Here is a 237,690-nt window from a genome sequence, read left to right as displayed (position 1 = left end):
GGGATCTAGCTTCAAATTGCCCTGGGATATATGCAGCCAGGGGCAGTGCTGGTATAAATGCTTCGTGTTACTAACGAGGCTGATTTCTAGGCCAGAGAATGTGAGATTAACACAGTAAAGGTATGCAGCTGTCTCAGCACCAGTGTCTCGCCTTCCTCATAAGCTATGAAGGCTTCTGGCAGTGACCAGAAGCAAAAGCTGACACATCTTTCCCTGCGGAGCTGAACCTGAAGCCCATTGGGGCAAGCAGGAACACAGTCCTGGGAGCCACAGGTCAGCCTCTCCATGTCACTGTAGGGCTGGATTACAGGTACTCAAAATCTAAGACTTCATCTTAGATGTATGTATGTTTTTGAGCTTCTACTTTAAAACCTTCTTTGTTGCTTAGTCTCAGTAGTGTTGTTCAAAGCTGTTCAGTGTATCACTGTAAGATTTGTTTATCTGCTTTAACATTAATTGCTTTGTTATCCTCAAGCAGTTGGGTTGTTTTTTCTCTTTTGCTCATCATCAGATGATCCAAGTTGCCTCTGCAACTGTTCCTGCCAGTCTTTTGACTTTGGCATGTTAATATGCAAAAATCTCCGCTCCACAGATGGTACAACATCCTTATCTCATATTTATTCTCACCACTTCATATATTTTAAAAATAAGGCTAATATTGTTTCAACTAAGTGCCTGTAACCTTTAAAGTAAAACTGTCACACAACTGTTGAGAAAGGGAAATGTATTTTCTTCTCTTTAGGTTCTGTCCCCTGAAGATCTAGACAACTGTTCCAAGTTAAAAATCAATCAAATATAAAATTAACAATATAAAAGCTTGCCACTTTTATTTGCATACAAAACAGAAATGAAAGAGGTTCACAATAAATTATCAGTGTACGCCCACAGAACATTCTTGTGTATTTATATAATGTGGGTTAAAAAAAAATTGCATAAACATAAAACTTTGCGAAAGGGTAATAGCTGGCTTTAAGGAAACCTGATTATGCATTGTTCTTCAGTGAATTTAGTAGGGTTAATCCGCTAGTAAAAGCAACTCATCCAAAACTAAGAGAACAGTGTCAGCTGGAAAATCGTGGATAACAAACATGGACCTTCCCAAATGGTTCTGTACAGCAACTTTACCAGATGCAGTTTTTTAGATACAGTTTGAATACTGTATCGAACAGCACTCTGGAGAAAGATCTACAAGTGATCCTTCACCATCATCTAGCACCAACCCACTAACATACTAAGTTTCTGGCATGCAAGATAATCACCTTTATTTTTTGTGTCAGCTGGTCATGTACATTTATTTTCCTTTAATATAAGAGCTTGTAAACATCTTCCGTGACAGGTCAGGTACCTGAACAAAGGGCCAAATATAGATGCACATAAAATGTTTCCCTTTCTGAACAGTTCATTGAGAGGGCTTTTTTCCATTTGCCTTTTTGTGTACTGGAGTCTTGACACTTCTCTTGGCTATCTTCCTTGTGAAGCGAGTAATTCCCGGGGATCTCAGTTCAACGGCTTCCATCTCTTCTCGAACGGGAGTAAACTCTGGTTGAGCAAGATGAGGTGATGGATAGGAGGACTGGGAGTATGGGGACGGTAAGGGGTAGGACCCGTGAACTACATACGGCTGTTGCTCACCATCATAAAGGTCCTCGGGGTCATAGATTTGGTAGGAGTTATGTGGCAACTGCACTACTGGGATGTCTTGATCGGTTGGCTCACCGTATCCACCTTAACCCACCACCACCAAGAGTATTCATATGGTTAACACAGGAGAAGGGGAGTAGAAAATTAAAGCATTCATTAGGAAATTGACAGATATATATATATACTTTTTTATATATAGCGCGTGTGCATATATATCATCTTTAAATACACATTTTTATTCACATAAAGGAACAGTGAAAACATTTAACAAAATTAATAAGCTGGAGCAATTGGAAACCCACCAACAGACAGCCAAGTTAGTTGGAAACCACCACCAAAATTTGTCTCATGTCCAGTTGTAATACGGTGCTTATTATACACTGCACAATCTGCCTGCTTTAGCTTATTCCAATTACGGGCTAGAATATATGATTAATGGGCAAAATGGGTCAGGCAATAACTTTTAGCAGTGCAAGGAAGCTAGGTGCGTGTACAGCTGCCAGTAAGTTCATTAGTGGTAGTCAACATCGTTGATGGAAAGCACAGAGAAGTTCAGCATCCATATCTGACCTTCAGCCAAATGAGAACTGAACCAGAATGAGTCTTTCACCTTCTGGATTGGTAGCCATTGTAAGGGATTGGGCCTTCGAACAGGAAATGAACAACAGGGAAGGGAAACGAGGAGGAGAGGAGAGGAAGAGACGACAACAAAAACATTCACGTGAGTAAAACGTACGAATCAGTTCACGGGCAGATTAAAATGTAAACGTCAAACAAATACGCCCTATGCATAACATTTGTAGTAACTAGTAATTTACTAAAATAAATTTCAATTTTAGGTTGGACAACACCACTTTTGGTAATTGTGTTAACTTCCTCCCATGGCCTTTCCGTGCTCTAAGAAAAAGGAAAGTAAGATATACAGAAGACTTAGAAAGAACCATTTTCTCCAGATTGTTTCACTTGTTAATCACGGACACGTGCACCCCTGTTTCAGGTTACACTATTACAGGTTTAGTAACGTTCATGCTGTCATGCCATGAAGAGGAAGTGGAGCAACACGTTTTAAAAACTACAAATGTTCAGCTCCGCTGTCACGAACATAAGGAGAGGGGGATTCAACACACAGAGCGTTCAGTTGAGGTGGAGCAGGCTCATGGACTAACACAAAGAGGTACAAGACAAAAACCCAGTATGCTTCATCCGTTTCACAGGCCTGAATCAGATGGTGGACTCTGCTCACTGCTGCGGGCACCCCTGCTCACTGCATGGCCCCACAAAAAGCAGCAGCGTTGGACATGCGTGTTTGTACGGAGCCAACCGCATTGTGGCGCAAGGTTTGCCAGTAGCCTCCATCTTACTTTGGCTGTTAGAAAGACACGGTCCTTTTCCTCGCCACCCCACCTCTGAAACCAGGGGCGGCTCCGACCGCAGCCTACTCACCTCCCATGCCGTACCCCGCGCAGGAGGAAGGGTCGCAGTACCCCGGGGGGCCGGAGGGGCCCTGTGAGCCGGGGGGCCCCGTGTGGCCGGCTGGGCCCCGTGGGCCCGGGGAGCCAGGGGGACCCGGGCTGCCAGTTCGGCTTTCTCCTGGAGGCCCTGCGTGAAAGGGGGAGATAAACACGTGACTGGCATCTTGTAACGGCAGCGAGTCCAGGCCGCCTTAGCAGCGCTGCAGGCCTGGTGCTAGGAAGAAGCAGCACGGAGAGCACTGCGACTACGTCCAGGAGACAGCTTGAGCACGGGGGCTGCACCTCCCTGCTCCAGCTCCCCCAGGCACGCCGAGGGAAAGGCTCCAGCCTTTTCCCTGCTCCTGACAAGCCTCCGCGCTGGCTGGTGCTTTGTCTTCCGTGCCAGAGACTGCTTTTAGCCAGAAATTTATACTAGCGTTTCTAGAGAGCAAATATTTCACCAAGTGCCAGACATTTGGGAAAGTGGCTTCATGCTGGACAGTCCTGGATGCCAGCATGGCTCTCCTGTCCACCCACTGTTCCAGTGCACCCTCTGGGCAGCACTGTGCCTTGATAGCAATCCTCTAACGAACGAATAGCCTAACAAAGTCAGTGCAAGTTTATGCATCTTTCAACAGGATTCGAATATCACTCTATTTTTTTTCAGGAACTAAATATAAATCCCTTTGATTAATGTGCTGAATTCACATACATTTCCGTCTCAAGTTACAGTTAGGTATGGCCTTGGGTCAATGAGGAAACAAATGCAATCAATCCAGATTAATTTTTACCTACCAGACACTATTTCAAAAAAAAAATAAAAATAAAAATACTTAGAACATTAAAAAGGAGGGTTTTGGAGAAGCAATTTATCACGGGGAAAAGGAAAATTCTTGTGTGACTGATGACACCACCGCGCATCACATCACAATGTCATATCACATAGTAAAAACTTTACTACAGTGAGGGGCCTAAATGACAGCTTCTTCTGCTGCATGAGCCTTAAAAGTGGAGGACACAGCCCTGAAATTCTTAGGTGCCTTGCAAAGGGGTGAAAGCGGTGTAACCCAGCTGCCCCAGATGTAACGACTTTACCTGTAGATCCTGGTGGGCCTCGGGGTCCTTGAGTTCCAACACCCGGATTGCCTTTTTCTCCCTTCTCGCCCGGTAAACCTAAGGAAACGGTACTCATCAGAGCCACATCCTCCACAGAGCTGTGCAATGGTTATTATTTAACCAGGGCTGTGGTTCCATACATTACTTTTCACTTAAATACAGATGGGAGAGGAGGAAGGAGGTAAAATAGAGAACTATTTGGTTCCTTTCTCCTCTCTTCTCCAATAGCCTCTCAAGGGAATCAGTGTTCCTGGGGTCTTAAGCGTGGATTCATCTGGGTGGTTTACATGGGCACAGACCAGTTTCCAACTGCGCTTCCTGCTGGAAGGCTGCTTCTGGACTATGCCAAGGTACAACGATGGTAAGTCAGAAGAATAGTCAGAGCCTCACAAAGCTGTCTGTAAACTACTGTGCAGCCCAGAAAAAAAATCAGATTTTTTTTTTTTTTTAAATGCTACAGCCAAATTTCCTTCAAGCGTTCACCCACCAAACAGTGGTTCATCACAAGATGGTTCCACAAGAAAACTGAAAGTTATCATCAGAAGGCCTTAAGCTGCTGAAATGCAAAAAAAGTCTCAGCACAGCCAGAATCTGTCCCCCAGTTGAAGCCCAGTCTAAGAGCTTCGCAGTCACAAAACTTGACTTTCCAACACACGGTGCCATATAGTTGTGTTCATGCACTTGCTCATGGCCCTGAATTTCTATCATTGGGGCTGATCTGTGAAGACCACAGATCTAGGAATCCAGGAACGGCACAACATTCTTCCAGCCTTCCATCTCCTGCTCCTCTACCACTATGGCATCCTATAAAAACACTTCAACATGCAGCAATCACAATGAGCGGTGTCGAACTGAAGTAGGTGTCAAAACTACAAATTCCAGACCCTGAGTTTCCACCGGCAACTTGGAAACTCTCATAAAGTCTGTGTTTGATTTGGATGGTTCAGAGACACAAAACCCGGGCTGGTTGTGGGACTGTCCCATTTTCCAGACCTTCCAATGCTGGTAATTGCTCTCACTGCTTCACAGCTTCCGCGCTTTCAGAATGAAAGCCAGCATAGAGCACCTTCATGAAAACAAAGTGGACAGAAAAAAGTGCTGCTAGCCTCGATGAGGCACGCTCTCCGATTTCAGCTGACTGGCCTGCTGCCTTCCCTTCTGCTCAGGTAACTGCAACATCTACAGAAAAATATCTACAAGGCACCTCCTGGGTGACTGTGTCCAGACTCTCCTTTTTACAAGGAGCCGTGTAAGATTTTTTTCCTTCCTAAGCCAATTTCTGATGGATGCAAACAGGAACAAGCTTTAACAGTGAAAGATTTTGCAATTAAAACCCATCACTGACAATGCATTGCTCTCCTCGAGTTTGTAAAATAAGGGTCTGTGGGAAAGCAATCTAGTGGTTCTGAGTTTGTCTTAGGTTGTTTGTTGGGCTTTCGATGGAGATATAAGAAAAGAGGGAGTGGGTCCCCATCTGGCCCCAAGAAAAGGAGCTCTCCTGGTTCCTTGGCAGTTGATACCAAGACCTGAAATAGGAATGGAGGCAGGGAAATCCCTGTTTCCTGCAATCCTGCAAACCCCAGCTGAAGACTTGAGAAGCACCAAGGCCTCCCACGCAGCACCCTCTGGGACTGGACAATCGGAATTCACACCAGGGAGGGGATTCAGGATCCCCCAGTGAGTTCTGGGTCTGCTGCTGAACGTGTGGCCTCGGGGGCACTGTATCACATAGCGCAGTCACCTGGAAAACACAGGCCTACCTCTGCAAGTAGTAACTCTGCTGAGCTCCTCATTTTTAACCAAAGCAGGACAAGCTTGTTCTTACCCTACAAGGTTTTTTTGCCACTGTTCCAGCACAGTTCAAATATTTTTTGTTTCCATTTTGTACCTTCTGTTTCCTTTGATTACATTTTTTTTTTAATGTTCTTGGTGACCTGTTAGTTTTAGGCCAGAAAGATGAGGAATAGCTCTCTAGCCTGATTGCTCAAAAATTCACCATGGAGAGGGAGACCTTGTTTCAGACTTTATTCAGACCTGGGCCTGTGAGAACCTCATGAAGTTCAACTAGGGCCTGCATCTGGGGCAGGGCAATCCCAAGCACAGATATTGGCCGGGTGGAGAATGGATTGGGAGCAGCCCTGAGGAGAAGGACCTGTTGGTTGATGAGAAGTTCAACAGGAGCCGGTAATGTGTGCTTGCAGCCCAGAAAACCAACCATATCCTGGGCTGCATCAAAAGCAGCATGGTCAGCAGTGTGAGGGAGGGGATTCCCCCCCTCTGCTCTGCTCTCTTGAGACCCCACCAGGAGCACTGGGGCCCCCGGCACAAAAAAGACATGGACCTATTAGAACGAGTCCAGAAGAAGGTCGTGAGGATGATCAAAGAACTGGAGCACCTCTCCTATGAAGGAAGGTTGAGACAGTTGGGGTTGTTCAGCCTGGCAAAGAGAAGGCTCCGGGGAGACCTTACAGCGGCCTTCCAGTACCTAAAGGGGGCTACAGGAAAACTGGGGAGGGACTCTTTGTCAGGGAGTGTAGGGATAGGATAAGGGTAATGGCTTTAAACTAAAGGAGGGTAGGTTTAGGTTAGATATAAGGAAGAAATTCTTCACTCAGAGGGTGGTGAGGCCCTGGCACAGGTTGCTCAGAGAAGCTGTGGATGCCCCATCCCCGGAGGTGTTCAATGCCAGGCTGGATGGGGCTTTGGGCAACCTGGGCTGGCGGGAGGTGTCCCTGCCCATGCAGGGGGTTGGAACTGGGTGGTCTTTAAGGGCCCTTCCAACCCGAACCATTCTGTGATTCCAGGACCTAACGTCCAGAACACAGAGGAATATATTCATCAAGCAGAGCAACCACACGTCTCCCAGTGGTGGCAGTAAGTGAGAAAGGAATACAGCTTCATATTTCCTGAAATGATGCTCTAACCATCCAGTCACTGGAGCAGAGGTGGAGAGGAACTAGCACCAAGCTCTCTTCTCTCAAGCATTCTTCACATCTGATCTTCCAATTTTCTATCTTGTTCGTACACAACTGCTTTCTTTTACAACTAAATCAGTTCCCACCTGGCCTTTTTCAGGCAGATAATGATAAACCTCTGGCCAAACTGCAAGATTACTAAAACCTAACTGAAGGTGAAAGGGTCTTAAGTGTTTAAATTACTCAAGCATCTTGAAATTTGCCAGCATCTTTTCTTCTGGGATTCTTAGCGATGTAACACTTGGGATTCCTGTTCTCTAAGAGTGTCCTCCCAGTTCAGGACAAGCCTCCTGTTTGTAATCTAGCATTTAGTTAGAGCACAGACTGCAGTTTCAAGCTGCAGTGCTATTCATCACCTTTGACGAATGACTGCACTGCACAGCCTGTGGCAGGAAGCAGTCTTAGGTGGCAGAGATGCTCTAATCCACTTTTATAGCACTGAGGGAACCTGCCAAAAAAACACATCGTCTGTGATCAGCAACTGAATTCCACACATTTTAAAAATGACTTTCTCATGCAAACCTCTTGTCCTGCATTCCAAATGCAGTTTCCAGACATTTAAAATTTGCTTAGCCCCTTTAAGCACATGGAGAGTGTCCTCTGTTGCAATTCTCTACCTTTGCTGCAGGCTTTTAACAAAGGCAATTCATCTAGATTGTCACTTTCCCTACGTGCCCTGTAAGGAAACGCTGGCCGTTTGCAAAAGGCACTGTGTGTGTGTGGATTGCTTTGATCATAACAAGACTGGCCCACGATAACCATCTGGAATCTACACAGATATTTAGTGCGATTGTTTATCCAACTTTATGATAACATTAAATGGTGACCTCAAAAACAATTGCCACAATATTTTCAAATCACAGCCCTCCATGCACTCGGTTATTCTTTACACACACAAGTACACGCATCCATACACGATGTTCCCAGGAGAAATTCCAGTAAGCAGCGATAAAAACAGAACAAATCCACTCGGGCTAATAATAAAAAGCTTGTCCTGGAACATGTTATGAAGCTCTTGCACGGGGCAAACTTTCTTTGAAATCACATGGATATCCAGTTCCTAGAGCAAACATACTGGAGGCCAAAACACAAGTTTGCTTCAGGTTTCTTTCAGTCTGCTTTCCAGAAAAGTTTACCCAAGCAGAAGAGAACATAAACACTGAAGCAAGAATAGCCTGCTCCTAAGGCAAACCTCACATGAGCTAAAATCAAGCACTCTGAGAGCTCCACTAACAGGCTTCCCACCAAAGGTCTTCACTAAGAGTAAACAGATTCACAGCCCTCTTGGCCATAGTTAACAGCTCCCTCCTATCAACGATATTCAGACTTCACCCATTTCTTTTTACGTTGCCCAGAAACGACATCACTCTCCATGTTGGTTACTCCAGTGGTTAATCACTGGTAGGGATAAAAGTATGCATCAAAAATTGACATTTGGTTTAGGGTGGCTTCAAATCCTAGTAACTGTTTACAGGTTCATGCTCTGGACATACTTCAACAATACCGGCCGTCTCCCCCCCTTCAAGTTAACTGGTTCTTTATGTCTCTTTCCTCGCCAAAATAAGCAATGGCTTGGGTTCAACCCCAAGGAGATCACAAGCAACTGAAATCAATTATTTCCAACTCTCTGCTAAAGATCTCTCTGATAGCATCAGTTATTAAAAACAAAAACCAAGATCATGAACACATTCCCTAGCAAAGAAAATTAAATGTCCATGGTTTCTCCACAAAGACAAACCTTAGGTATTGCTCTTTAAGAGAATATTGTCATTTGGGAAGAATTGCATATACAGCAATTGAGAAAAATTAAACTGGGACCTAAAATTCTCCTCTTTTAAAGATGCTCAGTTGTAACCATAATATATTATAACACTATGTGATTTTTTTTTTTAATCTAGATGAAACTAAAATTGGAAATAAAAATATTTGACTCAGCTGACAAAAGTTTCATTTAATTCCATTAGAACATCACCATCTGAACCACAAACATGGGGTGTTTAATAACACGTTTAACTAAACTCCTCCATATAAAGCCAGGAAGCGAGTACAGATGAAGCTGTACTTGAGCATACTGACTTTCCACTTGAGAGCTTGGGTATTGGTTGTATTTTAGTAACAGTGAGATGGAGTGAGTAGCCCTAGGTTTTGTGAATCACTTCAGGACACATGATAAGGGCAGAATCCCACCCAGTGGCAGGACAATAACTGCATTTTCACAGCATTTGGAAGCTAGAAGTGAATCAGTGTAACCTTTACTATGGATTTTACATTATTCCTCAAGGTTCAGAAAACCAATGAAGTATTATAAAAATACCTGAAAAAAAAAATAGAAAGAAATTGTACTGAATCTTTGCCTTTTTATATTATTTTGCAGAAGTTGAACTACTTCCTGAGCACTCAGAAGCCAGACACTAGCTATTTAAGTCCCAGTTCATACACACAAAATCAAAACAAAAGCTGTTGGAACTAGCTGAAATGAAAATAGAAACCAGTGCTGCGAACTAGTTAAAATAACAGAGAGGAGTGCAGTGAATAATCGTTTTGGATGTATTTTCTCCTGAACTCCTATATTTATGCAAATATGTAAAACAGCAAAATTCTAGTAGTTTATCTGGGATTGTGTATCATAACACATAAAATAGCGGGGCTTCCTTAACCTTTAAATCACTCGTTCAATGGTCTGTTGGGCCACCACTAAGATGTTAATACTGCTAACAAATATATATAGGGGTTTCCAGAGATGTTTCTGCTCACGTTATTAGAAAACTGAGTAACAAATGCGTTACTGTGATCCCGATCCATTCACTGACATCGACACAAAAGACACTGCAAACTGAATCTGTCAAGAGAATGACTTATCCTCCTCGCCGAGGTGGTCTTTCTTGGAATGACTAGCTCAGTGTAGTCCTAGTGAGAGAACGCATTCAGGAATGGGACACCCTGGACCTAGAAGTTCAAGGGGAGGTTTCTAACAGAACTCAAAGACACTCTCTCGATCCAAGTCTCCGTCCAAAAAATCTGATTAACGCCTGGCAGGCTGACAAGGTAAACAAGGGGAAAGAAGCTATTGGCCAGGCAAATTAGCAGGGAAGTTTACTGGTTTCAAGATCTTCCATTGCTGACATTTTCCAGTAAAGCTCTCTTTGGTGCCTAATTTTGAAGCAGTTCCACACTGCTTTCCGAAGTCCCCACTTGTCACGGACCTGAACTGGATGGGTGGTGGGCAGGAGAGGGAACAGTGAGCATCCCCCCACTTTCTCTTCCTGCTATAACACCTTTCTGTTCAGTTCAGGGCCAGTAACAGGTTCTTGCAGCAATTCCAACAGCCCAAACTCTCAGAAAATACAAACACCCTACTAGATAAACAAGTGGGTCTTTTTTCCATTCCAATGCCTATTACTCTTTAGCATGCTCTGCTGACACTGCTGTCACTGTTCCAGTGCATTTTCTGTATTAAGGATGGAGGCTGACTTCTCGGAGCTGCTAATCTGGCACTGCTCTTGAACATTAAGTTAACCTCATATAGAGCCAAAAGCTGGTGACATTAGTGAAAAGAAACACATTGTTCACAAAGACTCCAAGTGGCTGGCTGGAGATCTTCACAACAGGACTATAAATCAGGACTTGCAGAACGAGTTAAATGCAAACAGTGCTTCAGAACACAGCTGGGGGTGATGGGTTTCAAGTCCATTTACCCTCCTCTCTGTAGTCACTGGGAACTAAAAAAACTTCCGTCCAGAAGCAGAGCAATTTTTATTTGTTAATTCACTGTATATGTAACTAAGAATGAAGTGAGAATTGGGAATGCACAAGAAACGTCCAATCAATCTCCTCAAACATGAAGGTGGTAAAAATAATTTCTACTTTTTACTGCTTTGGTTTGGCGTTAGCTTAGAGCAATCCCTTAGAAAAAGACTATGAAAATGTCAAATTAAAATGTTTCTTTCTGTTAAATAAACTGCTATTATATCCATCATACATCAATCTACAATTTCAGTTGCTTCTGAAGAAATTAAATCCTCAAGACTAATAGTTAATCCTTATTTTTTCCTAGGTTCTGAACAGGCTCCTTCCCCTTCCTTCCAGGTTCTGTTCAAGGTTGTAGTTATGTGAATGCCCTAAAAACCATCCTCACTCCAAATAAACTAGCTAATTACTTTGTATTTAAGTTTACACGTAGATTCATCATTCTTAAAACAATCTTCTTCTAAGCTATAAATATAGCAAAACACTAAATTTTTGGCATCACATTTCAGGAAAATCTGCAGAGTTCTGGCTGACTGATTATATTTCTCGAAGTATGCTCGATAAGAGCTTGCTCTCTACCAAGTATGAAACTCCCAAGCACGACCTGCCAAAATCAGTCCCTTCTAACATCAATTATCTATAGAGACAGGAAAGTGAACACAAAAGCCACACTGAAGTGCATTATTTTGTTATAACGACCTAATATTCTTTTTTAACATGCTTTTACTCTTTCTGTACTCATTCTACTGCCAATGTTGTTTCCTCAAGATGAATATTACCTACAGCAGGTTAGCCCCCACCATGTTCCATTTACGTGACTGTATCTATCACTCTGTGACTTCACGGCACTACAACACGCAGGTCTGGGCCTCAGCACAACAAACACAATGGGCAATGCGTGCTAAATGCTGGATGGGTTTCCCTTTTTATACCCTGTGCTTTTGGTTCCTCCATTCCCCAGTAAAATATTTTGTGTGCTTAAATGGTTCCTGCCTGAGAAGCGATTTAAAATACATGAGTATGACTATGAAAGTAGCTACCCTGAGATCTGCATTCATTCTTTGGGTCATCACTTTTGAAAACAGTTCCTAACTTGCTGCCTCTTCCAATTTTCTTTCATCCTGTCCCCTGCCCTCTCCTTCATAATTCTTTCTGGACAGTGTCTTCTCTCAGCTGGAGCAGACAGCACCACGACTGAGAGGCCAATACCCAAAATCTTGCCTCTTTTTTACAGAAGGTAATTAGAATTATGGTCTTGAGGAGAAGAAAGGACCAAAAAACTCAAAAGGGTCTACACAAAGACTGTATCTTCAAAACAATGCTTTAACACTGGCCGTCAGGGCTACTGTGAACTAGAACTACTGAGTTCCTGAACTGAAATGCCTTCAAGACAATTTGCTTTTAAATGTCCAGTTGGCAGATTTTGTAACAGCAACTCCAATTCATTGCTCCTGAACATCACATTTGTCTCCTGGGTTTTTGGTCACTTCCTTGTGTGAGGGTCTTCAAAGCACTTTCACAAACAAAGACTCAGTGCTACCTCTGTGAGGTTTGTGCCATGAAGAGCGCCAGGGTTGCACTGAGAGAGTAAATCAAAACATTGAATTGTTTCTTTATTACACAGTGCTGGAGGAGGAAAGGAGAAAGGGATATAGCCTACAAGTAAGAATATAGAGAATTCTTGTACATGAACAGTTAATTGTATTATTTCTCTGTGATCTCACCATTTCCTGTCCTTGATCCCCCTAATCCCTCATAAACTATGAATTTTTCCCTCTTCTGACAAACTTGCTCCTTTCAAGCTACCATAACTCAGAAATCTTCTGATGGACATGTCCCAAGTTTAGCAGAAAAGCTCAATCTTCCTGCAACACAAACCTATCAGTTTTGCAGCTGATCTTCACCAATAGCTCCTTTGCGTACACTTACAAAGCTCCAGCTTACTGCAGAGTCCTACTATGATGCAAATGTGGCGTGCATAATTAGATACCACCAATATTCAACGGTAAAGGCATTAAACCTGTCTGATCCTGTCAAATCACACATTACCTTCATGACTAGAAGCTTTCATTATGGTCTGTATTGAGCTCAACAATCAGCTAGAGAGAAAACTTTGTCCTCAGAAATCATTTATCCGGGAGACAAAAGCCACCACAATGTATCAGAAAAGAGAGAAAAAATATTTTTGTATATGTGAAGCACAAAGCCTACCTCTTTCTCCTGGTCTTCCTGGTTGCCCAGGAGTTCCTGGAAACCCTTGCATGCCTGGTGATCCTTGCTCACCCTGGGGCCCTGGAGCCCCTGGCCGACCTGGCTCCCCAGGAGGTCCTGCAATGGTTCGTGTTGAGACAGACTGGCTTGGAATCTGGTTCAGAATTGAGTTATATCTAGCCATATGACCTGTCAAGAGAAAAATGTCATCATTTTCAATTTGCAGTGGAGAATCTGGTTCAGTGAAATTTGAAAAGAGCACTGGCAGGCCCTCAAGGCTGTGGTCTGTCATGCTGGGGAACTTCAATAATGCGAAGTTGTGTGCTTGTTGATGGAGAAACAGTGGTTTAGGGAATATATAGAAAAGGCGAAGAACTATTGTGTAGAATCTCATTTTCTTGCATTGATGTGGGTTTTTTTTGGTATTTTGTCTGTAAAATTTTAAAATTGTTACTGCAAAAGCTTCTGTATAATCTAATAACTTGGAGACAATTTGAGGTCTTTTTTAGGTATCTGATGGTAATGAGCTCTAGTTGGACACAAATTCAGCTGAACATAAATCTAGTTGGACCATAAATACTGACAGTCTAGCCTAAAATGGACAGATTCCATGGATGCTCTGAAAAGCGTCATATTTATAAGCAATTGTGGCAGGAAGAGATGTATCCTAGAGATAGGAGCATATGAACTATCAGTATACTTACCCTGGATGAGTTGTTCACACACTTGACGAGCAACAGCACGCACCATTGCTTGGGACTGGAGATCACCCTGGATAACAAAAGCAGCAGTGTAATACTGTTTTATATCATTTCTGTCTTGAAAATGTTCAGTGCAATGAAAAACATTTATTATCCCTGTGAGATTATATCCTTGCAGATGAGAAAAAAGCCTAAGAAGTTTTGGGATTTCCCTGGTTGCCATTGGTGTTTTTAGCCAGCAAACAGAGGTCTGAGAAGATAACCCTAGTGAGAGATTTGCGAACATGCTTAATGCCACATATTTCTCACCTTCAAAATATTAACATAGCTATATATAAGGCAATGACTGGAACAGAAGAAAGTTTGCCTGATTGCACAGGAGAAAACTATTGTGCCTGTAAACACAGAGAACAATAAATCATTGCACAAAGCATTTTACAAAATACAAGGCCAGATCGGAAAAAATATGGCAGCTAACAAGTGAACATACTTACCCGCTCACCCCTTTCTCCCTTAGGTCCAGGAGCACCCTATGGAAAGATTCAATACAAAATTAATTCTTGTTTTGATCCATCTTAAAACTTTTAACCCCTAAATATTGTCTCCCTTGCATCATGAACAAAAACAAAGGTTTCAGGAAGCTATGTTAACAATAACGAATATACTTTTTCCATTTCAGTACTCATAAAAATGTTCACCTTTGTCAATTACATGGAGAATATATGACTTTCTCAGGGGTTTGTCACATACTGAATTCTCTTGTTTAAAATGGCAGCAAGGGTAGGCCACCAGGAGATATACTTCCATGGCTCAAATGGGTCTAACATTAGCATTGAATGTAAAGAAGAGAAGGCTGATGGGAGACAAAAATTGGTAGCATTTGCAGAAAATTTAGTATGACAGTCAAGGTAATACTGTAATGTTGGTAAGGACCATTATGCATTGGGACAAGATATATGGGGCAGTTATGACCTCACCAATGGAGGTTTTGGGGATAGGCTAAATATCTCTCAGGAGCTCCCGAAGCAAGGAAAGGTCTGCATGAAGAGTTAACCAGCTGACTGATACGTGCTTAAAACATAGTTTATCCTACTCGGGGCCGGGGGGCGGGGGGGAGGGAGATACGGACCTACAAAGACTGCAAGATTATTGTTAGGCCTATTTTATATTGCTCTATTTTGGGGAAAGATAGTGATTGAAATTCAATTAGTTTTCACCTACCTAGCTGTTTTTGTGGAACTACTAGAGTTTAAACATTTGCAGTAAAGGTCTTACATGGCTCACAGGAATATCTACACTCTAGGAGATTTAGTTGAATTATCTGGAACATGTGTTTGGATATGAATTGAACAGGCAACATGTTATACATTGATAGTAATAAGTTCCATAGCTCATCAAATCTTACTAGATTTCATGATTGCACTTAGAAACTATGCAGAATTGGGCATGAGGTTATTACCTTTTCTTACACATTATTAGTCATTTCACTCCCACTTAACCAAATAAATATGCTTGCATTGGACTAGGTCTCCAAAGCAAACCAGATTTTGAAAAAATAAAATAAAATCTGTTTTACAAATCAAGTCAAAAGTATACACTGTCACATTCAGGCACCTTTAAAACTTAAAGAGAATATTCACTTTAATTTGTGGGGGGAAAAAAGAGCACAATTCATAATTAATCAAGTGATCAAATGCTAAAATGTAACTACAAAATATATCTGAACCGTTACAGAGAAAAAGAGGTCCACTGTAAATCTTCTAGCTTTGTCTTTTATGTAATTTATACACTCATTTTATAATTGGATTCCTTTCTTCTAGTTAAACTGTTTTACTTGATAATAAATGAAATACTATTTGAAAGAAAAACTTAGGTTCTTAATACAGATTTTAGGTGTAGAGGGTGTAATTCTGAATGAAATTGCTGGTCGAACTTCCTGCAGCTGAAATTTATAGTGCTATTATAGAAAAAGCCATGAACATTAGTCAATTGCCCTGAGATAAACACAAAGTAATCACTAAAGACAGTTTTTTATTCATACAATATTTTCACAGTTTGAAAGTCAGAATAAACTTATGGAAATACTCAGGTTAATTAAAGGGCATACTTTAACTTGTAAAGCAAAGGAATAAAATGAGAAAGCAATGACACAGTGACCTCAAATTCATATACCGTTATGTTTTTACTTCTGTGTTTTAACCTTTTCTTTTGACTTTCTCATACTTGTATTCCAAACATTGTATGTAAGATCAACAAATAAATTACGTATGAAAAATGAACAAAGGCCGATATGACATTCTGATTAACTAGCTGCAAAAAGATCATAAGATATAAATCCTGAGAAGTTCTGAAAACAGTGAAGCCAGGATCAGAAACCAATCAATGCACAAGAGCAAATATATTCATATTAATTTATTTTACTCACAGGAGCTCCAACATCACCTTGTGGCCCCTGGCTTCCTGTAACACCTGGAACACCTGGAGCACCAGGTATGCCCTACAAGGAAGGGAGAAAGAAAATACTTAATGGTGGTGGCAATTGACATCCATGAGGCCCGTTAAGAGAAATAACTGTGATGGAGAGAATGTCCACAGAGCAATATTCTTTCACTTAGAATTTAGGGACCATTTAGAGTTGCACTGTTAAGCACAGGTACGTATTGAAAGAAGAAGGTCACACATTTTGTGGCAAAGTGTGATCCTTTACAAAATCCTAATGGCCAGTGACTCAAATAAGAGGAAACTGAAGCAGACCATTTTTCTTTTTTTATACATTACTGAAATTGAAATAAATAAAAATTATCCTCACCAAAAAAAAAAAAAGGTTAAAAGTTCCATTTCTGAATTTCAGAAAAATTATTAAAGCTGCTTGCTGACCTCTACCTCCTTGGCTCCTGAGGAGCCAAATATTAGGAACCAAATGTTAGGCATACAGTTCTATTTATTCTATGCAATTAGCAACACGTGTCATTAATGGAATGACACAGAAAAGATTTGGAAAGTATGTTAAAGCTGTAAAACATTTTTAAAAAGCACTAAGTATTAATTTAATTTATGTAATGCCAGAAATTAGTATAATTTAACTGCAGCAGAAAAAAACTTTATCGACTGCTCCTTACCAAAATCATGGACATGGAAAATTTTTTAGTCCTGTCCTGATAGCAATCAAGGTAATTGCTGAGGAGAAGCAGCAGTGATCTAATCCAGCCTGTTGTTCAGACAGAGGTCTAGTGTGGAAGTGAAGACAACAAAAGCAGGGAAGACAGGGAGTATGCAACTCTACAACAGTGCCGAATTTGATCTTGAGCAGGTTCTTTTATACCTTCTCCACACAAAAGGAGAAATGCTACAAATGGTCTTTCTGTGGTCACAGAATCATAAATGAGTCCTGAATTGCTAGTGTTTTTGATTAATTTATATATGTGCCACAGAAATTTCACGGGCTGTCAAGCTGCTCAGTACCACATAACCTGTTCTTATCATCTGTTTCTAGACAAACAGGGAGAAATCTTATACAATAGAATTTTCTCATTTCTAATACTTCTTAATATTTAATAAAACATTTCAATAAATTCCATCAGGTACTGTGAAGTACTACTAAACAATGGTTTCCATTCAGAGCTCAAAAAATAAGTGAGTCTTTTACAATTATTGAACTGATTTCTTCTGTTATTTTTTAATTTGGGAGCTTATTACTACTTCTGTTTATTAGTTCAGTATTCAGAAGAAAGAGAGCAAAAATCAGGAGACTGTCCATGGGATTTTACTTTTTTAATATCTATTTATTGTAATCAGTACAAACTGTTATGTTTCCTGATCTGGCCAACTGTAGCAAAACAACTTAATACTTCCAAGTTGTAGTGTATACTGTTTGTATGATAAAATCCTTTAAAATGGTAAAACACAAACACAGGTGATTTTTCCACATTAACAACAAAATTCCAGGTCTGGATTTTGACACCCTTATCCAGATGATCTTGGACTTCATTTGATCTCCTTGAAAAGAAGGGGACTGTACTCAGAGTCAGCACAAATCTGGGTGTTGGTTTTTCATATGCCATACCACAAATAAAATAGGTTATGCTTCAATATATCTGTACTACTCCACATCTTCCTGGTATATTTGAATTGTTCCTGACCAACAGGTTACCATGGACTGGGCAACCCAACAATTGTTGGGTTGACAGATAATTTCCCTTCAGATTACAGGAGAATAATACAGAAACCTTCTCCCTTGACTCAGTTGAATATGAGCTAAGTAAACAGCATGAGGATGGAGTGAGAAAGGTATTTCCAGGGAGCCAACATGGCAGGTACATCTCCTAGACACAGAAAGTTCTGCCAATTGAAGACCGAAGATGGTGGGAGAGAGCACTAAGGAGTACATGTTACAGGAAAAAGAGCACCAAGAGCACAGCCCTGAGAAAAGTACTTGCAAAAAACTGACTTGTGTTGCATGCTTTCTTAAACAGGAATGGATTGCTGAAACATGTCTAGTCCTGTGACACTACTGCTGTGTTCAGGGGGATGCACAGCTAGCCAGTGAGGGAAGTGACTGTCCCGCTTTACCCTGCACTGGTGCAGCCTCACCTCAAGTGCTGTGTGCAGTTTGGGGTTCCACAATGTAAGAAAGACATAAAACTAGTAGATAGTCCAAACAATTAAGAGCGTGGTTGGGCACTGGAACAGGCTCCACAGGGAAGTGGTCATGGCAGCAAGCTTGCCAGAGGTCAAGAAGCATTTGGCCAATGTTTTCAGAAATAGGGTTTGATTTGTAGGTAGTCCTGTGTGGAGCCAGGAGTTGGATTCCATGATCCTTGTGGGAACCTTCCAACTTGGGGTGTTCTATGATTCTTTACGATTTTATGCATGGAGAATACTCAACACCATCAGCAGTTTTACCTAAGTTAAATCTGTCAAAAAGATATTAACCTTACCTAACCAGCCCAGCTGAGAAGGATGAGACTGATTCTGGAGACAACATATATCTTGCTTGGAAGGCAGAATGTGACTTCTGCTGTCTTTCTCGACTACTCTGTGAGAGCATTTGAATACCTGCACACACCTCCAGCCACAGCAAATCTGAGCAATTCACTTCAACTAGCAATCCTAACTGGAATTTCTTACAAAAAGAATTCTTGCCCTAAATGTTAACAGCACTAATTTCCCTTATATAGTGCCATTATTTAGCTCAAGAACAAACTACCAATCTATTGGTGGAACAACTCTCCCTCCTTCCCATGGGAGACATTTTTTCTTGAGCTGAGTGAGAATGGAAAGCAATGACACTGGACAAGAAGCTCTCTGCCAGCCCTGTGAGTCATGAGAATTTTAGCTTCCAAGGAGAACCCTTGGCCTTGGCCTATCCACTGATGCCCAGATAACAGAGTGACCTATAATCCCCCAAAGTCCTGCTTACTTTTACAGTAACAAATTCCATGGGCAATACTCACCACTGGGCCAGGAGGTCCTTGTGGGCCTGTGGGTCCATCTTTGCCAGGAAGGCCCTAGGAAAGAAAAAATGTATATAATATTATCAGCTTTTTATAAATAATTTGTTAATCTGTTCCATTTCATCTAGAAGGATATCTCTTTTTCTCTTCTTCTTCTTAAATTAAGAACTGGTGGTAGTGTTTTTTCAGAAGAAAATTCTCTTACTTGCCCTGGGGAGGGTTTGTTTCTGGAAAGGAGCTATAATGTAGCCAATACTTTAAAAAATCCAGCTATAGTCTCACTGTATTTTTAAAGCAAGAAGTAGTAATACAAAACCCTTTGTAATGTCACTTTTCAGCTCAGGGTGAATTTCTCTTATAATGCTGCCGTAATGTGGTAGATGAGAGGGTACACTGGCAAACTTCTCTCCAACAAGATGGATCCTGTTCTCACTGGTTGCAACTGTTCATAGTCCCATGGATTAAGTGCTGAAAGATGATAACTGCGAGTATATCTCTCTCCCCAGCAATACTGTACACATGTACTAGCTATCACAGAGGTCCTGACTCAGGAAGCAGCATAATGAGAATTCGACAGGAACACTCATGTGGTTTACATTACGAACATGCTTCAGAGCTTCCAGAAATGAGAGCCAGAAACTAAAGATAACTTGGAGACTGGAAAGCAAGCAAATCAGAGAAGAAAGACTGACCAGATGTAGAAGAAAATACACTATCAGTAAAGTATTCTTGCAAATTAACCAAAGTACACGCTTTGTGTCCACATGCTATAAAGCGTAGGTTTCTGAGCAGCCTACTGATAAGTTAATTACTTAATTACTATACAAACTAAAAAGGAGAAATATGACCTTATTACTGGCTCAAGACCAGAATCTGGACGTATGAGTAGAAGGAAAATGAGGCTTTGAAAGTGTTTGTGCTCACACACAGAGTAAAGAACATTCTAGTTCTCAGTATCCTGTAGAGCTTCAGGGGAAAAAAAAATAGTTCCTTTTTTGTTTTATACTTTTCTTCTGAAATTATTCTTCTTACACTTTTTTAGTAATTAATATAGAATTAATATAGCATGGACTAGTATTAGCATGCTTCATGTAATTTGGAAACTGTGAATCAAAACTGCTTTCATGTGGCATAAAAAAATGGTTTGAGAATATTATCTCTCATGTACCTCAAAAGGATTGTTTTAAATTCCACCAGAATGGTGTTTCAATGGTAAAATAAGCCATGTAATCAATTCATGTTATGTCACCTATGCATCCTTTGGCTTGATAAGGAAATACTTTCCTATTTCACAGCATGGCCAGATGATTCCTGAAGCTTCAAGGTACAAAGCAGGTCCCCCATAATAATAAGAACAAAAGAAAACGTAATACCACAGTGGCACTGAAATAAAGATACTGTATCACAGCAGTTTTAAGACATATACAGAGAAAAGATGCAAGCCCAGCTCAATTCAAATAAATTTCCACAGTAAGAAAAGTATGTTCAGACTTCAAAAGTGGTATTTCTAGAGGAAACCAAGAATGGCATAAGGAACTTTGAAGTGCATTACAAACGATGAAATAGGTTTTCAGACACTCTCAGGAAGAAGCATTTTGTTGAAAAAATTCAATGACAGCTGTCAGCAATTTTATAGTAACATTGAAGCCCCTATATGATAATACAAAATAGACTATCAACGCATTTTCGTAATCTGTATGACCTTCAAGAAAATTGATACCTTCACATTTACATGTATTATTCCATTTTCAGGGCAAAGCTTTTAAATCTCCATTTATTTTTGATCAGTTCTAATGCAGGATGAAAATTGGTTGGACCCCCTTTAAGTGCTTAATTTTCCTAGTGGAGAAGGAAATGGAAAGCCTTCCATTGACTACTAAGATCTAGCATAAAAATAACACTGTACGTCCACCCCTTCTCCCATCCAAGTTAAAGAGTAGAGCTAACAGTATAACCACAAATATAACATTTTCTTTTAATATAATTCACTATTTCTTTCTTCTAAGCATTGTTCTTACTTTTGGCTGCTCAGGAATCATCTCCCATCTACTCCCCTAGGACTCATTTCTCTTGGCACTGTGTCTGTATTTCTTGGCCACATAAAATCACCTCCTACTGTACTTGTTAATCGTGAAATTGGCTATTTATAAATTACGTCAAAGAGAGGTTTGATTCACAGGAGAGGATGGCGATATCTATTTAGTCAGGTTAAAGACTAAACATCTTTCTTTGTGCTGCTCTGATGTTACTCAGATCACCTGATGGCCAGAAAGGATCTGATACTCATTCTCAACTTGTGAGCAGTGAGCAGAGGAGATTAGAAGGTAACAGGAAACTGGCAGAAAGACTGTGAATGTATTTCTTCTGGCTCTTTCTCCCATTAGTTTTGGTCTGTGTAATGCAGAGGAAAATACAGTACTCTGAGAATTCGCAAGCTGTACTCAGAGCGCTGAAGCCTTAAAGATGTTATTCGCTCTTCCATTTGCTGAAATTTCTTCTTTGCTTAACTATCTCCAGAATGCCTGGAGGGATTGCACAGCATGACAGCACTTTATCTCTGATGGGGTCATAGCCAGGGTAGGAATGACTGTGTACAAAGACACCAATGGGCCACTGCATGACCAAGAGCAGGATGGGACAGATTTAGATGTGTGACCTCAAATGTAGGGCAGTTTAGACTCAAGATGAGTATTATTTTGCAAGGTCAACTTAAACTGGAGCATATTTTGCTAAGAGCATGAAAAACAGTTATGGAGAAACAATGTAGCTACAATGATTTATTTTATTTTATTTTATTTTATTAGGGATGTTATTATTTGCTGGAATACAAATGGCATCAAAAAATATAGGCACCACTGAAATCCGTATAAAATCGCAACCCTGCTGAAGACAGTGAAGACTGCCACTGACTTCACTAGAAACTCTTCAGCTTTTGGTAGCTCAAACTTTGTGGAGAAGTGATTGTTCAAGTAGGACTAGACACTGGCAAAACCTCAACTGAAGCTACTGAGTTCAGGCTTGAAGGACTTCCACATACATCTTTTGAACATGTCTAAAAAAAACAACTGCAAGCTGGGACCCATGACAGCCTCACCTTTCTTTTCATCTTTTTCTGATGAAAAATTCTAAAAGTAATGCTCCTCCTCTCAAAACAAACCCCCGTGACCATCAGAGAAATATTACTAAACACTTTCAGTGTATTAATCTGAGGTGTAGCTCCCAAAAGATTTTGAAGCAATATGAGCTATTTTTAATTAAAGCTAACTCAGAAAAAGAGCAGAAATGTGGCTTTTTGGAAGCTTTGCTTAGAACATACACCTTTTATTTAATCACAAAAGACTAGTTCTGTCTCAGCACACAATAATAATGTTGACTGAGCATTTCCTCTCTTCCCTGTGAAACTACCAGTGCCATCTGTGAGCTGATAGTCTGAAATCAATTCCTTATTAATTCTTCATAATTTAAAACATATTTCTTGAATATTTTTGTTAATTACTCATGTTTTAACTCCAGTGTTTTCTGTGTGCTACTAAAATTAAAATCGTGAAGACAAGATTCCTTTCCTTCTGTATCTGCATCCCTCTGACTCTGCTTTTGCTTATAAATTAAACAGATCCCTAGAGCAAAAGACGTGGCACAGCTCCTATTGACATGCACAGCTGCACTTCTGCGCCTTCCTGGAAAAGAATCTGTGGTTCCTAGGGGACAACGGCTTGAATGTGAGTCACCAGCATGCCCCTGTGACAAAGACGACCAACCACATTTTGGCTGCAGGAGCGCAGCCAGCAGCAGGTTCAGCAGCAGGTTCAGCAGAGCTATCCTTCCCCTCTCTTCAGCACATTTAAGACTACCTCTGGAGTGCTGTGTACAGTTTTGGTCTTTCCAGTACAAGAAAGATCAACGTACTGGAGAATGTCCAACAGAGGGCCACCAAACTGGCCTGGGGCTGGAGCACAGGGCATATGAAGATAGGCTGAAAGAATGGAGTTTGCTCAGGTTGGAGGAGATAGAACTAAGGGGCAACCTTATTGCTGTTTAAACTACCTGATCAAAGGAAAAAGAGATGTGACCAGCCTCTTCTTAGAGGTGCACAATGACAGGACAAGAGACAGCAGGCACAAGCTGAAACGGGAAGTTATGATTAGATGTTAAGAAAATAATGCCACTACGAAGGTGATCAAATACTGACACAGGTTGCCCATGGAGGTTATGGAATCTTCATCCTTAGAGGTATTCAAGATAAAACTTAACATGGGCGTGAACAGCCTGATCTGAGCAGACCTGTGTGAGTGCAGTGTCGAACTAGATGATTTCTGAAGGTCCCTTCCAACCTTAATTCGGTGATTCTCTAAATCCTGCTTAATCCATGTTGATACAAACTGTTGACTGGAAATGGGTTTTGATCTCTGTATTGGGTTCAGTGCTGTTTAACTTCTTCATTAACAATGTGAACGATGGGGCAGAGTGCACTCCCAGGAAATTCACGGATGTAACAAAACTGGGGTAAGTGGCTGACTCACCAGAGTGCCATGCAGCCATCCAGAGGGACCCTGACAGACTGGAGAGGTGGGCTGACAAAAATCTTACCAAGTTCAACAAGGAGGAGTGCAGAGCCCTGCACCTGGGGAGGAACAACTCCAGGTACCAGTACATGCTGGGGGCCACCCAGCTGGAAGGAAGCTTTGCAGAAAAGGGCCTAGGAGTCCTGGTGGACACCAAGCTGAACATGAGCCAGTAGTGTGCCCTTGCCACTAAGAATGCTAGCAGTATCCTTGGGTATATCAGGCAAAGTATTGCCAGCAGGTCAAGAGGGATGATCCTTCCCCTCTAGTCAGCATTGGTGAGGCTGCACCTGGAGTGCTGTGTCCAGTTCTGGGGGTCCCAGTCCAAGAGAGACAGGGACACACTGGAAAGAGTCCAACGGAGGGCTACCAAGATGGTCAAAGGACTGGGGCATCTCTCCCATGAGGAGAGGCTGAGAGAGCTGGGACTGTTCAGCTTGGAGGAGAGGAGGCTCAGGGGGCATCTCATCAATGTGTATAAAGACCTAAAGGCAGTGTGCAAAGAAGACAGAGCCAGGCTTGTTTTGGTGGTGCCCAGTGCCAGAACAAGAAGCCCTGTGTACAAACCTGAAAATGAGAGGTCCCATTTGAACATCAGGATGCACTTCTTTACTGTTTAGGTGACTGAGCACTAGCACAGGTTGCCCAGAGAGGTGGTGGAGTCACCCTCCTTGGAGACCTCAAAAGCTGCCTGGACATGCTTCTGGGCACCCTGCTCTGGGTGTCCCTGCTGGAGCAGGGGTTGGACCAGATGGCCTCCAGAGGGCCCTTCCAACCTCAACCATTCTCTGATTCTATCATTAGGTTTCTCTTGCTGCAGCTGTGTAGATCTGTCCTCTCTAGTGGCCTGCATTTTACAAGAAAGAACAGGGATTGCAGTTGTGACCTAACTTTGGATAGTAGCCATGGAGATATGGGAAAGGGAAGACTTTTCCCCTCTCTACCTACACATATAAACAAAGGTCAGTCTCAGTCTGCTTCCAAACTTTCTACTCTTGGCTGAAAAAGATGAACCAAATGCACAAGAGAGTCTAATTACAGCCTACATACTCACCAGGAGCATGACATCAGTTTGGATTCTCTAGCATGTGCAATTCAAGCTGTATCTTTCAACAGGATATCCTTGAGAGAGTTGGTAGAGAAACACAATCTGTTCTCTGTAGTAAAACCGCTCTATATCGCCTGCTACAAATACGGTACAGTAAGAGAGGACACCAAACAACCACACCCCAGCTATAAAATGAAAAGAAAACATTTTCTACTTTATAAAATCTTTTATGACACTCTTTTATAACTGGGATCTGATGAGAGGGTAGGAGAATGTTCCTAGTACAGATTCTGAAATGTAGATTGAAACCAGTGGCCAGACAGGTTTAAAAATATTATCAGGGATAGTCAGAAAGTTTGCTTTGTTATCAGAAAATACATTTCTTCCTCTGATTCGACTTTCACACTGTATTATTGTTACATAACCCTTTTTTTCATAGGGAGGGTGTTTCATTATGAAAACAATCTTTGTATGAATTCACACAACTGACAGGGGAGATGCTGTAGTTTTTCAATGAGCTATTAAAATCCATGAAAAGCAAAATAAAATGGGGATTAAAAAGCAGAAAGAAGTTTTCTAGATTAATGGCTGAATTAAATTGCTAAGAGGAAGAAAAAAGATCTTTTCTCAACTGATTTCAACAGTAAAATTGAATTGATGAATGCTAGAAATCAAAACAAAAAGAAGGAAAAAGAATTGTAAAAGTGAACTGATCCCAAGTACCAGCAAGTGGAGGAAAAAATGCTCGATTCCAGGACTTCTTGAGTCTAATATCACATTATCCCATTTAGTGAAGCTCTCAGAGATCTCCCAATAAATATCAGTCCCATGCTTATCTCCCATTAAAACTGGTGTGTTTTAGCCATCTGTTTAAGTGCTTTACGGCACTGGCTCCATACTATAAGTAAAATATTTCAGCGAATAACAAATACTAACAAGGAAATGATGGCTAAGCTTAGAATAAGAAGAAAATCTCAGTTCTGGTAGTAAAATAGCTGCAAAACAGTTTGGCACCTTGGCAAACAGGTGGAAGCCCAACAAAGGAAACATAAAAAAGGCAATTTACTTCTAAGGAATTTTCCAGTTCCCCTTTGCTGCTGCTGCAGTTACGTCTTTCATAATTATGCCTTTCTCCAGTGCTTGGCCTTCAAAGAGACTGCGGTGAAATCATTGGTTTGAATCTTCACCCATTAAAAGCAATTTTATGTTGTCATAACTTCATGGGAATTAAATGAGTTAAAACACCATAAAATTAGTTTATCATTGTTTGTTGCCATAGAAATAATTGCTGCTGGACAATATTGCATAAGGGTCACACAGAGACATTAACAGGCTAACAGACCTCATTCTATGAGATCTAGGCTGTTTATCCAGTTCCTTTGATTAATACCAGAAGAAAGTGAACACATGAACCAAGCACTATTACATTATGTGTAAAAACTGGCAATTTCTTTAATTGCTCTGCCTCATTATAGACTACACTGGGGTCTTCTATAAAATAAGCTCCACATGCCCTTTCCAGGTTGTATCAAAAGCCTTTGCTGCACTAGTCTTCCCCCCAGCTTTTCTGAGAAATATCATCTCTCTGCGTCAACCTGTTGAGTTCCACGTGTAGGAGAACCAGATCGTTTCTGAGCTGCTGGCTAACACAAAGACATGGAGGCTGAGTGCCTCCACTGCTAAAGACAATAAATAAAATAAAAATTCTGGGTACTCTTCGCCCTGAATTGCAGAATGCTTTGTTTCACTAGTGATCAGAAATGCAGAAAGAGGAAGCACATATAACTCACATATACAGTTTCTACAACCAAACCACTTCAGCATGGCTACAGTCAAGATTAGACAAGCATGGTGGCAAAAAATCCAAATGTCCATCAGGCTCTGGGTCTTTATTAAACTGAGGATGAACAGGTGACACCAAGCTTGGGGAATTTAGGGGGAAAAATACAATACAGTCAAAGAGAAGAGACTGAAAACATGCAAAAAATGAGCTTCTATATAGAAAGCGTTACAGTTTTATAAAGTAGAAAAAATAATATATTTACCTTCATATTTCACTACAAGTTAATTGAAAATTAGAAGGCAATTCGTTTGATTAAAATGCTCATCTGATGATAATGCTATGTAAATCTTTATCATAAAAATCACTTTCTTTTCTTTATTTTAGAAAAAAAGCATTCATTCATTGCCTAAATTCTATGGTAACTTCAGTGGAGTAACTTGCATGCTTAAAGCATGTGCTTAAATTCACAATAGTGGAAGTATTTAAGCATACGTTTAAACTTATAGTAGTGAGCTCAAATCATATCACTACAGAGATATTTTTTTTAGAACAAGTCCACAGGATAATGCCAGAAATCTAAGGAAGGTCCAGTTTTCTCAGAAATTAAAGTTACATCAAAATATCCCCAAAAAAGAATCATACACATGCAAATCTTGTTGAAGGGAAGCTGAAAAGTCATATTTAATAGAGAACTTCTGCTGTATACAGTAACAATGCTATCGTACTGTGACACCAATCACCTGCTAGCACCTGGCTAACAGTGAAATGAAAGGCCTTCCAAGGAGAAAGGTTTAACTGCACACTTGAATATGAAGATCTATTTTTTTTGCTCATTTCTACACAGGCTATATGTATCTTCATCTACCAGAAGCAGAATTAGGTTGACAATTTCCATATTGTCATTCAAATTTTCTTTACTTCGGTAGTTTCTACAGGTGTTGCTTTACATTCAGTATTAAATTCCCTTGCAATCGTCTTTATTATTCATTAATTAGCTAGAAAGCAAATTTAGATCATTGCACTACATTGCATGCTAATTATGCAACATTTTCCCACCACCTAATTTTAAACATGTAAGCAAATGAACGAATTGGCAGCACTGGGCACAAGTGACATCTATTCCTATGAAGTGTGTTAAATACAAATACAGTGCATGGTTCCCCATTACTCATCTAGTATTTCTCAACCTTGATTTAGTAGAAAGAAAGAGTCTCCACCCTATCTCTGCCTTTTCTGATGACTGGCACAGAGTTACAGGTCTCCAGATACAACAGAATTTATGTGACATAACCGTAATAAATCAGCCCCACTGGGAAACATATTCATTATGGAATGGAAACTCTTAAAACAAATGCAAAATTGTTCATTTTACCTTACCCTTTGACCTTGAGCTCCATCTCTTCCAGGTGAACCTGAGGCTCCTGGGACACCCTAAGCATTATAAAGGGAGGGCAAATGATGAGATCAACTTAGCAGAATACAACAAAATCACTTTCCAATGAAACTGTATGGCATGTTCTTGGATAAATGGGAGGAACTAGGGAGTCTGATAATGGGTGGGGCCATAGAGGAGATTTAGTAAAGAAGGTATTTCTGTGAAATGAGAGATGGTTAAACACACATTATTAAAAAACACAGGCTTCACATTCCCTAGTACAATCCTCTGTTAATAACATTGACAATTTAGTCACATCAGGCTTCCTGTGCCACTAAGTTGTAAAGAAATCTACATCATTGCAGTGCTTTGTCAATATAACTTCACTGCAGGAATCAGTGTCTTAACCCAAAAATGGAACTGCTATTTTTCTCTCTTTTTTTCCTAAAATGGAGTCTGCTACCATATTGTTTGAAATCAGTGCAGCAATATCAAAGGGGAAATATCTGCTTGAATATGATTTCAAATTACATCTAGCAGAGCTCCACATTGCTCAGATGAAATCTCACTCTGGCTCATGAAGGCTGCAGAGCAGCAGTCTGGGACCATTACTGTAGTGGTCTAGAAGACTGACAAAACTGATTTATGAGGAAGGACTGTATGAGTTTACTATCCCTAGCACATATGAACAAGAGGGGGGAACCTGGTAACAACCGACAAATACTGGATGGATATAATCAGAAGGAAAGTATTTGAAAAGGGAAGAACAAATGACCCCAGGAAGTAGCACTAAGTTGGAACGCAAACTCCAGACCAAATACCAGACACCAAATTGAATAAGATTAACTGAAATTTACAGCTTTCTAAGATGTTGATCTTGTGAAAGATATCGTAAAGAACAATTAAGTGACTGATCCGTCCTCCTACATAATTCTAGGAGGAATTTGCTGAGTTTAAAGGCAAAACAAGCAGATGCTACCAATTATTCACAATGTAAGCAGAAATCTAAGAGTCCATAGTTTCTGAGTCCATAAAGACCCAGTCTCTGTTTTTAACAAGGTCAAACAAACAACCGGTTCTTCTGGTCCTGAATGATTTGGTCACTGCATACCAGGACACCCTAGATTCCTGCTTCTAAACCTCCACTCAAATTCCACACCACAGCAACACACTTCTCAGCAGTTTTGGATATGTGCTTTAAATTCAAAATTATGCCAATTCAACATTCAAACATAGTAAGCGACAGGTTAAAGAATAATTTAGGGAATACCTGCAGGCCAGGAAAACCAAGATCTCCCTTCTCTCCCTTTTCACCTGGTGGCCCCTGCCAATTAAGAATCACATATTGTAAAACAAATATATGCTTATTTTCCTATTTGTAATAGTTCTTTTCAGCATCTTTAGGAAAAAAAAGCCAACCAACAACCATACAAACAAACAAACAAGACTTTTTCATTTTGAAATCAAACCTGCAGACTCAATTTACAAACCTGTAAATGAAGATTAACAAATCCAGAAAATAAATAAAACTCATTTTAAAAGACTTCAGAATTAACCTGACAAAACTATACCCATTATTTTATAAAAAAGGTAGTTGTTTTCTCTTCTGCTCAAAGGAATCCACTTCAGCCCTCAGGAATTTTTCCTATAATGATGAAACCACTGGATTTCTATAGAATATATGTATGATAAAGATAAACTTTTCTAGATAACAAACTAATTCTAATTAACGTCTATGCAGCAACACAATCTTCTATGAAAGAACTATTCTTATAATTAATGTATTCTATACTATTTTCTGATGAGAGCTTCAAGAACATGCTGTTTTGATAAATCATCTCATTATATTCTTACAGCAGTATTGTAAAAAGAAGAAAGAGCATTTACCATAGTGAATTTGGGAAAAAAGTCTAGCAGAAAAATATATGTATCTGGTACAAGATTTGCGTGTACCCATCTACTGGAAAGGTATATAAAACAAATTAGTCCTGCTGGTATATTATTCTACCAGTGGGTCTTTATGACAATATTCTGAAACTTATTTCACAACAGCATTGCAAACTCTAATCATCTCCTGTGATGACAGACTCCTTAAGTGCACTGAATACTATTGCTTAATTTTGGCAGCAGATATGGTGTTCTTGCTTGGATATACCTTTCAAGTCAGAACTCATCTGCAATGAGCAATACCAGAACTAGAAAAAAGATAAAATATTAGTATTTTGGTTTGGGGCCATGTTACAACCCTCACCATGACTCTTTTTCCATGTCTCAAGGCCTGGATGCTCATATCTGGGTCATATTCTAAGGTTGATCAAATCCCTCCAGCTACCTAGAAGTTCCTATCGAAATACAAACAGGAATGTTGGCACTGAATGCATTCACTGTAGGCTAAACCCAGATCTGTGATTGTAACTCAAATATTAATATTCAGATCCTGGTCAGGACACCAAAAGATATTTCTGTCCAATCTAAGATAAAGTACTGTTCCAAACATTACAGAAAAGAACCCTATTGCTTTAGTAAGTCTCACTGGAAGTCCTTGAATAGAAAGTCCACTGGGTCCTTGTGGTCCCGGAGGTCCCTGAGGTCCAGGAACACCAATTTCACCTCGGGGTCCATCTGGTCCCTAAAGTTGTACAGAATATAAGTTAAACTCCCATCATATGGACAAAGGCAGCTTTTGTTTGAAGAATTAAGTGCCAATAGACTCAAAAACATGTGAAATATGAGTTAACACTTGAGTGAACAGTTAGGGTTCCATTTGAAAAAGGACTGGTTCCTTTATAAATGCAAAATAATAATAATAATAATAATAATAATAATAATAATAATAATGGATTTATGCTGTGATAGCAGCATTCTGAAATTTATTTATTTCATCAAGGAACAAGCATGACAAGCAATTGTTATGAAAAGAAATGCACCAAATGCCAATGGCATTTCTCTGTGCATTTTCCCCAGCAACAGCAGAGGCAATCTGGGATTCATTTCACAGTTTACGTGCAGCAGGGAAAAAATGAGAACCTGTGCATCTGACAACAGTAAAGTGCTGTGCAAAGTACCTTTGGACCTGGATCTCCACGATGACCTTTGGCACCTCTGACACCTGGGCCCCCCTGTAAAGCACAAGCACAGGATTTGCTGAAAACCAAAACCCTCAAATAAACAGAAATGAAATCCAGAACAGCCCAAAGAGTTCATTCTTGTTCTTGAATCATAGTGAATATCCTGTCCAGATTCCTCCAGTGGAGTAATTAAACTGAGAACATGTTTAAGTGTGGTCATACACAGGAGTGGATTTAAACACGTATGTAACTACTTTCCAGAGCCAAGAATGCACACCATGTAAGCATCACAATAACACTGAAAGCTGCCATAGCGATGGAAGTGCATACATGTTGTCATGGGTTCCCCTCCAGATGCTGAAACCTCCTGCACATCTGTCTGCCCTCCTCAGGATCACCACGTTGTTAAAGGCCGAGTTTCCAATTACTTAGGAATACTTTTCACCAAGGACAACTCCATGATCTAGTAGATCTTCCATGACTAAATTTAGAGCTACACTTAGGTAAAATAATCGTTGCCCATTTTTCTCTTTTTTTACTTTTTTTTTTTTCAGTGATGCCTACATCTGTTAATCATTTATTAACCAACTGTTGACTTTTTTATTAGTATCATCTGAGACACTGGAGTTGTATATACCTATGGATGGCTGCCATGAATGTGTTTTGCATATACATGTTGGATGTGCTTTGTCCTCTAGGACAGTATAAATAAAGATTGTTTTTCACTTTTTTCAGATCAATTTCCATCTTCCCCTACTTGAGTATATTGCTCAGTCTCTTGGGATATAAGCATTGCAGGGACTTTGCCCTTCTTTGTACTCAAACAGGACCACGTACAGCACCATAACTGAATGGTGTTATTTTAAATAGGAATGTTAACTACAAAAGCGTTTGGTAGTACCATAGTACTCCTGCTCTTCAATGCAGGTATCATGATATGGTCTTCATTTGTGTGATCTCAGATGAGTTTTCTACTCATTGTCCCTGTTCCTTCAGTCTTCTCACTTACATTCCACAGCTCTATAACCACAACCGATTCTGTTGCTGTCAAGCCTCAGCTCCAACACAAAATCTTATCCCATGCTTTTGACAGAATCATGTTCCAGTTGCTAGTTCCCAAATTCCAGGTCCTCACATTTCTGCATTCCAGTCCAGTAGCTTCCCTCTGCCCTTTCTTCTCCCTCTGCCTTTCTCCTATCTCTCTATCAGATTAAAAATTCCTACACAAATGCTCATCAGAATAATGACAAGTATTTAACATAACCACACAGTTTTCTCCCATTTTGTTCTCTGAAACATTAACTTCTCTCTCTTTTTTTTTTTTTTTTTTACTCAGTAAGGATATATATTTAAAAATAGCCTGATGATGACCCATTAAATCATATGTTTTAAGATTCACAAGTTTCACTTAGCCATGTTTTGAACCCGGTAACCTTTGCATCGTAAAAACCCAAGTTCCAGAAGAGCCTTGATTTAAGTTGAAAACATCACAAAAGCCTCCCTTATTTTTCTCATAAACTTATTTTGGTAGTTAAGCCCCAGCACTACTAAACTTGTGTGACTAATTTCTCGTTTTTCATTACTTTGACTTCTAGTTTTAGCCAAGAATTCCTGTTATGTCTTTTTCTGTTATTTTTAAATAACTCTGTATAGACAGTACTTTCCCCCAGAAACAGTTCTTAATCAACTGTAATCAATTCACCTCCTTCTCTTCTTTTATTTAGTGGTTAAAACCTATGAAGTACTGAAAGTTTTCATTGCAGTTAAACTTCTCCAGTACTCCAATATTGTTTTTTGTCTCCTTCCTCACCTTCTCCAGTTCTGTAGCACTCCTCTCACAATGCAAGCATCAGGTTTGTGTGCTATCTTAGTTTTACATGGGGGAATTCAAACAGCACGATCAAATTCTGGCAGATTAAGCCATAAAAACAGTAACCCATAATGAAAACTGCCAGATAATCTTAACTCTAAACAATACTTTGTCTTACCCAAAATGACCCACTTTCTAAAAGATCTTAAATAATATATTCCAGAGATACAGTCCCATACAAATGGAAGCCTTTTATTGTGAGTCTTTTTAGTATAATGTTTAAAACTGGCTACATGGAAGAATCCTGATCCCTAAAACAGAAAAATCCTTGGCTTAGAGAAAAGTCACATGATATTTTAACAGCTTGGAGCAGTATTGACCAGACATAGCACATGTGACTTTCTGACTCTTGGTTGGCTCAGAGACATACACTTAGTTATTTATTTTTTTTTGCTCTGCTTTTTCCTAGACCTCTTACTTTTTTCCTGTGCTATGCCATCTAAGTCTCTGGCAAAAAAAATATCACTCATAAGAGGCTGAGTTCCAGAATTACATGCTCCCCTGACCAGGCAATGATTTTTCTACTTGATTTTAAATCTACTCTTGCATAGAACTATCCTACTCAAAATACTGTTAATCCTAAATATAATAAATAAAAGTACATTATTTTATTCCCAGATTGAGCTTTGGCATTTCTTGATCTGCATGCATTTTGAACTGTAGGTACACACATCCTTCCAATCAAATAATTTTTAAACATTTTTTTTTACTGTGAGATGTGGTTAAAGGACTTGTGAATTATCCCACTGTCTTTTTCACAGAAACAATCTGGACACCTATATACGGGAATTAAAACCTTAATCCATACTTGATTCATAACCTACATTAAAATAAGAGAACAGAACAGAGTATTTTTTTTTCCTTGTTCAAGATACTCTTCTTCAATGAAATTTCTCCTGAGTTGCTTTTCAAGATTTTGTACCCAGAGCTTGAAGAACAGTTCTTGCAAAAAGACTAACCTCTGAGTTGTTGCTAGGATAAGCATCTGCTGGGATCTAATACGTGAATGTCTTATGTGCAAGTTCATTTTGTTGTTGAACATGTATCTCATGTAATTTGAGTACTTTCAGAAACTTGTTTTCCTTCACATTCTTCACTGTCTCTTTCCCTTCACAACATGCTCTTGTAGCATCCACAACACAGTATGAGCAGAGAAACATAAAGTTTAAACTTGTTCACAAAATGGCCTTATGTCAACCTTACCTAGCCAGCAGCCCTAAGATGCCAATCAGAGTTCTCAATCTATTTGTAAAAGAAAAAAACACACTACCGTTCTACAAACATACTAGTTAGGATTGTCTTAAAGCAAATCAGTAATACACCACTGTAAACAGAGCCTACAACTTTTCTAAACTGCCAGAAATCAGCCTTGTGATGTGAGATTGAGTTACCTGACCTCTATCACCCATATCTCAGTTGTCTGGTTCGATCCATTATCTGACGTCTTCCAAAAGCCAGCAAAGATAAAGGGAATTTATCCCCTAAGATACTACACTGAGATGGAAGGAAAAGTTAAATTGCCTTCTAGAGGAGACTATCTAGTTCCACTTACTGGGTGATTGAAGTTTTTTTACAGCATAATACTTGACATCTTTGCTATAAATGGAATGTCATTTTTATCTCTTTGCCAATAATTGAAACCCTAACTTAACCTTATTAGTTATACAATGGCAGTATGTTCACATGTCTTGGAATAAAGGTGGCCACTGGACAGTTTGGTACAGTTGAGTAAAACCAGAAGAAAACCTTACCGGTGGTCCAGGAGGCCCAAGAGGACCCTTATTAGCTTCTGAACAGGAACAAGCATGAGGAAGGGCAGGGCAATTTTCCTCATCTCTCTAAGGAAAGATCAAGATAGGATGAAATTGATGTCCTTGATTTATAAGTTAAGAATTTTACAAATCTAAGGCATAATACTGCATGGGTGCCTTAAAAGCACCCACTTGATTTAGAAACATACATCACATTAACTTTCAGTAGGACAAGTAATTCAAGTACACTTGGGCTTTTTTGGAAAACTCTTAACCATCCATTTCATGAAAAATAAATGTCTCAATAAAAGAAAAAAGAGAAAAAAAGTAAATTCTACAGTTACTGAAAAAGGTTTCTTACCAAGCCAGGAAGCTCACAGCATTTGTCTCGATTGGCCCACGAGGTAGCACAAACAATGTCAAACATCTGTAACTGCAACTGTTTCAAAACAAGGATGATTTAAAAGATGACTGTTAGTTTCAAGATCAGTGCAAAACAGAGCCATCAGAAAGAAAAGTAACCTTCATTCAAGCACTCAGTCTAGACAGAGGAAAGGCTATCAAACTTGTTCAGAAGTTAGAGCAGCTAGCCACAAATACGCTAACTTAAATGGTAAAAGGTTTGCGTTCTAACCAGCTTGTCCAAACTATCAGAGATGATGACAACCAAACTACTCTAGGTTAAATGTTATAGACATTTGTTTGATTAACTCTACCTCTTGGACTCAATTCCTGATTTCATCCAATGGTGCTTCTCAATATTTTTTTCCAGCAAAAGAGGCACCAAGAAACAGGCTTAAGAGAATTTAGCTTCTCAAAATTTAGTAATTTATCTTATCCCATTGGTCTGGTGCTCAGATTTTATCTGGGACAAGGTCTCCCGTAGCCTATTGCATACACTGGAGCTGAGCCACAAATAATATTTATCATCTTCTCCAGTTCTATTTTATTTTAGAATGTGCCCTCTCTTATCCATATTATCCCCAGGCAATGAATGTTTAAGCATGGTGAAAAGCTTTCTCAACACGACAACTTTGGTTAGAAAAATTCCTACCTCACGTCTGGGAACATGGTTTGGACAAGAATTTAATCTAGAGAACACACATTTGGTAAAAACAACAGCTATTAGGTACTCAGAAACAATATACTAAATAGAAATCAATGGCAAAACCAATTGTCTCCATTACAGCACTGAACTGAACAAAGGGGTCTAGAGAGATGAAGCTTTATGCAGTTTCTATTTCTATTCTTTTTCCATGCCTCATTTATGTGCATACTGAGTAGAGAAGGGAGTGGAACAGAACACCCCCATTAAATTAACCCCACATGTTAAAAATATTGAGGAATGGCTAGAGATAGAAGAATGATCTTTAGTTTTGCTCCTATATTCATTTAAGGAATTGCAAATTACTGTTTTAAGTGGTATTATTTTAATGCTAGAACAGGGGGAGGAAATTAAAGATTTTCTTAAATCTTTATTGCTTCTAGAGCTATTAAAATGAAATACAAATGTGCACCTTTGGTTTTGCTTCATTTTTTCTTACATAAGTCAACCGTTATGTTTTAAACAAAGGGATACTTTCAAAAACACAGAATTTCTCCTTATCTGACAGCAGATTAACTGTTTTGGAGATATACTTTACTACAGATACAGACACATCTGAGCTGGCTCTATGTTCAAGCTGACGTGCAGCATGAAGGCAGCTTTTGGACATTTGGGTTGGCTACACAAAGTCCTATCCCAAGTCAAATAAACCTGTGTCCCTGGTTATGTCAAATCCAAGTTGGCTCCATGTGGGGCTACTTAGATGCCTCTCCACTACACAGCTCTGGGCTAATTCCAGGAGCACTCATTACTTGAGCAGGGTGTCACATTAACATACTGCCCTGGGACTCAAAATGGGGCTGGGCATTTGCATGGTACCACACTTGAGCAAGTAAGACATCCCTGATAAGGAGTTCAGAAACACCTCAGCTGGTTGTGCAGAAATCAGTTCAGGGGCACAGGTAAGTAGTACTGCCATTTTTTCCATAACCGAGTCCATCCCAAGCTGTTTTCTTATCCTGAATAATGGAAGGCTGACATTATTGGCCAAATTTATACAGCCTTACATAGGCGTGTATATGCATTCATATACCGGATCAGACAGTCCAGATAGAGATCCATAGTAACAAAACATGTTGGTGTAAAATAAAGACCAAATAGACTTTCTCTGAATTGCTGTATTCACCATCCAAATGTTGAATGAGTCAGTATTCTTATTTTAAAATATTATGTGGGTTGCTCTGACTCAAGCTAAATAGCTAAACAAAGCTTTCTTTGCTACCATTAGGCATTTATTCATAATTCTGTGTATTCATAATGATTTTGCTTTCTAGATATCCAATACTGCAAGCAGAGCCAGTAATACAGAAAAGTCTGCCCATTCTTATCTAATCAGGCATGGTTTTGCAAAACTTTTCCAACAGCCAACTACATCACATCTTCTTTTAACTGTACACACATGGAGGTAAAAAAAAAAAAAAAGAAAAAAAAAGTTAAATTTCAATGAAAATTAAATATTAATAAGGACAAAGCTTGTGAATTTACATAAACAATGTTTTAAACCTTGACTTTTCATTCCGTCTCACTGAAGGAATAAAGATCATTACTTGCTGCTTGTCAGGGTCAAGTTTCTCTGCTCTAGTGTCTGGACTTTCTAACCTGGAGATGCCCTCTTAATAAGGATTGTTAAAAGTGTTATGAACTTTTAGCTTAATCCTCTTTTTATCCTATCTATCTCAGATAAATTTCTGTCCATTCATTAAACTGTAGTACACTATATGCATCGGTGGGAAAAAACATTGATTTGGGAGATACTCCTTCAAAATTGTTTTGTAAATCATAGAATCATAAAATATCCTGACTTGGAAGGGATCCACAAGGATCATTGAGTCCAACTCCTGGATCCACACAGGACCACCCAAAAATTCAGACCATGTGTCTGAGAGCATTGTCCTAATGCTTCTTGAACTCTGGCAGGCTCACTGCCATGACCACTGCCCTGGGGAGCCTGTCCCAGTGCCCGACCACCCTCTGGGTGCAGAACCTTTCCCTAACCCCCAACCTGAGCCACCCCTGTCCCAGCTCCATGCCATTCCCTCGGGTCCTGTCGCTGTCCCCAGAGAGCAGAGCTCAGCGCCGGCCCCTCCGCTCCCCTCGTGAGGGAGCTGCAGGCCGCCTCAGCCTGCTCTGCTCTGGGCTGAACAAACCAAGGGACTTCAGTGCTCCTCACACATCTTGCCCTCTAGATCATTCACCATCTTTGCCTTCCTTTGGACATTCTCTAACAGTTTTATGTCCTTTTTATATTGTGGAACCCAAAACTGCACAGAGTACTTTTTCTGAGGCCACCACAACACAGCAGAGTGGAACAATCACCTCCATTGACCAGCTAGGAATGCCATGCTTGATACAACCAGGCAGTGCTGGCCCTTTTGGCTGCCAGAGCATACTGGTGACTCATATTCAACCTAACATCAACCAGAACCCCCAATTGCTTTTCCATGGGGCTGCTCTCTAGCCTCTCATCCCCTAGTCTGGACATATAACCAGGGTTGTCCCTTCCCAGGTGCAGAATCCAGCACTTGTTCTTGTTAAACTTCATGCAGTTGGTGATTGCCCAGCCCTCTAATTTGTCAGGATCTCTCTGCAAGGCTGCCCTACCCTTGAGAGAGTCAACAGCTCCTCCCAATTTAGTGTTGTCTGCAAACTGAGTTAGTATACATTTGAGTCCTGCGTCCAGGTCATTTATGAAAACATTAAAGAGTACTGACCCTAAAATGGAGTCCAGGGGAACCCCACTAGTGACGGGACACCAGCCTGATGTAACCCCATTTACTATTACCCTTCGAGCCCAACTCATAAGTCACTTGTTCACTTACCACATTATGGTTTTATCTAGCTGTATGCTGGACATTTTGTCCAGAAGGATACTGTGAGAGACAGTATCAACAACTTTGAAATGCAGGTGATTTAACTGGTTTCATTTATTTAAAAATACACTGAAAACCTTCTGACAATGTTAGACTTTTCCACGTAAGTACGGTCAGAAGCAAATGTCCACAATATTATTCCAATGTAATAGGTTGCCTGTATTTTAATTAACAAACATCCCTAAAACTAAAATAAAAGCATTTCATTAAAACATAGCTGATGAAAACAGAAAATTTCTGAACAATCCAAAAATTCCAATGTTCAAATTCAAAATTATTTTTAAAATTTTTACAAAAATGTATTTTTCTTATATTCGTGGCTTCATGAGCCCCTTAAAACTGTGAATATACTGGGACAGACTAAGTCCCAGTACCCCATTTTCAACAATGGCATGAGTGAATCTAAGGAAGCACAAAGATGTTAAGTCATACTTCTCCCTTATAGTCTACTAGCTTCCCATGACATTCAGATCAGGGATTTTCTGCCCCAGATTTGTTTCTTCACAGTTAGTAACACCAACTATTTCCCTTCCTTTAATTTGTCAAGACATCCCTAGAATCATAAATACTTGTCTTCCACAAAATTCTTCAGCAAGGAGCTGCACTGATTACTACCTGTTGTGTGAAGAACCACTATCCTGCCTCCCACCAGCTTCCTTTGATGCCCTTTAACTTTTGTAAAATGTAAGAAACCATCTCCTTTCATTCAAAACTTATATGTGACTATTCACACAAATTCTTCTCATTATGAATAAAATGTGCAAAATGGAGACATTAAGGCATGGTATTTGCATGCTTTCTTGACCTGCTTGTAATTTGGTATATGTGGTAAAATTTGATGGCAACTAAACATTTGTATGGATTAAATAAGTTATTTTTTCAGCTACACATTTGTAGTCTTATATAAGCTTTACAGTTCATTTGAACAAAACCAAATTTTTCAATGAGTGGGTAATTTGACTTATCTCTTATAGATTCCTCGGTTCTAACAAAAGACACCATTTCTTTCCACTTCTCTTTACAAAGCCTCCTTTAATTCCAAGTTCTTCTACATTTGCCTTTTTCTGTTTCTATTGGAAAGTGACTACAAAGGTTTCTCTGTGTAATTGTCTTTACAGGCTTGATATAATTATTATTCGTAAGTTTAAGCCCTAAAGGCTCATTTTTGTACACAGAGATATATTCTGAGGGCTCATTTTTGACTAAACAGAGTATCTCCATATAATAACAAGTAAATACATTTTTGAAACCTCATTCCTATTCAAATCAAGCCTTGAGTTCAAGGTTCACATTCTATGCTAACCTCTTTCTAGGCTCAAAAAAGTTCAGAGAAAATCAGCAAACAATGCTGCAAAGCAAAGCCTTCCCAAGATCCTCACCAGACTGGCAAGTCTCCCACAGCAACTAAATGTACCTTGAAAAACTGAAACAAATCTTCTTAAAGACATCTGAGGCAAAATGACCTACAGGTTGCCATGCAAATTGAATGACCAGTTACTGCTGCTAGGAGAATAATTTCAGAGGAATGAAAGAGTACCTAACTTTCTCATTTTCAAATATCTTAATATTTAGATATTGAACTAATTAATGATTCAATAAAAAAGAGATATACTAAGGCAGGTTTTTTTGAGGGCAATCTGCATTAAACCAGTTAAATTATTTAATGAACAGTGTGCATAGGGGCAAAGTGTAAGAGGGAATAGGAGACACGAGGAACAATTATCACTACAAAGTTTAAATAATTCCAGGCAAGTGAATTATATATTGTATCACTACTCTGTGTAATGCAGTTTGGAACACAAGCCATATCTGAGTGTAGGCTGTGTTTGTGTATGTGTTTGAGAATAACATCTGAACAATGACTTGGTTTATTAAAATATTAAAAATAGATATTGCTTAAGTTGAGAACTGTTGCAGGTTTTTGCAGAATTTCTGAAATGATGGAGCTTTTCTGTTTCAAATACAAGTTATTTTTAAAATAAAATGCAAAGATCCCAAATTCTTTTTTTTTTAGGATTTTCAGATGATTTAAAGTATTCTTGTTCTACTCACTGGCACAGAGTTGTCTCTTGGTCCTCTTGATCTGACCATTCTTCCCAGCACTTCTATGCCATCAGAACTAATATTCCCTGCTGCATTAATGGTCTTCTCACTCACTTCCTTGCAGTCAATAACTATTTTGGCTGTAGTCTTGCTGATAACAACATGCAACTAAGTAAAAAAAAAGATGCTTTAACATACAAAAGAACACACAGGATATATTAATTTGCTGGGCATTTTTTGAAATCAGTTCCTAATTTCATGTTTGCTATCGAAATTGAGGCTGATCCATAGCAAATAATGTTGATGGCCTCTAGAGGTCCTTTCCAACCTGAATTGCTCCATGATTCTAACCTGTTTAATCAATATGGCTTATTTCTCTGCTTATGAAACATCTGCGTAAGAAGTGGCAACTTCTGTAATTGACTCAGGGAGAAAATAATTTATTCTTGAAAAAAAGGTCCACATAAAGTTCATATACCACACAGATCTCACAGAACCTTTGATTTATGTGGTCAGTGATATTTCCTAGGCCTTGTACAATCCTGCTACATAGCACTGGATTTCACCTTTATAGCTACTTGTAAAGCCAAAGCTAAGCAGTAAAAGTTATTCTGTAAATTATATATTACCACACAGAAAAACCTTTCACAGTGAAGTTTTTACACTGAAAAAATATCAAATCACATCAAATGCAGCATAGAAGAGCAGAGCATAGCAACAAAGATTTTTCTTTCTCCCTTGAAATCACTCTGTTGTCCATTGCTGATGCAATGGAGCCGTTCCCAGCAGAAAGGCTAATCCTAGCCACAACTATCCTGCCGCTAGTAAACCTCAGTTAAGCAAAGGAAATAGCATGTTTTTTTAATATTACTTTTATTTTGCCAGGGACAGGCCAGATGAAGAACTGGTAGAAATGCATCATCTGCTCTATATCAGTATCCTGTGTGGAGATCAGAGCCCAAGGTGTGTATAAGAGAAGGCCACGAAGAACTCCTGTAGCTGCTTTGTTCTGGGCTCAGCTGGAGCTTTGAATTTGATCTCTTGTAGCTAGGATCATAATTCAAAATGCAGAAAAATATTTAAAAGGAGAATTTGCCATGGCCTCACATGTTCTCCCAAAGCACAACTTAAAAGAGGCAGTATTAGACTCCTGTTCTGACCTGCCTTCCCTTTCTTGCTCCTTCAACTAAAAAGGAAGTCTAGAGAAGTTAAGCTCTGTGAATAGTATCCCTCAATTCACGGTCTCCTTTCTTCTTTCTTTCTTTTTTTTTTCTTTCTTTTTTTTTTTTGTTTGTTAAGAAGGACATAAATATCAGGAATAAAAGTGAATCAACATGCCTTCCACAACAAATATGTGCTACAGTCTCAGCATTACCTCATCTGCTTTTGGAAAGAATGTTGAAAGATCTCTTACAGCCAAGTTCAACATGTTATATTCCTGTCATACTCCCTTAAAATATGTTTAAAAATAACAACTCTGAAGGATAACTTTTTTGCAGGAGTTTTTCTTTACATTTTAGGTAACGTTTCCAATGCAAACTTGAAAAGGAAAAGCCAATTTCGTTCTAAATTACTTTTCAAGGCAGTATTTTTAATCAACTCTAAAATAGAGGCACAAAGCATGAGATGAAAATTGGTCACATCAGCTTCATCATGAAAACAATTATTAGTTTAATGTTAATTCAATATTGCAAAGAGACTTAAGAAGTTTAGTAGATGATTCTGAATAAACAAAATATATTTATTTTTGCAATGGATGATCATATGAAAGAAGAATTCAAAGCACGAAAAGCTCTCATTTAGAGTGCTTTTTTTTCCTATTATCGTTACTAACCTTATGAAAACTCCCATAAAATATCTTCCTTATTTCAGGACCTTCAAAAGTCACAGTTTGAAAGTCTCCTTTGTAGTCATAGTTAAAGAAAGTCAGTGTTTTACCACCATCTGTGAGAAAATAAAAATAAGGGCTCTGCGTTAGAGGAAGAAAAGGCCTGATATATTATTTGAAAAGGTCAATTTTATGTTTAACAAAGAAAACCAGAGTTGTCAGTTGTCTTTTCTAAGACATCAAAAAAAATATATTTTGTAGAACTGTTTAAGAAAAGGAATTCCATTTTGCTCAACGTTTTGAAATTTGCTTATCTTACGAATGAGTATGAAAATCAAAATTTTGTGTGGAAAAGTAACGAGTTGTCAAAATGCTCTTTCCTGGTTTGACAGGAAGGACAGGCCAATATTTGGGAGTCCACTTCATACATCTACCTGATCCTACTCTCCCACTAGTTCTCTGTGGGACTTGAGCAAGAAACTGAGGCACAGATCCTCAGCCTAGATAAATGCCTAATTCCCACCTATGTCAACATGACATAACCAAAAAATTCTAGGAAAGATGGAATGATCAGTACTAATAGATCACACTTTAAAGGAAGATTAGCAGCTATAAAGAACATCTATCATAGTACCTGCATCTTTTCAACAGTAAATATTGAATCATTCTAAATTATAAATTACATATAGTTGTTTATAGCTGTGGAATTCCAATCAAGAAGAAATGAAGAGTCATCAGGAGTTCATTTCTCTAGCTCTAAGCCTGTTATCCACCAGATTACATCGCCTCTACATACACCTTGCCGTCAGTACCACTGTTATATATCAAGATAGATTCTGTTAGAACCAGATACAGAGCAATGGAAACTTTAAAGCAAATGAGTAGGAATCAGATCTCATTTACATCAATTTTCATCAGGTGCAACTCTATGGTTTTCAGTATCATTACTCACAATTTACAGCAGTGTACTCAAAATTTGACTTCAACTCCAAATTAAGCTCAGTTACATTCAACATATAAAACATCCACCATGACTGTGACCTTCAAAATTCAGGTAGTTGTTCTAACAGAAGATTAAAACATTGGCAATAATCATTCCAGACACAGAATGAACCATTCATATAGTTAAAGAAAAAAATCACAGATAAGATACTGTCTAAAATACATACTATCTAAAATAACTCCAACCAGTGGTTCATATTGTTCATTTAAAATCTCCCAAAGAGCAAATGGTTCTTGAGGTGTATCAGGAAGTATGCGAAATAGAAACGTAATGGTGTAATCAGAAGGGAGACCTTCAGGATGCAAATACCTGTAAAAGAAGTAATGTTTTTTAAACTGAAACAAGCATTAAATCTGCTGATTTAACTCATCAGATGTTCACTTAGTGCATTTTGTATCACTCTATATTTGTCTTTGGAAATCAAGAATGAGAAGCAATATGAGTAAGTGTTTGTAAAATCTAATCAACTAGATAGCTATCAAGAGAATACTCAGGGAAAATGGGGAATTTATCTTTTCTCGTGAAATTTAAAAAGTTGCCCTAAACCTTTTAAAATAAATTTGGAGATCAAATCAGAGGTCAGTTTGAAATAAAGTTGAAATTTATTATGTTAAAGGCTTTTAAAACATAGTAGCCATGTGCAAGACCTTCACTATTTTTGGAATTAACAGACAATGAAAACAGAAGTTGCTTGGAAGACCTATATCAATAGAAGTGTCCTTTGTCATTAAATAATGGATAGAAATTTGGAACAACATACAATGTTTCAGGATGCTTTATAAATTATAGGGAGTGCAGTTTATACGTTTCAAAACCAACATATAACAATGTGCAGTCAAAACAGACCATAAATACAGATATACAACCTGGTCTCCTAGAATTCTTGTGGAAGATATAGGAAGTTTATGATATAAAAGAAGCATGTTACTTTATTTCATTTCCTGAAGCTTGTTATTTAGTACTTCCAATTTAATTTTACCTTTCATTGTCAAATCCCAAGGTGGGACAAAGAAATGTCTGAAATGACTGTCTGTATATTGAAAATGTTAATTAGCCTAATTCCTTAAATCATGGTAAAGGGATTTGAAAGAAGCCTGAAAAGTTTATATAATCCATTTCTTTTCCCAAAATATGATCTTTTCCACCTAAAGGTCTTCTGGCACTTTTAATATGTAGAGATATGTGTCATGCTAGGAAAAGAGTTAAATGTGATATACAATCAATACCACACAATGGTGTGTAGATGACCAAAGGCAATATTGCATTCACTTCCCAGAGAGAAAAGAGAGAATTAAACAGGTGTAAGAACAAAGCCTTAAAGTACGCCCATTCTAAAAAGAGATAACAAAACAAAATTCAATAAGTAGGGTGGGGAAAGCACAATGTTTGGGAATACAGAATAGGAGAATTAATGAATTAATAAGGAGCATTAATGGCATTACATGCACAGATGAGATGAGAAAAAAAAAAGGTGGTATTATTCAGACATACCTGTAGATTGTCAAGAGAAAAGTATTCTGAACCACGAAAGAGACTGAATGCCTAACGAAGCAGTAATATTGGGCTGGGGTGGCAGCTAGGTAATAGTATATAAATGCAGCAGATCCAATCAGGAAGAAGCAGAAAAGGAAAAAGAGGTGAGAAATGCTAATCCCTGGAAATTCTACTCCATCTAGACTCAGAAGGAAACTAAACAGGGAGAATACGACAGAGCTCCAAAAACCATGGCTCTAACTGTGACAATAGGATAATCACACAAAAAGACTAAAGATGACTTCAAATACAAAATTTAAAAAACTTTTCCCACTGTTGTTCTTTGTTATTTACCTCAGCTAAGAAATCCTTAATCCTGTTAACACTTCCCATGGGAAGTGTTAGGGCCACTACTTTTCTCTGGTGCCACTTAACACAAACTGGGGAGACTGGACAAGGTGGAATCAAACATAATGTGCACACTGCTCAGAGAAGAAGTGGAGATTTTTCCATCACTTCCTCTCTGAGGAACAAATGTAGAAGTTCTGTGGGAGGTTCCCTCACTGTCTTCTCCACATCTCTGCCAGGACATAGTCCTTGATACTGAACTACATCCTGGCTCTCAGGAAGGTACTGGGAAGTGTTCACACACACTCATTTTAGCATTAGGAGGATAACCTTCTGAATTCATGGATGGACATAGATTGATTAGTTAGGGACCTAAAGCAGCTTCCTACCCCAACTCAGACTACAATTCTTTCTCTTTCTCTCCCCCTTTCCACTCACTTTGGGCAAAGGTAAACCTTAATAGACTACCAACAGCTTCCAGGATAATTTCTAGTGATACCCTTCCTAACAATAGGCCATTCCGCACTCTGAGACCTCAACCCACTTTCCAAAGATATCTTTCACAAATTACTACTGACATATGCCTGTGTGGAATTGCGAGGTGCCAAATTCTTGCACATGCCTGAAATTGGCTCATAGAGGAAACTCCAAATAGCCACTGAGTTTGCCTACTTTTACCCACTACTGTTGTTTTTGAAGAAAACTGGTTGAGGACTTGGGATACCAAATGCTCTTTCTATTTATTAGTACAAGGTAGATGTGAACTAGCCTCTCTGCTCTTCTGATGTGAAAATACCAACCCTTAAAATGAATAATTGCCTGCACTGGACAATCATCTTTGTGTATTTTACAAATATTTACATATAAAGACATACTTGGTAGGTTGGGACACCAGGGCATCCTTGTGCAGTCTGTAGCATGGGTAAACGTTAAATGTACCAGGTTCCATCGAAACCCCTTCAACAGCTGAAAACTCCTTTTCAACCAAGCCAAACATTTCCATCATTTTAAATCCTGCAAGGCACCAAAACATACATTCTATTAATTTAAATTAAATTAATACCGCATTACAGGAAAGAAAAAAAGGACAAAGTTGATTGCATCAGTTTCATACCACCATCTGTATAGCAGCTGTTAACATAAAGGGAATTTTATTGCCTAATACTGAGAAAATAACATAATAAAAAAATCCATAAAACCAGAACAAAAACAAACACAAAAATAGTGTACCTGCGAAATTGTTGCCATCTTTAGTTACCAGTGGACAGGCTGAAAAAAAAATAAGGAAAGAAACGTTTAAGGATATAAGAGATGTTCTACTAGGTCAAAAAAATGGTCTACTCAGCTCAGTACTCTATCCCCAACAGTGGCAAAAGGAGATGCTGTTAAAGAAATGCATGCAAGTCTTGCCTCTTTCCACTCCATCACTCCATTCAGTTTTGCTCCTCAGGATCCACAATGGTTGTATCAAAGTTGTCAAAGGGTATATCCCTGCATGCTCCATATAACATCCCTTTACTGATCTGTTGTCCATGAATGTTTAATCTTTCTACAAACCTGTCTTCAAAACCTCTCTTGTGGCAACAAATTCACTGCCCACTGAGTAAAAAAGTATTTCTTATATTAGGTTTTAACCAAATGCCCCCTGTTCTTTATCTGTGCATTTCAACCTAAGTTCAGCTCCAGCTCAATTCCTTTAGCTGGAATTCTCTGTACCTTTTTAAACTCCTTCATGAGAGACAGAGACCAGTAATGCACACAGTCCTTAAGATGTGTGCACACATTTAGCTGTAAGTCTGGTTTTTATCTCTCTTCTGGCAGGTAAGAAAGCACACTAATCTCTTCCAGGAAAGGCGGCTTGGGAAATCAGTAAGCCTAGATGCAGAGTGTCAAATACAGCACCCTAGGGCACTTATATTTGGAGATCACTTTTGGAATACAAGCTCAAAAGACAAATAAATGCTACCATTGAGTATTCTCAACATTCAAAGTTATCTCTACCATTGAAAGTAGAGACTATGGTCATAAACAAAGAATTGCTGGGATACAAGCAACAATCTTGTTTACCATCTCTGACAACTCACCGTCCCGTGCACAAGGACTCTTTAAAATCACAAGTGATTAACATCAGCTATACACTGCCTACTTCCTGGCTTATACATTTTGGGGGCATACAGCTAAAACCACGTGAATTATTGACCTGTAACCATTAGGTGTTTTTCCAGAATGTCTTCCCCGTCCTTTTCATAAAGAGTCTGAAGTGTGGCATTTTCATAGATGTCAGAGTTTGGGCCTGTTCTACTCTTTTCCATAGGCCACAACTCTTCTAGTTTCTATGATAATATAAACATTAACATTTGGGTCTCTGGTAATAAATTAATCTTGTGATTGGAATAAAGATGAATGTAGCTAACTCTGCTCCTTCAGATGGTTAAAGCACACAAAATACAAATGCAATTAACTTTTTATGACTAAATTCTGAACCATTAACGATGTTTTGAATCTGAAGAAACTTTCTTACAACCAGTGGATCTATTCTAGATTTATGGCAAACAACCATTAATTATTTTGAAGTCATAACAACTTCATCTCGTTAATCTTCTATGGAAATAACATTAGAGTTACAATATCTGTATTAAATTATGCTTAAAAGATCTATTTTCAAGAATACCTCTTAATAAGAAATAGTTACAAAACCCCCCATAGTATTTAGCATTTATTTTAGAAGCAAGTATAAATCAAATGGCTAACTTGCTGATGCAGTTTCACAAACAAAAGTGATCAGCTCATCTTCGATCTTTGTAAAGGCATCAAAGTCATCCACAAAGAAGACATGTCTTTCACTGGGCTTGCTGCCAATATTAACTAACTCTGAATAGTCAGCATCAGCTACTCCAATAGCAAAAAAGGTGAAACCTGTAAAACAAAAAAGAACACTCTTGTGAGTCGTTCATTTGAGGAGTGGAAATAAAATATGAACACAACTGTATTTGCATTGGCTCTTTTCCTGATTAAATACAATGATGGAAATTTTATTATTATCCTATCACACAAGAAAATGCATGCATGTAATCAAAAAGAAAGGTAATACATTATCTGTGAGGTATTTCTTTTGGCCATTTGTGCTTAATCAGTTAATTAAATTAGTGCTCAATTGTTTTTTTGAAGACATATAAGATTACTCAGTTTTTTAAAGTTTCAGCATATGTTTAAATGCTTTTCTAATTTAATGCTGTGCTGTATTACACATAAAAATCTCCATGCATTGAGTATATCATAAATACAAAGCACAGAAAATAATTTCCTGTAGGTTTTTCACAGATTTTGTTCTGTGCCATATATTAATCAGAATATTGAAGCTACTGCTGTCTCATGAGTGAACACTGAAATGCATTCTCATTTCATCAACAATTTAACTGCACTGGTCAAATCTGTTCTACGTATTAAACGTGAATGTATTTTGAAATTTGAGCCTGACTTCAAAGACTTAAATGAATGAAATGAAAGGAAATGGGAATTATATCCTATATGTTTGATGAGCAGCAAACTAACCAAAAGGTTTTCTACATTTTCCTTCCCATAAAACATAAAGAAAAACCCTGTCTGCATCAGCCTGAATATTATTAATGGACATGTATGGCCCAGGCCCAAATTTACTCTAGTCAAACAGTATTTTCTTTAAGTTTGAATGAGGCCCAGGGGCCTTTGTTACCTTCTGCAGAGCTTTTTGCATAACAAAACTTTGGTTTAATATATTATAACAACAACTTCATGTCTCATCCAACATCAGCATCTCTTCATGCTGGTCTCTATCACAGATACAAGTCAGTACCTGCTCCAACCTAGCTGCAGCCTGAGCAGGCAACATGCACAAAAGGAAATGGGAAGCAGGAAGTTATTGTCTAGGGTAACTAGGATGACATGTCCCAGTCAGCAACTGAATCCCCATGATATGCCTTCTCCTCTCAAGGCCATTCCAAGTCTAATAGATGATAAGGCAACCGCAAAACTTACCTGACAGTTAAACATGTTTTCGTTTTTATTTGTTTAGGGACAGATTCCAATTTAATGACAAATACAGAGGTTGTTTTCTTGATTGCTGTTTAAAAGAAGTTATCCATGCTCTACTATTTTGCAATATGCTATTTGCCAAGGCACTGAACTCAACATCTAACAATGATACAAGCAGGCAATGAAGCTCAATGACTACATTGGATTTCAGTAATCAATAATATACCCTGGTACCTTCAGAGCTGCCGAAGCCTAAAGGCAACTTAAAAAGCACAAATCTAATTTCTTCTTAGATCTCCTCCAATCAGAATGATTATGGCTTTTTTTTCCTGTCCCTTAAGTTTCATTCTGTGTGGCACACTGTGTCCTTAGGGTTTTGATACAACCCTTAGTATCAGTCATTTCTACATAACCAACTCTACATAACCAACCAAATTTGTGTTAAAAATAAAAAAAATCCTAAAGGCAATTATTGTCAGATGAGAGCAGATCAGAACCAGCAAAAGAACAAAGAGAAGAACTTCAAAGGACCTTTTGTACAGAAAAAAAACACAGTTTAATTTGCTGGTTACCATAAGACTACATTTCATAGACAACAGCACAGTTTCTTAGGATCGTGCCCTCTAAATTCTCCATTATGGGAACAATTCCATTAACTGCTACATGATTTTAGAACTGCTTCCAAAATGAAAAACAGTAATATTAATCACAAAAATATATCCGGAATCTAACCATATCCTAGTGATATTCTGAGGTTCTCAACATTTGCTGTTTTATTTAAACTTGGAAATTGTTTTGGAGCAAAAATTACCCTTATCTTTTGTCTAAACTTATGTAGTTATGTGTAATGAAAAAAAAAAAAAAAAGAAAATGTGAATAATTCTTAAATCTACACATTTTACCATCTAGTTGCATTTCTCTGGAGACTTTGTTCACATCGTCCTGTGATCGCCCATCAGTAATGACAACCAAAACCTTTGGAATGCCCCTTCTCATGCCTGCCTCTCCAGTGAACAAGATTTCTCTCGCATGCTTAATGGCTTTGCCTGAAAAAGAAAAAAATGACAGTGTGCTTTCACTGTGACATATATTCGATTTCTATTGACTTTTCATATGATGTCAGCTATCAATAAAAGGAGAAATCTCCACAAACTCTGTCTCAAAAATGTCTACACAGAAGTATGATTTAAGACCTGAATAATTATCATGAGACTGAAGAAAGCTGAGGACCTAGCTATAAATGGATTTCAGGAGGACCTGTTGTGTCCTCAGCAGTCTTTAAGTTAGTGCATTCAGTGGGTGTTAGAGATTTGGAAGTTTAATTTTGACCCCAACCTTTGAAAATATGGTGGCTTCAGCCATCAGTTTCTTCAATACAGAAGGTGAAGTTCAAGAACATGACATGGTTAGAAAAGGGTACTCTGTGCAGGTTAGAGACAACAAAGTATTCTCTTTCTGCATTGTAGGGCATGTCCAGGTAGCAACTGAAAGTGCCATCATAGCATTTTCTTGAGAAAATCGAAAACGTGCCATTTTGACACTACTGAGATTTGATGCAATGCAACAGCTGCTTGAAATTTCTGTGCAGTCTCAGAATAATAAAACATATGGTTTCCAACTCAGACTTTAAACCTTTCAGTTCTCATCTTTAATTTCTTCACATCAGAGAGCTATCCTAAGGGACTAATTAAAATGTAACTGCATTCAGTTTACAGACCTCTTCACCCAGCCCAGTCTTAAACATACCACTGAGGTTCAACTGTCCTGGCATTTAACCAGACAGACCCTCCACTCTGTCCACTATTTTCCTACACGCTCTGCAAGCTCCCTCCCACCTTCTCTCTCCTCTCACTTTTGCTCTTGCCAAGTTGATTTCAGATTACTCCCCATTTCAACTTCCACAATCCCCAAAGTCACTCACTTCTGCCTAACTCGCTCTCCTGTCCTCCCTCCCTCCCTGATCCTTGAACTCACTGTTGGTCAAAGGGGTGAGTGCCCAGCAGTAGATGGGGAGGGATGTAAACCACAGATTCCAAAGATTTTCTAACGCCAAAGCACTACCTTTCATCTCCAGGCTGGAGATACTACGTTCTCACTGTTTTTGCACTGATACCTTAAACTGCTTAACAAATGGAATCGAAATGCTGTACAGAGAGCAGCAGGAAGAAAATCTGCGTCATAACCATGACCTTTCTCACCTGTTTTTGTATTTCCTCCTTTGTAGGCTATTTTCTGAATAGCCTCAAGAAGAGTCTCTTTTGTTTTGTATGCATTCAATTTAAATTCTGTCCTGGGATCATCACTGAATTGAATTATTGCCACCTGTGCATACAGAAGATGTGTTCATTATTAGAGCACCACCCAGTGCATCAGCAAAAAGTAAGCGATCAGAGCATTTAAAACAAGGATTTATCTCGTAACTTTGCTTTATCCTTAAATTGAATGCAGAACTTTTTTCTTTTTAAAAAGCTTTCACTAAATAAAATTTAGTTTTACTCTCTGCAGCTTTGGCAGCCACCTGGTACTTTCTGGTTTCATTTTGCAGCAAGCAGGATGAGAAAAGTAATACCCACTTTGGCAAAAATACTCCCAGTCCAGCCCAAAAGCAAAATCCTAGTTACAGTACACGTGTACAGTTACTCACACAGAACTGCAGGGACTTTTTATTCAGTCTCCATGAATGAATAGCAACTTACAGTTAGGGAGCAATACTGAAGCAAGTAATAGAAATACGCAAGAACATATTCTTAAATATTGCCTCTCCCAAGTATGGTGCCATTCGAGTCCACTTCATGAGAGTGCACTTCAATACTATATACTGAATCTCTACAATGCACAAAATATATTAAACTTCATAGTCTGTAAGTGGTGTTCCCGAGTTGAAAGGAGATACTCACATGCTTAAACTAAGCATGAATGATGCACATAATCGTCTGAAGCACCGTGGGTGATAAATGAACTAAATTAACCTTTAATTTTTATTATCAATGGAATTTTTAGCTTATTTAGGCATAGACATGACCAATTCAGAGGTGACTAAGGTGATACTTAGCCTTCATGCTAGCAAAATTCATGTCATGAATTTTACCATATGGGATGTATAAAATAAGATATTAAACAAATACCGTCATAAGGCAGTTTATGTTTTCAAAAGAATTGTGAAATGATGTCAATAACTCTTTTCTGGTGCTAATGTAAACTGCCCTGTATAGTGCACATGCCCTCCCTGTCCCTCTACATTGATTACCTGAGTTCCATCAGGGCCAATCTTATCCAAAGCTCCAACAGTGCTATAGAGAAAGCTAATTATTTTATTGAAATTGTCATCTCCAATACTCCAGGACCCATCCACCAGGAACGCTAGGTCAGCTTTGGCTGCTTTGCACACTGGGAAAGAAAAGCAAGTGTTCTAGAATTAGAGCAACACCTCAACTCCTTGGGAAATCTCATAAATTACTTAAGAAAATATTACTGTTACGAAAAGCCCTTTTTAAATGTTAGTTAATAATGCTTTAGCACACAGACCTGCTGGCACTGATTTCAGTGCAGGTGTAGAACCAGCTGACCTCCACAGGGGGTGAATGATGGGCACTGACAGATCCTATCACAGAATACACATTGAGGCCCTAACAGTTATTTAAAATCTGGGTGACCATTTTTATTTAGGTTGTTAAATAAAGTCACACATGCATTTACACAATCCCAGACTCTTTCCATGACACAGTAAGCAATAGGAGAGAATCTGTACTCCACTGTAGAGGCTTCCTGTGGAAACAAGTCCATTCAAAACTGTTCACTGAGCTCTGTAGTGCCTAGTGCTCACTCCTCTATAACTGCAATATTAAGGAGCAGTGCAGGTATCCCCCATATCATCTTATTTCAGCATGCTCTTGTGCAAAATATTCTGCAGAGCTGTACACATGCCCACACAAGTTGCTCACTCTTTCCTGGAAACTGGGAAACTCCAGCACACAACACTACAGAATCCAAGTCTATTGCTCAGGGTCAGAATCAAACAGTCTCAAAGTAAGGTTAGTTTTCAAACATATTTCATCTTGAAGAAAAACATTCATCTACATCCAGAGACTGGGACAGAAAGATACATACCTGTATTTCTAGTTTTCTGCTGATTACTACTTGGATTAAAAAAAAAAGAAAAATGATGCTATGCAGTTCTAAAACACACACACACACAAGGTCTTTTTTTCCTGTACTCAGGGATTAAATTCTGAAGTGCTGCAAGCCACTTCAAGCTGACGGATTTGGCCCTCAGTCTCCAACAATAATGCTCCCATCACAGAAATATTTATGAGACTGTACAAAACACTACATGTTCAGTTGATAAATAAAAGGAAGTCTACATTTAAAGAGGAGAGCCTGAACACAGCCAACAATTTTGTCATTAACTAAAGTAGACATATTTTTTAAAATCAAGCTGTTTTAGAAGTTTAATTACCCCTAGGATATCTGCTTCAGTTGCAAAACATGTATGGTTTAGGAGCTGTGTAAAAAGAAAATCCCACAGACATTAACCCTCTTTTCTGCAAATTTCAACAATACAATAACAATTGCAGACTTTTGGCTCATTTAGTTTAAGCCAGCTGCCTTAACAGTGTAGTCATAGCAAATGCATTCTGAAAACTGACCCCCAAAGGTCTAAAAATAGTGTCAGAAGCAGAAAACATTGCATTGACACCTTAAAATTATTATAAACCCCCACATGCAGCACTTACCCTCTTTTGCAGGAGGGATTGTAGGTGGTGGAGATGTTGTTGAAGGAGAAGTTGGTGGCTGAGTTGGAAATGGTACTTGAGAATAAAAGGAAGAAATATAAAAATGCTTGAAAGAAAATCCCAATATATTTTATCTATATTAAACACAGTATTTTCTACTCATCCCCATATTTTAAATTAATTATCTCTAACTAACTAGTTATGCAACTGGAAAAAAAAAAAGGTAGGTGAGTGTATGCATGTAATGTCTTCCTCTAATGAGCACCTGAAAAAGGATGGAACTATTATAAAGCAATTAGTGGGTGCATTTCATTCTGAATGACACGATGTGTTGCTGAACTACTACAGGAACTGTCCCTCTCTGGGTGTCCCAGTGTAGCAGACCATGTGGTGGCACAATTCTTGACACAGTATTCTTAATTCATTTTGTAAAAGGTCAGTATCCTTTTCCTTTCCGACCACAACCAATCCTTCATTACAGAAAGTAAGTCTCTACCCACACTGGGAGGAAGAAGAGATTAGTCCTGCAATCCAAAACTTGGAGAGATAGGGCAAGAGCAAGCCAGTGCCTGCATCCACAGCCTGTCCTGATTAAAATTTTCCTGAATTCTGTGAAAGTCATGTTATGTTATGCTTAGACATGTCTAGCTATGCTTCCAGCTAGAAATGCAGTTCCTAGCACAGCTCCGCAGGACTGTAGCTTCCTTGTTTGCAGCAACTTTTACGAAGATTGCCATAGAGAGTTTCTGAAGACTGGTTAATCTGTCTCTTCCTTCTCCTAAAAATAAGCTTTGGAATGACAACCTCCCAGGAAACCTAGTTGACTACACGACCACTAACTGACAGCATTTTGCTGCATGCAAGATGTCTGTTCAGTCTATTTTAATACAGCCTTGGCTGAATTCTCAGAGATAACATGCACACGTGTTGACTTCCACATCTATAGCTGAGGAAAAGTTTCCACTTTGGTTCAACAACATTTTTTTTCAAGTTTTGTCAATGCAATTGTCATAAGAAGCAACAAGTGACATAACAACATCTTTCCTTCAACTACTTGGTGTTTGCTATATTTGTAATGTTTATAGACAATGGATAGAGTTAAACAACTTCAAAAAAGACAGCTGTCTTTGGGAAAGATCAGCACAAACAGGATTCATTACACACCCCATGTCTACATCCAGTTTCACTCCAACTGAAACTGATGTGATCCTTTCCATTGGCTTCAGCATGAGAGAGGGCCAAGCCTCTGAAACGTACAAAGAAACTAAAGTCCAGCACCTCCACGGACACAGAAGGCCAGGAGCTTCCATTTAGAAAGTCACAAGTTGCAGTACTGTGACTCAAAACCTGCCCTCTGAGCAACAGAGAGGTGGAGGCTGCTCTGAAACCATGTCCCTTTCTGATGTGATACAATAATCCGTTTACATGACAAACCATCTTTCTCAAATGGACATGTAGCACAAAGTGTGCTCTTCCTGATTTCTCCTCCTAACTCCCTGAAACATAGAGCACACAAAATGCATTCCTCCAAAATATCCGGAGAATCTTTGCTTATTTCTCCCTGCTCTGAGCCTCTGATGAGAATGAAGCCTGGAGAACCGAGAAGTGGAGAATCAGAATCATGCACTGTGGAAGTTCTTCCTATATATTAACCTTTAGTATGGACAGGTGAACTTGGAGGGTAAAATGATAAATATTATCTGCCCTGAGAGAAGGGTAACAGCACTGTGGTGTACAGTAATGTAGTATGAGAAGTGGATCACCTAGACTGAAAGCAGGCTTGAAGAAAGATAACATTTGAGTATGTTTATTTCATTCTGTTCATCCTGTATTTTCTTTCACAGTATTTTGAACTCATGAGAGTAGGGTCCTGCCTTCATAAACAGCTACAAGGGTTGTTTTGCTTTTTTTTTTTTTTTTTTTTTTTGCCTGTCTCATGTTGCTGAGAATAATACAAACAAAGGTTGTTTTCTCTTCTTTTAAGATATATAAGTAGATTGGATATCAAAGTCCCATTTAACTGCATGTTATTCAGACACAACACATGGTGAAAATTTTTCTAAATGACAAAAGCTGCAGCATATAAAACAATCTCTATTTCTGTTTCTGTTTGCTTCGTTTTTCTGTATTTTTTCTTTTTCTTTTTACAAAGTCACAGACTTTCTGAGTATCCCCCAGCAGGACATGTTGTGAAAGGATCTAATCCACTGTCCCTGTTTCATTCTCATTAAGAAGTCCAGTACAGTTGCTGAATGTGAATTCACAAATAATACAAAGCTGTGGAGTAAGAATCCACTGGAGAAAGCAGCCTTTTGTGCACTTCTGCAGAGGAGTCACATTGTAGCCAAAAAATTAAAATCTCAGCTAAACGAAACTGTGTAGGAACAGCACATTTGTAGGCAAGAAGCGAAAAAAAAAGCAGAAGCAATCAATCATTATTGCTGCTAGCTGAACTTGGATCTGCTTTACTCACATGTTGTCTCCATGATGCTTACAGCAGGGCCCTCTATCTCCTGAAGCTGTGTGTGGACACTGATTTTATATTCAGTCCCAGGCATTAGCTCAAAGAAACAATGTCTAGGCGTCCCTCCACCAAGATTTACCTCTTGCTTTTTCCCATCTGGAATCAAAAAAGAAATCATTAAAACATAGTTTCCTTTGCTGTTTTATTGAATAGTGCAATGTAAGTCTGAAATTAGAAGGGAACATGACAGCAGATGAAGGACAAGTGGTTGACATAAATCTATAAACCAGATGCTGCCTTATTTCTTAAAATTCACCTCTGTGCAGAGGTCTCTGTGACATTCCATCCTTCATATTAAGTAGGAGCTGAGGGATGTGTCAGATATCTGCAGGAAAAGAGATGAATTTCACCCCTTGCACTGAAGCTAATAAAAACACTGACACTGTCATCAATGGGCTTTGGATCTGGTCCTAAATTATCAGAGTCTAATGAGGAATTGTTGCATTATGCAATTCCACAGCATCTTTTGTCTGTGCCTCTGGTTCTCAGAGTCTGTAATCTGCTTAGTAATTGCAAAAGAGACTGAACTACATATTGTACTCAAGCTTCCACTAGTAACCATTAAATATGTTGGTTAAGGAATAGGGTTTTATAGGGTTTTCAGATAAATTCCATTAAATTCTGAACTGGAAAAAATGTTGACAATGGAAAAAGCCTAGATGCTGGAAATAGCTTCAGGCATATTTTAATAATAAAAAGAAAACCTTCAGCACAATTCATATTCTGTAGCAGCAAGAAGTATTACAGTGAAATATACAAGCAACTGCTCTCACGTTCTACGGAGTATAAACACAAAATGCCAGTCATTCACTGCCAAGGGAAAAAAACATCTGATGCTTATCAGGATGCATTAGGTTAGTATAAAAATAAATGATCACTGCCTGGATGAGACACATACCCTATCTGACAATCAAAATTCTTCACGATAGATGTTATTAAGAGGCAATTGTTCACACTTCAGCTCATTTTGCTCATATTTAGGCTCTCTTGGCTCAGTTAAACAATTCTGGCTCAGTTAAAACAGTTCTGGCAGTTATATAGATGAGGAATGAGGTACCAAGAAAACAGAATACTGTCTAGCTCCCAGCTGAGAAGAAAAGAGAACATGAGAGCTCTGTGCTCTCATGAGTCAGCAAAGACCTCTGCTTTCAGAACAGCTTGTCTGTATTTCAGGCCTTCAAATAAACCATATCACCACCTATTTGCCATAGCACAGAAATGTCATTATTCTTTTGTAATCAAATTAGTATTACTTTTCATGATAACTTTGATAGATGCCATTAAATGTTATTAACTACACTTCTCTCAAGTTATCCAAGCTATCTAATTTGTCACCATTCAAAAGTTCTTTCATGTCTACTGGGGATAAGAAAATTACTCTGCACAAACAGTGACGTCTTCCGGCTACACGTAACCTATAACGTAACGTATAACCTCTTCCGGCTACACGTGAGAATCACAGTGAAACAGAAGAAAGTATATTTCACTTTCTATATAGCCTTTGCTAAAAGCATCAAGATACCATGTGTTGCCACATAAAAACACCTCATGCTTATCCAGATGAGTAACATTACTGCAATCTACAGTTAACAATCAGCTGCATGAGAACAGACAAAACTGGACCCTGTTCCGACTGTGAACATGGTCTGGATTCAATCAGAGCTTTCCCTTCCCTTCTTCCCTCCCATAATCCTACAGAGCGATCCCTGATGGGCTTATTTACAATCTTAAATGCATTCACTTCATTTTTGTCTGTCTCTTACACCACTGAAGAGCTCACGTAATCACATATCTTCTACTGACAGATAAAACTCCCACCAATAAAAAGGATGAGTTAACATCTATTTGATATAAAAGGACAGAGATGTCCTGAAACTTTCAATGTGTAGATAACTCTTCCTTCTGTCCATCATTTCCAGTCTTCCCAGAGCCAGTCTACAGGTCTGACCACATACAATTTCTTAACTCATGCAATTCAGTTCTCTGGGTTGGGCTGCAAATGTATATCAAACGATTTAGTAACTTACCCACAAGCGATTCTAAAACTACTCTGTATGCAGTAGCATGTCTGTGAAGCTGCCACTGAGCACAGAGACTAGTCATGCGGACTTGATATGCATCCAGATCTGTCACACCCAGGTACACTGAAAATTAAATATTTAAAAAACTAGATTTATTCCTCAAATATGACACACGAGAAAAAGCAACAACAGAATTATAAAAGTCATTTAAAAAAATAATTTTAAAGGCTGCTTATAAAAATGTCATCAATAAAACCAAAAAAGGGAGGAAAAAATGTGAATTTTCAGATCAGAATTTAGAAACTTCAGTCAATGTAGTTAAGACTAAATAATGAATGCTGCTAAAAAGTCAGTCACTAAAAATCAGTATAAAAGTATTATAAAAGCACTACTTCTGCCAAAAATCCACTTTAAAATAAATTGAGATTTAGAGATATAAACATTAATTATACTTTTGTATACTTTTATATATGGAGCTAGAGACAAAAAAAAGAAAAAAAGAGTAAACAGATTTTCCATTAAAGAGGTTTGTATCTATTTTTAGGCAAATGTCCTTCTTTACTCAGAGGGTGGTGAGGCACAGGCACAGGCTGCCCAGAGAAGCTGTGGATGCCCCATCCCTGGAGGTGCTCAAGGCCAGGCTGGATGGGGCCTTGGGCAACCTGGTCTGGTGGGTGGCATCCCTACCTACGGCAGGGGGGTTGGAACTGGGTGATCTTTAAGGTGCCTTCCAACCCGAGCCATTCTATGATTTTATGAAATGTTTGACTGGTAAATAGTATCATCTGGTTTATGATCCCTGTTTGCTAATGTCCAGTAGATTGTAAAGCATGACATACTTTGATTAAAAAGAGATTTCCATTTCAGGAAAACAATTTGTGCATAACTGAAAAACAATTCCATGTGAAAATTTATTCAGGGAGCTGCACAAAGCTAATGTTACAGTGAAAAGCAGCCTGTAGAGATCTGAACAGCATGAAATCATTCTTACAGGTTTTGGCTACGCCTGTTAGGGCATCACTGAAGCCTGTTGAGTATGAAGCAAATACTTTCACACTGTACTCTGTTCCACTGAAGAGATTTAGAATAAGAATGGTATTTATATCATCCCCTACAAAGGTCTCCAACGCAGGACCAGGGACTGCAAAAAAAAGATGAAATAAAAAATTAGAAAAGGATTTGCCCATCCACCAAATTAGCAGGTAGTAAAAACAAATCTTAAGATTTGTTATCCAACATTTCATGCAATCCTAAAGTTACTGCTTTTTCTTCCTTTTTTTTTTTTTTTCTTCTTAACATGCACAAAGACAGACACTCTGCTCAGAACAGTGTGCAGTCCTTGTATGGACAGAAGACCCAAAACACTTGGGAAATTCAGCACTGGGATTCATTAGGGCAGGGCTAGACACTGGCATCTGTTAAAACTCTTTTGTTCTGCTTCAGTGACTTACTACTGCCCTAAATAGGATGCCAAAGATCTCCTCAGTTTGATGGTGTGCCAGGACCAACAGGGGACAGCAGATGCCAGCCAGCAGAACAGTCCCTAAGGGGTTCTTATACAAAAGCATCTTTTAACACTGTGTAAAAATGATATTGAAAACAGAAAAGCATAAAACCGTACCAAAACAGAAGTACAAACAGTTCCCTTCTCACCTCTCCTAGCTGTTCTGGATAGACTTAAGAAACAATAGCATTGTCTTTGGATAATATTTTGTCTAGCTGCAAGGTGCAGGTGAGCAGATGCAGCATAGACAAAATGGTCCATGAATAAAAATGCAATTGCCTGTTAGGCAGGAGTAGGGCAGAAGTAAAAGTCAAGAAACCAAAGTTTTGTATTGTAAGGAGAAGGAAGTCGAAGGACAGGAGGACCACAGAAGAGAGAGAGAGGAAAAGGAAAGGTGGCCTCTGAAATAAATAGGAGTCAGGGTAAAATGACATACAAGGACAGACTGAGAGAGTTGTGTTTGATCAGCCTTAGGAAGGGAAGTCTTAGGGGGAATTTTACTGCTGTCTACAACTACATAATGAGAGGGAGAAGAGAAAACAGAGCCAGACTCTGAGGCAAACAGGAAGATGACGAGAAGAAATAGGCAAAATTTGTAATGTGGGAAATTTTGATTAGATATTAGGAAAAATAATTTCACAGTGAGGGCAGTCAAAAATGGAACAGATGCCTAGGGAGGTTTTGAAATCTCCATTTTTGGAGATGTTACAAACTTGATTGGCCAAGGTCCAGTGAAACCTGTTCCAAGCTAGCCCTGTTTTGATCTGGGAGCTGGAAAGGATGATCCCCAGAGATCCCTCCCAACCTGTATCATTCCATAACTCTAGAAAACTCTCATATTCAAAAACTGAGACATCTAAGTTAATAAGCACTTTTAAAGTTGTAAATTTTAAAGCTGCAACTATTAGATTTAAGTACAAAACTCAGCAAAAGATGATATTAAAATATAAAACGTATAGTCAAAAACAAACTGACAAAAAAAGTCAGTTTAAAAACTCACTGTTTATAGGTTTGTAGACAATTCTGTAACCCATTGTTGGTGATGGTGGGGCATCCCAACTAATACGTAATCTGTTGTACCATTCATCTGAGACACGTAAATTTCTAGGAGCAGACAAGGGTACTAAAAAGAAACCACATTGAGCCTTTACAAGTGTAACTCATACAAGCACATGCGCAGAACTCAGACATGCACATGAAAATCATGAGATATCCAGTACTCTCAAATTTATGGGCAAAGTTACCAGAATGAAAGCTTTGAAACAAATTCATCCTTGGAATTATGCCAGTGGATTACTGTTGATGTATTTAAGAAAGTTATATGAAGTTACACAAAGGGCTAATTTCAAATTTTGTTCAACAATGAATTTCCAGATTAGTTCCCAACTTTGTCCCTTGTTTTTTTTTGTTGTTGTTTTTTGTTTGTTTGTTTGTTTTTAAATATCAGGCTACTCAGAGATCTTTCATTTATATAGCTGCTTTAAATCCAAGTGTATGAAGTTTTTAAAGTATAAATCATGAGCTTGTGAACACTTACACTTTCAAACTGAATGATTTAAAAGTGATTTAAGTGTCTGCACAAACATCATTTCAATTTAGGCATAAACTATGTAAATTAGGAGAATAATTCCATTAAATTATACTACCATGACTAGCAGTACACAATGAGATGTTTTTCTATCAATATACTGTAGAGAGGCAACTTAAGTTAGAGCTGAGTAATCTTCTGGTACTTGTTCAGAACTCTAGAGATAATGCAACTACTTTTATAAAAAGCTCAGCAGTATTTCTAATGACCCTCTGGATGCAATGATCTCACACAAAAGAACATCTAACAATACAATGGCTGGCTTGATACTATCCCAGCAGGCACAATTTACATTATTTTCTGTATTAGCTGGGTTATCCTTGGTGGGTTATCTATAAAAGACTTACCGGCTTTATTACTCAATAAGTTTCTGCATATTCACTGTATTTGAATATAAAATACAATCTGTCAATTAGAAGCAACTCACTGCTTATAAACCGATGAACTGAGATTAATATAAAGCTCTTGCATCACATATATCACGCAAAATAAGCCCACATTTATATTAAAATATATCGCTGCAGTCAAGAATGAAAGGCCAAAAGAATAAGCCTTTCTTCATACACATCCTGGCCAAAGATCAGCAGAAAAATTGTACTTACATGTTTTGCCAGGAGCTGAGACACTGACTCCTTCTCCATCAGCATAGATGGGAGTAATTGTGACTTTGTATTCTGTATCAGACAGCAGAGGCTGAAGTAGAAGAGATGTTTTGTCTCCCAGGCACCATTACCTGCAGAGTCAGAATACCAGAAACAAACCAAGGTTAATGATTAGGGCCAAAACCTTTTAATATTATACATGTGACACCATTTTTCACTGCCACAGCTGTAGAGCTTGCATTTTCAAATATTTCTGGCACTGTATGGTAAAATAAAACAATGAAATTACCACATCTTTTAGTAGATCTGCTGATTATACCTGAGCAGAATAAAAAAGAGAATGTGCCTATGAAACACCACAGCTTTGTATTAAATCTATGAGCTCCATAAAACAATGGTGTCATATTCATGATTAGTACTTAAACAACTGTACAGACAAAATAAAGCCTCTTATTTTATTTCTTCTTGACATGAAAACGATTGTCCAAAGCTGAAGCCATTAACAAAGGCTGATTGTTACTTTCTTTCTTTGGGGACAGAAAATCTTCCTTCCTTGGGATGAGGGAAAATGAATTCAGGAGATCAGGCAGCACAAACTGTGCAAACCAGAATACAACAGGTTTGTCCCATCCCCAATAAAACCCAAAGAAAATAAAGAAGCTGCAAATATCCTTCTGGACTGTTTTGCCAGTTCTAGAGGAAATTAAGCATTGTTTCTTTTAACACAGCGCAAGGTTTCCTCATAGCAGCTATTCCTGAAAACCTTCAATGAATGACTATGTATTCATTGGAGCCACAACATCCAGTGTAGTAGAAGTACCCAAGAAAAGCCTCACAATCTTTTAATTTGTCAGTAAAATTTTAATTTCAGTGAGCCTCAGAAGCCTGAATGGGAGCTACCTGGCACAGGAAGAGGACACAGTAAAAAGAATACCAGTCTCTATTTCCTGCACCAAACCTGTTCTCTGAAGTGGTGTTACTGGAAGCAACAGTTTCAAGGTTCAAACTCTTATTTCAGACCCTCGCTGTCCCCTGCCCACTGTGTGAACCTATCACCTGAGCCAGCAACCTCACACATATGGAAAGAAATTGAAAGACCTCTAATAAACCATTTTAACTCAAGGGGAAAAAGCAAACAGTGAGCCTCAAGGGGTTTTGGTGGTTAAAAGAGGATGCATGTGATGATGGCACAACAAAACTTTCTAGAAAAGAAGAAAGCTCTCACTGGATCTAATGCTCCAGGATACACTCAAACTACTTCTAAGTTTGTCATGTGATACACAGAAAGACATTAATCTAGTACACCCAGGTGTTGAGACTTGTCAAAGAAATATTTCATTTGTTTTTCAAAAATGGAAATGATATTAGGACAGGATGATTAGCGCATGACAGATTCCTGTGCTAAACTCTTGTATACACATACTCAAAACACATAAATTTCTGAAAACCACCAAGTGTTTAGGTTTTTAAAAGAGGGGATGCAACCATTAAGAAGTCTCTCTTTTCCACATCTGCACATCAGTGATCTTCCACAGCACAATACAGTTTTCAACAATGAGAAACATTCTTGGCTTTAAGGAAGAAAAAAAAAATGTGATCCTTCCAGCATGTACAGCACACCCAAGAAGGAACATGTAATTAAGGGCTTAACCCTTCTGCAGTGAAAAGTATTCTATTACATTTTTTACTCCTTGATTTTCAGCAAATTGCATAAAGAATTAAAAAGCTTATTAATATTTTTATGGAAAGGGAGGAGTAACTGAAATTTAAATGACAGAAATCTGAGCCAGAAAGCCTACACATCTACTACAGAATTGTCACGCTATAGTATATTTAAGCTCAAATTCCAAAAAACTTTTGGGTTCTGTTTGAGAAATGTAGTTCAACTTACAAACACTACTTTTTTTTAACATCCATGTTGCACCTCTCAGGTGCTTGAAACCAAATGACAAACTACCTTCCTTCAGTTTAAAATGTGCTTACTTTTAAGTATGATCTTAAGTAGTTCCTTATTCAGTAAAGTATTTGTGCACACCATAGATCTCAAAGATGAAACATATGGTTAATCTGTTTGCTTCTGACCAAAGCTATCACTTGAGTGTGTACTTAAATAATTTGCGGAATTAGAGCTAAGATACCTACCTCATCTTAAGATTTTATAATTTTCTTCAATGACGTTTTGAGTCAATTCAGTTTCAATAACCAGAATTTAAACACCATTCTTACAGTTTTAATTTCCTTTTAAAATTGTAGTAAGTGAATATTATGATTCTATGATTAAAACAGAACTATTCATATAATGAATTTGATTAGGCTTTCCAGAGCTGAAATGGTAAATCTAGGATCTAAATTTCAGAAATTTTAGATGAACAGTGCAACTTTGCCACTGTATTGCATACTATACTATCATATAGTCAAGATGAATTCATAAAGCATGTTTTCCAGTCCAAAAGGAAACCACTGCATTAAGAGTTCATTTTCAGATTATAGATGAAAGATGGTTAGAAGTATTTTTCTACCAAGTTCTCATAAAAGGTAAATGAAAGCAAATTGAAAAAGGACTGACACATTTTTCTAGAAAAAAAAAAAAGATATTCAATTAACTCATTCTTGTAATATTTTTAATTGACATAGTCTGATAGACTTCAAAAAGAATATCACATATTTTCATTACAACTGTCCTACAAACAAGTGAGTCACATGACAGACACTAATGGAACGCTAATGAAGGAGGCTGATATAGGGAATATTTTTGCATTCTGAGCTATTAACTTAGAAAATAACCCTGAACTTCACAATTTAATCTGTTTAATATATCTACACGCAGCTATTTCAAAATTCTATAACCTAGTGTTTGTGGAAGCCAAGAACTGCAATATTAAGATTTCCCCAAGGGAAAAAAAAGAGAAAAAAAAAAGCACGTGACCTCCCAGCATTCTGAGATTATCTCAACAAGTCTAAAGGGCATAGGGCTTCATTTTTTATTATTTGATATACTGCACAAAAGAGTAGATGTAGTATTCTTCAATCTTTCAGATATTTTCCAAAATCTTGATCACCAGAAACATTTTTTTCGGTAAGACTATGTTAATTTTGATCATCACATAGTATTAGAAAAGTAACAAATATTCTTAGATTAAAAACTGCTGTTGCTGTTGTGGCATATTCAGATTATGTAAGCAGTATGGAAGGTCTGTATTTGAACTTAAATTTCACTTATTTAGAATAAAATAAGACTGTTAAGAAAGGAAAAAAAAATTGCTGAAGGCAAAAAAATAACTCAAGATTGCCCTGAGCAAACCTTTAAGGATTGTTAAAACACAATCTCAGGATAGCAAAAAGGCCTAGGAGTTAAAAATATAAACAAAACACTCAAAAATCTTATACAAATTTAAAAAATACAGGAAGAAGAGGGCAGGAAGCAAGTCTTTTGGCTTTTGACTTCTTTATACGTGTGTGACTGGGCCTTGATCCTGCTTTGGACTGCCTATGGCTGCCATGCATCAGGTGCTGTTAGGACTAAAACTTTGAAGCTCTATCTCACAGTAATACCAAGCATGAATCATTTACTAATTGCACCAGGAACGCCAAGTAAGGAGAGACCATGCCTTAGCAATTATTAAGCAATCATTAAGCAAACTTTTCAAGTTTATGAAGCCAATTCATAAAAAGCCATACAGACCGTTCTTACCGCTTCCTCGGCAAGGTCACCATTCGCAGTGAGATAGGTCACTCTGAACTGCTGAACATTGTAATCTGAAATGTCCCACATCACTCTCAGACTTGAGGTTGTTTCATCATCTATAACAAGGTTTCTGACTCCTGTTCGAAAAACTGTTTGAAAAAAAATAATTTAATATTTTATCAATTCTAATTTTAGATTTAAAATTGTGCTAGTTATCACCAAGTCCATCCTAGGGCAGGCCTACTCAGTTCAGTCGTACTTGGGCTTAACCACATAAAAAGTTGAACAATTTAATAAAATAATAGTTATCCTATACTGCCATTAATATATATGATCCCATTTGCTTTATTTATATTACTCTGCTTGTGAAGCTTTCTAAGAATCAAAAGCTCACTGCAGACAGAATGTTACAGAAGAGAAATAATGTAGAACTTGTGAACCATAAAATTCAGTTTTCTGAACTCCCAAGAAGATAAATATAATCTTCAAAACTAAGCAAAATTCTAAAGAGCATTCTTGCTCATATTTATGAGGGAAAAGTGAAAAGAGAACTGGATTTTCCAAATTAGTCATGGCCTCTGCATTGCTATGTAATATTTCTGGTAGCATTCAGAGTCCCTACACCGTGCTGGCTCCTCACCCACATGTGGCAGATGCTGGAAACTGGCTACACACAGCAGGGTGGCGGAGGAATGCGACAGGGCGTACCTTTCAATGGTGATTTTCCTCACCTGGGGTCTACACCTCAACAAGATCTTCCATAGTAGTGTGCCAAGCACACAAACCATGAGGTACTGGGGTTATCAGCCTCCCAGTACTATCTGCCCCTATATCTGGGTGTGCTAGGCTGCGGGAAGCCTCAGCTCTTTGCCTTCAGCATTTAAACTGTTGATATTTATTCCATTTACCTGCTATGGTGGGCTTAGGAGTTGTGGTACTGGGAGTAGTCACAGTAGTAGGTATTGTGGTAGTCCCTGCAACTGAAAAACAGTACTCAGCTCACAAACAATTCAACAAGATATGGAAGGCACAGTATTTATCTTGGATTTCTATCCATAACAACGAAAACTATGTGCTCACACCTACGAGCATCCCACACACTTCAGGCATTTCAGAGACTACAAGGGAACTATTCTTTTAGCTTACTTTAGGCACATGTATTTGCAGGATTAGCACTTAGATGTGCAGATAAGGCATAATTATAAACTGTACCATTACATAAGAATGGATATAGTCTTCTACATTTCTGGTCGAGCTTCCATGACTTCCGCTTTGTTCGTTTGTCAAGGTTGTTAGATTAACTGAAGCAAGGATTTTGTGAGGATGCTTCTCTACTGCCCAAGGAAAAACTGAAAGTACACTTGGCACTACGCCAGCATCACTTGGATGGACCGTAAGTTCTCATCTTAAGAGAATATTGAAAATTAAGCCTGTGATTTATAAGAATCAAACATATTTTTGAATTTACACATGAAAAATAGATGTTTACTTAACTATCCACCAAAAGAGAATGTGCACATGAAATTTTGAAGAAACATTTCTTCCTCATTGAATTGAAAAACAGAAATGATCCACATGAGTTTACATCATGCCAACAAGTATCCTAACCTGCACTTCTACAGCAAGTTATTGGTACTTTAATAGACTAGGTAAGAAAAACAAACATCTTTCCCCATTAAAGCTCCCTTTGTATGCCAGAAATAAACTGTTGAACAGGTGCTTTTCCCATAATCTAACAAAGAGCATTCTTTTACACACACACACAGAAAAAAAAACAAAACAAAACAAAACAACAAAAAAAACATATCCTTCCAGTAAACCCCAAAAGTTTCATTTCTTAGAGAAAAATAATGGCAGCAGTCAAAGGCAAGTTATCTTTCATGTCTGACAGTGCCTAATGTAAAGAGAAAGGACACTAGTTAGTTAGTTAGTTAGTTGAAAACATTTATGCATGTGCTTGGTTAATGCTAATTTCCACAAACGGTACATTACTCCAGAAAGAGACTTGAAATAATAATACACTTCTAGATTCAAACAGTTTTAGAGATGGGCATGGGGAACACGAGTTACTTGACAGAGAATGAGAGGAAAATCTTCAGTGTGATTTTATCACTTAGCAGATTTATCAAGTACAGAAGATACATCTATATGCCCATGTCATCCAGCTGTCTGGCTTAAATAAGAATTCTACTTTTACTAGCTCAAAGTTAAGAATACATTTGTTTACTAAATAGCAATGGATTTACATACAGGACTAAGTGTGTCATAAATATATGACTAAGTGTGTCTTTGAATCAAAGACTTTAGCAATCAAACTGAAATTGCTCGCCACTGTTTCAGTTATGATTATACATTACACTGTATATGATTTATCTATTTATATTTATTTATTTATATGATTTATTTTATTTTATTTATAAGTTTTATCTTTGTTATTTCTATATTAATTTCACAGGATACCTGTGTAAACTTTCTGGACCAATATTTCAGCCAAGAGTAAACACAACTCCTGTGAGTGAGTATAAATTACACAAATAAGAAAGAAAAAGGCATACTATAAATTGCAAACATCTTCAATGAAATTCCTGTAAAATAATTACTTTAAAACAGTTATTGCCCCCCCACCCCCCAGTCTAATATATCTTCTAATGGGGAACACTATTCTGAGACTAAATAATGAAATGAAGAATGTCTTTCCAGATCAATTGGTTATTAATACCACTGCTCAGAGAGGAAGCCAAACCATCATTTTGATTCAATGCCATCTACAACATAATATTAAATAAGAATAGCAAAAAATACAGTCAGCAAAGCCCTGCTGCTAAACCACCACATTCTTCAGTATTAGAGCTACCCAAAGATGGACAATATTTTAAATATTAGATTTATACATTAAATTTAAACCACTTAAACATCCCTAAAAATTATAATCAAGAGTTTGTCTTACATGTAGCTCCAAGAACAGCAACAACTTCACTCTCACTTTCATCATCAAAAACTGCCAGCAAAGAAACTTCATATTCCGTGTTGGGCAACAAACCCTCAATAACATAACTGTCTGTGTCTCCATTTAAGACAACCTAAATAGCAAAGCAAGATTAAAGAAAATCAGTTCTACATTTGATTAATCTATACGAAGTGACTGCAGTCAAGGAAGGAAAATAGGTTCTCCTTTAAAATAAAAGAAATCTACACTCAAATATGCCCAAATTATTTATTAGGTATGTGGAAATAAAAACACTGTTAAGAAAATTAAAATTTTATTTTTTATTTTGTGGCAGGTTTGATTATTCTAATGTGCAAGCTTATACTTTCACCCACAATTAATAAATTGCTAAAGCTGAACATAAGCATTATATTTGAAAATCACTAAAATTCAAAACATCAGTGAAAGCTATGTAACAATGTAGATTAACTTCCATTCATATTTCTACCATCCAATAACACATAGTATGATGAGCGTATTCAGTATCTCCACAGAGCTCTGCAAAACACTCTTTCTGTACCATATTTATAATCTGAGTTATGAGTCCACCCTTTTGAATGTGACTTGAGGAATACAGATAAATGCACTCTGCAAACAATTGCAATAAAAGTTAGGTTACTACTAACTCCAGCAAGCCCTAGTTGCCATAAGTTACTACACTCCTTCTGCCCCTGACTGCTAGGACATCAGCTCATCTGGGGTAACCACTCATGAGAACGAACATGGTTACCTCTGAGAGTTCAAACAGAGGCTCTTTACCATTTTTACAAGGTCTGCTTCATTGTGATAGAATGTGGTGAGGGAGCATTCATACAGATTTGATGACTGTACACATGAAATTTGAAATCCTGATCTGTGCAGGAAACTGGGGGCAAACTGCTGGAAGGCATAATTTATCCTACTAACAAAGCTGGATCCAGAAAGGATGTCCACAGTTAAAGAAATCAAATAGATTGTAGGCTGTAACAGAAAAAACATTTGCAGCAGACCTGGGGGTGGTAGGAGATGCCTCATTGAGAAGTTGGCTATATGTCACGGTGTTTTAAATAGTAAATTTCTTTATTTTTCTTTATTCTGTCTATGATAGTAGCAGAAGATTCACATGTGCAATGTTAACTGTAAGCAGAAGGTATTACTTTGGATTTTTTTGTGTTTTATTGATTTTTATTGGAAGGGGTCAACAGATGGGCAGGAGCCCGAGCAGTAATTGCAGTGAAATGGGATGACTGGTTTGGGGAACAGTTATTAGCTTATGCAGATAAATATTCTCATAAAACCACCTGTCTTTGGAGTAATACTGGCAAGTTTTTAAAGGTGGCCACTGTATAAATGGAATCAAAATAAGACTTTAAATGGAAGTCAAATAATATACATTTGCAGCATAAAGTCTACTACAATAGCTAGCATAAATAGTGAACCAGCACTTTATTCTTTTCATGACCACAGATTTCCTGAGTTGACAGATAGGCACAGTCCTGGAAAAAAAAAAGAATACCTTGGGGAAGAGGGACCCATCAAACAACCACAGATTTTTGAACTCAGACAAAGAAAACAAAAGGAGAAAAATTAGTTGGGCCCATGTCCTCTACAATTATCAAATAATGAAATAGGCAGCCCACACCTGTGTACTCTGGCACAGATTTTCTTGGGAAAAAAATCAGAAATGAGCTCGAGTGATTCTAGCTGTGTTCTAAGTAGGTACAATTAATATCTTCCTTTCCAATTCCCCAGAGTCTCCAGTCATGTGTGTCATCATGAAATTTCTATAGTTAGTTACCATCTTACACGTAACTTTGGCAAATTTTCTGAAGCATAACTTCTATCACCCGCCACCCCCTGCTAATTTAGCCCACAGAGAACAACACACACACAAAAAGAACACAAAACCCTGAACTTTCAAATGGAGAGGACAAATAACAGAAGCAAAAATAGCAACAAACACAGGAGTATAACAAGCATGCATTTCCTACTTCAACCTACAAATAAAAGGTCATTCTTAAAAAATTTATTCTGGCTCTTCAGTACTAACGCCCCTCTGAATTCTCCTCTCACATTAGTAGTGTGAGTGAAGTGAGCTGAGAGGTGTGTAATTCTCAACACCACTCTGTGACCCCACTCAGCTAATTGGCAAGTTGGGTCTTGGGAGAAAGAGAGGGAGCGCATGTTGTTTCTCTGCATGACTGATCACTTAGCTGGGAAAGAAGCTTAAAGAGGCAACAGCCTGGAGGTATTGTGCCATCCTAGGCCTGACCCCATTAGAGAGGTCATGCAAGGCGAACGAGAAAGCAGCTTGGGTATTTTTAATATTTCAACATACAGAAAATATTAGGGCCTCCAGCAGTTCTTAATGAATGCAACAAACAAGAAGAACCTTAGAAGTTCAAATATTTCTTGATCACTAATTCTCACGCTCTAAGGACACCACAGATACCATCTCACAAAAAAATTCGTATTGCTTAAAGGGGTTCAGTGACAGCTACTCATTGGAACTTAAAAGACCTGTGCCCACTCACTCACCTGTCAATTCTTTTTTTCCTTGCTCATTCCTGTAATTTCTTTCAACAGTTTGCAGGACTACCTCTTGTCAGGTGAAAGAATCAATTAAATTTACAGAAAATGCCATACAACCTAATCTGGAAAGACTGCATTCTGCCTTAATGGATGAAAAAATTATGCATGAAATCTAGGCACAGGTAGGAAAGGTCATTTTTCCCCATCATATTCTCCCTGAGCAACAGTTTGCAGACATGGCCTCTCTTCACAATGCTGATGCCAACAGTGCAATATGTATGAGAAAGTATAAAAGACTGAGGAATACAAAAGAAGCAAAAACTATGAGCGAATAAATAATGGAGGAGAGGAAATGAGAGACTATGAACAAGAAAGATTTGGGAAAGGAAGAGACAGTGTCTGTTGAGAAATACTTGGAAAAATTGAATAAAACAGAAAAAGCCCAACAGCAGGAAAAATAATTTGAAAATTTGAACTGATGAAAATGGCATTATGGAGAAGATGCACAAGGGCTTAGAGCAAAAAAAAATAGAGCATGGGGAGGAAAAAGAGAAAGAGCCATTATGAGGGGAAAAAAAGGGACAGTCTAATAAATTAACTATGTGTAAACTTTTATCTTTCAAACATTTCATAACTAAGGATTCATGGGCAATTTTAATGAGGCCAGCTTATTAGACAAATGTGGAGCCTTATATGAGGATATGACAGCTCTGGCTCAGTTACCAGCTTCTTCAAAGCAAAATGAAGAACATAAACATTTGAAAACTGAAGTACCATCAAACAGCAAAGCTAGTTCTATGCAATTGGCACATTACAGACGAGACTGATTTTTCACAAAAGATGTCTTCTGTTTTCATCTCCTCTTCAAAAAGAAACAGGAATATTGGTTTGATTATGGTTTAGAGAGCTTTGCAGCAGGACAGATCTTTCTCAAAGTCAACGGGCCCTAATTAATTGGCAAAAGTTGAAGCAAAGGTGACCTCAGAATAGAATTCCCTCTTCTGTTTCACACCCTCAGAGAATCAAGGCAACTCACCTCTTCAGATTCTCCCCCATCCAAAGGAATCCATGCCAATCTGTAAAACGCAATATCTGAGGATGTGGGTTTCCAGCTGACCCTAAAACTATCTGTTGATGCTTCATCAACTTCCAAATGCTGGGGAGATGGAACTTTTTCTGCAAAATATTATGCAAAAGAAAAGTGAAATTAAATTATTCTCTAAAACTTACATAGATGGCAACAGAAAGGAGACACCATTTTACCTGCAGGTTGTCATAAGGAGTATAACATGGAAGGTGGATAACAAGAGCACATCAGATTCTTTGCACACTTACTTGGGAAAGTGTTTTTGTAATTGAGGAGGGACATACACACAGTACATACTCTAACTGTACAAGCCTTGTAATCCTCTTTCCACTGAAGGAGCTCCATGCATATCTGTATATCTGAATCCACCGTCAGAGACAGTTTCTATTAATGGTCTTACTTTCCAGTGAAGTAAGAAAGTTTGGAAATTCTTTCTTGGAAAGCCTTCAAAAGTTCAGGCATACATACTTGTGGTAAAGCTGCCAGTAAGTGGTTCAGATTGTCCTTCATCATACAGGGAGAAAATAGCAACAGTATATTCCGTAAGGGATGTCAGACTTGTTAAGGTGTGTGTTGAAACACGATCGACTTCCACCTAGAGAAAGCATAATTTGCAGGCAATATTGATCATACACTAGAAATAAAGAGGCAAAGTTGCTTTATATTTTCATGAAATTCTGAAATTTCACTGGGTAATAATGACACAGAAAGAGAATATCATATAATTAGTAAATAAATTCTGTGGAACTATGAAGAATGATAATTTCAAGGCACCAAAGCTGAAAAAAATTAATTAAATATTGTAGCTTATGACAAACTAGAGGAAAGTAGAATTCAGCCATAGTAAACCCAACTCATTAGCTAACATACCAGCACTGTGTGTACAGGAACACAGAACTATAAGGAAATTTTGGGCTATTGAATCCAGTCTTTTACTATTTTGGATAATTTTTGCATAAACCATTATGTTCAACTTTTGTCATGAGAAAAAAAGACAGTTTTATATGGTCTCTATCCAGGCAGCAGTTAACGTGACTTTGCAGTGAACAGATCACTCAAAGCTGTATAAGCTGACAGTTTATCAGTCCAACTATTCAGTGTCATGTTAGCTCAGCACCACGGGGGAAATGTTACCGATGCAAAGCTAACAGAAAAAATGCCGCCTCAAATGCTCTTTGAACAGACACAAAGGAATAGTTAAGAGGTAGGTAAAAACCTACTGATCATTCACTCACATTATAAATTACATTACCACAAGCCTGAGATGTTCATAACCATTGTTCATAACCATTCTCACAGAATCATGGAATATCCTGACTTGGAATGGACCCACAAGGATCCTCAAGTCCAGCTTCTGGCTCCACACAGGACCACCCACAAAATCAAACCATATTTCTGAGGGACAGCATTGTCCAAACGCTTCTTGAACTCCAGCAGACTCACTGCTGTGACCACTGCCCTGGGGAGCCTGTCCCAGTGCCCAACCACCCTCTGGGTGCAGAACCTTTCCCTAACCCCCAGCCTGACCCTCCCCTGTCCCAGCTCCATGCCGTTCCCTTGGGTCCTGTCGCTGTCCCCAGAGAGCAGCAGAGCTCAGCGCCTGCCCCTCCGCTCCCCTCGTGAGGGAGCTGCAGGCCGCCATGAGGCCTTCCCTCAGTCTCCTCTTCTCCAATGAACAATCCAACTGACTTCAGCTCCTCCTCATACATCTTGCCCTCTAGACCCTTCACCAACTTCGTAGCCCATGTTTGGACACACTAATAGTTTTACATCCTTCTTATATTGTGGCACCCAAGACTGCACACAGTACTCTAGGTGAGGCCACATCAGCACACAGTGGAACAATCACTTCTTGCAATGGGCAAGCTCCTATGCTGACATACATGTACTGTCTAACAGACAGCCACGTTATCTATATTAAAAGAAATCAATAGGAAGAGGTCAAGTAATTTCTGACTTAAATCTTAAGGAACCTAGCAGAAAGAAAAGACATAACGCATTGCATAGGTATGCTATCTTCTAAACTCAGGAATATAAATATTTCATCTAATATGTAAAAAGGACAGATATGCCCCAGAAAATAAAAAAAATAATAATACCAAAAACCAAAACAAAACAAACAAAATAACATGATTACATCTAATTATGTATAAACATTTTTTTGAGGTTAAAGTTGCATATGACAACTTACTTTGTATGGGATCTGGCCTATTTTAATCAGCCCACTTACCGTGATTTTATAAAAAATATGTGTTTGGATTTCTGTATGTAAGCAAAGCTTTTGTTGCTGCTCGCAAGGTAACTTTTATTTACAGATGTTACCTTTGATAATTACAAAGGTAGTCTGCGGAGGTGTGAGACTGGTTAAGGGAAAGAAGGAGCAAATAATTTACCTCATTGGTTTCCGTTCCATCTGTTTTAACATACATGATGCGATAGCCTTTTACATTTTTGGAAGCAGGATCCCATGTTAGTTTAGCACTATTGTGTCCAACGTCTGAAAATTTCAAGTTCGCTGGGGGACTCAGAGGCACTTGAAAAGGAAAGAGATAAAACCATGGGTTTAGCTGTGAAACTTTTCATGTATTGAAAATAAACAGCACATTTCCATTTAAAAACTCAAATGACCAATATTTATATTTAAAAAGCCCTTCATCAATGGGGCTACACAAGTACTTAAGGACAGGTAACAAGGTTTAGCTCCTTGCTGAAGCAGAACTTTCAGTCTTGGTAAGTGTGTCTCACCTAATACTGAAAAAGAAAGAATTCTCCTGCTCATACTAGATATTATATCAGGAGCTAACTTACACAATAGTTATAATAAATTACAAATTTGTGTTTGTATTTATAAATTAACGTAGTTCAACTAGATCTGTACCTCATATTTGTTTTTGTTTTGCTTTTCCATAAGTATTCTATCAACAAGATTTCCTGACAGGAGTATTTTGGCAAAACATTTTCTGAATATAAAGGTCCCTGACGTAGGGGAAAGTTTGTCCAAAAGCATAACTAGTTCAAAAGATCTGTGAAGTTGAAATTTTTATTTTTACTTTTTTAATCTCTGCTTAATCTTTCCCCTGTTTTACAGAAAGGAATTATTCTCTGTGTAAAGGCCACATCTGACTGAAGCTGCTTCCTAACAGCAACCCCTGTTGAAGACATATTTGTATACTATACAATACTTGAATGTCAAGAGCTGGAGGAAAGTTAGGTCATGCAAAAGTCACAGATTGCTTCCATTTTTCTATCGCCCAAGAGGAAGTAATTTGTGCTATCTCTGTTACTCTCAGCAGTAGGTTCTGTGTTACCCCAACATCTGCTTATTTTCTCCAAGTTGTGAAACTTATCTCTATCCATCCTGCCTTCACGCACACACTCCTCACCAATCCACATGGACAGAAAAATATCAACACTTCAGAAGTCGTTTCCCTCACTCAAGAGCATATGGGAAAAAGCAAAAGATAAAAACGATATATGGGTTCTTTATTCAGGCCATATAGTGACTCAGAATCTGCAAGCAAATGCCTAAACAGCTTAGGAACAGTCAACTCAACTTCGCTATGAGGAAAGAGAAGATGAGAACAGATTGGAATTATAGTAGATGGCTTTGCCACACTTTCTGGCATACGATATATTCCTCTGAGTCAAGTGAAGGGAGTATCACGTGCTGGCTTTCCTTTCTACTTTCTGTCAGTTGTGGAATTCACTTCATTTCACCAGCCTGGCCATACCACAAAATGCTTCAGTCTCAGCTCTTTCCTTTTGGAGCATAATCTCCTGACAACATTGCTCACAACCAGACAGGCAGTCCTGCTGCCAAAGTTAGATGATATTTACAGTGAGACTTGGGTAAATCCTGCCCTCCCCGCCCCCGAAAATGCTAACTCAGAATAAGCTTATTGATCATGTCACCTCGTGGCACAAGACAGGTTTCACTACAGTGATTAAGATGACTGTTTGTGTAGAATAATTTTTAATAAATACAGACAATCAGATACTACACGTAATGCTACTGCAAATTAGGCAGATCCCTCTCCAGGCAGATACATGGTACAGGAAGAAAATACCAGGCAGCCTGTTCTTTAGTTGAAAGATAGAAATAATCACACTGAAAGAAAAAAATAATAGCTTAAATCTGAATCCAGACAGGGAAGACATTACCACTGAACACTGACCGTGTGTGACAGGTGTGCTCACCAAGAGCTTTCTCTCCTCCCAGACTTCCCCAATGCCTGATCAGTCAAAGCCTGTTAGAAGGTGCTTATTTGAATAGCTACATACAGAAGTTTAGAATTAATCCTCTTTCTTATTACAGTGCTAAAGACCAGTCAGAGTTGGCTGCACTGAGTCACCTTAAAAATAAACGAAGGTTGCAGGGTTAGTTTTTTTTTATTCTGGTCTGGTAATAGCAATGATGCTGGTCTGACTAACATATGTTACTAGCTTCTGCGATCAAACACTGAGGTCATGATTCCTCAGCTTGTGCCAATGTATCTGGAATTTGCATGTGATCTTCCATCCAATGTGTTAGCAAGGTTTAGAGCTGTGCAACCTCCAAGATCATATGACATGAAGAGAATTCAGGCTGGCACAGTCATAAAGTACACAACCTACTAGGAAAAATGAAAAACAGATATTGACCAAAAGGAGGAAAAAAAAAAAAAAGAAGGAATGAGAGATACACAATAGGAGAGAATGACAGAGAGAGAAAAATCAAAGACTTGATTCTCCAAGTGTTAAGAATCTTTCACACTTTTAAAGTCCACAAACATTCCCAAGCTGCATTAGTTCCCTGTCTGTGCTTGTCTGTCTTGAACTGTTCAATAGCACTTGTAGAACTTCTTCTACCATTACTCACTTTACAGGTCATTGCTCTGGCCCTTCTTTTTCTTAGCACTCACATGCCCGAACTTTTCTCACCTATTAAATGTAAGCCACTTTCACACTGGCCCACTCAAGCCAGGAGCACAAAACAAGGGGAAGCATTCACTCCACTGCTGGAAGCAGTAGAGGTATCACTGAACGCAGTGCCAGAAATATCCCTGCCGCACAATTGCTTATTTTCAATCCCTTTGTCTTCCAAATTGCTGAGGCTATTTAGAGAGCCGACATACAGTGCTGTGTACAGCTAGCAAAGGACAGAATTTAGCTGGCCAAACTCTTGCTGCTTATTAAAAACACATCATCTATCATGAATGCACAGACGCCTTCCAACCCCTCGTTTACCAGATGTTAAGCAGTGGGGGTTGGACAGAAATCTTCCCTTGCTTCTTTTCCATCTGTACTGACTACTACTGAGCCAGAGGAACGAACATCTCCATCCGAGCCGACTTTCCCCCACACACACCTGGTACTCTGGATATAGGAGACTAAACAGCAGTCTCAGCTTAGTTCTACATTGTGACCTTCATTCACCTTCAGCACGTTTGAAAAACTATCACTAGTTCCACTGAAATCAACAGGGATACCCATAGTACTGCTACCGACAAGAGAAAAGAGTTCAAATCAGATTTTAAAATCAGATGTCCATTCCAATATGTGCAAAGACTGTTGTGAAGTTCTGTTAACACCGAGGTGAATATAGGTACGTGCTACCCACATGTAGTTTCTTGTCCTGTAAGGGGATCACTAGCTTCTTCTCCAAACATGGCATAAACTGTGACTGTATATTCTGTATTTGGCAATAGTCCATCCAGTTCAAGTTCTGTGGAAGCCTCCCCAATTTTGATCTAGAAACACCATGAATAAAAAAGACACATTATTTCTGAATTAGCTCATGATGGGGAAGAATGCTAATTACACACTTGTAATTAAACTTGTGATCAAATACTTTGTTGAGCATTTTTCTGATATTGTGCCTGCAGTACTTGGCCCAAGATTTTGGGATTTTGCACAATAATCAAAAGAACAAAATAGTCAAAAAGCCAAAAGCCAACTTGCAGGTAAGAAAACTTTGAAGGTAACTAGTCACATTAGCAATGACATAAGCGACCTCTCTAGAATGTGCAGCTCCTATGCCCTTTTCATTCCCAGCTACATCTTGTTTCATCTGCAGTCTTTTACAGGAGAAATTCATTTCTATGCACAGCAAGGCTCAGTTTTTCTGCTTGCTAATTCAGGCGTGTATCACTTTTCGTTTCCACCTCTTCAATGAGAGCCACGGCAACAGGAACTGACTTATTTACTGGAAAAAAGTCTTTCTTCAGGGTTCAGCTCAGATCTCCTGATTCAGCTAGGTTTCAGGGAGAGACTTGTTTAGCAGAGAACACAAGTCTATGCGAGCTTTTGGTAGCTTCCTATACTCTTTCACACACAAGTGTGCATGCCCTAGCATGCTTTTTAATGTTCTTGCTTGAACAGAGATGCTATACATAATCTAAATTATACATACAGAAGCTTGAGCTTAAAGCTTTTTAAATCCTGCCCCAAAAGTTTCACTGGAACCATGCTAGAAACTATTTTTAGTCTACTGCTTTTAGTATGTTACTTACAGTAGAAGACTGTAGTTTACCTAGTCCCAGTTTTGTTTTTTTTTTTTATTTCTAAAGATACCTACTAAAAATCAACTTGGATGGAAGGCATTATTTTTAAATTTAAAAAATAAAAGTTGAACAGAATTAGAATATTTGCTAATTTGATTTACTTTCAAAGGTCCCGGTGAGTACAAAGGCTTAACTTCAAATTCTTGTGATAGCACACTTAGGAAGTAACTTAGGTGTTTTGGGCATTTTATAAGTGTTTGCTTTATATGATGACACAGTATCACCTCTTACCATTTCAAAAGAGTCACTTTAATTCAGCTGAAATTGTTGCATTTTTTGACAATGACATATAAAAATAATCAGCTGGTACTTGCCCTCTGTTCATAAAGTCTAACATGAAGTACTTAAGACAGTCATGGAAAAAAAAAAGAAGTATTTGTTGATAAAGTTGAATGTTAAAGGCCAACTACTATTTTATTCTTTAAATATTTATTTCTTGAGTACTTATTATTCAAATGAAGGCTCAGTACATCACCTCCTTTTCATCTGCAGCCAATCCTTCTGTCAGAGGAGCATAGAGGATCATGTAACCTGTGGCACCCGCTACTCCATTCCACTTAGCTCTCATGCTGCTGTGTGACACGTCATACAACTGCAGATCTGATGCCATTGGCAAGGCAACTACAGTAGAAAAAAGAGACGGACATTTCAGTTGTCTCACTTGAATAACCAGGTATTTTACAAGCAGTTTATTTTACTGCAGGAAACCCAAAGGAAAATACCTATCTCCAGGCGTGGAAGTGCTGTCTATATGACACAACTATGAAGAGCAGGTTAATGCATAAAAGACCACAGAATTACAGAAATGAGGAAATTACGATCTAACCATGCCAGGTTATGCCAGGGCAAAGTTTGTCCCTACAAAGCATTGCAGCTCTTTGTCTTAATAGCTTTGAACTTTTTAAGTGGGAGGATTTCAGTTCTTTAAGCAGCAAATCGCTCTGTTCAATCTCACCCTCCCTTCTCCGCGATCTGTACGAAGATAACCACTTGCTATTGAAGAATGGGCAAGGTTGCTACAAGGAACGAGTCCCTAGAGGTAGCTTTTTTACAGCAATAATTCCCAAGCCAGTGTGTTGGAAAGACAGCCTTGATGTACGACATCATGGAGGAAACCCTGAATAAATAAATTACACTTAGCAAAATATTTTGACTACAAGCTGTTGTGTTTAGAGCACGGGGTGTCCAAACTGACTCCTGGGCCTGTGTCAGTGGGATTACGCAAATATGAGCAAGATCGCCCATCACAAGTCATGGTGGATGCTAATGTGACTATATAAGCAAATGTGCCATTCTTCATAGTGGTGGCTAATTTTAATCTGTCAGTATCTCACACAAAGGCAAGAATGTAAACTACAATTTTCCATAGTTCTCCATTGGGATGGTAGAACAAACAAACAAAAAAAACCTTTTAAACTGCATGTATTTTATCATCTGGAGTGATTAATACTTGCACATGTCAGACTGTCACTTCTAACACACTATCAGATCAGTACTCGATGCTGCATGACCTTGGGGTGTGAGCTGAGCAGATCTCAGAAAGTCATCAGGGCTGGGCTCAGTCAGAACTTGACTAGGTGACTTCAAAGGAATACCAGGTGCAACAGGAAATGATCCTGTTGGCTCAGCATGCGTCTCTCTTCTCTCTGCCTCAATAAATTAAACCGTTCCTAGCACTGTGTCATGGGCTAAAACACAGCTGGAGATGACATTTTGGGAGACTAAGACAAAAATACAGGCTCAAATAATTTTATATGATCCTATTTTCTTTTATTTTCAGAAGATTAGCTTGACACAGAATCAAAGAATTGTTCCAGATGGAAGGCACCTCGAGATCACCTAGTTTCCCTGTTCAGTCAGGATCAGCTACAGCAAGTTGATGAGGATCATGTCTAGTAGGGTTTTGGATAGCTCTACAGATGCTGACTCCAGTCTCTCAGGACAACTCACTCCAGTGTTTGACCATGACAGTAAAAAGTGCTTTCTTTTGTTTAGATTTAATTTCATGTTTTTTAATTTATGCCCCTTGACTTTTGTGTTGTCAATGGGCATTACTGAAAAGAGTCTGCCTTCCTCTTCTTCATTCCTTCCCATCAGGGATTTTAGCACGTTTATAAGATCCACCTGAGCCTTCTATTCTCCAAGCTGAACAGCCATAGCTGTCTCTCCTCCTATGAAAGATGCTCCTATCACTAATTATCTTTGTGGTACTTCACTGGACTCCAGTAAATCCGTGTCTCTCATGTACTGGGGAGTCCAGCAGTGGATGTGGCATTTCACATGTGGCCTCACCAGTGCTGAGCTGAGGGGAAGGATCACCTGGCTGGCAATGCTCTGCCTACTGTAGCTCCAGAGGTGGCTGACCTTCTTTGCTGTGAGGGTGTGTTGCAGTTTCATGTTCAGCTTGTTGTTTACCAAGATCCTCAGGTCCTTCTCTGCAGAGCTGTTTTCCAGGCAGCTGGCCACTAGCATGTACTAGTGGCTGGGTTTATGCTTCCCCAGGGACAGAACTTTGCACTTCCCTTTCTTGAACTTTCTGAGGTCAAAAATGATTCCCCTTTCATAAATCCATGCTGACTACTACCTTCCTGTCCTTCATGCATTTGAACAGGGTTTCAAGGATTAGTTACTCCATCATCTTCCCAGGGATTGAGATGAGGATGACCAGCCTGTAGTTCCATGGATCCCCTTCACAAAGAAATGACATTTGCTTTCTTCCAGTCTTCAGGAACCTCTCCCAGTCACCATGACCTTTCAAAGATAATCAAGAGAGTTCTCGCAATAACAGAAACCAGCTCCCTTAGCACTTATGGGTGCAACCCATCAGGTCTTGCGTCCAGTTTGCTTAAGTGCTACCTAATACTGGTCCTCCTCCAGTGAGGGTAAATATTCTTTGTTCCAGACCTTCTCACTGATCTCAAGAGCCTGGGACTCATGAAGGCCATTTTTACTGATAAAGACTGCATCAAAGAAGGCATCGAGTACCTCTGCTTTACCATGTCATTTGTCACCAGGTTCCCTGCCCCCTTCAGGAGTGGGCCCATGTTTTCCTCAGTGTTCCTTTTGCTGTTCATGCACCTGTAGAGTCCTTTGCTTTTGCTCTTCACATCCTTTGCCAGATTAAGCTCCAGGTTGGCCTTCACTTTCCTACACCTATCCTGCAAGATCAGACAGCAACTCTATACTTCTCCTGGGTCACCTGCCCCTGCTTCCACCGCTTATACAGTTCCTTTTTATGTCAGAGTTCAGTGAGGAGCTCCTTGCTTACCCATGCAGGTATCCTACCGCCTTTGCTTGATTTTCTACTTGTCAGGATGGACTGTTCTTGAGCTTGAAGGAGGTGAACCTTGAGTATCAAGCAGCTTTTCTAGACCCCTCTTCTCACCAGGGCCATATACATTTGGATTCTTCCCAGCAGATCTCTGAAGAAGTTGAACACTGCACTCCTGAAATCCAGAGCAGTGGCCCTGCTTTTCGCTCTCCTCACTCCTCTCAGAATCCTGAACTCCACCATTTCACAGTCACTGCAGCCAAGGCTGCCTGTGACTTTAATATCCCCTAGTTTGCAACTATCAGCTTCAGCAGAACACCCTCTGTTGGCTCCTCAATCATCTGTGTCAGAAGGTCAATGCACTCTACAAATCTTTTAGATTGCTTGAGCCCTGCTGTTTTTCTGCCAACAGATGTCAGCTAATGATATATTTCATATTGACTTTCTGTCTCCTAATTTTAACATCAGAGTTATTCTTTGTTTCCCTTCCTAATATGTGTAATGTTTACTACAGAAAATAACTGTATTTTGTATACAAATATATAATTTCTACTCCTATGATCTATAACAGCACTTAGTTTGAGGTACTAACATGGTGTTCCTTACAGAACCCCAAACTGCAAATGCATTCATTCTAAAAATATCCCAAGTCATCATCTGAATCATTGAAAAAGCAACTTACAGAAGTTACTTTGAAATACTTGGCACTGGTGGGAATCACATGCAGGTAATTTCTGGTCCCACCTAATACTCCACTTATTAGATCATCTTCAGCCACAAACCTTATTTATAAAGCTTGGCTCCACAGCCAAAATTTAGGAGTGTTCTAATTTAGCATTCAATAGAACTGACTTCAAAGTTCAGCTCAGAGATAAATAAAACTTCTCTCGACGTTAAAGATCTGCAGAGCATTTGGACTTAGGAATTTGGCCCAGAATTAATTCAAACAAATTAATTTAAGACAAATGCATTAAAAGAAGCTAATGTTTAAACAGTGTGATTAAATGCAGAAAATAAAATCCCTAACAAACATGATTAGGATACTCACGTGTAGTTTCAGTTCCACGAAGGCCCTCGCTAGCAACATTTGAGTATATAGCAAATACAGCTATCTGGTATTCAGTTAAAGACATCAGGTTTTTCAGAACTGTTGTTGATACGCTTCCATCTACCACAACCTGTTAAGAAGAAAGTTCAACTAAATATGCATATGGCAAACTAACAATATTGTTAACCAATCAATAAATCTCTCTTTCAAGTGGTTTTTAAACTAGCATCTAAGAATCAGTGTGCTAGATTTCAATTCTAGCACATTTGGATTTGCTTCTGCTACCTTTATGTACAGTAAGGCATCTGAAAAAAAAGAAAGCAAGTATGTACGTAATTCAAATATTTAGCTGATATATAAGTAGCTATTCAGAATAAAGGAACTGTTTAGATAAAGTGCTTGCAATGCAGTTAACTCTGTGTATTGGCCACTTTTTAATATTATTACTACACCCTCATAAATATTCTTTTAGGATTATATATGTAAACACTGTACTACAAATTGACATTAAAGCATATTCATGCTAAATGCAATGTTTCTAGTGCAAAAAGAAATAAAATATATTCTTAGTAAAATCCTTTTGCTCTTTTGTATTTCCGTACACTTTTGTGAGTTGCCAGCCAAAGCCAAAGCTTGTTCTACTGCATTTTTTGCACATCTCCAAAATGCCTCTAAGTCCTATGCAAATAAATACCTTGACATTTTCAGCGATCACTTGTAGACATCCCAAAATATACATCCATATTTTCTTCCTTTTATGAATCCTCTCTTCTTAGAACTGAAAATCTGTCTTACCATCAGTTCCTACCTCTTCTGTTCTTGTAAACAGAATGGCACAGGGGAAGTTGATAGATTTGTTTCAAGTAACCATATGTGTAAGCAAAAATGCAGGCACTTACCTGAAGGTACAACTCACACCATTCCCCAAAAGTACTTCCATGTTTATAGCACATTTACTTTAAATTACATGACAGAAATACAGCCTGGCCACTACAACTCCATCTTATGTGACCGTATCTCTTTTTTTACAGTGTGCTTCAAGTCCACACAGGCTATTTTGGGGTAGATTTAAGTAAGACCAGGGATTTTCTGTCTGGTTAGTTCTTCCTGTTATATTATAAACTTCTGGGAAGCTTGTACTCATATTACCTCTTCCGGTTGCCCTCCTCGAGTGGGATAGTACACAACTCTGTATTTTTCCACTTTGCCTGGTGCATGGGTCCAGCTTACACGGAATCCTCTAGCTGTTACCTCAGATGTGACCAAATCCGTAGGAGCCCCAAGCGAAGCAACAATTGTTCCTAGGTTAGAAACAACATAATTTTATTTTTTTATTCCTCTCTGCAAAATAATTTTTGTTTTGTTGTACTTACTGAAGCTCCAAATATCTCTCCTCATCAGAAAATCTACTGTCCATTCATATTATTAATTCTCAATGGAAACAAGGAACTAATAGTATGCATGAACACTGAACATAAAGTTTTCACTGGGATTAAGCCTCCCTGGTCTTGCATAAACCTTATATCAAAGAAACAAAAATACAAAACTAAACCTTCCTGTCCTTCCTCCCATCATTCTTTCAGGCCCCTTCTCTTCCCTTTTTTATTTTTTCAGGATGCCTTCTTCCCAGTCATGAAAAACATGCAAGTACATACACAGCATTAATCTCTTGTGTTCCTTTGCACCTTTGCAGGTCAGAAACTGATATGCTGCCTGTCAGCAGATTGAAGAGATATAGTGAATAGCCGTCTTCTCTGGCAATCATTCCTTTCCACAAAGATGCCTCATCTCTGTATGTTTTTCCAACCTTTCCCTCTCAATTTCCCAGTTTACTGCTCATTCACCCCGCAAGACACCGTTAATATTTTGTATTTCTTCCAGTTTCCAGGTGAATTAAAGAGTGAAAAATGGAGTGAAACCTTACTAATACACATTTTTCACAGCACAGGTAGGAATATGTGTGAAAGACAACTTTCCTTATATATTATAAGCATATTGAAAAATCACTCAGCATTCTGTGGTATTACAGAATCACAAACAAAGCAATATAAACAAACTTCAGTGAAGCCATTCAGAAAGAATTTCCTCAGGTATGACTCTTTCTCTGACAAACTGCAGTATTTTATCATAGATATTTCTTTTGTTCAGAACAGCAAAAAATTATTGTAGTCAGAGAAGGCTTTTTTATGTATAAGAAGAGTGTTCTCCACCAGCACCTTTTCTTATGCTCTGAAATATATTTTAGAAATGTATTAAAGAATAAAGAGGAAAAAAAATATATCATCAGGAAGGGACAAAGCAATCTTAAAAGCTGAAAATTTTGAAAACTTATGAGACAATAAAAACAGTGAGTTAGGAGATGGAAAGCACAGCACAGACATAACAATTCCATGTGCAGCTGTTAAAGTAATTCATCCCCAAGCCTGTGTATTATGATTTTTTTCCCCTTACCCACTACTTGGAAATAGATATAGCAGAATGAACGTGTGTATATATATATATATGTATATATATATTTGTATTACAAAAAATCATAATATTTACCACTATCAAAGACAAAGAGCAAAAGATCAAAGCTATCAAAGCAAGAACAAAGCATAACTTCCCTAACAATGTACCTTCTTGTGAGCAAAAGAATATGCAGCTTGACTTAAATGCTAGAAGCCAGCTTGGAACTGCAGGTATTCAGAGTTGGATTTCTAGCTATAAATTCACACTAAATTACATTAGATTTCGTTTCTTATTCACCTTTGATTTCCTTTTCCTGTTCCTCTACTCGTGAGCACACCGTTCTGGTAAGACCTTCAACAATAGTATGCATGAAGTTGAAATCAGCAACGTTGTAGACATGTGTGCTGTCAGGTTCAGAGGCAATCTCTTTGAGTTCATTTATGTCTGCATTCTTCACACCTTTCATTGGAAAGAAAAATAAAATATTTGCAACAATAACAACAAAAAACTTGCATGCACAGACACTCCTAAAAAGTGATTTTCTTCCATTTGCTTTAATGACCAACTACAGATACTGCTCTGTTGTTAAGATGTTACTTCAAAAAGTTAATTTCTGCCAGTGTACACTCTATTTTTTTTCAGCTGTCTTTTGATAATGTAGCATGCATGGATCATGCTAAATTCACGTTATAGTTTAATGTATTGGTAAACATATTAAAGAAGATTTAAAATAATGATTATACTTACAGCATACGGATACAAAAGAACACTTAATGCACAGGGTAACAGATACAAATACACCAGAGTTTAATGGGACACTGTATGTGGATATGGCAGAATACCCACCAATAGCAAACAGCTCAATGCCAGCATCTCGTAGGTTTTTAGCAGGAGGGATAACATCATCCTGGGATTTCCCATCGGTGATCAATATGCCAATTTTAGATACCCCAGGCCTCGCACCTGCTTCAGGCTTAAAGCTATTTTCCAAAATGTAAGTTAACGCAAGACCTAAAAATGGAAACATTTTAAAAGGGAAAAACATCCATTATTTTTTTGGATATCGCAGTGTTTATATTTCCACTCAATTTAAAAACCCTGAGAAACCTTTTAATAAAGAATGATTATGGAAAAAGAGCTTATTTAATAAAGAATATATTCCAACAAGCAAACTAAACGGCAGTGGCGACATTTCATTTTTAGAGCCTTTTGACGAATCAGTGTGTTTTAAACTGGCAATGGAAGCCTAAATTGACCTTCCAATGAATTCGTCGTTTTTATTTTTTGCATTCCTACAATCATACTAGAATCTCTCTGTCCTTTGTCCCATTGCAGTCCCTTCTACCAAAATAAGGGTTGTTGAAGAAGAGAAGGATAATCTTTCAGATCCTTTCTCCCCTTTTCTTCCCTACCAAATAAAAAAGGCAAAAATTTACTTAAAGGCATGCTTGGGTATTTGAATATGTCATTCTCCTGGCAAGACAGCAAATATTACTACTAGCTACTTTGATGATAGCGGAGTTACACTGAGGCTGTATTTTTCCCAGGGTGACAGGCATCCTTCATTTATCTATCACTGAGTATCTTCTTGTGTTTTAGTGCTCTAACTATCAAAAGGTCAATGGAAATCTACAAGCCCCAGGTGATCATTTGAACAGTTACTATTGCCAGTTGTCAGATATTAGAACAGCATTCTTTCCTTCCCCAGAATAAAGCTTTGTGCAAGAACATTATGAATGGATTTTGCATGTTTTCCTAGCAGGTTAAAGATTTTACTTCAAGCACACAGAGTCCACATACACTTTGCTTTATGAGACCCTGTCCTGACTAGAAAGATTCCCAGTGAAGCCAATGGGACAAACACTTCAGAAAGACTTCACAGACGTCAGACAAAGCCTTTAGCAAACTGCAAAATAAACATGCCTTTTACCCTTCACAATAAGATATAAAACTTCTTAGCTTGTGCAGCAGGATGTGTTTTTTAATAGAAGACTAAAATTTAAACATATACTGTGCTATACTGTACCTGTTAACGTATTCCCTCCTTTATATGGTAAATTGCGGACTGCATCCAACACCGCATCTTTTGTGCCGTAGGCATTCAAATGCCATTCAATGCGAGGATCACCACTGTACTGTGCAAGACCTAATGTACCAGAAAATAAAGTACTACATTAGACAACAAAGCATTTTTTTTCTGAGTATCTGTGCTTTACATACTTGGTTACTAACAGCTTGCTCCTGTAACAGGAAAACTGTACTTCTTGATGCCAAAAAAATTGTATAATTTTGTTCTTAGTGGCAGCTCCTCCATTTATTTTCAAAGCCTTCCTTTCAAGTGCTAAAGTAAGCAAATGAGAAGGATCACGCAACTTTTTCAGAGGTTAGTAAGATTCCAAAAAAAATTGCTTTTTTGAAAAAGAACATTTTTATTTAATATGCTTTAGAACAGACTAAAATGTAAGTAGCAGAACAGAAATGTAACATTTGAGCCAGTTAAAACCACCAGAAGTCATCCACTGGCACGTTCTTCCTTTCAAAATTAAACTGTAAAGATTTGATCTAATGTTGATTGAAGTCATTATGGCTTTTTCCACTTTTTTTTTTTCCACTGACATCGCATTAGAGTTTGCTTAAGCAGTAAACTGTGAAGAATACCTTCATTAATGTTAGAAACATTCTAGCAGTATTACTCCTATTGATACAAGTGGGAGTTCTAGTTGTTTGCTATTAGTGAGAAAAATTAGGATGAATCTTGCACAAACAAGCAGCATTAAGCTGTTAACGATCTTGAAACCATAACATTTTTACATTGCTGCGGAAGTACTAAGAAAAAACATGATACCTTACCTACTCTTGTTTTCTCAGATCCCACATTGAAAGCAGAAACCAGATTTTCCAGGAATAGTCGAACAAGTCTGAAATTGAATCGGCCGATACTCCAGGAACCATCTACTAGAATCACAATATCTGCAATAGCTGGAGTTTTACAGGTAAACAGGCTTCCTGTAAATCATTAAAATGAAAACAATCTTTAATTTAACAATAAAATTGCAACTCAATACATTTATACCTTCTTCCTCCCAGTAAGCCTAATACCTAAAGCTTTCTTCCAAGGGCAAGGAGAAAAATAATTAAAAAAAATCCCTAAATATATTTGTCCTAAATCTAGTAATAGAACACTTTGGCTATTATCTACTTTCATTATTTTGCTAAGCTATTCAAAATTACCACAAAAAAAAATCTAAAAATATGATACTTCAGAAAGAATAAGTTAACCATCATATAATGCAACCAAACCAGTAGTTCATTTTCATTATCAAGATGAATATTATAACTCTATACATGGTATAGAATTCATGACACTTAACTTTAGGTGTAGACAACACAAAGAGTAAAACTGAAAGTCAATTAAATATGCTGTATCAAACCTAAGTAGGATGCATTCAATACAGCAAAGGTAAAATATAGAGATTCAAATTCACAATCTCTATCTTAACTAGCACCATATAAAGATTGAGTCAAGTGCCTCTCTTCCAAATGTATGAAAAAGAAGTAAACAAAAATAAAAGCACAATAAGAAATTAACAGAAAAGACCTGATGAAAATCACCAGAGATGCTTTAGGGCCTAGCTTACCAATGAGGAAATCAGAGGAAACAGGAGTAGAGTTCAGTTACAAATTGCAAGATAAGCCAACAAGAAGGCTTTTAGGGAAACAAATTCTTAACAAATTGATAAGGCTAAGAAAACGTACCACGTTCAGTTAGGAAAAACAACTGGAAGGCAAGGAAGAGGAGGATAGACCATGGAAGAATGTGAGGAAAGGTTTCCATAACCTCAAATAGAATAGCCACAACCCACAGAAGTGGCTGTGTGACTGTAACAGTGAGGTTGCTGTAATAGTGGATTCATAGCGTATGGAGGGAAAATGAATGTTATGCAGGTACACCAAACAAGAGCCTGTGTTTGAACCATAAAAATAGCAAACCACCTGCAAGACTGACTACGGAATAAGGATGGAAGCAGGAAAGTCAAAGCAAAGCATGTTAGTGGAAAAGGTATCATGCATGACAAACCATTTAGGCAGGAAAAACATGTCCCTGAACACAGAAAAAGAAACCAAGGCTGATTGGTGAGGTAAGCTGCATACCAACTTCCATCGTCAGTCTCCTCAGGGTCCACTACATAAATTAGCTGACTAAAGCTACTAACTTTGAGGATGGTACTGACAGCAATGACCAACAGAGTAAAGAATTCTTAGAAACAAACTGGTCTTGAGCACAGATGCTCAGCAAATAAATTCGTTGAGAATTACCAATAAGTTATTTGCTCCTTGTGAGGGAATAAACCACATGGTTAGCAACTCAAAACTTTAACATCATATTATAGTGACAACCTTATAATTAAAAATGAAATGATAATCTCACAGGCAAAAACAATCTGATGTGCAGAAGGACTTAAAAATTATTAGATTCTTACTGTAGTGTAAATCCACTGACCAGGAAACCCAATCCATAAATTTACAGTTAATATCTTACACATGTACTAAAAATGTCTTGAAAAGAGACAGGAACATTTCCTACGTGCAGTTAGCAGTGTAGAATAAGTTCTAAACACATGACAAAAATTCCACTTACAAAAATGCCAAAACAAATATTTTATTTTAGTTTTTACAGTACAAGACAACGCTATTTGAATTGGCAACACATTTTAAAATGTAAACACTGGGGAACATTTAGTAAGCATCACAAAAATCTTAAATTGGAAGATAAATTCAAAGGAGGTCCAAATCTTTCTATCATTGAACTTAATAGGAAAAATTCCATTGATTTCAGTGGGAATGAGATCTGCCTTTTTGTGATTTAATAGGAACTTACTGGTCATGGCAAAATCCATGTTTTAATTATCTTTGCCAAATAAACTTCCTGTTAATCAGCCCGCATTACTTGCAGCATTTGTCTTCATTAGGCATAAAGTTCAATCATGCCATTCTCACACTGGCCACAACTAGCTTCCTAAGCTTCAAAATAGCTATTGGCAAAGTTAAGTGCTACTCAACACCAGCAAGTATGACAGAACTAGACCCCTGATTCACATCCAAGCAGCTGCACTGTAGCACAGATGTACCTTTTCAGTATGATCCCGGTAGTTTAATCATATAGCCCAATGAGGAAAACAGGATTTGCGTGGCTGTATTTCCCTTCAAAACTAATAAAATCTTAGGCTTACTACGAAACCCAGCTAGTACCCTAGGTCATACTCTTTTCATATCAACAGATTTTGCCTATAAGACTTCTTTAATTCTGTAGGTGTATCTTTATGAATAAAAGTTTTTATTGGTTTTAGTAAACCCATTCAGTGCAGCAAAGGCCGAAGAATAAAGAAAACAGTAACCACATTCCTTTCAATACTTTATTTCCACATCATCAGATCAGTGCAAATAGCATCATTCAATTATTTTTGTTAAAATAGTGTGTGTGGTTTAATCCAAGATTGTACTGCAATGCCACAGAATGAGAAAATACGATTCTTTCTTCGTAGATAGGAGATACTTGTTGAATCTTTTCTGCATAAAACATTTAGGTTTTGTTACTTCTGTACACCCACTATTTGCTTATGTTTTCTCCTTGTTGTACTTAAAAGAATTGAAGAAAGATCCCTAAAATGGAATAAACAACAGTGAGATATTAAATAGAATAACATGCTGCATAGAAAGCTTTAAAACCTGCTAGGAATACAAACACCATATATCATCCTAGTCTATAAAGTTATTCTAAAAGACACAGTGTGTAGCAGCTAATTTACGCACCCCACTGAGAATAGCTGGTTTCCATTAACAACTCCAGCAAAAGTCTTTTTCAATAATCTCTTCAGACAACCATACGGAGCCATGGATTCCTATGGTGCTTGAGGATAATTATGAACTTTTCAAATATCTAAACAAAACTTTAATGGTTAGTTTCCTCAAAGACATTTCTTGAATGAGGATGACAGCATATAGTTTCATACTGAAAAAGCTTCTAGAACTCAGAGTTTTAGCCCACTACAAACTTCAACACTGTGATCAGGTTGTGCACATTTTCCTTTCACTCAGTTATCAAGAAAATAGTGGTGAGAGAGAAGGCACCGCTTTCCTCTGATGCACAGAATACTCACCAGCTCCAAGAGCAGGACAGTAGGGAGGTAACCTGTTGCCTGATTTTGTATAATGTTTCCTAATCTTACACAGACAGCATCATTCTACTTCTAATTCAAGTGCTGCATTCCACAACAAACAGTAACAGAGGCTGCGATTTTGGATTAGAGAAAATGACAGAAACGCAAACATGCTAAAGTCAGAAGGCAAGCTCCATATTTTACAACAGCAACTGTCTTCACTGTATCTGCCTGCCATGGGTGGAGGAGTTTCTTGGGGAGAAAATAATAAATTCATGATCCTTACATAACAAATTTACAATCTTCCTAGTGTCATTTGGCAAAAAGAATTTGCCATTCTGTCAGGCAGTTCACTGAGGAGGAAGGAGCTCAGTCTGCTCATTTCCTCATAAATGAAGGGAAGACATTTAATGTACTTAGAATTTCTCCTCTGAAGACACCAACTATGAGGCTACCAGCAATGTATTAGGAGAAGGTATTCACACAAAACCTCCTTCAGTAACACCAACAGTCATATCTTCATCAGAAAACATGAATTTAGCTGCCTTTGTTTCAAGGAAATCTTTCAAAGAATAATCAGCAATGAAGGAATTTTGCATCTACCAAATGAAGTTTCCTGCCTTTGATCTCTCAAGGCTCCAGACGCTGAAGATGATTCACTTGCCTGCAATTCCAACATGCAAGTGCTATTGAACTACCAAGACCCATGTCAGAATTTGGCTGCCAGCGAGGCCAATGATGGCAATGCTGAGAAAATGATCCAGCTTGATCCTTCTGAGATAGAGGGAGAGTTACTAGAGCATGCAAAATGGGACCCCTGAGACACCCTGTTGAAGGAAATGGAGAACAGAGTCAGGACTGGGAGGGACTCTGGCAGCACTGAGGATGCACGGAACAAAGCAGGGTCTGCAAGCTTCTGAAAACACTGACACTGCCTCTCTGAGGCCGCATTTTCATCCTACTATTCTTCTCTTCTTCACACATGCACTCAGTGAGACGGCAATGTCAAAAAAAGAAGTCTGACTAAAAAAAAATGCAAGCCTTACTAAGAAACAGATAGAAAAAGTATGATTTTTAGACTAGAGTAGTGGCTCTTTGACTCTTGGAATTAATAGTACTAATCCTCAAAAGTTCTTTGAAAGGCAAAGGAAGAAGCAGAAAATGCAGGCACTGCTACATGGGAGGACTCCATGCCTTAGAAGAACCTGTTCAGTTTGCATCCAGCTATGATACGTTTTGCAGAAATGCATTTGATATTTTTTCTCCCTTTAGTACAAAACTCCGTTCGCATTTTCAAGAGCCAAAACATACACTTCTTCGGCTAGGACAAGTGAAGACTATAATTCTTACTGAGTCTGCAATATGTCGTTTCCTTTCTCGCTCCCTGTCACAGTGGAAAAGGCAAATAATGTAAAGGAAGATGGTTCAAGTGGAGGTCAGTAATAGTACAGTATGAATGGGAGACTCCTTCATGGAGTAACAAAGCACAAAAGGCAGGACACTTGAAAGAAGTGAATGCAAAATAGCTCAGTAGTGACCGACAGCACCACAGCTGAGCAGTAGCACCACTGAGGACAAGGACAATATAATTCTACAGCAGAAAAAATGTTACTTCTATTTTTAAGAGGGTTAAAAAATAGAGGGACGTGGAGCAGTGTTCAGCTCCAAAATGCAGCAACTCACTAGTTCACGCTTCTGACACTGATATTATTGCACTGTGCTGGTGATATCATCATTGCACTTAGACCTCAGTTTAACACATCCCATATGTCAGGCTAAGGACCAGACAAATGCATACAACATAAATGCTTCTCTTTGAACTAGGTCCAAACATAGCTTGAATCTGAAGAGCTCAAGTGCTGGAACATCGTTAGGTTGAAAGAGCAGCCCAATGAGGTCAGAAGCTCATCCCCGCTCCCTTAAAAAAAAAATAAAATCAACACACAAAATAAAATAAAGCAGCCAGCCCTTTCCCATGCACCTTGCTCTGTTCCAGAAAATGACTCTTGCCCAATTGGCAGGCCTACAAATTTCTTATTTTGGAGAGTTTGAATATTAAGGTCTGTTGTGTCTAATCACGTTTGGAATCACATTTTCATTTGACTGTTAATGCTGTAGTTCAATACCTGCTTAACAGCAATTTGCTTCTTTCAAGAAGTATACAGCCATAAATACATATTATTATTTAAAGTATACCTTTTGAAAATAAAGTGACAAAACTAATTAGCAGTAGCTGATAAAAAAATAAATTAATTAATTTGTCTACATTCAATAGCAAAAAATCCCAACTGTGAGAAAAGGAAGCATAAAGCCCTTTTCTATGCACCTTTCCATGCCCACTGCATGACAGCTGGACTTCTGCAGCAGCAAGCCCTAGCTTGCAGAAATTTCCAGAGCTTTCTTCCTACACAGCATTGTAGAACTTTCTTTCTATACCCCAACTTTTTAATTTACTTGAGAGACAAAATAAATGTAAAAGATAACTGTGAAACAAAGTGCTAATGTTTTCTGATAGACTGCTGCTGACTGATAGCACTGACGTACCTGACGTCTGCAGCAGCTTCCCAAATAGCAGCACCAAACTTATTTGTGTATCTTGATAGAAAAAGATGTTAAGAAATTGCACCGAATTTCAACTGAGAGTTCAATACATTTATATTTCTCTTCCAACAGGCAACATGACAACACAGAACAAAACCTAGTGCTGAAATCTTTCCTGAAACTGAAGGTAAACGTGGCAAGACATTATGACCATTAAGCCATAATGATTTACAATGGAGATGTTCCACAGGCCCTCCTATGAAGCACATGAAGCTAAAGACACTCGTCTGCAGATTACACTGATAATTCTCCACTTCTCCTTGCTCTCAGTCCTGCATCTGTGTGCATTAATGGTTTAAATGAAACAGCTGTCTCAAAGTCTAAACGACTTTTCAAGGCAGAGAACTATACATTTTTATTATTGTGGTCATATTTATCCACCACTCCTGTGTCACAAATACTCCATCATTAAAGAGAGTTATTTTTCCCTTTGGTTTAGTAAAGTATGAAATCCTTGAGACCATTTTCTCTGGCTATCTAGAAGGCAGTTAATCAGGGGACTGTGGACAAAACTGGCACTCAGAAATCCTGAAGGTTAATTAAGCTGTAAGTACAAATCCCTCTAAACCATGAAAAAGAGCTGGTCTGCATCTGAGCTTGTAGCTGAGATACAGCTTTAACATATCAGGTAAAATGACAGAAAAGAGCCTGCTTGAGAGAACAAACCGCAGCTCTACTAAGGTCATTAACCCAGAACTCACATTACAGCCCAGCTCTATAAAGCCAGGTGCACAGTATGTTGTGGCCAGCTTGTTCCAGGAAAAAAAAAAAAAAAAGGATGGTGAAGTAGAGTTACAGTACAGAAGACTTTCAAATTCACGTCCCTGTATTACCCTCAAGCACCTCAAGCATTTCTTGAAATGGTATTAATGTAACCAATGGCTATGCTTGTATAAATAAATATGTGGGATCTTGAGAAGCATCACTAATTTTGGATATGCCAACCTACAAAAGCTTTGGATGAAATTCCTGCCCTGTCAAACTTAACAATTCATCCTTTGACTGTTTCACAGAGGTGTCTGAGTGAACACCCTATGCACAGAAACCACAGGCACCCAGAACCACAGTGCAGGCAGGTGGGAAGGGACCTCCTGTGATCAGCTAGACCAAACACCAGGGCAACTACAACTCAGGGCCATGCCCAGTCAGGTTTAAGTGTCTCCAAAGATGGAGACCCCACAATCCCTCTGAGCAACCAGTGTTTGACCACCATCACAGTATAGAAGTACTTTCTTAGATTTAAATTTAGAGATATTTCAGTTTCTGTCCGCTGTTTCTTGTTCTTTGATTGGACACTACTGAGAAGAATTTGGCTCTGCCCTCTTTAGTCCTTCCAGTGTGTATTTTTACACAAGGTAAAGATCCCCCTGAGCCTTCTCCTCTCCAGCCTGAACAGTCCCAGCTCTCTCAGTCTCTTCTCACAAGAAACATGCTCCAAGCACTTTTTTATTTAACTTTTTAAATTAAAAAGTTACCTTTGGTGCCCTTTGCAGGATTCCCACCCATAAATCCATGCCCTTCTTGTCCATCCCAGCACTGGACCGAGCACTTCCCGTGTGTCTCGCCAGGGCTGAGGACAGGGGAAGGATCGATCACCTCCCTCCACCAGCTTGCAGTGCTGTGCCTAATGCAGCCCAGGCCTCTGTTGGCCGTCTTTGCTGCAAGGGCACACTGCTGGCTTGGTGTCCACTCAGCCTCTTCTGTAAAGCTGCTTTCCAGAGAGTCGGCCACCAGCATGGACTGGTGCCTGGGTTCATTCCTGCCTAGGGCAGGACTTTGCAGTGCCCTTTACTGAGCTGCGTGAGGCTCCTGCTGGCTTATTTCTATGGCCTGCTGAGGGCACTGAGGATGGAGCACAGTCATGCTGGTGGATCAGGTACTTCTCCCAGTTTTCATCATCTACAAACTTGTGGAGGTACCCTGGGGTACATCAGTAGTGACTGGCCTCCACCTGGCCATCATGCAGTCGGAGATCACAACTCGCAGGCCGTTCAGCCAGTTTTCCATCCACCCCATTATCCACACACCTCCCTCACACTTCATCAGTCTGTCTGAGAAGATGTTATGGAAGACAGAGCTTGCTAAAGTCAAAGTAAACAACATCTACTCCTCCCGTTCATTCACCAAATTAGTCACCTCATTGAAGAAGGCTATCAGCTTGGTAAGGCATGATTTCACCTTCATAAATCCACGCTGACTACTCTCAATCTCCTTCTTGTCCTTTATACATTGAAAATGGTGGCCAGGAGAATTTGCATCATCACTTTTCCAGGGATCAGGGTGATGTTGACTGGCCAGTAGTTCCCTTGCCTGACAGGAGTGACATTTACGCTCTTACAGGTGTCAGAAACCTTCCCCCAGTTGCCACAATCCTTCAGAGATAACTGAGAGTGGCCTTGCAATGAGACCGGCCAGCTCCTTCACTCCTGGGCGCATCTCATCATACCCCATGAACTTCTGTCTGTCAGGGTTGTTTAAATGTTCCCGAACTTGATCCTCCTCCACCAAAGTCTTTCTCACTCCAGACTCTAATGATTACATTGCATATGGTATTTTTTGAAAATGTTGTCCAGAAACAATCTAAACGATTGAAATCTGTAAGAGTGAATTTAAAATTTACGCTGAAGAAGAGACAATTATTTTAATTCATCCAGTCAAATCAGTGCTTGATACCCAAAGTATGCAACTGCTATGGGAGCTATCAAAAACAGAGTGTCTGAACTATCACAAGGCATAGACTATGCTTAGACATCTGGGTTTATTTTCAGTTTGGCCATTAGCTTGTTAGTAACTTAGCCATAATCAAAATGAAACTGCTGACCCTAACTTAAAACCATGTATGTCAGTATGCATACACATACTTTCATCACCCTGGTGCCTAAAGAGCAGGCTGAGGGCAACCATATAAAATTCATATTATTTATTAAAATAGTTCTGCGGAACTCAATAGAGGATCTTTTCCAATTTTTCCAAACAATAATTGTTCAATATTCAATAAATAATTGTTCAGTCGTTCTTGCTCATTGTTTTTTTCCCAATAAATAATAATCATTGCATCACAGAGAGATAATTACAATCTATTAAGGTCAGCTTTAGGGTTTCCCTCCCCCCATCTGTTTTACATTTACAGATTAATAAAACAGTAACAGTTGCAAGGCTGGCAAAGGACCTGTGATTTAATTGAGACAAAACATGAGCTTCTGAGTGTCATTTTCCTTTTTTTAAGATATAGCCAAGCATAACTGCCCCACCAAAGTCATAAAAATATCTCAACCAACCTCTAACAGATACATCATTATTGCTTCCAACTGATGTGTTATTACTACTTCTTAAGGGAACAAAGAAACACTAAACATTAGGAAACTCTCAAGGCAGAAACATCTGCCACAGTTTGACACCACCTGCCTGCCCCCAAGGTATCGAGCTAAATTTCCATGCCGAGTGCGAAAGGTGTTGGGGGTAGGGAGAGAAGAGATGAGATACGGGTGATATTTCACAGGCCGCAGCCAGTCTTTCTGAAGGAGTTACCATCTCTGTGCTCACAACTTCCAGCTCTCCTCCCTTCGTCAATCTTTTTAGATCAGTGCAAAAGACAAGCACGTTTAATGCACATTTTGAGTGCTACATAAACAAGCAAAAACCCTCCTGAGGCTAACACTTATTCCTAACACAGCTGTTTGCGCCACTGTGTAGACCTCCTTCTGCTAACTTCTTGCATTCAAGGAAACTGAATATGCTCAAGCACTGGTCCCTCGAGGACTCTGGGAGAGCAAGGTATGGGAATACCTCGGCTCCATTCACTGGGGAATAATGAGCCAAACATATACACAAAGCCCAGCAGCTGGAAGAGGAAAAAGGACTCCCTCCTTTTAGCAGACAGACGAGTACAATCAGCACAGATAACCAGACAGGCGAGATGAGTGAGAACATCTTTGAGGGGGAAAACAAGGACCGCTCTGCCACGTGAATAAATTCTGTTTCAGCTCCTAACCAGCACCTTTTAAACGAAGGGGCACGGCTCTGTTGTAACACCAAGGCTCACTAAGCACAGGGCACCAGGCAAAGGGTGCTGACAAGCAGACAGGCCAGAATCAGAGTCCTGCATCAACGGGTCGAGAAGGAACATGGAGACCCTCCGATTATGCAGTGAGGGTGGCAATGACCCTGAACTCCTCTCTCCTTACTACAAGCTCCTGCTTCATGTTGATCACCAGTGTTATTATCAGATGAATGAGACAGGCTGCGAAACAAGACTCCCCTCTCAAAGTGGTAAGGAACAACCTTGAAAGGGAACTTGTACAGCAAACAGCTCAAAAGACTTGGCACCTCCTGGTTGTATTCAAGACAAGGCCATTTCAAGGATCACAGTCCCTGAAAACAGATACCGAAATGTTATCCTTAATCTCCTGTGTTGTTGTCCAGAGCACGGAGCAATGCAGCTTGTTCGTCAGGGTACTCAATGCAACTGGAACGTAAATCCATGATGCGTGAATCTATTGGTGAATGCATCAGTCCCTTAGGATTGTAGCTTTCTTACAAGTCTTCATCTTGCACGTCAGTGTTTATTAAAGTAGCAGAGGGTGCTGATGCAGTCTGCTACTGCCTCTCCAAACCTTTATTTTTATTTTTATTTTTATTTTTGGCTCTTCCTTCCAAGATTGCCACACAACTTTAAAAAAACTTTAACTTTAAAAAAAAAAAAACGTCCGGAGTTTCAACATGTTACTACGTAGCTTCAGTTTCAAAGACCAGGTAGTGTCTTTCGTCAAAGACAATAATCACTCATGATATACAGAGATATTTACCTAGTATATACAGAGTCATGAGCAAGCCTACAGACTTCAAATTGTGGCATTATGAGAATTCATGCTGCCACATGATGAACTGTTAAGGAGTGTCTCAGCTTAGTAGTAACAAAAGTATTTTGGTAATGAAACACGTCAATACAGCCCCGAACCTGGCTGAAGGTAACAGTCTCTTGCTGCCAGCAGAATCCAGCCGTGCCAGCAAACTCTGTGGATTGGAGGGATGCTCAACAGCTAATGACCTGAAGAGATGAAAAGCAGTCTGAGAAGAGAAGGAAAGCCAAAGCTTCAATTATCAGTCACTCAACTATGGGAATAGCAGTCTCCCGCTTCAGGTAAGAATTGATTGCACAAAGAAGCCAATGCCCTAAGGAAAGCTACCAAAGAAAGAGCCCAGACAGGAGGGTGTTCAGTTGGTAATGATTCAGACTTACCTAGAAATATGTGATTTCCTGTGCTGAGATATGAGGAAACACATCTTGTAATTCAAGGGTTATGAACCTGAACACCCTGATATTATGAACTAGACCATTTTAAGACAAAAACAAAACTTTAGGTCCAAGCTAGGACGTGTCTCTTTTTCTACTCCGATAGAATGGAAAGAGAGCTATAAGGTGTGCTGTTTTTTTGTTTATGGCTGTGTATACAAGCTTAATGCACTGATAGAAGAAGAGTGGCAGAGCTAGGATGAGGAGCCAGGAGGTAAGTGGAATCCCTGTGTACAAATGGAGACTGACCTTACCTGCTAACACCAAGCTTTTCCTTTCCTGAACAATGCAAGAGTTTGCCTGGCATATACAAATTGAGGAATATATCCAGCAGCTTCTGTATAAATACACAATTTCAAAGCAGGCTAAGGTAAATAAATGAAATTATTCACAATTTTACAGATGTTGTGTAAATAGACAAGGCAGTTACAAAATATGAGAGACCCTGTTAAATCAACCCCCCCAAATCTCTTTCTCACTGATCCTCTCCCAATCTCACTTCAATCAGGGATTCCTTCTGTCACAAAGTGCATTTCTCAGAGTGAACCCTTTCCCAGTTCCAGCTTTTACAGCTACTTTTGGGTCTTCACTTCCCACCTTGCTTTCCCTCAAGAACATAATTCTCTTATGCAGATGATTGCAACATGTTTACAAAGTAAACTAATGGCCATTTACCTCTCACAGAAATAAATGCTGCAAGGTGTCATCTCTAAGACTCACTTGCATATTTTTCCTCCTTAACACAAAGGACAACAAAAACTGCCCTCTTCCATAACCTTGCTTCTCAAGTGGCCAGCAGAAGCCTGCACTATTAGAAACATAATTCATGCAGACATCTAAGATGCAGAAATAGCAGAGTTCACCTAGCTTGATTGATTTACCATTACAACAGACTATGGGCGACACAACTCTCCATCCTTCTTCTCCTAAGCCTATTTTTAAAGGTTCTTGTGGCCATAAAGATGATGACAGTGTTACAGAACCTAATGCCTCATGCACAGCCACAATCATGTGCTCAGTGGAGCTTGGAGTCGGTTCTGTCAGGACAGTAAGGCAAAATCATCCAAGTTTTTGTATTCAAAGTGAGTGAAGGGGTCTGGTAATTGTCCTGAATACATTTAGCTGCTACTGGAGAGCAGTCTCCTGTCCCAGTTACTGAGAACATTTGATCACAATCTCTAAATGTAGCTTAAATATAGCATGCTTGTTTTTCTCCAAAGCAGTAACTAAAACAATAGCAAAGGAAAAGCATTTAAGAACTCTGTCATAGAATCACAGAATGGTTTGGATTGAAAGGGACCTTAAAGACCATCCAGTTCCAACCCCCCTGCCACGGGCAGGGACATCTCCCACCAGCCCAGGTTGCCCAAAGCCCCATCCAGCCTGGCATTGAACACCTCCAGGCATGGGGCATCAACAGCTTCTCTGGGCAACCTGTGCCAGTGCCTCGCCACCCTCTGAGTGAGGAATTTATACCTAATATCTAATCTAAACCTACCCCTTTTTAGTTTAAAGCCATTACCCTTGTCCTATCCCTAGGACTCTTGACAAAATGTCCCTCCCCAGCTTTCCTGTAGGCCCCCTTTAGGTACTGGAAGGCTGCTGTAAGGTCTCCCTGGAGCCTTCTCTTCTCCAGGCTGAATAACCCCAACTCCCTCAGCCTGTCTTCACAGGAGAGGTGCTCCAACTCCTTGATCATCCTTGTGGCCCCCCTCTGGACTCACTCCAACAGGTCCACGTCCTTCTTGTGCTGGGGGCCCTAGAGCTGAGGGCGGTGCTCCAGGTGGGGTCTCACGAGAGCAGAGCAGAGGGGGAGAATTCCCTCCCTTGACCTGCTGGCCACACTTCTTTTGATGCAGCCCAGGATATGGTTGGCTTTCTGGGCTGCAATCGCACATTGCTGGCTCATGTTGAGCTTCTCATCAGCCAACACCCCCAGGTCCTTCTCCTCAGGGCTGCTCTCAATGTCCATCTCAGTACAGATATTTCCTATCAGGTTTCCAGTTGTGGGAGGCAGGAAGCAAGAGTCCGCTGAAGGATTGTGGCCAGGTCTATAAAATCATTGCTATTGAAAAAGGAAATCCAAGTTGCAAGTAGTCAAAGGATAAAAAGGCTTAGCTATGTCCTCCAGAGATATTCATAGGACAAACTCTTGGAATAAACATTGATCATCCAAAGCACAGTGAGCTAAACTTTCCAGAAGGTAAAAGGGAGTTTATTCAAGAGTTTCCCTGCAGCAGAGTCCTTCTGGATGTCCTCCAGTGACTTAGAAGGAGTTCCAAATGTACAAAGCTCTGCATGGTGGCTCATAGGTTTACAGGCTATCATGGAAACTGAAAGGATGCCTCTCATCAGATTCCACCTGGCTTGGATGGGATATCCTAAATTCAAAGGTCAAAGAAAGCAGCGTTATGTTCTGGCAAGTCTTCAACTCCTGTTTTTAACCAGGCATTCGCATCCGCTGAAGTTGAGGAAGAAGCCATCTCTTGCATAGTACGAGTAGAAAACAATCACCGTCTAAAACAGCCATGCCTTGCCCACCTAGCAAGGACGGGGACTGCAGATAGAGCTGCTGGGCAGGTTCTAAGTGGAGTCTGGAGCAGAAATCTTTTAGCATTACAACAGGATGGTGATTGGACCAGAAGTGAAGTCACTGACACACCAAGGTTCAAGGGAGAGTCTTATTGGCAAAGACCAGATGGGCACGTGCTGTTTCCATTAGCAGGAGCTGAGATTGATCCATCATGGAACTTCCACTTGAGCTAAGGTTTGGTAGAAAAAAGCCTTAGATAGTATCTAAATGCAAAACTGAGAAAGATCAAAATGGAGCTATAATATTGTTCCTGTGGCTGAGCAGTCTCAGAGTACTAAGAGTGTGGTGAGGGAAGCACAATTAAAAATGCCTGTCAACATTTTGTGGTGCTCCAAAATGTTCTAAGAATAGGGCAACATGATCCAAGCACTTCCAAGTCTTCTCAAGGGATGCATGGGGATCTGAGGTCATCCCCCTAAAGACACATGGATAATAGATTCATTTTTATGTTGACATTACCTTTAATTGAGCAGCAAATGTTACAAGCAGGTGTATACCACACACACAAAACCTATTCACAATCAGGTCAGCCAAAGGACTTCATCTTACTGCATTCAGGACGGTGCTGAAAAGTGATTTTTCTACCAAACTACTAAAATATTCCACTAGTCAGTAACCACAAAACTCAAAAGTAAACTGAAAAAAAAAGGCAGTCCTGAAGTAACTATAACAGCCTACACAAAGTATGTGTACCCAGTTTTAAGGCAGTTAAATGGCAGCAGACATGCACCCTGCTTCATACTCAACAAGGTGATGCATCCACATTCTTCTTACAGATGCTGCAAGGGTGAAATGTTCAAGTCTCAGTATGATGTATACACATCTTTTAGGGAAATGCAGGCTGTAGCCTAATATTTAGACAAACACAATCAATAATTCCAAACTTTACTTTATTCTTCAATGCAAACTTTAATTTACACATGGCCAAAAATGAACCCTCTATCATGCTGAAGTACTACACAATATTTAAAGAACTTACCACATCTCCCACGTAGGGAATGCATCTGTCTACATGCTGCAGTATCTAAGAAACTGATGCTAAAGACTAATAGCCAAGGTTATGGATACACTTTGTGATAGGGGATATAGCAGAAGGCGTTGAGCTAGCTAGTTCTGAGCAGGCTAGCACGTTTACCAGACAGTGTTGTTGGATGATACAGCTGCACCGCTGTCAGCTTTGTTGTAAATTTAGTTGCATCTAGTTCAAGCAACCCTTCAATATTATACTGCACTCCACTGGAACAACAAAAACAATAATTAAGTACAAACTTTGATCAAAAACTCATGGCTCATGAAATACAAATCACAGAATTATCAAAAGTTACGAGATACCTCTCTGGCGACCTACTGTGCAAGCTCAGGCCAAAGTAGTTCAGCGTTTGCCTCTTGTACAAGTCCAGCATAGCCCCAGAAACTAAACATTAATTACAGGGGTATCTTGCTGGTACCTTCCAAGATCAGCAACATATTTTTATAACTCGTACTTACTTCATAGCATGGTCTAGGTATTGGAGCAGGCATTCAAAAACAGAAAAACACTGTCTCCCAGCATAGTTCTGGGTCTGCTAACACCTCTCACATAAAAAGGAGGTCACCATCCACACGGGACATGTTAAAAAAAAGAACAGTGTAAAAAATCCTATTTTTCTCTATTGCTCTGATTGCAGTTGGCCATACACATCTTAAAATTGGGTAAATATCTTTTGGGACCTGGAAATAAAAGCTGAAAATGAACTGATAAATAGGTACTTGCAAAACAGCTTAATCTAGGATGGGAGGTTGTATTTTACGTTTAAAGAAAATTCCATTATAGCATTAATCCTGGAATCACAGAGAAAGACAAAACTCTCACAGGCTGTAAGACTGCAGAAGAAAAGGAAGAAAAAAAAAAAGGAGCAAAGGGGCAGGAAAGAGAAGACAGAAAAGAAGTCATCCACATTAAAAACCACAGACAAGAAACACAGCCCATGAACAATAGTTTTATTGTGCAATGAAGAAATGGAATTCCCTTTCTTCCATCTGCTGTGGTCATTCTGGAGTATTAATTTACACTTATACAATAAATCCATATTTTTTGCCATCTTGGTTCAGGCTTCTAATCCAGTTCCAGGGAGAGAAATATAATGCATTTGCTAAAATACAAGCAAACCTACAGCGTATTAAGTTATGTGATAAAATGCTTGCCTTCATGGACAAAGGAGCACAGAGGTACAATGCCAGTTGGAAGAACCTGAATAACACCCTTACAGGATTATTCCCAAGTCCATCAGAGGACAGTCATCAGCCCATGGTCCTGGGGTGAAACCCATAATGTTGACCAAAGGAAAGGCTTTCCAGAGCACCCTTCAGACTGATGGGGTTACTGCCTAGGAGGTAACGAGAGTTACTATGAGATGCAGGAAATAGTATTTGGGGATTGTCTAAGTCTTAGCGTGATAGCTTTAGGGGAGGAACCAAAGAGAGGGAAAAATAGGGATCAAGGTAATTTGGGAATGAACTACCACTGGAAAATAAAAAGATAGAGTAATAAAAGGGGTCTCTTCCACATATGGAGGTGGCTGGTTAATACACTTGCCCAGGCAAGTCCTGTGCCACAGGCTTTCCCATCTTCTCAAACTCCTTTTGTAACTATTTTTCTAGGCGAGGAGCGCTCTATTCTGCGTGCATAGATCTAAATGCCAGCAACTAAAGTCAGACCACAAGTCACCCAAGCTCATGTGCCTGTGATGCCAACAGCTGGAGCAAGTGAGATCAAGATGCCAACAATTGCAGTGGGCATGGCGGGCCACAAGCTCTCATGCATCCACGGTGCCAGCAACAGGAGAAGCAAGGGTACATATTTCAGTGTGCAATGGCTAATGCATTAAAAAAAAAAAAAAAAAAAAAAAGCAAGCTGTCAGCAGGCAGTAAGTGGCTTGGAAGCCAGGTACCAAAACAGCCGTAAGTCTGGGGCAGATATCTGTGTCTTTGTGAGGCAATTGGAGGAGCTGGCTACCAGAGGAACTAGGAGGTCCAGGCCTGGAGAGATTTTGGCCTGGGGTTCAACTGAGACACAACTGCCTGGGTGTGTGTCTGTCTGTCTGACGCAAACAGAGATCCAGGGGTCAGTTACCAGAGGGATCACATTTCCCACTAACAGGCTTTCATCCTGATCAGCCAGAGAGGTGAAGAGGCCACTGATGTTTTTGTCAGTGTGAACCCTGTCTGCTTCTGCTCATGCTGACCTGTGTGGCCAGATATGTATATGTGCATTTTAGTATACTTATCAGGACTACACGCTCAGCTTTGCTGCTGGTTGGATGTGGGGACATGGAGATATGGCAACCCTGCTTGGCTATATTGGGCTACTGGATCCAGTGAGCCCTAACACGACGCAAAAAAAAAGAACTCACGTTGAAAGTGGGAGAGAGAAGTACTTTCCAGTAAACTTTACTTTTAGCCTCAGATTGCAGAAGCAGATTAACGTGCAAGACTGAGAAGCTGCTAAAGACTATATAAGAAGAACAGAACGGCACTGGGGAAATACGCCCACACAAAACAGTTACGATCTCTTTCTTCTGCCTGGTCATAATGCAAAAGCTGAAGTGCCCTCTGGAAAGCTCAGGGAACACTGTTAATAAGGCCAATTAATTACAGGTTACACAAAGACATAGTTAATGAGTTCTGTAGCCTCAGAGTTCAATAAGTAATAAAAAAATAGAAAAATGTCATAACTAAACCCAACATTTGCAGCAACGCTAGCCTGGATGAAGTGAGTAAAACTTGGAAACAGCCAAGGGAGCAGCGGAAGTTCAGAAGGTATTCATTCCTGTGGCTTAGTCAAACACCTCATGGCACTAATTTCACACTGTCTAGTAATACTTACTGAAGCATCTGACATTAACTAAGACAAGTTAATAAATTAGATGATTAGTCTTTTCTACTGAGTAGTATCTTAATATACTTCTCTGTGGACTTTTTCCAACACTCTTTAACATAGTGCCACTCGATAGCTACAGAGTGGATGTCAAGGCTTACCTGCATCAGAAGTGATAGAGGTACTGGAAGAAGAAAGCAAATCAGAGTATTTTTCAAGTTTACCGCTCCTCTTATTTCTATCACTATCCAAAGACCAACGTGACCTCACTGCAAGAGCTATTATAATACAAACATCAGATATATATGCCATCATATTTTGAGGAATGATATGCCTTTTGCATTATCTGATAATGTGCACAGCAGTGGAAGAAGGAAAAAAATATTATGAAGAAAACAGGGAAAGGATTGGGGCAAGTTGTTGTTTTAATATTTGGGGTTGTGTTTCCCACTACCCAACTATTTTGTTTAATTGGCAATAAATTAAGTAATTTTTTCACAAGTCAAGTGTATTTTTGCCTACAATAGTACTTGGTAAACAATCTCCCTGTCTTTATCTCAACCCAGGAGCTTTTTCATTCCTGTTCTTCCTATTTTCTCCCCATCTTCCTAGAGAGGGGAGTGATCAAGCACGTAGGTGGGAGTTTGGCTGCTAGCCTAGGCTAACCCATGGCAACTCACAAATAACCCCCCCCAAATAAAGTTTGCAAACAAAAAATAAAATTGGCCCTCAATGCTTTGTTGTTTTCATTGAAATGGTTGGCTAAAAACATTTCGGACACACTGAAACATTCTAAAGAGAAAGGATATAGTCACATATTTACCACAGGATACAGTCAGAACTCTGATTCTCCCCTCCCAAAAGGGATTTGATTAGAGAATCACTCGCAGAAGCTCTTTGAGAAACTGTAAAACATCTGAGAAGGCAAAGAATGTATTAACTCCTTTCACTGTACAGAAAGGAGCTTTGTACATGAGAGAATTGAGTACTTGAACCTTGGCACTTCTCCAAATATCAGTGCATGCTGAATGAAGCTGAGTCTGTGAACTTTATCTCAACAGAGAGAAAGAGAAAAGGTTTCTGACATGACTGAGTGTAAAGCAGGGATAAATCACCATGCTGAAAACTGACAGGTTCTGAAAAATATAGAAAGAAGATTCAACACTTGAAAGTGGTTGTTCAGAGGAACTAGAGGAGGTTTCTGGAAATCAAATATGAAGTTAACATTTGATGTATGAGTGCTAGACATTAAAGGTGAATTAATTTGGCACAGTGACATTACTGAATATACGTGGGAGGTTTATTTGAGATAAGAGCATAGTACTCAGAGCAGAAAAGAAAGGAGTCAATCTTTTCAAACCACTTGAATGGGCAGGACACAACAGATGGAAAATTTTAATCTGGATTAGTAAAGCTGCTGGAAAAATTACTAATGAGCCACACAAGACACTGACAATTTCATAAACTGAATACAAGCTAGTTTAGAAACACAAGAAAAAGGTAGATTTGGGAGGTTAGGAGAAGTTGCCCACACCTCCTCCCAGCACTAACTAGAGCCTCAAGCAGTTGCTAATCAAATAGAAGACAGCACTGCAGAACCAGTCCTCCAAACCACAGAGGAAAAGAATGAGAAGCTCTGAAACCAACTGGAATCATTAATATAGATACCCATCTTGCATTTCTGAGTGAAGAACTGGCTTCTGTGAGTAGAAGGCTTACAGTGAAATCTTTGTTCCACTGAAATTGAAAGTGAAATCTGTTTTATATTGTGTGATCATGAAGAGAGTTATTAGCTAAGTATTTCTAAATGACAAATTTCAATGATGATGTGCCTTCTGTGCCTTTCAGGAAAATTAACAGGATATATAGAGATCAGACAGTAAGAGTTATCATAATGCTCACACTGGACCTGCCATTATTGACAGTGTCCACATGCTTTTCCCATATATTTTAACAAGTTTATTACTGCGCCTTAATAGTTGCAGTGTTATTGACAGAGTCCACATGCTTTTTCCATAAATTTTAACAAGTTTATTACTGTGCCTTAATAGCTTTGCCCCAAAACATGGAGTTGGAATTATCTAGCCTACTAAAACACCAAATCAGTCCTAATATTCACACTGGAGAATTTTGCCAGACAGTTCTCCACATGCAGAAGAAAGACAGATGACCTTTGCCTTTGTAAGGCTTGCAAAGACACTCCAGCCTCTTCTTATATAATGATGTTGCTATAAGACGTGGGGCAGATGTTCACAGAAGGCACCTTCTTACTTCAAAATCTGGCACCAATACTTGCAGAAATGGTTAAATAAATTTTTGCCATCCTTTCAGTCAAGAAAAAAATAGAAGCCATAGCCATTTCCTTACAATACAAGTCTGGACAATGATTGTTTTCAATTTGATTTGTGGGTAAAGATTGCTCCATTTTCAGATAATATATTATACTACCCATTTATTTTATTGTGTGTTAACTCTTAAGGTCTCACCAACTTGATCAAGGATATAGCACAGCCATGGAATGTATCAGAGTTACTATTAAATCCATCAAATTTAGCCATAATACTAAATTGTTATGAAACCAATTAACTGCTGGCCTGAATTCATTTGGTCATACCCAGATCATTTCCTGTCAAACATCTGCAGAGGATCAAGTTATTCTTCATGGTTTTACCATAAAATTTTGCTCTTATTTCTTTACTCCATTTCTGTCACAGACTCTTCGTGATTAACTTTTTTTTTTTTTGATTCATTGATCCAATTTCAGTTTGAGGTAAAACAGTCTTTACACATTAAACTAGTAAAGTTTTGATACCATTAGTCTTTACGTATCAATTTTGAATTCACTTCTATTTCAGCTATGCATTTTTTTTTTGCTGATGCTGTTATTTCTGCACAACTCTTTTTTTTTTTTTTGCTTGGACTTTCACCCTACTCCCACTGAAGTCATTCAGTTGGAATCTCCATCACTTTGAATAATCATTATACTGTGCAAAGGGAAGAAATATGCAATTGCTAGACAGTAGGAAAAAAGAAGTCTTATTACTTTACATTTCAGTATAGCTGGATTGGGAATGGGTTTAAACAAAAAAAAAGAGTTCATACAAATTAGCATAGGCTTGGGGTTTTTCTTTGTCAATTTTGCTGATTGAGAAATTTGTAAATGTTGCATTTCTTTCAAATATATACCCCATTTTTCTAGTAAAAGATGTTACAGTAAATGTAATTTTTCACAAGTGCTAGATGAAGTGTGTTTTGCTCTGATACAATTAAAGAGGTTTAGATGAGTAAAAAGTTGGAGGGGGTGGAGGAGAGTTAAAGACTTTGCAAGTAAACAAGAATCCTGAAGAGGAAGAGACTGCAGATCCAGTCTCCTCTCGCCAACTGCATTTTTGCCCCTACTGCATGAAAAAAGCATAAATCCTCTCCCACAGTCTGGCAGACACTTTCCTCTGTCTGCATTTAATCAAAATTTTCCTATTACAGACCCATTTTTCCCTCCTTCAACTTTTATCGCTTGTCCTTCATTAAGAAAACAAATCATATTTTCCTTCTTTGGTTCTCTCATTTCTTCCAACTCGACCTTCTTCTAGACATGAAAAAAAGATTGCTACCCCATCATGCAGTTGCAGGTATAACTTTATTCTTCTATACTAAACACTAATTAACATTTTCTCCAATGTACCCAATGTCATAAAATTAAGGGTACTTTGGCTTGAAAAAATGCTGCATGGAAACAAACTTGTATATTGTAAATAAACACAACAAGGCACAAATACATATGGTAAGAAGACAAATCACTCAAGTAAAAAAAAATTTGCATGGGCTTCATGAAGTTTTGGATGAGGTCTCTGATACTTTGTTATCAGGACACAGAACCAAAAGGGACTGGAGAAATGGGAGCCTCAAAACCATCCAATTTATTCAGAGAGAATAAGGTCATATCAAGCTTTTCTCTGTGCTTGTTCTGTACATCATAAATAACTGCTGAGGGGAATAATTACTGTTGGGATTACTTCATAAAGAAGATGCTATTTGAATTTTAGAGCAACAGGAAACAAACATATATTAAGCTCGAAATAGATGTTACTGCCCATTTCAGATGAGCTTCTCCTGACAAGCAATATTACATTTCACCAAAAGACTGGTTCCTTGCAACTGGACAAAATGGACTCTTTTTTTCCTATCAAAATATTCCAAATGCTTTCATCATATGCAAAACCCACATTAGGACAGAGGTATCAAGTTATCATGTGCATAATTATAAAACAATACCACTTTGACTTTAGGTGAGAGTTAATACTGCAAGTCCGTTTTGCAGGCAAGATGATGTTAATTTTTTCCTGTATACATCTAAATACATATGTATATATAACATGGTTATATGAAATAAGATCTTCATACATTATGATTATTTGACTGTATTTAAATATACACCCCTCCCACACAGATATATATAAATATGCATACACACAGGTTTTTTTACTACTCAAAGTGCATCCAGTGGAGAACTACAGGCAGTATGGTGTTTTTTGCCTTTTTTTTTTTTTTTAAATGCAGGTTCAAAACCTGCTTTTATGCTATTCATAGTGGTATTCAGTGCTTACTGTATAAAGTGATAAAACAGAACACAGAACTAAAAGCAATCCCTCTGTTGTAGCAACTCTCCAATATTCCTGAAAATACTGATTCTTCCCTTCTGTTTAACTTATCCTGGGAAACAGATTTAAAGTTATAATTTAAATAAAATCTATACAGTGGCCAAGTTAAATAAAGAAACCGATCACTATCAGAATATCACACAAGTCCTATGTGGTATGATCTGACCTTCTGGAGCTGGTTTACTCGCGTTTGTTTTTTCTGGATCCTTCACCTTGGATTTACTTGTTTCTTTTCTTCTCTCTATATCTTTAACTAAAAAAGTAAGGGGAAAAATAAATCAGTCAGACCAGAAACAGTGCAGACAGAAGCGTGTAATTTTGCTCTTCCAGATAGAGGAAGTTTCATGCATATCTTGCAATATGCTTAGGTGACAAGTGAGTGTTACTGGGTTTTCTTTCCCTCCCTTTGGGTTTATTATTTTTACGAGTCTGCCCCCATCCCATCATCATTAAAGTTCTGAAAAGTGACTCTCCTCACTCAGGAGACTCCAACTATAGTGACATCAGCATCTAAACCCACAATGACAAGAGCCAGCGCTGGAAATACAGCCCAGAAAGTTGGCAAAGCTAGCTGGGGAAAGTCCAGTTACTGCAGAGTTCCACTGTAAGTCGTCCAGCACAAAAGCACATAAGCCAGCTGTTACATTATCCTCTTTAAAGAACCCGCTTAAATCCTATGCCCAAATCTGCGTTCAGGGCACCAAATATTCCCATGAAAGCAGAGTTGCTCCAAAGCTCAGACTTCAACAGTTTCTTCTACCGCAAGTGGGTGGAATACCTCACTTATTATGTCCCAGATTTCTCATAACAGCCTAGCAGAACCCAGCCTGATTAGCAATTCTTGATATTATATTAGTAGCCAGTGTCTACTCCATCATGGTCTGAAAGATTCTGGCAAAACCACTGCTAAAGTCGTATACTAGAAAAAAAATATCAGAATTTCTTTAGAATGGTAATTGGTTTCAACACCCCAGCTATCTACGATGGCCAAGAACAGCTTGAAAAAATGAAGCAATATATTTCACAGAAGATAGAATCCTACTTCAATTAAAATCTTTAGTTTATGTAGCCCAGAATTGCGACCAACATTCTTTCAAGTAGACACTGAATCCTAGCCCAGACCAGAGTCTCTCTGTGCTACATCCTTCACAAAACATTGTGAGAGGGTGAAAGAAGGTTATTTGTCTCCTGAAACATACAATATCAAATGGACAATACACGTATTCTGTTTTGCAGAAGTGAAACCAAAGCCAAATGGATTTCAGTGATTTACCCAACTGTACATGGAGTATTTGGAACAGCGTTCTCTCACGTCCCAACCCTGAAATATAATCACATGACCATCTTAAGGTCTTATGAAGACAACAAACCATCACCAAACCTCTCAGTGTGGAAAACCTCTGCAGAATTTACGGCCTTTACACTCCAGGTATAGAAATAAGGATACTGGTGAAAAAAAGTAACTGAAGTTTTTACTCCTTTCCAAATTAACATACTATGTGTACCTGTACCTCACCTCTATCTTTTAGGAATGGTTGTGAAACTGATTCAGAAGTAAGTTAGGTTTGCAAGCTTACTGAGGAATCAGCTTTTACCACAGCAGATCTTGGATATCAGTTGTGCTACAGAAAAAGCCATGATGACATCAGGGCTTACTCAGAGGCCTGGGTTTAATCCTCACATAAACAAGTCTCCAACTAAAATAAAAGAGGTAAATTTGGCAGAGTACTACTAGACCAAAAAGGTTGCCATTGCTTAGCAACTAAGAGCATTCCTTTGAATAAAGGCTACGAGCAGCCACCACTAAGGAGGTGCCGGTGTCCTCCTCTAATGCTAGTGCTGGGGAGGGGCAAGTCTCCAGAGAAACGGTTCAAGAGTTTGAAGATGCTCACAGGAGATGAGCCAGTCACATCCTGATGGAGATTTTTGGTTTTGGGAAAGTCCTTTCTAATTGTCAAAATCCTAGCCACATAAGAAAAACAGACAGGAAGTCACCAGTTTTACCCACATATTTACACAATGAACTTAACTACGTCTTTATGGCTGGATCTTAAAGGAAGAAATTCCCCAGTGACCTTTGTTAATTATGTACTACATATAATAGCTTACAAGCAGTGCCAGAATAAAAAAGAACCCCTGACTATATAAAAGGAATACTCTTTTAAAAATAAAATTTTATGGTAGATTTGAGAAGAATACTTTGTGTATTAATTACAACACAACAGCATTAAAAACACTTCCAGTGCACTAGAATGCAGCATTTTCTCAAAGCTTTGGGCTTGTTTGACCTTTTATCATCTCAGCAATCAGTGACTACTTGTCAGGGAAGGGGGAGAGAAAACATGGAATACAGGATCAGAGAAAGGAAGTCTTTGTACACATGTTGTACCTGGTTTTATTCATGCAAGGCATCAGATGGTCAAAGAAACTCCAATCTCATTAAGTGCTACATGTTTTCTTTGGCAGCAAAGGAAGAGTACTGAGTAGAACATAACCCCCACATTGTTAATTCTAGCTGCCAGCTCTGCTTTTCCTTTTTCTAGGAATAGAGCTAGTTTAAAAAGCAACCACACCTAATATTATAGAACTTGGTATGACTTTCCGTGGGCTGCTCTTTAATGCTAAAGTAATCTGTGGTTTTGTGGGTTTCCTAACTGGGATGGTACTTAAAATAGTCAACACACAGTTGCAGTGACAAAAAGCTAGGAATACTTCGACACACACCACATCAAGCAGTCAGCACTATTTTATCTTGTGCTGGTTCTCAGAGAAAGGTGCTTCCGCAATGAGAGCAACCAAGTAGCATCCTGCACAAATGGTTAATAAAATATTCAGTGCCAAGAGAATTCAGTATGCTTTCAACTGTATTTCCAGACTGTCACATTTGTCTTCATTGGCCAAGTTGACACCACACTTAACTGAGCTGTTTAAAATGCAAATCATGAAAACCAAGTGTTTTGCCTGTGAATTTCTTGTAATAATACCTTTTCACTATGATACACATACTAAAAATATGTATAGGTCAGATAAGAGTCTTGGGCGTAATCTGTAAACATATTTGACAGCTGAAGACCAGTAAGAATTTGGCCTTTCACAGTATCATGGAACAAGCAACTAACAGCCACTTGGCACAGCTATAAGAATCTGAATAAAAACAGTTGAATGAAAGGAAGGAAACTTTTTTATGCATCAGATCATAGCACTTCCCTTCTTATTTCTGCTCACTGAAGATTCTCTTCCATGAGATAGTGGCAAATTTCATACAGGAATAGGGAAGACAAGGATCCCAAACCAATAAAAACAAAAATAGCCCAAAGTAAGAATCTCCTGTGCAACTGCAACTGGATTAACCCTAGACCTCCAGCTGCAGCTGCATCAGGTAAAAAATCTGTGACTCTGATCAGCCTTCCACCACAGAAGAAACTGTTTTTCCATTATCTGCCTTTATGTCAGAGTTTGCTATGGTTTCATAAGTTACACTGAACAGCTGATATACTCTGCACGTCAGGTATAAAAGATACCTACTTCTGAATTGGCCTTGGGCTGGTTTACTCTCCTTGTCATCACTGAATGCAATGATCTGAAGGGCATAGCTTTGGTCTGGAATAAGACCTTGAATAATTGCTTTGGTAGCAGTGTTTTGAAGAATTAGTTGATTGGTTCTTCCACCTGTAACAGAAAAGACAAAAAAAGACACATACATAACTTTGTTTTTCGTGCACTAAGGTAAATGTAATGACTTAAAACTACCTCAAGCTCTACAAACACCCAAGTGTCTTCTGTTACCCACTTTTGGAACTATCCAGACAGCCAGGCCAGAGAACATCCCAGAAAAGCAAGAAGTCAGGCAGCCTGACCGAAGACAGAGGCCAGATTTTTGGATATAAACACTCTAAGATGAATAAATCAGGCCTTGTATCTGGGTCCCATGGAATATCCAACATACCCAGCATAACTATTAAGACAGAAATGAGTATTTATCAATAAGAGGAAAGAGTTTATGGAAAGTTCAAAACCACTCACAAAGCAGAGAAGTACTGCTTGTAACAAAAAGTACAGACTAAAGACTAATGATAAAAATCACAGAACCACATAGGTTGAAAGAAACCTTTCAATGTCTTTCAGAATCACTGAATGGTCGAGGTTGGAAGGGACCTCTGGGTGTTTTTTTATTCAACCCACCTGCTCAAGCAGGGCCATCTACAGCCACTTGCCCAGGACCATGTCCAGACAGCTTTTAAATGTCCAAAGAAAAGAGGTTCCACAACCCCTCTGGACAATCTGTGCCAGTGTTTGATCACCCTCACAGTAAGTGTTTCCTAATGGAACACCTCCTGTGCTCCAGTTTGTGCCTCTTGTCTCTTGTCCTGGCACTGGGCACCAGTGAACAGAGCCTTGGCTCTGCCTTTTCCACCCTCCCTGCAGGTATTTATACACATGGATAAGATCCTTCCTGAGCTTTCTATGCTGAAGAGTCCCAGCTCTCTCGACCTGTCCTCAGAGAGATGCTCCAGTCCCTTCATCACCTTGGCAGCCCTTGGCTGACTCTCTCCAGCAGCTCTGTATCTCCAGTCCACCTTCCTGCTCAAAGCAGGTCTAGTTAGAACAGGTCACTCAAGACCATGTCCAAAAGAGTTCTGAATATCCCCAAGGGTGCAGATTCCCCAACTTTCTCATGGTAGCCTGTCGTGATATCTGACAAGCCTCATGGTAGGGGAAAACTTTTCTCAATATCTGACTGGAATTCACATGCTCCAACTTGTGTCTACTGTCTGTCACACTGTCACTACACACCTCTGAGAAGAGTATGTCGTCTTCTTTTCTATGTTGTCCCTTTAGACAGCAGTAAGACCTACCCTGAGATTTCTGTTCTTAAAACCAAACAAACCTAGTTCTCTTCATATAATCGCGTGCTCCAAGCTTCTATCTTGGCAGTCCTCCACTGGCCTACACTGGTACCTGAGTATCTTTCTTGCAACACAGAACCCAAATTTGGACATAGCACTACAAGTACCTGCAAGTCTCACAGGCACCAAACACAGGGAAAGAAAAACTCTGAACCAGGTGGCTATATTTTTGTCGGTACAACCTGATGTAGCTGCATTCATTGCTGCATGGGCATACTGCTTGTCCTTGCCTGATGGGACCCCAGGTCCTTTTTACAAAAGACACCTTAATACTCTGAGCAGAAACATGGTTATGTTTGCTCTGTTCTCCAGCCCATGTTTCCCAGTGTGACAAAAGAACTTTATGACCCTTTTATTTACAAGAGAACATGTGATAGTGTTGATAGCTTTTCCTCCTGGCTTGAGAAATTCACAACATCAAATAGGTCATCAACTACATGGATGAAGGAAAGACAAAACACAGCAACCAAACCGACAGAGCAGTTTAAGAAGCATCAGAAGATATCATTTAAGCAAGAAAGTCAGGAGATGGAGAACTCACTGTACAGTGAAATTATAGGCTTTCTAACATTTTATGTTACAAAAGAGACAGAAAGGCCGATTACTCCTTTAAATGAAAGGCAGAATTAATTCAACAGGCAAAGGGAGCATAACACACAAACCTGAGAGCTTTTGATCTATGAAATATAACACTGAACACGAACTGAAACAGATTAAACATGAAGGCAGTATTTTGTAATACAGAGGAACGGAGTTTGGGGTGGGAAAAAACCTTCAGATACCCAAACCAAAACCCAAAACTTTTCCAGGTAAGTAAACCATAAGTAGTGTCAGTCAACTTCCTTCACAGCATGCAATATACCAAGGACATAAATAGAAAACTAAGTCAATTGCACATTTGCCATACCCCATACATTTAATTATCCATACACGAGGCAAGTGTATGGAAATAAGACTGCATGAGTACAAGGCCTGATGTAACAAGAAGGGTCCAGAGAGCTTCCAGCAGTATAAATGCCATGCAGCATTTCATTGCGTACCCCCTTGCATACCACTGCTACTCTAGGCCCCAGGAAAGTACATAACCAGCTGTGCAAAAGCCCCTTGCTTCAAATGACAAGGATTTAGCAGAGCTCCACATCATGAGTTGCCTGCTCCTGCAGATCTACTTTCAAGCTACCACAACTGCTGAAAATACTTTTCTGTCCTGCCCATCCGTGTTGCCTGCTGCTCAGCACATTAGAAGTTAGTGGCAGCAGTCTGAGTACGAGGTGAGAGGTGCTGTGTCCCAATTCCCTGTGGAAGTCCCCCCACCACGGGCAGACAAGTGCCCCAGAAGTCCCTCTCCTGTTCCCAGTTTCTCAGTCTGTCTCTTTTCACTTCTGAGGGCTGCCTTTTCGTAAAGCATCATCCCTCACGTGCTCCTTGACTGGTTAGGAGGGCAAGCCACCCCTTCTGGTTTGCCCAGAAGTACTTCAGGTACCTCCCACTGAATACACAGGGCCACTGTTTTGTTTTGGCTGGCCTCTTATGGCAGGGAGCTGTCAAGTGTGGTAACATCCTATCCCACAGGCTTGCACACCGCTCTGTTGTTGGCTGCCAGTTCTGGCCTCATCATTCCAACATTTTTGTTTGGTTTTGTTTATTTTATTTTTTTTTTCCTGAAATCTTACTGCTCTTTTCTGGAGAGCTCACTATGAGAGAAGGCACAAGGAGATCCACCTCAAAGCTTTGACAGGAACAGTGTTCCTGTGTTCTGCCTGGAGGACTTCCTAGACCTCCTTACACCCCGCTGGAAGAAAGATCAAGACAGGATGGTCAGTGACAATTCCCAAGGACGACGTTTGAAGCATATCCAATATCCACCTCCTTCTACTTTAAGCCCCATGCCTAGGACAATCCTGTGGCAAGTTCAATTTCTCTCTTCTGTTGACCAGTCAAAATTCTTATCCACAGACTGCTCACAGTTCCTCAGTCCTGAAGGGTGACTTTAGCCTCAGAAGAGCTGCCCGGCCCTAGGTCTAGACGACGACAGTCATTTCACCTTCCAAGAGAACATAGAGACTTTTGGTTTACCTGAACTTGGAGTGACAAGCAGTTTATATCCAGTGAATTGCCCTTTGGGGGCTTTCCAAGAGATCTGTACACTGTCAGGAGTGACTACATTATATCTTAGTCTTGTTGGTGGGGACACTGCAAGTGGGGAGAGAAAACAACATTTTAAACTCAAATAAAAGGCAATCATCAATTTTAAACAAACATTAAAATAAACATATAGGAAGACAACACACAATTTTAATGATAAAGGATGCAAGTTATTCAAAATGTCACATACATCAGTTTATTAGTTTGTACAATGACAACCCCAGGTGCACTACTTCCCTCAGACATACCTTTTATCTCTTTATAAAAACATACTAACAACCTAACAGCAGAGGACAAAGACAAACAGTGTTAGATGTTAAGATTCTAGTTTAGCAGGCAAAGCTGGTAATACAAATGCTCTTTGTTAATACAGGGGAATTAAAATTGCTCTCCTTGCTTATGCTGACAATATGCATTACCTAGCCTCCTTTACTTTGCATTACCGTGGGTGTTTCCCAACATTTAAAGGAACTCGGGGCCAAATTTTCAAAGCCTTGTGAAGACACAGTAACCAAGAGGGAAAACAGGCATGCACAGAGCAGAGGGAACATCAGCTGCCCAATTTGCAAACCTAGCCTCAGGGATGCACGCTTGGCCAGCTGCAAGCACTGCTTTGGTCTCATCAAGACTAGGACGTGCACAGGCTGGGCAAGATTTAGGCAAAGGGCAATCTGGAGATGGTCAGTAAGTCTGACCTCTGCTTATCTTGCGCCATCACCTAGGTTTCAAACAGAAGCAGCTGGTGAGATGAATAAAAGCAAGAAATGATGAAGAAAGATGTGACTTTACAGAAAAGTAACACACAGAGGAAAAAAAGGTAACAACCCTAGGTTGTTAACTGCAAGCTGAGCAATACTGTGCCTGTGTACATTAACTGGCAAGCTCCCCTAGACTATACCCTACAGGGCATTTCTCTTCTTCCCCAGGGAAGAGATCCCCCTTCACAGCAAACAACTGAAGCACTGCTGCTGGTTGTGCAGCCCATGGTATCCAAGGCTGTCAATAAGGGGGCATCTTTATACATTTGAATCGCTTTTGGTCTACACAGACCTAACTGACCTAGAAAGAAAGGCAGCCAGGGAAGCTCTCCAGAGGCTGAGAAATAAAAAGGGTTAAAAAAGCTTAGCACAGTCCTCCGTTGACCTTAAACCCTCCTCTTCCCACTACCTCCACAGCCCTCTGAACTTTCTTCATTTTTAAGTCCCTTGATGCCTCTGCCACTACCAGCCTTAAGGTTTCTCTTGGCACATCCAAGAAAGAAGTGAAATTATCTGAAGGTAGTGGGAGGAGTGGTAATTTCTTGCCCCAGGGCCCAATATAGTTGACTAGGCCAATGCCTAGTCTTTCTTGGTCTACTACATACTATAAGTCAATAGCACTCATGGCATTTCTGAGATTTAAGGATTACAGCATATGGAGCATCTGAGTCTAGAGGCAGAACGTGCTATCCAGAAGTCTCTGGCCTCTCCATTTGCCCTGCTGCAGTCAATGCAGCTCTGGCAACAGTAGCAGCCAAAGACCTGTCCTCGATTGATTACTTTTTCCTACTTGTTTCTTTTTCCAAGAGTTTGCAGAAGAAAGAAGGAAAGAGGCAAGCTGTATTTTTTTTTTTTGACATTTAAAGGTGAGTTTTCAATGCCATCTAATATTAAAAATATTTTGAGTCTTAGAAGTAAAGTTTAATACAAGAGATTTTTTCCCTGTATGCAGCCTATCAATCCCCAAGGGACAGCTTTGCCAGAGCAAAGGCAGGTTCTGCTCCTCTCTGCCTCGAGGGATTTAGCACTAGAACACAAAAAAAGAGAGGATACAAGCACCAAGAAAGCTTAGTAACACCTCTGCACTCTCAAAGATTTGAGAGAACAAGCTCAGGAGAGAGGCAAGGGAACAAACAGAGCAGGTGGCACACCAATTTCACATACTCAGCATTGTTCTGGTTTGCAGCACTGGGCACACATCCAAACAGTGCATCTCCCCATTTGCTGGGCACAATCTTGTCAGACCGAGCCTTCACCCTGCCTGTCACCTCCCTCAAGTTCAGAAGAAGAGAGGCTGCAAGTAAGAGCATGTGCAGGAATCGCTGCAAATCCAAAATAAGTTCTTTGAAAATTTGGCCCCTGTACTGCAAAAATATTTCCCTGGGCAGGCTTCTGCAAGAACATTCAGCATGCTATAATTGTAATAAAATGACAGAGACTATGGCAAAAAGTTTTGAAAGCCAAGCAGACTGTAGTTATGGATTACAGCTTTTAATTCATTCTCAAGATTCAATCCAGTTTTTGAGCTACACATAAATCATCATGACTTGGTGCTGAATGAACAAGAGTGACAAATCATACCTAGAAGTTTGCAAAATATGCACTTCCTTTCATTATTTGTTTTGTCTAAGAAAGAGCAAATAAGCTTTTTACACTTGCACACTGTCATTGTTCAAAATGCTACACGTTTCACTGGGATTAAGTGGTAAATTTGTACGGGGATTAAGAGGCAGAACTGAGAGCTATCATAACCAAAAAAACATGGACTGACAAATAAAATCATGTCTTAGAATCTCAGAGTTTTTCTCTGCCATCTTCCTCCTTCCCCTGTGATTGCATCCAACTTTCAACTAAATGAAAGCATTTTCTAACAAAGAAGCATAGTCCTGGCCTAATCACCATCACCAACTAGGTAAATTTTGGGAGCCCCTAAAAAAACAATCACAGATCTTACAAGCAAAGAAGGACACAGTCACCAGAAGTTGTTCTGCTTACTACAGTTATAATGTGAAAAACTAGAAAAGTTGTGCCAGAATAGTCTTTACATAACTAGTCAGTCTTCACTGGGTACTTTTTGCATCAAAAATGACAGTGCAGGGGAATGGACAGTCCCACACAGCAATTAACTATAAGGAAAAAAAGAATTTTTCACCAGACGGATACTCAACTGTGTCTTAGTTGTGAAAAGACTAACGCTCTGGCATAGAAAGAGTACATATAATAGCTAAGGAAGTTAAAAATCTAACACTTGAACAGACAACAAAATATTGATGGGAGTTACTACACATTCACCAACCTGAAGAGGATATCTTTATTTCTTTGGACCTTTATTGGCTGTGGAACAAAATCTCACTTCTTGCAGAAAGGGAAAAAAATTAATCCAAGCTGAGTCAGTTAACTGATAAAAATCAGTAGCTAAAGCCTGTTAAGTGGTTCTACAGGAATGCAAAAGTGAATGGCCATCAGTAACGTTAGAGCAGTCACCCAAAAGAAAAACCTAAAGACAACTTCAAGGCTTCGGTTTATGGAACCAGATAGATTAGCACTCCAAATACATTATTCTCGTGGACAAGTGGGGAAAGAGTGTTTTGAACTGTTCAGTGTTTTAATGGAAAGGAAAATACCATAAACTGCATATCTGCAGCTGTCTCAAAGGCGTCCAATGCTCTAAAATTGGATACTAACTAAACCTTGTGGCTTCCAATGTACTTTTGTCTTAAGAATTGAACTGAACAAGTTAATATGCATTGCAATTACATTAGTAACACATGGAAATTATTGCTACACAAGGACAAGTTTCCATCTTTAAATATAGAAGGAGAATACTTAAAACAAGTCATTTTGTGAACAAATGGAAATTTCTAAAGTACTTTTCTTGCCCAGCACTTTTTCATGTACTATGTAAGAACTCAAGTAGATGAAAACCGGATATTTTGTTGCTGTTGTTTAAGTGACATTATGTTGGATGAGGAAGTAAACAGCAGTGAGGAAAGAATAACTGTTGTTGAGTAAAAACTGAATGGCATTTTGGTCTACAAGGCATTTGGGCAATAAACAAGGTAAAACCACGTAGCTCAACGCAGATAACTCCTCAGTTGAAAGAAATCAGTTGTAGCTTCAGGCATGTTCACTTCAGTCTCCCAGACATTTTCTCCTTTCCAAGAAGTCACATTGCACACCTTTAACTGAGCATCTTTGCCAAAGGAAGGAAACACAAGCTGGAACTAAAACCAGCTCTTCCTACACCTTGACAGAGCAGTACAACTTCTTAAAACAGACAAACATATGGTTAGTGCTGTATTAAATTGTAAACAGTTAGCCAGCCGCATGAAGAGCTTACTGCAAGGGGTGGCAAACTTAAGAAAGGATTTGAGAAGCATCTTACTAATTCAAGTGTAGCAAGAGATATTTTTATTCTGTGAAAAGAGATTAGACTTCACATCACCTCATTCGGTAACACCACAGTCACTCTAGGCCAGGGCAATAGTCCACTTAGCTTAGTATCTAACTGCTGACAACATGCGGTAGCTGATGTTTGCTGAAAGAGTGTAAGAACAAGGGAAGTATTGTTCTTCATTCAGCAAGTACACCAGCTCTAGCTTGTGCTGGTGTGGTGATTGTGGGAAAACTCTCTCTGACCTTCCTCTCATTGTATTAATAGTTTGAGAGTTTTCTCCCTTACATATGACAGATTAAATCAAAGCTTAAAAAAAGTAGGGGGGGAAGAGTACGCTTTTCCAAGTACACGGACTTACATACAACTGTCGATGAACCTCTCTCCGAAGTCCCGCTTTGCAAATCTTAACCATATGTAGTAGGACTGAAATACACAGACAGGGGACTGACCATATGCTTTGCTTTATCAGCTCATTAAGTCACAAACACTTCTGGCCCTCGTTTCTGACCAGAACTGATGTGTTGAACATTGGGAACATGTATTTCTTCATTCACCTCACATCGCCCACGGTAAGTATTGCTTCTAACATGTGTCCCTAAGTTCTGGGAGAGGCTTGTGAAACACTCGCAGATGCCCAGATGTCCAAGCCAGGATGCTTCCTCAGCGCTTGAGTGCCACGCGGACTAGACAGCGCTGCTGCTTGCTTTTACCACAAGTCAGAAAGCCTCACTGTTGCCACCAGTCTGACTGTGCTCATGAATAATACATTACACAAAAGTCTTTAGAAGAGCCCCAGGGTCACATTCTGCTCCCAGTTACGCCTAGGCAACCTCATATCAAAGGGATTAAATAAACGTAATGTTGAGAGAAATGTCTTTCTTCAGGAATCATAAAAACTTACTGGCATTTTTCCTCCCTCCTTCCCCAAGCAGTATGATAGATTTCCTCTAGTATCAAACCACCGTCCATCTGATCCAACAAGTATTTAAGCCTAACAATCTCAGCAGCATTTTTTAACATCCACAAAGGAGATTAAAAAAAAAAAACTGCAGAAGTAGTCTGTGACATTTACCAGTACTGTGTAATACTGTATGATCTAAGTGTTACATTAGCTACTGTTCCAACAAAGAAAAAAAAAAAAAGTATATTCCATACAAGCTTAATATCAAGGCTGGCGCTTCAAACTTACTTGATTACATAGAGGGCAATCACAGCAATTTCTGATCAATGCTTTCAGGTAAGTAAGAGTAAAAAATGTCCTGTAAAATTCATTTTGAGACACCTGAACTTGCAAAAAGAATGATTTATGCTATTTGAAATAAAAGGTTCAAAAAGCACACATGAACATGTAATTCTTCGCTCCCTGAGATCAACAGCAAGACTCCTGCATCATTTCAGTAATACTGGGTCAGCAACCTACTAAGAGGAAAGTAACACTTGCATTTGGAATAAGTAAGTCTATTTCTGCACATCAGAGTGATCTAGTGAAAAGCTCCATCTTTTTATTTAGCACTTACCTTGGCCCTGGGCATCACTGATGGAGTAAGCTGCGACAGCTAAAAATGCCAAGAGGACGCAGCTCTGTACCTCATACCAACAAGGCATCTTTTTCCCCTTGATGAACACAGTATCAGCAAGTCTGAAAACACACAGAACAGAAATATTTATTAAACCTGTAAACCTAAAGTATACATTTTAATGAAAAGTGTGGGCAAAATCTGGATTCCTATTGAAAAAGTAATGACTAGGAGTTTGCCATGGACATCAGTGGAGCAAAGATTTCATCCTGGAAGCAGCTTATAAACAAACCATATTTTACTTGAGAAGGACAAAGAAGCACATTCAAGGCATTGAACAGTTCTAAAAATTGGTTCCATGTAACCAGAAAAGTGTTAATCTTTGCATAGTATACATTAGCATTGGAAGTAGAGTTTGCTACATGTAACAAGGCAAAATGGGTATCTCTACAGAATCCAGCCTTGCAAACACCTTACCAAGGCACCTGTGGTAGAGAATTCTGAATCTCGAGATAAAGTAGGACTTTAACTGTTATCTACTTTATATCTAGAACATCCCTTTCTGGATGTTTTAAGTCATTTATTTCATCATTTAATATTTTTTAAATTGCAGAGTCATAAGTGCCTTGCAAGCCTACCATAAAACATCAAATACACATACTTCATCTCCCCAGTGAACTGGGGTCAGTTCAACTGAGTGATTTTGCACATCATCTGTCAAAAAAGGCAGAAATTTGTTCTGAGGAAATGCAAGTCTTCCTCTCAATGTCCTCTAGTGCCTACTCCAGTTTTTCCTATTTTTATCCTATTGAGCTTATTCTGAGCTCTCCTGTTGCAGTATCTGGCACAGTGACTGAAGCAGACAACTCAGAAGGCATACAGGGTATCAGCTAAGTACTAATTTTATCTGTAGGGCAATGCCATGGTCAAAAACATCTAACTTAATCCATTAGGAACATCAGCACTTCAGAGCGCAGCACTGTATGAATACTGAAGGTAGTTCTAGGTGAACTAACTGGGTTACAGAAAGCAACTCGGGTGCCAAAGTTCAAGTTCCAGATGGGATAATTTATCTGCCCAAGAAGCTAGGTTAAAAACAGTACAAAATTCATTATCTGAACTTGGCTTTTAATATTGGCCAGTAGAGTTACTCAACGTACATAGAAGCACCTCCCAAGACGCATCATGATCATAACATCATGCTTTTAAATATTTACCTATCACCAAACTTTACTTCACTAGTTTTGGTCAATTTTCTGGGCTAGGAAGAAGAATTTTTGCTGCCCTCTCCTGTTAGTATTTTACTGGAGAATTAAATTAATTTTGTCAAAGACTCAGCATCTGAAGGTTTGCTTTGGTAAACTTTGGTTTATGTATTTCTGCTTTGCAAGTCCCTCCCCTTTACCTTCCATGTAATTTTCTCTAATATCTCTAGGACACCACCATTTAATTTACCTTCCCCAGTTTTCGATGTCTTCTGAGGAAGGCATAATGCAAGTGGTCCAACCACTATCTAAGAATACAAAAGACAGTCTGAAGTACCTCAGCCAGTATTGAACAGATGAGAGGATAATCCTACACCTCCTTCTCTCTTGTAAAAGATATTTACAATTTGCCATAGTTATCCCAGTCCTTGGTAGGTCTAATGTCACAAATCCCAATCATGGATATTTGGTATGCCACCTCAAAATATACAGGTGACTTCATCATTTGAAGTTCTATCTCCACAGGGGGTTACCTAAGTTTTAGTCAAATTATCAACAAGTTCCACACTACTCAGGTACATATTTTGAATCCATCTCTTACAGTATGAATCTCTCAAGACAGAGAGAAATAACTATATCTAATAACAAAACCGCATGCCCAAAACTGAGGTATTGCTATGCCCGGTTCTTAGGACACATCCTCCAGATAGAATTCAAAAACCCAAGCCAAGTGCCCAGGCTTTCTACTACACAAACACAAGGAGTCAAACATCCAAGGACTGGATCCAGATGAGCCAGCATCAGCAGGCAGTTACCTAGTGACAGGCAATAGGGCAAACTAAGACAGCTAAGTCCTAAACAGCACCCCTTGTGCAACTTACATTGCGTATCAAAGCTTCTCCCCACCTCAGGAATATAACCTGAAGTGTGTAAATGTTGACTCTTCAAAGGACAATACACAACTCATTCTTCAATTCAGTCACCACTATGTGTAAGTTTCTTTCCATATAATAACCCAGATATTAAAATAGCCACTCACAGTGGTGGCTCAGCTCCCCATTTGCTAGTTTTGATATAAACCCTCCTCCCAGATAAGGGTTATAAATATTAACTGACATGCAGCGCTGTATAGGAACACTCTCTCCTGCTCATTTCAGAGAACAGCTATCACAGGAAGAAGGTATGATTTATTGAGAGAAACATAACTGATGCTGGATAAAAGACAGCCTGGGCACAAACTGACTTCTGCAAAGACCAGCACCTCAGGGTTCACTCCAGGAGGAAAGGCACACAGAGGCAACCACGAGTCTGCAGCCACCTTGTGGCTGACACCATCACGGAATCAGAAAAGCCATCCCATTCCTCCTGCTTTTTATATATTTCTCCACTACTTGGTAAAACAGTTATCCGAGTGAATAACGTGGAGAGCAGAAACCCAACTCCAGGCTCCCCTTCCACACCAAAAGCCCGGCCGATGAGGTGACCCCTGCTGCTCCACATGCACTTGCTGTTGTGGTGGCCTCAGCTCCTGTCCCAGGAAGGGGAAGGCTTACACACCGCAGGCTGCCCGCAGCATCCACACAAGCCAGGCAGCTCGTCACCTTCTCCTGGGGGATGAACCTGCCTTTGAGACACCCCAAACCTGTTGTACAGCCACCCTGCTCCAGGCAAGACCTGCCAGAGGAGTGCTGTGTTTCTAGGTGCCAGTTAAACTCAGCCAAGGAGCAGGGCCCAGGCAGCTCAGCCAAGGAACAAATCTCAAGGATCAAGCAGCTCAGCCCTGAGGAAACCTGCCCAAAGCTGCAGCGCCTTCACACACCTGGCTGGCTGTAACGTCTTACACTGCGGTGCTTAGAGCCACCCTGCCACACCACAGCCTCGGTGAGGCACCAGGGGGTTTATAACCCATATAGTGGTGGCTTATTAGGGTGCAGAGTGACCCAAGTTTCTCGGGTCGACGTCCCACAAGGAGGAGTGGGACCAGCCCCAGGGCAGCAGAGTGCTCTTGGGGTGCACCCCACTTCTCACAGCCCCCTCAGCAGCGCCACCAAGCCCCCCATTTTAAGGCAACATTCCCCCTTTTCAGTTCAAAAAGGGGGGCAGCAGGGGGTGTCTGTTGTCTCCACCGAGTTGGGGGGGACTCCAGGAGACCCGGGTGAAGTCCCCTCATCGCCCACCTCCCCACACGGCGGGGCCGGCTGGGGCAGCCCCGTTACCGGGGGGCACCGGGACGGGGGAACCGGGGGAAGAGACCGGCCTGGGGCCGCTGAGAGAGTGAAGGAGGGAGGATGTGCCCAGCCGGACCCTCAACTGAAAGTGCGTTTTCTTTAATAAATTCTAATTATCCTTAAAAGTACAGCTTTTGCAGTTTTTAAGGGGCTCCCCCTCAGGCTCGACGCTTCTGTCCCCTGCTCCCAGCAGCTTCGCCCGCTCCCTGCGGCTCCGCTCCGGTCCCCGCCGCCCTCCCCGGGGCTGGCCCCGCAGGTGGCTGCGGGACGCCCCCCACCCCTGTGCCCAGTGAAGCCGCCCCGGGCTCGGAGCCCCCCTGAGACTCGGAGCCTGTCCCTGCCCGCCTCGCCCCAGCCCTCCCGGGGCAGCACCGCGGAGCTCGCACCGACCTGGGCGGGCAGCGGCGGGCGGCCGGGGCTGGGGGTGCTGCTGCGCCGCGCCGCTCCCCTCCGGCTGCTCTTCCCCTCGCAGCGCCGCATCCGACGAGGAGGGAGGGCAGGGAGAGGAGGCGGGCAGTTATAGAGCTGAAGGTGGAAAGAAGGGGGGAAAAGAGGCGAGCACCGGGCCCGCCGGCCAGCCCCCGCCCCCGGGCCCCTGCGCTGCGGCGGGAGGGTGCGGCCAGGTGCGGGAGCGGCCGGGCTGGGCTTCGCCTCACAGCACCCCGCTTCTCCTGTCAGCGCCACGGTCCTCCCCTCAGCACCCCGGTTCTTTGGTGCACCCCGCTTCTCCTGTCAGCACCCGGCTTCTCCTGTCAGCACCACGGCTCTCTGGTGCACCCCGCTTCTCCTGTCAGCACCCGGCTTCTCCTGTCAGCACCACGGCTCTCTGGTGCACCCCGGTTCTCCTGCCAGCATCCTGGTTCTCCTGATGTACCCCACTTCTCCTGTCAGCTCCCCAGTTCTCCTGGTGCACCCTGCTTCTCCGGTGCACTCTGGTTCTCCTGGTGCACCCCGGTTCACCTACCAGCACCCCGCTTCTCTGGGGCACCCCAGTTCTCCTGTCAGCACCCCAGTTCTCCTGTCAGCACCCTGCTTCTCTGCTGCACCCCTGTTCTCCTGCCTAGCACCCCAGTTCACTTGCCAGCACTCTGGTTCTCCTGTCAGCACCCCAGTTCTCCTGTCAGTACCCCAGTTCTCCTGGTGCACCCCGTTTCTCCTGGTCCTGCTCCCTCTTAACTCCCTCTCCTCCTCCTGGAGCTGCTCGTTCACTTCGTTATCAATGATTTAAAAGGTGCCTGCCCCACAGTGTGGCTAGGAATGTTCTTCCCCCAGTGCTGGTTATTGCGCTGATGGATGATTAATCGGGGAAGTATTTATAATAAAGTGTTCCAGTGCTTGTCTGGCTTAGTATAAACCTTGATTAAAAGCGCTGTAGTACATGTTCGCATTTTTGCCATCTATGTAGACACAGCAATGGGGAAGTGGAACTGCAGAATCTGTATTCATACACAAATTTGATTTACCTCACAGTATACCCTACTGAATTTACAGTTAAAGCTACTACTCATGAAGCTTGTAAGTCCCTAGAATTTAAGAGGTGAGTGAAAATACTCATTTCAATGTGCCTGGTCATCTGTATAAAATTACAAATGAAATCACTGAAGGACTGCAGTTAAGAAACAAGAGGCAGAAGTGAAAAGAGAGACGCGCATCACCTTGTCCACATAAGTAGGACTCCCTTTGAGGGAAGGGGAACACAGTAAGTCTCGGGGAGATGACTATGTCTAAACTCCATAAAGCAGGACCTTCTGTGGCTGGGTAGGATTCCCAGTCTTGCAGATTTCTTGTCCAAAGTCACCATACACAGATATTTTTCTATGGAAACTACAGAAGTGTGTAAGCTTTAAAGACACTTTAAGTCCTGTTGTTTCATATAGCAAATGTTAAAAAGCATTCCTAGATGTTGTTATTCTGTGGTACTGCCAGGTGTGTGTAACGGCTAACACTTTGTACCAGCCAAGAAGAGAGTAGCTTGCAGGGTAATGATTCCTCTGAAACCATAAAATGTTCAGCTCATTGATGCTAAATGTGACACACTTTATACCTTTTCAGTCCCTAATTTATGTACTTAGCTAAATAATAGTCACCAGAAGACAAGGACGTAGATGGATAAGTCTGTTTGCAATACCCTTGAAGACTTAGTAAATGCAGAGAGATAAATCAGCCTAATCCATGACTGCTTGCTGGCTCGTGTATTTCAAGGCATGACAAGGAACAGCATGCCAAAGGGAGAGTCTGGCTCCTTCTCTCTCTCTCTCTCTCTCTCTCTTTTTTTTTTTTTCCTTTCATGAATTTGTAGTGCAGTATGCAAAGTGCATGAGCACCATCCTGTGGCTCCATCTAGTCAGGGAGCCACACTGAAAAGTCCTGATGGATTCCACCGACCAGCGAGTAGATTCTGAAACACACTGCAGCCTTCACATAAATTAATAATCTAATTTTGAGTCACCAATCTGCATCAGGAACTAAATTAATATTTTACATTTATGCAAGGCATGTGCTTTCAAGGGTAACTCTGCTGCTTTTTCTTGTATCAGTTTAATTTTCCTGATTCACAATATTATTTTTTACACCACTTGTCCACCTTGTAGAGTATATCCTGCTTGTTACCATTGAGCTTTACTCAGCTTGCTCTGGAAGGCACCACAGAACTCCTTGCACAATTACAAGGAAGAATTCATGTTGTTCAAATAGTTAGAGCTAAACGTTAAAATATAATGCTTCTTTGAAAGAGATCAAATATGCTGCACATCTGGAAATATATTAAGAAATACAGTAAGATCACAGTGGTGACATTTGCACAATATTAATGTGCAAATGATTTACCAATGTTTCCTTCTTGTCTTTCTGAAAAAAAAAAAAAAAGGGGGAAAAAAAAACAGTTTTCAAAAGAAATTTACTGCATGTGGCTCGGTGCCATGGATTTACCTTCTACTATTTTGACTTGGCCAAGCCTCTGTGATTTCCAAAAAGCAACAAGGATTTATAGCTGCTGTGTTTTAAAAGTATCCAAACCAACAAGAGGACCATCCTTTGCTAGGCTAGTATAGATTCCAGAAAATTTATATCAATAGGATTACATGGGAATTATATTGAAAACACAGCTGGAAACAATTCCACTAATCCAACTCAAGTGCAAAAAAGATCAGAATTAACACAGACTGGTGAGCTCAAAGTGAACTGGACTGAGTAATTTTGCAAGTGAACCAAGTAATGAATCACTGTCAGCAGTATTTGTGGGATCTAAACAGGAAGCAAGGTAATGGATATCTTTGGTGGCTGTGGGGAAGAATTATTTTAATTAGTGATTCTCTGCTTTTGACATTATCTTCTTCTTTTTAGGATTTACTCAGAATATTTCTGTGGCTTTTTCCAGGATAGCAATGAATGCAATATTAATTGCAGTGCCTTTTTTCACAAGACTTTCAGAAAATGAGAATGTCAGGTTTCAAGGACATTTTTAAATTGCAAATAATGGAAGCCTAAATATGTCTTGTATTCTTTTATTACAATGACATTTTTTAAAGGTGACTAGTGTTTTTACCTCCTAAACTAATATATCTTACAAAGAGATGTACATTCTTAAATGCCCTCCCTCCTCCAGTAACCAAAAACTCATCACATTCAATGTTGACTATAGAACATGTATTTGTGTGACTAGAGCCATTCCCTAGGTCTGACAACAATTCCTAGATTTTCATTTTTCTATTAAAAGAACTAAAGAACATAAAGGCAGAGGTAGTACTGGATGTAAAGCACAGCTGAATTTTGCTTTAATTTTTTTGTAGTTCTTACTAAATACAGGTAGTACATACGATGCTCTTTGGAAGGTGCTTTGCCAAGATCAGTCTGTCAACACTTGAAATAATTAAGTGATTTATGGAATCATATGCTGAGAGATCTGAGAAGGACTCAGGACTGTATTCTTCCCAAATTAAAAAAAAAAAAAAAAAAGTAATGAAAAATGTAATTGTGATACAGTATCTTAACATATTAGCCATGCTTGCTTCCTCAAGTTTCTTGTCTTTAGCAGCTGAGACAATTTCATCACTATTTTGTGATATAAATATGCAGTGAAATGACTTCTGAAAAGGCTAGTTATATTTTGTGAAATATTTTTTCTATTGACTTTTTTTATGTAACAGCTGTTTCTCTGCTATCAACCTCACAAATGTGGCTTTTTCATAGCTCTGTTTTCAGGCAGAAACTGTCACAGAAGTCCAGCTTTCCTTCATTATTAGTTGGCATGTCTGATGAGTCATTTTCATTTCCTTGATACTTTTAAGAAGATTTCAGTGCTGTCAGCACTTTGGTGAGCTTCTAGGTTTATTCATCTGAAGTTTATTACACATAATGAGGTAAGTGAAAGGGATATGTAGGAAGTCTGATTGATGACATGGCCATTGAAGTGTAACTTTTCAAGTGTACAGTTGGTCCTGCTCCTTCAAACGTGCAAGAAAGGGAGAAAAGCTGGGAAAAGATGAGCACAGAGGTGCGGAAAAATACAAATATTTTTCAGTCATACATTTTTCTGTTTGTCTCTTAGCATGAGGATTCCAGAAAGTAATGGGAAGCATGAAGAGTTTAGTGTTTGGTTATGTTAGTTTTTCATTTTGCAGTCAAATCAGATCCTTTTTGTTTTATACAGTGAGATTCATCTATCCTGGGTTTACACTTCAACATCTGAGCCAGGTTGCCTGGCCAGTGCTGAGGAACAGACACATTGCATGTATGAGCCTGGAGACATGGCCAGGAGCTAAGCTCCCTGAAAAATGCAGCTTATCCAGATCCATTTTGGGAAGGAGCTCAGCCACATGTTACAGTCTCTGAGTAACAGAGGGGCTGAGTTCTGCCTGCTGAGAAACTGGAGTCCCACCTGCTAATTCCTGCACCCACGGCTTCCTCACAGCAACAGAGAACAGGAGATGTGACATTATCCTCTCTGATGTACGTATGTGCTCACACAACAGCAGTCCGCTGTACCTCACCGGAGAGGGAGGGTTCATGTGTGTTCATTCTCCTTCAGAGTACAAGGAGCAGAATGTTTGAAGGAAGAGTTTCCTAGTGTCCTGCTGCGCGATGCTCTGGACCCGTGAGCATTACATAGGATCGCAGAATCCTTGCAGCTGGAAGATCTTGAGATCATCTAGTCCAATCCCCTGGTCAACTGGGGTCAGCTAGAGCAGGTTGACCAGGGCTATGTCAAGTTGAGTTTTGAGTACCTCTAAGAATGGAGACTTTACAGCATCTCTGAGCAACCTATTTCAGTGTTTAATCACTGACATAGGTTGTTTTTTGTTTTGTTTTGTTTCTTAAAAAAGTGTTTGCTTGTGCTGAGATGGAATTTGCTGGTTCATGGTCTGCTTGGTGCCTACCAGGACCCTCAGGGCCTTTTCTGCAAAGCTGCTTTCCACACACTTGACCACCAGCATGGGCTGGTGCCTGGGTTTATTCCTCCCCAGAGGCGGGACTTTGTGCCTCCCTTTGCTGAATTTCATGAAGTTCCTGTTTGGCCATTTCTCCAGCCCGTCAAGGTCCCTCTGAATGGCAACACAGCCCTCTGGTGTTTCAACCATTTCTCTCTGTTGTGTATCTTCTGCAAACTTGTTCGAGATGCGCTTTCCACCATCAACCAGTTCATTAATAAAGATTTTAAATAGATTAGCTCCAATATCAACCCCTGGGGTACATCACTACTGGCTGGCCTCCACCTGGACTTCACGCTGCTGTTCACAACCCTCTGAGCCCAGCAGTCCAGCCAGTTTCAATTCACATCACAGTCCACATATCTAGCCCATACTTCATCAATGTGTCTACAAGGACATTACAGGAGATGTGTCAGAAGCACTACTAAAGTGAAGGTAAACATCACAGCAGGCACAATGCAAGATCCCAAATCACTGCTCCCATCTGCTCCCAGGCTGCGTGCTGAGACTTTATCATCAGCCAGCCTGAGATGGGCAGATCCTGGGATGCTGCCAGCACCAAGGCAGGGGCATGCAGAGGGAAGAAGAAAGAGCAGACCTTATGGTCTTTGGATCTACCACCAGCTGGAAATAGGTAGGCACAAGTATGGCTTTAGGCTGGCGAAGGCAAGTACAGATTTCTTTCCACTGGGCAATGCTGCGGTGCAGATTAAGTTGCAGCCCACCAATCTGGCACAGCAAGCGAGGGGTTCACCATGTCTTAATGAATAAGCAGAAGACCTACAGATTCTGGCTGTCTGTGCCAAAAGTAATTTTCTTTGGAATGAAATCCAAGCTGGAATGGATATTTAAACGCAGTAGGAGCTGGAAGCAATACCATTGTGGTCTCGGTAATATATACCTTGAGTTATGAATACAAGAAATGTCTGTAACAAGAATTCCTTTCCAAATGACATGTATCATAAGCTATTACCTGAAAGGAGCAGAGCTTCTCATCTATGTCCTGCTGAGCTCTTGCCTGAGCTCCTACCCGGTGTACTCCCAAATGCTACAATTACACCTCTGCAGGCTGGTTTAGTCTGCGTTAAGCACTTTTTTTAGTACATGTGTCCATCAGAGTAAAATTCTTAACAAGAAGAGCCAGATTTGCTAAATGTTGCTGATCTTGGTTTTCCATCTTGTTTATTAATTAATTTAGTAATGATAATTAGTTGATATATTTGTATAATTGGTCTTTGTTAATATTAATAATTTTAATTAATTTAAAACTTAGTTTTCTCTTTCTTAATTTGCAATTTCTAGAAAAACAAGTCTGTTCATAAGACTCTGAAAAATAATTACTGAGTTGTCTCCTAGAATAATATTGCATGACAACACCCTGTTATGTTTTGCAGCTAAACAAACATTTGAACAAAACTCTCCTTTAAGATAGAAGTTTATGTTGCTCACAGATTTTATTCACCAAAAATGTTGTTCCATTTTAAACCGTTGTCTCTGTTTGCTGCTTTTGTTTTAAGGGATTTAAAGTGGATGAAAAAAAAGTCAGAATTGAGTGCTTTGTTCCTCTACACATCCTTAAGAATTACAACTGGAATTTTCAAGAACAGACTTAGTTTTCCCATATTTATTTAAGCATATGTTAAACATACAAAGTTAGCCTTTCCACAAATCAAATATTGAATTGACCTTACCAAAAATTTTATGGAAGCAAAATGCTACTATTTTGTAGTTGTTGAAGAAAAAGCCATTAGTCTTAAAAAAAAAAAAAAAAAAAAAAGTAGCCTGTGTTTCAGAGTAATTTTATAGAAAATGGAGGAAACCAAGAGAAATATTAATAGTTTAACTTGTTGAAAACAGCTCAGTAAAATTGCCCAGTAAAACAGCTCAGTAAAATACTGAAGAGATTCAGTATGCCTTCCACTTTTATATGTCAGGGGCATTTAAGCAGCCGAAATAACTGTCAGTTAATTATTCCAATAAATGTCAACACTCAATATTAGTATACTGGAAATCTCACTTTATCAGGTATGAAGAGGAAAATTTACAATTTTAACCTTTTTTTTTTTTTTTTTTTTTCAGTTATGAAGAAGTAACAGATGGGGGCAGTCTTGGACAAAAATCTCCTTCGTGTATTTATAACCCTCGGTATTGCTAGCTTCTGAGCATCCAAATTCAGGCACTGTGTCTGTTAAAAGAGACCACTTCAATAGTCTCCGTTTTTGATCTGTATTGTAAGCGTCAAGGAATGAACAGTGGTGAAGACCTGTATCACTCAGCTTCTGAGCAAAAGGGCTCCGCTCAGCCCAAGGCAATTCGTAGAATGCTTCCTCTCACAGGAAAAGGTTTCTATTTAAAAAAATTAAAAATCATTGCACAACTTTTCAGGCCTAAGCATCGTTTGATCACTGGAGGTTTAGTCTTGTGTATGAAGAGCCCTGTTTAACAGCAGCTTCTGAACCCAACCCTCAGCTACCTCTGGAAGCAGCAGAGATTTCTGAACTCTTGACAAGATCTAAGAAGGAAGATGCAGAACAGCTTTCCTCCCTGTCTGGAAGGTGGCACCATGGGACAGGCTCGGGGTTACTGCCAGCATTGCTGAGAGGTACCTGCACCCCAAAGATATGTGCAGCTGCTGTCAGTGAGCTCTCCTAAGGCTGCCATAACCATTTGCTGTCTTGAGATTTGCCAAGAATTGCTTGGATAAAGATAAGAAGTAGGCACAGTTTTGGTTCTGTCCTGCACGTGCTAGCAGAACTAGCTCTCTGTGTTGTGTGTGCACCCAGGAAGTCTTTGGACACTTCCCATTGAACATGATCTAAGGGCCTTAAATATGAAACCAAAAATAACAGGAAACTACACAGGGAGGAAAGCAAGCTTCTATTACTTGCCTTAAACAAAAAGCCGGGAGTAATTGTGTTCCAAAGCAATTGATCTGATGGCTTAAGGAACTACAGGGTATTGTGACAAAGATTGTGAAAGCTGAAAAAAAGGAGAGGCAGTAGTTTCCTACCGCAAAAAGCAGATAACATCTTGAAAGATTTGGGGTTAACCTTTTTTTTTTTTTTTTTTTTTTACCCCACTTTGAATGCTCAGAGGATATATTTTGTGCACTTGTGCAAGTTTTGCAGCATCTGGATGTTTCACTAGATAAGCTCAACATCACCTCAGTCCACGTACTACACAAAAAACAAGGTGTAAATAGGACGTTCAGCCGCACTCCACTAGTGTTGCAAATCCATTTTCCACTATTTGCTCATTTGCTCATTTAACTGGAGTGACTGACTTTTCATGTCAGGCTTTTTGATAAAGTACTGTAATCAGCGTGTGATCTTGGTGGTTTATTTTTTCTTTTTTATTTTTTTTCCTGTTTTCTTTAGATTATCCATTGGGGTCTTGTTGCAATCTTTAATTTACTGATGGCATCCTGCATAAATACTAGTTTAAACATTCCTGTAATATTGGCACTGCTCACAGTAATGTTCTTTATCTTACAGTTCACAGAAAAAATGTTGTTCCTGTCCTATTTAAATTAACACAGTGCTTAAGGTAAGTCGGTTTGCAACAGGGCCACTGAGGAAAACAAAGCCTTGAAGAACACAAGGTTTCTTACAGTGTGATTGTCAGAGGCATTTAGAATAGTCAATGTTCTTCACTAGCACAAACAAAACCTCTGTCCCAAGGCTTGCAGTCTTGGAACATTGGCCACTAATCAAGTATTTTCTCTCATTCAGACAAAATTCAGTCCTTTCTACAATAGTCAGGCATTTTATAGGATTTTATCATGTCTCAAGGTTGCAACATATTTCTGTGTATAAATGAAGGGAAACAGAGCTTTAACTTAGAGCAGATTTGTTTTTTAAAAGAATTCTTTGCCTGCAAATCAGCCCAGGCCATCTCCTACAACTCTGGCAGGATCACAGCTTTCTCCTTGCCCTGTTCCCACTGTAACCCCTCATCACCCGCAGGATGCTCCGCAGGACTGGTGCGTGCAGTTTGGCTACTGCTGTTCCAGTGCAACATGGTGCGAGATATAACACGGGGCTACGGTGCTAGAACAAGTCTCCAAGTCATCTCCGCCACCCAACGCAGAAACAGGAGAAGAAGAAAGAATAGGCTATGTTGTTCTGCTGTCTTTGGGGAGGAATTTTGAGGAAAAATGCCTCTTAATGTCCTAGCTGTTGTACCTGGAGCCTAAGCCCTACTTCAGGCCACTGTAAACTTCAGAGTATTGATGATGACAATAATAACAGTTCAGCACACATAAGGAGTTACTGTTGTTTGGAACATCTGCCGTGTTAAATATTTGGAAGGTTTGGCTTGGACAATCAGTTCTTAAATGTGCTCTGAATGTTTTGAGCATACAACGTCTGCAATGACAGCAAGCATTTTAGTCCTTGTAGTAACAAACCATGTGTTTGTATTGCTTCTGCACATGCTGGTTTGTTAGAGCTAATATTAGTGTGGGTAAGAGACTGAGCATACAGACAACTAGTCAGCAGCTTAATTAAATCAAGATTCATCATGATCTTACTCTATCCTGATCAATTCTTTTTCACGATGCCAGGCAGGTGAGTGACTTCCCTCCCTGTCTCCCATCCCAACAGGTAACATTTTAAAATGACCGGTCCCCAGCTCCGCAGGAGAGTCAGCCTGGTCTTTGACTGACATCAGTCTTTTGATAGTTCTCCCTCTCATCCTCACTGCCCTCCTCTACTGCCAGCCTGGAAAGCCTGGATGGGAAGCTCAACAGGAGGACAATGTGTCTTTCACCTGTGAGCCTTCCCCAGTGAAATAATTCTGCAGAGAGATATCCACCTAAGCTACACAAACCATCGGAGTCTACAAAAGGGTATTTGAACCTATGTAATGATAAAAGCAATTTGGTTAGAATTTGACAGTATTCCACCAAATTCAAGAACAAAACTCATTGGTAAGGAAGAGGGAGGATAGGATCAGATCATTTCAAAGGGAGCTATAAGCACCTTTGAAATTCAGTAAGTTTCAGGCTTGGCTCCTACAGGCAGCAGCTCTCTCTGAGCACTTCCCCACTGGTTCATACAGAGCTGTCTGCATGTCTGTCAATTAGCTGTTTCTGTACTGTGTTGGGAAAAGAGAAACAGGCAGTGCTAATGCATTTTGTTACTAAAATCAACCGTGAATCATAAAGGTGCAATTCATAAAATAATGTTCTGCCCTTCCACGTGGTCTAAAGTTCATTTTCTTCATATTTTTTCATTGAATCTAATGATAGTTTAAAACCTTGGGTAGTTATTACCTGCATCCCCCTCCTCAGAAGAGGAAAAAAAAAAAAAAAAGTGAAGAACAGCTTTGTTTCTCCAGTGTCCCACATTTTTCCTATATTTTATCTTTAAAAAAAAAAAATCCACCCATGGCCTTTTGCCATGTGCAGAAAGTATTACAACCATAAGGCAGGGCAGATAAGTTCAGATTACCAAGTACATTCTGTTCCTTCTCAAAAGCTTTCCTCATAAAACTTCTGAAATATTTCATGGTATATAAAATTTTCTGAATTAAGGAGCAAAAAAATGAACACCACAAGTGTGCAGTGCAGTGCTTCATTTTGGGGTTCACAATATTAGGTCGTAGCCTCGTGTGCCACATTTAAGGTAACATTTTAAAATAAGGGTTTGAACGAGGCTGGTGATTTAATGATGCTTTTGTGTACCAGTGGAACAGCAAAATTCTGTCTTGGTAATAGGCATAATGACCACTCTCTTTCTTTTTTATCATCTTTTTTGCTAGAGTGATTTAGAGAATCACCATAGTCAAACCTGTGCTTCAGTGGGCAAGTCCAGTTCAGATGTACAAAATAATTTCCTAAGTATTTGCCTCTTATCTTTCTGCCATTAACTGGTCAGACTGTAATTTTGCTTCTGCTATTATATTTGTGTCGTTTTTGTACCGTTAATGCAATTCTCTCTGATTTTCGACTGGGTAAATAAAGGAGAACCTCACCATAAATATTTATATTTGCTATTGTCATTTGCGTAACTGCATTCTCAGAGAGTTTTCAACAATATTTGTTAAACTGCCACTGATTTTCTGCCAAGCAGGGCTCGACACTGACAGTTGCTCTAGAGGGAGCCTCTGGCTTGAGAAGATGGGAGGAAGGGGAGGGAGAGGAGATCCGAGGGCTGCGAAGCTGAGAGGCTGCAGGTTGATCCCTGTGACAGGTATCTGGCAAACCGGGACGAGAGCCTGCCAAAACTGAACATATTGGCTTGCAAAGAACAGCTTTATGGCTGCAGAGGATTCAAAATACATAAAGAGTAATATTTTTCCACAGCCATGGGTTGCAGCCGATGTGGGGACCTGCTGTCCCTCTGTGTGACAGGAGGCTTGAGGCCTTGTTCCCGCCTGGAGTCTGTGGGGTAAAGGGCGCTCCAGTGGGGGCTGGACGAGGACTTGGCAGAGCAAATTCCAGCTCTTCTCCTCCACAAGCCTCCTGGCTTTCGGTATCCAGGCTGCCCATGTGGAATTTAACCTTCCAGGGGCTTAGGAGCTGGTCTGGAGACACTTGGAGTGCGGCAGATGTGGGAGAGAGGCGCCTGTGGGCCTGCTGCTGGTTGTAAAACCCACTGACCGTGAAGATGTCTGAGTATGCTAGTGGGACATACACAGGGCGTTAGGTAACTACAGATGAAACGTTAGATGCTGGTGGCCCTCTAAACGCCTATGTGGGTTATCAAGTACTTTTAATGGATTTTTATTTTTTTTATGTCAGGATATAAATTGTCCATAAATTTCACTTTGATTTCTTCATTTGTTTTTGATCACTGTCTCTGTCCTCCTTGTGCTACAGAGGGGGAGCAGAAGCCACCCATGTACCAAGGACTGAGGTGTCAAACCCTGAGATGCTTGACTGATGGTGAAACACGGGACATAGCAGAGAGATCCAACACCAGCGCATATGGGACAAGTATAAACGCTTCAGGGCACGTGGGAGCCACAACGCCTGCCATAATTGCAAGCAGTGGAACAAAACTCAGGTTTAACTGCTCGTATTCAGCTGCTGCTTCCTCTGCTCTCATCTGCTGCAGTCGCAGTAGCTGCTGCTTTCTTCGGTGAGCCTCAGTTCCCTGATGGCAGCAGGTTGCTGCCTTGCTGGGACTCTGTGGGTGAAATGAGCACTTTTCAGGACAGATTAAAAACAGTACCACCCAAAAAGCAGGAAGAGTCTGGTGGAATATGCAGAGAGTGATTATGTATGATCGTTTGTATATACAGATTACAGCTCAGCTGACAAATGGCTCTGGTCTCCTTGATAGGCAATTCAGAGAGAAAACTGTTCATGGGTGAGAGGCCACTTTGCAGCTTGACAAAAGGCATGAGGAGAGGAAAAGAAGGCCCATTACACAGGAGATTTAATAATAGTACATCATCACAGTCAGTTCTGTATGATACAGTTATGCAATGATTTCTCAGAGAATTGGCTAGATGGCCAGGAAGTCCTTTCCCATAAGCAGCACTAATTGAATATACAGCTGGATAACTCCAGCAAAATGACCAAGAGTAAGATGGTTGAATTAGCTGATATTATGAGGTGGTTTTTAGGGCTGTGATTCAGTTGTCCACATCTCGTTGTCTTGCACCATTTGAAGTATTTAAGTCATCCTTTTGGCCTTATTCTCCAGATGTGATTTGGAGGGGCATGGCTTTCCCCATAGGTCCTCTCTGCCCCATAAGAGCATCTTATGTACCCGAAAGCATCTTCAGTGTCACTCGACATTTAAATGTATGCAACTGCACTGAACCCCTGGATTCTAATTCCAACGAGAGAAATAGTAGATGCCATCACTCCACTGCAATGCTTTTTCAGATAATCTGCAGATGGAGGGAAAGAGCACTGCATTAAACCACATGCCAAAGGTCATCTTTGCAATTACAAGTCTATGGTTAGGAGTTAATCGTGATAACTGCTGGAAAAGAGGTATCATTAAGTAGCCTTTAAGATGTGGACAATTTGCCCTTAATTATATGATTTTTGTTCCTGTATTATGTGGCTTCCTGAAGCTCCTCACATTAAGACATTGCCTGTTTTTTGGCTTATATGCTTCATCGGTTGGTTTTGTGTAGTTTGTTTTTGGTTTTGTTTTCTAAAGAAATAATAATCAGTGAGAGTTAAGATATTTTCTGTGTCTTCATCTCCCAGATACAATTTTTGACTGAACCAAAAGAGAACAATTTTTTCTTTAACTATGAGCTCAAGAGGATTTTTATCTAAATGGCCTCTGGAAGGGAATATTGATGCTGCTATAGAAAGGCAAATCAATAACCCTTGGAAAATAACCTCTTAGGAGAATGAATAATAATACAATCATTCAGATAAATGCACAGCAGGTAATGAAACATTTTTAGAAAGTGTAAGGCAGATTTTATAATCAAAATCGAATATTTAAGAGGGTAACTCAGTATGCTTTTGTAAAGGCTTCCTTTAAGTGTATTTTGCACTAGGTGATTTGTCTGCTGGACTGTAATGGAAAATGAATTATTGAATTTTTTAAATATTCAAGAGGATCTTGGTTCTGGAAAAAACAAACAAAGCACACACACATCCCAGTCCCCAGTAACAAAATTGTGCGTTAAGTTATCTTCAAAAAGCAGCTGAGCTGACAATGCTTATAAAACGAAACAGGCAACAAGAAAATGTAACATCAAGATCTTAAATACTTTCATGTTTCTTCCTTTCCAAGTTAGCCCACAAAATCCAATAGGTTCCACGTGCAATGTTTAAAAGAGTTTCAAGAAAATCTTATCTTGTTTCCAGAAATACTTTGCCGGTAAAGCAAGGATATTAGGGCATTTTGAGAACACAAGTTAAATGGATTCCTGATCCCGCAAACTGCCAAGCACTTCTTCCAAGCGGAATTACTTAATATTTCCCAGGTTTTGCTTAACATCATGCTTAATTAAACTTTTGCTAATAAACATGAAGGGCTCAGTTTAGCTCCATAGCTAGACTCCATTGACAGAGTCGTTGTTCAGTCAAGCCCACTTATCTGCTTGTGTATTTATTTTCAGTTGATACATGCAGTGTCTGCACATATATAACCATATATGTGTATTTTTAAAAGAAATCCAAGATATAGGGGGGGAAAAAGCTTTACTTACTTCACAATATAAATGAAAATTGCTTTTTAAGGAGATGTTTTGTCTTGGGTAGCTTTCTAAATTTAAAACAAGTATTTCACAAACACACATATATCTTTACTATGTTCTTATCTAATGTATTTTAGGCCTGAATGTCTTTAAATGCAAATACATTAATTACAACTTTGTTTATTGAAAAAAAAAATAGGGTTAAGAATGTAAATTGTAAATTTAGCCATAAAATACCATATTTTTCTGCCCTGTGGTGCTGTTAAGGTACATGACAGAGCAGTGTCACCACAGCTGTCTGATGGCTGCTCGTCTGAGTTAGATGTTCCATTTGCTTTAAATTAAAACCACCACCAACAATTTTAAAACATTCTAACTTGATGCTATGCAAAAGACACGGCTTATATGCACTACATATTTTCCAGCTACAGTCTAGTAATGGGCACCATATTGCAGCTTTTGCTCAGCTGAAATTACCTGAGGGAGACTCAATAAAGGTTTCCCTACAACATGTATGTAAGAACTATTATCCCATGAGTTATGCATGGGTACAAATGGGAAAGTCTCATTTCTGCTAATTGCAAATTCCACTGGAAAAGTAAGGAGGAAAAAGAAGCATTTACTAAATGGAAAAGCATGGAAAATAGGGAGAAATATGTATTTTACTGTTCAATGCAAGACACTGTAAAACCTGAAGAGGAAAAAGGAAGTTCTAAAAATTAAATTCTTCAGTCATTTACTGTTTGCAATTAGGACAGGAGTTTATGTGGCTGGAAGCCCCGCTCTGGCTGTGAGGCCGTTCTCCAGCTGGGATGTGGTAACCACCCATAGCTCAGCTGCAAAGGAGCTTCTCAGAGGAAAGGAGCAAAGGGGCTGTGTTAGCTCGTCCAGGGGACGAGTAAGAGTAACAAAGAAAGCAGGACCACCGGGACCATCAAGAACCAATTTTTAAGCGGGGACAGGAAGCAGCACCATTTTAACCATGTGGCAAAAGGGCTGGAAGAAAAGGAAAGAAAACTAACTATGTGCATCCAGCAGTGGTAGCTGCAAAGCAGCCTGGTGAACACAGACTGTCCTTCACATCACTGGCATGTTTGAATTTGCAGACGTGCAAATTCAGAAAAGAAATGGCAATTACTGTCTGACAAGGCGATGCAAAAGGCAGGCGGCAACTCTGTGAGTTCAGGGAGAGCTACAGTGGCATGGGATGGGAGAGCTCAGTGTGCAGGACATCATTTCTCTGTAGGATACAACAATTTGTTCTACCTCGCATTTGTCTGTTTCAAATGACTGCTCCTGAAGCCCGGAATTTAATTTTTTAAGTCTGTGCTTAGGCAACTTGAGTTCCAGCACTACTGGAAATGCACAGCCCCCATGAACAATGAGTGCACAGGTATCTAACTGCAAAGCAACATTTTTCTAGAGGACATTCAGTTTGATAGCTATAGCTATTCCCTTCTGAATATTTTCAAATTTTACTAGGAATTGCAAGTATAAAGACTAAGTATCTATACATGAAACCACATCTGTGGTAAATTCATTGTATCGAGTGCTATGAACACTGGTGTTCATAGATACTTTCTTGCTTTAATGGCTTAGTTGAAAGACATATATGTAAATGTTTATTTCTGTACAAGTTCCTAGATAAATCCAATGGTTTAAAATCACTCAGCTTCTCTGTAACATCAATTATATTTTTATCTGCTCTGTGTGTACGCAAAATGAATTATTCCATTGACAGTTACTTTTTCACAAGTGACACATACAAAATACCAGCCATGTCACTCACCAGATAAAGACGAAAGAGAGACAGAAAGAGAGAGAGAAAGAAAGAGAGAGAAAGAAAGAGAGAGAGAGAGAGAAAGAGAGAAAGAGAGAAAGAGAGAAAGAGAGAAAAAGAAAGAGAAAGAGAGAAAGAGAGAGAAAGAGAGAGAAAGAGAGAAAGAAAGAAAGAAAAAGAAAAAGAGAGAAAGAAAAAGAAAAAGAAAAAGAAAAAGAAAAAGAAAAAGAAAAAGAAAAAGAAAAAGAAAAAGAAAAAGAAAAAGAAAGAAAAAGAAAAAGAAAAAGAAAAAGAAAAAGAAAAAGAAAAAGAAAAAGAAAAAGAAAAAGAAAAAGAAAAAGAAAGAAAAAAGAAAAAGAAAAAAAAGAAAGAAAAAGAAAGAAAAAGAAAAAGAAAAAGAAAAAGAAAAAGAAAAAGAAAAAGAAAAAGAAAAAGAAAAAGAAAAAGAAAAAGAAAAGAAAAAGAAAGAAAAAAGAAAAAGAAAAAAAAGAAAGAAAAAGAAAGAAAAAGAAAAAGAAAAAGAAAAAGAAAAAGAAAAAGAAAAAGAAAAAGAAAAAGAAAAAAAAAAGAAAGAAAAAGAAAAAAAGAAAAAGAAAAAGAAAAAGAAAAAGAAAAAGAAAAAGAAAAAGAAAAAAAGAGAAAGAAAAAGAAAAAGAAAAAGAAAAAGAAAAAGAAAAAGAAAAAGAAAAAGAAAAAGAAAAAGAAAAAGAAAAAGAAAGAAAAAAGAAAAAGAAAAAAAAAGAAAGAAAAAGAAAGAAAAAGAAAAAGAAAAAGAAAAAGAAAAAGAAAAAGAAAAAGAAAAAGAAAAAGAAAAAGAAAAAAAAAGAAAGAAAAAGAAAAAAAGAAAAAGAAAAAGAAAAAGAAAAAGAAAAAGAAAAAGAAAAAGAAAAAAAGAGAAAGAAAAAGAAAAAGAAAAAGAAAAAGAAAAAGAAAAAGAAAAAGAAAAAGAAAAAGAAAAAGAAAAAGAAAAAGAAAAAGAAAAAGAAAAAGAAAAAGAAAAGAGGTGATTTACGGAAATCTTTAACGGCTGTTTTATAGTAAAATGTTAGAAATTCTCTCACTTTGTTCGAAGAGTGCTGTGGTCTAGCTTTACTTATTCATGTGACATGCACATGCTTTTTCACTTACACAAGTGGTTCAGCTTTAATTATACACTGGGAAGAAAATAATCATAATGGCAACAATTGATTTCTCACTCTGTCTTTGATTAGGCAAACATTTTGGCAAACCATATTGCCTCAGTTTTTCCTATCTCTAAATTTAGAAGAACACTAATTTAGTACAATTATCTTTAAAAATTAGTGTTTAATTCCCATTTTTATCTGAAATTACTAGAGCATTACCCCATAAGCTGATCATCCTGTCTTCATCCACAGGGAAAAGGAACCCTCCATGCGCACGTAGCTGTCAGTGCAGATGAAGAAAGCAGTCAGTCACTTGTTCCTCTTTCCTAATCCTCCATTTAATCTCTCTGGCTACATCTATATCCTTGAATCTTAGAATCATTGAATCATTTAGGTTGGAAAAGACCTTTAAAGTCATCCAGTCCAACTGTTAACCTAGCGCTGCCAAGTGCACCATTAAACCATGGAAGATTGGTACAGGGACCACCATCAGGTCAGTACAGGGACCCTTCTCTGGTCCTAAGGCCAAGGGTTGCAACACAGCCAGCCCCTATGCATGAATCTGGACCTCTGTTATTTGCCTACGCTCTGGTAGTTTTCTCAGAGGTGCTAACCATTAAACCACTAATTGTGGAACTGTCTTTGACACATCCCTAGCACTCTGCAGTAATTAGTGAGGATTTAACCACAAAAGGAAGAAAATACCAAGAGAAACATTCCTACAAGATGACTTCTTCCTCCCAAACCTTCTGAATGTCGTCTCATAGAAGACAGTAGTAGGACGGATCCACTGGTATTGCAGATGCTGCTATGACACCGCTATGTTTTTTTCAGTGCTGACTATATTATTTTCTGCTTCTCTTGAGACCTAAACTGCAGACAATTGCAGTCAGGTACACCTGAAGTGGATTGATGCATTACTTCTGAAGTCCAATGCCTTCAAGGGGACTAGCAGTGGGATGGGTTGTGTTCAACAGTATACACATGGCATTTAATCTAGATAATCAAAATTATGCATCTTGTAGCAAATAAGACAGAAGAAAAATAGGAGAAATATGGTATTGAGTTAATGCTCCAATTAGTTTAAATGCTACTTGAACCTAATTAACTATTATATTGCTTGAAGATGTTCCATAAATGAATTGCAAATGTACATATGCAGAGTGGCACTAATCTATGTTATTAAAAGATTTATGAAAGGATCTCACAAGACTTATAGTACCCATAAATGCGATCACACATAAGAGTAAGTCTTACTAAAATCTTTTTAATGAAGCTATTACTGTTAATGCCAAGGTGGTTTTTTTTTCCTTTTTTTTTTTTTTTGGGGGGGGGGGTGGTCCTTTCTGGTTTCTTGCTTCAGTCCACGCTTGATATTCATGATCATGTCTTGAAATTCCTTAGTTTTGTGAACAGACTTACATTTCCCCTGGTCCTTCGCAGGGAGCCTGCTTCTCTATTATATTCAAAATCCCGTGCCCTCTGAAGTGCATGAGAGTTTGACACTGGCTCCTGGGGGATGTCTCACAGGGCGTGTAATCACTGCGTGCAGACAAATTGCAGCTTAATTGGAAACGATACATTTCACAACTTGTTAAATTCGCATCCTTTTTTTACAAAATACAAAATTTCATTGCACAGATCATTTGAACACCTTTGTCATATTGAAGGGGGAAAGAATTAATTAAATCCTGGATTGCCAATCAAGTTGAGAAGACAAGATGGAAATCCCCATAAAACAGTAGGCAAGTAATGGTGCTCAAATTGTGATAGAGACTAATGTGTCTTGCAAATGAAAATGCCATATCCAATCTGTAATATAATGGTGTGCACAGATTTCTCCCTGCCCCCATTCCCACTCTTTTTACTCAAGTCTAAAGTGCACTCTGTAATGCATTATTAAGCTAAATTTTGACCCAGTTTCTTAATTATCTGTAAGCTACAGGGAACTTGTAGCAGAATATTAACTAAGGCAAGAGATGTAAGACAGAGGAATCCACAATGGTATTAGAGAGAATCATTAACATTTTGCTAAGAAAATCCTTCACATTTTAATATTTAACCTAATCTAACATGTAAAATTTATATTTTAAAGGGGTACAAAGTACATACCGGCCAGGCCACCAAAACAACCCTGGCAAACAAGAAAAGAAAGCAGAAGTAGTTGGGGAAGCCCCCCTGGATCCACAAAACCAAAAACCTGTAGCATACTGACACATTTCTGGGACAGCAGGATTTCCCCCATCTATTCTTAGTGGATACCCTTGACAGTTGTTACCACCTCATGTAATGTTATGTGCTGCACTATTTATTTTAGATGAACTGTATAATATCATCTGATGAGGGTTATATAATGTGTGCAGTTTGGGGGGGTACAACAAGGAAAAACAACTGTTGTACTACATGACAGCTTGAAACAATCTTCCAAACACGTTTGTGCCTACAGGACGTCAGTATCAAGTTAGTGGTTTCAGTCTTATACCTTCCTGCAAGGGTACATATTAGTGGAATAGGAGAAGTATTCTTGGTTAAAAATCAACCGTGGCTATACTATATCAGAATTGAAGAATACATGGACTTCTACCTACAAATCTGCAGGCATATATAATTATGAATGTTTACTGTATCTCTGACAAAATCTGTGTGTTTCAGTGACTGAAAAACATACTGCAAGAGCAATACATTTAGCGAGAACAACTTTTAATATAAAATATATTTCAAAATTATTTGAGGGAAAAATACTTTCCCACCCCAAAGACGAAGGATTTTTGGTATGCTCATAGAGAAGGTCAAGCTTTAATTGTAAAATTTAGACAGCAGAGAAAGACTGCAAGGTATATTTATAATTCTATGGACAAGGATGTATATGTTCAGTTCAAAGATCAACGAATGTCCATGAAGTCCAATCACCATAGGGTTAAGACGTCACCCAGCTCAGCAGAATATAGAATTTGTATATATATATATTATTTTTTTTTAAAGATTTGTTTCATAAATTTATCAACAAACAAATCCTACCATTTGAAAAAGAGTAAGGAGTCAGTTAAATACAATTTTTTATTAGTAATAGTGTCAAATGCAACTTATGTGGCAAGTATGTAGTTTGCAAAACATTTGATGATTTGAAAGTGCTAATGAGCTTAATGCACATTCAAGTACATTGCTTCAATTTGAAGTGTACTTCCTCTACTGGAGCGCTTGGATGTATCATTGCTAATGCTAACACTGCGAATTTCCCACCTCAACCCGCTAAATATTATTCTCCTTCTAGGATTAAAGGTGTCCAGAAATTCTCCAAAGTGACAAACAATGAGACCGAGACACCTTTCCTTTACACATAAGAAAACAAACAAAAAAGAGATCAACACTTTATACTTCAGTACCTACATCTGTGCTTGGGCATTTAAACAAATCGCCTGATTTTCAAAGGGCAGATTGTTTTACTTTGTAAAAGTAGCACACGCTTTTGCACTTGCATGGTCTTGTATTTTTCTTTTAGAATACTCATTGTGCTCTATCAGGCCTGAACATCCACACCACAGTATCCTCTACCAAAAACGAACTTATTTGTTTCACAGAGATGCATTCACAGTTCCTTTGTGTCTGACTGCAATAAAGCCAGCATCTAGTCCCCTTTCCCTGACTGGAGGATGTTTACCCACGTAAATAAGTCACGCAAACTGCCTGTGACATCCTGACCCCACAGTGTGTGTGGTTCTTTCATCTCCTGAAGTGTTTTGATCCAGTGGTGGACTGTGAGGAAATCTGCACAGCCGCTTAGATGGGAAACTGCTCTGACGGATGCAGCCGTGGCTGGAGAGACGACCTAAGGGCCTTTACCTCGTCTTCATCAAGCAAAGCGAAGTCCTCAGTGAAAATATGCTGGTATCTATTGCTCACTTCTCGGCATAATAACCAGTGCTATTATTGTTAAATGAAAGAGAACCCCCCTCCCCTAAAAGCAAAATCATTTATTTTGACACAGAAAGTTTTGTCTCCTCGTGTCATGCTGCTTCTTGGTTGTCACTGTTTCTCTCACAGAAATGTCCAGTAAGAGATCTTTTCTTCTCAGGACTCTATTTCTTCCATCACTTCCATGACAATCGTTCGCGGGCCGGTCAGGATGAGATTGCTCACTGTCCTGTAATCCACGTGAAGAACGTTGAGGCCATTCACAGAAACGACGAACTGGCAAACCTGTGGAGAGAGACAAGCAGCAAAAGTTATGCATTAGACTTTTTGTGTCAGGTTACCTACAAAGACATCAACTCCTGGGCATGCAAAACCTCCAGTACTCTTTGTGCTCTCTCATTCAGTGCTCTTAAGAAAGATACAGTCCTTAGAATTAACTTGGCAAGATAATTTTCCTTTTTTAAAAAATTTTTAAATATCACTACAGCTTTGAAACCTGTGGAATTTTGAAGTTCTACGTCAATATTTTTTCTTACAACGCCATGATATCAATGGTGCTTTGCAAACAATATGGGACAAGACAGCTCTGGCCATTGCAAACAGGTTGTTATTCCATCTGATATGATTTAGACAGCTCTTGATAGTCACAGTAAAAATGTGCGTCATGTTTCCAGGCTCAGGGCAGAATCTGGATGATGATCTCACTAGATTCAGTGCCAGAACCTCCACCAGTGCACAATGAACCCAAAGGATCCAAATTCTAGGAAATAATACCATGGAAAATAAAATGCCACTGTCATTTTCAGGAGATATTCCAACATAAACTTAGCTCTTTGTACTTCTTCTGTGAATGGTTTTTGGTTTAATTTCGAAAGTATGGATCATTAATTAATTTCAAATATGCTAATATTTTGTTTCTAAATGTCATAAAAATTTCTAATGTTGAAAGTTTTGTATCATCAGAGGTTATTTTCTGTCCAAAAAGTCTTGATAGAAATATTCAGACCATCTCCACCGTGCATTTCAGTGGTGCCCAGTGCCAGGACAAGAGGCAATGGGCACAAACTGGCACACAGGAGGCTCCCTCTGAACACCAGAAGCACTTCCGTGCTGTGTGGGTGACGGAGCCCTGGCACAGGTTGCCCAGAGAGGCTGTGGGGTCTCCTTCTTCGAGACCTTCAAAAGCCACCCGGACGTGGTCTTGTGCACCCTGCTCTGGGTGTCCCTGCTTGAGCAGAGGTGGGACCAGATGGCCTCAAGAAGGCCCTTCCTACCTCAGCCATTCTGTGTTTCTGTGATTCTGCATCTTAAAAAAGTTAGGAAAAGTCAGAGCAAAAAGTCACATCAGCATTGTAAAAACCTGACAAGGAAAGGAAAGATATCAATATTTATTCCTCGAAAACATTAAGCCTTCTCTGGCTGTAATCATAATATAATGGTATTTGTTAAAAATGTCAGAAATGTGTAGTGTCTAGATCTGTTTTTAATGATAAAAATGTGGAGCCTAAAGAAACAATAATATCATCCTGATGTTTCAATGAAAACACTGCATTCCCTAGAAGGTTATCTTTCTCATAACTGATCTTGAGTCTGTATAAAATAAGCTCTGAAGAGCATATCACTATAGAAAGTCTCAAACTTCATATTTTTACCTTTTATCTTTAGGCAGAAACACAGCAGCAGAGGTGGGAAACAGTTTTGCTGTCTTACATTGCTACCCCTAAACCACGTTTTCTCACAAGCCCAACCATTCAACTTTTGTGCATCAGCGACCTTCTGTCTCAAGTAGAACAGGGATTCAGCGTGGTGAAGCCCAACTCGTATTTGTGCAAAATGTACAGAATGCAACTATCAATGTTTCATTTAAGGAAAATTATAGAGGAAGCAAAGCCCATCCAAAAATAAAACATTTCATCAGAAATGCTACTGATGTTTTTAATCTCTGCTCCTTCGGGCCTACGCACAGGAACAGCAGCAGCAGCAGCAGCAGCCCCTAAGGGGACAGCAAACTTCTCTTGAACCTTACCCCTTCAAGAATTGCTGCGCAGGGCTTGAGGTCCTGGAAGTCTGCCTTAGTGGTTGGTGGTCTCAACAAGCTCTGAAGTATGGCAATCAGCTCTTGGCCACTTCGTAGCAGTATGGCTCTATCTTTCCTGTGCCTTCATATGCTATTTCAACTGCACGCAGCACCGTACAGCTTTTGCACGCAGACAAAGCTTTCTGAATGTTAAGGCTTTTGATTGAAGAGGTAGCCCATCATCCTCTTCAGCATGCCTCAATTAGCATTTAAGAGATACGTTTAGTTTAAAATGCAAATTTTTGCAGTATCTATAGGTTTCTCAACTCCCAGTGGTATTTCCTAATGCTTTCTAGGGCTTTCCAAGATTGTATCAAGTTTTACTGAATTATAGCTTTGGCTCCAGAAGAATATTTGAGTTGATTTAAAACAGACCTGCAGAAATAGCATTGTCTCTTCTGGCTTAATGCAATTTTTGGAAGTTGAATGGCTGACGTTTGTTTTGCTGCTGCCTGTTCTCAGACTTCTCGAGTTACTGGAATCCCAATGCATGGGACTCGTCTTTGGCCAGGGACAGGCACGCAGGCATGTGATGGATAAATCTGCATGCCGGATCATGTGAAGGGCTCTCGGGGACCCCGAGGAACGTCCCTGGCAAAGGAACAGACCTTCCAGACTGGCCAGCTACTTGCACCAAGGGTACAACCGTGTAAATGTAGACGGGCACCACAGCAGCGAACAGCAAGCCAGATGCCAAAGGGCGAGCGTCTCATGCAAAAGACCAGAGTTGACACATCTGCATTCCCAAGGTGTTTGTTTCAGTGTATGCGCTTGACAGTAGAATAGCAGCTGTGTGTAGGGGCTGAGAACAGTCTTCTTCATACCATCCTTTGCACTGGATCCAAATGGCATTTTAGTTTCACCATTTTCAATCAGTTTATTTTTCAAAAAACTCCACCCAAGCCAGGTGAGAAAAGTAGAGGGGCAGCCAAGGCATAGAAGAAAGAACAACTGCCCTAAAACTACATGAAAAGAGCTGTAAGGAGCAGAAGAGAGATGATAACACAGAGCCAGTCACCCTGGTGGCATAAAAGCTCTCTCCATGACCATCATTTTGCCAGTGCTCCCAAAGGCCGAGCCTGCAAATTCCAGCTCCAGCTCCCTTGGGGATGAAGAAATGTGGAGCCATGTGCTAGGTCCCACAGACCTGGTGAGGGGAGAGAGGTTTTCATGATCCTGAGCCCTGAGCCCTTCATGGTGAGGGGAGCAGCATCCTCAACTCAGCCCATTTTGTTCTCCCACCCCAGTTTTCCATCTACTGCAGTATCCAGGATGGGGAAATGAAACACGGTGCTGCTTTGTGCGCTTTGGCTATCACGAATCCTGCCCCAAAGAAGCCAGCACAGCGAGCTGCTCTCTTGGTGGTGCTACAAAAGGAGTGCAAGAGAGAGAGTACCCACAAACCAGCCGCTGAGTATGTCAACCCTCTTATTATCTTAGGAATTTTCTTAAAGCAGCTGGTTTACAAAATTTCAATGATTTAATGCTGCATTTATAAAAACACATTTCAAAAAGCTCTAAGTGTTCAGTTCATAACTACAGCTGCTAAGGGCTTTGTAACTATAAACATGCACAATTTCTCTGTAGCTTTCCACACGTCAGTAGCTATAATAGATAATAAACCAAAGTTAAAAGAGTCTCAAAGAGCCTTTTATTGTTCATTTCCTCATAGCTCTCCAAGGAGCCTGACAGGAGATAACCATCCATTTTTATCCCTCAAACTTCAAGAAATGACAAAGCCCAGAAGAAATTCCAACCATTTTGTTGGTCAGGATGTAGTGATATAAAAAACACGTAAACAGTAACAGTTAAATTAAGTAACTCTGAAATGAAAATACTTAATTACTTTTAAAAAATTACATTAATAAACATTTATTGTTAACTATTTCTGTTTCCCACCCTGACAGAAAACAGCCCACAGAAGTATGGATAGGAGGAAAGGTATGTGTGCCTCCATCTTTCTGTGCGTTTTCACTGGCAGAAGATTTAACCAAATCCAGGTGTTCCCAGGAAAAGAAAAACTTCAGCTTAGGGCTTCAATTTGACCAGAAAGGATCTGGAAGCCTTCTGCTTAAAGAAGTCAGCAAAGATGTGTCGTGCCATTCCACATCAAACTGAAGGCGGCGAGAAGAGGAATTATAATTATTGTTACCACAATGTTTAATGGCCAGAATGAGGATTCTGCTCTACTGGGAGCTGCACAATCCTTCCCCCCGTGACTGGTTAGTGCTGTCTGCCCTCCATGACAAGCCTGGGCTGCCAGCTCATGCTTGGTCTTGCCAAGGCAAGGTGAGAAGGATTGTGAGATGCTCCAGGTGGATATTGGAGACCTGACAGCACAGCTTGGAGAACAGTAATGGGCACGAGCATGAAATTGCACAAGTTAAGACAAATTATTTAATAAGGAAACTATTAAATTAAAAATATTTAATAAAAAATATTTGATAGAAACATTGCATAGTTGTCAGCAATTCTTACCTAGCTGCCTGCTTTAGAATGGCCTCAATATTTATAAATGCTACTGGAATATTATGTTAGGATAGGCTGTTAGGCTAGGTTCCCAAATATTCAGAGGCTGTGGTATAGGCTTCAGTCACCCATCCTTGTGGAGCCAGGCCTTGATTTCTGGGCCTTTTACAATTTAATATTTTTAAAAATCCTTACAGAAATGATTTATTTTTTGAGGTGCCCTTTTTAGAGGGCACTGTGAAAGATAACCAGGAACTAGAAATTCCACCGCTGTATTTGGCTTAAGTGAAAATTGCAAAGTTCTTGTGAAGAGTCCTAAAAAAAACATTTAAATGTACAGACGCAGCGAGTGTGACTGCAAATCACTGGTGTGGCTGCAAGCAGCAGCCACACGGAGTCCACAGACAGCATATCTCACAACAGTCAGATAAGACTGTGATTACAGAGTCACGTTAACCGGACATCAGTCTAAAAGGAAAGCACAGCACAAAGGGTTTGGCTCAGAGGATCCGCACTCTTGGGTGCCTGCCCCACGAACACCAGACTGTGCAGTGACGCTTTAAAGATGGTGGCAGAGTTGCTGGTTTTCAGCAGCACTGGTATTTACCCCCTCATCCAAGCAGTGAGGGGACCATGCAGGGTCTAAGACTGCAGTTCAGCAAGGCCCTCCAAGCACACCTGTGTTTCCCCCTTCCTTCCAAGTGCAAGCAAGTGGCAATGTTTTGAGGGCCGCCATACACCAGCAGCTGCCCTGGCACCAGGCCCACTTGTTTCCATCACAGGTATGACCGGGCCTGTACGTGTGGCAACCACACAAATGAAAACCTTCACGTGGCCGAAACTCTTCATACGGAGAGAAGAGGGAAACCCGGCTCTGATCTCGGGCTCCAGAGCAGCCAGGATTCCGTCCCTGGGCCCTGCCCAGGCCTGACGCAGACCCCTCGCAGATCTCTTCAGGACCAAGGTGCTCCAGAAGGGATCAGTGCCTCTCACAGAAACATGCAGCTGCTGGGCAAGCTGTGTGCTAGTCAGGTCCAGATTTGGCCCTCTGCTCTGCTCATAAGCACACGGATTTCCATATCGGATAGCTTAGGACATTCTGGCTTGATTATTATTTCTTCTTATGATCTGAGGTGACACCAAAGCCACGCAGATATTTTTTTCTTTGAGATGAACCATTCCCAAAACACATGGAAAATTGTGGGGTTTGGGTTGTGGGGTTTTTGTTGTTGTTGTTTGGCTGTTTGGTGTTGGGTTTTGGTTGTTTTTTTGTTTGTTTGTTTGTGTACTTTTTTTAAAAAAAACTTATCAGCATCAAATAGAAATTATGAATTCAGGCAAAGGTAGGAGTCATTTTCAAGCCTGGAAAATTCTCAAGCAATTTTCCTAAGAACTAAAATAAAAGCTTCTAAATATAGCTTCTTTCAGACCTGCCTAAAGAAAAGTGTATTTTCACAATTTTACAGAATAAAATTTATACCAGAATTTACGATGTAACTATTAAAAAAAAAAAAAGAGTATTCTAATGTAGGTGGGTTTGCTTTTCTTCTTGCTAAAGAAAATTAAAATCATATCCATTAAAGAAACAGCCAGCTTAAATTTCTTTTATAGAGATATCCTCAATAATTACAAATAAATGTTCTTTTTCATGTGCTGCTAATCCTACAGGGGCAAGGATCAGCTGGTTAGTTGGAGTAGCTCAAGCTTCTAATTGTTTCGTGATGGCGTTCTGCAACTCGTTGTAATCTTCCAGAAGAAAAATTCTGTAATTTTTCTTCTTTTCATGTGTAATTTGGAAAACCATGCATTTCCTATATGTAGTCTGCAGGAGAGACCTGCAAGATCCTCGCTTCATTTAAACCTCAGGCCATGCTGTCAGTATGCAGCCCTCATTACAGGCACCTGTGCAAACTCTGGCTGAAGGACAAAGGTTTTGCAATTATCACTGCCCTGAGTGCTGGAGGCCTACCAAGCCAGGCTCTTCACACTTGTCAACCACTTTTAAAAACTCTGGGCCCAGTTCTAAGATAGAAACCTTCCTGGTTTATTCCTGTGGTATGTCCACAGCTACAGCCTGTGAATATTACTAATCTGCTGAAACTAAGAAGGAAAAAGCAAAGCAAAAAAAATATATATATATAAATATATATATAAATATATTCTTTACCATCACTTGCTTAAAAAGGCAATGAGTCTGCTTTGGTTTTTCTTGTTTTGCTGGCAGATTTCAGCGGAAGACGACTTCAGTGCTACGAACATCTGAAATTCAGCTTTCCAGCCTTCAGCAAGGAGGAAGGGGACCTCCAGGCTTCCAACATTTTAAAGGAAGAGCTATGCTTGAAATGCGGTTTCCCTCCCTCACACTGCCCCTGCTCCTCTGGGACTCCAGGAACTTGTGCTCCCATCCCCGCCTCCTGCGCACGCCGGAGCTCCCGAGCAAACAGATGGAAATCGAGACGTGCTTTTCAAAATCAGATTTTAGTATGAAATATGAAGGAGTTGCGAAATGAGGGAAAGTAAACACTCCCATCTAAGGCCATAATTTTGTCACAGAGGAACAAGAACTGTTCCACTAACTGTTCCACTTCTTACTGCAGTTGCCATTAAAAAAGCAGCTACTTACAAGCAGCAACCATGCAGGCTTGCCCTGTCAGTTGTTACACTGCCAAAATAACTCCCCTGAGCTAATTACCACGTTATCACCTCCAAGCTCACATGCAAAGCCAGGGTTTAGTACACAAAACACTTGGTAACACTACCAGAGGAAAAGGTTTCCTTTCCTTAGGGATTACAGAACTAATCTTACTTTTAGTAGAAACATGGGGAAAAAAAAGGTTTATTAGGGGCTGGACAAGTGACTGTCCAAGGACTCCACATCCCGATGCACCAAACCTCCTCCAGCACAGGGGGAGGAGGACAGGATGCGAATCCCGTGCTCCCCAGGGTGCTCCCGTCCCTGCTGCAGCCCGTCCTTCGCGCTGCCTTGGGAGCACTGAGCCAAAGCGAGGCACTGCTATGTTTTAAGCTTGTGCCAGCAAAAATAAATAAGCAAAAGGACTCGTCTCCAGGCAAAATAAGTTCCCTGATACGCCTGACACGGTTCGAGGAAGGAGGCAATACATATGTATCTGGCTGGAGGCAGACGGAAGGAGGGGGGTGACACCAAGATGAAGACGGGATCCTCCGTGGGTGCACGTAGATCCGCACTTAGATCAAACTGCACACTGCACAGTGCCGGTGAAATCAATGGCAAGATGGATGTTAGGTCAGAAGGAACAACCCCGGGGGTGTCTGAGGCAGCAGAACAGTGGTGGAGGAGAGAGGGCGTGGGGATAAACTTTTCTTACAGCCTTACACACACAGCCTTCGTCTGTGCTGCTACACGGGCTCTGCTTTTTGAGTAAGCAACCCACAGCCACAAAGCCCAGGAATCCCCGTGCTCAGCAAACAGCCCAGGCCACAGAGATGCTGAACTTGCTGCCACAGAAGAGCCCGGGACACACGACTAACCCCCTAAATAAAAGCAAACACGGGCGGCACTGAAGTATTTGCTCCCACTCCAGTGATCTTTCCGCTGTCACATTGGAATGAGGAAAAGAGATGGAAATCAGAGGTCCTAAATTTCTATTTTTTTTTCTTTTTCTTTTTAACTGCATGGCACCGGAAGGTTAAAGAATCCAGCAAGGTCCTTTTCAACAGAGCTGAGGTTACAGCACGAAACAGAATAAATTGCAGCTGCGTGTTCAGCTCTGTAAATATCTCTAGCGAATGTGCAATTGGCTGTGGAGTGGGGTGGTGTGGGAGTAGGCAAATATCCAGGTCTTGCATAAACACGGGATTTTCTCTCCAGAGGGATGCATTTCTTGTTCGATCTTTACACCAGTGTTAAGCTGACTTTCTGTACCAGCACAGGGTGAGAAACCGGTTCCTAGCAGAGCGTGGTGCAGTGCACGGTAAAGAAAACCGACCGCATTTATAGCACTGCAAACATAACCATGTAATTCCATGTAATTCTGGCTCTGCGCCTTGATCTGCGGCTGCAGCCTGGTACGGATAGTTTGCCTGAGCAAAGCTTCACTACAGGCTACCTAAGTACGAATTTCTCTAGTGGGATGTTTACAGAAAGCACCATCTTTTTTTTCAAAGGATCTGCATTTTTATAGTATTCCCAACTCTTAACTCTTAACTTAAAAAAATAATAAACAACACTAATATAAAAACTAATTCCGACGTATAAGAATTAGTTTTTCATTGATATCATTAGATGTCAATGAGCCTCATCACTGGTTCAGGTGGCCTTTCCCTCCCTCCATCCCCACCGATGGGAACAAGAGGAATTTTAGTCTTTTTTTCACTGGGGATAGAATGAAACCATTGCTGTACAAATTCCTCAGATACAGCACACAAAATAGAGGGCGAAAAGAGCCCACGAGAACAACTCTTGTTTGGGAGCAGGCAGCTTTCAGTCTCCATGCAAGTCTCAGCCCCTCAGAGTTGAGTTTTGCCAGCTGAGGCACGGCGTGGACAGACACCAACAGGGCAAGGTCTCGCCAAGGGAACTGCCCACGCAGGTAAATTAAAGCTACCTGTAGATACCTGCAGGGTAATAAAAGGAAGTACCCGGCACCCTGAAATGTAAATATTCCACAAATCAGGTACAAGGGAACAGGGAAATACAGGTCTCTACTTCTGGTGGCCCTACCTGGGCAGCAGTGTTACGTGACTGACCCCACCTGAGTCCAAGCAGGAGATGCCCATGCGTGAAGCCGAGCTGGCCTGAGCCACAGCAGCAAAGCAGACCAGTGACTGCACACTTAACTTTACAAGTATTTTTATTTTATGGTGTAAGTTGATACCTACCACAGAACAACCATGGAAATGTGAAATAACTCAGACTGCTGAAGGCGGCTCTGGGTGAAACACTGCACTGGTAGCAGAAGGACAGGAGGTCTTAGCTTAGACATAGCTTCTTTTTATGCTTTGCTTGACCTTTGCGTGTTATTTTTTTTCACAATATATCTACACCTATCCTAGAGGTATAGCATAGGTGAACTATAGAGCTAGAAGACAAACACACATCATGAATTAAGAACTTTAAAACTATCAATTTACTTGCAAGGTCAAATGTAGTTAGGCTAAACTAACTGTGTGTAGTTAGTTTGGGTCGCATATCACTTAAACAAAAATCTTCCCTAATCCAGCCCGGACCAGGGAGAGGCAAGGGCGGCCAGAGCTGTGCAGGGCTTCCTGAGCACCCTGCGCTATCGGGAGCGCAAGGAGCACGAGCGGTCTGCGCCGCTGGAGACAAACAGCTGCTCTGTTTTCACGGACAACAGTGAGATTGTTTCGCCATGTGTTTGACTAGCTAAACAGAGCCCTGGCTTCAATGCAACATGTTTCCCCGATCAGTCGCTTGCAGCAGTAGAGGAAGCCAGCTTACGTCTCGAAGAGCAACAAGAAAGCGTGGCTAGGAGTGCGGGGAAGGCGCCCACGTCCCCCAAAGCTCTCAGGGCCGAAAGCTGCCGTGGCCACGGTGCTGTCATTGAAGCACCGTCTGAGGACCCCTTCAAGGCTTCAAGGGAAACGGGTATTGCCACTAAACCTCATAAAAACTGCTTTTAATTCTCAGTCCAGAGCAAAAGCAGTTCAAAATTTATTAAGCTTTTTTTTTTTTTTTTCATATCTTAGCCACTGCAGAAATCCAGTAGTGGGTTAAGTTGTTCGAATGAGACTACCCTTTGGAGAACCTTGGCTACCTAGGAGTGACCTGCAAGAGCCTAAGAAAGCTCGAGCAAGGGTAAGATCACAGCTGTTCTGGCTGGCACTAAATCTCACCATTAAAGAGGCTATAGACCCTGCTGGAATTTGGAAGCTGTATCAAAACACAAGCCCAGCACTGTTTCACAGCGCAGCTGAAACCAAGACTGCTTTCTCTCCTTCTGAATGGATACAGCTGTAAGACTTCAGAAACAATCAAGAAAGCCCTTTCGTAAGCACAGGGCGTTCAGATATCTGGTTCATCCTGCCATAAAACCCCACTTACTCAAAAAGGGGTTTTAAACCTGCTTTTTATTAAAATAATTTGGCTAATTTTTAAAAATCCACTGACCTCCAATTATGAACATGCAGGCAATTTTTTTTTTTCTGAATCGTTTTTGCTGTTGATGAAAAGGAGTCAATGCACAGACACAAGTACAGTAGGTCACTTGTTGCCCAACAGCATTTTAGGTGACCAACCTACAAACAAGGTCAATTCTTATGGTAATTCCACCCTTAGGAAGGCAGAAGGAAGAGCTCTGAGATATCACAAAACTTTCTACATTTGCATAAGATTTCAGCTGTTGTAAAGAAAAAGAATCATATTTTATTGCCCAGTAAAACTCTCCCACTGCGTTAAAAGAGTCTTTAGAAAAAATCACACAGAGTTACTGGAAATATAATACCATTTCATGACATCTGTAGGCCAAAATTCAGATCTGCGGTAAGCCAGTGCTAAAATTGTATTCTAAAAGTTTAGGGAAAGAAAAGGTAATTCACTGTTAAAGATAAAATTTGTATTCAAAAAGCTAAACCAGCTCCTTCTTTTGTATTTTACACAGGAATTCCCACTACCTTAATTCTTTTAGTAGATAAACAGTTTCTCCATAGTGACTAACATGGTTCCTGTTCTTCAAAAGCAGGACTGAAAATCAAGGGAACTGAGAATCACAAAAAGAATTTACCTCTGTTTTCATTTGTGTGGGCTAGTTTGCTGGAGTACTGCTCTGCCTTTCTGCATGGCAGCAGGTCTTTCTGCTTATATTTCAGGGTATGACCTTACACACACAGCATTTTGATTTCTTTATCATATAACACAGTCCCTGAGAGCCACAGCAAGCATCTATCATCTAATCCAATAAAAAAAAAATCTTAAAACATCTTTTTTTTTTTTTTATAATTTAATTTATGTCCACTGACACAGAAGAACAGAAGCCCATAGTCCATTGCGGTGAATGCAGTCCTGCACCCCATCTACTTGGTAGTGACCATCCATTCAGAGATATCCGTACATAGTGGAATTCACCCAAACATCCAAAACGGCTTCAGCATGAATACTGGAGCCTTGGTTCAAAACAAAATAAACCTTAAACAACTGCGGGGGGAAAGAAGCAAGGCAAACCAAGGAAACAAGCAGAAAAAATGGAGTTCCACCAAGAGAAGTAGGAGTTCAGGTTGCAATTTTGACATGTCTGAAGACTGCAGGAGCTTTATCATGGCTTTAAAAGAACCTGAGTGTCATACTTGAAGTCTAATGATTTATTAGTGGAAAACAGAGTAAAGCAGAGGAGGATTTTGGTAAAGACTAGAAGAGACCAGAATAGGGTAGCAGTGGAAAAGGAAAGCCTTTAGCTAGCCCCAGAACAGTTACAACCCGGGCAGGGATGGCAGGCTCGTATACCACAAAGAAAGTATTAATGCAAACACAAATTCATCACCAAAAGGAGGAGGATGGCTTAGAAAGAGAGCAGTTGGAGAAACTGAATTTTGAAACTCAGTGGAGCTGTGCAGGTTTAACGCTGCTGCACAGGAGTCTCCCTATCTCGTCTGTAAATTTTGGCTCTGGGACTGGGAAACCTAGACCATACGCTCTTAATTACAGCCCCTGGAAACAAAAGGAAACTTTAACAGACCTGGAGGGTTTTTCATTTGTACTGGTACCATAATGGATCTACTCATCAGATTTTTCCATTGTTTCAGATTTGTTGGCATTGTCCATCTGTCTAATCCCATGTACAAGAATATCTCTGTATTCTGGTAGGAAAATGGTTGGTGTAGTTGCACGGAGGGTTTGTGACAGGGTAAAGAAGAGAATCCAAACCCAGTTTGTCTTCCAGGTGGCCACCATGGGGCAGGTTCAACGTGCAGGCCCTTGTCAGGGTGACTCTAAAATAGTCTCCTGCCTCTCTGAGAGGTCCACAAGTTACACAGTTTCCTCCACAGAAGAGGAATAAAACACCAAGTAGCCGGTGGAGTGAAGGGGCAGAAGAGAGACTGATCAGCAGCTCATCAAATCCTGCACTGGGATTCCCAATGACAAGGAAAAAGGGGGATTGCCGAGAAAACTTCTCATGGTTTCAATCAACCTAAAGACACCGTGCTAACGCAAAGGATGATCAAGGCCATAAGGACTCCGTTGTTGCACTTGTAGCATTCTGCAGTGAAAGCAAAGGAAAGATTTGCCAAACCCTGTCTCCTTTTGGCAACCAGACAAAGTTCTGGCAGTGACACACAATGCAGCTCCCCAAATCACATTTTCCTTCATTAAGAGAAGCCCTTAGCTTGGTGAGAGGGCTGAATTCACAAAACTCTCAGACAAAAGGAGATGTGCGAGATATAGCCTGCTGCCCAGTACTCATTTTAAAAAAGAGTTTGCTGCTCCTAAAATGCTCTGTCCAGCATTTAACTGCAATTAATGGTACTCGAAGGCATTTACTTTGTGCAAATGGATTCCAAAATCTGTGATGGCTCAATTAGACCTCTTGAGTCCCACGTCGTTTCCATGACCACACAGTGCAGTGCTCAGATGTACTCCTCAGGAAGAGAACTGTGTTTCGATCATATTTTTGCAAGGCAATAATCCTGGTATAGTTCAATTACCAAGGTTTTAGGGTAGGTCCAACCTATTTAAAAGAGGTCATAAAAAATTCAGGAACTGCTCAGTTAGGTTAATGAAACGCACCCAATGGAGATGGGAACTTTAGGACAATTACAGATGCATCACCTCAGCTAACTCCTTGAGCAAATAAATGATGACCGCAGACCAAAATGAGAAGGAAGGCACAGAGTCGGCAAATCCAAGCACAGATTCATGCTTCAATCAGGAGAGCATGCTGTTAAACAGTTGTCAAGGACAACCAGCCACTAACCCATTTTTCATGTCAATGGCAGAGTTGAGTATTTTCACATTCACAAATATTTGATCTCTTCCAACTTCTGTTGAATCATCACGTTACTAACACAGCTGTCTCACTACATTTTTCTTTAGTCTTTTAGAATAGATATTTGCCAAAGACTAAGTGGAAAGAAAAGCACCCAAAATGTTGACCGTTATGTTGTTACCATGTTCTTAGCATGTCCCAACTAATGGGACAAACCACTCTTCTTGAGCATGACTCACGAGATATTTGAGGCTATTGGGTACCATCCTCAGGTCCCTCTCTCCATCTCTGTGCTCAATATTGGCAAATAAAATCTGAGGATCTGTTTACAATTGCATAAAGTGAACACTGAGCCTACAGCCTGTTCAAATTTTCTTTGGTTTCACAAAACAGGAGTAGATTTTATAGTAAAATATAAATCTGATTCTTTACAATTAGATTTCTCTGGAGTCAAAGTTAGGTGCTTGAATACAGCTACCACATTTCCATGGAGGAGAATGGACCTTTATTTTATAGTTTATAATTAAATATGATCAAAAATTGAGACACTCACTTAGGGAGACATGTTTGAAACTTATATATGCATCTATTTTCAAGCACCACACTAGTGGCATTCATCACATGCACATTTAGCTCTGCTGCTTCTCTATTTATGGACAAGCTATGAAAGCAGTTTGTCAGCAACTTTTTTTGAGTGTTCACATTACTAAATACACTCATTCTGAATTCACTCTAATGTAAGTATCAAATTCAGCAGCTAGCTGATAACATGGCTAAAGGAAAATACCAACCTGCCTCACTGTTTTCATGCTATAATTGAAAACAGATGGCAACTCATGTAATTTATGCTTTTCTACAACCAGTAACATGTTGGGATAAGATAAGAATTCTAAGACTGAATTGCATCTGCTTCAACAACACCATATGCTAGTGCACAGTATAAATATTTATCCAAGCCTACTTCATCTTCTCATTTAAAGCTCAGTCACATGAGATAATAAAAGTACCCTTTGGATACCTTCAATTAGCACTGAAGCATCTCCCCAGTGCTTTAAAGGGTTAGAGCCCCAGCACCAAACACCAAAGTATCTTCCCTTTCCTAGACTTCATCGAGAGGTTTAAATGGCAGCATGTTCATTGTACCTTATTTATATAAGTCCCTATCTTAAAGCTCCCACTAGGCTGCCGTCAGGAATTACAAACAATTTTCTCACTTGTGATGTCCACGATCCTCCACTTTTCCCGCTATTCTGTAGAACATTGGAGATTGGCCACAGCCATAAGTGGGGTATTTTTTTTCCAGGGGGAATAAATGTTCTTTGAGGGTTTTCAGACTGGTTATCTTAAACAGCTAAGCAATCACCAGGTTTGAGGTCAGATTGGCAAGGACCATGGGTTTTGCATTTCTCTGCAGCACTGGGTACATTCAACCTCCCAAGAATTTCACAGTTCAAATTTCTTGCTATTGCGGGAACTGAAAACAGTGGCAATCCCTCTGATATCACATGGTTTTGATTCCCCACTCCCTCCCCAAAGGCTGGCACCTTATAATGTGTAGCTTTTAGTTCTTTATGTTTCAGACCTATAATATTTTGTGATTGTGGCTGTATTTGGACTCTGCGAACTGATCAGATAGTGCCTATCTGAGTGAGTGATGGCCTCCACAGCCCCTGACAACAATTACATACCACGAAACAGTGGCTACTCAATAGTGGTTGAGATTTGGCTCTTAGCCTGCTAGTGAATTCATTTGACAGCCCAGAACTGAAATAATCATTTGTGAATGTAAAAGATGATGACACAGACAGAAATTTATGAGGCTGACCTCCTCGCTCTGCCAGCTTTTAAAGATCAACAGGAGAGTAGAACCAGGCTGAAATGATGCTGGCTGTATCCTGCAATCCCCAAAAAAGGATTGGTTCTGGTGACCAACCACTACACGGTCCCCAAAACCCCCTGCTGCTAACTGAAATGAGGAAGAACTGGAACAGGATAGAAAAGGTTGAGTGGCCATTGACAACGTGTATGACACAAATACCTTACGTGTAACCGCTATATATGTTAATTTGTTCACGATCAGTATAAGGAGTCAGATATTCTTCAGCATTCTGCAAAGGTTAGAGCTGGGCACTGGTTTCTCCAGCCAAAAGGAAGAACAGACAATCAGCAAAATTAGCAATTAATTTATCTCCTCCCTAGGCCTCACACCAAGCTCGGTCTGCGACATTTGTCACGCTCTGCTGCAGTGATGTCACACTAAATAACAACGTGTAACGTCTAACGAGTTTGAAGTCAAGTTGTGTAACTTTGCAAAAACACTTTTACCTTAAAAACAGAAAACAGTTTACAGAATAAAACACTGAAAAAGTGGGACGAGATTTTTCCTGACAACAACTGGCAGTATTTAGTAGTGTCATTTGCAGAGACCTGAATTTTGCAGCCAGTCAATCCGGAATATTAAAGCACCCTTGGAACTTCTAAACCCTGCTGTTCCTGTCTTCTCTTCTCAGTCTGCTGACGACAGCAGACAGCAAAACAGAGCTACAAATAACTTGGACGTACGCATCGCAACACTGACTCCTTTCATAGCCCTGCGTCGCCTCCAGCTTCTGCTTGTTAATGCGCTTACAGCCGTAACGATCCTCCAACGCTGCCACAGGCGACTGCGCTTCAATGAACCAGCTCTAAAAAGACTTTAATAAAGCTAATCGACAACATATTTATTAAATTATTTGTTCAGCTGCAAACCTGGAACCCCAAGCTGTAAAGGGTAATCCCATTTACCTGGCCCAGAAGAGGTATCGAGATTCAAAACCACAAAGACAATACTCTCTTGCACCTCTTAAGCAGACTGAGCTAATAATTTTCTCAGAATTAAATTGTCTTAAAATTACCCCTGAGGAAGATGTCACTGTAACGAGGTGGTGCATGCTGCCATGCCAGAGGTGGGTATGCATAACGGAGACCTGGGCATCCCAGTCACTCCACGCTCAACCATTGCATGTGGTCAAGCGCTCCATGACAAACTCATTGAAATTTCTACTGAGGCTTTCCATTCACAGAGCTTTGAAGAAGGCCGGGAACCCAGCCAAGTTCAAATTGAAAATGAGACACTACAGAATCCTTCAGGTAGACTGATCCTGTAACGTTTAGTGCTTTATGTAATATACAGTGGGGTTTTAAGTGCACAAAGTGAAGTCCTACAATTCAGTAGGAAGCAGTCCTCTTGCAACAATTTGTCCAGCATAATGCAAAGACGGGAATATAATGCTCTCCAAGAGAGATAAGTGCAAAATCACAAGCTTTACAAATACAGACACTTCCAGAACTGATTACACTGGATACATCTCCTTGGGAGGAAAAACCCTGCTGATACTGCCAAGAACTTTTCTACAAACTGCAACGCCAAGCTTTGGCTCTTCTTCAAATTCTTGCCCTTTCATCATAGCCAACTTTCCTTGTTAGCACTTCTTTGGTGTAGCACTCAGCGCAGCACTGGCAGACAAAAGCCTCCTACACCAAGCCACCAGAAGTAACCGCGCCGCGGTCTATTTTCAAAATGCTCCACCTGCAGCTTCTACAGGGGGGAAGGCTTATTTTCAAGGAGCTGTCATGGCAAAGCCTGTCATACGATTCCTTGAAATCTGCCAGATTGAAGAGTGCTGTAAACAGATGGATTAAGTGACATAGATTTAAAAAAAATTCAAATACTGCACTAGAATTTACATACCTATTGCCATGGGAACACCTCAACACATACATAGAAAAACCTTATTTTCAAAGGAAACTGGTATATCTTCACCAGGGGCTAAACGTGTTCAGCATTTCTGAAAGCGGGGCACCATTTTTGGTGTCTAAGCAAGGACTCTTCTAACATATGGCCACCATGTTTCATGCACAATTCTGTTCTGAAAAGGGGTTTTGTGTAAGGACAGGACCTTTTCAAATAATCAACTCTATCCTTTGTGCAAATTCAGGGCAATATATCCCAGTTTTACTGTCTAAAATACCATTTACTCCCACTAGGACAAGGGAGTCTTACATTCTTATGTTGTGAGTGGATCAGATAAACCTGCATAACCCCATCAGAGGACGTGAGTGCACCAAGAGCAGGAACGGAAGACACGAGGACACAGTTTGGTATACAAAACCAGTTTCAGAGGTGCAATACAAAAACAAAACAAACAGGCTTAACTCAAATGTCCTACTGCATAGTTGCAGACCTGTCAACACAAAGGCAAAAGTAAACACAAAACCCAAAGCCCACTATATTCAGCTCTAAGCTTCGAAGTTCAGAAGTGAAAACTTTAAGATTATATATGATGCTACAGTGTTATTTTTACAAGTCAAGTTTCAGAATAGATCTACCCTACTGCTGGCTGCTAAATTCTGAGAGAAGATACTGTAAGGTACTAAACTCCCAATTTCAGAATCTAGAACGTACACATGCATAAATTCACTATTTTTAAATTTCAGTCCTGTATATTTTAGGCAGGATTACTTTTCAAAAACAATACTCTTCCTATAAAAATTATAAATGCATATTATATTGATGTATTGTATAAAATCCAGCTCCCTCCAGAATGGAGCTGGTTGCCAGCAGGATGTGTCAGGTGCTGCCTGTACCAACAGGCTCTGCAGCCTTCTAGGGCTTTGGCTGCCCTTCCTCAAGGGAAGTAAATGTTTCAAAGACAGAATGTTCTTGCTAGTTTCATAAAAAAGCAGCAGCCAGAGGGGAGAAACTCCTATTGTATATTCATTAAAGAAGGAGCCACGGCATATCCACCAGCACCGTGCAATGGGTAGGACAGGTGGCATATGCTGGGTGGGTGGGAATCCATGGGTGAGTATACTGGCAACGGCAGACAGATTCTAGAAAGCAGGATAAAATTAATAAATGAATTAATTAATACGTTAATGGGAAACTGGGCTGCTCGTGGAATACACCTGAAACCTTCACTTGTGTTGTTATGATACAAGAAAACATGACGTAAGCTGCTCATTTGCGCCTGGCCCACTCTGGACACTGGAATAGGTGTAGCAGCTAGTTTCCTTTCTTGCTTTTATGCGTTCTTAGCATAATGCTTTGCTTTTATTTTTCCCACTGTACAAGAGAGTGACTAATTTGCAGACATGATCCAAAACAGCAGGTAAGTCAATGGGCCCTGCATTAGCAGTACAAAAGCCTTCACATGGAAATTTTATTTATTTATTTTTAAATCATGTATGAAAGCATTTCAACTCTTTATGAAACATGAGTGTCACACATTCTTCTTTCTAAAATGTCTTGAATTTTAACTGCTTTACAGTGACCAATGGGTTACATTAACTTCATCGTGAATAGGTATGCCTGGCTTCATCTTCACATGTAGGCAAAGTGTAGAACCTGCATACAATTTTGCAATAAATTACAAATACATTGCAGAGTAAAGGGGAGGAACGCTAGAATGTGTGCAGAGCTGGAAATAGGTGGAAATAGCAAAAACAAACAAACAAAAGAAACAAAAAGAAAAAAAAAGAAAAGATCAAGAAAGTAACTTGGAAAGAAGAGCTGAGTTTCACACGAGAAAGGGACTTGAAGACATCCCATCCCTGGAAGTGTTCAAGGCCAGGCTGGATGGGGCTTTGGGCAACCAGGGCTGGTGGGAGGTGTCCCTGCCCATGGCAGTGGGGTTGGAACTGGATGATCATTAAGGTCCTTTCCAACCCAGCCCATTCTGTGATTCTATTGAGAACCTCTAGGACAGAAGACAAGAAACAGGAGGAGGGCAAAAGGTAACTGAAATCAACAATTAGAAATGCCTGAAACTGAAAGACACTCAGCCCAGGAAAGAAGAGCACCTCTCATTGCCAAGTATAGGCAGCCCAAGACCTCCAATTAGAAGCCCAAACATCCCAGTAAGGCATCCCAGTTTGACCACGCACCTTCATGCCAGCTGCAGCCGCTGGCCCACTGGGGTCCACAGCCTGGATGTGGCAGGGCTTGCTGCCCCGCACCACGAAGCCCCAGCCAACCGCGTCACCAACGATCTTGAAGGAGAAAAGAAGGAGGTGAGCACTGGCCCCACGACACATCTAAATGGCTCAGGAAAAGTATTTTTTAATTCCAACACATAGTAATGAACACTGTGTGATTATATTTTATCAAAGCCTGTGTACAGGCTGCTGTATCACATATGGGAAAGGCACTATGTCTTTTGGTTTCAGTTAATTTTTTGTTAAACTAGGAGGCTGCAAAAGGCAAGGCTTTCAATGACTAGGTTCAAAACTGTCTTTTCAGAAAGGCTTCCTCTAATACTGAATTAAAATTTCTGTCCCATCGTGGTCTAAGAAAAAGTATGCCTGAGCAGAAAACTTCAGTCTGGGTAGATAATCCATGCCTACAGCAAACACAGTACCAGGAGCACAAAGTTTAGATGAGTTTGTATAATAAAAATATTACTGGCTTTATGTAATTTCACACCCTATTTCAGTCAGCAGTACTACGCTGGCAGAAAGACAGGATAAACAAGTGCAGAATCAGACCTGAAATGTGTGGAAGTACTGATAACGGACTTCAGGATTTTAAAGTACAACCCTTAGCAAATGCAAATAAGCTCTAATTATCCCTTCAGAAAATGTCCGTTTGGATTACCTTACGCATACAACACACAGAAATAGAGAAAAATACCAGAGACGTACCGTAAAAGTTTTTCTGACGTATGGGGCTCCAGGCATCAAGAGCTCATCAGCAGTCACTGGTCTCTTTAGTACTGTAGGGGTACATAAATGAGTATTCAATATAAGCATTCCTCTCAAGTTTTTCCTAATAAATAAGACAAAGTGTTGGAATACGGTATCTTTTTGGTCCCAAATCCCATACACTCTTTCAAGTCTTGAGGTCTTGCTTGAAAGTAGCAGAAGAGCCAAAGAAAAGACTGAAGAATAACTCTGAGCACCAACGACGAGATCTTCGGAAAACTGGGGTGTTGAGGTAACAGACGTCGATGTCTGCAATTGGCACCCCCTAAACACTACCACGAACTTCAGAAATGGCTGTTCCTGTGTTCAGTGCAGAAGCAAGTGGCCAACCTGCCTGGCACAAAGTAGCTTTTCTTGCAGGCTCCCTCTGCACGTTGTGTGCTCTCTGCTATTTCATCTGACTCAGTTTGGAATCCCAGAATTCAGTAACAAGAAAATTCTGAAGAAAGGTTATACTACATACAGGAAAGCTTGGTAACCTTTCCTCCATTGGCCAACCCAAGAAGTGAGTCTTTGTCCTTTCTGAATCCCCACCTTTTCCGCCAACTTTTTTTTTTGCTTGGGGATGGGAGGTGATTTTCCCTGGAAGAAGGCAGGGAATGTTGGCATTGTCATGCAACATTGCTGCTGTTTGGTTCAGGTATTATCCCAACAAAGAGGTTTCTGCAACTGTAAGCACAGATATCTAATGCCCTCATATCCCGACATTCCCCACTACTTTTCTATATTATGACTTAATTTTCCCCTGAACAAAGTAAATGCAATGTTCTGTCAAATCAGATTGATACCATACTGTATTTTTCTGTCTGTCAATGCTTTACAACATGGAGGGCAATGGGAAGCTATATGTTCTTCACTGCATTTGCCTGCTTCACCTTTCAAATTATGACTGCTCTTCCTTTAGTGATAAATGATTTTCATGATGTCTGCCTTTTAAGTCACAGGTGGAATATAAAATTTCTCCCAGATGGTATTCTGAAACATTCATGAATTTCTTAATGACACTCCTGGGAGCAGGAAGAATTCTAGCACACAAACCAATAGGTATTTTTTTTCTTTCCCGTGGATTTTGACAAGCAGTCATTTAGCCAGAGTTACACTTCAGAGAATGCCTGTTCAACTTAAAAAACCTGGATCATTATGCTCAGTCAACAAATGAGAATCAGATAAATCATCCACACAGGACTCCCTTGCATGCCACCCTTCATTATACCCTCAGAAATTTTGTTTGATGATTGTTTTCCTACATGACTGGTCAAGTCATGACCTGTTTTTTTTTTAAAGTCCTTGCCTGCAACAGAACTCAGGTGACAAGATGCCTGTCTTCTGTTTATTACTATACAATTCAGCAACATGCTCTTGTTCTGGATAGCAGGAAACTATTGGTGAAAAAAGTCACTTTATAGTCCAGCAGAGGTTTAAGAATTCCTCCATAACATTTACATCCGACAGCCTTATGTTAACCTCTGCAAGATGGTGTGTGGATCTGTAGCTGTGCTACGGGAGAAATTACCCTAAGGGAGGTTGTGTTTAAAAAAACAAAACAATAATTTATGGAAGGGCAACATCAGCCTATCCTTTTTCTTTCAGTGTTGTGTAATCAGCTGCATTAAAATAAACTTGTTCTCACTGCTCATGGGTTGACACTTGGTATATAATCAGAACCATAAATGAATGGAATGGCTGGCATACTTCAGATAATGCACACATTTATGGACAGCACATGAATGCTGCTTTATCTGTCCCAGAAAATTTTCCAGGATGCAATTATGGTGTACTGGGGCCAAGGGCTCACCATACCAAACGTATCAGAGCATTTCTAGGTAGTATACCTGAGAGATATTTTGCCAAGGTACAGTACTGTGGCACTTTTCATAGAGGTGCAAATGTGTGGGAAGGTGGCACTGAGCACCCTGCAGCAGCTTACTCTGAGTGTGCAATGACCAACAGCACTGAGAGCGCTGCCCAGAAATGAACAGCAGGTCTGGTGTATGGGGTTATGGCTTCTGGTCATGCAATCACACTCAGTCCCTCAGCTGATTTTAATTTAGACCCTCGTCCTCAATTCCCAGCAGAGCTTAAAGAGAGGGAAGGAAATGTGCTAACAGCAGAAAGAGTATGTCCCCGTAACTACACCTGTGTTTCTGATGGCCACTCTGCACAACCGGGATGAAATGCACTTACTCATCTCCAGAGTGAATTGTCAGTGTTTTGAACAAGACTCACATAGTGCTTGACGCACTCTCTAGCAGTCACTTTAAATGCCAGCATCCCTTTGAAGGAGAAGCTGACAGTCATCCACTGAAGCCTTCCGCAGATGTACAATGCTGCCCACACCATCAGCAGGGACCCAGCAGCCAGCTCCTTGCAGTGTGCTCATGCCTGTGCAAGACCACTGCTTTCCCACCTCCCTTTAGCAGGTTGTTGCAGGGCAAAGCAACCCCCTCGCATGCCATGCACAATGGCATAGGTGTCCCCTCCTCCAAACGAGCAATAATCCCAAAAATGACCTCCTGCCCATTGGTTGTACACACCCCTCTGCCTAGAGAACTGGGAATTTATACTAAATCCGAAATAATAAGGAGCATAAAGGGCAACATGGACTTTGAACTTCAGGGCTCTTTCTGAGGGAAATAGAGAGGCTGAAACAACATCCATTCCAGTCTGTTTTCCCCTTCACAGATGTACAACAAGAAACAATTTTAACCAAGCTGTGGAAGAATGGGTGTGTTTAACCTTCTGGCATGGGATAGGAAATCCTTTCAAAAGGAAAATAAGCTTCACCACTACTTTTACCTTCCCAAACAAACCAGTGCAAGACCTAAACAAACAAAAACATTGACATGGTCTTTGACAGGCTCAAAAAATGCTTCCTCCGGTTTTCGATGCTGCTGTTTTCTGAGCTGTGCTATTTCATAGTGGCCACTGGACAGTTAAACTCTCCCATGACTTACGCTGAAGGAATGTCTCGAGGAGGAGGCTTGAGTTGGCCCAGGGCTTGGCAGTGCAGAGGCGAAGCTGAGTCTCTGACTGCATGTCCTCCTCAGAGATAAATTGCAGCTCCAACCACAATTATAGGCTTGGTGCAGAGATTATGGGAGGCAGACGTCTGGCTTGCATTCGGCAAGACTTCAGGCTGGGTGATGCTAACAGTCCCCCCCGGCCTTAAAAACCCACGGTGCTGTGAATTTTTAATCTATCCTTGAAAAGATAAACCTAGACGTGACGTTAGGCATTCCTCACATCCCCTTCTCCCCAGACAGATGCCTGCGCCTGTCGCCTGTGCATCAGAAGCGACGCTGGTGCTTACCAGACTTGGGGTTGCAGAGCACGGGGGGGCTGCTGCTGAGCGTCGGGCTGCTGCTGAAGTACCCACTGCTGCCACAGCTGCTCATGCTGCTCCTCCGCACCGCCGACACTATCTTAATCTCCTTGGTGGGACTCACTGCAGAGAAAACACAGGGAGAAAGGGAACCGGCGTCCATTATTAAATGAGTTTCTCCGGGTTCTTTAAGACACTAAGCCACGCTTCCACCTTCCTAAGGGGTAAGCGTGTTGTACACAGAAGGGTCACTGCATGACTATAACACCATAGCTAACATGACAGCTGAACTGCTCCCATTGCAGGATTTTCTAGGAGGCATTTCAGTATAGAGAAATAAGTTTTTCTACTTCCCATTTATTCTTTCATTTCCTGCTTGATAGCATTGTATAGCAAACACTGCAGGATCCCTTCCCCTCATTTTTCTCAAAACCAGCATAGAATATATGGCAAATTGCTCTGGGCTTAGGGGGATTTAAATCCATTCTGTTTGATCACGGACACTAATTTTTGACCAGCAAGAGAGCTGTTATTTATACAGGAGCAAAACCACCACAGAGAGCTAAAGATTTGGTAAACTGAGTGAAAGCACAATCCCTGTGAACAGGGATATGTGATACCCTGTGCTTTTTTCAGATAAACACTGAAATCCCTCGCACAAAAAGGATGCTAAAGGATATTTAGCATCCCATGGAGTCACTCTACAGACAGCAGTAGAGTTGATGAGTCACCTGAGAGAAAACTGGTGTGTTTTCTGTTGTCATGGTTCTGCTTGCGCAGGCAAAAGGGGCTGTCGTGGCTTTCTGGCATCAGGCGAGACTTCTCAGTGAGCAGCTCCATTAACCGCCGCCGCCGGCGGAAATTCATTCTGCACTGGTAGAGCAAGTTGCTGTCCATAAAATGGTGCTTGTTGGACACTGGAAAAAGAAACAGATAGAAGTGATTGCTTGGTGGGACTGAAATCTGAGCGTACCTATCTGCCACGTGTGCCCTCCCATGAGGAACAGACACTCACACCTCTTCCCTCCCCACTGCAGACTCAGAAAAGGGGCAAGGTGGCCAGCTTCACACCGGTGGCTTCAACAAGCACGCTTCTATAGGGTCCGTAACACAGTAGGAACTTCAGCGGCCACAGCTGTAAGGCATCTTTCAGAGCACCTTGATTAATGGCAAGCACTCCTTTTTGTCGAGTGGAAGTGGAAGCACTCCATTGCTCTGTGACAGGCCGCGTGACGCCCCTCTCGGTGCATGCCGTGTGCCAGGCGGAGCTGTGGTCACTGCATACCAGACTTACGTCCCTCCCTCCCCTGAGCTTTGTGCCTCGATCGCAGGCGGCCCTGAGAAGCTGGCCGCCCTGCCTGCCTCCGTGAGAGCCACGGGGCAGCAGAAAAGGGAGACCTGTGTATTTCCTCTGTCTTATCCACCACAGACACGGTGTCCCAGACACTTCCTGCATTCCGCTTCCTCTCCTTTGCACGCATACACAAGGTTTGGGAACAGGCACCTGGCCAAAAATCGTTTCTAACGTAATGAGCAGAAGTCTTAATTACAACCTGTTTTGACACTGAGAGCAGATCCCAGGTTGCTGGTGGACTGAGTGTGCCCACAGACTGCAGCCTGCCTGCAGTGTCTGCGTGGTTGCTGTTGCTGCTTCTCAATAGCGATGTAAAATGCAGCAGTTGGACCGAGCTGTGTGCCAGGTCCCTGAAGAGCTCTGACTCCTGCAGGGCTGGACTGCAGAAAGCTCTCCTGAGCAGCCCCTGTGTTAGCACCCTAACTAATTTAGGACCCTAAATAGCTGCAGGAGATGTTTTGGCTGCATTCTCCCCGTCTTCACTCAGCTCCTCCGATCACGTTCCACGGAAATGACTTCCCGCAGCTGATCTTTCCCGTGAAGGATCTACGTTCTGGATTTACCCCGTTTAGAAATTGCATTTCTTCCAATATTGAATCACGAGGACTGGCGGGCTGTATGTATTTACATGTAACGTCTAAACAACACCACAGATACGCGCTCAGACAGCAGCCAAGCCTGACGCTTGGCGAACATGACTCAGGCATTCGGCCTCAGCCTCTGCTGCAGGCACTGCGCCGGAGCCTTGCTCTCAGCTCTGCCTGGCACCTGCGGTCCAAAAGCAGCAGAACCCAGGGTGCTGCGCCAGATCTGCAGCCCTCAACATGCTCTTTGATCTCATCCCTTCTTTCACACCCCTCAACACGCTCCTTCTTCCTCTCACCCCTTCTGAACACCTTACAGTTTTGTAGCAGGAGCCTTGCATGATAGCCTTGCAAAAAAGGCTGTATTTAAACATGCACTTCCTCTGTCTTTTGTTACCCGTGAGCTGGAGGAATACCTTCAAAGAGCCCAGACATCTTCTGCAGCAGCTTCTGGTCTCAGAGACCATATTCATTCCAGGGAAGTGTAGTAAGTTATCCTTACTTCCTTAGAAGAGGCCAGCCTAGCCGTGATGCTCAGGGCTCAGCCCTCCATACAGGCACAGAAGCTGCCATATGGGGTCAGACTGTGAGTCCCTCTTGCGGAGAAGCCTAGAGAAGCCAGTCTCTTGCTTGCCTGGGCCACTGCCAGAGATGGGACACCGCACAGATGGACCTTCTGCCTTTGGGACACAGGGAATAATCAGGACACAGGAGTTTCATGAACTGCATGTGCCTGTGCCCTGGCTGCCACGCCGAGTTTCTGCCTTGACTCCCACAGCATGGGGTAAGCTGCACGGCATTTCGCGTGGTGCTTTCCTCCTCCTTTGAAACTCTACCTTTATTTTTTCACGAATAAAGCAGAAAAGATGTGCCAGGCAGCCAAAGTGCAATGCTTCAGGCACCATCTACACAACAGAGTGCTGGTATCTGCACTGGGTGATTCCCTTTGAGAGCTTCAGAAGAGCCAGTGCCACTTGGTTTTATTCAGCTTCATTTCAGGGCTGAACCTGTTGTTTCCTCAAATCAGCCATATGCAGCCACATGGCTTTGCTAAGTCCCATTTAGCACCGCAAGCAATTCATTCGTGTGTCCTGACACCTTCATTATTGCAGGCACACACTGCTGCTGCGCTCATCGCTTTGGACATATATAGCATGCGGTACTATTAAGCAGCAGTCGCTAACGATCACTATTTTTGAAGAACTGAAATAGAGGAGGAGAGATCTGGAGCCTTGCCTACATCCACAAAAGGATTTGCTGTCTGAGACAGAATTAATACGTTGGTGTTCCCAGGCACCACTCTCATTTTCAGACCACTGCCACAAGTAAAAGTATTCTAGTAATAGAATACCGCAGGATTAGAATAACCTGATGCAAATACAAAATAAATTAAAAATAAATAAATAAAAACACTTCATTTTTTTGTGATGACATCTTAAAGAGTTCACTGGAACTTAAAAGGAAAAGCACTACTTAGCATGCTACCAGGGTTCATAATCTTACATGTAAGGGGACCCCACAAATACTCACCTGGAAGCAGAATTACCAACTGTTTGCCATATAAGAAATACCATCATGGTTTCTGATTCAATTTAAATATTATGACACCGCAGCTTTTAAGAAACACAATTCTGTTCTGTTTGTGCCGTTAACTGAAGTGCCCTGACAGCCTTCAGAAATTATGATAATCAGAGATCAACACATGCTTGATTTGCAGGCACCATAAAGCACTTAAATTCTGGACTAATTACTGACCATGAAACCACAGAATGTAACCGTTTTATACCATGATACTGGAGCATTTTAGAATAACAATATTTGTTTTGACTAAATACTGCAACATTACATGCTTACAATAGTGAAGCTTAGGTTTTATATTGAAGTAACTATTTTACTCCACGGAAGGGTGAATTTTGATGCAACAAATGAAGACGAGTGTAAAAGATAAGAACAATTACTGTATGTTGTAGAATACTTGTATGTGATTTGCACGATGAATGGCTTGTAGCCCCAGTGCTTAGGACAGGTAGTATCAATGCAGAATTTGGAGTGCTCGCTGATTTTCATAGTTTAATTCTTCATTTCTCCTGATAGTTCACATTTCATGTGAGAACGTTAGAACAACATTCTCAGTTTGAGAAAATAATGTATTTGTAGCACCATGTAACTTTATGCATATTCCTTGACTAAAAGGTAATATTTATGTACATTTAAGGAGAGGCTTAAAAAATAAACAGGCATACGTAGCTCAAACAACCTCATTGTACATACATCACCAAATAAAATAACACACCAAAATTACTGGTGTGACCCATGGGACCTTTTTTTTTTTTTTTTTGAATCATCAACTTCCTGACTTATTCATGATATAGGATGAAATGTCAAAATGTCCATGCTGGGATTCTGGCTGAGTGTATCTGGCATGTTGTGAAAAAAGGGATGTCCAGACTACAGATGAGAAGAGGCTGAGGAGGGGGAGACAGGCACCAGTGCAGGCTGTCTCTGACAGACTCCTCGGATGGAGATGTGCGTGCCCTTGTCCCTGAGGAAAGCTGCTGACACAAGTCACAAGTATGTGACTACTGGGCATCGAGCACACACAGAAGTTGGTTTTGTCACACTGTACATGACAGCCAAGAGGCAGCAGAGCAAGCAGTGTTCATTTACCTGCTTCAACAGCCAGCATTTTGCTGAAATCAGCAGAGAAAAGTGGGAGTGAAAACATTTTCAAAGCTGACAGCAGAAAGCTCAGAGGGCTGCACAGACTTGCTCAGGAGGGATTTCTTTAAAGGTAATTCAGAGGTTGTTACCTCGAGTGTTGACTCAGAGCTGCAGCAGATAAACTTGTCGTGGCTGACAAGGCTCGTGCTCCAAGTCCCTGTGCCTCTCGTGGAAGCTGCTCCCTCCGGATAGGGACTGACTTACCTACTTACTCCTCAGTTAGCTCACTGCCCTTCACAATGCAGCACAGAAAAGCAAACCCGCACCCATTTCGGTTTGTCTTAAAATGTCAGGCTGTGGCTGGCAAGTATCAGGACCTGCTTCTATACATGATGAGGGTGATGTTGTAAAGAGGAAGGTGGGGTGATTTTATGGGTTTTTCATTCCTGTTTAATTCACCAGTGCTCATGTGGCAACATGTTCATGTTATGATGTGCAGTTTATGAAACAGGGAGAAACTGTACCAAAGAGCATACGGTGACTGGCAACCTCCAAAATCATAAAAATGCACAAGGGAAGTTCTGGTCCAAGAGGGAAAGGCATGAACATTAACTCCAGGTCATGGATGTCAGGTTTGCAGGTATAGTCACAACCCACCAGTCTGATCTCCCACATACACAGGACACAAAATTTCTGCCAGAAGCAGAACTAAAAAATTACCTTCTAATCTCACAAAAATACAGTTTACTTTTACTCTAAAGCAGCCTGTAATGTCTGCTTTACTCTTCCCCTCATGAGCTGTCCCAATTGCTTTCCCTGCCAGGCAATAAATGCTAAACTCAAGGTTGAACGTGTTTAGCATCTAATCCGTGGACTTCGTAACACCTTTGTTGGAAAGTTACATAAGGTCTTGTCAGAAACCTTTGTAAAGAAGTCTGTGAAGTTATGGAGCCAACTCTCAAACATCTTTGATCAGCTGAATAAATAATACCCCTTAAATTCAGGTTTATTCTTCACCCTTCCTCCAGTTCTCCTCAGAGCTTCTTTATCCTTCCTAAAATACGGATCTCAGAGCATGCTCATCGTTAAAGCCTCATTCCTCTTCTTTTACTTACAGTTGTCCTTTTGTACATCTCAGCCTACAGTAATAGTTACTACAACCGTACTGTGCTAACAGCATCAGCTGGGAACCATTTGTGTAGGTGCCCTGTGCGTCCTCCTTCCCCTGCTCAGCATTGCATCATACCAACGAACAGGGCTGGTATTCTCACTTCCTAGGTGTACTACTCTCTATTTAGTTATATGAAGACACACCTCTTTTTGGATAATGACCGACAACAACAGGTTAATTTATAGAGTGCAATTATTTGTTTGCTGCCTCATTTATCCACAGAGTTTGCAAACTTTGTCAGCAAAGCTTTTAGATGATCATTCCATATTTGCTTTACTGTTAAGAAAAGAAAACTCAGACTATTTATTTTGGCATTTCTCAGACTGTGAACACCTAATGTTGCAACCTTGGCAGTTCTTGTGCCTGGCTGCTTCACAGTTTCTGTCCAAATATATGAAATATAAACTGCAATGTCCACACAAATCTTCTTTCAGCTTCCGATTCTGCCATAAAATCCTGGGAACTGTGCAGGGCTCAAACAGCCTTTTCTTCTGCAAGGAGACTGATGCACAGCAGAGATAAAAATATTAGCTTTACATTGATTTCATGGAACTGAGGAGGCTTTAGAAAGTACAAAAGCCTATTTTAATAAATGGTGTGACTCATGCCTTAAAAATCAAGCCATTTTCATAACTGGCTCTTTCCCCAAATCCCTCCCACAACCTCAATTCCCCGTGATTTTTAGGGCTGATAATCTGCACATCTCCAGTGTGGTGATTAGTGTTTTCTACCAGCTGAATGCTACAGATCCCAGCAGATACTGGGCAGTGATGTACCCCAGCTGATCTGCATGTTCCCAGAAACAAGAAGCCATCACTCGCTGATAGCTTGGGCATCCATGGCTGCTTTGTGCCAGGGAGTGGTGGGAAGGAGATAGAAGTTCCCCAAGGAGCCGATAAGCAGTTCTCCTCAAGACAGCAGAGGACAAGATCAAGTGTGTGCTTGTTTGTTTGGGTAAGTGTGTGCGTGTGCTGGGGTTAAGAGGCGAGGTTAGAAAAGCATTAGCTAAGTACACAGAATTCTCAGCGCTGCTATGTCAGGTCTTTTCCTACTTGAAGACACAAGCAGCACCGAACCCTTCCCAGCAGTGCGCAGCATACTTCCAAGCCCTTCAGTGTAAGACAGCGATCCCAGTTTATCCTTAAGTAGACTGTATCTTCATACTGAGGTAGTTCGCTCTGTTAAAATAGAGTTAAGCCCAACCCAAAGCTGTGGATCCCTTCTGGACCTTCCCCACTACTGGCTGCAGTGGTTTGCCCCTTCCCACAGCACGTCTCAGAAGACCATACCAGTTTTGACCTCTGAAGGGACAGGAATTTACCCCAAAAGAGTTGACATTGTACTGAAAACAAGTGGAGGGTGATGAGAAACATCATCAATGCGATGTGAAGCCCTCAGACCAGCTGTGGGAGGGAGGGATGGGGGCTGCTGGTTGCCCTGAGGGAGGGCATGGCTGGGCCGGTGGGGCTCTGCCGCTCCTTCTGGCAAGGCCTCGGCTCCAGCCCCACGGCCCTTGCTCCCTCGCTCCCCTCTCCTAAGCAGAACTGGTGTTTGGAAGGGAAGGAAACAAAACAACGCTGCAAAACAACAGATCCTTAAAAAAAAAAAAAAACCTCTCTGCATGGCTAGCACACAGCTTGCTGCACTGATCTCCTCAGCGCCTCAGGCCTTTTGCCAGCTTGGTTTCTGCCTCTTGCCAGAAAAGCAGTGGAAGTGCGCGGCCACTTTGGCTTGCGTGGGGCTTGGACGAGCCTGCAGGCTTGGAGGAGAAGGTGAGCTGCTCGTCCTGCAGAGCTTCTCGCTTTCAGCATTTCCTAACCCACTCAGCACTGCCACCCCGGTCACACAGCACTGCGGCTCCTGCCCCACCGCTCCTGCTCTCCTGCCCTTCACCAGCGCACGTGCAGCCAACAGAGAATAAATGACACTTTAATCTGCACTGGACAATGCTTTTCCCACTCCTCTCAAAGGCTTCCTGTTTTTCTAAAGCTAAACTGGCTTCTGCAAATGCATTTTCATAATGGCACCTATTCAGATTAGTTTCCTTTTACACATTGATGAATTCCACCTGCTTGGAGCTCCCTCCCGTCAAGGCAGAGGGACTACAATGCCCAACGAGCAGACAGCCTTCCATCTCCGACTCCTTGCACCATATAAACATGACACTTGCATTTCCACCTTTTATGAATGCGTATGTGCTGCGTAGACTGTAGATAAGCCCACCTGTGAATGCACTCACTCTGCATGCACTCACTCTTGGCACTGCGGCTGTACTATGTGGGATTGTTTTCACATTTGGATTACGAGGAGTTCACTGGGAGCAGACAATGGATCTAAGTTTGAACTGCTACAGTTTCCACTGAGCCTGTTGTATAAAACTGTAAGGCAGATCCTAAGGCTGAAGTACAAAATGCAGAGAGCTGTTCCACCTCATCCCAGCAAAGAGCGAAGCCAGTAAGCATGTCCTACAAGTGACAAGTGTCCAGAGAAAAACTGTGATATAGAGAACCATGTCTCCTGAGCTATTGCAATGAAATGCAGTATATTCATGTAGCGAAAAAACAGTCTAGACAACTTTTATTCTGCCTTCAAAGCATAAGGATTACAATACACAGGTGTCAAAAGTTCCTTGGGAAATGAAATACACCGAGTCTCCTGCTCCTATTAAAGCGGTGTGTTCTGCTCAGTGCATTAGCATTTCATTTTAGCTGCCTTAAAATAGGTATGCAGAAAAATGTTTCTAAATACACTTTGTCTTTCCAGTAGGTTTGCAATCTATTTGCAGTCTATTTTCAAATACACGCTCCTTATTCTAGAATGAAAAGCCAGTGTTGAATCACACTCATTTCAGCAGCCTTTTCAGTTTGTATACGAGGATTTATCATCTTTAATTTAGCAAGTTTACAGAACACAGCCAACTGCTTTTCTCTGCTTCCAAATAAAGTATGGAAAGTACAGTCTGTGGCAAGGGAAGCAGAAGATGAAAAGGCCCATCTGGGTATCTTTTTTATGTTGCAGCTGTTAAGAACTGAAACCCATTCTCTGACAGAAAAATAGAATTCGGTAGTTAATATGAAAAGGCATGTTCATGTGTTATTTCCCTAATGTATAGACATGTGTGGCTCTTTCAAAAAAAAAATAAAAATAAAATAAAATAAATTCCTGCTTTAGATAAAGACAATTGCAAGGAGAGCACAATGAAGAGCTGACAGAATAGGAAGCTGGAAGATTATACACTCATGTCCAAAGTTCTTATTCTCTTACATTTCTACCGGGGCAAAATCATGAAAAAAATGCAAAGATGTCTGCAGGTTTAGCATAAGCAGCTGAATTACTGTAGGTGAGGTCGCTGTCCATATTCATGGGGACTACCACGGAAGGACTGCCACACAGATTAAAAAAAAAAATCAGTGACACTGCCCGGCATCATCGCAGGAGGAATCAGGCTAATAATAGAAACAAAGTTACGCTGGAGGACTTTAAAGCCTAACTGAAGGCTTGAGTTTTACTGAGACAAATCAAGGCACCACCTGTGAAAGTAAAATCTTTTACAGTTTTTAGTACTATGTAGAATGGACTATAGGACTATATAGACTGAATGCTTTTTGGACTATACAGAATGAATACTTGGATATTTCCAACAGCTGCAGGTGTTAGATCAACCATATAAATGATATAAAAATCCGTGTGTTAACTTTGGAGGAGGAAATCTATGACCACTTAAGACAAGGATTTAGGGGATGGTTCTATGGCACTTGTAAATTGCTCACCGAAGTCGGTATTTCCAAGCATAGGGTTTCCAAAGAGAAATCTCAAATTAAGGAAGAAGTTAGTATTTCACATATATGGCAAATTTTCACTCATGAAATAAGAAATGCCAACTAATCATAAGGAATTGAGTATATAAAGTAAATTTAACAACTCGTTACAATTTACAGAAATTTAGGTGAGAAAGGAACACTTCTCAACAAAAGAAAAAGAAATAAATACATCGTTAGATATCTAATCTAATTCCACAATTTAAAGAACTTTCAACTGCATCATACATCTTGATGTTTAAAACTAAATGCAGTGATCATCTTGTTCAGGGCAATTTTGCCTCATAAAGGTATGCAGTTCTTGCAGAGAAGAGGGAAAGTTAAGTACATGTTTTAAGACTTCTCTGCAGACACAGGGAGATAGCATGTGTCAATATTTACTGTTCTCATTAAGTCACTACAAAATGTTTGTTTTCACCTCTGAAAGTAATTTGCACAGTGGAGTTGTGCTGATAAAGAATTGACGCTTGAGAGGTGGCAAGCACCTGCTTCTGTGCTGAGCAGAACATACGCATGCCTTGCGCTCACCAGGTCTAGCCAAGAGCAATTAGCTCAATTCAACTTTTTTAGGCTGAAAGGTATTGCAACTGCGGGGGAGGAGGAAGGACACAGATCATGTCTGGGACATCTTAACACAGGTTTTCTATCATTATAAAATCCTAGCACTAATCAGATGTTTCAAGCAAGGTATCTGCTAGCCAGTCAGCTCCCGGAGAGATTTTCCCACCCCTCAGTCATTTAGGAAAGCAAAGTCCATGTCATTTTCAACACCCATCACATGCGCTCCTCTGCTGGTCTAGGGCTGGGAAGCTGCATCCGGAGCCGCCGTTGACTCACACAGCAGGTAGGCAGCAGTGGGCAGCGATGCGAACCACCCCTCGCTGAATCGTGCTGCAGTCGCTGCCTAGGGAAGGTGCTGGGCAGACGTCAGATCCAGCGCATCGGAGAGGAAATAACACAAAGCACATGCGCTCAAGAGCAAGAAGCAGCTTGGAAAATAGCAACAGCGAAAGAGACAGAATGTGACTTGGCACGGGAGGACGAGCGCTGCTGCTCCACCACGCACCTCTCGCAGGCACACACCGCGCTGCGTGCCCTGCAGGACAAGCACTCTGTATCTGCACACCACAAAATGCTGAAAAGGATTTCAAAATGTTTGGTGGCTGCCACAGAGGAAATGCAAATACTCATCTTGAGAAGATGCTGAGAATGGATAAGTTACTCTTACTGGTATTAACCAGATTTTTAAAATGGAAAGTGTTTATCCCTTGAGTTTCCAGACCTTAAACTTTTCTGCAAGACGTACAGATGTTTCTTCATCCCCCAGCTTCTGTACCCAGAGAGTCCTGGAAGGAGGACGAGAGGACTTAATCTATGTCAGTGGTTCTCTGCCGCTGGGGCTGTAGGTGCAGGGTAAGTGCTGCAGGAGATGCCATAACCGACTAGCATGAGCCAAAAATGATGGAGAAAGAGCCCTGTGCATACCCTCATTCCTCCTTGGGTATCTCAGTATCCCTGTTTTCCAGACTGAGCAAGGGCTGTGACTGTGTGTGGCTGCTCATGCCGTTCTTTGCCTGCCCCCAGCCCACCCTTGCTTTGGTCTGATCTACCCCAGTGCCGGCAGACAGCTTTCTTCATCTCTTGCTGCATGTGAATTTTGACCACAGTAGTTAATCTGTCCCACTCTTTCCCTAGGAAGAAAAACTAGGAAAGATCCGGTCTCCTTGGAGGAAATTCTTACCTGTTAATTCTACAAAGCTCTGCATACCTTGCTCACCATACTAGAAATGGGCTTTCACACAGCTGAGAAACGTGTTCTGTGCCCCTTTTGTCCTTGCTGTTCTTGAACGCCCATAGCCCTGTTTATAATTCCTCCCACAGTCATCATTCCTATATTCTGGCAAAGACCATCAGCGTTCACAATGCAGAATAATAACTACTGGCAATTACCCTGCCAATGCAAGCCATGAAGAAACGTAGAGTGCACAATACGCTGCTACCTATAATGGTTTTATTTCACAGTACCTGGGGGTACCAGCCCCTAGGAAAGGACATCTGGCTCCTATTTCTGAGAACAGCGGTTTGTGGGTTTTGATTTGTATGCGCCCGTGGAATTTTTGAAGGAAGCAATTCAGAACTTAAGCACATTTCATCATTTTCATTTATGGCAGGGGAAATGTGTATAGTTATACATGCCCGAAGAGATCAGGAGGATTATTTTTAAACTGAAACCTTTGATGTTTTTACAGCATTTACACAATTCCTCTTAAACCAATGTTTTCCTTTTTAAAATTAGCATCAGCGTTTGTTTCCTGTGTGAAACCTGGTTTGTGTCTGACCAATTAAAGTGAAGACAAATGTGACAGGAAACTGTTTTGAATACAGTACCTCAGCTGCAAAGTATAACTTTTCTGAGTAATTGAAATGAAAGTCAGTATCAGTAAAAATAAATTGCACAATTCGGTTGTGGCTGGAAAATTACTACTGAGACAGGCAACTTGATACAACTATTTCTATTACTTTCTATTGCATTAGGTAAGGCAATAAATACTTAATAAGAATAGTAGAGCAAGGTTTATTTTATTCCACATTGTGCATATCAAACAATACTGCTAGCAAAAGGTTGCCCTTAGGGCAGGAAAATGTTTCATTCTCCATGCCTCTGCGGTCGAGAGCCTTTCTGCTGGTTCTGCCAAAAAGGATGCCAATTAGTGTCGAGTAACATTTTGGTACTGCTGATGCAATGCACAACAAAGGGAACATAGTATGGAGAAATGGACTTGCTGTACTAAGAGATCAAAAATACCACTTTTATTCTGGTAATTGGACCTAGAGTTCAGTGAGAGGGAGAACAAGAGAACACTACTCCTGCCATTTCATGGTTTACATCCCCAGTTTGGTACTGGGAAGTCTCATTTCAAGATCGCCTGTTAGAGGAAGGTGACATTGTATAAACCTTCAAAACGCACAGATCGTAGCCAGATGCTCAGGTGAATCCCTCACCAGCTGTGTTAATTCCGCTTGCTCTGTCACCAATATTCCTCATGCCATCTAGACAAATTGCTTCTGTGAAATCCAGAGGAGAATGAAATCTGTTTAGAAGCGTGCATGAAGCATGTTCACTGGCAGAGATAAATGTCAGGGACGTTATTCAGTTTTATTGTACTTCCAGCTTCCCCAGCGGGTCCCACTGATCTGCCTCTGCCCGTATAAAAGCAGAGTGAGGAAGATGACGGTACCTCAGAGAGAAGGCCACTTCGCTCAGCAGTCAGTCAGTTCCCAGAATCCCTTCTTGTGGTCATTTCATGAGTTTCAGATCTAACAGAGTGCGTTGCAGGTGATGCTGACATCCAAAGAGGATGGGCAGGGGATAAAACTGACCAAAGCAATTCCAAGTGGTAAGCAGGGACAGCATTGCTCAGGAACACCGCCCAGAAATCCTGCTTGACAGGGACAAAACGACTTCCCTGACAATGGCACTGCTGATCATTTGCCATAGTTTAATGAGAACAATGTTTGATCTGCGATGATTAAACCTGACTCTCTTAGCTTTGCAGAGATTTCAATAGAAAAGTAAATCCAGCTTCACACAATGTATTGTCGTGACTTTATTTCCTCTGCAAAAATGCCAACATCAGCATAAACCTGTTTTTTTTTTTTTTTTTTTTTTAAGGGAAGTTTATTATGTGTATAGTACACAGAAGATGCTCAGGTAAAAATAGGAATTAGATCACTGCTGCTATAAAGAGGAGGAGTGGAATATCTTCCCTTAGTCAAGCCCCAAGCAGTTGGCACCCTATAAATCATAGGAAGCACAGGGGTAATTATAGAACTGGAAGCTGATTACTGTAAACATTCAGAAGTAGCTCCTAGTAAGTGGAAACTAAACATAATGTGAGCATGATCACAACCATGAAGGAACCATGCAGGTCACTATACCCCCATTTTTTCTCTATTCCTTAAGACTAGGTTACCTCACAAAGCAACAAGCAAGAGAGTCAATCTAGCACCTTGTAGTTTAACAGCCTGTTAATACTGTGAATTTTGTTCTCTGTCAAAATTAGTGTTGATTTGACAACACTCTGATCACAAGGATTTGATTACTTTCCTGCTTGCATTAAGCAACACTGCTAGCAGCTTCTGCCAGTAGGTTCTGCCACCTTCAAGCACCCTGTTTGTCACTCATGAGTGGTGCTGGTGCCTTTGTGGTGGAAAACACCCAGTCAAAGAAGTCCAACCTGCACTGAAATTAGATGATGTCAACACATGAAATGGGTTTTAATGCCAGGGGTGTTCATTTTGTCACTCTTGGGGCCACAGAGAGAGAAAACTGTCTCCTCCACCTTTAATACAGGGACCTTAGTGAAGGTGCAGCCACAGTGAGCTGGACCGTGACAAAGTGTCAGATTCCTGCCTCAGAGGAGTCAGACCTCCAGGACCAACACCACAACACTTGAGCTGAAAGCGATACCCTCTTTCTTACCCAAACATACCAGAATGATTATGCAACATGACCAGGAGGGAAGCTTGTTTTCTGACATCAGATTTTGCTCTGCTCCTGCCCTCAAATACTGTATCTTCTTGAGATACATGTAGGAAGATACACAGAACATGTAGTTTTTACTCTACATAGAGAATGTAGCTTATTTGTGCTTCTAATCCCTATCTGATCCTTACAAAGCTATTTACCTCAATTATAATTACTGCTGATAACAAGTTCTACAAGTTAATTACTCCAAACATAAGAGCGTTCTTTTTCATCCATACACTTACATAGTCATTATACAATCCCAAATTCTAGTTTTCATCTCTATGTGAGGCAGAATTTTTAGAACTAAGACAAGTTTTGAAAAAGCCACCCTTTTGTTAAACAACTCCTACCTAAAGTTATCAAGAACACGGACACACAATGCCTCGAAAGACAACATAACTTTACCTGAAGAAGGCACCACAAAAAGCATAACTTTTGCCACCTGGCAGTAAGTGTCTCACCGTGCTGTATAATCCCATGCTCCAAAAGTCTGCGGCCAAGCTGCTCGGCTTCGGTCCTCGTCGTGGCCTCTCCTTCCTGGATGAGCCAGTCAATGAACTCTGATGCCACAAAGGTCCGCTCATACTTGACTCCTTCCTCTTCCCTGGCTTGCAAAAGAGTATTTTCAGAACTCATCAACCTGGTAGGGAAGGGAAAAAAAAACAATAGGGAAAATGATACTTCAAAAAAACAACTCCAGATCTATTCTGGCAAATCTCACTGATACCAAGCAAACAGATGTGAACCTAACTACTAAATCTTCCCTCAAGCTATCAATCTAAACTTAGTATGGGAATTATAGCAGCTCAGTCGAGAAATTTAGGCTTCATATACCTATATGAAGTTAAAGCTTTCTCCTTTTCCCTAAAAGAAAACAAGGTTCTTCAGCTTTGCATTTCCCATATTTAGTTCTTTAGCTTCCCTGAAAGTTAACGTATAATTGACCTCAAAATAAAATCAGCCTAAAAGCACCAAGTTATAGTTAATGTGTTCAAAAATTCCTAATTAATTTTTACAGTCAGCAGGACTATGCCCCCAAGTCATTTAGATGGTTTTGAAAATTCTCCCTGTAAGCTGTAAAACAGCTGCAGAAAAATTCAAGAGGAAGGAAAAAAGGCAGTTCTGTGGTCTGGATGGTTGGTAAATATTTGGCTCCCACCACTCCGCGATGCAGCTGCAGCCAGTGAAATTGTACACCTGAACACATTTTGACATTGGAGATAATCTCTCAGTTTGCCCTAACACAAGAGTTAAGAACATTATGAGGTGTCTCCAAATCTCCATCCAATTGGCACATATATAACTTAAAAACACTAGGAAAATTCTTCTCCATTCAAGGAACCTAAACAAATGACGCAATATAAAAACAAAAGGAAAAAGAAAAAAAAAAAAGCCTCAGTATTTTGTTAATGCAAAAATGAGGTTGACATTTTGGAGGAGAAGAAATGAGAATCAGTCTCTTTTAATACAGAACCGCACTTTTTTGTTGGGAGACTGAGAAACACAGCCTCTTTATTCGTTAATTTAATTATTATTCATAATTATTTTATTTACTATAGGCTAAAGGCAAGATTTTCAGAACAACAGTTCAAGAATGGCTTGTTTGAGTTTTTTTCCATGTAAGATTGTAAGTCTCCTTCCCTCACCAACTATTTGGAAATTAAAGGCACAACTGGACCACAATGTGAAAATTCCAAAAGCTCTTGATCTTTGCCCTTCTTACCAGAAAATTGAATTTCATATAAACCTATATATGAGTGATCACTTTCTTAAATTGCCAGTATGCCCAGAACTGATGGAAATCATGGAAAGTACAATAAATATATAACTTCACCTCTTTTGGGGGCTTCTGAATTCTGACGTCGGGCATCAGAAATAGAAAACACAGAAGTTTCATTTGAAATTACAGTGAAGACGTTTGATGGGACCTGCCCCTTGTAATTTCACCTGAACGATTTATTCCAGTGACTTTAATGAGAGTTAACCAGAAGCCAGGGCTGGCTGGATGTGACCCCAGGCAGCAGATCATCAAACCAGTCAAAGGCTGCTCTGCCACAGCTGAAGCTGAGTGGCAGATATAATGAACTGCTCCTGTCCATGTCGGTGTGTCGTTACCAACACCTCTGAGCTGAGTAAGGATGAAGAAAGTCAAAATTAGCTGAATTCAGGGATGGGGTCAAAAGCAAGAACGTGTATCATGGGGGACAAGATACTGACTCCAGAACTCTTGCAAAGGTTTTATTCTTTTTCATATTTTTATTTGCCCACGTGTGCATGCAAGGCTTAGCTCTCTGTCCCACGCTAACCACACCTGATTTGGAGAGAGCTCCAAGAGACCATCTTTAAATGTCTCTTGTTCACCAAGCTTTTTTCCCCCTGAGAAATAAAAAGCAAACCCAAAACTTGTGTCTTTTATACCATCTGCTGCATAGTTACCCAGAACTGGTTGCCCAGGCTCTGCGGGCACCAAACAAAAAGTCCTGAGGATTGTGTTAATTGTTCTTTGATGAGCTTATAATTAGTTGACCAGCTCATTGAAGCACCAGATAGAGAGGTCCTTGAAAAAGTGATGCTAATCATTAGATTTTTACAGCCACAAAAGAAATCTGGAAAAATATCAAGTGGAAAAACACTCAGCTTGACATTTCACACCCTTCTGCATGTGCCCAGAATAGCACTGCAAAGGATTTGGACTTGTGAACAGACACGGCAAATTGACAGTTTTACAAACCCAGAAACAGCAATCCACTGCTAACTGAAGTAAATCACTGTAACGCCACTGCTGTCAACAGAAGTGTACCAATTTCCATCAGCCAAAACCTGGCCTGGCATTAGCCAAAATTGGAAACTGCCTCTCCCTCTTCCATTTTCTGTGTGTTTCCAAAAACATGCGACCGTTTATGTCAAAACCTATTATCTGTTACAACTTGTGTTAACCTACATGAAAGGAATGTATTTAGCCAAACACAAAACATTTCAGAAGATTTTTTTTTACTTTGTTTTATCTAAATAACTGCACCAAAGGATAAATGTAAATTAACCGCTGATGAGGTAAAATGAAAGTGATTCAAAGAACACCGTCTCAAAATTATCTGAATGATTTCCTGAAATTAAAACCATAAAATCGCACTTTTCACTGTGAAATCTAATTGAAAGTTGAAGCTGAAGTCAATGTCATGAGATGACTCGTAGCTCCTAAAACTGACTGCACCAGAAACACTACAATCCTGCGCGCCTGACCTAAACCTACGAGAACTGCAAACATAATAAAAATATGGTGCCTGCACAACTTGAATTTAAAAAAAAAAAAGAAACCCAACTAAGAAAGGTCTGTGTTGGATTTATGTAAGACTTGCAGGGAGGGTCTTGTTGAACAGGAAACATGCTTATCTTATCCAATCTCTTTGGTCAGTCCTGCAGAGTATGAAAACTGATACCATCCTTGGGTCTAGTGAACTGTTCCAGAATTTTCAGGAAGACTTAAAGCCGTAGGTAATCCATTAGGTTTCATCTGTAGTTATAAAGCTGAAACTCAAAGCACGTTCACAGAAAGGGTTACCAAAGTTTGCACCGATGTGCAGGCAATCTGAGCTGTTTGATGATTTTCAGTGCAAATGAAGGGAGGATAGGGTCAGAGACTGATTTTAAATCTTCTAATCGGGCACCTACAACCACCAAAGGCATTCATGATAGGTAAGGGAGGTAATGCCATAGAGAGGACAGTACAGGGTAAAAGGAGCTCTGTGGTCACATAGAAGGGGGACAAGGAAAGGTTGATCCTCAGCTTGGGGACAGACCTGATGGCCCATGTTCCAGAGAGAGCACAGGGCATCTACCCCTCACTGCTGTCTGAATGCTGGGAGCTTGCCTAATGCATCCCCTCCTCTGTCTGTGCAGCAGTCTGCTCATCCTCCCAAATCATTTTGCTCATTTTACCCATCGAGGGTAAAAATCTGCGTGAAAGGTGTTGGATAACATCTGCAATGTTTGGCAAGCACAAGCTACTCTGGCTTCTGAATGTAACGGTACTCCAGCCCTGATGTGATGGGTGGGGAAGAGCAGGAAATAGTATTACAATGCGCGTCTTAAACGAGCAAAGCCTAGTGAAGACCAGCAACACCTAAAAAACTTAGATGCATTTCAAAATCATCTTGGCTTCAGATACATTTCCTTTGGCATAGTCACATTTCTCTTGAAATTAGGCCTACAGACATTTTGATAAACAAGTTGAATATACTGGCAACTGATTTCACATCTGTGCATGAAGACTTTCTCCAGTTGTTGCCTTTTAATTGCTAGTTTAATTATGTTGAATTAATATTTTCTTTCTCAATGCTATAAGCAAAGACTTGTATTACCCATGTGCGTAGTTCACTGCAGAACTCCTTCCGCACTAGTCTGACGTTCAGTATTGGATTTTGAGTTTAAAATGCATCCAATGAAACTGTGAAGGTGTTGCTAATAGGGATGTAATGAAATCAGAGTGCTCTGCAGACTGGCTTTGCTACTGAAAACAAGTAAACCCAAACAGCCCAGGTATGCAGTCTTATCTCCCGTGAATACAAAACATTTCCAGTGAGCCATGGAGAATTTTTACCAGCTTTGACTGTCACAGACTGGTTTTGAAATGCCATGTATTTTTAAGCTACACTATATTTAGCACTTGGGGCTGGTTCTAAAAGTTTCTGAACCCTTTAGATACGTTGCCTAGGAGCAACCACCTCATGAGGATGAGTTATATTTAGATATAGGTGCTGGTTTGGGTATTAACTCCTTTCCCTTTATAAACACCATTCTGCTGGTGTAGTGTAGGGCGAACTAGACACTAAAGCTTGGTTTGGAGATGGTTCTCCGTGCAGAGAAATGGGGATGGAAGCAGACACACTCGCAGACAGAGCTTTTCCTACCATGGCTCATTTCATGCAGGGGACTGTTATCAGCCTCACCAAGAAAAAAAATGATTTTGCTCACAGAAGCTAAAAACTGAAAACAAGGTTGCAGTCTAGACACACCAATCAACTTCCCATAGCATGGGCTATGCCTGAGGGCAGTGTGTGTTAGAGACTAAAGGAGCAAATGCTGTGCTTCGTAAAGCGCAGGAGATTTTGGAGATGGGCAGTCCAACCATCTTTCCCAGTGTATCCAGTGAAGGATTTTTGCCAGTGGCGTATTTTGTGTTTTACCCAATTTATTTTTACTTTAATTAGTCACAGTCACAGAAATGACTCTTCGAGCAACCTGATTCAGTGGGAGGTGTCCCTGCCCATGGCAGGGGGGTGGAACTGGATGATCTTTAAGGTCTCTTCCAACCCAAACCATGCTGTGATTCTGTGATCCTAAATTTTACAGGGCAGGTGCAACAAAAGGAGTGGCATTTACAGTTGTTTTTTTATATTTCAGATTAACTGCTATTTCACCAAACTGCCCTTCATAGCCTTCTAACCTTGAAGACAGCATTTACCACCAGCTTTTTAACATGGCTTTGTCCTGACACCTGGTACAGAGTTCAAATGAAGATACCACAACCCTGGTTTGGGGAAAGCTGCAGAGCTGGCGAGTTGTTCCGAAGGCGCTTCCAACAACACGCCCAGTCCCCTGGCAGCAATGAACAGAGCAGTTGGCAGCCTTCCCTTGTTTTGCTGATCTTTCGCATCTGCCCTCTTGTGCAGGGGAAGCAGGAGGGATAGGCAATGGTGCGGCATTTCAGGAAAACCCTGGGACACACTAGCAATAGGGGACTGTCCAACAGGGGGTCATGGCTGTGTTTTTAGCCTTCTGCTTAACACCTTCCTCTGTACAGCTGCTGATTTATTGCAGGAGGGAAACTAAACGACTCCAGCCAGAGGACTCAGTGTCTCTCACCAAGAGGGAGTGTGGGCAGGATTCAGCCCGGAGCAATACTTGAAGCTTTTGGTAAATAACACACCGCAACTTTTGCATTACTTTGTAGCACATGCCAACATGCATTTTATTCACTCTGCTTGAAAGTGCCACCTTACAATCCCTACATCCTGAATTAAAATGTCATTAATTATAGATCGGGAAGTACGGTTAAGCTGCCTAGTTATTTGACGGAAGTAATCCAGTGGGATATTCAGTATCTCAGCACAATCATTAACTTCAAATCTTAATTAGATGTTCTTGGCTGAGGTTTATTTTTGCAACTGCTTTTAGTATAAGCTCTCTGATGCAGAAGCTTTGCAGACTGGAACAGCAAAGATTAATTTCACTCATTATTTAAAATCATAACTCCTGGTGAAGCCGTAGAGATGGAGTTGCAAAGAAATATGTAGCCACTTGTTCAGTATATTTTGATGTACTAAAGTTTTGGGTCTTGTGATTACAATTTTAGATGACCAATCATCCGGTTGTGGCTCTTTTTTTATAAAATAGAGTGAAAGGACTAAAATTTACATTGGGTTCTCACACAGGATGTGTTTACAAACCACAGACAACATAACATAACAAATGCAATTTCATTTTAAACAAAATCATAGAATCATAGAAACATAGAATCATTTAGGTTGGAAAAGACCTCTAAGATCACCTGGTCCAACCTTTAACCTAGCACTGCCAAGTCCACCATTAAACTGTGTCACTAACCACTACATCTACACATTTTTTGAAGACCTCCAGGGATGGTGACTCAACTATTTTCCTGGGCACCCTGTTCCAATACTCCACAACCATTTCAGTGAAAAAAACTTTCCTAATATCCAACCTAAACCTCCCCTGGTGCAACTTAAAGCCATTTCCTCGTCTCATCACTTAGTGCTTGGGAGAAGAGACTTATCCCCACCTCCCTATAGCCTCCTTAAAGGTCATTGCAATACGGTCTCCCCTGAACCTCTCTTTCTGTAGGCTAAACGACCCCAGCTCCCTGAGCTGTTCCTCGTAAAACTTGTTTTTTAGAACCTTCACCATCTTTGTTGCCCTTCTCTGGACATGCCGCAGCACCTCGATGTCCTTCTTGTAGCGAGGGGCCCAAAACTGAACAGAGTAATCAAGGTGCAGCCTCACCAGAGCTGAGTACAGGGAGACAATCACTTCCTAGCCCTGCTGGCCACACTGCTTCTGATATAAGCCAGGATGCTGCTGGCCTCCTTGGCCACCTGAGCACACTGATGGCTCATATTCAGCCTGCTATCGACCAATACCCCCAGGTCCCTTTCTGCTGGATGGCTTTCCATCCTGTAGGGCTGCCTGGGGTTGTTGTACCCCAAGTTCAGAACCAGCACTTACCCTTGTTGAAACTCATACTGTTGGCCTCAGCCCAAAATGCTACAAGTCAACGTGGTAGGAAAGCAAAAGGGAAATGTAAAGAGAGAAGGGTTACAAAATGAAGTCATGCGATTATGCAGGCCAATTACTGCATGATTTGAAAGTCTCTGACTATACAAAAATGGATGAACAAGTACCATTTGCCTCCTGTGGTACTATTATTGACAGATGATGGATACTGAATGCAACGTACTTTTCATAGAGCCTTTGTCCTCTCATGAACACCTTCACCTCATTATCCAGCGGAAACGTCCCATCGTCTTTCCTGAAGCGGTAGAACAGTTTGACATCCTTGAATTCTTTATGCTCATCACAAACTGAAATGTAAAATGAAAAAAAATCTTCACAAGGATGCTAAAGGGTTGAGAATCCGTTTAGCAGGTATCACCGGTTGTTGTGGTTTAGCCCGGCTGTCAGCCAAACACCACACAGCCGTTCGCTCACCCTCCCCCCTCCCTCTCCGGGATGGGGGAGAGAAACGGGAAAGTGAAGCCTGTGAGTTGAGATAAGGACAGTTTATTAAGACAGGAAAAATAATAACAATAATAATAATAATAATAATAATAGTAATAATGTGTACAAAGTAATGCACAATGCAATTGCTCACCACCCGTTGACCGATGCCCAGCCTATCCCCGAGCAGCCGGCCCCCCACCCCGGCTAGCCACCCCTATATATTGTTCAGCATGACGTCAGATGGTATGGAATACCCCTTTGGCCAGTTTGGGTCAGCTGTCCTGGGTCTGTCCACTCCCAGCTCCTGCTGCACCCCCAGCCTGCTCGCTAGCAGGACAGAGCGAGAAGCTGAAAAGTCCTTGGCTTGGTGTAAGCACTGCTCTACAACAATTAAAACATCAGCATGTTATCAGCGCTCTTCTCATCCTAATCCAAAACATAGCACCCTGCCAGCTACTAGGAGGAAAATTAACTCTGTCCTACCTGAAACCAGGACACCGGTGAACTACAAAGCAAGCACGAGTGGAGCCTAGCCTCCTGTATTTCTTAGCATACAGCCACATGCAAGTTTAATAAATGATAAAAGACTGAAGAAAACTTTCAGACAGGTAACAAAATTTCTAGCTGAGAGGGATCGGTGTTTGTCAGTTTCATAACTATAGCTATGAATAGCAAAAAAGCATCCATCTGTTAGATACCTGGAAAACCTTTTGATGTAAACAGTTTGTCTAAAAAGATACCAGTGCAGAGCAGCCAGTGATTTAAGGATTGGCAAACTTCTTAATGTTATTTGTATCATTTAAACAATGCTGTAGGAAAGCTGAGTCTCCCTGCAGAAACAGTCAAAATCAAAGCCGCCTGCTCACTTAAAATTGTCTCAATCTCTCTGCCATGCCAGCTAGCAAATGGGAGGTACAACAGGAGCACACTGAGAAAAACTAAATAAGAATTTGTAAGAGACCAGCTGATGGTGGGTTCCTGCAAATGCCAGAAGAGAGCTGCAGCAAGGGCATAAATTAACGGGAAGGCAATCCCGAGCAAGGGGCTGTAGCAGAGCTGTCAGCCCACCTGCATGGGCTCACGTGCAGCAGGAGCTGGTACTGCTTGCACTTGATGCTGGTATTGAAAGGATGCTCTGGGCTCCCTGCAAAACCTGATTAAACCTACCTGACTTTGCCCTCTCTCACTTCACTAACGATTTCATTAACTTCAAGCATAATGCATGAAAATTTTCAATAGACACCTGCTTTATGTGTAATATACACACACACACGTATATAATTTGTATGAAAGTTACAGTGTGCAATTGGATTCTGAGGTAGGAAACATTTAAAGGTTGTTGCAGTTTTACACAAGCACTCAGAAATAAAATATCTATTGCTCAATTAAATTAAGTCACTCAGGCATCCATGCAACTCTTCACTGACATTTTCTCAATAGAGGATTAAGTAGTCAGATTTGAATACCCTATAATTACTTTATTCTTTAACTATCTACCGTGAGTCCCAGTTTCCATAACAACCCAGAATTTTAATTTAATACCCAAGCAGAAGCTGTAGAAGTGGCACGCATTCAGAATGTGCATTTCTTCCTTTAATTAAGGTGTTGTGAATGCATTGCTGATAGCAGCAGTATCCCTGCACACACAGTCACCCTTGTATAAAGTCAACAGTCATCTGTTAGCAGTTGCTCTATTTCCTATTAAAAAGAAACAAATTGTACATTTTGTGTTTTTGAAATAGGTAATGATACTTGAAATAAAGGGCTTGAATCTTCTTTGTTTTTGTGCTTTCCAGCCTCTTTGTGCACTAAAAGGCAACTAAATGCTACCACTGATTTGGTAGCCTCCTTTTCATAAGTGTGAATTGTTATTCAAGATGCTAAATGGAACAGGTCTCAAACAGACAACAAGTTTAGGAGAAAATTAATCAGGGCACAGTCAGACATCTAACTTTCTTGCAGCTGTAGCAGCACAAATGTTTGTGCAGCTGGTGTGAGGAAAAGAGCTGGAGAACAAATCCCTGCAAGAAAGACAACCTTTTTTTTTTTACTGGCTGATTTTTCAGATGGGTTTTTCAGCTGGCAGGGGAGGACGGGGCTGTGTAGGGGGATCAGGGAGGGGAGGGCAGCAGGCAGAGCCTGGTGGTGGCAGCAGAGGGGGCAGGATCCAGCTGGGGATGCTGGGGAGGCAGGGAAGAAGCAGCACGGTCTGCAGGGACTTCCCTCCTGTGCCAACATGGGGAACACAACTCTACACCCTGACTGCCTCTCCATGTCCCTGGGGAAACGGGGGGACTTGTGGAGCAGAACCCTTCAGGCCAGATACCCTGTTCCTGGCAGGGAAAGGACCCTACCTGTCCTATACCAGAGAGAAGAACAGGAGTGGGATTTCTCTTTGATTCACAACAGCCAATAAAATTTAGCTTAGAAGTGATATTGCGCTTACCATGATGGATAATGCTGTGATCCAATAACTTCTGGACAAGTTTAATTGCTGTCTCTCGGTCTGAGGCCTCCTTATGGTCAATCAGCCAGTCAATCAGCTCTTTGGCAACAAAGCAGTTGGGATACGTCTTGAGGTGGTGCCTCCGGTCCTTAATGACCTTCTCCTCGTGCAGTCGGAGCCTGCGGGTCGAAAATCACCCTATGAGTTTGGTGCTCAAAGAACCTCTGCCACCAGCAAAACTGGGAAAAGAGCTGAGCCAGTGTGCCCAAGCCTGGCTCACCCCGAGGGCTCTGCAGCTGTTGGACACAAGGGGAAAAGAGCCTTCCACCCATGCTGGCAATCCCCACAAACCGATTGGTACCATTTCAAACCCCACCCTTGGGAAAACTGGCTTTCTGTCCGGTGGAAACGACTGAAAAATGAAGAACAGCAGAGCATATGAAGCACATTAAAATGCTTCCTGTCTGTCAATTAAACTGTCAATAATTTGGAATTAATTTTCCCACGTTGCCGCTAATCTGTTCCATGTCACTCTTTCATTTTGCAGTACCACCGCCATAGACTTTTTTAAACCTCATACATTTTTTTAAATGTAGTAACTTGATTGTTTGGGTAACTCCATTTTGCCTCCAGCTGCAAAAGTACAGGATTTATGATTTAAAATTCAGTCACAAAGCTGTTTCAACGCAATGTTATCTAGTACAAAAAAGTTGCCTCCTACTCTAAATAAAGGGAAACCTATTTCTTACTCTGAAAACTATTGGTAAATGCTGTCTATCTGCAACATTCCCTCATCATAATGAAAGCAAGGAGGCTGGCTGATTTTGAGACACTTAGGTCTGAATGCAAAATCCTGGCTATGTTAGTAAAGGCCTTTGGGTCCTGCATCTTTATTTTTAGTCACTTTTTTCCAAATAAATATAATGAGTAACATCTGTATCAATAAATTAATGGATAGAGGTTTTTTTAACTTGTTTAGCTTTCTGCTTTCTTGTTTATTTCTTTTCGTTTTTCATTAATAAATTTATTCATCCCCTTTTTTTTAGTGCCAGGTATGCACACAGCAGTTAAGAAAATATTGAAGCCACAACTCTTGGGCTCCTACCTCAAGCAGAAATATTGCTGTTCATTTCCAAGTGCCCAGGGTGCTACCATGTAAATACTCTCACCAACTTCAATGAAGTTCTGAGTGATGCTGTAATAACTGTAGGGGCAACAACTCTATTTTCTTTACAGCACAGCAGGGTGTTAACCTGGGTCACGGGAAGCACAGAGTAGGAGTCCAGCCATGAGACCAATTGGCCTCTCAACGTGATTCCAGTGTGAAACAATTATTTCTCTTTAGAACCAAAGAAAGGGAAAAGAGTTGGCTGAAATTGGTGAAGACAGTGTTATTAGGGCAGTAGACAAACTTCTACCTAAAAATAGTAGCAAAGCAATGGTTTCGTTTTGCAGCGTTCAGCCTTGAACTACAGCGGAATGTCCAATCCGTGATATGAATTCAAAACCAGCTTTTGGAAGCATTAAAAAATGAAAACTTTTTTATTAAAAACACTAATAAATCAGATTAGTATTCTGGAAAGAAATACTGTAAATATCACAAGCATCATGAAAATCTCTGAGCTAAAATACCTTTGCTTAAAGCATATTTTCCAGATGTGCTCTAACAGCTGTTGCCATACTTAGGAAGAAAAGCCTACACAGCTCTAATTATAGAACGTGTAATTATCAATATTTCTGACTGAGCTTTACTTTCAAAATATATTTCAGGATTTGCTAATGTTCATCAAGTCTTATGCCGCACAATAATCTAAAAAAACAAAGATATGGAAAGAGCATATAATATATATGCAGACAGCTCAACCCACCTTTCAGTCACTGCTCTACGTCTTAATGAATGGTGTTCATCCGATACAAAAGGGAAAACCTGCTTCTACGAAATCCTTTGCACAAACTCCATGCTGGAGTGTGCCAAGAGGGGTACACTATTCTGTAAATAAGCCAGTAGCCAAGAGCACCAAAATCGAGTACTTGTGTCTTAAATTCTGGCTGAAGGCCTTCCTGCACTTGGTAGTCTCAAGTATTTTAAGTTCTCTGTCCTGTCAAAAGATACGGGGTCCTTCTACAGCCTTCTTTCTTACGTAGAGCATTATAAGGTCTCCCTCAATACCCTTTTGCTTATATTCATGTAACTCATAGAAATTTCATTATCTTAACTGTCTCCACCCACCGGCTAAAGTGGATCCAAATTTTCTAAGAGGTTACAAAATCATCAAGTCAAACAGAACATTACCACATAAAGCTTCAACAAACCTGAAAAAAATATTTACGTACAGTTTCCACATACAAGTGGGTACTTATTCTACAGTGTATAGCCATCATGTACATACTGAATTATTTCCTGCTAATTTGTTTGAAATGAAGAACAAAGAGGGAATTTGTTTTTCTCCCTTGTATGCTCTCCTGTCTGTCAGGCTCCCTCACCTCTATGAATCTGCTAAAACTCAAATTTTATGGAGGAGAAGTAGCTCAATAAATTGAAATTGTGCCTAGCACACAGTACAAATGTAACCGCCCCAGATGAAGTTGTTGAGCTTACATTGCAGTACATAAATCAAGTTTAGGCCAGAACTCTAAAAATGTGTCAGTGTTCAGCCATATTTATCAGGAGCCAAATCAAATGGGATAAAAAGGGGGAAAAAATGTAACAGAATGCGATTATACACTGGAACCAAGGATCAAGTGAAGTGGTACATTCTGTATCCCTTGGCATCTGGAAATAGGCTTCTCATCAAAAGACCTCAATGTTTTTCCTGTAAGTAATGTTACTCACTTTTCATCAGCTAGTCCACGTTATGGCTGGAAAAGATATCACTTGACGCTAGGCGCATTTCTCTCGCTAGAAGATGTTTCTCACAAGAGCTGCTCAGGAAAATTAGCTCCCTTACCAAACCTGAGCAGTCTGAGGGGAGAAGAGGCAGAAGGGAAAGGGTGTCATGGGGGAAACCTTCATTCAACAACCCCTTGGACTGGAGCTTATCTCCAGAAAACAATCTTGTGTACACCAGTACATCATCCATATGTAATTCCCTACATTATTCAAGGTAACATACTGGGTTTTGCACTTGGGACCACGGTCTCTGCTACCTGTGGGATATGATGTGAGAACTAAAGCATTTGAGCCATTCCCTGTGAACTGGAACAGGCACATGCAACCCTTTAATATTTACACGTTGATAGCTATGGCTCATATTTGTTCTTACAACAAACAGAGATAGTCTGTATTTGCATGCGTGCATGCCAGAACAGCTTTCTTGGGGCCTTGTCTAAACAGGAGTTGGTGGTAATGAATAATATGCGGGGACTCTTGCTCCAGATAAAAGTGCCTTCCTCCTGTGGAGTGTGGAAAGGGCTAACCCGAAGCACCGTGCTCCTGTTTTGCAGTGAATGTGCTCAGGGCTAGTCAGGAACAACGTTACTTGGTGAGAAGCCATTAGGCATTTTCTTTACCAACTGTCAGAAAAGTCATGAAAATGGAAAAATCAAATTTTTTGCTCAAGAAAAAAAGAATCAGGAACTCGTTTGGGAAGAAACTGCTCTCACAGCTACATGAAATTTGTGTTTTGTTTTCCCTATTTTAAAGACTGTTGCATCTTTCTCTGAACCAATGGGTAAGGATTTCGCAAAGACAGTGACTGCACAAGAGCCTCACTTTGCTTTTAAAACCCACAGAAGGCCAATGTGCTGGCTGAAGACAGCACTGATGTCACCAACTGGACCACAGCTCAAATCTTTCACCCAGCTACTTCCCTCTCTTCAGTCTAGTAGTTTGTGCTTGGCTAACATCTACCTTGCAGAACACCATCCAGTCCTGATTTCTACGCATGAAAAGACAAAAAGCCTACTGCTCTTCGTGGTAGTTTTCTGAATAATTCATCTGCCATTCCCTGGTACATCCTATATTGTCCCTATATTTATTGTACCAAAGATCAGTAAAAATGTGTAGGGAACAGTTTGGATCCTGACACTTAACAGGCAGCACAGTATGAAGAGGAGGCTCAGGGGAGACCTCATTGCTCTCTGCAACTGCCTGAAAGGAAGGTGTGGGGAGCTGAGGGTTGGCCTCTTCTCACAGGTAACAAGTGATAGGACTAGAGGGAATGGCCTCAAGTTGCGCCAGGAGAGGTTCAGGTTGGAAATGAGGAGACATTTCTTCTCAGAAAGAGCAGTCAGGCACTGGGACGGGTTGCCCAGGGAGGTGGTGGAGTCACCGTCCCTGGGGGTGTTCAAGGGAAGGTTGGACGTGGTGCTTAGGGACAGGGTTTAGTGGGTGACATTGGTGGTAGGGGGATGGTTGGACCAGACGGTCTTGGAGGTCTCTTCCAACCCTAATGATTCTGTGATTCTATGATTCTATATGGCTTCGACATTGTGCTCTGCTCATTCAGTTCTTTTAACCAGTAAGAAGCAATGATACACACACATATGCACACACACATGCAATCATACACACACATATGCATACATACATCATATATATGTTTGTACATATTTTTATGTGTATATATATCTCATACGTATCACAGAATGCATAATAATAGAACTACTTCTCTTTTTTTAATGGAAGAATACCAGTGAAGAGACCATTTAAAATGGATATTCTTAGCAGAATTTACTAATTACCAAACAATGTACGCTGATGCTCTAATTAGCCATGGCATGAGGCACGTCCTGCCGCAGCCCTGGCTGATGAGTCCCAGCACTCTCGCACGGTACAGCTGCGCTACTCCCTGCTCCAGCGCAGGCAGTTGGCTGCAGCGACCGTGTCCGTACAGCCCAGCCCCAGCCCTGGCAGCCAGGATGCATTCCAATTCTGCAGCTTTACCACCTCCAGGCGAAATCTGAGCTGAGCCACACCAGATCCCTTGGAAATTAATAGTGATGCACAGAAGGGAAGAGCACTGAAGGTGGTTTCTGCCATCTTCCATCTCATTTACAAGTTTCATACATCTGGAATTTCTGTCAGAGGAGATTTACTTATTTCCAAGCAAAGCAAGTCACAGCATCCTTTGTGACAGGAATAAGTGGATAGAAAAAAACTTCTTGCCAAAGACGAGGATATTGGATGACAGTTAAGATCACGATGTTTCCACACCTCTTCTCAGATGACATCAGAGGTGCTGCACCAGTAAGTCGAATGTCTCCTTTCTATGGCAAACAGAACAGTTTTGTATCCTCCCAGAGGTCACAAAGTATGGCTTTTTTCTAAAGGAGTTTTCTCCACATTTTTGCATGACCTGTCTACAGCACGAGGTAGGTACTTACCAAAAGATGGCATTAGGAGCCTGATTCCCACTGGAAGTTAACACACAGGTCAGCTGCAGGCTCAGCTCATTACAGAATAAGTGAGCATATGGCAATGTTTGCGCACATATACACACACAGGAAAATACTGAACGACATGAAATACTTAAAAATTGTAATTCCCTTCACATTAAACTTCTGCCTTTTCACTGCCAGCATTAAAAAAAAAAAAAAAAAAGTAGGTCAGTGATGATATAAACTTTGTACACAGAGGCAATCACGAAGGTACTGTGCAAATGTGATGTGTGTTGCTGGGACAAGCATTTCCAGATGGGCTTGCCAAGTCTCAGCTGAAGTGTCAGCGGTTCACTGCTGCTTGTTCCTCTTTCTATTTATGCTTCAGCTCTGCAATCGCTTAGTTCTGTTACTTGATATTCACAGGAGCTAAAACACCCTTTACAACACGGGGTCATACTGGAAATAGGATGAAGATATTTCTGATTTGGTATCTGTGGCAGAGAAGAAACTCTACCATCTGAAATAGGGCTCGAGAGGGTGTCTTCACAGAATCTCCGGTTATCAGTTCTCATCACTGTGTCTATCTCTGTTTCTTTTTGCCCACAGCCATGCCGTCAATGTGAGGAGATGCCAGAGCACAGAGCCAGATGGAGAGATCTCAGTCAAACCGCCTCTTGGCGCATGGAGGAAAGCCCAAAGCTTCCAAAGAAATGATGATCCCACAATGCTTCTGTGACTTCCAATAAGATAGCGGGGATGCCTCTTTTCTGAAGTCCGTGTTTATAAATTTGGAAGGTAATAAGGTCACTGAGCATGCCCAGGGATATCCTGAATACTCTCAACGCCCTACTGACTTGGCCAGGGGTCAAAGCAAGCTCTGGGGAGCAGACCCAAGCATGGAGCAGGGTCTAGGATGAAATCAAAATGACATCTCTTGGAGAGACTCTTTCCGCTCACAAATTCAATCCAGAAATATCAGACCCATAGCCTCCGTGGTGGTTACTCTAGACTGTGTGTCTAGAAAATGTGATCCGTGTGTTTGTATTGATCTGTCACAAAAGTACAGACTGCTTACAAAACCAAAGTTGCATTCTTAAAACGCAAAGGTGCAATTATCTAAGCTTGTATCTGGTCTTCATTTAAAACAGCACATCATAATATTGTTGATCTGTTTAAACAGTGAATGCAAATAGGATCTTTAGACAACATTTATGTCAAGTTTTGGAACGTCTGTGTAGGCATTTTTCTAGGGTTTGACTCTGTAAGGGAAAGGAATGTGTACAGTGGACTGCTGATGCCCTCCGCTCTTCTCTTCATGCTGTGATATATCCATACCTGACGGCAGTCCAACAGCATCACCAGATCTGAACAATATTTCTTCTTCTCTCTTTAGGGAAGCAGGGAAACTCAGCAGCTCACAAGGCTACAGTTCTAATGACACTATCCCCTCATGTCCACATGAAGCTGTAAAGCTGCTAATCTCCCCGCCTGCCAAGTCAGCCACTTTCATTTCACTTTTAATTAAAATGTATATACAAATATGACTAATACTTCTAACTGCCCGCACACTTTAACCTCGAGTGCTTCTGCCTCCCTGGAAAGCATAAATCTGGGCTTTACAAATAAGAAAACATGAACTTCAGGCAAGTTCTTATTTCACCTGCCCCAGTCATAAGGAAAGTGGAAGTCTGCCTGCTCCACCCCAGCTGGGGTGGAAGCTCTCAAAACTCAGGAGCTCACAGTTTTTGTCCTCCACAAGCAGGTCAAATACAATTGTGTTTCTCATAGAATCACAAAATCATTCAGGTTGGAAAGGACTTTAAGATCATCAAGTCCAACCACCACCTAATACTACCAAGCCCGTCACTAAACCATGTCCCTAATCCATGTGATAGTGCTATGTGGATCCCCAAAAGAACCAGTCCGCCACAGTTTCAAAGTGCAGACCAGGAACCGCAGGACAGCTGTTGTTACAGACATCCCTTGACTGGATTAATACAGTAACCAAAAGCCCAACAACTCTCATGGACTTTTGCCAAAAATCACTCTCAATAAAGTATTTCACAGACAGAACAGAGGAAGGAATAGTGTAGGACTCCTGGAAGGTCAGTTAAAAAAAAAATAATACTGAAATCTGTCAGAGAATGTGGACTTGTTATCTCGGTAGCATGGCTAGGAGAAGCAAATGTTCCTTTGAAATGCTGACTAGGGCAAACATGGGTTAAAAAGCCTAAGCCCTACAGCTACAGCTATTACTGCTGTCACTGCCACTTAGAAACCTGGAGAGACCGACAGGAGAATGAGGAACAGGATGCAGGACTGCAGGGCTGTGGCACTGGAGTCAGTAGGAGAGGCTGCAGCAGGGACATGAGGGCTCTGGGTGCCAGAAAGCACGGCTGGGCCATAACCTCTCTCTTGGAAGCACGTTGTGCCCTAAGGGCTACGGAATCAAACAAACAACAGGCTGATGTCCCTTAAACACCAAGGCTGAGGTCTCTTTTACATCTACCACAGGGAAAAGCTGAGTGTGATTCTTGCACTGCATGCAGGAGGTTTCAGACCTCCTCAGAAACAAACCAGGCCTTCCCACCACCCATCTCCCACTGCCCTAGGGAACAGCAGATCCGTAACACCCTCAAAGCCCAGCAGCACTGAACAGGCCTGCACTGCAGCCAGAGTTATTGCTATCTGAAGAGATAACCCAAGAAATCCACAGGAGAACTGAAATTAGGCTTATCTCGGGTGCAGCTGTGGTACTTCTCCCTCCCTGTCAATGAGTGACAAATAGTTTTGCCAAGACGTTTTATTGCTTTGGGTACTCGCGATCCCAAAGTCCTTGCAGGCCCGGCTGCTCTCAGCCTGAGCACCACAGACCTGCAGGAGCTCTGCTCCAGTGGCACAGCGATGGCTCCCCTAAATGTTACCCTCCTCAGAGAGGCACCATCTGTTTGCACCCCTTCCAACATTTCCCAGCAACCCCGCTGAAAGCAAGTAAAAGATTTTCCGCCTTCATCATTAATAATGCTGCGGTGATATCTCAATTGCTTTTAGCAATTTTTCTTCCCTCTCTACACAAAACTCTAAATAGCAGCTGGTGAGGTATCCAATTACTGGGCTGTGTAATCACGAACGTCAGTAAGCATAAATAGCCAGTACCTGACAGGTAATAAAATGAGTAATAAAATACTTACTGCTATGTACCACTGATAACAATCAGAATGTTATATTCGGGCTATGATTCAAGACTTTTTATTCACTTCCAAGAAATATGTAGGTTCATCTTAAAATTATTATAGAAGCAATACTCTTTCAGTATGTTGTATTAAAAACTTCCCACTTTGTTTGTCTCTTCATGTTCTAAATGAATAGCCTCCTTTTTCATGTTTGGTATAACAAGGCTTTATTTTTATTTTGATGGAAGCTGTGAAAGCACTAACTGAAAAAATACCGAATAGAAGAGGCACTCCATACTGAAATGCTTTAAATAAAAATAATCTTACCGTATTTTGCTACTGATTCATGCTTTTCTATCTCCTATGTCTGGCAATCCTGCAATATTGCAATATATAGGTTGCAGCTCTGACAGAAGACATGATTTGAGTGATTTTTTTTTCCACTGTCACCCAGAAGTCTGTTGAAATCCAGTGGTTGACCACTAAATTATAAAATAAATCTGCAACTGATGCAAATTTTTAAACACAGGAAAGTAATGATTCATTTGACTGGATCACCCAAAAGTGATTAAAATGCAACTGGATGACCTTCTCAATGCAAGAAATTAAGATGCAGGTACAAGTAAGACTATAAAATGCAAGGACTAAAATGCATGAACTAACAATAAGAAGTTCTGCCGAAAACTGTGAACCTGGAAGCTGAAAGCAAGACAGAATAAGAAAAAGTTGAATATGCAGTGGATGAACTGCCACCGACTACAAGCTATCGATACTCTGAGACCATGCAAAAACCAAAGGCATTCATAGGTTGTAGTAACTGAGATGTTTCCAGGAATAATGGGAAACTTCCTGTCATCGTACGTGATATTGCAAGATATCATCTAAGCATTGTGTATCGTTTGTGCCATTCTCATTCGATAATGATAAGTCCAAAGAGACACAGTGAAGCAGTGCTGTGCTGGCAGGAGAAAAGATGAACAAGTCTTGGGAGCTAGGAAAAAAAAACACACTGGCCTGGGAGTCTAGCCTTACCTAAACAAAAAGTAAGAGGAACATAACTGCGCATATAATCTTTCAGGTGAGTTAAAAGCCAAGGACAAGAAAAAATACTTAACTGATGTTGAGGGATGCTAAGCTTAAAATTAGACAAAGTTTTGGAGCAAAATTTTCAAATTGTTACTTGAAGCAAGAACTCTTCTAACTTTTAGAGAAGTGTGATAAATACATTAAAGGCTTCTGTATTACGGTACTCTGCAGAAGACCTTGCTGCATTTTATAATCGTAGGACTTACAAAGATTTCTGTGAACAACCTTGGGAACACTACAGGTAGAAAGAATATCAGAGGCTGGCTTTTGAACGCACTATATCAGGATTCACTGACTTTTCAAAGCCCTATTTCAGCTGAAAAAAAAATAAAAATAAAAACCAAGTCTTGTGTTGTTTAAATTAAGCAGAAGTGGTTATGCAGACGGAAACCATCTTGAAAAGGCTCGTTAAAATTTTTATTAGTTTCCAGAAGAGACAAAGGTACCATCACAGAGGTTTGGCTTTCACATAAGAAAGGGCATGTGGTTTTGCTTAATGGGCTGATAGATGCAATTAGCCTTGCAGCACATTAATTTCTAAGTGTGTAATGTGAAGTGTGTATGCAGGAGGGTCTAAGAGTATTTGTGTATCAGGGAAGTATCTGTGAAACAGTGGGGGAGGCAGGATCTGTCGACACCAAGCCTTGTAAGGTAACTGCAAAGTCAAATGATAATAAGGCATCACATAGTCTTAATTCCATTCTTGATGATGCACAATGATGTGAATGCAACGGTATTCAATAGACTAAGGAATCCATATATGTGAATGTAAAGCACAGGAGGTTCTGGCTGAATATGAGGGGGCACTTCTTTACTGGGAGGGTGACAGAGCACTGGAACAGGTTACCCAGAGAGGTTGTGGGGTCTCCTTCTCTGGAGATATCCAAAACCCACCTGGATGCCATCCTACGCAACATGCTCTAGGTGATCCTGCTCGGCAGGGGGGTTGGACCAGATGATCTCCAGAGGTCCCTTCCAACCCTGGCCATTCTGTGATTCTGTGAAATGCATATTTTGGGATATGTAACCATGTGTGACTCACAAAAATGTGCTTTATTGTTCTTAAAGAATAAACATTTTATGTTTATTCTTAACCCGGTTTTGCTTGGGAGCGTATTACTTCCCCATAAATCTCTGACACCTGCCGTTCTTCATCCGCTTGCGGATGAAGCACACGAGCTGTCAGTATGACAAGAAACGTCCACATTTGTGAACATGCTTTCTTGTTTTTGGAGCACAGTACTACTTGTTTTCCATTTTTACTGTGCAAATATACACCCGTCCTTATGTGGCTGACTGGAGGGCAGGTATTAAACTGACCTGTCACTAGTTTATAGTTAACACCAAACTCATTGTACGTTTTCCAACAACATCCGAGGGATTGTCACTACAAGCTTAGTGACAAAAGTCAGTGTCAAAAAACGGCTAGGTGTCTGCTGTGAGAAAATCCCATCAGTTGGCCAGCAGCACATATACAGGCCAGGGGTCAGGTCTGCATCCTTGCTCAATCAAAGCATAGAAGCCAGGAGGAACTGCCATGGCAGAGGATCACTCTGCCAGCGCCACAGCCCAAATCTACATTTGGGTAAAGTCTCTGTATGTCTGTACACTGTTGGCTTTCCTGCCTCCACGTACTACACCCACTCATCCCACTGAGGCCCAAATCTTTTCTGGTTTGCAGAAACTTTCCAGCCCTCATCTGAGATCTTGAGAAGCTACCACAAACAGCCCAGCCGTACAGTCATCCTCACCCTGCTCTGTTTAAGTCTGGAATTTGTCTCATTTTATATAGTGGCATATGATTTTTTATTTTATTTTATTTACTGAAATAATATAAAGTATGCAATTATTAAAGTAAATAAATCAAAATGGTATAGAAGCCTAAGTAGACTCATGTTACAGCCTTTTTCAGTTCCCTTAAGTTGTCATGTTTGCTTATGAAAAACATTGCTTTAAGTGTAAAATATAAGCCAGTATGACCTTCACTGCCAGCTGGAGGCAACAAAGCAGTATAATCCTAATTAACATTCTGCTCATTTATATATGCTTTTCTTAAAGAGAAACCTGTAACATCCACTAAGGCTTGATAGGAAGTCACAAATGAAGAAGAAGAAATGAATCTCCTTCTCTAGAGAAAATGAAAAATGTTTCGGAAAACTATCGATTGCTCCAGAGTACATTAAATTAGTTCCAAATGCATCCCTGCCAAATGGCAACAATGATTTTACTCAACAATCCGGCAATATAACATTACTGCATTTATTTTTTAAACACAGAAACGATCACTCTCTGACACAAATGTTTTAATGATAAAAAAAGTCCTATCTGCTTTAAATCTCTTACATTCCCTAGGCCATACAAACATGTAACGTGAACAATTATGTTATATGAATTTAAGGGGATTAGACAATGGTGTGCGGATACTCATCCTTAAATTCTGGCACGCTAATGAAGAACTTCATCGCTAAGGAAAATGTATCAATAAAAATACATTTAAAGACTAATTATATTCAAAGGATTTCACTTTTACAAAAATCCCGGGAATGGTTTCTTTGGTTGAGCTCAGGGTTTTCTACATCCGATATATGATATGAAAAGATACGCAGCTGCTGCATAACCACTCCATGAACAGTTCCTTCTGTCAGTCTGCTATCAAGGAACTTGTCATGTTTGATTAAGCCTTGTTAAACGTTCACAAGTAGATGAGCTTTGAAAAGATAAATATTACAGAAGCGTTTTTTCCCCTGCTCTTAAAATGAAATGGAAATTTTTCCTTAAAATAATAAATAAATAAGGAGCCCAGAGAAGCCCTGCTTGCCCCACTGAATGGCCTGCTCCCGTTGCTGGGCCATGTGTTTGCCACTTCTCATTCTAGGCAAAATTCTCTCTCCACACATGCAGAAACCTCAGTGAACAGGTATTTATGTGCTCTGACAGTAAATTCAAACCATGACTTATTATTGCTTTAATAGCTCAGAATGTGCATCCTGATCCTTATTCAGCACGTAACAGCACTGGCTTTACATACGAGATCAGCCATAGCTGAATGCTGGTACGATTAGATTACAGCAATATGGTCGTGTTTATGGAATCACAGAATCATTAAGGTTGGAAAAGACCTCCAAGATCATCTGGTCCAACCATCCCCCTACCACCAATGTCACCCACTGAACCATGTCCCTAAGCACCACGTCCAACCTTTCCTTGAACACCCCCAGGGACGGTGACTCCACCACCTCCCTGGGCAACCCGTCCCAACGCCTGACTGCTCTTTCTGAGAAGAAATGTCTCCTCATGTCCAAGACTCTGTGTCAGGCCTAAATGTGAATCCAGAAGACATATTGATTGTTTGGGACAGGTTTCACAAGGGCAACAGAACAAGAACATGCAAGAGGCCAAGGCCTGCACTGCGCCTTCAGGCAGACTCATGTATTCACCTCTCGTCTGCATAAACGGCCTAGAGCTGTGTGTTACTCCTAAGACCAATTCGTTTATTCATGAAAAGCGTTGACATCTCCTGTCCTGATGAAAGGCAGGATCTGCAGGCAGCCAGGGTATGGTCCCTCCTCAGATGGTAGGAATGACCACAGCCAGGCAGGTAGGCCATGGGCACCTCTCACCACAGCCACCCCGACACAAGGAGGCGTGCCAAAAAGCCTGCCATGGTTTAGTCCATTCCTCACCCTGGCTATCAAAGCACAACACAAACACTGCCAATTAGGTCTTAATTTGAACGTAATTACAATGGGCTTTCTGAATGCAGAATTATGCAGGATTTTGGTCCACATGTACGTAGACTGTGCATATACGCACTGCTGAAACTGCAGAAGGTTTGTGGGCACTGAAAACATGAAATTACTGACCAGGTTGCCAACACCCATCTGGGGGTGTTTTCCACAGGTCGATTATTTTCTCAGGTGAAATAATGATTTTTTGCCTGAAAAGATGTGCTGTGTACAGCCTTCAGCCTGCAACAAAATGTCACAATACCAGTCCACTGGATGTTTTCCCCAGCCACTGTATGTTTAAGGAAATTTTTCTTTCCATATTTATTGTGTTTCTCCTGAACAGTTTACGCAATCCCTTTTTCTTCCTCCTTTACCCCAGTAATGTGTTTCCCCAGAGTACTGCTGTTGCTGGCCTCGTACAAACTCAGATGTTCCATATTCATCAGAAAAGGAAGCGACATGAAGCACAAACATATTTCATGTGAAATTATGTAGAATACATTGTTTCAGCTGGTGTTGATTTACAGATTTAACAAAAGAGAAAAAAAATCATATGCAGCTCTTAATATATTAGTTTGGAGCAGCTCTAGCCCCTCTGCAGCCAGAGTGAACGCAAGCAATTATCTTGCAAACACCACTGTTTGATTCATTAGAGTAGGCCCAAAGTATAGCATTTGGAAAAACCACTACTTTATAGAAAGCCAAAATGACTGGATTTTCCCCCAGTATGAAATATTTTGAAGGACGTAGGCCTTGCTGAATTGTGATAAAGCAAAACAGTACAAAGAGAAAGCATCAAATCTCATTGCTTTGTGCATGTTTAATGTAATTATTAAAAAAATAAATAAAATCGGGATAATGATGGTGCACTTGACCAATCTATTAATATACCCTTCACCACATATGTAAGGGCAAAGGAAAACATCTCTTCACCTTCCAAACAGATCATCGGATGAGACATGTCTCTCCAAGGGAAGAAAGTGTTAACAGCTCTAATGCTTTCCTTCCCTTAAAGGGAGACTGCAATTCTATTTTCCACATGCAAAGTTGGAGCCACGGGACTATGGAAAGATAGGGATCTATTTATGCACACAAATAAACAGCTGAATTGGGCACTTTGGGCACCACGTCTATGTGAGATGACCTGAGAGCACTCTATCTACTTGTCTCATCACCATGCAGGCAGTGAGAAAGGAGGAGCAGGTGGTTTGCCCTGGGATTACTATTCCACTCGTAATGCCAGCATGACATAGCCAGAGTGATTTCTGGCACTGAAGTGATGGACTAGCCTTCCAGCATCTATTACTCTGTACACAACCCCCATTCTTTTCTCTATTCTCACCCTTTGAGCACTGATATAAAACCTGAGTACAGCCTAAGTACATGCATTTTGTTTCTAATTCTAGTTTCTAACCCCAAGTTCTTCATATATTCTTCGTATTCACTTCAGAAAGCTCTCTTGGCAGTGGCATAAGTTGCAATGTTGGCACCTCATGAATCTCACATGATCTGAGGAAAAAATCCTGGCCTGACTTAAGACAGCATGGTCAATGGAACCACGTTCTCACCTTCACATTCATGATTAAAATCCAGTTTGGGAAATCAATAGATTTCAAAGGTTCTTGGGCATTCATTTGGAAATAGATATATTTCTAGTCCTTAAATTTGCCTGAAAAGCTGAACACAGGGAAAGAAGTGGTACTGTCAACCACTGCATCAGTTGTACAAACCAACCTAGTTGATTTTGCACTGAAGAAGGTTAGGAATTACTCTCACAAGCCTTCCCACCAGTACAACTGAGTGGGTAATAACTGCTGGTTATTAGCCAGTAACAAAATCTTGATAGTATCAGTCACCACAGCTAAAATCATATGACATGACACCACGTCTTCACAAAACAGAGAATAATTAAGGTTGGAAGGGAGGTCTGGAGGTCATCTGGTCCAACCTTCATTCAAAGCAAGTCAGGTTAGTACAAGTTACGTAAGTGTAAATCTTAGGTCAAGTCACAAGTTGAGTCAAGACTTGAATATCTCTAAAAATGGAGAGTCCAGAGCTTCTCCAGGCGCCTATTCCAATTTTTGACTTATCCTCATGGTGATTATTTTTCTCCAGTTGTCTAATTAGACATTCCCACGCAAATTGGGCTCACTGCCTCTTGTCCTATCCCTGTGCACCTTGAGGTGGACTCTCCCTGTCTTTCCTACATTCGCTCATTTACCTAGGTGCAGCCAGCAGTAAGCCCCAAATAATTCTCCCAATTGTATTTGCATAATTTCTTTCGGAATTTGTGCATCATAACTGTACTTTTAGCTTCTTCACACCACAGTCTTGCTCTGTTTCCACTGACCGAGTACCAAAATAGCAATTTAAGCTAGGAATTACACTTTGCAAATCCTACTAAAAATAGATTAATTTCAGCTAGAGGAAAGTATAAGTTAATTACCTCCTGAGCATCAGGAAACAATTAACAGCTTTCTATTATATCACTGTGATTTCTAAGCTATACAATTTTACACTTCTGCAGAAAAGGATGTGTGATTATCAAGAGAAGGATCTTTTCTGCAAGAAACGAAAGGAAATTGTTCTACTGCAGACAATCGGCACTATAAATAATGCTTTGCTAGTATCTTTTCAGAAGTCATTTCCTTTATTTGCGATCCTAACATTGAGTGATGTGTTGGCCACGTGCTGTCAGATTCTCTTCCCAAAGTGGATCTGCGTAAGTGTTGGACTCTCGTTCCTCAGACAAGCTCTCACAACATCAGCTTCCTGCGAATATTCTTGCAGCGTTCATGTGAATTAAATTAAAAATCATTGTTTTTATGAACCATGTTGTAATTATGCCTCGAGTTTGGTTTGCTTGCTACATCAGAGCTGAGAATGGCTTGTGAAAACACAAAGGAATACGCAGGCCTGCTGTAAGCAGCCCCGGTGCTTTGAAGACACGAGTAACAATGTGAAGACCAACGGATACAACAGAGGAACGCTTCTTTTAACTGCTGCCAATAAACGCATTTGGCCCAATATGCTAGAAAGTGGTGCAAACACAGAGCCAACAGATTGTACAACAATTCAGCTGAAAAATAATGGGAACATTATGGCAATATATCAGTTTGGGCAGTAGCTCTTAGCGAGAGAAGCGGTGAAATAAACACACAGAAAACCCAATGACCCAAGGTGAAAGACCTCTGTGCTAGATGGCAGCTGTGCTACCGAAGGATGGGAGAATCTCCCCAAGCCAGGTATATTTTATAAGATCCATAAAAGATAAATATGATAGCGTTAGTCCTGCTTACAAGCAGAAGAACTTTGGTCTCTGCAGATTCCTCCTGCAATGCACCTCTAGGACAGCCGCAATCCTCCCCAGAAAGTTCAAATTCTCTTTCAAGTTCTCCTTCCCTATTATCTTATACCTCAAGGCTTGTTCTGTGCTCTGCCCTTGACAAATATTGTCTTGTCTGGCTCTTATCTAGCTGGAATGTCCTTGGAAAGATAATTTCCTCAGCTCTTCATCTCAATCACATTGCCCATTTCCCTGATTCTTTGCACTGCCTCCTCCTCCTCTTCTGTCACATCAAACATTATATTACCCTTCTTATCTTCACTTTCAAGCTCCCACCTTTGCTATCACCATCTCTCAGGCACTGTTGGCTTTTGCTCTCACTGGCCATCTAGTTCCAGCTTTGCCATTACATTTTAAACCTTCAACCAAGCAGCTTTGTGCCTGTTGCCTCAATACACCCTCACCCAAACATCCACAGAGCTATCTGGATGTAGTCCCACAAATCCTGCCCAGCATTGCTGTCATCTCCACCAAAAACCTTGACAGCTAAGCAGGTGGTGTGCCGAAGCTGCACTTCTATCACAATGACCAGCACTGATTCAAAACAATCATGTTGTCTTCTGGGCCTGTATTCATTTGCTATCTCTTTGGTTTACACTTGGACTATAGAGAATTTGGGAGCAAGGCCATCTTTCCATCTGCTGCATGGTGCCTTGCAATGCTCTGGGATGTGATCTTGGGGATTCCCATTATAAAAGGATTCTTTATTCCTTGTACTACCGAAAACCAGCAGCATGTGACTTTGGGCAGCCCCACTGATGAGACAGGCCAAAAGGTACATTGTCCATCCAACCGGCAGCGTATCATGCCCAGGGGATGTCTGTCAGCTGCAGGCTTATGTCTGAAGTATACGGATCAGGTATGAAATCTCTCATGTCCAACAAAAGTTCTGACAAACCAGCTGGAGAACCTGACACTACACAGTCTTGAAGCATATTAACATTTTAAGTTTCAATTGTAAGAGAGGGCTACTACCAGAGACTGCACACTTGTTGTTTTTTGTCCGTATAAAGATAGGAAAATACAGTCCCATTGTGATTTCACGTACATCTCCAGGTTCTTTTGGAAATGAAAGCTCTGTGCAGCCTCCCAGGCTGGTGGGATGCAAGCTTGCTCTGCCCCATAACCCATGGGAGTGTCCCATGGGCTCCCAGTCCTACCAGAGCAGCATTCCAGCTCTGGGCTCAGAACTGAAGCTATGCTCTAACAGGCAGACGGATCCATCTAACATCTCTGCCACCAGAAGGAGAAGGCCTTATTCCCCTTTATTCTTCCTCTTTGCTCTTTCTTTCTCCTCCATTTATCATCATTGTACAGTCCCGATCTCTCCCTCGTGCTGGCTCTGGCCCTCTCTGTAAATCATTTCAACTCACTAACCAGGCAGGAAACAATCTTCGCTCCTTGTTCTGCAAAGCCATTAAGTTAAATGAACTCAGGGAGAGGTTTGATGAGTTCCGGAGATGGCACAAGGTAAGTAGAAGACGGATAGCCAGGGAACAGAAGACAAAAAGGGTGAAAAGGGTCCCCTGGTCTGGCACAGCTGTATCATGGTTCAACCTCATGAGAAGTCTACTGGACTGTGGGGTCTCTGGAGCTCCTCACCCCTGGCCCCAGGCCAGCTGACCTTTCTCCTTGCACTGTCATTGGCATTAGCACGACACCACTGTAACCTGGCTGAGCTCCCCAGACTGCTCACCATGGGGTGAGATAAGCACTAGAGCAGGTCCACCAGCAAAGCAGGAGCCCAGCTCCCCTGCCCTTTTCTGCAGCAGCAGCCAGACACACCAGCAAACGCTGCTGTAGGATCCACAGCGTGACCGATTGCCCCTGGTGCTCCACGTAACCCAGAAAGCTCTCCTCTGCCTGCAAATCCCTCTGCCATAGCTGTGGTACCCCGTGTAATCGCCCACACTGTTGCAAGGAAATGAAGAATTACGGCCTCACTATGCAAAAGCCAGCTTCTATGTTTGCTCTGAATTAGCAAGCACAATCAGGCATATTTTTTAATTATTTGTAAATGCACCTTTGAGATCTGAGCGCATTTACTGGATTGAGGCACTCATAAGAAACAAACGATGAAGACTGTAAAATTACAGGGCTGGTAATTAAGATGGAGGTCGCACTCTGCAGCAGCGCTCTCACACAGGTAGCACTGCGGTGTGCTGGCCATATAAACTGCACAGCCCAAATTTCAAAACGTCTGAAATGCACACGTCAGTGTTTGCCCCTATTCGTGCACTACACCCTGACAGAAGCACGTAAGGAAAGGTAAAAACCTTGAACAAGAAATAAACCTTGAACAAGAAATAAACAGGTAGTTGCTGGGCCTATCTGGTAACACGTGCATCAAGCGTTTAAACCCAACCTTATTTTTACAGTCTTCTATCAGAGTCGGAAGTTTTGAGGTGGGAATCAAGCAAATATCTGACCCATGTTGTGTGTAGGAAAATTAGGCACTGAGAGGGTGGCCAAGCAAACCAGCAGTGGCTGCTGCCCTGTGCCACGCGTCCCTGACCACGCGTTTCTGTCTGGCTCCCTCACTGGCACAGGCCTGACTGCACGCCGGGCCTGTTAAGAAAGTTAAACTTTTCTCGCTTGGCTTCAGCTGATGCAGTTCCCTGAACTTCTGATCCCGTGAACGTCAGCGAGAAGTGCAAGGGAAGCGATAAGAGTAGGGCAGCAGCGGCCTGCAGTTAGATCTGCTGTATCAGAAAACCACAGCCTTAAACCGTAGCGGAGTGAAATGGTGTAAGCTTGTTCCCCCGCCCGTACTTCTCCAGAAAGGGCTTTTTTGTGGTCATGCGGTAAATCGGTTTGTAAAACTGACCCAAATGAAATATCACCCATCAGAAACCCCTGCTGATCACTGCCTCGGTGCAGGTCACCCTGTGGTGATGGTCCAGAGATGCTTAAGCCAAAGGAAGGGAAGCACCAAGCCTGGAACCAGCAGGCAGAAAGAAATAAGAGAAAAAGCGGACCACTGGTTTCATTGGCAATACCAGCTTGAAATTTTAGCCTTCATTATTTGCCTCTCTCCACATCTGTAGCTGCAGGCACACCTGGCTCCCTGCAGAGCTGTACCATGAAGCAGGGCCTAGCTGAGGAACGGAGAAACAGATGTCACCAGAAGCAGAGCCGCTGCCTGAGGAGGCTCCTCTGACTTCACAGGTTTCGCCAGAGCCCGAGTGAGCCTGTGGGTTATCTTGTCCCTTTCTCTGTGCTCCCACGCAACTTGTTCTCTCTCTACGCATCAGCATTTTCCAAAAACGAAGGAACACGGCTGCACATTGTTATCACAGAATCACAGAATTGTAGGGGTTGGAAGGGACCTCCAGAGATCATCGGGTCCAACCCCCCTGCCAAAGCAGGTTCCCTAGAGCAGGCTGCCCAGGTAGGCGTCCAGACGGGCCTTGAATATCTCCAGAGAAGGAGACCCCACAACCTCCCTGGGCAGCCTGTTCCCGTGCTCTGTCACCCTCACGTCACCCTCACCGTGAAGAAGTTCTTTCGCATGTTGATGCGGAACTTCCTGTGCTCCATTTTGTGGCCATTGCCCCTAAATACACTTCCACTATATATTATATTATGCTTCCACTCCCAGTGTAGAGCACTTTCCTGGCAGTACAGGTTTAAATAATCTAGCTTTCTTTAACCCTAAGATCACTGTTATTCTTCCTGCTGCAAGGAACAAAGGCATGTTCACAATACAGTCATTTCTCCTTAAGGCCACAAGCAAAATGTGAGGTTCAAGGCAAAGGTCAACTCCCCAAACCATTACAAAAAAAAACATGTTGATATTTACAAAATTGATTAAAAATTCCTTCTCATCTGTCCTTCTGCTGGCTGGCTGAGGCAAACTGCCTTCATAAAACTGTCCATCCTATTTGTAGTACTAATAGTCTTAGTGAAACCACTGTAAGTAAGGATCCTTGTGACACTATGCCTAAACAGGTTTAAGTTCTATTTAAATCCAATGGTTTACACATCAAAATTATTTAAAATATGTGGTCTAGATGTTCTGCTCTTGGTTAAGGAAGAAAAGCAATAGGCCATGGCTAACATGAAGTGTGTGCTTCACCCAGCGAGTGCTAGTGGTTCTGCTGAGATCTCCAGCTTTGTAGGTCCTGTCATTATTTTAGCACCTCAATGCAGTTTCTCTTCAGAGATTGTTTGTGTACTTTGTTTTCTGTGGCATTTTTATGGAGTGTATTCTTCTTTCAAACCCAGGTGCACGTACCAAACCTGCTTATTTCTTACTTTTTCTTACCACAACTTTCATTCCCTTTGCCAGTTCTTCATCAGTTTAACCTTTTCCCACAAAAGCTTGAGCAGATCACTGTATTCAAGCCTTGCCTTCAATGAGAAAAAAATATCTTCTAGTCAGCAAAAGTGCTCACACAAACATGTGATGCCAGGAAGAAGGAGGCAAAAAGAGCTAACCACAATACAAGGGTTACAAATATAAAAAACAGAGTAAGTGGCAAGAAAGAGAGAAGGGTCTGGCTTTTTAGAAGGGACTATCAATTTCTGAGAGCAGACCCTACGCCAAAAGGCACCACCCAGGCCAGCACGCAGTGCCTGGGTGCTTGGCTATGGGATACAGAAGCCAACACCAGGATCTCAGCTGGGCTGGGAAGAAGCTAACTTTTGCTGCTGTGACTGCACCCTTCAAGGTCTTAAATTTTACATCAAAGAAAGCACGGAAATTCTAAAATGCTTACAATTCAAAAAGTACTGGCATCTATAGATAAAAGAAATACCTCTCAGTTAACTTGAGATGCACAGGTTGCTGCCTACTCCTTGTCCAGTTATCCATGAGGGAAAGCTGGCTGACCTCCCTCCTGGCTTCAGCCTGGGCTCTCACCCTGCAGTGGGACTTCGGAGAGGGGAAAGAGCTGGTCCTTTCCTGAACACTATTCCCAGAGCTCCCCACCATCCCATCCCGGCACACGCAGTGTAACCTCCGCATCTCCAGAGGTATTTTTCTCTGCACCTTGGGAATGTCACTTTTGGGTTCCATGTCTGCTGCACGAAACTGCCACCAGCTGTGGCCAAGATTTGTGTTGCAAGGGCTTTATCTTTCCTCTGAGCACACAGTGCCTGCCCCTGCAGGGACCTGACAAATAGCCTGAATTCCTAGGCGCGATCACTATACGAATAGTAAATAATAACACCAAGTGATAGGAGCACTTCTCTGTCACGTTGCCAGCCTATGGCCACTGCCCCCACAGGAGCAGGGGTTGTGTAATAAGTGCGGGATACAGCAAAGCCAGGTTGCCTGTGGCATATCAATTCTGCCCTCCCTGCATCAATATCAGAGCAGTTTCCTTCACCTGTTCATAGGCAGCTCCTCTAATCTAAAATAGATAAAACCTACTCTTGCACATGGTTCAAATACAGTTCCCTTGGCTTGCCTGCTAATCTCTGCTAACCTGAGACAAAAGTTAATGATTCACTCCACCTGGAATGGAATACACAGAATATACAGCAGCAGCCACTCTTACAACATCCGCCTTACTGTGGACATAGAGCAAGAGATCGCTGTTTGCACGTGCATTGTTAACTGCTTTAACTCTGAGCTGTGCTCCAGGAGAGCTGCTGACTGGAGTGGCTCAATTATCAAAAGAGCTTAAGGGAAAGACCTGAGCAAATGAAAGCCTTACGCCTGGATTTCCAGAAATGCTGAATAACCAAAAGTTTTACTGGAAAAAAATGAGAAATGGAGATTCCTGGTACTTGAACCGTATGTATATACATATATCATATATGTATATCTATATATATACATGCATATATAAGCATGCACACATGCTTGATTAAAATTCCTTATATTCCCATATATATATGTGTACATAAAATATATATATTATATATCTATAAATATATATATAATATATATATAGGGGGCCTGGTATCATCAAAATTAGTACAAATGGGCAAGACTCAAAGACATAAGAAGGTGCATCATGTATCAAAGATTCTACCAAAAAAATGAACATATCCATTTGAAAAATATCACGCTGTTTAAAAAATTACAATTAATTTGCATTAGGTAAAACATATAATTAAAAGTGTTGTGATAGCACAGAGATAGCAGAAAACTTCCGGGTGTCAAAGCACTTAATTTCACGACCTTCCAAACCTTCACTTTGAAACCTTTTCTTTCAGCGCATTGCTCTGGTGGAATTTCACAGAGAAGACTGCCAATTTTTTGGTTGCTTGATTTTTGGAAAACAAATTAACGAAGGTGAAATTATTTGGGCAGAAAGCTCTGAAGCACTTCATTCCACAAGGATCTGATGATATAACCTCCTGTGTCCTATCTGCCCTCAAGTCAGCAGACATGAGCCTTCTCGAGCGAGACAAATGAAAAATATTTTGTTAGGGTTAGTTTTGAGGCCAATCAGTAAGCTCTTTGCTAATGGAAATACAGCTACCAGGGGAGAACTGAGGTAGCTGCAGGAATATGGCGCAGGTGGGAGAAAAGCACATACAATATTGGATTGGCTTAGGCAGATCACAAAATCTAATCTTAATGAATTCTGTCTCTAAAAATGCCATATAAGTTCGTTTAATATCTGAAGACCGGTCTGGACCTGACTGTAGAGGAAGTGACCTCAAGGCGATTCCGTATCTTAAATCCTCACGTTCCTTTTAGTGCACAAGACCACACAGCTGCAGATGTGCATCACTACAGTGTTGATATAGTTTCAAGCACAGTGACAGCATTAAATAAATTGTGTAGCTATATTATTAATACTGATATGATTAATTTCTGTGTTATTACATTAAAGGCATGGTTCTCTTGATTGCATTTCTCTTACTGCTATGCACCATGGGTGTTTTGCATCTTTGAATGCCAATGAACTTTTGAACCCTTCTGGAGTGAAAAAGGTTGACTATTTATTGCTCAGAATAAGAAAAAAATTTATGGGCCTGTAGGCGCTATCATACTGGAGAAGTTAATGACTGTGAAAGTCATGCACTCCAATTTATTAAGAAGTTTTCTTAAAGTGATAATATTCCTGAAGCGGGACCCTTGGAAGACCAGTGAAAACTGGTTCTGGCTTTTCTCAGCTTCAAAATTTACAGCTCTTTACCATGTAAAACCTCTTCTGTAAAATGAAAGTCCTGTACAAATTCTGATAATAAGGCAAACAAATTTCTGTTAAACCGTTATCTTACATTTTGTCTTTCCAGGAGGAATGTAAGAAAAAAACGATTTAAAAGCATACTAAGCTTACTTCACACTTCCCTCACCAAAAACAAAGGAGATGAGAAACTGAAGTCTTACTTGCAGAAAGTCATTGGCTCATTTTAAAAGTTTCCTAATTATTTACTAAACCATTTAACAGAAGTGTGAATTGGAAAAGGTGTTGCTTCTCATACAGGCTGGTATCCAAAAATCTGCAGAGAAGAAACAATAAATGTCATTAAAGTTACACATACTTCAGAGAGCCGCACCACACACACAATGGCAATTTCTAGTAAAAAATAAATAAGTAAATAAATAAATAGAAATAAAAAATAAGTGCCCTTTTAATATTGCTGTTTGGTCAACCGAAGCCTGAAGACATCCTGAATGACTAGGCACATTTTCTGTGAGAAACGAGGGACTCTTGGAAGACATACCAGATTTCAGTGACAATCTGGCATCGAGAAGCAATTAGCAGATGAGTGAGATATCAGACAACCCTGACTTGTAAGACAGGCAGCCAGCAAGTATATCAAAACATGCCTGTTGAAACCGCTCTTGGTTGCCAGCTGTAACCAAGTTAATGCTCAAACTCCAACAGCGAGACTTCAATCCTTCCGCCGACCAGTGCTGGAGTGGGCACAACGTGTTGCCTTCTGCTGGGAGGGGAATGAACGGCGAATTGCCCTGCTTCAGATAAAATTCCTCCTGACTTCAGTAGTGCCGCTGGACGTCCCAGCTGTTACACGCCTGTGACCAGCCAAAGTACCAGGGCTGTGACGCTTCCCTTCGCGCACACCCATCGAGAATCGCCGGGACATTCACTCCCTGGAGCTGCACTCAGGCAGGTGTCTGAAGGCAGGGACTCAGCGGGGTGGAGGCTTCCAAGGGCTCTCCCAGTCCCGAGGAAGACAAATGCCCCATGGTTCTTCTGAGCACAAGTTTCCACAGGGAAGAGGTCTGTACAGGTCACTTGTAACCTCTGGAGGACATCTTCATGGCAGCCATCCGCTGAAGAACAAGCTCACCACTGAATAGCTGAAGGGTTTTCGAAAACACAGCAGAACAGGGACAAAAACTGCTTTGGGTCTGTTGGAGCTCTCAAACCTGCCCCAGCGGTTTGTCCCCTTGTAGGATCATCATGGCCTGGAGAGCCCTCAGCTGGATCATGCCCATCCCAGCTCTTGCCTTGCTCTCCCTGGTCTTCTGCAGGGCAGCAAGAAGCTCCCAGAGGGTCCCTCCTGAAGTGCCACACTGCTGAGATCGGGGAGTCTTCAGCTTTGTTTCGTAGCCATCCATCTGACAATTATAAGGCCTGCCAAGAGCCAAGCTTCAGAAGTCTTTGCCTTTAAAAATATGTTCCCATTAGCCAAAAGGAAGAGTTGGTTAGGTTTTTGCTTAGCCAGATACTGCCTTTAGAGGCAGAGGATCCTACAGGATATTAAAATTTATTAGATTAGCTAACATGCAGCTCAGGGTCCTGCTTATTTTCCCATAAATCACACCACCAGGATTTACACCACGGCTTCATCTCCCACAAACTGCTAATGACCAAAGCTGGGGCATGAAAGCCCCGTGCCAGCACCAGGCGCTGCTACGATGCCTTCAGCCCACGCTGCACAAAGAGATCCCAGCCAGGGAGGGACGGACACACAGCAAACAGACCACGGCAATGGGGCAGCACGTGAGGCCGGGGCAATAGGAACGTTGTAAGGAATTTTAATCAAGCAGCTACCATAAGCATCTGGGTTTAGACACAAGCTGTTTGGTCTACTACAAGAGCGCTTTAAATACCGACATTTTCTTGGTTTTGTGTAAGCAACACCATGCTCGCAGTTTCATCTTACGCTTTTGCTCCGAAGTTACGCGTTCATCTTGCAGCACTAACACTTGCCCGTGTGCACTTTCACCCAAATACACACATAATCACCTGTCCCACCGCATCACTCCCGCCCAGGGCTTAGCTAGCACTTGCAAGCATCACTAAGAATAGAGTACAGTACGTTTCCTTGAGTGCATGCGCGTGTTGGTTTTCTAGCATCTGTTTGTCTGCCCCACAGGCTTCTGAGATAGCCTGTCTTTGATCCTGAAAACCTCCCATGGTTTCATTTGCCATTAACAATTATACCTTTATTTTGGACAGGAAAAGGGGAACTTTAACATATGGTCAGCTAAGACTTGTCTACCAGCCAGTTTTCTCTTATATTTTGCAGCTTTTATTGTCTGGAAAACTGAAGAAAACCAACCCTTTGTATAGAGCATCCCAACAGAGGAACAGAACCAGAACTAGGGGAAGAGAGATGATTCAGGGTGCATTTTCTCAAGACAGCTCCAGCCGATCCTACAGCTCGGTCCTGCCAGAATGGGAGATCCTGCTTCTTCTCCACCACCTCCTCTCCCTCCTCCTGGCTCCACATTCCCACCACCTATCTTCTGTGGATGTTGGCAGCCATCAGATCAGCAAAGTAGCCTGCCTGCCAGGTGGCCACATTGGATCCGCCCCTGGAAAGGTGCGAGAAGTATGCGAGCTGGTGGTGTGTGGGAGGTGGGACTGCAGAGCCAGGAGTGGGCAGCAGGAAGAGGGAAAGGGGGAGAGCAGATCTCCCCTTTTGGCAGCAGTGCATGGGATGAGCTGCTCACGAAACCGCAGTCCAAGGAGACTTCCTATGTATTTTTGAAGGAATGGCCACAGGTAACTTCATGGGTCGGGGAATAATTGTTTCTGTAGATTATCCTGCCCAAAAATAGCACCATGTTTTATTACTTCAATAAATAAGGTGACAAATGACATCCTTGATTGTGATGCTAATGAGCTGATTGTAGGAGCCAGATTTGTTGCAGTTCCTCAGTCTTCTCCTTAGGGGAAGATTGCAAAGCTTCTGCTTTTATATTTAACTATAAGAAACATAAAAGGACTTAAGCTGACCTTAATAGAAGGTGTTGTGTTTTTTTTTTGTTTGTTTGTTTGTTTGTTTTTTAATTAAAACTGAATAGTCAACATCTAGTGAGATAAATTAGAAACAGTGGGATTCTTACCAGGCACTTTTACAAACAACTCAGCACTAAGTCCACCCTGCAGAGCCTGCATGCCAGTACATCCTTTCACCCAAGGTTTCATTTCTAGCTACTTTGATGAAAAATCTGAAGCTTGGAGCAGGCTCTGGTGTGTACTGGAGCCAGACCACAAACCTGCTTACTGCCTGACCACGGGTATCACTGGTGTGCATCACAAGGTGCCAACGGTGCTTTCCATGTAGATGCCACCAGCAACAACACCAGTGTCTGTACTAGGAGCAAGGATGGCACCTTTCAAATCAAGCAGCGTTTCTATCGTTTTGCAGTGTTTGTCTGGCATCTGAGCAAAACATTCAAAGAAAATTCAAGCAAAAGCTACAGAAAAAATATGTTTACAATCTCCTTCTAGTTATACATATAACACACAATAATAACGGGCTTTTTCCTCCTGAATCACAAGCTGCTGCACCAACGAACCGAAAGGCTCAACATTTCTTTTCTCCCCTGTAGTGCACGGGTACAGATGGCACACTAAACACACCACAGAAATTAAAAATTAACTGAGTCAGGCATTTCTGTTAACAGTTTCCGTGCTGCGCACAGCTCCGGGCACGCAGCACCGAGCGCTGCTGCCGGCGGTGACGGCGGGGATCCCCTTGCACCCGCTGGGGAGCCCGGAGCAAGCTGCTGCGGGGTGCAGGGCAGCGGGGGGAGCAAGGAGCAGCCCTGTGGGGCACGGGTGGTGTGGGACCACTGCAGAGGGGTAGGGACGGTGTGGGACCACCAGAGAAAAGCAGGGGTGGTGTAGGACCACCGCAGAGGGGCAGGGGTGGTGTAGGACCACTGCAGAGGGGCAGGGACGGCACGGGACCACTGCAGAGGTGCAGGGACAGTGGAGGACCACTGCAGAAGCTCAGGGATGGTGCAGGACCACCACAGAGGGACAGGGACAGTGTGGGACCACCGGAGAAATGCAGGGGTGGTGTGGGACCACCGCAGAGGGGCAGGGATGGTGCGGGACCACGGCAGAAGTGCAGCGGCAGCACTTTACTCGTGATTTGGGTTTTCCCCCTCCCCACTTGCCACCCTCTCCCAATTTCTCCCAGGCTGGGCAGGCAACAGAAGGTGACCCTGAGGTGGGGGTGTCCAGCAGCAGCCCCTCGGCCCCCGCTGCAGACAGGACGGACCCCGGGGTGTTGCAGGCAGCAGGGCAGGTGCTGGGCTGCCAGAACTCCCCCGTCGCCCCCCGGGGACGCCCCCCCACCACCAGCAGAGCCCTGCCGGGGCACGGGGAAGGGGACAAGGCGCCTCTTACCGCAGCTGCTCGCCGGTGAGCAGGACCTCGGCCATGTGCTCCAGCTCCGCCGCTTTCTGCTGCATGCTGCTCATGCCCTCCTCCATCGCCGCTGGCCTAAGGGCACAGCACCGCCGGCAGAGGGGGACCGGCCCCCTCCCCGGGCTTCAGCGCCGGGTCCCCGCAGCCCCCAGCCGCCTGTACCCACCTGCAGGGGACAGGCAGGTCGCCGTATCGCCTGGCTCCCCCTATCCCCCCCCCCGGCAGTCCCCACACCCCCCCAGCCCGCCCCGCTTTCCGTGTTATTGTGTCACGGGCGGGGAGAGAAAACGCACGGCGGCGGCCGCCGAGGCAGCAGCGTCCCCCCCCGGCTGTCACACGGCGGGGGAGCCGCGGCTTCGTCCCCACGGGAAGGGGACGGTCCCGGGGGGCTACCAGCACACCCGCAGGGAGCCCCCGGACCGGGCTTGGCCCCTCAGGGGGCGATGTAGCCCCCAGGATTAGCCCCAGCTGGGTTGCTGACAGGACTCTTCCCCCCCCACACCCCCCCCCCCCCGCTCGCCTCACCTCTTTGTCCCTCAGGCGACGGAGGGTGCAGAAGCCCTGAAAGGGCTGAGGAGAATTTCTGTCAGAATTCAGTCTTGGCGGTGGGAAGTCAAGTGCCAGGTCATGAGCACTGCTGGTCAACATTTCTGATAGGAAAATAAATACATAAAACACGCCGGGATGGAACAAAGTCCAGGAAAGTGGTCCGAAAAAGGTTTTCACTTACAACCATGTGGAATTGTGATACACCTGTATCACTCACCTCCTGAACATCTTTCTGCTTTCACACACTGTGTGCATGGAAAAATTGCATGTGTTTGCATTATTGTCACCATTTCAAGACCGTGACCATAGTTTCAGAACCAAGAATTAGGAGGGAACCAAATGGACCTGGTACAAATCAGGCTGAAAACAAAGAGGAGGAGGTGGCTCTACGCACAGCCCGCAGGAGACTGGGAGCATTTATTACCAAAGGAGACTCTGGATACACAAGAACAGACTTGGAGTCAAGGAAAAAATGGACAAGTACTTGGAAAAGAAATGTACAGAGCATTAGTAAGCAGACAGCAGCCACATCCAGCTCAGGAAATTCTCTGTGCTAAAAATAATTGGAAGCTAGGCAAAGTTTCATATATGCTTTCTCTGCTGTTCCCTAACAACTGCTAAAGCCACTTGTGAGATGAGCATTGGACCAGATGGACCTTTGGTTCAACCCCGTGTAGTCATTTTAGTGAATGTCTTACCGCGTCTGAAAGACCCCAGTGATCAGTGGATGGCAAAGGGAGCAAACCTGAATCTGCCTTTGTGTCATCTGCAGAATGGGCCAGGGAGGGAGGACACCTTGGGGGTGTAAACACTGCAGCTTGAACTTGCCTCCTCTGAATTCAGAAGACATCAATTTAATCTGAATACTTGCAAATACCCCGTAATTCCACTCAATCTAAAACATATAAAGTACACATTCACAGAGCTGGAAACAAAAGGGAATTGAAACAACCATCTCATCTGACCTTATCTTTAAGAAAAAGAATTTGCACAATAATTTTTATCAAGCGCTTTATCACATGACTGAAGCAAAGAAATTTCAAAAGAATGCTCTTGTACATTGCAGACCATTTCCATGTAAGCCCTCAGCTCCATCAGCTGGGTTTGGCTGATTGAGCTGTTCCCCACCTCTAAAAGGGGGAAATGCCACCTGCTCTGCTCTGCCTGCTCATCCTTGCATGGTGCCTTTTGCTAATTTTCACACGTTTAGGACCTCTGCTGCAGTTCAATTCACTAAACAGGCAGCAAAGTCACAGAAAGTGGATTGCTCCTTCTGAGCTAGCGAGCAGAGCTGTGCTGTGGGATCCCAAGAGCACTGGAGCTGACACAGAGGCAGGGTAGGCCTGGGCTGCTGGGAGCAGGAACAAAAGAGGAGGAAGAAAGAGAGGAAGAAGGGGAAGGATCTGACCTTAGGCAGTGACGAACTACCAGCTTGATTCAGGGTGCATGTGGAACTGCAGCCTGAAATGCATATCTCTCCTTGCATTTCGGATTATTCTTGCAGGTCAGTGCAATTTCCTGTACTGAATTATTTAATGGTTATATACTACCATGTTTGCCTTTGCGTGCTGATATCCCATTCGTAATTTGTTCCACATGTTCACACTGAAATTTCTTACAGCTACAATGTGCTTAAGAATAAAGGATTAGGCATCAGTCACCCCAAATCTGATGTCACTCCAAAACGGCTGACTAACATAAACCCAAAGGGTCTTGGTTCAGTCAAGGGTCAGTAATAAGCTACATAAAATAACCCATTTGGATGTTTGTAGCTTGTATGTTTTTAGTGTACAGACTGCTACAGAAACATAAGATTAGCAAAAGATTAAACTGTCTTGAGCCTCCCTCCCAGAGCAGAATGGCCACTAAACCACAGCACACACTGAGTCTAACATCCTGGCAGCAAGGGTGCTGAGCAGGGGAAAGACTCTGAGGTAACCTCTGGGAAGCAAGTTGATTTTTATGTTTTATTTTCTTAATAAACATGGAAACAATTTCAGGAGTCGCTGTTTATTTTAGATATGAATGCATACTTGAATTTTACCTCAGCACAGCTGGAGTTAAGTGATGTTAAGGTAGCAAGCTAACACTGGGGCATCCCTCAGCCGGAAGCATGGCAAAGCTTTGAGCTGGAGCCCTGGGACATTTTCAAACTCACCCTCCACAATAACAAGGGTAACAAGAGCTGCATGGGTCTGGTGGAGAGTTGGCACCATAGGCATAAGGGGAAACTCAAGTGTCTTCCAGTGACTTGAGGCTCTCTGGCAGGCAGCACAGCCCTAGGCTGCACAAGGACATGATGGGTCTCTGTGGGACACGATGCAGAACAGGGACATTGTATTCGAGTCCTGATTTTAGAAAGCATCCTAGTCATTTGTATAAACTTTCTTATCTCATTGAGTAAATGTACAAATGGTGAAACATAAATGTTTACAGAGTGAAATAAGAATATTGCATACAGAACACTGTTTAAAGAATATTGCATCTGTGACCTAACTTTTGACTTGATAAATTAATCTGAGATTCGATAAACTAATTCTTTAGTCCCACTAATTAATTTTTCTGCAAGCTTAATTTCAAGTGAGAACTTCACATTAAAAATTTACCAATATACATATGCATACTTCTCATTCCTGTTCTGGCACTGTTCGCATAAGATTGTTTGTCTTTTCCTTGCTGGAATGACTAGAGCTTTTGAAACGGGAAAATAACAGACAAATCATTAAGGCATTGATTATCTCATGCAAAAGATGGTGAAGCACTTCAAGGAGAAAAGGCATTAGCAGGTGAGCTGTTCGATTGGTTTACAGTTTGTTTTTTTCCTGACATCTTTTGTGTAAGAGCCAGCATTATGTAAACCTCAAATTTAAAAATACTTGGTTCCTCTCTTACTGAGGAAGACATGCAAAATTGGGTTTTGGCCTTTAAGTAGACCTTTTATTTAAGTAGCTCTTGCAACACTCCTGGAAAATGAGTGTGTGGGTTTTTTTTCTATATTCCCATGCTTATTTGCAAAGAGAAGTCACTTGTCTTTGTGTTTCAATTGGTTAACTTCCTTAGTACCAGGGGCCTGGCAAGGGAAACCAGAGGAACTACCAGGTATTGTCCAGTCTGCCCTGCTCTTTTCATGGTACGTACAATAGTATTTCCCATTCTTGGCAGTGCATAGATTACATTCATTGCTGTTCATTTGCTGCTCTGAGTTTGAACAATTTAACTTGTCTGCTAGAAACTGGTCAGAAGAATCAGTGCTCGTGTGATTCAAAGGACTGAATGCATCTGGCCAAGCTAATTTTAGTCATGTGATAAACCACAGGAAAAGTTAGTAAGTTTTGAGGAAAAAAAAAGAAAAAAAAAAAAGCGTGTTGTAAACTTCTCTTTTTCTAATATAACATCCAAGTTCCTGCAAAAGCCACCACGGTGAGATAACAGGAGGGTTTTATCACAATCCGTCTAACATTTCCGCACTTGAGTGAGACTTGTATCTGTTCAGATTCTTACATTTCATATGTCACTGACCGTGCAATTGTTATAATAGCAAGCTGAAATGCACAGAAAAAGGCATTTTGATCCTGAGATATGCAGAGATGATCTGTAAGGGCCTTTCTGAGCCCCTCAGTTTTTTCATTTTGTGTTAAATGTTCAAGTACTGACTGGGCCAAAGACAGTGAGACCCCTGTGCAGGCTGATGGCTAAAGCACGACCATGAGATGGGCGCATGTTTTAGTGCTTGCTCGTATGAACAGAGAAATATTTTATGCAAATGAACAGCTTCAAGAAAAAAAAATAGAGAGAGAAATCTATATCAGACCTGTAGACTCAATAACTCTGTTAACAATACACTCTGCTAAACTAGCATTTGTTGTTACCCCATGTGTAATTGTTTTCTGCACTCTCAATGATGACATTTGTTCTGCTACACTAGAGTATCTATAAGACTATGCACCTATTAGACAAGGAATCATTTCTAATTTCTCTTATTTTGCATTTTCAGTAATCTTGTAAAAATTTCTAATTTTGAGCATCGCAAGAATATTTCCCTGTCAAAAGGCACCCATAAAACTGGTGGAAATCTTAATCTTTGAAGATTTCATATGCATTTCCATTAGTTCTTTTATTGTTGTTTTTGTTTCACTTTCTCTTAATTCTGCATTTAACTGACAGTAGTTATGAATTCATTCAGCCTGCACTATGCCTACGTCACATGTTTAGCCCAGGCTGTAGTGCAAGACTTTTTCAGTATCCAGATCATTGCACGGGCTGGGGGTGTGACTCAGCTGGCAAGTGTGCCTAACAGCTGAAAAGAAGCTTGTTTCTAAACCACATCCCAAGCGTGAAGACAACACCTAAGAGCTAAATGGTAAGAGACACCTTTTTAAGCTGTCTCCCAGCTATATCTGTGCTAATGTGCTCTGATATCTGGCTGCAAGATCAATAAGGTTTGCGTAAACCACCGTGGCCTAAACTGACAGTTTGACTCTGCACTGTAACCACCCTTGAACCCAGGCACTTCGTTTTTTTTCTCCCTTGAGAGGCAACACCTAAGAGCTGAGATCCAGTCTACGACATTGTTCCTTACTAGTCCGTTGCTACCTATTTCTACTTCTCAGCCCGAGTTGCTGTTGACTAACCGTTGCTCTCCCCAGGGTGCCCATGATGGAGCACACGCTGCTGTAGGCAGTCTGCCTCTTCCCTGCCCGAGGGAGGGCACCGCAGGGATCAGGAGAGGTGGTGGGTGCAAGCAGGCGGTGTGCACCTATCTGCAGAGTTATTTTTCTGGTGGCTGGAACAGATGCAGACAGGCTGATGGGCTGCCAAACAGCTGCTGCTACGAGATAGACTCCTACCCCCCTTGGAGTGATGAGGCATTTGATAAAGACAAACACTCTTTGTCAAGCAGCACTCCACAAAACAGAGGTTTCAGCTCTGTCTCCATCATTAACCACATCACATCCTGCCGTTAGGTAAGGCTGTGCAGCACACAGACAGCCCGGTGCTAGGGAACGTCCGTGAGTGAGGCTCTTCCTCAGGTTGGTGGACCTCAGGCACAGGCACAGCACACTGCAGTCGTGCCACCACCACCACGAGACGTCCAAACTGCTACAACCCCATGGTGCCACTCGCCTCTTCTGGGACGGTCACCACCAGCAGCTATTGTGGCAGGCCTAACTCTGGTCTCTCGAGGTCTGTGAAATAAACTGTTTCCAGTAGGTATGTGTATAATCACTCTGCCACCCAGTGGTCCTTTCAGGAAATTAAGTGCGAAAATGCCGGTCAAGTAATTGTGAATTGATGCTCAACAAAGGAAAAAGACTGTTACATGAAGCTAATAGCAATTGTATAAGGGAATAATCTTTAGATAAAACAATATTTGCATAGGATTGCAAACACAAACGTCCTTGACTCCGTCATTTATTTCTCTCCGGAGTGAACTGGAGAGAAATAACTACCCAATGTAGTCAAAATGAAAAACTAAAGCCAGTAAAATCCTAGATAAGTTAATATCCTTTTACAAATGTGCCTTGCAAGTAAGTGTTTTTCTTGTGTTCTCAAAGTATTTACAGATCTCTTGGAGTGCTGAAGCAATGAGATAAACTCCCTAGAGCATGCTTCTCAAATAAAGATAGTGCATTGTACTGAGATATTTCAAAATGATCAGATATGACCAGTCCTTTATGGCATTAAAAAGAAGGTACTTAAGGTGCTACAGAGCACCAGAGCTATTTCTTTACAAAAGCTATTTCTTCACAAAGAAATGGCTTTGCTGCAGCTCTGCACAGGGAAACTGGATGCCAAAGGATCTGGTGGAAGGAGCACCAACAGACACAGCTGCGATGAAGCAGAACCATAGCAAGGTTTTCTCATAAGAACGAATTTGGGACTATTGAAATACAGCACCTGTTTACAATGTTTCCAAAGCTGAGCTGTAGTAGGAGCATTGTCCTGCTCTCAACATCTCAGCAGGAGAAAAAGAAAAAAGGCAAAAAGCATCAGAAAATCAGTCTCTAGTGGTTATGTCTGGAAAGAAAACTTCACCAAGCTATGTTAACCCAGGAAAGTGGTGTGAAACAAGAAAAAAGTATAGGAAAGAGATGTGGAAAGGAATGGGGAGGAGGGATAGTAAGAACAGAAATGGGACTTGAAGAAAAGAGGGGGAGAGAATCAGGCAGGGAGGAGAGGAAGATGGAAGAAAGACAGTAGCAACGGATCCAGGCTGAGATGGGAGGTGAGAAATAAATTTATTTCCTTTAATATTTCTCTCATTCAAATCATTAAACCTGGGAGGAAGACTCATCTAGCTCTCCAAGGAGGGTTTGAGGGTCAGTATCTCACCTCAAGCCTCACACAGCATCTCATCTCAAGCAGTTCAAGATGAGAGCAGCCTCATTATCCACTTATCAATTTCCTGAGGAAATGCAGTTCTGTTAGGCAAGGTCCATGCCAAAACTGGTGACCCAGCTTCCAACACCTCGATGTGGGAAGATGAGATGACAAGGATCCCTCCTCACTGTGCAGGCAATGAAATTATTTTCTGAGTCGAAAGTAATTGCAGATCTGGGAAGCCAACACATCTGACGAACAAAAACAGAGTTACTTCTGTTGGCCCGGTTACAGCTTACCCCATGATGTCAAATTGTTCAGTATCTCAAGACACTGATATCCTTTGTGATACATTCAGTACTAATCATTACTCACAGAGTTGTAAGAAAATTCCAGTTACTCATTGGCACCATGATTAAAATGGAAAAAAAAAAAAAAAAAAGAAAAAAAAAAGGTTAGCCCCATGACAATCTCTAGCATTTAGCATCAGGAGAAAAAAAATGCAGATAGCTAGGATTTTCAGAATAAAACGTTTATTGCAGAGATGTCTTCAGGGTTTTTTGCAGTTTCTTGTCAAGCAGATGGTTTGGGACTAAAAAGGACTAGGGACTAGATGGTCTCCTAAGTATATTGGGGAGCAGAATTGGAAGAGAATAGCCTGCTCCAGGAAGAAAGCTGAGAATGACAGAATGGAGCTAACTGGTAGTTTTTGGAAGGCTACACCCTGAGGTTTAATTATTCAACTTATGAGGGTGCTGCTAGAATGGCATTATGGGCCTTGAGGCCACTGAGGATGAGGAGTGCTCCAGCAGGTGCTGCAGCTCACCGCCAACATATTCAATGGACCATCAAAAGTGGATATGCCACATGCATGGATCTGATGTTAGAGAGTTGGGATTATTGTATGAAACAGCCGTATGTTGCATACAACATTGTAAGGTGGATGTGAACCTAGGTTACATTGGATTAAATTCCAAGAATTCTTCAAAGTAATGAAACAAGATGTTAACAAACTTCTCAGCCTTTGATTTTTGAATTTTCATCCTGCTATTTTTCACTGTTATTGTCCCGTGTCAATGTACTTCTCTGTACTTACTCTTCCATGAATGGAATATTGGATGCATCTTCCTCACTTATTTATTTTTTATTATTTTGCATAATACGCTGTATTTTACCTGACTATGATTTTCACATTATTTGATTTTTATTTTTAATTTTATACTCATACAGATGTAATAGACCTGTTGTCTGCAGAAACTTTTGCTGGGATCTACTTGTAATGCTTAGCCCTAGCAGTGTCTCAAAAACTAATAATACATTAACTGCAAAAAGCCACTTTCTGAGATTACTACTATGCAGATAGCAGTTAATCAAGAAGCAAGGCCATATGATAACTTGCCAGATGACAGAGAATTATGTTTATTATGTCCCTATTAGTAAGGTCTCCAGACTGAAATTTAGCCAAAAAACACTCTGCACAGTATTTAAAAAAAAAAACAAAAACATTTAATTCCATTTATCTATTATACTTTCTTAAGTGTTATTGCTTGCAGCAACTTTTCTATTTATGAATGCCAAATAAAGAGATATACTGACCTCCTAGATACTAATGATAACACTGTTCCAACTAATTCTAGAGGTGAGTGCATTATGTGATTAAATTCAGAGGATATGCGATAAAAGTATTGCTCTTAATTTTGCCACAAGCAGTTGACCCTGAACGACAATTTTTGGAGTGGCAGATGTTCTCTGAAGATCTAGCCAGAAAATATAGATGAAGCAAAAGGCTTTTGTGGTGTACCTACATAGTAAATGACATGTATGCTTGATTTAAACTCTGTCCCTATAATTAATATGTTCATGAAAAAATCCATCCTGTTCTTTCATGCCGATGTTAACAGAAATCACAGCACCTTGCCACCCCCTGCACTGGTGTTTACAATGTGAGGACATGCTCTGTAACTACAAATGTCCTTGCTGGCTGGCTGAGACTGAGGAGAAGCTGTGAATGCAGGTTGGGTACCAACCTGCCCAGGTTTACCCTGCCTTACTATGAACAACATCAGTGTGGCATGACTGACCCTCTTTGCTTGCAATTACACAGGGCTATGCTGGCCTGGTGAAGAAATAGGATAGCAAGGAAAGCGGAAGGAAAAGCAAGGAAAGAGCAAAGAAAGCTTTAGCTGTCTTGTAAGCACGGGGCATCTGGGTTTTGTGCTTGTCGCAGCTATGCACTGTGAAACTCTGAAACTGATTTTCTAAATGTATTGATGGTGTTTGCTCCCCAGGTATTTCCGCATGTGCTCTCTGGCTTTATGTTTGGCTGTTTGTTCTCCGGTGTTTCCAGCACAGAATCAATTTTATGCCAGTGAGATACTCCAGGCCACAGTGTAGTTTACACAAATATTTAGGTTTGATTACGTCTGTTTATTCTCTCCTAATTTGAATGTAACTGTTTTGCATCTCCCTGTTGGCCTGTTAAAATGGATGAGAAAGCGCTTATCTGAGTTAGCAATGAGCTACCTGGTTTCTCTACTAATTGGCTGAAGTTTTCCCTGTTTGAGTCTTGGACTCATCTCTTGCTTCATGATGCTTTGCTGGCTGACATCATCAGGTATGACTGTTTTAGTGGGAGATGATAATAGGCATTAATCAATGCCTACAACATAGAACATGCAAGTGACTGCTATTTTAGCTATTTATTAATTAAAAAGAAAAAAAAAAAAAGAAAAAAAAAGGAGTAAAAGTAACTCAATAACCAACTCCAACGGATAGAGAAGAGTGGTTCAAGGGGTCTGAGTTTATAGCTATAGCCATAGCTATAAAGTTATAGCTATAGCCAGCATCTCGTGGTTAGTAGGGACAAGCATCACAAAAATCAGCCTTTGTGAATTTGTCCAACTCTTTTGTGGATCACACTCATTTTGACCTTCACAACATCCCACAAGTTCCAGAGTGTGTTGTATAGAAAGGTCTTTTCTGCTATTATCCTTAACTTGTTCATTTTAGTGGTATTCTCCAGTTCTTATATTTGAGACAGAACAGATAATATTTTTTTTCCTTACATTCTTAATTGCTTATACATCTCTTGTATCTCCTTTCTCTATATTTGTCAAGCTGAAATGATCTAATCAATTTAATTTCTTTTTCTGCAAAAACCTGTCTGTACCTCTGATGAACCAGGAGGCCCTTTTCTTTATCTCCCGTAGTGGCTTACAGATGACATGCTTTATTCAAGATAGGTGTGCACCATGGATTTATACAATGGCACAATTATATTTTGTGTGTTTTTGTTTGTTTGTTTGTTTGTTTTTCTTATTTTCCTAAGAAGGAAATGTAGTGCATTCACTGTAGATTGTTATGCTCCCAGTGTCTCACAGAAGTTTATGACAGATGCTGAAATGGCATTCAGGGGTCTCCAGTCACACCTATAGATCCAGCTCCCATGACCACCTTCTGTGTTGAAACATGATGGACGCATCCACCGACAGATATTTCTAAACAATGAGAAACTGGTGTTTAATGGGTGAAAATGTAACATGAACACTAATTTTAAATATTGCAGATGGCATTTCAACTGAAAAAATAAATCTTGATTTAAAGTTTGTGAGGTTTGAATGAAGCAGCGCCTCATGGAGTAATTTCCAGCAACAGTAACTCTGAATTGTGTAATTATCACCAGGCTCATAACTTGTTACGGTATTCAACTTCAGCACTGTGCCAGTTTTTCCAGTGCTGGCTGTTATCTTATTATCACAGCCACCTATGTCGTACTTTGAAGGTCACTCAAAAGTTTCTACTGTGTGCATCTTTCTTTGACATTTAAACACCCCATTACATGTCGCCCAATTTTCTCACACATTTTATTGTAGTTCCCAAGCACTTGAATTGAAATCACACCTGGGAAGTCATCCTCCCAATGTGGTGCCTGATGACTAGAATTGACACCGGTGATGTGTAGTGTTATAGCAGATGTCACGTTATCTCACAGTTCATTGTTTTATATCTTAGTTGTGGAGCTTTGGAGTTATTTGAACTTACTTTCTTCGGTTTGTCACAGCTGTCCTTGATTTATTTTGCTGTTCACATCCTTGATGTTTGAGCCCTGGGAAACATTATACAGTGCCAAGAACTTCAAAGGCAAGACTATAATAATCTTCAACAATCCATTTAATGTTTTGCTAACTTCAGTCAAGGCTAGTCAACCAGATTCCGTTAACACTAATTTTCATTAACATTAGTCAATTGAAAAAGTACACCAAAGCTAATGTTGCTTGGTACTTGACTTACAGGCAGGACACATTCCTGCCTCCCCTCCCCAGCCCTGCTGAGGACGCAGGCTGGTCAGCACTTCAGTTCTACTTCTCACACTGAGACCTGTCACAAGATGCGTACCTCTTGGCTGTACACTCACAGCAGTTACTTAAAGCCTCAGCTGTGCACTGTGGGGGACTGATGTGCACTGGTGATCAGTAAAGTAAAGGTAGTGATGATAGGTGAATTAATAGCTTCCTCAACTCTTCCATTCTGCTACAGGTGAGTCTCACCTCTGCTTGTAATATCACAGAATCATAAAATCATTAAGGTTGGGAAAGACCTTCAAGATCATCTGACCATATGTTCCATGCTCCTGGATCTTGACAACTTCAGCTCACCATAACACCTCAAACTGAAAATAGCACTCATTTAAGCTGCAGCAACTCCAGAGCAAGTAAATAATCCCACAGGACTGTTATAAAATAATTTCAGGATCCTACCAAGCTCCCTTAGCATAACGTGCATTTTCTTATCAATTGACAGCAACATTGACTGTTCAGTGTCTCCTCATTCTCTTTGCAATCCACATTCATTAACTGATTCATCTTTGTTTCAAGAAATGAACTTTAGGAGTTCAAACTTAAAAAAAAAAAAAGAAAGAAAATGTTTGTAATTCAAATATGCAAACTCCATAAATTTGTATGTTGGATTCAGTTCCTTGATTTCTTGATTTCTCTTGAATCTTTTTTTTTTTTTTATTCCACATAGTGGAAAGTAAAAAGAAGAAGAAATAGGCATGCAAGTTAATTCAAAAAATTACACAAATTAAGGTATAAATTAAAACCAACTTAACTGAACAGCTATTTAAACAGTTAGTGACTGTGTGAGCATTTACTTGGTAGAACAGTGATTTCCTGGTTTAGCTTAGAGGTGTGTAAGAACAGACTTATATTGAAGCAAGATGTAATGGTGGAGATTTAGATTAGAGGTTTGGAGGGAATTCTTCACTCAGAGGGTGGTGAGGCACTAGACCAGGTTGCCCAGAGAGGTTGTGGATGCCCCATCACTGGAGGTGTTCAAGGCCAGGTTGGATGAGGCCCTGAGCAACCTGATCTAGTGGGTGGCATCCCTGCCCATGGCAGGGGGGTTGGAACTGGGTCGTCTTTGAGGTCCCTTCCAACCCAAACCATTCTGTGATTCTATGAAACTGAAGTAAGACTGTACACATACCAGCTTGCACCTACGCATTACTAGAAACCAACGTAAGCTAAAGTGCCTCAGGTTTTATATGTACACAATGACTTGACTACCACGGTCCCCTGAAATATAGCGTGAAAATATGATAGATGGCTGAGTCTGTGAATGAGCAACAATGCTGGTGATAGAGGTAGCTCTCTCGCTATTTCAGTGCAAGTTTTCTCCAAGCCCAATTCCCTGGCACTACTCAAGCAAGGGACCTTCTGAAGGCAGACAATGTCCAACTCTGTCACGTGTAGCAGTCATTGCTACCTGCCAGCTGTGTACCCAACCCATCGGCTCTGTCCCATTGTCTGGGTCATTTGGTTCAAACTTATTCTGAGCAAAGCGAGTCTCTGCAGGCAGAAACATGCGATGTAGTACAAAGGAGTACAAAGGAGTACAATTTCCAGCTGAATATGAAGGGGCAGTTCTTCACTGGGAGGGTGACAGAGCACTGGAACAGATTGCCCAGTGAGGTTGTGGAGTTTCCTTCCCTGGAGATATCCCAAACCCGCCTGGATGCCATCCTGTACAACGTGCTCTAGGTGATCCTGCTTGGCAGGGGGGTTGGACCAGATGATCTTCAGAGGTCCCTGCCAACCTCGGCCATTCTGTGATTCTTTAAAGCAG

The 237,690-nt window shown here is 40.8% G+C and overlaps 2 protein-coding genes across 3 annotated transcripts; both read right to left on the bottom strand.

Annotated features, from left to right (window-relative positions):
• Positions 1 to 909: 909 nt before the first annotated feature.
• COL14A1 (collagen type XIV alpha 1 chain) lies at positions 910 to 127,829 on the bottom strand. The gene is given in 50 exon segments (XM_035556281.2): positions 910 to 1,539; positions 1,633 to 1,725; positions 3,085 to 3,240; positions 4,188 to 4,265; positions 13,142 to 13,330; positions 13,846 to 13,912; positions 14,337 to 14,372; positions 16,268 to 16,339; positions 19,296 to 19,349; positions 28,066 to 28,119; positions 29,334 to 29,387; positions 30,597 to 30,692; positions 31,129 to 31,182; positions 34,753 to 34,839; positions 35,114 to 35,191; positions 40,780 to 40,938; positions 42,605 to 42,714; positions 43,768 to 43,910; positions 46,298 to 46,436; positions 46,653 to 46,691; positions 48,174 to 48,338; positions 50,336 to 50,479; positions 51,632 to 51,755; positions 52,681 to 52,820; positions 54,167 to 54,241; positions 56,640 to 56,786; positions 58,718 to 58,834; positions 59,703 to 59,852; positions 61,216 to 61,338; positions 62,406 to 62,511; positions 62,513 to 62,536; positions 66,088 to 66,239; positions 66,999 to 67,070; positions 69,038 to 69,170; positions 72,624 to 72,763; positions 73,143 to 73,269; positions 75,068 to 75,207; positions 78,274 to 78,403; positions 79,692 to 79,837; positions 83,536 to 83,665; positions 84,685 to 84,836; positions 86,284 to 86,445; positions 86,833 to 86,997; positions 88,013 to 88,132; positions 88,837 to 88,992; positions 111,312 to 111,398; positions 114,671 to 114,814; positions 118,129 to 118,245; positions 123,870 to 123,991; positions 127,693 to 127,829. Coding segments are annotated over 49 exon segments (5,574 nt in total). The 5' UTR covers positions 123,958 to 123,991; positions 127,693 to 127,829; the 3' UTR covers positions 910 to 1,399.
• A 19,609-nt stretch (positions 127,830 to 147,438) lies between these two features.
• DEPTOR (DEP domain containing MTOR interacting protein) lies at positions 147,439 to 225,346 on the bottom strand. 2 transcript variants are annotated; one of them, XM_035556239.2, is made up of 10 exons: positions 225,220 to 225,346; positions 224,674 to 224,860; positions 196,494 to 196,672; positions 193,785 to 193,908; positions 186,772 to 186,950; positions 172,923 to 173,108; positions 172,180 to 172,314; positions 168,810 to 168,880; positions 168,054 to 168,158; positions 147,439 to 148,949 (listed from the first exon to the last, which is right to left on the bottom strand). In XM_035556239.2, the coding sequence occupies exons 2-10, from the start codon at positions 224,757 to 224,759 to the stop codon at positions 148,821 to 148,823; spliced, it is 1,194 nt and encodes a 397-aa protein (XP_035412132.1). In that variant the 5' UTR covers positions 224,760 to 224,860; positions 225,220 to 225,346; the 3' UTR covers positions 147,439 to 148,820. The 2 variants fall into 2 exon arrangements, with proteins under 2 accessions (XP_035412132.1, XP_035412133.1); XM_035556240.2 differs by lacking the exon at positions 147,439 to 148,949 and adding an exon at positions 167,346 to 167,514.
• Between the last annotated feature and the right edge of the window lie 12,344 nt (positions 225,347 to 237,690).

This window comes from Cygnus atratus, chromosome 2 (assembly GCF_013377495.2).
Source record: "Cygnus atratus isolate AKBS03 ecotype Queensland, Australia chromosome 2, CAtr_DNAZoo_HiC_assembly, whole genome shotgun sequence".
NCBI lineage: Eukaryota > Metazoa > Chordata > Aves > Anseriformes > Anatidae > Cygnus > Cygnus atratus.
The sequence above is the reverse complement of the archived record's forward strand: the minus strand, read 5'-3'. Positions and strand labels throughout refer to the sequence as shown.

Coding starts and splice junctions, on each gene's coding strand:
- DEPTOR (XM_035556239.2), bottom strand. CDS start 224,759: ATGGAGGAGGGCATGAGCAGCATGCAGCAGAAAGCGGCGGAGCTGGAG. Junction 186,951..193,784: donor GGACAAAGGCTCTATGAAAA/GTACGTTGCATT, acceptor CTTCCCTACCAG/GTTGATGAGTTCTGAAAATA. Junction 172,315..172,922: donor ACACACCAGTTTTCTCTCAG/GTGACTCATCAA, acceptor TTTTCTCTGCAG/TGAGTCCCACCAAGGAGATT.